The 224,860-nt window shown below is 40.7% G+C and overlaps 18 protein-coding genes, 2 long non-coding RNA genes and 2 other non-coding genes across 57 annotated transcripts; 9 read left to right on the top strand and 13 right to left on the bottom strand.

Annotated features, from left to right (window-relative positions):
- Positions 1 to 22,683: 22,683 nt before the first annotated feature.
- On the bottom strand, positions 22,684 to 31,088 carry dhps (deoxyhypusine synthase). The gene is made up of 10 exons (XM_031312850.2): positions 30,913 to 31,088; positions 30,046 to 30,245; positions 28,601 to 28,756; positions 28,369 to 28,490; positions 27,708 to 27,804; positions 27,109 to 27,195; positions 26,545 to 26,650; positions 26,350 to 26,453; positions 25,368 to 25,493; positions 22,684 to 24,056 (listed from the first exon to the last, which is right to left on the bottom strand). Exons 2-10 carry the CDS (start codon positions 30,238 to 30,240, stop codon positions 23,961 to 23,963), a joined length of 1,089 nt encoding a protein of 362 aa, XP_031168710.1. The 5' UTR covers positions 30,241 to 30,245; positions 30,913 to 31,088; the 3' UTR covers positions 22,684 to 23,960.
- Positions 31,089 to 31,609: 521 nt separating this feature from the next.
- LOC116059592 (guanine nucleotide-binding protein G(I)/G(S)/G(O) subunit gamma-12-like) lies at positions 31,610 to 32,361 on the top strand. The gene is made up of 2 exons (XM_031312772.2): positions 31,610 to 31,992; positions 32,132 to 32,361. The coding sequence occupies exons 1-2, from the start codon at positions 31,900 to 31,902 to the stop codon at positions 32,255 to 32,257; spliced, it is 219 nt and encodes a 72-aa protein (XP_031168632.1). The 5' UTR covers positions 31,610 to 31,899; the 3' UTR covers positions 32,258 to 32,361.
- A 314-nt stretch (positions 32,362 to 32,675) lies between these two features.
- Positions 32,676 to 37,400, bottom strand: fbxw9 (F-box and WD repeat domain containing 9). Of its 2 annotated transcripts, XM_035996777.1 has the most exons (8): positions 37,030 to 37,400; positions 36,685 to 36,829; positions 36,438 to 36,585; positions 34,704 to 35,727; positions 34,390 to 34,538; positions 34,078 to 34,281; positions 33,922 to 33,987; positions 32,676 to 33,648 (listed from the first exon to the last, which is right to left on the bottom strand). In XM_035996777.1, the coding sequence occupies exons 2-8, from the start codon at positions 36,804 to 36,806 to the stop codon at positions 33,574 to 33,576; spliced, it is 1,788 nt and encodes a 595-aa protein (XP_035852670.1). In that variant the 5' UTR covers positions 36,807 to 36,829; positions 37,030 to 37,400; the 3' UTR covers positions 32,676 to 33,573. The 2 variants fall into 2 exon arrangements, with proteins under 2 accessions (XP_035852670.1, XP_031168631.1); XM_031312771.2 differs by having other exon boundaries at positions 36,685 to 37,400.
- A 6,427-nt stretch (positions 37,401 to 43,827) lies between these two features.
- On the bottom strand, positions 43,828 to 59,295 carry LOC116059356 (transportin-2-like). 2 transcript variants are annotated; one of them, XM_031312379.2, is made up of 25 exons: positions 59,165 to 59,295; positions 57,405 to 57,504; positions 57,129 to 57,204; positions 56,222 to 56,371; positions 55,820 to 55,926; positions 54,945 to 55,078; positions 54,247 to 54,328; positions 53,940 to 54,062; positions 53,507 to 53,625; positions 53,173 to 53,233; positions 52,094 to 52,265; positions 51,629 to 51,781; positions 50,182 to 50,407; positions 49,820 to 49,991; positions 49,422 to 49,508; positions 49,028 to 49,135; positions 48,771 to 48,929; positions 48,559 to 48,646; positions 48,260 to 48,358; positions 47,094 to 47,189; positions 46,908 to 46,983; positions 46,556 to 46,655; positions 45,261 to 45,335; positions 44,640 to 44,788; positions 43,828 to 44,427 (listed from the first exon to the last, which is right to left on the bottom strand). In XM_031312379.2, exons 2-24 carry the CDS (start codon positions 57,501 to 57,503, stop codon positions 44,681 to 44,683), a joined length of 2,670 nt encoding a protein of 889 aa, XP_031168239.1. In that variant the 5' UTR covers position 57,504; positions 59,165 to 59,295; the 3' UTR covers positions 43,828 to 44,427; positions 44,640 to 44,680. The 2 variants fall into 2 exon arrangements, with proteins under 2 accessions (XP_031168239.1, XP_031168240.1); XM_031312380.2 differs by lacking the exons at positions 56,222 to 56,371; positions 57,129 to 57,204; positions 57,405 to 57,504; positions 59,165 to 59,295 and having other exon boundaries at positions 54,945 to 55,104.
- LOC116059760 lies at positions 54,837 to 54,903 on the bottom strand. The gene has a single exon (XR_004107363.1). It is a non-coding gene; the product is annotated as a small nucleolar RNA SNORD41 (small nucleolar RNA).
- Positions 57,628 to 57,696, bottom strand: LOC116059764. Its single transcript, XR_004107367.1, has one exon. It is a non-coding gene; the product is annotated as a small nucleolar RNA SNORD41 (small nucleolar RNA).
- A 719-nt stretch (positions 59,296 to 60,014) lies between the features above and the next one.
- Positions 60,015 to 73,288, bottom strand: il12rb2l (interleukin 12 receptor, beta 2a, like). Of its 3 annotated transcripts, none has more exons than XR_004896235.1 (16): positions 73,164 to 73,288; positions 72,576 to 72,671; positions 68,168 to 68,315; positions 67,898 to 68,049; positions 67,166 to 67,308; positions 66,807 to 66,945; positions 66,095 to 66,171; positions 65,743 to 65,980; positions 64,156 to 64,350; positions 63,510 to 63,614; positions 63,218 to 63,364; positions 62,221 to 62,382; positions 61,971 to 62,037; positions 61,516 to 61,621; positions 60,719 to 61,290; positions 60,015 to 60,338 (listed from the first exon to the last, which is right to left on the bottom strand). XR_004896235.1 is itself a non-coding variant. In XM_031312681.2 (16 exons), exons 2-16 carry the CDS (start codon positions 72,643 to 72,645, stop codon positions 60,910 to 60,912), a joined length of 2,055 nt encoding a protein of 684 aa, XP_031168541.1. In that variant the 5' UTR covers positions 72,646 to 72,671; positions 73,164 to 73,288; the 3' UTR covers positions 60,665 to 60,909. The 3 variants fall into 3 exon arrangements, 2 of the variants coding, with proteins under 2 accessions (XP_031168541.1, XP_031168540.1); XM_031312681.2 differs by lacking the exon at positions 60,015 to 60,338 and having other exon boundaries at positions 60,665 to 61,014; positions 61,090 to 61,290; XM_031312680.2 differs by lacking the exon at positions 60,015 to 60,338 and having other exon boundaries at positions 60,665 to 61,290.
- Positions 60,390 to 60,850, top strand: LOC116059534. Its single transcript, XR_004107322.1, has 2 exons — positions 60,390 to 60,515; positions 60,683 to 60,850. It is a non-coding gene; the product is annotated as an uncharacterized LOC116059534 (long non-coding RNA).
- A 1,806-nt stretch (positions 73,289 to 75,094) lies between the features above and the next one.
- Positions 75,095 to 77,131, bottom strand: LOC116059533 (relaxin-3-like). Its single transcript, XM_031312682.2, has 2 exons — positions 76,368 to 77,131; positions 75,095 to 75,758 (listed from the first exon to the last, which is right to left on the bottom strand). The coding sequence occupies exons 1-2, from the start codon at positions 76,525 to 76,527 to the stop codon at positions 75,478 to 75,480; spliced, it is 441 nt and encodes a 146-aa protein (XP_031168542.1). The 5' UTR covers positions 76,528 to 77,131; the 3' UTR covers positions 75,095 to 75,477.
- Positions 77,132 to 78,836: 1,705 nt separating this feature from the next.
- Positions 78,837 to 92,954, top strand: rfx1a (regulatory factor X, 1a (influences HLA class II expression)). 10 transcript variants are annotated; one of them, XM_035996835.1, is made up of 20 exons: positions 79,120 to 79,311; positions 80,989 to 81,369; positions 81,820 to 81,929; positions 82,012 to 82,107; positions 82,355 to 82,636; positions 82,826 to 82,923; positions 83,050 to 83,464; positions 84,176 to 84,357; positions 85,079 to 85,198; positions 85,507 to 85,634; positions 85,831 to 85,949; positions 86,312 to 86,418; positions 86,521 to 86,672; positions 87,484 to 87,581; positions 88,212 to 88,361; positions 89,133 to 89,341; positions 90,109 to 90,262; positions 90,340 to 90,385; positions 90,487 to 90,693; positions 92,925 to 92,954. In XM_035996835.1, exons 1-19 carry the CDS (start codon positions 79,290 to 79,292, stop codon positions 90,645 to 90,647), a joined length of 3,030 nt encoding a protein of 1,009 aa, XP_035852728.1. In that variant the 5' UTR covers positions 79,120 to 79,289; the 3' UTR covers positions 90,648 to 90,693; positions 92,925 to 92,954. The 10 variants fall into 10 exon arrangements, with proteins under 10 accessions (XP_031168513.1, XP_035852728.1, XP_035852727.1 ...); XM_035996834.1 differs by lacking the exon at positions 92,925 to 92,954 and adding an exon at positions 90,811 to 92,686 and having other exon boundaries at positions 90,487 to 90,692; XM_031312653.2 differs by lacking the exons at positions 79,120 to 79,311; positions 92,925 to 92,954 and adding an exon at positions 78,837 to 79,003 and having other exon boundaries at positions 90,487 to 92,686.
- Positions 92,955 to 95,291: 2,337 nt separating this feature from the next.
- Positions 95,292 to 102,577, bottom strand: LOC116059623 (far upstream element-binding protein 2-like). Of its 4 annotated transcripts, XM_031312844.2 has the most exons (18): positions 102,327 to 102,576; positions 101,739 to 101,841; positions 101,384 to 101,443; positions 101,100 to 101,136; positions 100,878 to 100,930; positions 100,675 to 100,746; positions 100,503 to 100,560; positions 99,824 to 99,995; positions 99,502 to 99,600; positions 99,299 to 99,397; positions 99,103 to 99,205; positions 98,442 to 98,563; positions 97,902 to 98,195; positions 97,692 to 97,807; positions 97,471 to 97,559; positions 96,893 to 97,099; positions 95,968 to 96,155; positions 95,292 to 95,796 (listed from the first exon to the last, which is right to left on the bottom strand). In XM_031312844.2, the coding sequence occupies exons 1-18, from the start codon at positions 102,570 to 102,572 to the stop codon at positions 95,788 to 95,790; spliced, it is 2,127 nt and encodes a 708-aa protein (XP_031168704.2). In that variant the 5' UTR covers positions 102,573 to 102,576; the 3' UTR covers positions 95,292 to 95,787. The 4 variants fall into 4 exon arrangements, with proteins under 4 accessions (XP_031168704.2, XP_031168705.1, XP_031168706.2 ...); XM_031312845.2 differs by lacking the exons at positions 101,739 to 101,841; positions 102,327 to 102,576 and adding an exon at positions 101,624 to 101,735; XM_031312846.2 differs by lacking the exons at positions 95,292 to 95,796; positions 95,968 to 96,155 and having other exon boundaries at positions 96,893 to 97,185; positions 102,327 to 102,577.
- Positions 102,578 to 103,157: 580 nt separating this feature from the next.
- On the top strand, positions 103,158 to 116,342 carry atad5a (ATPase family AAA domain containing 5a). The gene is made up of 22 exons (XM_031312687.2): positions 103,158 to 103,594; positions 104,139 to 104,202; positions 104,316 to 106,093; positions 106,224 to 106,308; positions 106,452 to 106,607; positions 107,172 to 107,316; positions 107,440 to 107,682; positions 108,087 to 108,235; positions 108,561 to 108,711; positions 108,987 to 109,307; positions 110,213 to 110,309; positions 110,511 to 110,593; positions 110,688 to 110,821; positions 110,904 to 111,081; positions 111,251 to 111,418; positions 111,546 to 111,788; positions 111,901 to 111,965; positions 112,341 to 112,530; positions 113,304 to 113,461; positions 113,647 to 114,497; positions 114,651 to 114,809; positions 115,462 to 116,342. The coding sequence occupies exons 2-22, from the start codon at positions 104,152 to 104,154 to the stop codon at positions 115,538 to 115,540; spliced, it is 5,484 nt and encodes a 1,827-aa protein (XP_031168547.1). The 5' UTR covers positions 103,158 to 103,594; positions 104,139 to 104,151; the 3' UTR covers positions 115,541 to 116,342.
- A 213-nt stretch (positions 116,343 to 116,555) lies between these two features.
- adap2 (ArfGAP with dual PH domains 2) lies at positions 116,556 to 122,407 on the top strand. 2 transcript variants are annotated; one of them, XM_031312701.2, is made up of 11 exons: positions 116,559 to 116,906; positions 117,463 to 117,587; positions 117,708 to 117,799; positions 118,065 to 118,153; positions 118,443 to 118,555; positions 119,676 to 119,825; positions 120,031 to 120,114; positions 120,315 to 120,377; positions 120,712 to 120,789; positions 120,882 to 121,110; positions 121,782 to 122,407. In XM_031312701.2, exons 1-11 carry the CDS (start codon positions 116,825 to 116,827, stop codon positions 121,808 to 121,810), a joined length of 1,134 nt encoding a protein of 377 aa, XP_031168561.1. In that variant the 5' UTR covers positions 116,559 to 116,824; the 3' UTR covers positions 121,811 to 122,407. The 2 variants fall into 2 exon arrangements, with proteins under 2 accessions (XP_031168562.1, XP_031168561.1); XM_031312702.2 differs by lacking the exon at positions 119,676 to 119,825 and having other exon boundaries at positions 116,556 to 116,906.
- A 987-nt stretch (positions 122,408 to 123,394) lies between these two features.
- On the top strand, positions 123,395 to 141,184 carry rhot1a (ras homolog family member T1a). Of its 5 annotated transcripts, XM_031312694.2 has the most exons (21): positions 123,395 to 123,812; positions 125,909 to 125,967; positions 126,051 to 126,132; positions 126,274 to 126,317; positions 126,415 to 126,468; positions 126,634 to 126,686; positions 127,192 to 127,300; positions 129,100 to 129,201; positions 129,465 to 129,563; positions 129,760 to 129,868; positions 130,061 to 130,181; positions 131,357 to 131,441; positions 131,676 to 131,821; positions 131,989 to 132,089; positions 132,732 to 132,862; positions 133,130 to 133,213; positions 133,355 to 133,477; positions 133,583 to 133,785; positions 134,631 to 134,753; positions 135,843 to 135,941; positions 136,950 to 138,507. In XM_031312694.2, exons 1-21 carry the CDS (start codon positions 123,776 to 123,778, stop codon positions 137,014 to 137,016), a joined length of 2,031 nt encoding a protein of 676 aa, XP_031168554.1. In that variant the 5' UTR covers positions 123,395 to 123,775; the 3' UTR covers positions 137,017 to 138,507. The 5 variants fall into 5 exon arrangements, with proteins under 5 accessions (XP_031168554.1, XP_031168548.1, XP_031168549.1 ...); XM_031312688.2 differs by lacking the exons at positions 135,843 to 135,941; positions 136,950 to 138,507 and adding an exon at positions 139,989 to 141,184; XM_031312689.2 differs by lacking the exon at positions 135,843 to 135,941.
- A 445-nt stretch (positions 141,185 to 141,629) lies between these two features.
- On the top strand, positions 141,630 to 144,042 carry LOC116059545. Its single transcript, XM_035996924.1, has 8 exons — positions 141,630 to 141,697; positions 142,316 to 142,402; positions 142,525 to 142,622; positions 142,719 to 142,954; positions 143,057 to 143,149; positions 143,271 to 143,363; positions 143,494 to 143,559; positions 143,727 to 144,042. The coding sequence occupies exons 2-8, from the start codon at positions 142,361 to 142,363 to the stop codon at positions 143,762 to 143,764; spliced, it is 666 nt and encodes a 221-aa protein (XP_035852817.1). The 5' UTR covers positions 141,630 to 141,697; positions 142,316 to 142,360; the 3' UTR covers positions 143,765 to 144,042.
- Positions 143,910 to 150,736, bottom strand: c21h17orf75 (chromosome 21 C17orf75 homolog). Of its 2 annotated transcripts, XM_031312699.2 has the most exons (10): positions 150,374 to 150,736; positions 149,814 to 149,888; positions 149,307 to 149,432; positions 148,653 to 148,781; positions 147,158 to 147,218; positions 146,952 to 147,071; positions 146,509 to 146,573; positions 146,190 to 146,329; positions 145,999 to 146,102; positions 143,910 to 145,551 (listed from the first exon to the last, which is right to left on the bottom strand). In XM_031312699.2, the coding sequence occupies exons 1-10, from the start codon at positions 150,514 to 150,516 to the stop codon at positions 145,336 to 145,338; spliced, it is 1,179 nt and encodes a 392-aa protein (XP_031168559.1). In that variant the 5' UTR covers positions 150,517 to 150,736; the 3' UTR covers positions 143,910 to 145,335. The 2 variants fall into 2 exon arrangements, with proteins under 2 accessions (XP_031168559.1, XP_031168560.1); XM_031312700.2 differs by lacking the exon at positions 149,814 to 149,888.
- Positions 150,737 to 150,800: 64 nt separating this feature from the next.
- znf207a (zinc finger protein 207, a) lies at positions 150,801 to 160,365 on the top strand. 6 transcript variants are annotated; one of them, XR_004896239.1, is made up of 14 exons: positions 150,894 to 151,286; positions 151,726 to 151,852; positions 151,947 to 152,085; positions 152,165 to 152,347; positions 152,928 to 153,003; positions 153,099 to 153,169; positions 153,313 to 153,467; positions 153,686 to 153,778; positions 156,158 to 156,379; positions 156,592 to 156,730; positions 157,660 to 157,847; positions 158,098 to 158,178; positions 158,636 to 158,693; positions 159,184 to 160,365. XR_004896239.1 is itself a non-coding variant. In XM_035996921.1 (12 exons), the coding sequence occupies exons 2-12, from the start codon at positions 151,246 to 151,248 to the stop codon at positions 157,821 to 157,823; spliced, it is 1,410 nt and encodes a 469-aa protein (XP_035852814.1). In that variant the 5' UTR covers positions 150,801 to 150,843; positions 151,059 to 151,245; the 3' UTR covers positions 157,824 to 160,365. The 6 variants fall into 6 exon arrangements, 4 of the variants coding, with proteins under 4 accessions (XP_035852814.1, XP_031168558.1, XP_031168556.1 ...); XR_004107326.2 differs by having other exon boundaries at positions 158,636 to 160,365; XM_035996921.1 differs by adding an exon at positions 150,801 to 150,843 and having other exon boundaries at positions 151,059 to 151,286; positions 157,660 to 160,365.
- A 1,434-nt stretch (positions 160,366 to 161,799) lies between these two features.
- Positions 161,800 to 164,915, bottom strand: LOC116059683 (zona pellucida sperm-binding protein 3-like). 3 transcript variants are annotated; one of them, XM_031312925.2, is made up of 8 exons: positions 164,403 to 164,915; positions 164,193 to 164,305; positions 164,020 to 164,114; positions 163,760 to 163,937; positions 163,570 to 163,687; positions 163,376 to 163,461; positions 162,065 to 162,159; positions 161,800 to 161,969 (listed from the first exon to the last, which is right to left on the bottom strand). In XM_031312925.2, the coding sequence occupies exons 1-8, from the start codon at positions 164,787 to 164,789 to the stop codon at positions 161,914 to 161,916; spliced, it is 1,128 nt and encodes a 375-aa protein (XP_031168785.1). In that variant the 5' UTR covers positions 164,790 to 164,915; the 3' UTR covers positions 161,800 to 161,913. The 3 variants fall into 3 exon arrangements, 2 of the variants coding, with proteins under 2 accessions (XP_031168785.1, XP_035852815.1); XM_035996922.1 differs by lacking the exon at positions 162,065 to 162,159; XR_004896241.1 differs by lacking the exon at positions 163,376 to 163,461 and having other exon boundaries at positions 161,862 to 161,969.
- Positions 164,916 to 166,066: 1,151 nt separating this feature from the next.
- LOC116059682 (zona pellucida sperm-binding protein 3-like) lies at positions 166,067 to 169,033 on the bottom strand. The gene is made up of 10 exons (XM_031312924.2): positions 168,547 to 169,033; positions 168,352 to 168,467; positions 168,162 to 168,265; positions 167,917 to 168,091; positions 167,304 to 167,421; positions 167,136 to 167,218; positions 166,884 to 167,044; positions 166,574 to 166,732; positions 166,354 to 166,452; positions 166,067 to 166,279 (listed from the first exon to the last, which is right to left on the bottom strand). Exons 1-10 carry the CDS (start codon positions 168,982 to 168,984, stop codon positions 166,083 to 166,085), a joined length of 1,650 nt encoding a protein of 549 aa, XP_031168784.1. The 5' UTR covers positions 168,985 to 169,033; the 3' UTR covers positions 166,067 to 166,082.
- A 1,778-nt stretch (positions 169,034 to 170,811) lies between these two features.
- Positions 170,812 to 174,442, top strand: LOC116059326. Its single transcript, XM_031312342.2, has 4 exons — positions 170,812 to 170,948; positions 171,967 to 172,320; positions 172,417 to 172,523; positions 173,950 to 174,442. Exons 1-4 carry the CDS (start codon positions 170,822 to 170,824, stop codon positions 174,154 to 174,156), a joined length of 795 nt encoding a protein of 264 aa, XP_031168202.1. The 5' UTR covers positions 170,812 to 170,821; the 3' UTR covers positions 174,157 to 174,442.
- A 943-nt stretch (positions 174,443 to 175,385) lies between these two features.
- On the bottom strand, positions 175,386 to 220,825 carry tnrc6c1 (trinucleotide repeat containing adaptor 6C1). Of its 7 annotated transcripts, none has more exons than XM_031312334.2 (21): positions 220,663 to 220,825; positions 214,497 to 214,599; positions 213,598 to 213,619; positions 202,802 to 203,152; positions 191,385 to 193,877; positions 189,245 to 189,424; positions 188,527 to 188,693; positions 188,316 to 188,402; positions 187,290 to 187,508; positions 186,320 to 186,469; positions 185,868 to 185,987; positions 185,556 to 185,639; positions 185,099 to 185,339; positions 184,840 to 185,004; positions 184,424 to 184,600; positions 183,843 to 183,992; positions 183,337 to 183,447; positions 182,715 to 182,930; positions 181,932 to 182,005; positions 181,690 to 181,829; positions 175,386 to 181,603 (listed from the first exon to the last, which is right to left on the bottom strand). In XM_031312334.2, exons 2-21 carry the CDS (start codon positions 214,557 to 214,559, stop codon positions 181,213 to 181,215), a joined length of 5,601 nt encoding a protein of 1,866 aa, XP_031168194.1. In that variant the 5' UTR covers positions 214,560 to 214,599; positions 220,663 to 220,825; the 3' UTR covers positions 175,386 to 181,212. The 7 variants fall into 7 exon arrangements, with proteins under 7 accessions (XP_031168194.1, XP_031168196.1, XP_031168195.1 ...); XM_031312336.2 differs by having other exon boundaries at positions 181,932 to 182,002; XM_031312335.2 differs by having other exon boundaries at positions 186,320 to 186,466.
- LOC118494080 lies at positions 203,822 to 206,404 on the bottom strand. The gene is made up of 2 exons (XR_004896146.1): positions 204,678 to 206,404; positions 203,822 to 204,199 (listed from the first exon to the last, which is right to left on the bottom strand). It is a non-coding gene; the product is annotated as an uncharacterized LOC118494080 (long non-coding RNA).
- Positions 220,826 to 224,860: the final 4,035 nt, after the last annotated feature.

The following is a 224,860-nucleotide window of genomic DNA, read 5'->3' as shown; positions in this document are numbered from 1 at the left end:
TGCGTGTGTGCGTGTGTAAGCATACAACTGATTATGAATTGTAAATATAAATATACAGCCACAAGACCACTCAACCTCTCTGTCTGTCTTCTCAAATTCAAAAGGTTTTGAGCTAAAAGAGGCTCTGCAGTCACATTAATGATTATTGTCACAGCAGAAATGCCTCACACATAAACGTTCCTCAGTGAACACAGAAATCACTGCTGCAGGAACCACCATGGCTTGATGGTGTTTTAAGCCCCCACCGTCGACTTCAAGGCAGCGGTGCGACCGTCGACTTCAAGGCACCTAACCCTAACCATAGACTGTATAATATTAACAGTCTATGACCCTAACCCTAGTGACTTCCATGCAGCGCTGCCTGGAAGACAACATTGGGGGCTTAAAACACCAAATACCAACCACCATGACCATGTTAGCATTTAGCATGTTGTGTTTGATTTGGGTCACTGGGCGTGCTCACCAAGTGAAGCATTGAATCGTTAATGAATTAAGGTAGATGCAACCTCTTGTTTATATCTATGCCGAGGTACAAATATGATAACCATAACTCATAATGATGTCATCCTTAATTTTATTGCATTTTTGTGCTTTTCTGTACAGTTAACTAACTGCTAGCCCACTTGCAAACGGACACCGCCCTGCCAGTGAACATGTACATTGAACATCTAACTTTTCCAGTGTCTCCTTTCTGGAGCTCAGCCCTCCTGCAGCTGAAGACACATTAGCAGCTTATTCTCTGCTGCAGCTTTACAGCTTTCTTTCACCCCTGACAGTTTGGCAGTTAGTCCAGTGGATTCCAGCCTAGAGATAGGCTACATTATGACTTTATAAATCTGAGGGGTCCTGAAATAATTAATGAGGTAGAAAACAAGAAAAATGTAAGTTCTGCTACACAATATTGTATTTTGTTTTGTACTTTTCTCTAATCTTAGCTATATTTGGAAAATATTGGGTAAATTGACCTCTTTGGGCCTCTAACAGTTAGGCCTATTTAAATTAATGTGAGTTCAGAGGGGAACTGTCTCTTTGGTGGAACTGGGAACAACTAGACATGTCTATGATCAGTTGGTCAGTCAGAGTCATTATATACAGTGGTTCACATTGACCAGAACACTAACTGCAATTATGACACTATAATCCAAAAATGGCCAAGTTTACAATAAATCATATGTAACATACATTCTGTCCACTAGGTGGCGAACCACCAGCATTAAACATGCAGGAAGTCAGCCATACCCTAGTAGCGTGAGGCTTTGGGTACATCCAGGGCCCTACCTGACTTTTGTTCAAATGTAATGGCACACGTGGGCACATTATCGGCTCCCTGGAGGTTATGGCAAGGCTGAGTAGTGACGCCAGCACATCAAAGGACAGGCCCAGTTCAAAGCAGTCTGCAATTTTAGAGCAGTAAAAGCAAGAGAACAGAAGCAGAGAATAGAACTACAGGTGGGCCCTTTCTGTTTACTGTCTCAGCCAATGCAGACATTTCTACTTACTATTGATGATAGATGATTGTTTGTCTCGCACCCTAGGTTTCTGTCCTCCTGCAAGCTCCTGGACTTTGATTTAAGTTTTCCGTTTAAACAATCTTTTACACAAGTTGTCACCTTTACTTTTGTTCAGTTTTTTTCTGTTTTTCCCACCTCACCACCACCATCCCACCCAAGTTATGTCATGTAACAGTGCCAGGGGCTGCCTGGGATGTAGCAGTGCCCGCAAGGAGAGAGAAACCAGAGAGAGATGGGAGAGGAAAGGGAGGGGTCAGTGTGTCCCCATGGCAACTGTGTGTTTTTGTTAGCGCTCGTGAGTCAGACAAGCAGTGACTCACAGTCAGGAGGAAACACACACAGTCACATTTATGCTCACACTCCTACTCACTCGAAGGGAAGCCAAATAAGGACAGCTACACCAATATGCACAGAGAGGGAGAGTGCAGAGAGGGCAGAAAAAAAGAAAATAGAGGGGAACGAGTTGGATGATTTATGCTAACCCCAAAAAAATCAAGAAATAAAGAAAGAAAAAGAAAAGTAAGAAAGATGAAAGGAGCAAAGACAGAGAGCTGAGATGGGAGGGTGCATGCGCCAAAATGGAGGAAAGCCTAAGCACCAGAGGGCACGAGTGCAGGCACATACCCTCTCCCAAGAGCACCCTTCACATGGGTGGGGGTAGCGGAAACACACACAGACACACCCAGTTTCTGCACACCTTGGCTTAACTTGCTAAACCACCCATTTATTGTCTGACGCCTACACATTTAGGAAGGCCACCTGGTTGTGCACAACATACTTTTCATTTATTTGATTTAGCAAATCTTTTTTTGGGTGACAAACTGGAAAAAGTAACCAGTTTACCAAAGCTTTTTTTTTTACTACAGAACTGGTCACGTAATGTTTTTGTATTTGGAAAATGAGTTTGATGATTCTTGTGTTCGTCATCTCCGTCCCCTCTGACTGATGGGTTTATTTTCCCACGACCTGTTGTTTCAGTAGAGGAGTCCTTTAGGTGATGGCGATGACTAACTTTATTTACACTAAGGAGTTTGCAGATGTATGTGTGTTTAGGCTGTGATTTACACACAGTTTCAGACCATGGCTCATCCCACACTTAATGTGTGTTTTGGCTACTGTTGACCTTGACAGAGTAGCAGAAAATAGACCCCTGCACAGACTGCTTAATCTCCCTGCAAAGATGTATCTGTGTCTTTTTACAGTATAATAAAAGTTGATGTACTGCAAGTTCTCACCGCTCCACTTCACAAAGCTGACTACTAACTTCCACTCAGTGTCTATGACACTCTCTCTCTCTCTCTCTCTCTCTCTCTCTCTCTCTCTCTCTCTCTCTCTCTCTCTCTCTGTCCATCTTGTTCTTGTCCAATTCATCAGTAAGCTTTATTGGCATGATATATGGCCACATCCTTTGTACTAAAACTGTTAATAATGACCAAATTTAGTTGCAGGATTATTTGCCAACACTGCATTAAGTAATATTAAAAGTGTGCAGTAATATACATAATCACCCATATCTTAAGTTCACCCATATAAACTCATCTAAAATCTAAACTAATCAAATAAATATGTCTCATTTTTTTTTTCAGTCTCTCTCTGTACCTCCCCAATGTTCAAAAGTTCAGCTCAAAACAGCCAATCAGAGCCTGGTGTTGATGATCCTTCTTGTCAGGTTTATCGCCATGTAGAGATAACACACTAGAAGGATCACCTGTCCTCCAACGGCTGTGGGTTTTTTCACTTCTTTCCTGAGTTTCACAACACAAGTGCGGGAAAGCCAAAGTACACACTATGAACAAAGCTCAAGTTAAAAACAAGATGCCTTTCTCGATAAAAAAGTGTTTTCTTTTTTTTTCAGGCATGTTTAAAGACATCCTCCCTCATCTGGTTTCATACCTCAGACACACAGCAGGTGAGCAGCAGGTGGAGAAAACATGGCATGGAGGTTGGAGGTTTTATGGGGGAGAAGGAGGAGGGTCAAAGGTCACTGCTAAGTGGGCAGATCAGCTGGGAAAGAGCGTTGGAGGCTGATGTTGGAGCCGGAAAGCTAACGAGGGAGGGCGGAATGTGGTGCGGAGCTGTAAAGGGTACAGGAATTGGGGAGAGTGTGTGCGCCTGTTAACATGCAAGTGATTAATGAGACAGAGGAAGTCACCCGGCCGTGTGTCACTCCAGATGATGTCAGCGGTTGAACGGAGGAACAGAAACACCATATGGTCAAAGATAGGCTTCCTCTCTCGTTGACCACCAAAAACAAAGATAGAAAATGATGGTCTTACGTGTACAGTACACTACTTTTAATCACTTCCTTAAACTGAAAACATATACATTGGCCAGTTGCACATCTACATTTCATTCTCACAAATGTTTCCTGATGGTTCACTTCTTTTTCGTATTCCTCTTTTTATAGCCACAATATCATTAACAACATTGCTACCAGCATTCAATTCACAATTGCAATTGCTGTTTCAATCGTTATCCTATTTCTTACAGAAAGGGGTGATAAATAGAAGACACTGTGATGATTGGCATTGGTTTTTATCTATTTTAGCATCACTGTATGTTTTATTATGTTCTTTGATATGTTTCTTGTTTCCTGGCTTACCATTTTCTTGTATGTATGTGGAATATTATTTTATGGATGCAGCATGGGTGGAAGCCAAATCCAAATGGCTTACAATGTGGGACAATAAAGTGAATCTTGAATCTTGACATATGTTTTTAATCTTTCTATCTCTCTCCCATGCTATGAGCTGACCTCAAGAAAATCCACCTCTGTTTCTTCTGTTTGTGTGTCCAGAGAACTCATCTGTTCACCGGGTTCCACCACCAGCCAGAACCCGATAGCTGGACCACTCATCATCTGGCCAGCTGGGTGGGCAGCTGGTTGGTCCACAGACTGGTTGGCTGGAAGTCTGATTGGCTGCTTTGATGGAAGGATGGATGGAGAGATGGATGGAGGGATGGCTGGCTGACAGTCTATCTCAGCAGAAATGCTATCGGGGGAGTGATAGACGAAGAAGGTGGAAATAGGAAAAGGAAGGTAAAGTACACAGGAAAAAAAAACTAAAGAAAGGAGTCACAACACATAACAGAGTTAAGAGTCATGTAAGATAATGAACTGCCGTTGAGTGCAAGATGTGAACAAGTAAGAGGGGCAGCAGTAAATTGAAAGAGGGGAGTACAGAAAGAAAAGCGAGCGAGGAGGGGGGCTGTTAAGGTGGTCTTGGCTGGATATTTTTAGCATGTGGAGTGGGAGAGAGAGGGCGGTATCTTCTCAAGGGGTTTTTCCAGAAGAGTAAATTTAGAGCTGGGTTGTGTAAAAAAGACAGAGGGAGAACAGGAGGGATGTGCACAGTACACTAATGCCAGTCTGATGTAAGAGTCTGCAATAAGACCGCACACATTCCTTTTATTCACTCTGTGGCACTGCCCTCACTATATTGGCCTCTCACTTTACCTGTTGACTCACTCACTGGATATAATCTGACTCCCTCACACATAATGTATTAACCATAAATCCAACAAACACTGACATTTTTCACCCATCAACTCACACTCACAGGCCTCTGACAAACTCCAAAACATACAGTACAAACACACACATTCTTGACCCAGTTTTGAAACAGGGGAGCAGCTTCTCGACAGCGAACGCCCTGCAGACAGGTCGAACATTTAAAACGGTCGGTGCCTAACAGCTTTTCAGCACATCAACTAACACCAGGCATTCCAGACACCACAAATCAGACAGAGATTTTCCAGCTAATGTGGTATAAAGTTGAAGAGAGAGAGAGAGAGAGAGAGACACACACACACACAGCTGAAAAAGCAATGCTAATAATAATGAGAGAAATGAGAGAACAGAGAGAAAGCGAGTGCAGTGTGGTCTCCATATAGCTTGCTAAGGATAATAGCATGCATGCTGGCTGGAGCAGAAAGAGAGAGAGAAAGAGGGCGAGCGAGTGCAGAGCCGCAGTGACGCCATTGTGGTTCCGCAGCACTTCCTGTCTACCGCCACAGTGTTTGTTTATCTTGTCTCCATGGCAACTGCCAACACATAAATACCAGAGAAGAGGGGGAGAGAGAGAGAGAGAGAGAGAGAGCATAGGAAAGAGAAAAAAGAGAAAATAAGGGCAGACCATTCAAAGTCAAGTGGATCCCTTCGGAGCCTCCTAGCTGGCTGGTTTGAGCTCGGTTAAGACATGCTGGTCTTTTGTTGTACTTAATGACCGAGTTCTGGACTGGTTTCCAGTGACATGGTCCACCATGGATGAGGTGTAGAAAAGTTATGACCTCAAATGTCCCGGGAGTGGGTCAGGGGTGGATGGGTAAAAAGAGGCCAGGAATGGGGGGGGAGTGCCCGGGGCTGCTAATACAGGGTGGAGCTGAGGAGGAGGAGAGGGATGAAGGATTGATAGGTTGATTCCGGAGGCCATCGACAATCTGGTTCAGTCCTCTTAAGCAACCCTACACAATACTGCTACCAGGGCCAATGCCCCTACTCAAGCTATTTGGCATCTATTTATATACAGTTCAGCACATTATAGGGAGCAGAAGTAAAAACCAGAATGCAGTGCATCAAGTAAAAGATTATACTTTACAGTATACATCTATAAAATAAATGTAAATATTATCCATTATATAAGAACCCATTTTTTGAGTACTTCTATACAGAGCCTAAGTGAAACTGGAACTTCGTGTTCTGTTCCAGAAGTAAGTAAACTTAATTCAAATTTTAGAACACAAATAACTAAAAATCCAGTAAGAAAGTCCAGAGTCTTTACAGTTTATAGTGAAGTGTACTTCATACATCTAGAAAAGGATGATAAATCTTAACAATACTAGTAGTAATATTGTTGTTTACTTTCAATATTGAAATTATTAGCTACCTTTTATAAACACCATTGTCCATAAGCTCAACACTATTGTGGGTTAAACATCCCGAGTCAACAAAAGAGTAGCTAGTCCAGTGGCGAGTCGAGGGGGTCGCAGCTAGTCAGACACGTCTATGTATAATAGCAGGACAGAAAAGACTTAACGGTGTAGTTTTTAGACGAGATCACAGGTAAAAAGTTGGAAAACATCTTCAGAAAAGACCACTGGTGGATATTGTGGATAGGGACAAAACCAAGTTTCGATGACCCAAGTACCCGCGCTGCTGCTCAGGTACATTTTCATGACACCTCTAGTTGTATTGTATGCTTATTTTGCTAATAGCAAGTGCTGTAGTGGATTGGTTTTGATTTGAAAATGGAAAGTAAACACCAGGAACACACTTTATTTTTTCAGAAAGATAAAAAAGAAAAAGCTGAATGAGAGCCTGCATCAAGTTAGCAAAGCTAGTAAAACAGGAGGTGACGTCAGGACTTTGTATACAATTCAGTTCCATTGAGTTGAATGGAAAATTATTTTAAATGAATGATTTCAAAAGAGACAATAAAGGATGGAAAAGGAAGTGTTCCTTCTCCCTACAGAAACTGTTGCTGTTAATAAGTATGTGTTTTCACCCAACACGTCTAGTTAAATAAGTTTAAAGTTGATACGTCACAGATCAGCCGTCATTCTCCTGCATTTCTTTTTCTCTCCAAAACCATTTTCCACTGCTTGTTGCATAATTGGATCTGACTCACCATGACAACCAAATGGAAGTTTTTTTTACTCCCAAACCCAGTGGCCCAGATTAGTCGCTTACTGTTGTCTGACTCACTGTCTAAGATGGTCACTTAGTCGAATGTCCCATGTGACCCTTTGACGCACACACATCTATGCATGCATACAGTAACGGCCATGTACAGTGTAAGATCAAACACTGAAATAGGTATGCATTTGTACAGACAGATAAACACATATAGGTATGTACTGTGTGTGTTTATCTGTCTGTAAAACACCAGAGCAGAACATACTATGGAGCATATTTCTAAATGAACCATTAACTAAAGATGACACAATTCCAATATACTCCACAAATGTACCCACTGGAGCTAAATATCTGCAGTTCACTGTGACCTTAGAGGTAAATGTTGCAATGAATAACTTCTGTATTATACACATGCACACACATATTGTACACTAAAACTGCACACGCACACACATTTCTAGATAACACCTGCCCGTTATCTCTTGAAAACGGACTCATCAGTTGAAACAAAGACACACAGACATGCACACACACACAGAGACACACATTTACAATGCTTACATATCACTACACTATTCCATAGAGCTGATAATGTTTTACAGAACCATAAAGAACAGAGTATGGCCTTAGGGCAAGAAGAAGTACAGAGCACTCTTTCAGCACTGTTTTCCGAATACCACTATCCTCCACTGCCAGCAGGAATGATTGCAGAACATTGCGCACCAGAGTTTGCTCCTAATAAAATGGCATTGGTTGAAAAGTAGCAAGATATGGCCTCATTTCTACAGTTTCATACCAAGTTTATTTGGATTATATTTTGCCCAGCCTGAATGAACTGGTATTGGTTGAAACTGAAAGTTGTCTCAAGTCTTCTTGTGATTTTGAGAGCATCTTTGTTTCAGTTCTGTTTCGTCTCACTCATTATAGTACTTGTGTTGCATGCGGCTATGCTAATAGTCATCCCTGTGAGGCAAAATAAGAGGGGAGTGTGCACGGCATGTATTGAGGATTAGACCACAGAATGGAGATGGAAATGCTTTTGGGTTTGTTTTTACCAGAGACGAGTTTATCACATTATAGACTACCCAGTTAACTCTGTCTTAAGACTTTTCAGCTCATTTACTTACATGACTATTGAGTCCTTGACCTTTACACATGATATATATATATATATATATATATATATATATATATATATATATATATTGTTAGGGTTCCTTTCTGATAGAGATGTTATCCTCTGTTTCCTGCCCAGGGACTATAGATGAAAATGAGCTTATAGCTAACTCTGGTACTGCTAAGGAGCTGTGCATTGTCCCTGTCAAATTAATTAATTAATTAAAAACAAAATATGAATAGATAGTCATGCAGTGATAGCACACATATACACATAAGTCAGAAATGTATGAAGCTCTATTCCACTCCAACGTAACCCCGTTCACTCAACCACAAGAAATCTTTTCTAACTAACAATCAAAAAGTTACGGTATTCATTACACGTCATTCAACTCCGGCTGTTATGCAAAGTTGTAAATCCCCTCAGAAGACAACATAGAAACTGTCCATAAACAAACAGTATCCCACCTGAAGATAAAGGATGTGTTGCGGTCATGTGTCCTTTACTGGCAAAGTCATTTCACTAAGCTTGAGTGTATGTGTTGCTAAGAGACACATAAGTGTGTGTGGATGTGTGTGTGGAATGTGTGACGTCCGCTCTCTTTCAGGGGCGTGGTTGTCTGTGCGAGACTTTGCCGCTCTCACACACAGATACACACACCCAAAGGCTTCAGGGGAAGAAGGGGAAGTCATAAAGCCTCTAATAGCCCCTCTCTGAAGCTTGTGTTACTGTCTCTGTTGGGAAGGGGTGTGTGTAGGTGGGAATTGGGGGGGGGGGGGTTCCTATGCTTGACAGGTGCAGATAAAACCAAGCTTGGACACAAACACTTCACACACACAAATACAACAGCCCAACCCAGAAGTTGCAAAGTCCATGATGTACATACGTAAACACAGGGAAGAATACTTTATTTTGCTATGAAGGGAACTGCTAAAGTTTCTTTTTAGTACACTCTGTGTACACAAACAATGTTTTCAATGCTCGAGTTCATGTGTAGAGCCACTGGTGATACGTTGAGCAAAGTTTCATGTTGTGTCGAGCCTTCTTAGTGTTTTAAAAATAGTGATTTTGATGCTATCATAGTAGTGCCCCTAGTACTCCCATTCAAAAGGCCATTTGACCGAAAACGAGAATACGGTAAAACTTAAAAGTGTTTTTTCCATCCTAATTATGCTTTTAAACCAATTGTTTGACTCGGGTACATTCACAAAAAGACCCTAGGTTGCATTTTGCTTTAATGTCTTCACAATAAGTGTCACGCTGCAGCGCACTCAAATTTATACTTTTAAGCACATCTGTTGACTCATGGATCTCTGTCACTTTGAGAATGATTTCCATATTGTAAAAGTGTCTAGCTTTAAGTGATCTGGAAAAATAAGCCACGCTTTGTCTCTTCTTGCTTAGATTACTGTAACCCTGCACTCCTGCCCTAGTTAAAGTCCCTCTCTCACAATAAAAAGCAGCTTAAAGTTTCACCAAAACAAGAGACACAACCACTTCACACTTACCTTAGCATAAGCATTCAGAATAGACAAGGTTACAACTTTAACAGACACCAATTTGGCATGGTTGTGTATGTATGTAGTGTCAAATCATCAGCGTCTTATTGAATTATTGATTCAAAGCAAGATCCGGTATTTATTTGACTTTAGCTAAACCTATGCCATCTTTCAAATCACTTCTTAATGCTCAACTTTCTATTATTGTTTCCGGCCTTGTGAATATGACTTTTACCATGGTTTTATATTTCCTATGGGCCTTTGGTGATCATTTCCTCTATTCAATTCTTCGAAAAGTGCGTTGTGTTTTTTAAAGTGTTATACAAATCATTGTCCAAATACACTCATCAATATGATTACACAAAAATGCACATTCTTGGATAAGAGTAAAACAAACATCTCAAAACAAGCTTGCAAAATAGTACTAACTGCTATTAGAAGGGTTTGAATTACGGTGTCTTTAGGATAAATGCGATCACTCAGATCTTTGTCAGACAAAGGGAGAAATTATCACTATCTGCAACTTGTTGTAACTCTCAGCTCTTTACAGAACATTCTCAGCATACAAGACAGTGTTACAAAGCTTCTTAGTATGTTTGTCCACTGAAACACTGCACATTTAGCCTGGTCTTCCTGCCTGCTCTTGACTCAAACAGCCTTTGCTCATTTATTAGCAGCTGTGCGGCCAATTATCTCCCTGCCCCCTTTCCTGTGTTCTAGTAGCAGCCTCGGCCATGCACAGGGGAGGAGATGAGAAGAGGGAGGGGAAGGAGGCAGAGAAGAGACAAGTAAGGGGAGGGCTCCTCTCTTCTGACATCGTCATAAAGGAATCCCCTGCACTGGGCTGGGCCCGCCCACTCTCTTACTCTCACCCTGTCTGGCTCCCAGACACTCGATTCACACACTTCTGTCTGCACAGCCGAAGGAGAAACAGACCCATGAAGGAGAAACAGACCCACGAGAGCAGACGAAGAGTGGGAGACACAGACAAACACTGAGAGAGATAGAGGGCGGGGGGGGACAACTGTGAAGTTCAACTTAAGAGTGTGACACTGCAGGGAGAGCATGAGGAGAGTGACATTGAGACAGAGGAAAGGAGTAAAAACTGTTGTCTCAGGTAGGTGCAGCATCGTGTCTGCCTTTTCTTAGAAGTTGATTGTTGCCTTTTTACCGTTTTATGACTTTATGACCTGGAAAATCTGTACGCTTTTCTTGAACCACTGGTCTTTCGCAGAGAGACACTTCACACTCACTTCACAGCAATTCCTGCAACCTGTTGATCAGGCCAGACATTTACATGGAACGACAGTAAAGTGTGCCTGCTGTTGAAATGTACTGTAATGTTGGCACTGGAATATTGCCCTGATCTAACGTCTGCCACTGTGGACCGGCTCCATTACAAAGGTCAGACGTAAATAGTTCCTTTGAATGGGATGACTTGATTTCTGTCTGTTTTCCTGCCTGCCTGTCTGCCTGTCTGCCTGCCTGCCTGTCTGTCTGTCTGTCTGTCTGCCTGTATGTCTGTCGGTCTGATTTAGGGATTATATCTCCAACTGTCTGAATTAATTACTGCATAATTAGTTTGCCTGTACCTTTTTGTCTGCCTTTGCAACAGTCTTCTTACAGTATGTATGTCATCCATCTACCACATGCGTGTCATCTATCTGTCTACATGTCCATCAGTCTGTGTTGGCAGCACAGAGCGGGAACAGAGGTCACAAAAAGTTCTAGAAAAGCAGTCGAGAGACATAATGGTAGAAGTGAAGCAAGGCCAGAGCCGCTCAAACATTCCTCTCATTGTTCAGAGGCCCTGTAAGTCTGCAAGCTCCCAAACCTCCATGAAAGGAAGGGAATCCAGCAGCTACTGTAGCTAACCCAGTTTCAGCTACAGCTTAGGGACGGCTGTCTCTGTTTTACTGTCTGCCGTCCTGTCTGGTTCCCCTCTGGTAGTGTTGGTATAGAACAAATTAGGCAATGGAAGCTGAAGGAGATTAACATGACGCTGAAGCACAGAGGAAAGACAAGATAAAAATGATTTTAATTTAGTCCAGAAAGTACTCAAAAGTAACAGAGGGATATGTTGCTTTACTCTGTGCGCGACTGACTGTGACTTCAGATAACCTCTCCGTCAAAAGACATGGGAAAGACCGAAAGAGAGGTTTACAGTGAGTAATCATTAGATTGGAAAGCCTACCAGGGAAGGCCAATTGGGTGAATGGATGGAGGAATAGATGGAAGAAAGAGGGAATAGAAGGAGCTGAAGCAGAAGAGAAGGTGGGGATCCAGGACTCAAGCCTTGGCTTTCGTGGGGTGGCTGGGTGAGTGGGTGTGCCCAGCAGCAATCTGTAGGAATGGGCCCAGGCTCAGGAAACCATGGCGTAGTGGAATAAAAGTGTGTGTGTGTGTGTGTGTGTGTGTGTGTGTGTGTGTGTGTGTGTGTGTGTGTGTGTGTGTACTTTTTGCATCCATTTGTGCATGTGTGGTTCAGTGGCAGCAGGGCGGTTGTACACTAAGTACAGGGCTGGTGGTGGTAAGAGTGTTTGGCAACGAATCAGGCGGAGGATAGGGTTACACGCATAGGGCTACAGGGAGCGGACCACGGGCTCGGGCTGGGCTCTTCACTGCTGAGGCTAGCTTTACAGCCCAAAGAGACTTTGAGCTTTTCTCTTTTTTTCAAATCTGGAGCTGGAAATACTTTTTTTATGCTCAGACTAATGTCCCACATGTGGTGCGTTCCATTGATTCCAGGCCAGCCAATGTACGTTCCCCTTTGATTCAGGAAAACTGCAACAGATAGGGCCCATAGTAGAGCCCGAGTCCTTGTATGAATGTCACAGAATGTCACGGCCTTAGCAATAATTACGCCCTAACACGCAACATGAAACAAATACAGTCTTACTCACATGCGCACACATACCCAGACACACAGTCTGTCTGGTAGCAAGAGAGCCAGGGTGTGGTACTGCTGTGCTGTAAGGTGTGTGAGTTCAGAGATCTAGGTTAAGGTTGTTGGGATGTGTTCTATGTTTTCACTACGGTATTTTTTGTCAGTTTTGCAGATCTAATGGTTGGGTTTAAGAAACTGACAGGCCTGAATTAGCATCTGACTGAAAACATTGTCATGAAAATGTTCTGTAAGTTGCAGAGGAAATGCTGCCACAGTTTCTGCTGTGTCAGGCATCTTTCCTCTCCACGCTGATCTCCTCACCTTTGTGGACTCTGGTTAATAGTTACTTTTCCACATTTTCTCCCTCTGCATTTATCAGTGCGAGTGTGATTTAGAAGTGTAATGGATACAACAGTTATTATGAAAAGCAAATGTGGCCTATTTACACTTTAAAGCTGTAATCTTGAAGGTTTTCATTTAAATACAATATCTGTCACCATCTATTGCAGAAAGAGGTAACGTAATGATGATTAAGCCTATGGCCCACTGATGAACGTATTGCAATATTTGTATATTTGCAGTATTACAAACTGGGTGTCTGGCGTGATATCTCCCTAAAATAATTATGTTTTTCTCCATTGTATACACACAAAAAATGGAACTATGCACACAATTCTGAAAACTTAGACATGGAATGAGATTGTATTTCTATGCTCCAGACTGCTAAACTCTCAGCACAATTCCACTGATTTCACTCAAATAGAAATTCTAAATCAACCAGGACTGAAATCTTACGGATTGCCACTTTAAGAAGGGAATTCAGGCGTTATAATAACCCTTGTGCTCCAATGTTGACATAATGTCTTAAACCATTGGATAGATTGATTTCACATGAGACTGGGGTTGGAAACAAACTGCCCTCTGTAAAATTGTCCAATGCAATGGAAAGATTGAAAACAAATTACATATGCTTCAGTTTGATACATAATCATTAATGAGGTGCACAATGGCAGAGTACAGCCAGCCTGTGAGTTGCCCTGCTCACTGTTTGCTCTGTGAAGCGCCATACAGCCTGGATGTGTGAATGGTGTCAGATTGGTATGTATTTGTACTATTCCTGTTTATGAGACTGGGTGAGAACCCGGCTAACGCTCATGTCATGTTTGTCCGGCAGCCCACTGGCATACCTGTGTTTGTTTATTGATAGTGAGCATATTATGTGCGGAGAGACTGATTGCGTGCATGTGTGTGTGTGTGTGTGTGTGTGTGTGTGTGTGTGTGTGTGTGTGTGTGTGTGTGTGTGTGTGTGTGTGTGTGTGTGTGCGCACGGAGATATGTGATGAAACACCAAGGGGTTGAGATCCAGCTGTCTCAACAGAGGCTTTTCCACTTAACTATGTGCCCTTATGTAAACGGCAATGTCAATTTCTGCACTCTGACTGAAGGGGAGAGACCAGTTTGAGAAAACAGCCAGTGGCCACGTCTACACTTGGGCGCTCCATACATCGTGTGCAGTTATAAACTGAGTAGAACACACACAAAGTGTAAAGCGCACACCCTAAAACCATCAAAGCACCCAACCCACAAGGCTGTAGGCCATGAAAACACTCTAAAAACATTTTAACTCTACTTAGGAACATCTGCAGCTGATCGTAACCCAGTGACACCAATTTTCCAATTCTGCGCCTCTATCAGGATGCAACACATTGGCACAATTACGAGCTGTCAATAAGTCACAGCCCACGTGGCAGAAGCTTATGATTATTCTCAACCATAGTAAACATCCAATTTGAGAAGATTGTAACAACAGGATTGCCTGGCTCCACCGTAGCACTCAAAAAGCAAGACAGGCCAAATGCAAAAGTGAGACACATTGAGATCCTCACAGCGAACGTTTGAGGTGAGGTGTTGGACAGCGTGCGTCAACCAGAGTGCTGTCATTACAGGGGAAGGGAAGGAATGAGCTCATAGACATTAACGGCTGTGGGTTCGACTGGGGGAACGCAAAGGGGAAGAGAGAAACCGATGGAAAAGATGAAAAGGCAGAGAAAATAACACACGAGACGAGCCACTGCTAGATGAAAGGATGGTGGGATAGAGGCTTTTAGGTTGATGGAGGAGAGGAGTTAAAAAGGAGTAAGTGTACTGTCTTTGATGGGTGCTGGGACCTTAATTGACCTTCTCTCTTGAGACGGCACGTTTTATTGTGAACATGTGGAGACCGACCAAAGAAAATAATGCACATGTCATAAAATAAAACAGAATTTAAGGAGACGCTTACAACTACAGTAAAATGCAAAACAAAATGTTAAAGATTCATAATTATGTAGATACTTAAGTTTTCCATGAACTGAGTGACAAATAATAACCTGGCCCTAAAATTACGCTAATCTAGCTAGGGTCTCAAAAATTCTTCTCGTACTGCTATCTGTGAGAGAGAGTGTAAAAGAGAGATGCTCACAAAGTATGAAGAGTGAGCAGACAGAGAAAAAAACATGGGTTTTCTAATTTCTTCCCAGTAGTTCCAAAATCACAGTGTGTTCTGAGCGGTTATAATTTGGTGTTATTGGTTGATTGGACCACAGACTGAGAGAAAGAGCATTGGCCTGGAGGAAACTAGAACGCGTCTAACAGGGTTTTTACTCTGTGTGAGGTTAAGAGCAGAGTTTTAGGTTTCCTGCTTAAAAAATTTAAATACAAAATTGTTTCATTGAGTGGTATTTAAAATGTTCAGCTCTTTCCAAACTCTCAGACCTGGCTGTAGTAGATTTGTGACAACAATGATACAGCATTAGTGATAGTGCCCGAGTTCACTGCTTCCTTGGAGCAGCTCTGCAACAACTTGGCCCACAGTGACAATAGACAGCCGGTTTAAACGTATTTAGAGTCTGAAGTTCCCCAAAAGTGTCCCACTGACTCATACCTTGTACATGGTGGAATATTTATGCTGCTGAAAATAAAGAGACTTAAAAGAAGATGGAAAAAATAGCATTCAATGTGGATCTGGAGCTTGGAATGACATTCAATTATTTACTAAATGTGTCGTTTCCAGACAGGTAAAATTCAACATAAAGAAATTCAGATTAATAGGTGCTGCTCCAGGGGTAATGCGTGTATGTGCTTGGAGATATCAGGCATCATTTGACAGGCAGTAATAAGAAGCAATAACATATAAATACAGTATCAGTTTTCTGAACTCAACATGGATTTAGCAGTAGTTTAGCAGCAGAGGAAATACGGCCCTGTGCTCTTGGGCCATTTCATTTTACAGATAAAGGGGCAGAAGTATAGTAGAACAGAGAGGGGCAAACGTTTTTTAAGGGAGTGCCACTTGACTGGCCACTTCCTTCTAACCTAATTCTCCATTCTGTCATTGAAAAGCTATTTTTATAAGAGGCCACAGGAAGTCTGGGAGTGGACGAGAACCATGCACACATACAGTACATACAGGGCTGAGAAAGTGCAATGACTACGACCTGTGAATGAAAAAGATGTAGAACATAGGACTGCTGTGACAATTCACTCCTTTACAGAACGTTATAGATGAGGGATATACTGTAGCCTCTAACAAAGTATTAGAGGTGACAATGAAAGCAGAGGTCTATTTTGGTGTTTATTATTAGTTTTACGCATGCTTTTAAGTCCTCTCACCACAAACTGTCTAGTTGTCTCTGTTGGCCAGGGGAATTCCTGGCAGAGTGATTTTTGAGACTACAGGACTGAATCACATTGCCAGGGATTTCCAATGGCTGACATGAAGAAAGCCAGCTCTTTCTCACAGACACACACTAATTTGCTAACTCCCAAACAGTCACATCCATGTTTCTAATTTGCATACGCAAACACACCCATCCCGCTCTGTGTCACGAACAGGTGCTTGCACGACCTGGCTGTGCGGCAGCAGGACTTAACCCACATGTGAACAGTGAGTGTCTGCCATGTTCACAGTGGTTAAGTTCTGCCGCCACAGGGCTGCAGCCAGCAAGGGGAGAGTAAAGGTCATGGAGGGGCCGGATCATCAAACCACCACTCTTCACATTAACACCATGCAGACTTCAGACAAGCCCAAAATATGAAACTCTTAAGATATAAAGGGTGTTTTCATCCGAGCATTAATGAAAAGACCTTCCTCAAATCAATGCATGAAACGAACATAAATGGCATATTTCCATCATGTTTTAATTTACATTCGTTGAAGGTCTGACTGGCACTTTTTTAAGTACGTCATCTCGTTGCACCTTCTTCTCTTTCTTTTTTGTGCCCAACTCCTAATATTCACATAACAGTAGTGGATAGTAACCATTATAAATTTTCTGGAAATGTATCTTTTCTGGAAAGTTAAAATGTACGCTAAATTTGGATGGAAACTTGGCCAGTTAACATATGAAAACTGTGTATGGAAATGCACTTCCTCTTTTAAAACAGTCTATCGATAAAGAGGGATGAAAAACGTGCTGCTGCTCATTTTCTAAATTTACTCTCTTTTTATGGGCCCAACAAAGTCAGAAGCCCACTTAATCGTCTCTGCCGTGACAGCATGTGTGATCGAGTTGGTGTGTGGTTCACGGATGACTCACTATTGCGTCGTGAAAGCGTAAGGCCAATGCAGTGTGGCCAAGAGGGGTGTATGGGGGCAGGTGTCCCTATCCATAAGCTTCTGGTAATAACTGTAATCTGTTGAATTAGCTGAAATTGTGCAGCTTCAGTGTGTCAGTGTTTGCTAAATGTCAGCTGTCTCATTAGTGTTAAAGACTGCTCCTGTTCCTGTAGGGCATGCAATGTGTGTGTGTGTGTGTGTGTGTGTGTGTGTGTGTGTGTGTGTGTGTGTGTGTAGTCACCTCTGTCTACCCCCTCCCCTGCTGGGTCAGTCTCCTGTGCCTGCTGTGCTGATAATCAGTGTGTGACGTTGGCTGGCTCAGTTCAGCAGGAACAGGAGACTGGTCTCCTTTCCACATACGGTACATACACACACACACACAGTGTACACACACACACACACAGTTCATTTTAACTCCACTATGACTGTAGCTATCGTCTCAAAGTATGGACGTGTACATGCATGTTTAAATAAATGTATTTTAAAATGACTGACAATTATGAAATATTTTTCTTTATGTTAAAGTCATTTGTCTCACTGAATTCCTAAATTGCAACATGTTTTCCAACATGTTTTATTTTGTAATGAAACACTTTACTTGGATTAATGCCTGATCTCTTGTTGCATTTGCAGACTATTAAAATCTTCAATTTTCATGAAACCATAAAAGCTACTTTAATTAAAGAAAACCAATGTGACCAAATAAACTTTGAAATCTATAGCTCGCTTGTAGTAAAATATATCTAATAAGGTCTGCTGCAACATTGGTTTCAGTGTTTTGTGTGTGTTGCTCTTATCTTTTTTTGATGTTTCAAAACCAAAATTACTTTGTACTTTCTGTTTAATTGTCTGTTGTTGGTACCATGTTTGTAAAATAAACAGGGACAGAGTTGCATTTTCTTCATATGTGCGATTACTTTTTGAACCAAAATTTATAAAATAAATATGACGGCAGATTGATAATGTGTGCATTCAATTTGATTCAAATTAAATGTCTTTGAAAAAGCAGTACATGTGTCTTGTATTTTTTTTTAACTATGCCTACAATTATAGAATAAATGTAACATCAAAAACCCAACATATATATATTTAACCCGTTACCTTTCTCTATCTCCCTTTTTCCTTCTTCTCTTGTGTCAGGTCAGGAACATGGAAATTGAATACTGGTTTTCATTTTAAATAAATATTACACCAAATTAGGTACCCGGATAGCTCAGTTGGTAGAGCGGGGGGCCCACATATAGAGGTTTACATCTCGACGCAGTGGGCCCGGGTTCAACTCCGACCTGCAGCCCTTTGCTGCATGTAATCCCCCCCCTCTCTCTCTCCCTTTCATGTATTCAGCTGTCCTGTCAAATAAAGGCCTATAAATGCCCAAAAAATAATCTTTAAAAAAAAACAATATTATACCAAATTTCACTGACAAACGGTTCCTCCACTCAGCTTTTTGTCTCTGGCTGGAATAAAAGTCTGCTCGCTCTCATGGCACCTTACTGCCTATTCCCAACCAACTAATGTTATGATAAAAATCTATTTTCACGTTGTGTTACTTCAGTTTGATCACAGTACAATTATGCAACATTAACTGTTTACCTCTTGTGAACCCTGCACAGTATGAGACTTTTACCACACATTTGCATAGCTTAAAACATATTTTACAGATGACTACAGAGGGGAAAAAAAAAAAAACAAGAAAAATAACAGACAATTAAGTTTCATGGTGTTACTGAAAAAGAAAAACCTATTCTAGTGAGGTACCAGCTCAGAAAAAAGAAAGAGGAAGAATCAGGACACACATCTACATTCAAATTACAATAAATCAAATGTTTAAACTGTCCTTAAGCCACATGCATTGAAGAAGAAAAGTCTGACTTCTCATTTTGTCAATTTAACAAAGTATAAAGCTGCCAGCAACCTACAATACATGAAAAATGACAAAGGCGCCCATAAAAATGACCAACTCTTGAGTCATAATCGCTTAAAACAGGGGTCTTCAACGTTTTTTAAGTCAAGGACCCCTTAACTGAAAGAGAGACGGAGCAGGGACCCCCTACTACAGATATTGTATAAAATAAAGTTGCATATTAATCTGGTCCTACAATAACTTTTAGGGCAGCCTAAAGCATTTATAGATACCTTTTTTGCATAGAATACTAAGTTATTCAAATAGCCTAATAATTGTTGGCATGATTTTATTAATCATGTTTTAATGTTAACCCTTAAATGTGAAACAATGTGAAACAGTCAATCCTTTGGGTTGAACTGTATCTGTGGATGGCTACCTTAGTGACTACATTACCTATTGGCCAGTAAGCCTACCATCAGTGGGGATATATATTTGCTAATAATATGTTAGAATCATGTTAAGACTTTTTAATTTTTGAGAAAACTTTCAAAAATTAACAATAATTTGGAGGCCCCCCTGGAGTGACTCTGAGGACCCCCTGAGGGTCCCGGACCCCCTGTTGAAGATCCCTGGCTTAAAATATTATTAGGCCGTGGCCGGTTAACTCGGTTGGTAGAGCGGGCGCACATATGCAGAGGTTTATTCCTCGACGCAGAAGGTCTGGGGTTTGAATCCGACCTGTGACGGTTTTCCTGCATGTCTTCCCCCTCTCTCTCCCCTTTCATACAGTATCTCAGCTTTCCTATCCAATAAAGGCAGAAATGCCCAAAAATGTATATATATATATATATATATATATATATATATATATATATATTTATTTTAATTTTTGTATGTATATAAAACAATATTTTTTACAGGCCTATAGATCAGTTGTAGGTTGTAAAAAATATTGTTTTACTATTTAGACACACAAATACAGCAGAAGTAAAACTATAATACAATATATTTACATGTAAACTGATTTTATCCAACTCGTTTCTCTGCCTTTGCTCAATTTTGTGTATGCCTGTAGCTGCATCACTGAAAATATTATAATCAGTTTTAAAATGTTACTATTACTATTAGGCTACTATTTTAATGGTTTACAGACATATTACATCAGATACTGGGTGAAAACTATGTTACTGGTTACCACAGGTGATACCACAGGTGATAGTACGCTGTGGTTAAACTACGATTATAACCATGGCTGTATTAAGATTATAACAGATTTGGGGAAAAATAGTGACACTACATCTATCCGGATGTTTGTCCTTGCTGGGGTGGTTGCTAAAGCAACAGTGACACATGGCCGTCATCAGCCTCAGCCATGCGTCAGAGGAGGAGACGGCGGTTCAACTGGCGACTTCCTGTTTGAGAAAGCAGCGCGAGGTAGATGTAAAAGTCATCCTTTTATCACTCATGTTCTACTTCTCTCTTCCATTTATTAAATTCTTTACCCGCCTTCTATACATTTATTGCTCTATTGTTTTTCTTCTTTATCTGAATGTTTGTCTTTCTGTCTCGCTCAGCCCCTCCTCACTCTGCAAATGTCTTTTTTTCCTCCCTCTTTACACCCACGCACTATTATACTCCTTCACCTGCCGCACCTTGCTCAGGTTGGCCAATAGGTTTCCGAGGTGGGAGTTCCTATGGCAACATAACAGGTAAACAGAGGTGGAGATAAGGAGTCAGGACTATAATACATCCATGGCCAGGAAGATGCATTTGGGGGAGAGAGCCACAATAATTTATTTATATTTTTTTAATTAGAAATTCTGTTCTTTTGTTTCCTTTATATGCCCAATACAAGTCGATTATCGTGTCTTTACTTGTGGTTTACTGTTGAATTTGAGCGTATTAAGAGAATATTAACTGTAGACATATAGATTACATTTATGTTTACTCAAAAAAAAACGCTGTTTGCACTTAGCAGCCCAAGAGGCCAATCCCATGGCAAACAAGTCTGCACATTAAGCTAATTCCTGTGAGCATAGGGTAATAACTGAAGGTGATTCAGACAAAAACATCAACATTTTTATCAGCACTTCTCTTCTGCTGTCTGGAATATGGTGCTGGACATTATGAGGACACTGTTCAGAGACTTCAGTTAAAAAAAACCAACCTGAAACAACAAAAATGAGCAGGGAAAAACAACAGGATTTTGAAAAGTGAGGAGGGCACGTTCCCACCTATCCCCAGGGGAAATTATGGCCTTGCATACACACTTTTAAATTGATATATATATATATGCAAATGGGCACAAATCTATCCACTGTGTATTTCCTTTCTTTTCCCAGCCCTATTCACAGATCCACCCCACCCTGCAGCTGTGAAGCAGGTCAACTCTCCCTCTGTCTTTTCCTTCTTCTTTCTCCCTCCCCGTCTGACTCTTTGGTTCTCTCACCATAAAAAAAGCTCCCAATCTAGCCGGGAAAAGACATAATTGCCATTATGACTGCTGTGGCCCTGCACATCACACAGTGTAGTGATTGTTCCGCAGAAGGAGGAGGGGAAAAACACTGTCTGCTCTGTGCAGACGCCACACAATATTATCATAGCGTGACTACAGCTCATCCACACGCATGCACACACACAGTCTCTATCTCACTCTTTTTAGTCCTCTCAGTATTTCTGTAATCTTTCCATTAAGCACAGAGCAAACATAAGTTACTATAGGGCTGAGAATCCACACACCACTGCCTTTTACATTAATCTTTTAACTGTCGAGCCCTGGGTAAACACACACTCACACAGTGTCACCGCCAATAGGAAATGATAAAAGGACTGAATGGAAAAGCAGTTTGTACTAAGACAGAAACGCCCAATTTGGGTGTGTGTGTGTGTGTGTGTGTGTGTGTGTGATGAGTGTGAGAGAGAGACAGAGACAGAGACAGAGACAGAGACAGAGACATGGGGCTGAGGTTTTGGGAATGTTGACCTTATCCCAGTTCCAATTCCACTTCTCCATCTCTGTTTCCAAAAAAGAAAAGGTCACCATTCCCACTAAAAAAAAGACACTCTGACACTTTAAACTCTAGGAAAACAAGTGAATATATTATATACACTTTTGACACAAAAACTACCCACATTTCCATTCCAAAGTCTGCAAATATAACTGGGTTGTGAGTGTAACAGTGACTGTGTGTAAAGGATATGGGAGCAGTGATTAGCCAGAGGAAATATCCACTCCCACAATAGCAGTCTGATGTATTGTGATGGGAAATGGCTTTAACATTGTTACTAGATTATGCGGTTGATTCTGCTGAAGAAAGCTAAAAGGGGAAGGAGCTGAGAGTCACAGCACTAACTACACATGCAGAAGTTGTGATGCTCTTATGAGCCCCTCAGGGGATTGGAGGGTAGGATCTTACAAACAGCACTAAGGTGACTGGAGGATCTCGCTAGACATCATTTCATCTCTGAAGCAGCATTCGCCTCTCAGTGGATTATCGTTGAGCAAGTTTGCCACCACTTGTACGTGAATGAGATGTTTACAACTTTGTTTTTCTTTACACTTTGACAAACTCAAAGTGCAATGGAGAACACAGTGCTGAGTTCTGTTTATTAAGAAGAGACATTTCAAAAGGTTGAAAGCTGAATCAGAGTTTACAGAAGGTCTCTCAATTGCCAAACAAAAAAGGTTATCAAATTGAAGGCTTATAAAATAGATAAATACACTCAGTGTCCACTTTATGTGTTCTGGCATGAAGTCTACTTTTATTATGCCTATAATGTTCTGTTTTTGTTGACAGTGTCACAGAGGTGTTAAATGTGTGTAAATTATGTTTTAGCATTGAGGTCATAGTTACTGGTGGCGTTGGACCAGACTGCATTATATTTAGAAATTTTTCTAATATTATGCTCCCTTATATATAAATAAAACCACCTTTAACTATGGTCTCAATAATAAAAAATATAGATGGATTCACATCATCAAAAGCTGAACATTATGATAAAAGGTAGAATATATGGCAGACATTTAAATTGCATTAGATTGTATAAGTGTAGCAAATAAAGTGGCCACTTTCTGCAGTTCAGATGTTTCAAATGCAACTGAGGAGCTGCAAACTTTAATATTCAAAATATTCATTTTTCCTCAAACAGTAGATCCGCAGTAATCTCTTATGTGCTCTGTCACAGTCATGTGAAATTAAAGTGTCACATGATGGAACCCTTGTGGCCTTCTCAAACACTACTGCACAAAGACTTTTTGTAATGGGAAGAAATTATAGATTATAGATTAGATTATGATTTATTAAGTTATACAGGCACATCTTCCATCCTGTAACAGTGACAAGAAGGTAGATACTGAGAAGCAATAAGGTAATGTACAAGTGATGTGGCATGCCACAACTAAACTTAAATATAAATCAAAACTCTTAAATAACATTCCCTCATGAGTGTGTATCACACACACACACACACACACACACACACACACACACACACACACACACACACACACACACACACGGCTAAAACCTGATGCATTTTAGACTCTTTGGTACATGCAATAGCATGCTGCCCATCTATTACAGCTATCTGAATAGAAAGGGAAAAACTGTACTTGTTTTAACAAGTAAACATTTTCATTGAAAGCATTAAGACAGGAAACCCCCACCACTAACTCCCAGTAAATAAGGTTTTCAATTGCAGCATTGTATGTAACGCTGCTTCTTATTGTTGCCAATCCTTAACCATGTATTTTCAACAAAAAGTTTTAAAAGATTAAACTGATATCTGCAATGCAATTAGTCCAACAAGGGAAGATCCAAGGGGACAAAGCTGGTTGTTTCTAACAGAGCACTGAAGGGGGCAACCATTTAATCTGTTTTCTTGCCAGCAGTCAGCTTGTCGGCGTGGAGAGCGAAGGTCTCGGCCACAATCAGAGGGAAGACTAAAGAGGCATCTGCATACACCTGGGAACAAAGAACAGAGCAGTGTACCACTTTTCTGCAAGGTTATATTTGTTGTGTGTTACACACTTACTACACTAAACTGATTCCAGTCCCTGCCTTTTATATTTATGTTTTGTTGCTTTGATGCCACACTGCACCCTTGGACCACAAACTGTGCAGACACTGCCACCTTGAGGCCAAAGGTGTTAGAAACATCCTTTTTCCAAACACATTTTCCACCATAAATTGTATTCAAGCTCATTTGAACTCTGGTGTGAACCAAACAACCAAACTCTGGGCCGCTTGAAAACGGGGGTCTTGGTTCGTTTCCGAGTGCGCTACAGTTCGGTTCACATTAGGTGAGAACGCGATCCGAACCAAATATAGGAAGTGAACCAAAAAAAAGTTAATTTACTAGCCTGCAATTTAAATTAATTCAACCCTGCACCCAATTTACGGACTTATATATGATTTATCTAATGATAACTTCCAAATCCATAACTTATGGTCATACATCGCTCGTCGTCTGTGTTACACATCCTCTCTTAGGGACCAAAATATAAATTAAATAGAATAATGTAAAAAGTATGGTGTAATAAGCAAATGCTTCAAACTACAACTGTTTGGTCAGTTTTGAGTATGAACGAGTTAAGATGACAATATAGGGTGACCCTTTTTAACTATTTATGTTACGTATGTGATGTTGTGTATCTATGTGATGGAAATAAACTAATATAAACTAAACCAACCAACAGGAAGGAGTTAATTTAATTCTCTCTCTCTCTCTCTCTCTCTCTCTCTCTCTCTCCTTTATTCGCTGTCTTCTCAGCTGCTCACATTGTCGCCTTGTTCGAAAATATTAGAAATGCTAAAAAAACAAACATAAAACCCATAAATTTGGTGCTGGCTCCATTATTTCTGAGAGCAGGAAGTGTCGATGAGTTTCATATGACCGTTTCCAAAGCGTGACATTTGTTTACAATGTTTGGTGAGCTTGACAATTGTGCAGTTTGAATGCTAACTAGACCAAATGAAAAATGCAACAATGTTGCAACTTCACCCCCAAATCGCACCGAGTCTACAGAACTATAGGTGTGAAAGCAACCTTAATGTTTGATGTCAGCCAATCACCATTAAAGAGCAAGAACAGTCCACCTTTTAAACAGTTCAGGTGCATTATCTGGGAAATATATGTAATAACTAACTGAAGCAGAAGAAGGGAAGACTTGTAAGAAAAGAGTATCTGAGGTTATAATTGTAATAAATGAAACATAATGTTGACATTAGTCTTGGTCTGGTCAAGGCTAATATTGGTAGTATAAATATCAGTACCTTCACCGGTGTGGCATCTGTTTTTATCTTGCCCCAGGATATAGCCTCATCAGGTCTGGCCCCAGAATCAGAGCCATCGAACTCCTGACCCGTGTTCACAAACACCGCATGCTCAGCTCCATTCCTCTGGAAGGAGACAGAAGAGAGACATCAGTGCGTCAGAAGAGGAACCAGTTTTGCAGGTTGAGCAGGCACACATATACTGAGAGGTTTATGCCTCAATGCAGAGGTCCAGGGTTCGAATCCGACCTGTGACAATTTTCTGCATGTCTTCCCACTCTCTCTCACCTTTCTCACCTAGCTGTCCTGTCAAAAATAAAGGCGGAAAAAGCCCAAAATAATCTTTAAAATAAAAAAAATAAAAATTTTCATGACCAACAGTAGTGGAGGAAGTATTTACTTTACTTTACTAATGTAAAAGTAGCATTACTGCTATATAGAAATACTCCATTACAAGTAAAAGTCCTGCATTGGAAAAAGTCACTTAACTAGATTAGTGCAAAATGTGCTTAAATTATCAAAAGTAAAAGTACTCATAATTCAGAAAAACGTGTGAGTAGCATTTTACTGTTAATAGTTGGAAGAGAAACTAATTTTAACTATTTTATATAGCTACTGTTGGGTAGTTTAATCTATAACAATGCATCCTATTTTATAAGCTCATGATATTATTTGCATGTAAAATCTTAAATGTGGAAAGTAACTTGTAACTAAAGCTGGTAAATTAATGTAGTGGAGTAAAATATTTCCCTCTGAATAGTAGTGGAAAAGAAATACGATGGCGCGTGAAATGGAAATACTCACTCAATAAAAGGACCTCAAAATTGCACAGTATTTGATTAAATGCACAGTTACATTCTGCAACTGATGAAACATTTCAATTTATATGCAGAATTGTTTATAAAAACTGATGTGAAGTCATGTATGAGTGCTAAAGTAAGAAATAAACATGTTATGTGGAAATAAACATGAAGTTAGTTACCATAAGATTAGCATTGCATATGTGGTGTTTGACCAGCCCTCCTCCCAGGATGATCATTCCCGTCCTTTTGGCAAACACCGCCTGGCTGTTCAACCTGCGAATATCTGAAATAGAGTCCACATTCCTGACATAACCAACAGATAACACTGAGACAGCTACGGTGAACCTGTTCTCTAGCAGTAATGTTGCTTTTACCTTCCACTATGTCCAAAACTAGGCCAGGGTTCTTAAAAGAGTGGAAGTAGAGCATGTCACCCAGAGAGCCGTCTGTCAGAGCAGGACTGAACACTGGAATGTTATTCTGAAACAGAATATAATATGGCATATTTAATGACTGATGTATAGACAAAAACACAATGTACGTACAAATTATACAGAGTTGGTAAGTAGGGCTACAACTAACGATTATTTTCATAGTCGATTAATCTGTCGATTATTTTCTCGATTAATCGATTAGTTGTTTGATCTATAAAAATGTCAAAACATGGTGAAAAATGTGGATCAGTGTTTCCCAAAGCCTAAGATGATGTCCTCAAATGTCTTGTTTTGTCCAAAACTCAAAGACATTCAGTTTACTGTCACAAAGGAGAGAAGAAACTAGAAGATATTCACATTTAACAAGCTGGTACATTTATTTTATACTTGTCTGTATTGTCAGAGTTTCAAGCAATTTGATTTTGTGTCTTGAATGGTTTAGTTTTTCTTGTCTTTTTGGTTCCCTTATGATGTAATACATTACCAATATAAAGCAGGACTCACCTTGTACGCCCAGTAGTAGACAGAGTCAGTATTATTGATCTCCTTGCCAAGCCGATGGATCATTTTGGAGGGAGTCCAACGGGTGCCCTGAAATAATAAAGGTCAAATATTACATGATGTAGACAATATTATAAAATGAGAGTTTGGAACATCCTGACTGCACAACTGTGTGTTATGAGAGGATATCAGACTAAAGTCCAGTTCACACCAAAGATTCGTGACGATACAAAACAGTTTGAGAACATCGCAGGGAAAGGTTGCAGCGGTCTGAACTGGCCCGTCTCAGCACGACTTTAGCCAGCTGATGGCGTTGCCTGCGACTCAGCTGGTCAAGTCCCCAGTGGCTGGTTTTAGAACATAAGAGACGTCACCTGTTTCAACAGCCAATAGCGTAAACGGAGTACGCTTGTAAACTACAGAAATTGCGCATTGGTGTGAACTGGCGGGTTTTAGGACGTTGCAGACCAGCGTGTCGCATGTAGTTGCAAGTTTCAACTGGTCACAAATCTTTAGCCTGAACTGGGCTTAATAAGTACTGCTATTTCATACAACTGTGCTGCGTGCAATAGACAAACAATACGCTAATAAGAGAGACCCACTTCTGTGTTCTGCTCCAACAGCATCTGGTCCAGGATGGGCATCAGCCAGTCTTCAAACTTACAGTAGTTGTCATTGGGCACCAACAGATTCCCTAACCTACATCCAGCAAGCACAGAGGAGGAGGAAGAGATGAAGGGGATGAACAGGGACCAGACATAAACAAACAAATTAGGGAATCTGCTATATAAGCTAGGACTTCTAAAGATGACCTGCCTGCCAAAACCCTGCATCATGTCTTTTATCATTATAAGTATACAGCACACCTATTTATATTTTTTTCAATTGTTCACGCATGCGGCCACGTAGGGAAAAGCCGCTGCACCCAGCGTCTTTTTTCTGAGCGCTCCGCCTTTTTCAGTGTGACCACTCTGACACTTCTAGTTGAAAATCTCTGAATTGTTTAGAAAAGCGCTAGTGTCGTTACTGTTGCTCCTTTGACAGAAAAGCCCATTTGTGGGAGCAAATCGGCCGGACATTGAATGTTGCTGGTGAGTGTTTTTGCTTTTATCAGCGTGTACGTGAGTAAGTTTGCTACCTAGCTAACGTTAATGCCATTGTCATAGAAACAAAATCCTACAAGCAGCGCTTCAAAGCGCTGGGATGAAGCACTCCCCAGCGCCCCATCAGCGTTTTTCTGCCTGAGAAAACCTGGTTGCTAACCTGTTGATGCCCCTCAGGCGGAGCTCCTTGCCGGACAGGCTGAATTCTCCCAAGTACGTGGGAGCCAGACACTTGATGAAATCCTCCTCTACACCTCCAGCTGTGGTTACAATCACATCCACCTAACACAGAAAGACAAAACAGATTCTGAGAAACTAGTCCCGCTGTCAAACTGGTAGATTATTTGAGATGTTACCTGTGATGTCACTATGACAAGTTTATGAATTCGTACCATTTTGTGCTCTACCAGGTAGCGGATGCTCTCTCTGACTCCAGAGCTGATAAGGTTGGAGGTGTAACCCAGGAAGATGGTGCAGCCAGACTTGCTGCGGTGTTCATCAGACTCGTTTCCTTCACCCTCTTCCACTGGCTCAAGACGCTTCTCTATCTGTGGGTGTGTGGAGTCATTAGACAACAATGGCCAACATTACAAATGATCAGAGACAGACTGATCACAGGCTTCTGAATCTGTATCATCTGAGACCTTTTTCACTTGAAAAATTATCTTTCATTTTGACGAACGTCATATGTGTATTCATGGCTCAATTTAAAACGGGATCACATAATTATTTTTCTCTTACCATTCACTATCCTGCATCTTTTTTTTCTCGAAATAAGTTTCCATGGTGGTCCACCAGAAGAAGAGGGACTTTGCCTCTCTATACCCCTATCTCTCCCCACGTTTCCTGTCTCTGCACTAGTCTCGCACTGCCAGACCTTCCTCCACAGCACTGCAAGTGGCAAGTCCACACAGCATTCCAGGATGGGAGAAAAACATGCTCTGGTTTATTGGCATTTCTTTAAACCAATTATAATCGTCATGGGCGGCGCTAAGCGTCATACAGAGCAACGCCGCCGCTGCAAAATAGCCTCGGGAAAGAACTTGTTTTGGTGGAACGCGTGTACATTCAAAGGTTGTTTTAGTCGTGAAATAGAAAACTCAGATTGGACAGATAGTCTAGCTAACTGTCTGGATTTACCCTGCAGAGATCTGAGGAGCAGTTAACCATAGTCCTCATAAATCCACCAACACAAAGAAGTCCCAAGGTAACGGATATCCGGCCTAAATGAGTGAAATCTGGGGGAATTTCCGTCGGCAATGGAGCCATCCCGGAAGTGGAACGTTGTGGATATAGACTACCTCTGCACTGACTGTCAAAATTAAGGCCAAAAAAATTTAAGAAAAAATAAATAAATACAGTGAGGTGTATAGCTTTTTCCAGACAAACAAGTACTTTGTTTCTAGAAAGACAACCTGCTGTTGTATTATTTGTAATTATTTAGTACTGTGAGCCCCACCAATGAAATCCCATTCACCTCCATTGTATTGGTGGAGGAAGAGAGAGGAACAAATCACAGAGACTAATATCTCAAACCCTGGGTCAATAAAACCAAAACTATCTGCATGGCTATCAGAGGTAAATTAGAACATGTGCTTTATGTAAGATAACGGTAGTTACACATGAAACCGTAGTTACAAATAAAAGGAAGAAAAAAGTGTCACACACTCTGGCTCCATATGCATTTCTCTAGTTTATTTAGATGACGTCTCGGCCCTCAGGCCTGTGTGCGACACTTACTTTCAAGTTTACTTCCAGTGATCAGCACCTCACGACAACCCTTTGTGTGTGTTACTTTTCTACATTATAACCTTCGTTACACATCCATTCCTCTCACCATGAGGTTGATCTCTTGGATGGCCAAGGCCATGCTGCTGGCCTGGAAGCCCGTGCTGATGTAGGACTTCAGCACTGCGTGGAGATCAACCCCCTGGTTGAAGTCGTAGCCTCTGATCTTTTGCATGTCAATTGGGAGCTCGCAACTGGGTTTAAGGACGGCCTCCATGGCAACAGAAGGAGCATGGTCTGCCATCTTCTCTGCAAAAACAAAAAGAACATGTTAGTGATGTGGTTATCATCAAGGGGATGTCTAGTAGAGCCTTGGTCAGGTAATAATGGATGTAATCTCTCTTCAGTCTGTGGTGACTGTAGCAGCTCTGCTCTGACTGACATACTGAAAAACTGAGCCGTGACTGAGCATTTGTCTGATGTGTAACAGCTGAGAAAAACCCTATTCTGTAAACTCTACAAAGCATTCTGAAGCACTGTTCTCCAGAAGGCCTCTGGGTGAGGGCGAACTTTGACACTAAGCGATAGATAGAGAGGATTCAGAGGAAGCCCACAAGGGTGTGTTCATGGGAACTGTTTTCTTGATCGATGTTTTTGCCATAATTCATAACACAACTCTAATACACCCTCACTCTCTCAATGCATACGTTATACCGTGGCTTTAGAAAAACATTCAGACCCCTTCATTTACTTTAACTTTATTTGCACGCAATAACCCATAATGACAAAGTGAAAACACATTTTTTTTGCAAATCAAAAACTGAAGTCCCTTAATTGAAGGCTATATTATTTAGGCTATGATACGATATGACTGACGTTAACTAGCAGACAAGCTAACTGTGAGCTTGTTTTGTCCTATCGACTGACTTCAATCATGAATGAACATTTGCAGATGGAGATGAAAACATAACGTTACCTATTCTTGAAGACACGTGAGTTGATTAAGATGGTTATAGTATCTACTAACGGCTGTCACCGGGCACAAGAAAGACCGTAAACGTTACTGAAGACCATTACCGTAAACAACCAAACAACGCATGGGTCGCCTGCTGCAAGCTCCCACTACGGAAAGTGCGAAAGGACAAACAAGACCAAAAAAATAACCCAAACCATGTGCTCAAACCACGTACCCCTAGGGGTACTTTAGAGTACTGCAGGGGTGACGTGACTTTTTTATTTTTTTTTTATTTATAAAATATCAGTCATGCATAATTCCTAAAATAATGATGGAGTAAATGCTACTTATATGTATCCAAAATAAAATGACTTAATGGTTTCTGTTCGAGCTTTACATTATTGTTGTGTTTGGCATTAACAGTGTGATGCTCCAACCTATTTGAGCTGGACAAAGGTGGTTTAAATTATTCCATAAACAGCTGGTTGTTTTAAACAGTGCATGACATTTTACATTATTGTGTTTCAAAGGTTAAATGTCACTCTACAAAGTAGAAACTGCAGCTTTTAGGAGTAGCTTAACAATTGCAATACTTACAGTAGCGGGCCTTTAAATTAGGAAACGAGGGAAATACCCAAGCAAGTTAATTAACACATTGTAGCTTAAAGGCAAAAAGCATGTAGCTTTGTAGCATAATGCCTTGGCTAATAACCTTTTCATCAGTGGTTGCTGTGAAGTGATGTGTGATGTTAGTGACATTTCCACCACCACTGTGCTGTATGACCTTTCATATCACAGAGCCTTTGAACTCTCCCCAACAGAGAATAAAAGGGGCTACAGGTGAGGAAGAAAAGTGAGGAGCTTCTCTGACCAGACTCCTGAACAACCTGTGCTGACTCTTGGGATTCTGTACAAAATCATTTTCTTGCTGCTCCTTTTAGTTTTAAAGAAGCATATTGAGTCCAGAAATAGAAGGATTTTTTTTGCTGAGTCTTCATATTGAAGGCCATGTCAGGAAAGATGTGCAGCAGCAACAGTGTTATTCAGGCACAAAAACTGGTGGATCAACTTCAGCTGGAGGCAAGCATGGAGAGAATAAAGGTATGTAAGAATCTGAATAATCTGATCAGTCGTTGGAGTGTACTGACATGCTCCATGTATTATTAACATTCAATGGCACATAGTTTTGTCATGTCTGAAATCCTGTGAAATGCCACCCTGTCCACCTTAATCCCAGCAGATCTCTCTGACAGCAGCAGATTTGGTCCGGTACTGTCAGGACCACAGGCGCAGTGACCCTCTGCTCACCGGCATCGCTGCCTCGTCCAACCCGTTTAAAGATAAGAAGACCTGTGTGCTGCTTTAACAGTCCTGAGTAGAGCTGACCGACCATTAACAGACTGCCGTGGGGACAACTCCTGTCGGAGTGTAACCACAGATTTTCTACTGTCAAATGTGTACAAGATAATCCTTCTAGTATGGCAATAAATCTGCTATTTGAGATAATGCATGTTAAGCCTAAAACATAGGAAATGTGAAAAATACAAATAATGGTTTTGCATTTGTAAATACTTTCCATTTATTTTCTCTTTATTCAATGTTGCTTCTTTACACATATCCCTTAAAAGGTTTGATCTCAACCTTTCAATAGTATGGAATTACATGGGTAACTTGACTCAGGACTTGAATTTGAATAGCTGCTTTTCCAAACATTTAGCACAAAGCTATTGATTGTATGTACTCCCCACAGGGCAGTGAACACAGCCAGCCAATAATTCAGACACTAGATTTTGAGGCCATTTAATGTCATCTTCTGTGGAAATAGTCCTTCAGTGTGTTTTAATAGATGCATGCGTCAAATATTGTGCAAATGATTTATAGTTAAGATTCATCCAAGCATTTCAATTGTTATACTTTTTTGTACACACGCGCACACAAACACACACATTCACAGAGTATTGTGTTTAAATAAATAGCTTTACAAATACAATCGGTGTGTCACAGAGTACTTGGATACAATTATTTCACTGTACATGACAAGTAACTAATGCTTTTGGTACAATGTCAGTTACTGTAATGGATTCAGACACTTTGGGAGCATGCAAATAGCCTGCTATACACTAGTTTCAATGCTGTTTGAACGCACAACAATTAGGAGGAGACAAATTCCTTCAAATGCAGTGTCTTTGAAAGCTATGTGCACGAGACAAACATTACCAGTAAACACATTTCCTGTGTTCACATATGTGTTTGTAGGGAAATGTCTTAAACAGGATTAAACAAGGAATTAAAAAACGGTTGAGGGCTTTTAGCTGAACCAACACAAGGGACCTGAACCTTCTCAAATGGACCCCTACCATACAACAATATAAACACAAGAAAAAACTAAAATGAATTAAAAATGAATGATGTATTACAGCGAAATTAAACAACATTTGTGTTTGGCAGTGCAGCAAAATAAAAAATAAAATGTTTGGCCATATGTACGACACAGGGCTCAACGGTCTTAATTTCCAGTCCTACCTTCTCGTGTTTATTTCTTAAATGAATACTAACATCTGTTTTGAAGTGTCGTAAATCTTGTTGTAAATTCCAAAATGCCATCTCGTTTTCAAGGGGGTGCTGATAGGCGTCACCACCTGCTTTTTAAGTCTTGCCACAGAGTTTGCGGGTCTTGCTCTTTCATTTTCTGGGCCTCCAGACGTCCACACACACATCCCCTGAGGCTACAGCAAGGACTCCAGCATCCACACTCAGCTGACAGTTGAAGACAGACAGGCGGAGAATGGGTGATGACACAGGGGAGGGGGGGGGGGGGGGGAACAGAACAGAAATGAGAATGACAAAGCCTGGATTACTTAGTGATACTGTATTGATTATGACTTTGTGCTATAGTTCACTTTTTTTTTTTACTATTTCTATTAGACGCCTAGTTAAATAAAAATGAATCTTTATACAATCAAAGTCCTCGTAAAAATGTAAACAATAAGATCATTTAATTATCTATACGTTGCGGTACAAAGCACTAACCCCACTGACTCCAGTCTGGTGATGCAGTGTGCATAATGTTCTTGGAGGAGCACAGGGGATATGCACCTGTAATACAGACAAGAAATTACAACTTAAAACTGTTAAGTAGCAGAGTTAGTTAAAATGTAATGCAACAAAGAATTTGCCTCATCCTACCTTGACAGTACTATCAGAGGAACAGGTGTAGAGGCTCCCAGGGGACCTGTGGATGCCAGTGACCAGAGCCGTGTGTCCAACATCAAAGTGGGACAGGGGTTTTAAGGTCCCCGTCTGCATGGAAAAGGAGTGGATCATGCCGCTGTTGTCTCCTGCCCATACTTCAGAGCCACTGTAGCTCATGGACAGCAGATAAGAGCTCAGCTAGAAAGGAAGCGGTTGGTTGGAGTTAGTCTTGGTTTACAGGTGCATCTGAGCATATATGCACACTAACGCAAACTTAAGAGTGTGTGCCTGTGTGCTTGCATTTACCCGAAGTTTCTTCAAGCCCTTGCCTGCCCTACGGTCATAGACAGCCACAGTGCAGTCTTTACTCCCAGAGATGATGTACTTGTCATCTGCAGCTAGGCACATTACAGCGTTACCATGGAGACGGAGGCTTTTTACCAGGGGTTCAGCAGCTGTAGACAAAATGATATCATGAATAACCTCAGACACTAAATGATTTGTCTTTATTTGATAGCTAACTGCTATCTATCATCACTTATTTTTTTAATAATGACATTTATTTGCACTTTATGCACACTGACAAATTGAAATGCAAGTGATATGCTAAATCCCCTCACCTCTGATGTCATACATGCTGACCCTCTTGTCAAATGTACCAGCCAGCAATACATCTGTCTGAAAGGACAAGCAGAGGACAGCGGCACCAGCCCTGATCAGGCCCCTCTCTGCACCACCTGCCTGTAGGTCCCACAGCCTCACTGTGCTGTCAAAGCCCCCTGAGGCCAGCAGAGGTCCCTGAGATGCCAGGCACCAGACCCAGCCCCGATGAGAGCTGAAGTCACCCTGTCCTCCCAATGTGTGGAGCAGCGTGCCACCAGAGCCTGTCTTTAGATCCCACAGTTTAACATTCCAGTCTCTGGAGCCTGTGGCACAAACTGCTCCCTCTCCCCCTATGAGGAGGACTGAGTTGACCTGGGCAATGTGGCCTGAAGTTAGGGTGATGCACTCCAGCGCTGGGGGTGGGCTAGGACTTCTAGGGGGTTGACGCTGCTCCATCTCTACCCGTCTTCCATTACCCAGATTCCTGCCGTAGGCCAAGACCTCTTGGTGATTTAGAGAACCATCCTGTCCCTCATTGCCACCAAACACCATCATGTGGTCCCTTTCCTCTTCCATTAGTGCTGCTGCATTATCCTCCAGTCTCTCTTCCAATTCCTCTCTCAATCTTACCAGTTGGTCCCCACCTACGATTGGCTGCATTTCATCATCCTCACCTTCCATTGCCACCTCCATCCCTTCATCAACACCATACGCAACCTCCTGCGCTTCCACTCCCACCCCTTCTACCTCATCCTCTCTACCATCTTCCTGTCCTTCTGCAACTGGTTCACCATCCTGCCCTCCCCTTTGCTGCGGTCTCACTTGTTCCCTTTCCTCCTCATCCCCTTGAGTCTGTCTGGCTACAAGGTGTGATTGGCCTGTCCAGCAGGTTATCAGCTGCTCCATCTCCAGGCAAGCAGAGGGCCAGTCAAAGTCCTCCCTCGGCCCCACTGGAAAGCCAGCTCGGGATCCTATTAGTCTGTTTGCCCGGAGCTGCCAAGCGGTGTTGTCCTTACCCACATTACCCAATGCATGACAGACCTAAAAAGAGGAGGAAGAGGGAAAATATTTAATATATGCAAGACTGATAAAGGCGTAAAAGTTCCCTGTGGAGTTTCTGCCCTCTTGTAACAATATGGACACACTAGTGTGAGGACACACGTGCATGTTCTTGCGTGACACAATGCACATTCCTGCTAATGGTTTCATACTATTTCACTGATCTACATGTGGGAGTAACATGCCAAGAAACACAGTAATGTGCCAACAGAGGCAGGGACGAAGAAGACCGCTTGCTAATGAACATGAAGGATGAACAATGCAGGATTTAAAACACTTTAAAGTAAAATGGCTCTGCAAATGTTTTATGATGAAGGAAATTCACTCAACACGTGTTAGACCTCAAGGATAAACACAATGCATGTTGAGTAATACTCAAGGTAAACATAACTTTGTATGTTTACAATTAAACTCCACAGGGCCACCTATAATACATGTTGATTCTGGAAAACTAAACTTGTTTTTTGTTTTGTCAAACAAAAATATATAAAGTGAATGCCTAAACAACAAACTTAATTGAGGGCTAATAACACTGTTATTTTTCCCAGTCAATTTGGAAGCATACTGCAAAACAGAGAAAGATATAACATAGTGATTTAGTAATACGATTGAACAACACCAGCAAGAAAGTTAGCCGACAAACGATCGTCAGTGGAAGTGAGTGATGGGCCAAAAAAGTCTTTAAAACTAACCTTTGGCAGCACAGTGATGACGCACTGAGCAGGAAGGTGTGACGCAATGTGGGTTACCATCTCCCAGGGTAATGACAACAAGCCACTTGCCTCAGCAGAAGGTGAGGGACTAACATCTGCTGAGGATGGGTGATCAGCAGGCAGAAGGCTGGAAGGAAAATATAGATCAACGTGATTTGCTTATTATACTCTCGTATACTTGCGCGGAATGAACAGCTAGTTAATTGAGTGAGAAAGAAAGTCTTACCCCTGCAGGTCAGGCCCAGAAGATTCAATACTGGGAGAGTTCACAGGGTCAGGAGATGGTCCACCCTGGTCACTGCATGTCCCTGCCTCCGGTTCAAGCAAGTTAACCCTGACCTCAGACATTTCCTCCTCTCAGCACAGGACCACTAAGTTAACGTAACTCACACACTGTAAGCCAACATTAATTTAAACTACCTCTATTTTATATTGTCGGCTGTATGTGGTTTAATACATAAAACATCAAATATTTTGACAATGAAACTTCACAAATGTTTGCTCTTTAGGGCTTAGCTTAGCGTCACCTACATTGCTTAGAGATACAATGCTTGAAGAAAACTTTAGCTACCCGTGAATGCAATCCATTTCTTTTCGGTGCTCTCGGTATTGGCAACAGATGTCTGTTGAATCAATATTTTGTAACTGTCGTTACAGAAAAAAAAAACGACTAAATTAACGTCAGCTTTAACGTTACTCTACCGCTGTGCAGGTTAACGCTAGCATCAAGAAACGTTACTGCTAACGTTATAGCTATGTTATTGACACCAAGTCCTGTTGACAATGTTAGCCGCTGGTCAAAAATCGTCGCCAGAGTCAGTGTAACAAAAATGGTTAACGTTACCACTTAAGACTGATATCATTGGCTAGCTAACGTTAATGCAGCTTTCAACTATTGTCAAGGCGAACTCCTTCAAAACATTCTCAACACCATTTCCGGTGCTACGTAAATACCGGCGGCTGCTGTTCATTGGAGCAATATGTCGACGCGGCCGCCTGTTTTGGACGGACATGCCGCGCCTGCGTAATGCATGTAACCTTATGTCTATCTCTTTCTTTAACTGTCTATGGTCTATCTTCTCTTAATACATCCATGGTCTATCGAGGCAGGAGATTTATCCACAATTAAAATCATAATTTCTCGCTGAATTTCATTCATTCATCACCAGTCATGTATTTATGAGACAGGATACTTAGTTAAATTAAAATTGCAGGTTTTCAAACCAAAATACCGTATCTTGTGTAGATAGTAACAGTATGCGGCTTTAAGCCTCAATATAACTTAAATGGGCGAGTTCTAAAAAGAAAAAAAAAATCACATATGAATAACATTTTCAGCATTACTGATATATTAATAATTAAATAAAAAATACTTTACCTGACATAACGTTAGGCTAGCATCATCTTAATTGAGTATGAGGGCATACAGTCACTTAACTTTATGTTAGTTTAAAGATGTGATATTAACATTCGCGAGTAAAATATTGTAAAACACCAATTTCATCTGTGAAATGTTATTCCATGTTGCTTTGTTTGGCATTTCTTTCGCATTATCATCCAAAAGTAGCACAAAAGTCTGTCTTTTTCTATGAGTCTTTATGGCGTAGCATTGTTACCTCATCACGTTGTGTTATCAGTTTGCGACATAGACTGTATAGGTTTGCGACTGCGGGTATTGGAACACTTTTTTTTTTATTTGTTTTTTATTTAACCTTTATTTATATAGGTAATCTCATTGACACACATGGTCTCATTCTCAAGAGAGACCTGTTAAGGACAATACACATCAGTTACAAACAGATTATAGTATACACAATATGTATACAACATTTAGCCTAACGAAAGTGCCAAGTAGAGTGAAAACACAAAAGTACTAAAAACAATTGAACATGATTCCGAAGATGTTTTTTCCAGTTCCCCTAACGTGTTTAAATTCCCCTAGTGGGATCAAGTTGGACAGTTAGATCCTGCTGCAGTGTATTCCAGGTTGCGGGGGGCAGAAAAAGAGAAAGCTTTTTTGCCAAGCTGCCTTTTTGACTCAGTGAGTACATTATCATGCTGTCTTATTACCACTCAGCTGTGTGGCAGTATTAGGGGCTGGTTGCAGGGTTCAAAATTATTTTTTGGCTTGTGAGTTAAGCAAATCTACCAGCCACTTGCATATATAACCAGCATTTGGCTGGTAAATCGTGCTAATTTGGACCCTGCTTGTATATGCAGGGGTGTTGGACTGGGGGTGGAAATGGGACTGAGTACCAAAAACATGCCAGAATGAATAGCTGTGGATGTGGGGAGGGGCCCATAGAGAATGCCTTTCTACAGGGCCCAGGACTTTGTGCTACTCCCCTGTGTACATGTGTTGAAGGGGAGTGCAAGGACTGTTGGTGTCCGGCCGATTGTGGTGGGCTGGTCTGGGTCTCAAAAGTCCAGGGCTGTTTTTTTACCCCCAGTCCAGCCCTGGAATACAGAGTGCAATGATGGGTGAGGGGTTTACAACCAGTAATAAATCTCAGTGCTCCGTGATAGACAGTGTCCAACATCTGCAGAGAGCTAGATTTTTCTTTTTCTTTTTTAATTACCTGCTTCATGTAGTTCTACTCGAACATAGGGTCAGTTTCAGCAAATATAACCGAAAGTTAGTTTAAGTCTACTATAAGTACTGCATCTTTAATAATTAGAACATAACTTTGACATTAGTATGTAATACCAAATACCTTCAGGAATTTAGTATCTACTGTGATCTTGCCCCAGGACGTGGACGTGTCATGACCGCCCCGAGTCCCAACCATCAAACTCCTGAGCTTCTAAACCCAATATTACACAACCTTCCTTCTGTTCCTGAGTCATGGCGTTGATGAAGTGAAGTTGACCTTTGGGATATAAAATGCAATCATTTTATCCTATTAGACACTTGTTTAAAATGTTGTCATAATTAGAAATTATTGAGTTGTGGCCAAATATGTTTTGTGAGGTCACAGTGACTTTGACCTTTGACTTTCAAAATCTAATTATTCATCAGTGAGTCCAAGTGGATGTCATTGCCAAATTTGAAGAGATTCCCTCCAGGGCCCCTGAGAAACCCCATTCACAAGAACTGGACAGATGGATGGCTGTTGATGGCACAAAACTGTTGAAACTATAGAGCCTTCATATCAGTGTGGAATCTGGATTTGGCTCACGGGGTTCTCTTATAGTGGTTTACCTCATTATTTGAAGCTTTGGTCACGTTTATTATAGACATCCATCAATGTATTATAGCTATTACAGAAAATCATAAATAGGTCTATGCATTTTCACCATAGACATCCACATATATGGGAACAGCACAATGTTTCACCGTACCCAGACAAAGAATTGGTCTAAACCTGTACCAAATATGCCAGTAATTATTAAATTACATGTGTGAAACTGCACCATGATTGTAGTGGCTGCAGCTTCACAAAAAGTATTTCTTTAAAATTTGTTCACACAGAATATATAAGATTTCAAATACCACTTACCAGACTGAAGGCGACCCCTGTATCCCCTCATTTTTCCCAGCACTGGTCACATTTTCTTTCATGTTAAAGTTGCATTCCTGTTCTTCCCACTCAAAAGATTTGTAGTTCAGCAAACACTTCAATTCTGTAGAAATATTTAATCTAAGTGCCCCGTGATCTAATCACAAGAATGCTCACCATGTGTTAGGATTTGATTTAAAACTCATTGTCATATTACTTATCAGAGAAGGTATTAGTTTATATACTGAACATTTCATTAGTAGTGAGTTGTAAACTAAATGCGCTTGACATTTAAATCCCTACAGCAACATGTAAAGAATTTAAAAAAAAAAAAAAAAAAAAAAGCAACAAATGGTGAAAAAAGTTGACTGTTTATTACTGAGAGTAAATATGTGCTGCCTAATGGGTCATGTGTATGCCAAATTTAGCTAGAGAGGGCAACATTTACGGTGTTAGACTTTCACGTCTCAAATTAGAGTAGTCCAGGCAGCAACATTTAATATTTCTAAAAATGCTTTCTCAAACTGTTTTAATGTTGTAAATTCACTTTAGACTCAAAAACACTTGCACGTAGTTAAGAGTACCCCCCTGATTTAGCATTGCACTTAAAAAAAAAAAAAAAAAAAAAAGGATCAAAAATCAGTGCAGCAGAAGCAGAGATGTCTTTATTCCACATTCTTCATTGTCAAAACCTGGCTCTTACATTACCCACAATGCAACATAACTGCCTCAAGCAAGCTCTAGTAAGCTCACTTACTTCTAACTGCACACCCCCAGATTTCTTTTCATTTTCAAACTTGTAGTCTTCAGCACTTAACTGACACGACTGTTCAAGTTTGTACGCAACTTTTCACACATGCAGTAATACTCTGTAAGAACTGTGAACCGTAGGTTGTGTAAAGTCAGTGGAGTTCTCCTTTAACCAGTACAGACATTGAAGATACAATATTGTGAATTTTGAAACAAAATGCATTGCCATCATCACCTACAAATGCCACCAGAAAGTGTTAACTTCCATATTTTCCGACATTTTGAAATTCTGCTGCAATGTGTGCGATACCTTTGATAGCCTATTGACAGGCCTGAGAGAAGGCAACGTGCCAATTTTTGTGCATCGTCCAGAGGTATCGTCTGTACTTTATTTTCCCGCTAAACATTTTAGGTGACTTGTGTTTTTTGATTGATAAATGGTAAATGCAGAGGGTGTCATTCAGTACATCATATTAAAAGGTCACAGTACCACACACTTAAGTTGTGGTTACTTTTCCGAGTTGTATTCGCTGTCAGATTCTATGAGAAGTGTAAGTCAAATATGCCCTTCACCAGGTGCATTGGAACAAACACTGCCTGCTCAATTTAGACAAAAATGTGGTGTTTTATTCATGAACTCGTGTGCCAAAAATGTCTGGCAACAGTCTCAACTATTTAAAGCTTGAATGAGCTTTTATTGGTCTCGACTGTACTTCACCTTCACACCCAGCCATACCAGCCTTCATTTAAATGTCACTTTGGTTCATTTGCAAAATGAGCAACAAGTCAAACGACAGCTATCTGCACGTCAAATGCACAAACAAACCTGGCAATTTTCAGTTGATCATACACAATACAAAACTTTCAGACGACTCAAAGCTTAATAAAAAAAAAAAATTTATTTTCCCCTATTCACAAAAAAAAAAAAAAATTAAATAAAAAAAGGGATATCTCTGATAACATCCCATCTGCACCACAGTTGAGCAAAGAAAAAAGGTACTACATCAAATTCAATTGCCAGCCTCGATATCAGATTGAAACAAAGTTATGAATTGAGGTTTTCCACATTCTTCTCTAAGGTATGCACCAAGCACAGACTCTCCTTCAGTCCAACCACAACATCAAATTTGACATAATCAAATGGTCCGCTATAAAACAACGAAAACAAATAATTCTTTAAATAAAAAGAATAAAAAAAAAAAAAAAACTGGAAAAAAAAAACTTTTAAAGTCCAAAAGAATTTGTGCACTAGTGCACAAAAATCAAAAACAAAATAAATTAATAAAAACAAAAACCTGTCACATGAGCATCAAAATAAAAAAATAAAAAGACAACCTGTGGACAACTTGCATTTCTGTATATAGCTAAATGTATCACAACATAGTGAGGAGTGGTAAAGCCTTAACTTTTTACCAATTTGTGGCACAGGAGCGGCTCCAAGAACTGATCTGTCCACCCTGTGATCAGTGAGTGGCTGCCTCAAATCTTAATGCTTGCCTACCAGTTAAACCTGGAGAAGATGGCATCAGCATCCACCCTGTAGAGTTCTGAGGAAACTTTACACATTCATTCTGGAACAGATTTGGGTATTTTCCCCATCAGTGATGGTCTTCGATTTAGGAAATTTGAGCTAACTACTATCAAACTGATGTTAACTGGCAGGCAACCGTTGATACTCCCAGTGGCCACATCAACTCAGGCATCAAACTATGCCCGTCCAAGAACTTTATAACTTTATGGTAGGGCTGGTGCAAAATTACATCACATACACACCTTCATAGTAAAAACACCAAACAGCCATACGCACGTTCATTACAACCGTCCACTATGGACAATGACTGAAATATAAAGCTGGATAAAGACCACCACTCTCTCGCATAAGCTAACAAGTGTCAGGGGAGAACTATTAGGACTCAGAGTCAGTGTATTCCCAGGCAAATCCTACACAGTATCAACGGGTGAATATATGGCAACTATCACTAGTTTGATCAGAAGCTGGAGAAGTACCTTATTAATCCAGCAGCGAGTTGCATTGCCATTGACAAAGCTCTTATAAGGTAGATCCCTCCAAATGGACCGGTTATAAAACTAAAAAAGGAGCAAGACTCATTGAAAAGCATGCGATGTTCATGATCAGGAGAAGGTTCGACGGCTCAAGCAACCATCGTTTAACAAAATGCTTTGATGAGAAAGATGGGGACACTCTACCACAGATATGGATTAGTGGTGTACTGGGACATAGATCCAGAAGACTAACCACAATGTCTCCCTCTTAAATCCTATTCAATCCATTTTAGGAGGAGCTAAATTATAAAACTAACTACTGGTATGTTAAGAGGCCTCGAGTCTTACCTAGTCATTTTACCATTGCTTAACAATATCATTATGCTTACTTTAGCAAGCCATTAACAATCCTAAAATCACTTATGGAAAAAAAATATCTCAAGATCAGTTTATTATAACTGTATGTCTTACATTTGAAATTCAAAATTTCTTACAAAAGAAAGTGCATTTATATCAGTAAGAACCAATTCATTCTTGGTGATGTCTTATCGCGCTCATTAAGTCTGTTTTGTAAAGTCTCTAAAAACGAAGCAGCAGCAAAAAGGACTCTCGACTTACCTACAGTATTTGAACTCTTGATGCAGAGATTGATTCTCCAAACAATCAGACATGAATCCGATTGCTGTATTTATCTACCCATTGTTGGTCTTCACACACACACACACACACACACACACACACACACACACACACACACACACACCCTCCATTAAACTAAAGGGACATCGATTAGACAATATGTATGAATGGGAGGACAAACGAACCAAGCACCTGACAGCTTCAAATTATGGCAGCCTCCCCATACTGACGACAAAAATGTAATAAATCAAGTGAGCAACAAGACATTCACTTTAACATGCGTCACTTAAGAGGTGATCATATGCCATGCAATAACTTGGTACAGCGGTGGTAAAACCTTAGAGGACAGACCTACTGCATTTTTTCCCCTCAAATGAGGGTCGGGGGAAAGAGAGACCTATGATTCCAAAGGAATTCAGTAATCGAGGGAAAAGGAAGGAAATTAAATTCAGCTAAATGTACATGTGAAAACAGGATAAGACCCATGTATATGCACACCAAATGGTTTATGCAATTTCGCCGTAAAAGGTGCAAACAAATTGTGCACATTTCCTGCATTGTTACATAGTAAAAGCTTTTGTTTTGTTGTTTTTTAGCCTCTGGCACGAGCCTGTTTAAACACGTCTAAATGTGAGTCTACGGACTACGTGCATTGTGGTGTTTGGGACTGTGGCACCCAATGCTGGTTCAGATAATTCCTTTGTATGTACCTATCTGCCAACCCCCCCAACCCCCCAACCCCCCACCCCACCTATCTTAACAAAATAATCAAATCAAGGAGGGGGCGGTCAAAGCCAGCCTCACCTGCCTAGGATTTCTGCGGTGCTGTTGGCGAAAGTCACTTTTGAGTGTGTTGGATTTAGTGAGGCATTTAATCCGAGAGGTATATGTATATCCCCAGTTTACCCTCCCACACCCACCACCCTCCCTCCCTCAGAGAGACACACAGGGAGCAGGGGGAAAGGGGACCATCCGCTGAGTGAAGGGTCAAAGCCAGTCACATCCCTCCAGCTCTCATTTCTCCCCACAATCTGGGCAGTGCAACGAGTTCCCCAGTAACCCTCCCCTACGTTAACCTGGGGAAAAGACAGAAGAACAGAAAGGGATTTAAAAATCTGATTATGTGACTAAGTGTAGAGATCATATGAATGGTTCGGTGGTGAAAAGTGGGATACTGGATCAGAAAATGTATTTGGGAACAAAATGTATCATTGTTTATCAATGAGCTGGGGTTTTCATCATCTCCAGAAGGGGGTCTGGGGGTAGACTGTATGTTTGCTGGACATACCTAACAGGTTGGTGTCCAGTGTGGACAAGGAGGAGGTTGGGTTAGACGCCGTAGCAGGCCGACAGGCGCTCCTTCAACAGAGGTGGGAACTGCTCTGAGAATTGCTGCCAGTTCTCTTCCCCGACCTGATCCTTAAAGCCATGCAAGATCTTCGAAAATAAAACAGAAAAACATCACGGAGGCTGACTTAGATCTCTCTTTGGATATTTAAAATGGTGGGTTTAAGGATGTATTTTATGCATAGTTGCTGACTGAGGAGATACACCTCTATCTATACAGGATGTAACAAAGCAATTGGCTGTTTGCTCAACATAAATGAGAGCCAGTGAGTAATCGCTTATGCTGTCCTGAACATGAAAAAGTCTTGTCTACGGAGAACTGCTCCCCCTCCCCAAACTGCAAGCTCTGCACACACTTCTCAGACTCAAAAATTCATCCGCAGCATGTTGTCAGATTTCGAATGTCTGATAAGTGATCATCACAGAGTGTGGCAAGTGAGCATTACACATGGAGAGGGAACATTTTATTAACAGCCATCTAAAATAAGGCCCATCCCATTAGATCAATGTGTCTGACGAGATGGAACCAGTGGTATGGTGTTCCTTTTGATGAGGCGCTCACCTTGTAAAACATGTCTCTCAAGTCGTCGTTGGGGTTGACCCAGGAGGCCACAGCGTCACAGAAGAAAATGAAATCCTGGACAGAGAGGGGACTTGTTACGAGTAAATTCAGAGCTCGTGTGAATGGCACAGGGGTGAAAAGTTTCTGGATCAAAAAAATTAATTTGGTCTGGAACGAGGCTGTCAAGTCACTCACTCGACTCGAGAAAGCTACTCAATGAACAAGGCCGAATGAACCGTTCGAGAACTGGGAGGTCATAGAAGCTAGCACTGACACAGCGCTATGGAGATAGCTCTGGCTATGTGAGACTCTCTACTTGCAGGAAAAACTACAAATCGATGCAGTCACAACACATTTCTATAACATCCTGTTGGGCTTAATATGTAGCCTACAAGAATGGGCTTATTACAAATGAGATGTTTTACTGTATACCCCAAAACATTGTATCAATACTCAGCTTACCACTTAAACTAGGCTTGAGTTGGAGGATGATACTGAACAAACGAGAGCGCAACGTTTGACTTCACCAGTGTTATTTTTTCCTTCTTCTGAACGAGGGCCAGATTTTGGTGTGTTCATGAGTTTTAGGCCTAAGTCATGCATTTAAATATATATTTTATCTTTATTAATGTAAACTTATGACTGGTAAATGCATTGAATTAGAGTTTTGTGGGACAGGCAGCTACCCTGGAAATCCAGAGTTCTCGCGAGAGCACAAATTGAATTTGCTCAGCGAGTCACTCTGGCATTCAGTAATGATGCTCATTAACTATGCCCTTGTAGCAAGCTGCACCAATCACATCGGTGTATCTGATATAGGTGGGCCAGAGGCGAGCTAAACAGATGACAGTTTAATCTACCAGTTAGCTCCACTGGTAGCTAAGCGTACGGGGCTCTGGATACGTCACCCCGTGTATCGTTGTGATTGGGTCGTAGTATTATCCAATTGCGTGCAGTGAGATTTTCAAATGCATTCTTGGTGCTGCCTCTCGAGTTGGGCCATTTTCATTACTCAATGCCAGATCCTTAATCTTTCGGATTTGGGTCTGGATTTCCAGGCTAGCGGGCAGCAGCTGTGTTGCAGAAGCTGATGTACATGTACTATAGTGTCACGGAGAAACTGATGCTCTATTTTGCAAAAAGTATCAATACTTTTTTTAATTTTCAAGTCGATTACACGCATCAACTCGAAAGAACCGATTCTGTAAAAGAGTCGGTCCACCCACCACTAGAGGAAGGGCGCCCCTATCTCTAACCCCTGCAGCCTCAACAGCTTTAAAGCACACCCCCCTCACCTGCACCACTCCTGCAGGGTTGACGCCAATCATCACACAGATTCCCCTGAAGGCGGAGTCTTTCTCCTCGTTATCTCGGATATTCCTCAACGATGTGCACCTGGGAAGAGGTAAAATGACAAGACAAAGGTGGAATGTATTAATTCGGTTGCTGCGGGTCTTCATGATGAGCGAAAATTGAATTTATAACACACCGCATATTTTCTTCTTTCAACAAAGAAACTAAACTGATGAAAGTGCATCCCTACATAGTGCAAAAAGGGCTTCTTGGACTTGGACCAGAAAATAAAAGAATAGGCCTTACTCTAAATCAATGAATTGAGTATGTATTTATTATATATATTAATCTCACCATGGTCTAATGAATTGCTGCAGCTGTGGTGCCACCTCCTGGGGACAGACATAACCCAGTCTGCCAATTGTAATGGCTGCACACAGGGAGACAAAAAAAAACAACATTCACATTAACTCCCAAGACACTTCCCAACATTTGAAACGCATGTCCCAACCTATAGAGTGTCTATGGCTGTGTATGTACCTGTGTTTTCCAGCAGAGTCTTGGGTGTGTTGGGTCTATTGATGATCTCAACTAGGTGTGGCAGAACCATTCCCACATACGGCTGCATCTCTGCACCTAGAAAAACATTAAGAACACAGTTTATTCAAAAACGCATGATTAATGCTTATATATGTAGTAGTCCAGGCACTGTTTTTTTGTAATATAGGTTTTTTTTTTTTATGTATTGATTGCTGTTGCAGAGTGAGCAACATTCTGTTCATTATGAGATTTCTGTAACCAGAACCCTAAATGTCCAATGTATTACAGGATGAATCCTTACAGCTGCCATCATTGTTACAAAAGGTGTCCGCAAATTCAAAAGGCATCAAAGGCAAAGTGTTGATGCAAAGACATCAGCACAGGAATGACTCCAACTCAAATAATTGTATAGCATTATTATTAGTAGTATCGCAGTTTGCATAAAAATAAAAAGGCCAGTCTCAACATCTCTAAAGGAAACTCGTTAATTTAGTTGTTGGTCTAAAACATGAGTGGTTTGCTGGTGTCCCTTCGCTCACCAGGACACTTGTGCCTGTGCCTTAACCCTTACCATAACCTAATTCTAACCCTCAAACAGCCCTTTAAAGTTGCGGGGTCCAGCATTTTGGCCCCACAAGTACACTGGGCTCCCGGTTTTTGGACCCCACGAATGTAGTTAAACCACACACACACACACACACACACACACACACACACAATTTCATAAAAGAAGTGTTACGGCAGAGAAAAGTGGAAAGACCCTGTTCGGCCTGTTCTGATAGGTAATGAATGGGTAACTATGAAAAATTCTTCAAAGTCCAAGAACAATTAATGCCAAAGAGGGAAGACTAAGGCGGTGCTGTTTGCACAGATCTGTTTGCGCTTGTCGCACACAAGCTTGCATGCATGTAAACCTGCAGATTCAAGACGGAAAACACTCAACTGTGCCACCTACCACAACATTAGGTGTGCCATATTTGGATCAGAAAATATAGGAACAAAATGTATCATTGTGTGTCAATGAGCTGGGTGTTTCATCATATCCAAATACTGGGCACTTGTCTTCAGTGGATACAAACATTTGTAAAAAATAAAAAATAAAAAAATAAAATAAAATGAAGAACAAGCATCAACAATAAGTGTGACCTGCTTTCTCACCCACTCACCCATTTGCATGGAGATCTCGCCAATGGCCCAGGTGGCATTGTTACACACTGAGATAAACTCTGGGTTCAGGTTGAGCCCCAGGATGGGCATGAACTCAGCTGGGAGGGAGTACATGGACACACAATGGTTACAATACAAACAAAAGTGACATCCAATCACTTGTGCGCGCACACACGAAATTCCTTTACAACCGCACAATCAATCAATGCGGGGTACTAACCAGATGTTAGAGGACAGGTGATGTAATTCAATCTACGTGTGGTGGAGGTTAGTCAGAGCTCTTATAAAGCACACTCACCAATGCAGGGCTTAACATGGAGGAAACACGCCTTGGTTAGATCTCCCAGCAAAGCGAAGGAGCTTTGCCTCACCTCAGGCATAGTATCCTGCAACACAAACCAGACACCTTAGTGTTACACTTATGAACATGTCCAGGTTCAAAAGAAAACATACTGTAATTTTTTACATCTATAAAAATAGAGTATAACTAACGAACACAATGCCTCATACCTGCATGCACTGGAAAAGCAGGGTCATGATGTTCGAGCGGGCCACTAGCTGTTCCACGTGACCCCCCAAACCCTCAGCCAGGCCGCTCAGCAGATCCAAGGCCACAATCATAAAATCCTTGTCAGGAGCCTCGTACTGGTCTGGATGCTGGTTGTACATCTGTACAGACAAGGCAGATTCAGTTTCATGGTTTCTTCTGTACCTCTGAAAATAGTTCACTAAATACACAAACACATTCATTTACTTTGCATTCTCACCATAGCCTGGGCTAGTGTCTTCTGGACTAGTGTGACACAGCGCTGATAGACAGGCTCACAGTAAGGCAGAAACCCACTCTGCAGGGCGGTTGCTACTGACGACAGACACTGGAAGAAACACATATGCAAAATGTGTTGTCTGTGGTGTATGCCCAATAAAATAGACATGGAAGCAATCAAACAACTTTATCAATTCATTGTTTTATGGCAATAGACACTCCACAATTCAACGATAATGTTCTGTGTCTTTTCAGTGTGAAAGAGCTATGATGTAAAAAGCTCAGACATAATCTGAACCAAACATGGCTCAGTGTGTCAGAAAAATGTGCCCAATTGAAATAAAAATTAAAAATCAACTTCAGTGCAAGTATTACTTTAAAAATCAACTTCTCACCTCTAGTAGTGGGAAGAGATCCTTGTCTTCATCCTTCAGCTCGTTCCACTTGGCAATAAGGGGGGGCATCAACTTCTGAATGTACTCCTGAGGAACAATATAAAATTGGTATGATCAGGGTTTCCCTTTCCATTTAAAGTATTTGACAAAGACATATGATTGAAGTTTTAAACACAATGTCAATCTTTTAGCTTTTTCTGCAGAGTCAGATGCAAAGCCACTCCATCTGTCTGTTCAATATAAAGCTACAACTAGCAGTTAGCTTAGCATAAAGGCTGAAAACTGCTCTGTCTAGCAGTAACAAAAAACACAGCTTAAAAAAAATTGTTTTCTATCTTGTTTGTTTAATCCGAAGTGCAAAACAAATGAGTGCAGGTCTAAATTTCACAGGTACTTACAGGCTGATTGAGGTGGTGACCCACTGAGTCTGCTAGAGTTCCTATGGCATCGTAGAGAATGAGGAGATTTTTGTGCTGGTACTTCCCAAAGGCAAACACCAGTGTGTCCAGGATAAAGCTCAGGTAGGGCACCAGCTCTGTGCACGCCTCCTCTTCTAGGGTGGCAAACGCGCTGAGAGAAAACCCAAGATGGACATATCAATATTTATTTTCAGGTATAGTTCTGCCAGTCTAGGAATGATACATGCGGGGTGAGGATCAGAAAGCAATATGGGAACAAAGTGTATCATTGTTAATCAATGAGCTGGGGTTTTCATCATATCCACATAAAAAAAGGAGTAGAGAAGTGTTTAGCTGCTCACCTGCAAGCGGCCTCTTGCACCCTCTTGTTGCCGTCCAGGATGCGCTTAAGAAGCTCTGTCATAAGGGGCTTGAGGTAGGAGTCAGGGGGCTGGGAGACAACCCAATGTGCATAGCGACTCAGGGTCCAGCAGGCAATGGAGCGCACCAGGGCCTTTTTGTCGCAGAGACACTGGATAAGGTGGGGGATCAGCTCCGGTAGGTAGGGCACCATGCCCTGCATGCAACCTGTGGCGTGGAGAGAGGAGTGAATAATTACAAGTGAAATGAATAAGTTGTAATTAATAAACGATAACAGATTTCCCCTTTATAGTACCTTCCTTCCCACAGGGTCGGACAACACATTGTACAAACTAGTACTTCGAGGATAACTAGTAGTATGAATGAGAGCGACTGTTGGAAGCTTCAAGTTGTTCTTACATCAGATATACACTTGAGTCATGTGTGGACAGGCTTTAGATAAAGCAGTGTTTGCTTAATTTAACCAAAAAAGGTCTATATATCCTATTAGATTTTAACTGGGTCAGTGGAATATGTATTGTCACTCCAGATGACTTATTATGGCCTCTCAGCACCATCTGGCAACATTTGTCCTGAGCCTCTGGCTTCACCCTAGTCTATTTATTCCAAAAGTGGAGAGACATTTGTTCAGGCATAGGTAAGGATTTGCTTAGCTTGTGCAAATCTGGATCAGAAAATATAGGAACAATAGGTATCATTGTAAATCAATGAGCTGGGTTTTTCATCATGTCCAGAAGCAACTCCATATTAAAAAGAGACTGTCAAGAGAACTGCTGCTCTCCCAAATTATGTTTGAAAAAATAATTACTCCTAATGTTTCATATACCTCTTTCACACCAATAACAAGGGTCGGTTGATGTGTATTAAGGAGTGTGCCCCTCCACAGAGCATACTTTTGTCATATGATGACCAGGTCATGAAAATATTATGTGGAAGTGTTTTGTAAAACCTTGATAGGCTACAGGTTGTTTTATGCAAAGGAAGGAAGGAGCGAGATGGCTGAAGGAGACATGTGCCTAGTTACTGATTAAATACCAATCTGTTCTGTCAATGAAAGCGGTGTTCAACAGAAATGCATTAAAATAAAAGCAATACGGAAGGAAATGAATGACCGAGTAGGAAATCACGGCATGTGCTGTACAGCATCTGAGCAGCTGACTTTATCTGCAGAGGTCCCGGGACAAACTGACATTTGACTGACTGTTAAACACAAAGTAAACTCTGTTTGAGCCCTCTGTGTGAAAGGGGTAATACCGTTATTTAAATGTTGATAATGAAATTTTTTTTTCCAACAGAAATCATCTAAAAACATACATCTTATTTCAGCTTTTATAAGCAGTCAGACATTTACAATAAAGGATTAGATACAGCTCACTTTTCTGATCTCTGATGACAAATCTGTGAGAAATCTAGTCCTGCAAGTCTTACCCTCAGCTATTGCCCCCAAAACCAGGATGCCAGACTCCTTGATGACCCAGTCGGGGTGGAAGAGCAGGCCTTTCAGGAGCGGCAGGAGGTGGGGCAGCAGCTCGTCACGAAACACGTTGGCCAGCACGTCCAGGGCTGCAGCTGAACACTTCCCTACATCCAAAAGAAGAGCCCACTTACAATCCTTCTTAATCCCCCAACCTGCTGGTCCTTTGTGTCACAGGTGACTTGAAAGCAGAAGATGTTTTAGTTGTCTAAACTGAGTATGCTAAATTTGGGTTGTTAATACCAACAATTCTACCTTTATTCAAATTATTGTACAACCTGCCGAAAGATGCATGGAAGAGATGGAGATGATACGCAAAAGACACAAGATGGATTCAGACCCAAACCGGCTAAATGTACAATAGCATAGCACAAGAATTCCTATTCAAGTCTCTGTAACTGCATTTCTTCATCACTTACGCAGGTTCCAGTCCGACAGTGTGTCGTCATCATCGTCGTCGTCATCTTCAATGTCCTCGCCCTCCTCACCCTCCCCTCCTTCATGCTGCAGAGTGACAGTGCGCGACTTGTGGAAACGGGGCTTAATATCCTGATCGCTATCTGGTACTGCCTCGTCCTCCTCCACATCGCCCTGGACAAACGCACAAATTTTACTTCAGCTGCATCGTTACATGTACTTCGAGACACTTTTTTTTAAAAAAAAGCCCCAAGACCAGTTCTAAATCAGCATCTTTCTCCCGCGTTATTAGCTGTAATTTTGAATGCACGTTTTGCGGTCATTGTATATTACTATTGAGCAACAGCCTAGCACAGAGCCTCGGCAAATCTGGATCAGAAAATATAGGAACAATAGGTATCATTGTAAATCAATGAGCTGGGTTTTTCATCATGTCCAGATGCAAGACGGACTCAAAAGTCCAATTCCATGTTGAAGATACTCAGCCTGTCAAGAGGACTGCTGCTCTCCCAAATTGTTTAAAAATAAATAAATAATTAGATTCCCAATGTTTCATACAGTGTCCAGCCAAAAAATCTGATCAGACTGATCCCTGCCTTTACACACAAATACATATATATGCACATATGGTAAAAAAAATAATTAGATTCCAATGTCTCGTACAGTATCCCTTTAAGGACCACTGTGTAGGATTTAGCGGCATCTAGCGGTGAGGTTGCAGATTGCAACCAACTCAATACCCCTTCCCTCACCCCTCCCTTTCAAAGTGTGTAGGAGAACCTATGGTGGCCTTCACGTAAAAACACGCAAGGCCCTCTCTAGAGCCAGTGTTTGGTGTGTACGTTCTGGGCTACTGTACAAACATGGAGGGATTCTAAGTTTTAGGTGGGTATACACTAATGAAAACATAATTGTGATTATATTAATAGAATAGATAGATCCCCCTAAATCAAACACTTTTAATACATGTTTTAAAACATCGAAGACTATGAACAAAAGTAATCAATTCACAATATAAGGACATATTGCTGTGTAAAAAGGTATTTGTATAAAAACAGTACAAGTCTGAGAGAGAGCTTACCTTTAACAGTATGATGTCTATCTCTGAATACTTCATCCCATTTACCAAGATAGGTGTCAGTCTATATGAAGGGGAAAGACTTGCGTGGTTAAAACGGCCGATCTCACGTACAAGCTGATAAGTGGTTGACTCTTTAAATGATCAAAGAATTGAGTGTTTAGTAAAACCTAGAGAGGGTATAATAACAGTTTAACTTCTATTGTGAGAACCAAATCTTTTTGAAAACACACAGGCATATAACATATTGACAGAGGTGTGTGCTGATATTTTATGGCATCTGGCATTATCAACACAGCACACGCATTACATCAACAGTGGTTAATATGCTACTCACTGCACCAGGTGTCCAGACAGCATCTCCTTACAGATGGGTTGCTCTGCTAAAGTCAGCCAAAACTCGCACGCCTCGAGAGCCACGTTCTCATCGGGGTCCTGGGTCCTCTGCAGCATGTACTGCAGGAGATTAGAAAAAGTATGTGCTTGAGACTCGGAAAGGCTTAGCTGACACACCATCAAAAAATGAACCGACATCGAGAGAATAATGCCACTATTAGGCAACAGCCTCACACAGAGCCTTGACGAATCTGGATCAGAAAATATAGGAACAATAGGTATCATTGTAAATCAATGAGCTGGGTTTTTCATCATGTCCAGATGCAAGACGGACTTAAAAATCCACTTAATTCTAAGTGGAGCGAACTACGAACGTGGCCTAAATGTTCTACCACATCTAAATTGCATTCAAGGGGTCTACAGCTACAGCTTACCTGGATGATGCTGTGCATGTGGGGGATGAGGCGGTCAATGCGGACCTCCAGTAACATGACCAGGGCTCGGCACACGTTCTTTCGAACCTCAGAGTCCTCATCTGCTGCCAGCGCAAACAGGCTCTAGTAGGGGAGAGGAGAAATAACACAAGACAGACATTTTTTATAAGCGGGGTAAAAGAAACACGACAGATGACCAACAAAACAGTTGGACAAAGAAAAGCAAAAAAAAAAATGAGGGAGATGACAAACAACTTTCTCCCATCTGCTATTCAAAACAAAGCAATAGTCTTATTTTCCTCAGTACCTCTATGAAGGTGTCAATGTTGTCCATTAGGGCCTGGGCTCGGCCAATGATGAACTGGTTCACGCAGGCGATGGCATGGGACCTGCAGCGACCCACAAGGAAAATTGATAAAGCCAGTGTAACATTAACAGTCAGGGCAAACAAGAGGTAGATTAGTGACGAAAATGCATAATGTGTCACTTTAATAAACATGTACCATAGGGCTGGGCGATAAATCGATTTTATCGATTAACTCGAATGTGTAGTTAACGTCGATTTGTGTAAATGGAATTCTTTGTCATCTGCAGATTGATTTTAAGTAGGGGAGAAAAAAAAATCGATTTAAATCGGATTTTTTTTTTTTTTTTTAATTTAAAACCGGGGATTTTTTTTTAGGCCATATCGGCAAGCCCTAATATACCAAAAGCAACATTTGGCATAGTCCTTCCTTGTTTTGCTAAACCGCTTGACAGTGGGAGCACAAAACTAGAATGAATGTGTTTTGGCCACAACAAGTAAAAATATTGCAGTGAGAAGAACTTTGCAAATTAAATCCTATTGGCAATAATTTAACTCTTGAGAGGGGTGAAGTGACAGTAAGGTCAGAATATCTGGATCAGACAGTATGAATACGAACACCTTCATTGTCAGTCAGATGTTATTATGCATCACGTCCAGATGATAATGACAATCAAAATGAGTCCCTTTCTCTCCTGTACCTAATCTTGGGGCTGCAGTGCTTGAAGAACTGGAGGAATTTTGGTATCATAATGTTGAGAGGCCTGTTCAGAGCATCGCTGTCCAGCAGCTCCGACGAGTCCTCGCAGATCTTCTGCAGTGCTCCAAACGAGCCCTGAGACACGGACATACACAGAGAGGCTGTCAAATCAAGCGCAAACATACAGGGACACAGAGGAGAGAGTGAGACTGCATCAGAAAATAAAACTGTAGCGAAAGTGCTGAGTGCACTGTACTGACTTTTCATCTGAATATTTAAAGAATTCATTGTAGTCACAAGTGCAAAACATTTCTCAAGTCATTTGATTTTCTCACGATGGGCATTTTCTATGTCAAACACAATGGTGAAAAAAGTATGTGTATGAGACTTGGATGTGTGAGCTGACATTTTTTTTTTTTTTTTTTTAAATGAATAGAGATTGATAGAAAAATACCACTATTGAGCAACAGCCTAGCACAGAGCCTCGGCAAATCTGGATCAGAAAATATAGGAACAATAGGTATCATTGTAAATCAATGAGCTGGGTTTTTCATCATGTCCAGATGCAAGACGGACTCAAAAGTCCAACTCCATGTTGAAGATACTCAGCCTATCAAGAGGACTGCTGCTCTCCCAAATTGTTTAAAAATAAATAATTAGATTCCCAATGTTTCATACAGTGTCCATCCAAAAAAATCTGATCAGACTGATCCCTGCTTTTACACACAAATACATATATACATACCTATAACCTAAGCAAAGGTTTAACCAAGAAAATAGCTGTGTGGGTGTGTAAGGCTTTAAAGGAAAGTGACGAAAGTTTTATGGCATATAAAAAAAGAAAAAGAACAAGGGCAGAGCAGGGTAAGTGCAGACCTCGCAGGTGTTGTAGTCATCGGAGTTGAGCAAGTTGCAGAGCTGGGGCAGCAGCTCAGGCCATGTTTGTAGCTCTCCCTTGGAGGCAATAGTAGTGATCAGGATGCCTAGAAGAGCAAGAGAGAAGCAGAAGATACCAGACGTCAGATATTGATTTATAATTAACGGGACCGTGAGCAGTTGCCTTTGTAGCAGCGGCCCTTGTAGCAGCTCTGGATCAGACAGTATGAATACAAATACCTTCATGGGCAGTCAGGTGTTTAATGTTTTTATGCATCATCTCCAGAGGGTAACGGAAGGAAAGCAGGCAGAGGAGCATGTGTATGGGGTGTGTGGAAGGAAGCTAGCCCACAAAAATAATGCCACATGCCAATACAATGCCCACAAAACGCACAAACTCACCAATAGTGGCACGAATGAGCGGTGAGGGGTCACCGATGTTGTTGAGACATTCCTGCTTGATGAAGTCAGCAACAGTTGGGGGGAAATTCTGGTAGTGGGCCTTAACATTGTTCTTCAGTATCAGACCGCTCAGAGAGCGGGTCGGCTCATCTGAGGAGAGGAAGACATTTACAAATAAGCTGACAAGACAATACAAATGTATCCTGATAACAATCCTTCCAGAAAAATGCGGAGTTTTTTTTTCTTGGTTATGCAGTACGTTTTCTTAAAAAATGCAATGGAATATGCGGGATATTTATGCAACTTTATGCGATGAAATTGCGGGAACTTGCAAAAACTGCGGCTTCATCGTGGCTCCATCGCGGGGTTTGCAGCTTTTCGACGATGTTCACGTCGCGTAATTACGTCACTTCATAACGTTCCCATGGCAACAGGGGAAAATGGCTGCTCTTGTGAGAAGTAAACGCAACATTTTTCAACTTTTTTGCAATGAAAATGCGGGGATTATGAAATCATGCAAGCCACGCATATTTTACGCGGAGATCTGCAATTTACGCGGCAAAAGTGCGCGTATTTGAAAAAAAGGGGCCCCTGCATAAATATGCGGACTTTGGCTGATTATGCACTGAATTATGCGATCGCATAATCACATTTTTCTGGAGGGACTGCTGATAACCAGCATTGATGCATCAATCCAACAACCTTTTCCTGTTCAGATACCAGTTTTGAGTTCTACCTGAACTCGGGAATTTTTCTTTTCACCGTGTGGAACTGATTGGGATCATTTTTTTCCGATAAGGTCATGTGTCAATTATGGCCGAAGACATTCACTCAACATATATTTTCAGGCCTGTGCAATTTTTTTGGTGGTTTAAATTGATGAAAGAGGACACACACGGCTACTCACCTTCAGTTTTGAGTCTCGTGAGAACAAAGATGAGATAGTTGTTGAAGTCGGGGAATTGGTTGAGTTGTTCGAGTTTCTAGCATGATAGTTCAGGAACATTTTACTTTGAGCATTGAAATTAAGCAACTAACCTTTAATCTCTATGCTAAGTAACATGTTAAAAAATAAAGAATGACGGAATCGTCAATACGTTTTATATAAACATATGCAACTGCCCACCCACTCCACTCCAGGCAACTACAATAAACACCCTCAGATTGCACTGTAGTAGGATACTTGTTGGACTGCTCTCTGCGTGACTGTGTTGGGTGACTGCGAGTCTTTGAGCAGTTGGAGGACCTGCTGAAGTCCCTGCTCATCTGGCTGCCACTCCATCCTGAAAAAGCAGTAAAAAAATGAATAAACATTAACTTCGTTCCATACATGTTTTCCAGTGAATTCTTATAATGTACATATATTACAAACTACAAGTAAATAGAATTAGGTTAGCAAGTGGTCTTTGGATCAGACAGTATGAATACAAACACCATCAATGGCAGTCAGAAGTTTTTTGATGCATCATCTCCAAAGTCCACATGTATGGTTTAGGAAAGCAATGTAAAAGGACACAATGCACAGAACATAATGAGAAAGCTCCATTGCATGCAGTTAAGTCTGCTTACACTATAATGACTCATAATGCAAATCAGACTTTTCAAACGTGTCTGCAGAACTTCTACCTCCAGACTTTATACCCAAATAGTGCATTTAACCTTACCTTGTATCATATGATGTAATTCAAAGTCTAAAATAGCTTCAGTAATCATTGTGTGTCCAAATCATTTGCTGGTCCTATGCTGATCCTTTTTTTAATGATCCTTTTTTTTAACCAGTTATGGCAATACACTACTAAAAAGAGCCCCTGCTTAATAATCTGAGAAGTTATATAAACCTCTACAGACACTACTTAGTGTTATCTTCTTACTTAATGTGGCAAATGTATGCACATGGTGGTGTAGGTTCGAAGCGGACAGTGGCCCACTAAAGATAGTTAAGGGGAAGTTTGAGATATATAATATAAACGCAGCAGCGGTTGGACTCGGAAGGTCACCAATACAAACATCTAAAATTGTAATTGGAAATCAGCTTGCGGCACAAAAACTAGGACATTAGACAACACGTCCAGCTAAAATCTCTGTGACCCGGCTTAGCCGTTCCAAGTTAATCCTACCCCCACCCCATGCCACCCGGTCCGTTGGTCTAGCTAAATTGCAGAAACGCTTTATGTCTCAATATTTCTCGTTCAAGTTAGTATTGTACAATACGTGGGCATGAGTCTCGCGATTTACGCGAGGGGTCGTATTCATTGTGGTTGGTCAGTGAGAAAAGTCATCGGGGAATAAGTTAACGTTATATAGCTAGCATATAAGCTATGTAGCAGGGCCGCCATGTCAGCTTCCTAGCTAGCAGTCTGTCTGGTTTAGCTAGCTACATCAACTAACGTTACATTAGACTGGGCTGGTTATTTTACTCTCATTGTAACGTCCGTAGTCGATTATATTATCGGTTGGTTATGCACCATTTGAGATGCCAATACACAGTTGATCGAAGCTACCAAAGTTGCCCTTCTTGTTCGGGCCTGGTCGACAGGGCAGCTCCAGGCGGGGTAACGTTAACCTTAGTCACAATGTGCCCGGCATTAAAATAGGCAAATACTGCCATTTGGTATTCATATACTGCCCTGTACCAACTTGTCCTTTTAGAATAAGATAACATCTGAATGGCAACGTAAGGCATTGTGGTTAACATATCGTTGGCAACCAGTAATAGGTACAAACTTGGTGAACACGTTTTGCGAGCTAACTTAGCCGCTAAGCAGTTTCTGCCTGGCAACGCTAGCTAGCTAATGCTAGCCAGGCTAGCGTTAATGCTATATAACGGACACTTGCTTTAATTATCGCTTTATCAGAACACCTTACTCGATGAGGCGGTCTGATCGACGTAATATATGTCTAAAACGTTTTCTCAAAGTACAAGCCTACTGATACTGTACCTACAATATTGACTTGGACGTTGAATTATCGTACTGGGCCGCTCTCCTCCCGTGCTTCGTAGCGGTTCTTCTTGTTCAAAAGAGCACGCCGACTGAAATTGTCCTATGGCGGCTTCCGTTCAGTACACATTTCGCTAACTACGCGAGATTACAGAAGCCCCTTTGGGTTTTTTTCCACACTTTTAAAATAGTAGTTAATGATTAGGCACAAAACGTAACACACAAATAATGTGGGCTTACAAATAACCAATTAAATAAGATTAAATTATGTTACATTAAATGTATATATTTATAAATCATAGATTGCAGGATGTGGATGGGGTTTTGATCATGATATTGTGATCAGTATAATCTCATCACTCAACTCGGCATTTTGTTTGCATTTCAAATGATCATTCATGTCATTTTTATTGCTGGGAAAGATGTGCAGCAGATCTTTTAGACGAGTGTATCTTGTAAATTCAACACTTCAACACTTTTCAACAGTTTCTAGTAAATAATTCATTGAATATGCACATTCACCATCCGACACTGGTGTGTTTTGTATATGTGTCATGCTGTTGGATAAGGTGATATGTGTTGTATATTGTGGCTTCATGTGTTTTATTATTAGGTGTAATACTTTATTATGGCTGCGAGATGACTGTATGGGAACTGTGCTGTTACATATTCTACCATATTCAACCAGAATGGCTGTGTTGTCACTAAAGTGAACTACTGTAAATTAGTGAGTTAGAAACTCTGCAGTCAGACCCTTATTAAAATTGTTATGCAATCACATATGACAGTTGCACTTATGTCTAATGGACATTTTACATATCAAAGTATAAAGTTTACGGTACGGTAGGTTTTTCGTAAACTAAAAATTATGGATGTGGATAATTTGCCTATATAGGGAAATAATAACATGAAATAGCACCTGATATGTCAACATTTACGTTCAGTGGGCTCAAAATAGCAACAATTCTTGTAGCTTTAATAGGTTATATGGGCTTTCTGCCTTACAAATGTACACATTCACAAGTGCATCTGGAAGTTAGTTTTTGCCTCTAAATGTCTGTATTATACTTCTAACATTCCAACATACAAACATCTGAAATACTTACACATATGATTATGTATACGAGCAGCTGCTGTCAATGTCAGTGACAAATAATTCCTGACATACTTTATATTGAGGCTCCAGGTTGGATCAATGTGTAGATCATAAAGAAATTACAATTTACACACCCAGTAAAAAAATTGTTTGTCGACACATTATTTTTGCCTCTTAAAATGCTACTCACAATGAGGCTCAACATAAAACATCATTGAGATACAGCCAAACAAAATATTAAAACAAACAAATACAAAAGGTGAAAGTCCGGGGCAGCCTCTAGCTCACTCAGTAAGAGCATTCGCCCCATGTTAGCTGAGTCTAGCAGCGGTGCAGGGTTCGAATCCGACCTGCTGCTCTTTGCTGTGTGTCATCCCCCATCTCTCTCCCCCTTTCATATCTATATAAAAAAATAATCTTAAAAAGGTGAAAGTCAGCGTAGATAGAACTGGGGGATTGTCATTTAGTAGATAAGCTCTCCCATGACTGGATTCCACCCTCCTGGGTCCTGCAGAGAGAGGCTACAGAAGCCTGTCCAGACGGTCATCATCTAAAATCACATTCCAATATTGAACATTTTCTGCACAATAAAAACAAAAAAAAATACAACACATATCTGAGATGAATGTCCACAAGCCAACGTAGTGAAAACATCAAACTTCCAGTATTTCAAAAGCAGTGGGCATGAAGTGCTTTTCGTAACCCGACGTTAACTGTTCTTCCTCTGTTGAGCTCCAACAATCTTCCCTATCCCTCTCCTCATCTGAGTCAACCATTTTGCTGTACTCCTCTCTTCGATATCTGTGGTCTGTCCTATGACACTCCTCTGTGACAGCTTCCTCCCTCTGATCATCCTGGCAGTCCATCTGTAAGCACCCATCTCCAACCACTGGCCTAGTTAATCTGTCAGTGTCTGTGGTTTCCTCCAGGGAGGACTTAAAGGCCCAGGGCTGGATTTCCACAACCTCCAACAGAGAGATCTTGGGATGTGGCTCATAGACCGGAATGCAGATCCATGCCAATGAGTCAATAGTCTACAGGGAGATCACACACAGATCCAAGATTTTTTTTTTGGTAATGCACAGTAACAAACTAGGACTTGACTACATTAGTGAGCCTGTAGTCGTTAACAGGATAAGCAGTTGAATAGCAAAATAATGGCATTACTCAGGATCAACAATTAGTGGAAATCCTGTTCCAAGATTAGACTAAGGCTCACAGAAGACAAAAAAGTCCTATCATTTCAGTCAGTCTCTCACCTGGTGCGTCATGTGTCTGAAAATTTGGCTGTTGCGCGCATCTGGCACTTTGTCATAGAAAAAAGGAGGCACCAGTGGACATGCTTTGTTTTCTCCTCGACAAGCACTGGCAGACACATAAGAAAAACAAACATAAAACTCATAATCACATTAACTCACAATCTTTAAGATCAAAAATTTTTATGTTAATGTTTTCTTAACTTCAATGTTAAATTTAATAGTTTTTTCCTTACACTGTCCATCACTGAATAATTCAATTATTTTGCTTGTAAAAGTATTTCAAGTGTTATTAAAGATTAGTTGAGAATGAATTACACCAAATTCTTGTGCAATAGTCCAAATATTTACCAACAAAAAGAACTGTACCACAGCTATACATCACTCAGAGATAGGAGAATAGAGCTTCAGAAATATAATATAATTTAAAGACAAGTTGTTTAAGATGATTATCTCACCTGCAAAAAGCAAGAACACATATTACAACCACAAAAAGGATTGCAGGCACGACTGCTATTAAGAGTGCTGAAAAAGAGCATTGGACGAGAGAGATAAACTTATTTAGTCAGTAAAATGATTAATTCACCTATTATGTTATTAGAAATATCAAATTACACTTCTTTAAAAAAACTCTTACAATCTTTGTCATACAGCTCATCCTAAGCTTATCACATTCAACAAGAAAATAATTAAGATGTGATGTAATACCAAAATCTTCGTGGTGCTTTGTTTTGAACTTTGCAGTGGCATTTGCTCCAGGCCCGGCTGCAGTCACAGCTCTTAGCCGCACCTCATACTCCTGTCCTGGACTGAGATGCAGCAGCTTAAAAGTCTTATTTTCATGCTGTGAGGATGCATTCACATTGTACACTAGAAGAGACACATTGTGTGAAGTGAGGTTAAGTAACAAGAGACACACCAAACTAAGTATACTACTGCTTTAATTTGCTTATTACTACTTTTTTTTCTTCTTTTGTATGTTCACCGCTATGCATATTTATTTCGTCATTAAATATATGGAAGGTTATTTAACAAAAGTAAGTCTACAGTCATGCTAGCTGCTCTGTAAGGATATACTGTACACAGGAGTGTTTTGAGGTAAATGCTAACGCCAACATGCTAACATGCGCAAAATAACAACGCTAACATGCTGATGGTTAGCAGGTATAATCAGAACTGGTTTAGAAGTTCTAGTTATAGAGAATCTTTGGTATAATGTATAGCCATCCATCTTCTTCCGCTTATCCGGTAACGGGTCGCGGTAATGTATAGCGTTTTCATTATTTTAGATCACGCTAACATTTGATAATTAGGACTAAGAACAAAGTACAGCTGAGGCTGATGGAAATTAGTTTTGCAGGTATGTAGTCATAAACCAAATTTGACCTGCTAGACGAAAAGTCACGTGTTTACCAAAGTAATTAGAACTCATCATGAGGGGAACATGAATGTGTGTACCAAATTTCATGACAATCCACCCAATAGTTGTTGAGGCATTTTACTTAAAGCCACAAATGTAACCCACGGTGGCACTAAATAAAAAGCCAGTGGATCTAGAAATACATCCTCTGGAATGTATGAATTTCTGTTACAAATTTCATGGTAATTCATCCGATAGTCGTTCTTTGCAAAAATCACTTGGGTTTCCTATGTTTCTTTAACCAATTACTACAACTGTATAATATATTGTTGTTGTGTAGCCTACCTTTTTGTCTGTTTACTCCACTGTCTACTACTACTTGGTAGTATAGAATCAACCCATTCTGCTTGGAGAGGGGAATAGACTCCCAAAACAGGCACACATGAGTGGCAGCAATGGAAAACACCTTAAATGATGGCACACTAGAAGGGGCTGAAAACAATAATCAATCAATAAATGAGGATTACAAGTTTATTCCATTTAATACTAGGAGACAAAATTAGTTAATCGAAGTAAAAAATAAAAACAAAAAAAAAACTTTTAAAAGGCAGCCCAAAACCAAAGCATAAATACTTACTTCCTTGAAGTGAATATCCAATAACTGATGATAGGTGATGAACTTTATTGCTGTGAGATACTGTGAACAGCGACACTTGGTAGGGTGTGTACTTTGTATATTGACCTGTAGGTGGAGACACACACCAGAGTTAAACAGCCAGCACAAGTCCAACCTTAAAAGTGATGGTTTTCTTTAAATGGATGTTCTACAGCAGGGGTCACCAACACAGTACCCACGGGCACCAGGTAGCCCCCAAGGACCAAATGAGTAGCCCTCAGGCCTGTTCTAAAAATGAAAATTGAATATTGATATTATCTGTTTCCCACCTTGTTAAGTCATTGTTGATAATTATTGTGAGAAATCATTAACGTGATCAGTGTCTTCACATAGATGACTATCATTAATCATTAATAATCATATATAACTAAAGGCAAACTGAGAAAATTTGTTATTTCAGAAGAGTGTATCGAACTGGTAGCCCTTCGTATGACTCAGTACCCATGAAGTAGCTCTCAGTTACAAAAAGGTTGGTGACCCCTGTTCTACAGTATATCACTTCCTGGGGCTACTCAATCAGATATTTAAAATATTTAAGCAGCGTTGTATGAGTAAACTTTTCTATTTACCGTTTGTATTGCTATGAACATATCCAAATCAAACAGACCTTTCAAAATTCCTGTTGTTTGGCTTTTGTTTACTTTGACCCAATCAAATCCTTGGCATGGAGGACTTCCTGCTTGTTTGTATTGCAACACATATTCCTTCAGGTTGTCTAAAAGCTGAGAGGGCAGATCCCAGGACACATTGAGGTTCTCTTCATTCATCACAAGGTGAAGAGCTTGCTCGTCTTTCTCTTTACCTTTGCAAGAGACAAAATTCTTGTTAGTTCTGATGAGCCGGAAGAATAGGAGAAATAGAAATGAAGAAATTAGAGAATCACATCACACAAATATAGAATTATTGCAGCATCATTTTCCAGAGAGAACAGTCACTTTAACTATAACTTTCAATTTAGTTCCATTTCAGTGCTGTATTCACAAAGGCTCTCAGGACCACTCCTTAATGGCACTGAAAGTTCCTTGTTAAGGGTTTCCTTTCAAGACCTATTCACAAAACTGCTCAGAATAGCTTTTACTCCTAAGCCTAAGCCTAGATTTCATTAACAAACATTTGAGATATTTTAGATATTGTGTCAAAAATTCCATATGTTAGCCTGGTTGACACCAGACCCTTCTCAGTTGTAAGTGAGAGTGGGTCTGGGGAAGGTTCATTGACAGCTCATTTCCAAAGTGGCGTCACCAACGGACGCCGCTCAAATGCCTCTGGGCGCATTGGATAGTTCAACCAATCAGACCAACGATACGGGTGACGCTGCGCTTCGGTAGCCGTCATGTTGAATGTAAACAAAAAAACGCTCGCCGTCGCTGCGCTATCGTCGTTGCGCTATCGTCGTTGCGTAAAGCCCGATTCAACTGTTGTGATTGGTGTAAAGCCCACCTCAGCGGTTGTGATTGGTGCCTCGATTTTGGGGACATTGGAAATGAGTTTGAATGGGCTCTTCGCCAGACTGACTTGCAGAGCAAATCTCAAATTTGCCGGAAGTTCGTCAGGGTTTACCCAGGCTATCCATATGTAAAACAAAGCAAACAATTTTGTCTTGTTTTGTGACTGAACAAATCTTCATCCTTTGATGAGGTAATTCTACGTTCACTGCATATTCTTCAGGTTTTATGTTAATGGCCATAAAATCAGCTTTATTTATGTAGTCCATTTGGTGATTATTTAATGTACACTTAATGAGACACAATGACCAGTTAAACAAATGTGGATCTGAAGAGTGCATTTTTGGTTTAAGGAATAATTCTCAGCTAAAATGTCTCAATTGGGGAGCTGATTCTTATTAACTCACCTGTCATCAAAATTTGCTTTTATAGGTTCATTATTGTTCTATTTTTATAAACCGCTGACATGATGATGCAGATTACCTGCAGCATTTGACTGATTGTGAGCAGATCCTAGTGACTTAGGAGTCCTCTGCACTACCATTTCTTACTTTTAATTTAAAAACACTTTGTGAATAACTTTGACCAAAAACGTAGGACTGACACAGCCCTTATTTTTGGGAGAGTTTTTCCCAATACAGCCAGCGACTTTTAGCCTCAGGAGGTTTTGTGAATATGGCCCCTGACACAAATCTTTCCACACTTTTACTTACTACTTTGTACTCAATGACAGTCTGGACAATTGATACCTGGTATTGGCATAGGCAGATAAGAAGGCACTGTGGCACCATGCGCGTTGTAGGCAGACACACTGACTGATGATACATCCTTTAGAGAGAAAGTGAAGTGGCATTGCATTTCATCACACAACAATCGCCCCCTTGGCTCAGCTGTGGACATATTCACCAACACGGCAGTGCCGTTATTGTATGACAGTCTGACTTCATATCCCAGAATGAGGCCGCAAGCCTGAGATATAGGAAGCGTCTGGATGAGATGGAGAAAAAGGAGACGATAGCGAGGGGTGAGTCTGCATAAAGTGAGACTCTGGTTCATTATTTCAGTCAGAGAATCATGATTTTGGGTAATTTGTTTACTTACCTTCCAGGACAGAACACAGTCAGAGCTTGCCTGGGATATCCCACAGTCCCTCCATACATCCAGCTCTCCTACAGGGGCTGAACAAGAGAGGAACAAATTAGCAAGAAGGAGAGAAAACCAGAGAGATGATGCAAAAAAACAGAACCCAGTGCAGGTTTGTGGAACTCAGTGGTTCATAGTTTTAGCATCGAAAATGTTTATTTTGTTTAGTGGGAGAGACGGAACTGTTAGGATAAATTAGGATAGTCCTTCTAGTTTCATGTTTGCATAATTACTGTCACAATATGAAGGTACAGCTAGCGGCTGGTTAACTTAATTTAGCATAAAGACTGGAGGCAGGGAAACAGCTAATCCACCTGTCAGCACCTCTAAAGCTCACTGATTAACATGTTATATGTATTATTTGTGTAATCGGTACAAAAAATGACAATTGTATGTTAACTTCCTGGAGTCTCCATTGGTTGCCTAGGACTGTGTCCCAGCTAATAAATAGTACCGCACCTAAACACTGTAAAATGTCAACACTTTTTTGTACGGATGATTGATATTTAGTGTACTGGTGAGAGTGGTAACAACCTTCTCATCTAATCCTCAGTACGAGATCAAAAAAGCCTATTTCTCAAAATTTCAAACCGTTAAAATCAACCTCAAAATTCCTCAAGTTCTTTGCCGATGATAAACTTAAGAGACCACATCACAAATGAGGACCAACCCGTCTCTGTGCTTCGTATTCTGTGGGTTGCACTCCAGTCACTCAACAAGCCTGGGACACAGGAACAGCGAACTTGAAATTCATAGACTGTGTTGGGCTGGGGACTGTCAAATGTATAGCCATGGCTTCCCACCTCTTCCTGTGTGGAAAGGAAAAAGACAAGCTTGAACATGCATTCAGTTGACAAAACTTTAGTTAATCAACAATACACAGTTTTCCTTTTTTTCAGGACATTAATTGATTAATTTATTCCTTTATCAGTACTGTCTCCTCAATGTCAACATACTCCATTACAAAGTGTGGACTACACTGAGAGGAAGAATAGGAAAATTGTGGGAGACAAAACCTAAACCAGACACCTCAAGCCAGTCTTGGTCTGCCTCTGTCCGATGTCGGACATAACAGCTTCCCAAAGAGAGCTGCAGCTCATCACAAGTGGAAATCCAGTCAATCTCTAATGACTCCTTATGGCTCAATGTGACTTTAGGAGGGGGCGGCTTTCCTAGAAACAGATACACAGAAACATCTAATATGAAATATCACTTAAATCAAAACGTATAATTAGGATATAAATGACAAGTCAGTACCAACTTTTTTTCCCATTGAAATGAGTAAATTATTGTGATTCTGGTTGTCAGAAAGGCATCGAGTACTACTATTATTATTAGGGCTGCATGATATGAGGGAAATACCTAATTGCGATTATTTTGACTGATATTGTGATTGCGATATGATTTATGATATTGGATGGAATGACAATGTTTGTACCATTATTCTCATTTGCATTGAAAAATATTTAAAAATATTTGTTTGTGCGATTAATACGATTTGTACCAAACAAAGATTTTTTATTTACTCTGTAGGATACGATTTGTAGTATGGGACGTCTCTGCAGCAATTCAGAATGGTATGACACATATTTTGCCTATAACAAATATTGTGTCCCCCCTGCAATTTGGATATTGCACAAATCCATATTGCAATTTTGATAAAATTGTATTAATTGTGCAGCCCTAATTATTATTATTATTATTATTACTGTTGTTGGTGGTGTCTGTATTCATGAACTAGAATGTGCAGGACTGACTCACTGATATCTGCTGTATTAAACACAGCCTCCAGAGATTTGGCAGAACCATGCTGGTTCTTAGCCTGGACCCACACACGAAGTTCTTCATGGCTGGGGAAGTGTTCACGCTGGATAATCCCAAACAAACTGGGCCCATTGATCACATGCCCCTCTCTAAAGAGAAGACAAGCAGAGTAAAGCAAATTCAGAAGGCTTCTCCTAAAGTTATCAGATTATTGTCAACAAAACTTTAAAGTTGTCAGATGAAGGAATATGTTTTTATCATGTTTACTCTCTATTTGCTGTCCCCCAGTGCAGGCTGTAGTTGGTGGTGATCTGAGGATCCAGCCTTGCATCCCAACTACAGTGGATATCTTCACAGTTGTTTGTCTCACCACATGGGATAGAGCAGTCAGGAGGAGAGGGAGCAGCAGGAGGACCTGAAGAAACAAAGAGCGGAAGGGATAAAAAACAATGAAAAACATAAGACCTTATCTCGTAACTAACAAAAACAGTTTCAACTAAAATTGAACATTAAAATCTACATGAAGGTAAAATTTCTTGCTATTAGGCTATCTTAGTTTTAGGTAGGTGTAACAAAAAAAGTTGGTAACGTAGTATTCCAACCATGACATTTGAAAGACCCTTTGGGTTTGGATTTTTGGTTTTGTCTATTGTATTGTCCAAACCAATACATGCAGCTCAATTAGATGACGGAGTAGAAAAAAGCAGTGAAATCAGTGACAGCGGCACAGACTGAAATATGTAATCCAAAATGCTACCACCATGAGTCACAACAAGCAAAGGTACTGACCCACTGTGACAAACTTCCAGGATATTGTGAGTCACAAAAAACAAATTACGAAAGAACACAGCTAAAACAAAAAAGATGCACACAAGTAGCCTGAAGAAGTTAAAATAAACTACGCTTTGCTGCTAAAAACTCTAAAATCCAACCATCCAGTATTGATTTACTGTCAGTTTGAGCAGTTTTACTTATGCAAATTAAATGTAAATTCTTATTAATATTCATTAATGTTTTAGTCAGATAGATTGTATGTATATATATATATATATATATATATATATATATATATATATATATATATATATATATATATATATAGAGAGAGAGAGAGAGAGAGAGAGAGAGAGAGAGAGAGAGAGAGAGAGAGAGAAGATAAAAAAAAAAAACCTAAAAGCAATAGACAGAAGACTGATCTTCACCACAAGACAAATACAAAAAGAGTCCAATTCAGTCATGCGTGCATTCGCCCATGCCTGCAAACACACACACCTTTTTTTTCCTATTCATCACAAGACCGTCACCTTCACCCATTTCTCGAAAGCCTACAACTTAGCGGTGATCAATTCAATGCCTGCACACAGCATGTTGCAAGAAAGCACACCGTTAACAGGAAATGAGCGCTTTAATACATCTGTGTGAAAATCCACCCTTCTCTTGTCACCACTTCCTCTTCAATACAGAAAGTAATGCATTATAGGGTCAGTCTACAATTGAGAAAACGTATAGGAATGTGCCCTGCATATATTAACACAAAGAGCCCTTCATCAAAACATGTAAAGCTTGATGTAATGCCTTCAGTGGGAGAACAACATGTGCTACACATAAAACACCTCATTCTTTATCAAGTTAGTTTTGAACAACACAACCTTCTTAAGTAGCAGTATCACTATCATAGAAGTGCATGAAGCATACACTGCAGAGATCTTCAACAGGGGGTCCGAGGCCCCTAGGGGGGTCCTCAGAGTTACTGCAGGGGGGCCATAAAATAATTGTTAATTTTTTGAAAGTTTTTTCAAAAATTGAAATGTCTTAATATATTATTAGCAAATATAAATCAGCCTCTTTGTGAGAAAAACAACACATTGATGATAGGCTTACTGGCCTATAGGAAAGGTAGTCACTAAGGTAGCCATCCACAGATACAGTTAATCCTAAGGATTCACTGTGCCACATGTATTTTTAACATTAAAACATGATTTATGAAAGCGATTTTGACCGCTGGTCGGTCTTACCGCGCTCCCTCGTGGGCCGGATAAATTTCATTAAGATGGTTGTCCTCCCCAAAATTTCTTTATCTTTTCCAGCACATACCGGTACTTATCGCTAAATCTTTTTTCAACAAGCTGAACAGGGCGATATCTAAATTTCTGTGGGACAGCAAACCTGCCAGGATCCAAAAGGCAATACTACGGTCTCCGAAGGCTGAGGGGGGGTCTGGCGCTCCCTGACTTCAGACGATACTACTCGGCAGCTAATTTGCAGAAACTCCTATACTGGATGAGTGAGGACTGCGCCTCACTACCTGGCTGGGTGTATTTGGAAAGGGCGAGTTCACACCTGTCATTGTGGTCGGTCCTCTGCTCTCAACTCCCTCTGCCTTCAACATCTGTGGGCACATGCCCGGTTGTATCCTTCTCGCTCAAGATCTGGAGTCAGGTTAGGAAAAACTTTGGCTTACAGGGCCCTTCCATCTTGACCCCACTGCTTAAAACCATGTCTTCGCACCCTCAAGTTCAGACCTGGCATTCAGGGCCTGGTACAGTAATGTTGAGTAATCGTCAGTGTCAAAGACCTATACAAGGATGGCATATTTGAATCCTTCACAGAGCTCTCCTCCCGTTATGATTTGCCACCTCTTTCGCTTTTTCCAGATGGACTTTGTCAAGAAGACATTTCCCCACTTTCCCCTGACGCTGGCCTCCCTGTTGCACTGAGGCAGGCCCTGGCATTTACATCTCTGCTAGCCCGGAGACTGGTCCTGCTCAACTGGAAACTTTCCCGCCCCCCTACACACGACTGTTGGATTAAAGAAGTGCTAGACAATTTGAAGCTGGAGAAGCTTAGATCTTCCTTGAAAGGCTCTATCTCGACTTACTTACTTATCATCAAACTGCCATACATCCTTGTAACGCATCCTGCTGCTGCAGGCTGCAGATATGATGGAGAAAGACAGCAGCAACACAGTTCTGAATGCCGCTTTTCATTTTCCAAAACTCCCGGACGGCTCAGTAAACAAGTCGAAAGCCATATGCACATTGTGTAAAGCCGAATTAAAATATCACCGAAGCACGTCAAGCTTGAGCTACCACCTACGAGCTAATTAATGTGACTCAGGTTGATGCTACCCTCTAGCATGCTACCCACTCAGGCAAAGCAGTATTTTGGAGAGTGCTACTTGCCGACCTGTGGAGGAAACCAAATCCAAAAAAGCATCGAGGACTCGGGTCTTAAAGACGTACTACGGTTGGCATGTTCTGACCTGTCTCGTTGCCGTCGAGGGGGACAGTAGTTTTCACGCATACACAGCCTGTACGATACGGAGAAAGCAGCCACACTGGAACTGCTGCAAAGTGCTACAAACGCTGTCTCATTAACCGGTGATCACTGGACGTCAGTGAGTAATCAACATTATTTAGGAGTTACTAAACACTATATTGACTCTGGTAAGGATAGGGATTTTTAGTTAGGTACTTGGAGGAATTGTGCAATAATGACAGATTCACACATTTTTCTTTTGTTTACAATAAATAAATAATAACAAATACAAATCTTAAAGTCAAGTTCATAAAGTCACTTTCTTTGCATTCATTTGATTCCCAATCAAGATACACTGGTAAGAATTGCTTTCCATTGTTAATATGTACTTAAAAACAGTTCTGAAATGCAAAATAATAGAATTTTAATCATGTGATAAAATATGCGATTAATTGCGATTAACTATAGAAATTCCGCGATTAATCGCTTGACATAAATAATCGTTTGACAGCCCTAATTTTTTTTTAATTACCTTCATCTCCTCTCTTCCTTTATCTCTTTTAATTTGTCTAACTTTTTCACTTTTATCTTTTGATGTTGTGTGCCCTTATTGGTGTGTGTTTGTCAGTGGGCATGGGTCTGTGTTGTGTGTCCCCGTTTTCTTTGGACCTGAACTGGGCTGGTTTGTGGTTGTGTAGGGAAATTGAAGGGAAGCGACACATTGTTTTCACTACGCTTTGTTCTCCATCGACTGTGCTCTATGTCACGTACTGTAAACATTTAAAATTTAAATATAAAGAGTTGGAAAAAAAAAACATGATTTATAAAATCATGCCAACCAATATTTGAATAGTATTCTATGCACTAAAAAGGTATAGGCTTTAGTCCGGCCACACGTTATTGTAGGCGGAGTTCAATATGCAACTTAATTTGATGCTATGATTTTATGTAGTATGGGGTCCCTGATCCGTCTCTCTCTCAGTTAAGGGGTCCTTGGCTTAAAAAACGTTAAAGACCCCTGATCTACTGTGTATTTTGTTGGAGAGAAGTTTGGTAGTGGTAGACAAAGTATCTAGAGCTTTAACTTGAATAGTGATATAAAAAAAAGCTTACACAAGTGAGTGCTGTAGCTGATTGAAGTGGAGCTAATTTGACATACTTAATCTACCCTTGGGTAGTTTATTCTTTAAAAATACATCATTTCTTACAGGCTGATCATGTATGTTGTATGTAAAATGACAGCACACAAAAAGCAAGCAGTAGTAATATATAGCTGTTAAATAAATGTAGTAAAAGGGCAATATTTCCCTCTGAATGAAGTAGCACAAAGCTAGGAAAGAAACATTAAGCACCTAAAGGAAGAATTTAACTTATACAGTATTTGAGTAGCATGTTCACAAACACTGGATAAGTCTACCTGGAGCAAAACAATTTGGCAGGGTGACCAGCAAGATGGACAGACGCCACCATGTCCGAAATGTGGCCATTACATTTGGACTGTGGCCTCTAGTGCCTGTGGAAAACACACACATAAACACACATACACACAGAACATGTATTAACCACGGAGGCTATATCCTGTGACAGATACATTCCTCAAATCCAAGCATTGTTGGTGTTTTTGACACAGTAAATGTAGTGAGCTACTAACACGTGCATCGAAAACGATCGAAACATAGGCTCCTCTGTAGATTCTGCAGTTTGACATAGGTTAGCCTACTGTAAAACGCCTCACGCTGAATGCCGACAGTCCGTCTGTCATACACACATTACTGTTAGATGTACTCAAATGTAAATGAGCAAATAAAGATATAAGTGGTATATTATTAGCATATGAAAGCACACAGCACTCAGTAGTGTAAGTAGCCCTAGTTCGTATCTAACGTTAAATACTGTTCTGTCTCAAATTATAGCAAGCTGTTTTGTTCTTCAATATTAGCGAACTATCAATAGGCTAGCTATTGACTATACAATGTATAATATAAATTGACTATAAATTACTTACCTCATTATGAGACACACCGGAGTCTGTCGCGCATTCTGCAGCGATATTAACACAGTTTACAAAGAAAGTTTGTTGTTAAATTCAAATTGATAGTTCAGTTTTTACCAGATAGCCCCGCCCATTTCTGGAATTACCAGTGACGCAAACACACTCACAAAAACGCTATTTGTATAGCTTAATTTCACAACAATGTTACATATCTATGTAGTTTTCTGTATCATTCATTTTGAGTAGCCTAGGTGTCAGAAACATTATATATTTGAATGTATTTTTTCAATAAAGTTGTAGAAAATAAAAACATATATCCATGTACTCAACCAGAGACGGTTTAGAACCATGTTTAAAACAGTAGTATAAAGGATCTTTGACTCAACTTGTTTAGCCTACTTCCTGCTCTCTGACTGCTGCAGGTCCAAAAACATAATAGGCTACATTTAGCAGTAGCTTCACATAGAAACCACACAGGGGAGTGGTTTTATCATCATTTTAGTGATTTAAAAAAAACCTCAAATGATAGAACGGTTACTGATAAGCAATGAGCAGGCTTAATATCCTGGGACCACAGCTCAACTGAAACTCACACAGAGTGAGATGGTAAAGTTTTTAAGTGGCATAAAGTGGCATTTAAGTAAGTACAACCTACTTTTTCTTGAGTATTTTCGTTTTATGCTACATCCTACTTAAATATTGTAGGTTCTATCCACTGTAGTTATTTTACAAAATGGAGTCAGACAGTAAAATTAAGAAGATTTTACATTACTGTAAAAAGATATAAACTTATGAAATATAATGCATTGTTAAAGGGGAAACCAGTGTTAGCAATTCCACTACATAGTGACTTCCTCTTTAAACTCTTCAGATGGTTTTATTTCAATAATCGTCAAAGGCCCATAGAGTTTAAATAAATCATTATAGGTAGCCTAAGATTAGAGGAAATTCCAATAAATGAATGCACTTTTTAAAGAAGAACTTTTTATCATTTTCTTCTTTCCTACCACATCAATAATCTTATAACCCATCAGTTTTACATTTTGTGACCCTTTGGAGAGGCCCTACCTTTAGATTGGGAGCCACTCGACTAAAGGAGTTGAAACTAGCACCACCCCTACCAACTATTAAAATCATGCTTACAAAGTGATGCATCAGTATTAACTATCTAATAATGTATAATATACTAATATAAGTTGTAGTATATTGGTTACAGGGGTAATTTACATGCAGAGACTTTTACTTTTGATACTTTATAAGTTCATATTGCTGTACTTCTGTACTTTTACTCAGTTGTAAATGTGGGACTTTTACTTGTAATGGATGCATCAAATGCAAAATACGCTATACAGCCTATTTCAGGTGAAGTGAGGCTAGCCTTGTAATTAAGGAAAGACAAGATTTCAACATGTACTAAAAAGGCAATTACATATTGGTTTGTTTTGTTTTCTTCAAGACCGCAGAGGGTGGGGGGTGGGTGAGGGTTTTGGTTCTTGTTTGATTGTATTTGTTTGTTCTGTATGTTGTGTGTTCAAAAATATAAAAATAATAAAAAAAGATCATAAAAAAAGGCAATTACATGTTTTTTTCAACACATTTTTATTATGATCTGAATGTTTAACCCATTTAGTGTTCTGTGTGCAATGAAACAAATGCAAAATACCAACAATCTACTTCTAATTAACAAACAAGATGAGACATTTGTGACTTACAGTTGTTATCAAATGATCTTAACAAAGCATATTATTTCCTTGAATTCTCAGATGCACAATTCAGCTGGTAATGGGGAAAATACATTTATTTTGTGTGTGTTAGTGGTTGGGAAGGACAAAACAGCTGGGTTCAAGATTGAATAATTAAGGCTGTTTATTACAAACATAATATTCATGTTTAATCTTTTCTTCTTTTTTTATATATATATTTTTTTGCTTTTATTGCCTTTATTGATAGGACAGATTAAGACAGGAAAGTGTGAGAGAGTTTGGGAATGACATGCAGCAAAGGGCCGCAGGTCAGAACCGAACCCGCGGCTGCTGTGACAAGGACTGAGCCTCTGTACGTGGGGCACACACTCAAACAGGTGAGCTAACCAGGCGCCCCATGTTTAATCACTTTAAACAGAAATATATATAAATCTTTTGAACACATGGCAGCCCTTTCCATACACTTTATAGATACTTAATAAAAAAAAAAAAATAATAATAATAAATAATTTCACAATTAAACAGTTCACATGATGTTTAACTGTAAGACACTGGATATACTGTAAAATGACCTAAAATTCATGAGAAGTGTGAAAAAAGAAGTGTGTGGCGAAGGTTGACTCTCAACATAGGGAGCTGATCTCGCCCTTGCTGCAGCCCCACTTGCAGCAGGCGTTAGACAGGCCCACCACCACGTCCCGGCCCTTGCGGTCAGCCTTGCGTAGGACTTCCAGGATTTCGTCACTGATGAAAGAACGTGCCGGCCTGCTAAACACTCCCTCATGGTCGTTACTTGTGAAGCTTAGATCACTGTTGCTTTGGAGGAGACTCTCTACCACAGGATTGTGACTCAAGCCTTCCAAGGACTCCTCCTGGCGGGAGCTGAATGGGTCCTCTAAAACATCTGCAGCAGTAAAATGGGCAAATGAAGAATCAGAGTACACCCATGCTTTTTTCATACACTCAGAGAATAAATAATAATGTGTCCCTGTCCATATAATCATACAATATAATGTCAATGATGGAGGGAGTGAGTGTCAGGGAAAATGCAAACCAACAGGATGTAGGATGTAACATAAAATGAAGTTCTTTCAGGGTCAAAGGCTCAAGGATACATACATAATGACAATGTAAATGAGAATTATAGCTCTCTGATTCCAGCATTGATTGTTGATACTGTAAACACTGACTAAACCAAGTATACCAAACAACGTGATTGTTAAATACAGATTTAGTTAGTTGTATTTTCTATCTGCACTTTAAAATAACATATGATTTTCTTCTCCCTCCATTGAAGTTATCACTGCCTCATCTGCACAATTGCACACAATCACAAATAAGAAGGTAAGAACATAAACTTCATCATGGACATACAATTATTTCACAAAGATCGAGAGAAATCATAAGTTGATGTCATACAATGAATGGACTTGTTTGAGTCACCAGATGAAACCCTAACAGTGATTGAAACAAGGCCAGTCATGGTGAAGATGTAGCGCCCTCAGCCTCTTACCTGAACTCCTGAGTGACCGCCTCCATCGTGAGCCTCCGCAGGTGAAGATGACTGCCCGAATGAACTCCCGGCCACATAGCTTTACCCCATATGTTGGGCTGTCCATGGGCTGAACCCCAGCCACTAGCAGACACACCACCAGTACCACAGCTTTCCACATAGTACCCCAAGGAAATAAAGCAAAACAAAAGTGATTCAAATGACAGAATATTCTTTGGTTTGAGCAGCACTTAGCTTTCTGTCTCCCTGTTTGCAAGAGTTATGACTTTCTAGCTGACCCAGGCGTGGTTTATAAAGGGGTTTGGAGAACTGCAAGGGAGCCCTGCATACTGCGCATGCAGGCCTTCTCCGGAAGAACAGATTTGAAAGAGAGATACAATCCTCAGAGACCTTTATGGAGACAAAAAGCGGACCAAAGGTGGCATAATTAACGAATATGTCAGAGGCCCCAATGGTCAGATTGTGTTTCAGCATGAGAAGCACTTTTGTCACCGTTAATGTCCCTCAATATTATGACTTCATCAGATCCCACTTACATTTAATATGTAAATGATTCCATAATCATGGGTCATGTAGTGGATTTGAATATGCAGAGCATATTGACAACGTCAACAAATGGCAAAAAGTATGAGAATATGTGACATAAAAACCTTTTATAGCATACTGGTTAATTACAACTCTGTCTCCATCTATAGGTTTATCATAGGGCATGGTATTAGAAGATTTCAGTGTTCTTTGATGTATTGGCACTATACATTGCTAAATCACTAGATATCATGGTCTCTTGTCCCCTATAGATTGTTGTGTAAAATGCGTGGATATTCTGATAAATTAGTCAAAATAATCAAAGCAAGAAAATAATCATGACAATTTATCATAATTGCAAAGTGAATCTTCAAGTTGGCAGCTGACACCAGTGAATAGAGATACTCAACACAGAGCAACATCTTAAGTCCTAAAAGAAGAGGTGCATTGTAATGGTAATTTCTTTCAAAAATAAAAAAGACATGGTGAACCTTTCAGGCCTAATTACGCTTGTTACCATGAATTCTCCTGATAAGATTTAACATTCGCTGACACCAGGGATATATTTAGGACATTGTGACCATTATCACAATTTGTTACATCAGTTCTGCCATTTTTATTCCACACAAGACCCTGCATAACTTATATCTATAATTTTCCTCTGCTCTTAAAAATTACTTATTCTGTAATCTCTTTGCCAAAAGGTGAACGGGGAGGACTGAGACAGGACCAGTGACATTTTCAAAGGCATAGATAACAAAGAAGTCTAATTATGAGTCTGGCAAAAATAAAACATTGTTATCTGTGTATCCACATAGTCAAAGGTCGCTCGTTTAGGAAATTACAATGAGAATTATGAATTTGTAATTAATACGATGATAACAAGCAAACAGAATGGCATTTTAGGAGGTTATCCACCCTGACATCCATTGTCAACAAAAGTGACCTGTGGAGGTCATGTGAGCAATATGAAAATGCAATGGCCCATACTTTTTATAAATGTGTGTTTTATCAACAATGCACACTGTAGATAAATGTATAAAACATGGTCCTACATACTATATGATTTGATTCAAGGGGTAATTTTGAAATGATTTACAAATTACTTTTGTGTCTCAGTACACAGCAGCATTCATATGTTCTGTTGTATGGTCGCTGCATAAAAAAAGTGACAGCTCAACTGGCTATCCTGGGCAAGCAATTGCTTACTAGGCTGTTTTCACTTTTTCATTAACGATATGCAGTAATGATACAACAGACATTACACAACTGACATTGAATCAGAAGTATTGTGTTTTTGTGGTATAAGTTATACAACAGTGGAAGTGGTGATAGGTACGTAAGAGTCAGAAGTGAAAGAAAATTGGCTTCTTTGCAATACTGGTACTCAAGCTAGAATAGAGTAAGGTAAGAGAGGTAAGAGGTAGAGTAAAGTAAGTGTGTTTAACAGATTTGTAAAAAAAATCAAACAAGGCATAAAAGACGAAGTCTTAGCCTAGTTGAACAAAAACAGTGACTAGATTCAAAATTACTGTTCATTATTTGTCAGATAAGTCAAACTGGTAGACCTTGAGGGCATTCACTGAATGAGCTTGGTAATCAGATTAAGACAGATGTATCATTAATCACCAAAGACTGGGTAGTAGGCTACATGTAGTAATGGTATTGGCTTTAGACACTGTTTAAAATTTTAGATAGATTCCTATGACACTATCAAATCACTAACTGCAGAATTTTGACAAGCACCACTGATATAGCACCACCTTAGTTGTAAAAAAATAAAAATAAAATAAAATAAAATAAAACTATGCCTAGAACGCTATGATAGACAGGGATGTTCCACAAATGGGCGTGGAAGGCTTTGTAGTGGACATTTACTGTTCCTGTGGCTTTAAGACAATTTGGCAATACTCAGCCAATCAGAGCGACGAAAGGGGAGGGAAAGGAGCGGGTGGGTAGCAACAGTTGCCCTGGTGAGGACGAAGCGCCATAGCCACGGTAGCCCTGGCGACAAGAACCCAGCAACGAGAATCAACAACAACAACAACTGAATCCGCCATAAAAATAAAAGAAGACATTTACCGGTGGGAAATACACACGTGGATACAGAGGTGAAGCTCTTTACACATAGGACATATTTTATGTCCAATAATGCTTCAACTGAATTGTGCTATTGCTTTTCCCCCTTGTTGTTTCAGTAGCCATAACAGGCAACTGCCTCCTAGTGTTAGCTGAGGTTAGCCTGCAAGCTAGCCGTCGTAATGATAACCAATCGAGTCCGTTTCTTGAATGGGGTAGCTAGCTAGCTAGTTTCTGCCCGCTACTCATTCGAGTGACACTGAATTGTGCCTGCCATGACGACGCAGCCACAGATGCATACTCAAGCAGGCCGTTGTTATGGCGATGTCAAATGCAAAAGGTACAAAATGGCGGTTGTTGTAGAGACCAGTAGCTTGCTGCCCGTGGTACCTTGCTAAATAACTAGCATCAGTGCTGTCACGACAAGCTTGTGCTCGCATCTGCTTACAGTTAACGGAACGCGTTACAAGTAACGTTAACGTAACAAAACACGTCTTTTTTAACGATGTACGCGCATTCTGTGGTGGTTTGAGACATTATGTTTTTTCAGCAGCCGACACAAAACCAAGTCCCTGAGTACATGGCGCTAACTACCCAAAAGGGAGATTAAATTACGATAGTCAAGTTAAAAATGTACATAGACAGTTTTTTGGTTTAGTGTTGATGCAGGGGAAGAGTTGGATCAATAACTTGCAACAGAAATATCGTCCTCGATCATGTAAAGTTGAAAGCTAAAAGGCAGGTGGCGGACATTTAACATCTGAGGGGTGTGGCGATCAAAGGCGTTTTTGCAGGTGCTTTGCAGGTCCGAGTTCACTTTAACGTGGTTGTTCACTGATTTGCTATATGAGCAACTTTATAGATTTGTAATAAGGTTCCTTGTTGCCAATTGACCATTAACGTTAACGTCAGGCTCAAAACCCCTCATTTGGGTTTAAAAACACAGATGTACCATTTTATCTGTGCTATGTGTTTATAGTCAAACAACGATGGCACGAGGTTTATAAGTTAGTATCAAGGATATTTTATCAAAATATGTCACAAATTAAGGACAGTGTGTACCGTTACGTATAATCCCCTCATAATCGGTGTGACATAAAGCATTTAGTGCAATGTGGTAAGGGATTTTCCCAACTGCAACTGTCTGAACTACCATAGAATGTGTGATCACATTACAGGTAATGAGACACTGAACTGCTTGTTCCCGGCAGTGCTCCTCCCCCACATCTACACATCAGCTGCACCACCAACAGGTCAGCTACAGCTAGAGGTACTAAAATAGTGGGGAAGAGTGGATATAAAGATAAAGAGATCCTACAACAAACATCACTTGCCTCATGTTCAAGCCCCATTTCATTTTACAAGTTGTACTCCCTACTCCAAAAATATTAATGAATTACTCTGTATTACTAGTTAAACACTTTAAAAGTAACATAGAAGCTGTGATTCATTACATTCTGTTCTGCTCCATAATCCAAAAGTTGGGAATTGTATCCATCTTACCTTCAAAACTCTGACTAAATCTCTATACCCTGCCTCGCCTCTATCTGAATGATTGTACAGTGGCTTGAAAGTCCAAATGACATTGGGCTGTTAGAACCTTAGCAAATAGAACCTGGAAATAAACAGTTCCAGCTGGATTCATCATATATTCCACAAATATGTCAGAATCTACAATCAGCACTGCTCTCAGTAGACCACATGGACAAAATACACACACCAGGACTGATAAAACATAAGACATACAATAAAACATGTGACTTTGCAGTTACTGTAAATACATTTTACTTTTACTTTTTACTATTTACTGTGCAATTACTGTAAATACATTTTACTATTTTAATATTTACTCTATTTAATATTTATTATTGTTGTGTGTTAACGTGTTTCCTCTACTTTCCTCTCATCCCTTGCTGCTGCAACAGTGTGAATTTCCCCATTGTGGGATTAATAAAGGATTTTGAATCTTGAATCTTGAATTGAAATGTGTAACTAGTCACTTGTTTCTTTATCCTAGGGGGATTCCCAGCTCTTGTAATGGCCACCTCAGGCTACGTAGGTGAGATACAGCCAGCAGCCCAACCCCAGGGGGCTGGTGTTAGCGTCACACCGGGGCAACCTGATGCCAGTTCTACCCCTGCAACTGCCCCTCAGTTTCTGGCTGAGATTCAGACTGCTGTGGCCACACCCACTGTTGTCACATCCACAGGCCAAACTACTCCCACTGATCAAGTCACCACCATCACCACTCCCAAGCCTGCAGATGGTAGTTTAGCCCAATCCACAGCACAGACCCAGGCTCCTCAGACACAGTATGTGACTGCAGAAATCCAGGGCTCCCCCACGCAGTCTGGAAATGCTCAAAGCACTCCTCAGTACATTGTTGTTACAGTCACAGGTAAGGGCTGAACTTCACATACCATTATGCCATTGGCACTAATGTAGACCAGGCCAGTTAAGGGCAGAAGCAGCGATTTACTTAATCCATCCATCTTTTTGTGGTTACTCCTCATCAAATTGAAGTTTCTTAAAAACGTGTCATATAAAGGTGATTTAACACGGAATGTTCTTAAGGGCAGTCAGTTAAGATACCTAAATGTTTATGGATTGTAATTGTAGAACAAAGATATACTTTAACATGTTCAAATAAACACTTTAGTTGCCTTGCTACATAATTCCTTGTTCTGGGTTTGTTGTTTAGTGACTATCTATCATGACTAAGTTTGAGCCTTGCCCGAATGGGGGAAGGGATGTGTGATGCACTTACAAAATGGCACAAACAACTTCATGACAGTAAAATAATGTCACCAACTTGTGAATGTATTTACATTCCGTCTTTGTCCTTCAGAAGGCTCCCTTCACTCAAGTGACAGTGTGTCGGACTCTAGCCCTCCTCCAGCTGTGGTGCAAACAGGAGTTCCCACACAGGTTGTTCAGCAGGTTCAGACGGCTCAACAGGTAAAATATGCACACACAAACACAACATGAAATTTATATTTCCTTGAATCTTAAAACTATATAGTATATTTTTGTTCTGCAGAGGTCTGTTGTGCAGGCCACCTCTCAGATAGCCAAGACTGAGCCAGGCACTCAGCTCAGTGTCACCAGTCTACAGCCTGTTCATATCAGCCAGGAGGTAAGTCAAAAACACACACAGTAACACAGTTAATCATTGGTGGTCAAATATGACGTCTGACAATCACGTGTACTGTCACTGACCAACACAAATTTGTGGAATAAAAACAAACTCATACATCATCAAAGCTTCCATCACAAATGGTGATCACATTTAACATCCAAAACTTTCCAACTTTCTCACATTTTGGCTTAGTATTAGTTGACTAATCACATCTTTGTTCGAACCTGCCTCGGTCGGCTTCCAGTTCCTCCCTAGCACCAAGGTAACAGCGTTAGTCAGGGATAACAATATAGAAGAATGGCAGCTACAACATGAGATAAGACAGCCAGAGTGCCAGGCCTGGGCATCAGCAGACTACGAAAAGGAATGCTGCTGCACACCTCCCTACCTCCCATTGGACCTCTTTCAGTATTACCAATCACTGTACCTGCTCTCTGTGCAAGAGAAAGAGATAGGAGCCCACCCTGCAGTCACAAGCTCAGGCCCCGATAAGCCACCACTGCAGGCTACAACTACCACTTTCCAAGTAGGTCAGGGAAAGAAGGGTGACTGCTGCTATATAGTTAAGGGAACAGATAATCTGTCTGTAGCTAAGAAATGCATATAAGTTATGATTGCAAAAGAAAGTAAACATGAAATATGTGATGATACAGTTGATCTGGTATCACTAGGCGAGGAAGGATTTATTGGATGTTTGTGTGTGCTCACTCCTCAGGTCCAGCAGCAGCTCACACCAGTGCCAGTGCAACATGTGTACGCCAATCAAGTGCAGTATGTGGAAGGAGGAGAGACCAACTACACCACCAGCACAATGTTAGAATAAAAGAGTGTCCATCATTTTCTAACACATCCGTCCAGACAGAACTTTTTCCTTTTTAACAGTTTATTTTCTCCAACAGTTTTCTTTGTTTCTAACATATTTTCATGTCCTTCATCCAGCCGTTCCAGCGCCTTTCCTTACACTGACACACCCTTGTACACCCAGACCACAGCTGCCCAGTATTATGAAGGTCAGCCAACATCAGGCTCATCCACCCCTGGCACACCTCTAACCGTCTCTGTGACTGCCGGCACAACAGGGGGTGTGTCCATGTTTGTAGCCCAGCCCACCAGTGCAGCAGGGGGAGGGGCCACAGTGGTGACCACAGGTGGCACCACCAATGGGGCAGGTGAAGGGGCAGGCACCAATGGTGGCGCAACAGGCAGCTATGTGATCCAGGGGGGTTACATGCTAGGCAGCAGCGGAGGGGCAGCTGGCAACAGTCAGAACTACTCACACACAGCCCGCGCCTCCCCAGCCACTGTGAGTATTACAGAGGGCGAGGAGAGTAGCGTGCCGTCGGCAGACAAGAAGGTATGCAGAGGCGCCAAGCGCAGGAATTTCTTCCCGTTTTGTTCTCATCCACACAACCCTTTGGTGGCGCACACTGATGACGTCATAGTTTTGTCCAGTGGAAAACACAATTAAAAATGTGGAGATTCTTATAAGATTCAGAAAATGTTAGCTTTGGGTGATATATGCTTTGAGTATTGATCACAACAAAACTTGTTGTAGCATACAGTATTTTTAACTGTGGTTTCCTCCTAAAAAACAAAACAAAACCATGGCCTCACCATTTTCATATCATTGCCGTGCATGTGATGAGGGGCATTTTTAATTGAAATGCCCCAACACTATATTGTTCATCCCAAATTCATCCTACTGAACCCTATATGGTAATGGTAACCAACCTGTTTGGCAAACATCCCATCAGTATTTCAGGTCATTTATTCATTGCATACCAAAGTTGTATGCCACGGCACGCAAACAAATGTATTTGTGTTTTCATTACCAAATGATCAACAGACTAAATGTGAGCCAGTTTGTTTGTATTATTAATTGATTAGAAAATTGTCTGCGCATGTATTGTATATTAACTAAAACATGTGGGTAATGTGTTTGCAAGTAAGCGTGCCTATTTTGGTGTTCACATATGTTGAGGTGTGTTTTTCTGTGTGGTTTCCTTGTATTTATTGGCTTTGCTAACTGCACCAGCTGTTTGTTTTTTTATTGCCTGCGTGTCAGGTACAGTGGTTGCTGGACAACTATGAGACAGCTGAAGGAGTGAGTCTGCCACGTTCTACCCTCTACTGCCACTATTTGCTGCACTGCCAGGAGCAGAAACTAGAGCCTGTTAATGCTGCCTCTTTCGGGAAACTCATTAGGTCTGTGTTCATGGGGCTACGCACACGACGCCTGGGCACACGGTAAGACGGGTCATCAGACACCCAAACTCAGGTATAGAAGACGTGTGCACATATACACAACCCATTGATACCCCTTTCATACATGACATGACAGGGTTGTATATATTGACACCATTACTAATGTGCTGATTTTTTTAAATGCATTTTTATGTATATAAAATGTTAGATATCAACATGACATCAGAGAGTAAGACTTCTCCCACATTCTCTCTACCACAATAATGCACGTCAGCAGCATAGACACCCTCTTTATACACACTTTATGGTCCATATGCATATAAATCTCAATTAGTGGAACACCCAAGCAAAGTTTCCTACAGGAGAACAATGGAGATTTTTCTAGGAAAATCTATAGAGCTCTTTAGAGCATTGCAAAATGTTCGCCTAGTGTAGGAAGAAATGTGGGTAGAGATGAAGACAGACAGCATGTGTGTGGGCGAGTGAGTAGTTTGATGAAGGAGGGGAGAGCAAGCAAGTGAGATTGACTTTTTAGAAATGTTTGGTAACATGGGTTCATTTAAATTATACCATATGTTGGTTATTGTATTTTATGAAATTAAATATATGTATTTTTAAATCGGTCTGTATTGAGACAAGGTGCAGTATGTAGCTTTGGGGGAGTTACCAAAGGTTTATAAAGACAACATAAACCCTCCGCTCTCACATCTACTTGTTTTCTCCTCTATAGATTTACTATGCATATTTTGCCTGTTCTTGACAGGGGTAATTCTAAATACCACTACTACGGGCTGAGGATCAAGGCAGGCTCCTCTCTTCTCCGTCTGATGGAAGACCAGCAACATCTGGCCATGAGGCAACAGCCCTTCTCACAGAAACAGAGGTACACACATAAACATCCTTACACACATTCACACATCTATTATCTATCATTACACCAATGTAATAATTTCTCTTAAATCTCTATTTTCTTTTTTTTTCATCTGCATTTTTCTCCTTGGAACAGTTGTTTAACTGACTTTTATTTCCTCTCTGTCTCTCACATTATACAGTATATGTTATTTTAAATCCTCTTCCAGACATATGCTATATATGACAGAAATGCTGTTTCGTTTCACTTTATTATTTATCATATTTGTGTGGATGTGAATTTTTTTTTTTATCTTATGCACTTTATCCCTGTCGCATCAGGTTGAAGCCTGTGCATAAAGTAGAGGGAATGACCAATGGCACAGCAGCAGCAGCAGGAGCAGGCCAGCAGCAGGGCTCAGGGCAGGTGGACATCAGCACCCAGGTTCAGCAGTACCAGCAGTTCCTAGGTGAGTTTAGTGAACAGTGAACAAATACCTACAGGTATTAAAGTGATAGTTAAGGATTTGCCTAAAAGAAGAATTATGAGTCTGAGGGTATTATTTTGAAAAGACACTATACATACAACATATAATACAACATTATTTACACTTAATTCTGAATCCCCTGTGCATTTAATGTGATCCAGTATATCTTGTGTTCTAGATGCATCACGCGCTCTCCCAGAGTTTCCAGACATTGACCTCCAAGGGAAGTCTCTGCCAGAGGGAATTGAGGTGGAGCACATAAAGAGCTTTCAGCTGCTGTACAGAGAACACTGTGAGGTAACTGCGAATGAAAGGACGGAAGGATCGGATAACTGGGGGGCTCCCATTAAATATTTATGAAGTTCCCTTTTTTAGTTGTTAGTGGGACAGTGGAAGACTACTTTAAATGAAAGTACCCACTGTAACTTATAGGGTAGGACAGAACTAACTGACAAATGAAAAGACATGTTGTTAGACAGCTGAGGGGAAGATGGATCCAAAAGTACTCAGCCAACATTAGAAAGTAATGTCCATCAATAAATAATGTTGTTGTTCTCCTCACTTTGTGTCCGTCCAATTGATCTTGTAATAATCTGTATGTGCTCAGTTGTTTATTATCAGTCACTGATGTATAAGATGTTCTCTCCATGTTCTGTCAGGCCATACTAGATGTGATGGTCAACCTGCAGTTTACCCTGGTGGAAACTCTGTGGAAGACCTTCTGGAGGTTCAGTCAGAGTCAGGCTGGAGATGCCACGTTGGCTGTGTGAGTGGTCAAGACTCTAAGAAGATTTTTTTCTATTGCAGTCGCAACACCATTTTATACAGAATGCAGATAATTATAACTGGCATGTTTGTGTGTTGGCAGTCATGATGAGTCAGAAAAGCGCCTCCCAAAGTCCTGCCTGGTGTTGCTGTGCAAGTATGATCCGGTGCTGCGCTGGAGCCGGGACTGTGACAACAGCCTGTACCAGGGTCTGGTGGAGATCCTCATCCCAGATGTCCTCAGGCCCATCCCCAGTAAGGTTCTACAAGAAGTATGATTATGCAGTAAAACGTTATACTGTCAAATACAGTATGGTGCAGAGAGTGATATGCACATAACAAAATAGTAATAACAATATTGATATTTTTACCTCAAAAGTGACACCACAGAAAGAAAGGAAATTGCGCAATATATTTTTGTATATGACTTTTTTACAATTTTCCCATTTATTTTACTCTCTTGTACACTCTAATCTCAGTAATGACAGACATAATTAAGGTTGCCAGTAAAACATATTTGTCCATACCTACAGTATATGCTTAAACAGAGCTATTCTTTAACCTCGGTGCCAAATGTAACTATTTAGAATAAACCTTTGAGAGAACATAGGTCAGCCCGTTATTTTACATATACAAACAATTCCACATTTCTGTGAGATTTGTCTTTTTTTTGGTTGAAACATTTGGACTAATGGACTGGCTCTGTAGTTGTAGAGCACAAAGTTTTTCCTTATTGCATGCCAACTGCTCCTCTGTGGAAACTGACTTACTGGTGTTTAGATTTATTTCTTTCGGTTTCAATTTTAGTCAGACTTTGAATTTATTACTTTGAACACACTTTGTACACTTTGTCCATCCTGCTGCACTGCTGCCACAGACATATTTCCCACACCCTTTAGAATTAGAATTAGAATTGCATTGGAAATGTTGTTATGCATATACTGTACATGGCCAACTCCAGCAGAAACGTAGGTGTTTCATAATCCTTTCCCCTGGTACATTCTCAGGGAATGAATTCAGAACAAACTCTGAATTGACCAGTATTAAAGTCTCCTGTTGCCCCCAGGTGCCTTAACTCAAGCCATCCGCAACTTTGCCAAGAGCCTGGAGAGCTGGCTGACCAATGCCATGATGAACATCCCAGAGGAAATGGTCCGCATCAAGGTACACTCTCCTTGGATTAGCTTGCATTTGGTAGAACAACGTGTTTTCTGAGCCATGGAGCAAGCTTTTTAGGCTTGCAGGATCAACCATTACACAATCATACTTGATCAAATGATCAAATGTTTTTTTATTTTCTCAAACGAGAGCAAGGAATTTACATCCAGTACACATGTACTATATATATGTTGCTCAGGTGGTAGAGCGGTCGCCTACCAAATCAGAAGGTTGGTGGTTCAATCCCTGGCCGTGCAGTCCCATGTCAAAGTGTCCTTGGGCAAGACACCGAACCCTGAATTGCTCTCGATGCTGCGCCATCGGAGTGTAAATGTGTGTGAATGTATATCTGATGAGCAGGTGGCACCTTGTATGGCAGCCTCGGCCAGTGTGTGAATGGTGAATGGCTCCTGAACTGTGTAAAAGCACTTTGGGTAGTTGTTAAGACTAGAAAAGCGCTATATAAATACAGACATCACATTTACTTGCATCAAACAGAGGCAGAAGACATCCTCATTTCAGTAGTTCACCATAAGTGGCACTAAAAAAGTGTTCCATTTGGTAGAGATAGAGATATTTGTATGTATGCATGTGTCTTTATGTAAACTTCATCCTTCTCTCCTTATGGTTTCCCAGGTAACATCAGCCAATGCATTTGCCCAGACACTGCGTCGCTACACCAGTCTGAACCACCTCGCCCAGGCAGCCCGCGCTGTCCTCCAGAACACGGCCCAGATCAACCAGATGCTCTCCGACCTCAACCGAGTCGACTTTGCTAACGTCCAGGTTGGTTTAGTCGCTCAATGGTGTTTTTTGCCCCCAACGGCTCCTTCCAGGCAGCACTGCGACCGCTGCCTCCAAGGCACCTAACCCTAACCTTAACCCTAACCCTAACCATAACCATAACCATAACCATAACCATAACCATTGCCTAATTGACTTCAAGGCAGCGCTGTGACCGTTGACTTCAAGGCACCTAACCCTAACCATAACCAGTGCCTAATCCTAGTGCCTTCCAGGCAGCGCTGCCTGGAAGGAGCCGTTGGGGGCAAAAACCACCGATAAATGGTTTAGTCTCTGAACTGTGCACTGGCAGCATTCATGTCACTTCACATGAATTTCAGTGTTTGTGGTTTAATCTTGCATATGTTTTAGTGTTGTGCATTATGCAACAATTTCTGCTGTAGCTTGTGGGTTTTGATGAGGTTTCATGTAAGTTAATTATTCAGTCAATGCATCAATTCTGCAACTTTCCTACCAAGGTAATGTAAAAACTAAGCCCTCTTGTTTTTATCTCGGAAGCTCCTTGTCTTCCTCCTTCCTCCAGTGAGTGAAGAGCACTTGGTTAGATACAGAATTTAGTGTCTTGCTCTGACACTAAATTCTGTTTGGCAAAGAATGTATTTCTCCACACAAGGACTTTAACCTTAAGTCTTCTGTAGGAGGATAGGATAGTCTGTCTAAAGATTAGGTTACCCTGCTGTCCTGTACCGGTACAATGCCAGGTGTGACTGCCTCTTACTGACACATTTCCCCCATTCTGTCCACCCTTTGCAGGAGCAGGCTTCATGGGTGTGCCGGTGTGAAGACCGTGTTGTTCAGCGGCTGGAGCAGGATTTCAAGCTGACCCTCCAACAGCAGAACTCCCTCGAGCAGTGGGCTGCGTGGCTGGATGGTGTAGTCTCCCAGGTCCTAAAGCCCTACCAGCAGAGCCCTGCCTTCCCGAAGGCCGCCAAACTCTTCCTACTCAAGTGGTCCTTTTACAGGTGTGATGAGAGACATTTTCATTTCCATTCTACTTTGTTGTTTTTGTCGATGCTTTTAGATTTAGCTACAAGCTTTTGTTACACAGTAAATAAGTACATGTTATGCTCTTACAGTCACCAACAGTGACTGTAAGAGCATAACATGTACTGTGGTGTGTGAATGTACAGTTGTGCTGGTGTGCTGCGTGGATGAATATGTCAATTCACTGTTGGATAAAACAGGCAGCAGGATTCGCTCTCTATTAATGTTAATGAATAATGACACTGTGAGAAGTAGGGTGGGGTATCGTTTGGATTTTTACGATTCCGATGTCGAACCGGTACTTTTAAATCGATTCCGATTCCCTAAACTGATTCTTGAAAAACTGAAAAATGACGTTTATGTTTACTAGCGATCACGTGCAGTGAGCGGTTAATATGCTTTTACGTCCGTTTTGGTGAGCCCAGAGGGAAAATATGGCATTTTAAAAGTAGCCTACATTTACGGTAGACTACAGAGAAAGTGTGATATTTCAGAGCGACAGAGGGAAAATATTTCAGTCAACACATTAAGTGGAACTGAAATGAGGAACCAAAGTGGAACCGGGTTTCGGTACCCAACCCTAGTGAGAAGTGGGGTCTCTTTCTCTCTCTAAAAGTTGAGAGATCAAAATCGAGTTGACTCATGCTTTGAACTTTGTCAGAGTAAAGCACTGAAAAGTACTTCCTATTTGCAGTTAAGAAGAAGAAGTTACCAATGGCTTAATTCCCCCATCTCTGCTTTCCAGTTCCATGGTGATCAGGGACCTGACTCTGAGGAGTGCAGCCAGTTTTGGTTCCTTTCACCTGATCCGCCTGCTGTACGATGAGTACATGTACTACCTGATAGAGCACAGAGTGGCCCAGGCTAAAGGAGAGACCCCCATTGCTGTCATGGGAGAGGTACCAAAGCACACATAAATGAACTAAATAATGTTAGCCATATTTAAAGGACTAACACATTCCCCTTTTGCCATTAGTTTGCCAGTTTAGGCCGGGGTCTAAACCAGCTGGATCCTGACAAAGGTAATTTGCCTTCGCACTGTGTTTCTACCGTATCTCAGACTAACTATAGTTATGTTTCAAGCATTGTTTATTACTTACTTATTTACCCTTGTCCATCGCAGAAGAGGAAGAGGAAGAGGAGGAGGAGAGTGATGAGGAAGGTCAGGAGCTGTCCCTCCCCTCAGACGGGGCCGTGCTAGGAGACGAGTCTCTGGAGCCGCCTGCCAAGCTGGCCAGAATGGACCAGAGAGTCCTCTTCACAACCGGATCAGCTGACAACTAACCACAGAGTAACACTATCAGACCAGTGGGTTGATTATATTGATTATGCACACACACACACACAGATGTACAAAGAACACTAATTTATACACTCGATACATGTATATAGATTTGGTAAATGTGTGTGCACACTCTTGCGGCATACTGTAACAGCCCTATTTGTTTACACACACACACACACACACACACACACACACACACACACAGACAAACAAAATATTCAGTACTGCTGTTGCCTGGATGGCACAACCACCTGTTGGCACCATTGCAATAGGATGTGGCTTCAAAACCCAGAGAGAAACACAGGGCATTTAACCCTGTATTTATTTGTAAAAATGAACTAAAGCCAGGCATTTTTTTTTCTCTCATTGCATTGCAACCTGTAGCCTCGCTGCCTCCTTGCTGAGAAACTCACCGTAGATCCTCCTAGAATTGCCACTGCCATGTTAATGTGGTCTTGAAAATACTGTGGTGTGTGTGTGTGTGTGTGTGTGTGTGTGTGTGTGTGTGTGTGTGTGTGTGTGTGTGTGTGTGTGTGTGTGTAAAGGTAACTTCTACAGGAGAAGGGTGCAACGTGAACCTTCAACAGTTAATATCTAAATTTAGTTGTTACGAATGAATTCAATGCATTTGGAAGCTGTGTCCTTCAGAAGCGAAGAGAGACAGCAAGCAGTTGGGATTTTTGGGTGGGCTTGTCTTGTTTGTGTGTTTTCCATTTGAGCACTAAGGTCACACCACTCTGCTGTTACTTTTGGAGGCTGACTGAACATGCTTTTCCATACACACGTGTGTGTCTGGCTACGTGACTATGAGTCACGCCAAGTGTTGACTGTTTCCTCTGTATATATTTTTTAAGACATTCAGGTTTTGATTTGCGAGACTGTGTGTAGATTTCCTGTTTGATTTTATTCTCCTGTATAGAAATGTTCTTGTGTTCTTGGAGTGCCTGTCGCAGCTGCTACACACACACACACACACACACAAGAAAAAGCTATGGCTGTGGATTTGGGGCTCTCATTAGTTGCTGCAAAAATCCCTCTCTCTTTTATTTAACATCTGGTTCCATGAGAGAGGTACTGTATGTGTCATATTTTTATGTTCAAAGTGCGTCATTCCTGTCCATCCAATCCTCTGTGGCCTCATTTTCCTTTGGCATACAGTATAATTTTCCCGCCTTATTTCAATATACTTTTCCATATGTGTGCCAAACCCGTTTGATCCCATTGTTTTTAAATTCTCTTTCTATGTTTTAAGGAGGACAGTGCCTGAGTAAGAACGGGGATATACTTATATTCTACTGTATATTGATCCACTATTTTGAATTTTGTTGTCACTAAGTGAACCTCTTGTGCAGTGTATGGTGCTGTGTTGTCACACATTGTAACCAACCTTTGTGTGCATTATTGATTTGTGATTGTACGTTCAGTTATCAATCCTCTAGCATATCTTATGACTTTTCCACAAACAGGCTAAGGCCCTGCCTCTTTGCACATATTGATTATTGTCTTTAAATCTCTGACAAGAGTTATCTGAAATGTTTTTCATTTTCTTAGAAGTCTTTGGTGCGTGTGTTTTATTGGTGGGGTGCAGGTTTCAGATTTTGTGCGAACATCTCGTACCACTCTGTGTGGTGAGAGGTGAGATTGCTCTTTCTGCACAGTCCTCCACCGACACTCATCTCCCTCCACTGTGCTTTCATCTCACTGCGTTTCCTCCCTCCTGCCAATGGCTTTGTTTTGCTTCAAACATCCATATTCTTAAACACTGTTCGTCAAGATTGGTTGTTATAAACATGTCATTTTTGGATTTTTGAATACAATGTCTTTAAATAGCTGCAATGCTCATGTTTTCAACAAGCATTGCCAGCCTCAAACCAGCACATCATCCTTTATATGGAGTCTAATGCTACCACAGCTCAGTACATATCACTCCTAGTCTTTCTGATCTACAGCATATAGAATGGCCATTGTTTACCCAGTAAGAAAAAATGTTTAGTTCATTTTTATAGTGCATTGTTTCTTATGTACAAAACAAATTGAGAAAAAAAAGTTGTTCCGTGGCAGTGTTTTATTGAATTTGGTCTGCTATAAGTATGACTGTGCCTTTGGAGGTGGTAGAATGCAATTCAGATGTTTTTAATTTTAAAGATATAAATTAAAGAATTTTTAAAATTGCACTCTTGTAGATTTATTTCCCTCCAAGTTAAGCAAAATTGTCAGTCATGAACAGTTACAGTCAGACGTCTTGGTACATCAGTATTTATGTTTGTGGCTAGTAGACACACACACACACACACACACACACACACGCACACACGCAGGGTTGTTTCACTATTGTGGGGACCCGTCATTGATATAATGCATTCCCTAGCCCCTTACCCTAACCTGAACCATCACAATTAAATGCCTAACCTTAACCCTTACCCTCACCATAACCATAACCTAATTCTAAAACCAAGTCTTAACCCTCAAACAGCCCTTTAACCTTGTGGGGTCCAGCATTTTGGGCCCCACAAGGCTGTGCAGACCCCACAAGTATACTGTATTCCCTGGTTTTTGGACCCCACGAATATAGTAAAACAAGCACACACACACAAACAGAAATACAGGTAAAAGTTAATTTGATCGAATCAAGAGTATGGAATTTAAAAGTATCTAGTAACTTTAATGACTAGTGTAGTTTGTCTAATGTGTTAAGACACAAATAGGTATCTGAGGGTTTGGGTCAAATTTCTAATCCACATACAGATGGCTGGGAAAAAAACCCAACATATAGTGTTTGAATAAGGTGTTGGGCCAATATGAGCGCCCAGACCAAATTACTCACAGGATCATTCTCACAGATTTTTGATTCAGTTATACATTTCAAAAGAGATCTTCTTTTAAAAATGTCATTAACTGGATTTCATCTTTTCAATACCATCTGACTGATCTAAAGAAGACTAATAGTGACATCTGGTGGTGATTTCTCAACTGTGCGTTTGTTTTTTCTGGTGACAGCAGGCTTTATGTACATGCTGTTTGTAAAAGAACATGAAGACAACTAAATGTTCAACACGCATTTTAAAGTAATTGACATTTGCCCCATTTTAATTCAGAGTATTGCTGGTGGTGGTGGTGGTGGTCATCTATTAACAATATCAACACTGCTGCCAAAGGCAGGCTTACAGCTGCCATTCAGAATACAAGATTCAAACCTGATACATCTCTGTTAATCAAAACCAACAGCCTTATATTGCTGAATATATGTACATATACATTATATCTTAAAGTGACATTCGAAGACTACATTTCATTCTGTTACACACAATGACTGTGGGAAGGAGAAAAGATCAACACATTCTTGTTGGGGTCCATTAAAACCAAAGTATATAAACTTAAAAGCAACCACTTGCAACCTTGAGATAATAACAGCATGGTTTAAATGTGAGGTGAATGTAACCCAGTCCCCAGTGTAGAAGAACCTGCAGCTGTATGAACTATAGAGGGTGACAGAACCTCCACATGAAAGTCACTACAAACATGACAAAGACAGATATGCAGTTGCCTCAAAGTGAATGCCCACGAGCAGTATGTGTTCGGTCTGACAATCCCTTTTAAGTTTTCCAAACAATATAAGATAACTAGTTCACACCAAGATAGTCACATTTTTATAAAGCATCTTTTCCTGTCTCCTGAATGGACATTTCAAGAGGCAAATACGGTGCTTGAACAGCAGATGGGTGTGTGACAACAATGACAAATAAATTGAGGAAAGAAGAAAATCCTTAAATCATGGCAGCATAAACCAAACATATTGCTTTATGTAGTGACCTTCACACTGGTAGTCTCGCATTGCCAGACCTACCTCCACAGCGCTGCGGAGTAAGGTCTGGCCCCTCCATACATACATTCCTGGATAGGAGAAAAAAACGCTTTGGGTTGTTTGCAATTCTTTAAACCAATCACAATCGTCTTGGGCGGCTTGTTTTAGTGGCACATTTGCACCCCGCAAAAAAAGAAGCCACATACAATATTAAATGAAGTTAACTGTTTACACAATACAGTAATATGAGCAATTTAAATTAGCTGGATACATGGTTAAATGTAATTTGCTCTTACCAGTGTATCGCAGTGTTTATTTTGTCCATAGCAAATCCCTGCCAGTCAGTCCCAAAACGTCCCAGTTAGATAGTAAATGCCGTAAACATCTTCTTTGTAAATCTTTACAATCATTCCCCGAAATAACCAAGCAGGCCTGCCTTAGTGCACCAACCAAATTTTCTTTATAACCATTTTCAGCGTGTAGCTTGCTAGCTCGAAGTTTGTTGTCGTTTCCTGAAATTAAGGGAGTTTCGCTGCCGGATGTGGCCTTCCTAATTAAATCAGTTTTCACATAACTTGCATGTCACCAGCAGAAGACCAACTGAAGCCGTTCTGCAGGTGAAGGGTGGCCCTACTCTTTATTAGGTGCCTTACTTTTGAAGTGTTTTGTCATCTACCTCTAGCAGCTTTCAGCAGTTATTAGTCAGCCCACATGCAGGAATGAGCACTGTAGAATTTCATTTGTACACTGTAAAACTCGTAAAAAATACCATGCAAGCCTCAGCTGAGGGAATGGTGACAATTTCATACAAAAAAATAATCTTAACACTAAGCAAATCAGATGAGCTTTAAAAAGGATTTCTATTAAGTATTATCATACACAATGTGATTATATTCCTAATAGCTATGTTCAGGAAATGCAGTATATACAACACATGGGAATGAAGTGCTTTAAAATGGGAAGTCTTAAGAAGTTAATAAAAGGAAGATGAGATAGATTTACTTTATTCTCTGCAATAAAGTAAGCGTTTCAAGGCTTCCATGTTCATAATGGCATATATAAATGTATGTAGAGGCATTGAGAAGCCGTTTTCCCTGTCATGGCGAGATTATCAGTCTTCTCCCTCCCCTCAGCAGCAAAGCACTAGAACGTTTGTTCAGTTCACATTTTTATTAAAAAGTGTCCAGGTGGTGTTTGGTGATGAGAAAGATTTTCATTTCCCCTCACAAGAAATAAAAAAAAAAAAAAAAACAGGCTAGATTCTGGCCTTAAGTTCAGGGTCGTCATTCTTCATCCCGTCTTCCCGATTCTCTCCCAAGGCCTTCTGCCATGGACTCTCACTGCGTCTAAAAATAACGGTTGGAAGGAAGCACATCCTTTGTGTGAAAATCACTCAAGGATCAACTTATTATTATAAAATCTAAAATGTATTAATTTCAAATAGATAAAATGGAAACAGCAGAAAGAATGATACCACAGAAACACGATGAAAACCTCGCTGTAGTCTCAGTACCAACCTGTCCTTGCTGGGGAGTGGCTGGCTGGCCGGGGGTCTGTCCTGACGGTCCATAGTACGCAGCCTGCTGCCTGTAGTACTCTGCCCAGGCTGCGCTGTAGTCCGGCTGGCCCCCCGTGGTGGATGCTGCTCCTCCAGTTGCTCCTGGGGCTGCAGCTGCTGTCGCAGGGACAGAGCCACCTGCCTGGGCTGGCGTTGACAGACAAAAGAGACATGACCCAGCTCATCACTACATTCATTTTGACTTGAAGACGAGCAATAGTTCACCTTCGGAACGAAACATTCGGTGTGTCCCAAATCTATACTACATACTATTTCTAATCAGTATATGTAGTATGTAGTTTAATTTTAATTTGATTTATACTGTCAAATAATAACACAAGTTATCTCAGGACACTTTTCATATAGAGCCGGTCGACACCACAAGTAGTAGGTGTTTCAAGTGACAAAATGTAGCATGCTCAAAGCCAGCCAGAATGCATACTATATGTGGTGGATTTTCGAGTATTCTGTTGATGCACACAATTCTCCCAGAATGCAATGGACATATTTAGTATGATATGAAACATTACAAAGTTTAAACCAAAAAAAAGTTGACAGTTTTACTTAATAAATCACTAAAAACAAATGATTATTTCATTGACAGTATTGAATTGATTATGTCTTTGAGATGATTTCAGTATTATTATTTATATGATGTGTTCATGTGCTTTGTGTTTTTCTCTTGTATTCTGTGTTTCACTGCTGCACAACCAGTTGTCCTTAAAATAAAGTGATTGATTGATTTTTCTGTGGATTGACTGTTTAAACCAACAAATCATGTCAGCACTATTAAATAAAAAAATAAATAAAAAAAAATCAATAAGCTATGTTAATGCTAGATAACAGCAGGTAAAAGTACAGATGGTGTTCTTTGGCAGTCTCACCCATTTTCTTGTAGTAGTCCTCCCAGGCCTTGGTGTAGTCTGGCTGGCCCCCCGGCGTCTGTGCAGGCTGGGTCTGGTCCCCTGAAGTTTGGGCACCTCCAGCTGGGTTAGAAGGGTACTGGGCTGGCACAGCCCCCGATGGCTGCTGGTAGTACTGAGCGTAGTAGGCCGCCCAGGCTGCGTTGGGGTCATTGGCTGCTGCCTTGCCTAGAAAAGATGCAGGGTGGAGGGGTGAGGTCCTCATAGGGTGAGGGTGAGCCCCTGCTACTGGCCTGGAGACCGGGCTTGGAGACCAGGGGGGAAACAGAGACAGGGTTAGCCAGAGCTGCTTAAGGTAAAGACAGTGCAACTCATCACAACATTTCCATCAGTACTCCTGTTGACCTTCCCAGATTTAGAAAAAGAAATCTCATTACTCATCTGAAATGACTGGGAGGGTATACAGTAAAACATATAGCCTGCGATGAAAGTCCTGTAGTAGGGTTGATGCATTTTGAGTCAACATGCTAAAATGAGCAAAAACTAAAAAATGTATCCCTGAAAACCAGGAGAGGCAGTGAAGTCAAAAGGTGACTCACTGGGGTCATGGGGTGCCTGAGGCTGCCACTGCTGGAAGGTGTTGCTCCAGCCCTGAGGGGTGTACTGGTGAGGACCTGGAGGACCGCCGCTGAGGAGAAAAGAAATGGTTTATCATTAATAACCTCTCAGGATCACCACCCTGACATGATGAGAAACATGATCTACCTAAATGCTCCAGTAAAGCTATACAGACAGCTGCTCAATAGTTGTAGCTACTCACTGTGGTGGTCCGGGTGCCCCAGGCGGTCCGGGGTTGTATGGGTTGGGGTTGAAGGGACCCATTGGACCAGCAGGACCTGGTCCACCTGGCCCCTGACCCACAGGACACAGAGGACCCTGGAACACATGACATAATCACACATCAAATGACGAAGAACAAAGAAATATGTCAGCTTTCTGACGTGTAACTGCAAATTAGAATGGTAGGTGCCTCAATCTTCTCCTCAATGAGCTGCTTGGCGTGGTCGATCTGTTGCGGTGAGCCCCGAATGATAAAAAGCTTGAAGTTGGGGTCTCCGTTGGGGGGTGGCTGTCGAGAGATTTCTACAAACGCCCCTGTCTGCTGGTTGATGGACTTGACGTTCTCTCCTCCCCGGCCAATCACTAGCCCACACTTGTGGGCAGGAATAGAGAAGGTCATTTCCCCTCCAGGGGACCCCCAACCGCCTTGTCCCCCACCTCGGCCCCTGTTGCCTGCAGGCATGCCTGGAGGACCTGGGGGACCCTGTGGATGGAGGAGAGAAAGCCTCAGTCATGAACGTTATTTTACTGCTGATGCAAACGTGCTTGAAAGCTAAAAAAAAAAAAAAAAATCTGCAACAACCCTGCTGCCATACATTAACTGTTATCCCCGATTGATTAAGATGATACTTTACTACATTTTAGGGTGTGTGTCTATTAATTAACATGTGAAAACAGCATGTTGTAGACATTGTGACAGTTCATGCATGTGAGAAGGAGTGATCCATACCCCCTGTCCCTCCTCCCTGACCCTGATGCTCTGCAGCAGGTCGTTGATGATCTGGGCAGCGTGCTCGCAGCGGTCAGGGGGACCACTGACATGAGCAATCTTATCCGGACCAGTCCCATCATCTGTAAGAAAGATTTAAATCTGCATTAAGCTACAGTTTTTTATATTTTAAAAATCACATTACTAATGGGGGAAGAGTCACTTAGTAGTGCTGAGAATCTATACCCAACTCTGTAACTCAAGACCTCACACAAGCCAGGTGTAGTCTACCTGCTCATAGTGGTTAAAATCACTCAGTTCAACACACTAAAAAAGTCATGTCACTTCCTCCTGTCATGCCACTGTTTGCAGGCACATCCCCCGCTCAGACATATTTTTCCAATAATGCACGTTAGTTCAATAGAAAAGCAAAAAAAGAAAGCAAGATGACACCTAAAAATGGATATTAAGGTTTATGCTCTGGTGTGTGGTGTTTACATTTCTCATTCATCATTCATTAAAAGACAAAAAAAGTAGAGGGACCATGAGTGCCCTTTCCTTCGTCAGTGGCATCAGACAACAAACGTTCATGTTGTCTTGAAACTGAGAACCTGCATGTGCTGCAAAATAAATATTTATTATAAATGCAACCATGATCATGAAAGTCATCACAGGATCCTACCTTGTTTGAACTGTATCCGAACTCCAGCATCATTCTGTATTTTCTTAATCATCTCTCCATTGCGCCCGATGACCACACCGACTGAGTGTCTTGGCACAGGGATCTGAGTGGAAAACAGAAGTTGTTTTTGTTTTTAAACTTGGATTTGTTTCAAAGACAACTAAGCCCGCTTCTAATTTTGCTCCCACAAACTCACATCCATGCCTCCTCCCATTCGGGGGCCAAAATCATTTCTTTCACTAAAGCCACCGTGGTCTCTCTCCCTCAGAATCTCCTGCACCATCTCCTGGGCTTGCTGAAAAGCCAATCGTGATGATTATAGTACATGACAACTCAGCACCACACATATAAATGTGTTCAATATAAGTTGAACTTGATGAGATGATTTTATAAGTGTACCTGGACTTTGTAGGGTTCTCCGATAATGCGCAGGGGCTTGTCAACGTTGGGTCCCTGAGAGGCATCCTGGATCAGGATCATCTTCACCCCTGCACGCTCCTGGGACATCAAAACAATTAAAGATTATGTTTATGTGCATGTTCATGATTGACACTACTGGTGTATAAAAAACTACATTTTCCTGGCTCTACTTTTTCATATATAAAACTAAAGATACCACATTGCAAAAGTGTTTGAGTTAAGTAAAAAACTATCTTTGAGTACACATCCGTCGAGATAACTACAGTTTCTAAAATGCAAAAGCAATATCTATGCAATATACCTGTAGCTGTTTGATAGTCTCGCCTCCTTTGCCAATGACAAGACCAGCCTTGCCAGCTGGAATCATCATCTCATGCACCGTACCATTCTGCCCGTTGGTGGACTCGTGATAAGAAGAAGGGGGTGTACCCCTCCCTCGTGAGACTATCTCATCCAACAGCCCCTTGGCATTCCTAGCCGGAGAAAAATGACCAGTTACTCTACATCCATTTTACAAATCATGTTATTAAGCTGATATAATGGCAAGTGACACTGAGCAATTAGGAAATAGGTCATTACAGAAGATAACCCATTTAAAAATGGCATTACGTAATGGGGCTTCAAACAAAGTGAATCATCATTTGGAAAATGTTTAATTAGGCCAAACACTGTTTTTTTTTTTAATTTATCTTTTATTGGAAAAGCATGCTGAATTTTACAATTGTTTGACATAAGAAGTACATTATGTTGCTTTACCATTTTTAACTTTCTATTACAGGAACAACAGAACTCAGGTGCGGGTGGCGGGGTAACCAAATTAGGCCAAACACTGTTTTGAAAAACATTTGATATATTCTAGCCCTGCCCTCCCTTCTGACAAATCTTGTGATTGGGGAAACACAAGTACGCAGGGCAACCCATTTCTTCTGATGCTTCCACAAAACTACAATGTGCCTATTTCCATTAAGCCTGATACTTACTGTATGGAGTCTGGGGAACCTGTGAGAGAAACTCTCCTGTCTGGAAGGCCTCCGCTGTCTGGACACACACAGAGTACTTATATAACATATGAGTTAAACACCAAAATAAAATTGTAAACTATAATAAAAATGTAAACTGTAGATAACTGATTAGACTAACTTCAGACAGTACCTGGAGCTATCTGAACCTTGCAACCTGACTCCTGTTGAATCTTATTGATCTGTTCCCCTCCACGGCCAATAACTGGGGACGAAGAGAGAGCAAACCGTGTGTTGTTGTTGGGTCACACTCTCAATAGGGCATCTGTTTGTGTCTTATATCGCAGAAACAGAGTGGTATCAATATGTGCCAAAACAGAGTTGGGCTGCACTCACTGAGTCCCACCATGCTGTCTGGTACGCTGTACTCCTCTGTGCTGTAGGCGGGCCTGACACCATCAGCGAGCGAGGATTACAATGAGGGAAAAAGAGGCAAGAAATCATGCAATAGGAGACTTTCTAATTACATTTTTGCCACAATCAGGTTTTTCTCCACTGCCATGATACAAAGGCTGCATACTTCTGCATTACAATCAACTGAAAGCTATGAGATCTCACCTTTGTTGTGCAAGAGCAGCTAGCTGTGCACCAATAGCTGAGATGGGACATCAACAGAAAAAAGAGAGAGTGAGAAAACTGCACAAGGTACAGGTTTTGGATTACTGATGGACTGTGAGACGCAGACAGAGGAGGGGAAGCATGGACAGACAAGGGTAAAGGGGAAAACTACTTGAACAGGAGTACTGTACAACTGGAAGTCTATATTAAATAGTGTCAACTGTGAGTTCTAAACATTAAAAAGCAAAAATAAAACAGAGCATAAAATAGCGGGATGAACTTACACAATGCATTGGCTGAATCTAAGTCACTCTGTGCAGCCAGCTTCTTGCTCCCCGGTTCATCTGTCAGGTGAGGAAACAACAGATGTCTACTGTAATTGAGAGAGAGTGTGTGTGTGTGTGTGTGTGTGTGTGTGTGCGTGTGCGTGTGTGTGTGTGTATATGTGTGTCTGTGAGGACTGCACAGGGAATATCTTCTGCATCGAAAGCCACCATTAAGCGTGCAATAAAGAGGTCATTAACATTTACATGTATTCATTTTGGCAGACGCTTTTGTCCAAAGCGACGCACAAATGAAGCACAACCCAAGCCACAGTAGATCGAGGAGACTGCGCACTGAGCAGTGCAGTCACGATACCTGCATCCTCCAGCTGTCGTTTCTGTGCAGTGAATGGAAAGCCATCTGATGCAGTGTTGTTGTTCATGGGAGGACCAGTATCACCCCCGATCTTAGCTGCAATCTAAAACAAAAAACGTAAAATTCACCATGACAGTTGAGCTATGAAAAACACTGTTTGTACTACTACTACTCTGCCCCTCAAGTGTGCCCACTGCCTACATATTAATACTCGTGTATAAGCTACACATTGGACTGAGCATCTTACAAAAAACTGCATTAGCCTTTAGCAATATCTACTTGGTATTGTAAAGTGTGTATTCAGTACAGTACATTATACAAGCATTATGGTCCCATCTTTAATCTCTATTATCAGTTTTTTTAGTCTCTCTTTGTTGCTGCTGTAACATAGCTAGTATTATGTAACGTTAACATAGTATTCTATCTAGCTAATGTACAACAAGCTGTGACATAACGTAACTAGCTTTTATATAGCGTAAATATGTGTGAATTTAGAATATCAATTTTATGTGTCAAGCTGTGTCAACAACCTTAGCCCTCAAGATAACTTAGCTAGCCCTCCCTCCAAACATGGTCCCATCCCCTCACCTGCCGGGCCCGCTGCACCGCGTCCGCAAACGCATCTTTCTTGATGTCTCCAGCACCGTTCCCAAGACCCGCCTGTCCGCCGAGAGGGGCCCCAGATCCGGGTGGCGGCACCACATTATACTCCGACATGTTGACCAGAAAACAGGCGAGGAAAAGGAAGCCAAAAAAGCGGGATCTGCGCAGGAGTGTTAAAGTCAAGAAACTAACGGGTGCACCGGAGACACGACGGCGGCCGGGAAGGTGCATTCGCGTTTTTATTACCCTATTTTATCATATTAAAAAATATATATAAATCACTTAAGCCTCTGGGGAAAATTGGGAAATGTTACAATGAATTAGTGTTTGCTTTAATTAGATGTTGTTTACAGGTTTTTACATACCACTAGACCATACTGTTTAAGCAGTGAATTCGCCCATTTTTTGTATTTTCACAAATAGAATAAATTGGTTTCATGAATCAACTGTTTCAAACAATCTTTTGTTTTCTCTGGGTTAATATGGTCCAGATTGTGTGTGTGTGTATGTGTATGTATATATATATATATATATATATATATATATATATATGCCTAGTTATGTAGCCTACTTAGAGTCTTTTTACGCTGTGGTATTGCTATTTTACTTAAGTAAAATATCTGAGTTCTTCATCCACCACTCATATAATGACACAGTATTTCATATTTTGATCACTAGTAAAGTTAGAATTTCACGTTGAATTGGCGCAGCCAGCAGAGGTAGCTGTCACTTTTTTCTTTCCATTAAATGCTACACCCAAAGACGCCATGTTTGTTATGAGCAAACTACGTCCGGCGATGACGGAGGCATTTTCTCTCCTGTGATTGGTGGAATTCGGTCATGCCAAAGTTCACGTATATTTGGCGCTCTTCATTCACAACTAGTCTGGCGCGTTTTTGAAAGAGCAACATACGTCAAGAAACATATATTTTGAATTCCTGCTCGGAACAATTTGGAAAATATCCGTGTAACGTTTTTCACTTTGCGTTCCTATATTGGTGGCTGACATGCTGAAAATGTTTGGACCAATTTTGGGACCGTTGAGGAACGGAGCTGCTTTGAGAGTAACATCTACCGAAGTCTGCTAGCTTGTTGTTTTACAGTGAAATGTATATGTCTGGTGGCAACGTACAGCTGTCCGCCTCACACGATGAACTTTGCCTCTGTTCATTCACACACTCGGTGAAGTGAATAAGAGAAGGCAAGAAGACAGTCTCTGAAGTTTCAGCAAGTTACCGGTTCCGTTTTTATCAGTAAGTGTTTTTTTTGTCATTTGGGCCAACTATTGTAACGTTAAGAGCTTGCTAACGTTACAGGGCGCCATGTCATGAATAATATAAATTGTTATGTTGCTGTCCATGACCACTATATTAAATTAATTAAATATTCTGTATATAATAATTTTTTATACTGACTTTGCTTCACCACAACTTAACTTTCTGCATACCATGGTATTAATGCTGCTTCACAATAATCGTTGTAATGTAACGTTACAGTGCTGTTTACATTGTAAACAGTGTCAGATAATTCGGCGGTTGGTTATAAAATATTGTTGATAGATTTTAAATTGTGAAGTACATTTGTCTATTTAAAACATTCAGATACATTGTTGTTCAGTGTTGTGGTTTTCACTTAAGTGTTGAAGCATGAAAGGTTATTGAAAACTATAATAATTGTGCATAACGTAAATGTTATGAAACTTTTGTCAAATATTGAATAAAGGTATTTAATATTTGAATAATAATACAACTCTATCTCTGCTCCTCATGTACAAATTAATGTTTCCTTTTGCTTTAGGTCTCTTCAAATTATGGCTGGTGTTGTGGCTATGGCATCTGTCATTGAGGACTTTGACATGCAGGTATGTCTATGACACTGATTTGTGCCATATATAGCATACTCGGTAGCTGTTGTGAAGTGTTTATATTCGTTATGCATTTTCATAATTGATGAACTTTGTCAATCCTTTTACAGCCGTGCAAGAAATCTCGCAAAGATGGTGGCAGTCCTGTTGTCAAGACGATCACAAACTATTTTTCTCCTGTGCCCAAGCCTGTGGAGAAACCCTTTTCACCTCCACGCTCCAACAACATCATGGACTACTTTAGCCGGAAGGCTTCATCCTCTAAAGAAAAGACCAGCTCACCTGAACAGTCAAAAGAGAACTGTCAGACATCTCAGCTTGCAGAAAGACACACCAGCCCAGAGGCAACAGTAAAACAGCCATCTCAAAAAAGGAGTAGAAAGGCTAGCAAAGCTGTAAGAAAACTTGTGGAGGCTGAAACCGTAAGCTCCACAGAGGAGGAGAGCTGCTTTATTGTAGAGGAACCACATAATAGCGGAGACTCAGAAGCAGTCAGCAGCTGTGGTGTTTTTGGCAGTAATACAGCATCCCTGATTGCCCAGCTTAGTGCTGAGGATTGTATCACTGGGGGGAAATCCGAGAGGAATGCCACTAAGACTGTCAGTGTTGAGTGGGCTGAACATGATGATTCCAAATGTAGGAACAGCGTCAAACTTAATTCAGAAGTGAACAGTATTGAATTATCTCCGATTGTACTTTCAAAAGATGAAGCAAAACGAATCAAAACCGTTGCAAGGAATTCTAGGAAAGCAAAGCATTCAGAACCAGAGGAGAAAGAAAAAGAGAGCTCCTTGTGTGATGTTAGTATGGAGGTTAATGTGGATGAGGCCTCTCAGTTAAACAACAGCACAGTCACAATCTCCTTTGAAGATTTTGTGCGGAGCCAGGGTGGGGATGAAGAGGACATGGAAGATGAACAGGGCAAAGAAAATGAAAGTAAAATCACAACAGAGGCAAAAGAAATGGACATTGACCAGTTGGACATCCCTAAAGCTGAAGTAAATGTTGGTTCTGTGGAGTCACCTTTTCGAGTCTCACCCCGAACTGTCACCATTCAGGCAGAAGTGCATGTAGTCTCACGCAAACAGGAAGCAGCCAGGACGGGGGGGAAGTTAGCTTCTATCTTCAACAGGAGAAAAGGGGCAATGAGCCCTGCAGAGGTAGTATCGTCTCCTCACATAGAGGCCAGTCAACAACTTCCTTCTACCTCTTCAACGGTCAAGCGTAAATCCAATGTAGTACTTCAAGAGGAGGATCTAGTACTGGCTGTGCTTGAGAGTGAATCAATGCCCAAGTGCAGTGAGGTAGAGAGGAAGCAGTTCATGGCTGCCTTCAAACAGCCTAGTCTGGAAGGGTCCAAAACCAAGCCTGGTAAGACCCAGGGCAAGCAGAAGCAACCTGAAGAAAAGGCTTTGGATGATGCAGACGAAGTTGCTGAAGAGGACACCGTAATCCCACCCTCTGTTGAGCAAGTCCCTGTTGCCTCTCAGGAAAACAAAGTAGCTAAAAAGAAACCAGCAAGAAAAGGCAGAATGAAAGCTAAAGAAGAAAAGGAGGCAGTCACCACCCCACCTGCTGCTGCGGCGGAAGAAACCGTGGCCCCAATCGTTGAAGTTGATAATAAAAGAGAGAAGCCTCCCAACACCTCAACTCCCTCCATCCCGACAGTAAGGAGGTCCAGAAGAGAGACTGTAGTGAGGCAAGCACCGGAGGCCACCCCAACAACCCCTATCAGAAAAAACAGGACACTCAAGTCGAAGGATGCAGATGCCGCTTTACTTAATGACATCCCTGCAAAGATGTCCACCCCAAAGACACGCAAGTCCAAACACGGAGTCTTTGTAGCAGAGGTGGTGTGCCCACCTGACACAGAAGAAAGTCCAATCAGGTGACACATGCAAAAAATTATGATTTAATACTATTACTATGAAAAGCATTTTGGATGCATATGTATGTGTAATGGTTGTTTTTTTTTATGTTTGTTTAATGTTCTAATTCAATGTTTTCTTATTCATAAGGATTAAATTTACTAGAGTCCATAGAAATGTTTCCACGACCAAGGCTGAAAGTGGAAGTGGCGTAAACACTTCTCTAGCTACTAAAGTAAGTATTATATTTTTCACGAATTGGACAAATTCTGAATGTAATGAGTTGGTGTCCTGACTTGACAAGGAACTACATGTTTAAACATTATCGTAATTATGGGCTGATGGTGATAATGACATGCTCTCTAATACTTTTTTCAGACATCAACTGACTCTAAAAAAAGGAGTCGGGCAAAGAAGTTGGTGGAGAAAGCCAGAGCAATTCAGCAGAATAAAAAAACTGCTGTCAAGGATGAGGGCACCTTAAGGCGTTCGTCACGAACTGAGGCCACCAAGAGGAGCTACTGTGAAGATGAGGTACAGTTAAAGGCCAACACAATGGATGAATCACTAATTTCATTGGGGGATGTGCATGTCTTTTTTATCGTTTGTTAATGAGCATGAGCTGAGGCAGGAAGTCCTGCAGTCCATTTGTTCTGGCTTGTCAAACATTTGCCCATAAAACCTTTAAGCAACAAAAAAAAACACCCACAATAGAATAAAGCATATTTGGTGTAACTATGATTCTTTTCTCCTATCTTTTATTATCTTGCAATTGTTGTCTTGTACATTTATGCATGCTGTTATAGGCATGTAGAACTTGCAGTTTTGCACTTATTTTCTCAGTGGTCCGTCTTGTGAAAATAACTAAATTGTACCAAAATCACAGAGAAGGTGTTGCAGCAGTACAACAGAAACGATAATCTACCAGTTGTCAACCCTAATGAGCTCAACATAAGCACTGGCGGCTTTAGATGATTTCAACAATGGCACAATCGGCCACTTTCACAATGCAACACAAAAATTAAGGCAAAAACCTAAACCTAAAGTTTTTTTTCCTTCTCTTTTTCTCGTGCTATTTTTTTATTTTTATTTTTTCAGGATTCTGTCATCTGCCTGGAGGAGGACCAGACTGCTACTCCTCAGACGGCACCAGGAAAGAGTAAAACCCAGAAGCCTTTACGCAGTCTAAATGAAGTTCTGGGAAAAGCCAAATCTGTTGGCCAAGAGACCAAAGCTGTCCCAGGTAGTCTTTCCCACTCTAAATAATAATAATAATAATAATAATAATAATAATAATAATAATTATAATTCACTGTTTAGCATGTTGTTGACATCTCATCTAATGGTGCTGTGTTCTTTCTCACAGGCTCCAAAGGGGCTTCGCTGGGCCAAGAGAAGAAGGTGTCGCTGGTGGTTTCCATCTTTGATGAGAGCTGCTCTGAAAACTCTCAGGACGATGAGCAGTTCAGGGCACGCAGAGAGTTCTTGAAGAGTGGCCTTCCCGAGTCCTTTAGGAAACAGATAGCCAAGACCGCTGCCAACAAGGAGGCCTACTCTCTCTCCTGTTCCTCCTTTCAACCAGTTGTTCACATGAAGCAACCATCAAATGGTAAGCTGTTCCTTCATATAAATGTACATTTGATTTTCATTTGACAGTGGTGGAAACTAACTTAATACTTTTATTCCACTATAGTTCAGAGGAAAATATATTACTTTTGACTTCAATACATTTATTTGATAACTTTACTTTGCATGTTCAGGTTAATAATACAAAACGTAATCAAAAAATAGATTATTATTTATTATTATAGTTAATAACTGAACCCAGGTGCAAATTCACAAGCTACCGTGCAGTTGAAAAGGAAATTAAAAGTTTAGTTAAATAATGAAGGTTTTTTTCTATTTCATTTTTTTAATGTTTTTTTCTTATGTTATGTTTATTATTATGAAGACTAGTAGGTACAGATGAATCAAGAAGGACAAGTAAAACTCGTTTTTGTTGTGTACCGACAGATTGCCCTCTTTGGAGTCTACTGTGGCCTGAGTCTTCATTATTGTGTCATCTGAAAGAGCTTTGGTGCCAAACATCCAACTCACTTCCATCCGTTAGTGGCTCCTTTTGTGTGAAGACAGAACCAGCCTGTAGAGCCTTTTGTGAACGGGTATGTTGAAATGATTGTAAAGATGAAGGTAATGATTTAATTACATCTTTAGCAGGATCGTTATCTCAGAACACATTTGTCTAGTTTATAGCTGCTACCTGTCTGCCAGTGTAGCTATGTTGTATTTAAAAATGCTTGTAAAGAGAGAGACTACTTGAAACACTTAAATGCTTATTTCTGTGCATTTTGTGGTTTATACCTTGTATAAAAGATCAAAAATGGATCTTATCTTACACAAGGATTACAAGGATTTTCCCCCTGCAGAGCTACAGGGGGGTTAAACAGCACACACAGAATTTAGTAATGGTATTGTTTTCTTTAGAAGGGTTCTGGCTGGAGGCCTGAGATCTCTGAAAGTGTTCGTCGGCTTCTAATGGAGGAGGTCAGCACCTCTAACCCACCCTTCCCTGTTCAGATGTTCATCACTCGCTTCCTAAAGAGACACACTGACCACCAGCAGCAGTGCATAGCCTCAGGTCAGTTGGATTAGAGAAAAAGTAGAGTTTATTTTAAGATACTGTTAAGCTTAAGCTCAATTTCAGTATTTACCCTATATTTATTTACTGGCATCTACATGAAAAGAATTTGCACAAGTGCTCGTGAATTTCTAAGTTATCCATTGTCCTCTGAAAGCACAAATATTTGGGCAGTATTTTAATCAGTTAATGTTTTACAAACCAGCCAAAAATAGAGACAAAATTAGAGCATAAATCCAAATGATTCTCAATATTCATTGCATGTTACTTAATAGAACCAGAGGCTCTAACGAGAGTCACAAGCACAGCACTGCCAGCTGAACCAGGAGGAGGGAAGAGGAAGAGGATGGACGATGAGGGGGAAATTACAGTGAAGCTGGCTAAGAAGCAACGGGCCAACTGTGCAGAAGAAAAAAATTCTAAGCCTGAGCCAACAAAAAGGGGGGGCCGTTCGAGACGAGCTCAGAGATCAAGGCCAGAGGACGGGGCCGATGAGAAAGCCAAGCCTTCAGTCAAAACAGCTCCCATCCGATCTGAAGATGACTCTGTGGTTGTGATTGATGACTTGCTTTTGGGAGAGAACCCTGGAAAAAAAGGTAAGATATCACATTTTATGGTCTGAATCACCCATTTTTTATTATAACTATATGAACTTTGGGATCAGTAAACAATACGTTTAGTAAGGGTTTAGTGCTTGGAGTACTTACTAAAAATAGAGCTCCTGCCATTGACTCCACCACAACAATGTATAATTATTTTAAAAACCACAAGAGGAAAACACATGCACACTAATATTTTACTATTATTTTGAATATGACAATATTCCGAATTTGATTAAGGTCATGTAAACAGCATATTCCGTTAGGATATTCCGAATAAGGCCTTTTTCCGAATTTAGTATTTTCCAATGAATACATGTGGCATATGCCGGTATTATTCAGGGTTTAAAGGCATTCTTAGGACATGTATACAGCACATTCAGAATATGCGTCTTTAATCAGGGTTTTTACCGCAGTTTGCAACAGTTTGCAACAGTTTACAGCTTACGGCTTACGGTCAGCTCTGTGTGTTGCTACGGTTGTTGTACACAAACCAACCAGCCAACAGTTCAAGTGAGTCCGGCTGCGGTAGAGATGCATGCTCAAAAGAAAAGAAACACAGCTACTTTTAAACATTATGAAAAACTTGGATACCAACAGGTTTTTGGATATGCGCAAACATCGCAACGCTGACCTTTTTAAGAAGGTGGTTGAAGGAATGAAAGAGGGACGCTGTGTTGGCACAGCTGCATGTAAACAGGAATATAAGTGGACTATTCACTTTCATTAGCCATGTAAACAGCTTAGTCAGAATATTGTCTTTTTCAGAGTAAGGGCAAAAACCGGAATATTATGTGCACATAAACATAGTCAGTGTTAACATGTTTGCCGAATTAATATGGTTGGTGTCTGCAGAATTGATTGGCTGTTGTAAGTAACATGGCAAATGGTTTGTTCTACAGATGTGGTGAAGGAGGACGTGTTATGGACAGACAAATATCAGCCCCAGCACTCCAGCGACATCATAGGCAACACTGCCTCAGTGAGGAGGCTGCACAGGTGAGGAACTAAAACTGCTTAATTTCACTGCACCTACAGTTTATACTGTAAAAACAGAAGCCAATGTATTTGCTTTATACTTTACCTCTTAAATGGTATCACCCCATTACGTGAATGTGCACGATATGGGCTTGAGACCACTGTTGACATTGTATCAACAACGTTTAGGCAAACAATTCATGGTTCTTTTTTTTTGTACAGCTGGCTTAAGGAATGGAAACTCCGTACAGACCGAGAAGAGAGAAAAAAGCAGAAAGACAAGAAGCAAGAGGAAGGCAGCAATGGTGGGAGATTAGAAAGATCTTTTTTTCTCTTCGTAACTTCTTCTGTTGGCTTGATGCATGTTTGTGTTGACTGCACGATGGTCTCTGTGTCCAGACTCAGACTGGGACTGCGGAGAAGAAGACTTCCAGGATGGAGAGGACATGTGTAATACAATGCTTATCACAGGACCCACTGGAGTAGGAAAGACTGCTGCAGTCTATGCTTGTGCCCAGGAGCTGGGCTTTAAGGTACAAAAGCTTCAAGGTACATAACTGACATTTGTGTAGGAATTAGCATCTTCATTTCCTAACTTCCCTATGGTCTTCCAAGGTATTTGAGGTGAATGCTTCATCTCAGCGGAGTGGCCGTCTAATTCTGTCTCAGCTAAAGGAAGCCACTCAGTCACACCAGGTGGACAGTCAGGGTGTCAACGCCAACAAACCCACCTACTTCAACAGTTACGGCCCAAGCAGCAGTGCTGGCACTCTAAAGCCTGGATCCTCGCCCAGTATGTACAGAGATAACATTTTGAGCGCTGTTTGTTTCTAGTGAGTTGCTGGCTTGTGAGAGGATCTGTTATGCATATTTTGTATGTGGTTTGATTTGTATACAGCAGGATTATTACAAGATGAACACATACTGTTTGAAATTGATTCATCGTTTTCTTCATCTTCCAGGAAAGGTTAACTCTCCTCGTAGGATTGTTTCCTCTCCCAGGAAACATCCCCAGTCCCCAAGAGGTGCTAAAAGAGGAGGCCTTGCTCCCACCTCTTTAGCTAACTTCTTCAAAATGGGTCAACCCACCACCAAGGAGACACCTAATGCTAAGAAGAATGAACAAACTGGTAAATTCTAAGTTCAATGTGTCAATTGTTTACTTATGTTTTCTTATATGATGAGAAACGTTTTAATTAGAACTTAAATATTAAGTATATCGCTATTTTTCTCTCTCTGCCCCATCTCTTTATATAGCTTCTTCCAAGAAAGTCACAAAAGCAAAAGAATGTGCCAATACGCATAAAGACCCTGCAGTAAAATCACCAACAGCTACCACCTATAAAGAAAAGAACAATGAAGAACCAAGCAAGAAGACAGCCACCTCGCTTATACTGTTTGAAGAAGTGGATGTTATTTTTGACGATGACTCAGGGTTTCTAGCTGCCATCAAGACATTTATGACCACGACGAAGAGGCCAGTCATCATGACCACCAGCGGTGAGTAGAAGGAGAAAGGTCAAATGTCTTACAGTTTGGTCTGTGTTGATTGTATTTATTTATACTCTGTCTGCTCCTTTTGAGTTTAAATCAAATCTTACATGTGTTGTAGATCCTGCTTTCAGCACCATGTTTGATGGAAACTTCGAAGAGATCCATTTCCAAACGCCGTCAGTGGTGAGTGATTTCTAAACCTAAATGTTTAGAATGCGTATCGCCCTGCCCTGAGAGGCTGAACCCGATATGCATCTTGATGTATTTTTAATATCTTGCCCTGTAAATTAGAAAAAATTAAATAAATTGTTTTATGACTTTATTAGTCATAATTCTTCCTCCTTCCCATGTACTTTATTCCCTTCCATGAAAGGATAACAGGATACCAGAAGCGCTCCTGCCACTTTTTTCTTTTTTAAATGTTTTACTGTTAGATCTTATTGACTGTATGGGTTGTTTTAATGTGGCTTGATCTTTTGATGCTAATCAAGTGAAGGAGATCAGTTATCAAAAAGACATGTTTGCAGATTTTCAGTTGTCCTTCTCTCCTTGGTACAGTTGGATGTTGGCAGCTTTCTGCGGCTGTTGTGTCTGACAGAGGACACAAGGACAGACCTGTTGGACATCAGCTCTCTGCTCAGACTCAATGGATGTGACATCAGGCAGAGTTTACTGCAGCTGCAGTTCTGGACTCGCAGCGCAGGAGGCCGCCACGCTACCAGACCGTTGACGCACACTGGCAGAAATGGTAAGGAGATGAGCTGAAGGACACGTTTATATAAAAAAAAAAAAAAAAAAAAGTTGAATAATAACGTTAACTTGGTTTTGCTTTATTTTTAAATGTAATGTTTTGTATATGTCAATAACTAATATGCTTTTTTTTTAAATCAATCTAGTTATTTCTGCTTTTGACCTGGAGAAAGTTATTCATGCCTTTTATTTCATCCCCTCTGGATTACTATAACTCTATATTCTGCACTCATCCCTTCATTTGGTTTCCAGAATACAGTTAATAAAATGCATTAATGGCTCTCAAAGCGTTAAACCGATTAGCTCCAAGTTACATCTGCTAAGCCCAAACGTATAAGGACCCCCACTTTGGAAGTCTAGACTGGCAACCAAGGGCAATTTTGCATTTGCTGCTGTGGTACATAAATTGTAGAATTAATTACCGTTCACAATCCGCACAGCAACATCTGTATTTCATTATTTTTAGATTTTAAACTAACTAATGATTTCCCCTAGACAACATTATATTTATTTACTTTTTACTGTATAATTGTATTGCTCGCTCTCATATGATTTGTTACATTTCACTGTGTAATTGTTATACTTTACTGTGTAATTGTTGTACTCTGTCATTTGTAACTTTTTCTGTATCATTGTATTACTCTCTCTCAAGTCCTTTTGTTAAAGCACTTTGTAATTGTGAAAAGTGCAATACAAATTGTTTTGTTATTATTATAAATTACACTTTTTAACCTAAGTATCCCCTCCCCCCCTTCTCATTCACATTAAAAGCTGAACTCAAGCCAGACACAGATGAAGAGGCAGCAGGCATGTCTGTGTGTGCAGTGACTGTCCCATCCGCTCTCCCTCCCTCTGACACCGGCTGCACAGAGAGCATGCTGGGTCTGCTGAATGTTGAACCTGAGAGAGACATTTGGGACCTGCTCAGGGTAAACTCTTCATTTACCATCTACAGTAACACTGCTAGACAGGCTTAGAGTAACAACATGTAACAGTGTTTAGGTAAGGGTCTGAAACAATGTCACCATGCAATGACCTTATGATTTTGTGTGTTTGTTTTTTTTCCTATTCCTATATATACTTACGTAATTGACCGGGTTCGTGTTGTCAACAGAGCCAGAGTCTGGTGGAAGAGACGTTATGCTGGGAGCTGCTAACAAACAGCAAGCGACGAGGAGTGGACCTGCTCTATTCCAACATGGAGACACTCTTACCTCTGCCACTCACACAGTTAACTACCTCTATCCGCAAACCGGAGCAATCTGTTTCTGCATCACAGGACCATCCTTCTGTTAATCTAAAAGAGCTGCCGTCCCATACCAGGGTATTGCACACAGCAGAGTCAGCGGATTGCTCCGGCGACGACAGTCCAGTTAAAATGTCCAACAGAATGAGGAAGAACAAGAAGCGACACAGTATACCTGACCAGGACGGACTGGACTCTGACTCAGAAGACAGTTTTCTATCTCTCTGCAAGCCGCAGGGCACTCCTCAGGCTACTGAGGACGTCAAAGAGAGTTTATTTTCAGAGACGGTAAAGAGGAAGCCACTGACTCCTGAGGAGAGAGTAAAAAGTCTCCCAATCTCCCAGTGTCTAGAATCAATAGCTGACTTTTTAGACAACATGTCATACATGGACTCCACCTTGCTTGTTCATCCAGAAGGGGACGACAATCACAGAAGATTGTCACCGGTCGGTGCAGTGGTGAAAGACGGGATGACAGATGAGTCTAGGGTTGAGACTGACGGAGGAAGCTGGGTGAGGGGAGAGCACGTCTTGGAGATCCCGGCTGCTGTGGAGGCTCTGAGCTTCCACAAGTGTCGGGTTTCAGTAGCGGAGGCCTGGAGCAAAACCCAACAATTAGAAGGGAAGCTAGGAAAGGAGGCTGCAGCAGAACTCACCCTCCCTGTAGCTGCTCATCAGGAAGGTTACAGCTTCACTCAGGATGGCCCCTGTCAACCACAGTGAGTCTTACTAGTCTTGCTTTACATATATTTTGTACAATATAAACTTCATGCGCTGTGGCAGTCAGCATTATATTGGTCACATAATGAACTAATTGTGCCTGACCAGTTGAACCAGTTCAAAGAAAGTTAATGTGTATTGATATGTTCCAGGCTGGTCCAGCGGAGGAGAGAAGTGATGGAGAGACTGATGTTCAGAGGAGTGTTTGGTACTCAGGTCAACAGACCAGCAGCTGCTCTGGACTACTTGCCAGCCCTTCGCACCATCTGCAGATCAGAGCAGCTTAAGGAGCAGGGCAAGGTTAAACGAAGGTGAGCATGCAGAAACTATAGTTAGCTTTTTTTTTTAACTGACAGGCTACAAATAAATGTGTTAAAGTGCTCATATTAAGGTCATTTTCAGGTTCATAATTGTATTTAGAGGTTATATCAGAATAGGTTTACATCGTTTCATTTTCAAAAAACACCATATTTTTGTTGTACTGCACATTGCTGCAGCTCCTCTTTTCACCCTGTGTGTTGAGCTCTCTGTTTTAGCTACAGAGTCAGGCATCTCACTTCTATTCCATCTTTGTTGGGAGTCGTACATGCGCAGTACCTCCTGTAGGTCAGCACTACAAGCCAGTCAAAAGCAGAGTATGAGGGCGTGCCACGCTAGCAGCTAGGCGAGCAATTATAACGTTTGTTACAAAGTGACTCACGTTCGTCACGGAAGTAACTGGACTGGTTTGTGAACAGTGTTTTCTGTTGGAGGTGGTAAATCCCTTTGGGGTGGATTTTGGGCTTTTTCACTTTGTAAACCTATAACATGCACAAAAAGATATATAACACAATAAAGGAAAGGGGGAAAAAGCATAATATAAAGTGTAAACTGAATTGTAATTGACATGGTGCATGCATGCAACTCAATGTGTCTGTTAAAATGGGTCCACAGAAAACTCTGAGTTGTTTTTTCCTCCTCCAGGTTCCTGCACTACCTCGATGCAATCCATCTGGGTGTTGAAAAGAGCATTCTACAGCACCTTGCTGAAGACTTCCCCTGAACCATAGAGGAGATCAGGTGTGTCCTCATGCTCACACAGAAGCCTTGAACAAATGTTGCCCTTTAAGTGGTCACAGTTTTAAGGTCCATACATTTTGGTTATTAAATTAGGAGAAGGAGCACATTTACAGGTTGTATTGTGACACATGGATGAATTGTCGGGGAACAACCTACAGTACATCAGAGATGAGGTGGCTAGCTGGTCAGAGGTGTGTGTGCACAAAGGACTGTCTGGTGAAGTTTCCCCATATGAAAGATGGAAATGACTGAATCACTGAATACAGAAAAGGTATTCTTACCTGAAGGGCACACAGCTAAATAACCTCAAATGTTGTCTGCATTAGCACATCTTTTGGTGATTTCAAAGAATGCACTAAAGATTTCTACTTTATATGATTTTTGTAATATTAAGCTGTTCTGTGAGTGTGTTTTTTGTACAGTTAGGGTTTTATACATTGAAGCCTCTTTTATCAATTTGATTTTCATCTCACAATGTGTTTTTATAGTAGAAATTGCTTTTGAGGAGCATATGTAAAATAGAATTTGTAAAGTATGTGTGTAAATTGTCATTCTCCACACAAAGTACTGTTGATGCACTCAGATCTTGTTGTACTTCATAAAAGCTTTTGACAGAAAGTACCACTATATTTGTAAGCCCTAAATCCCCTTCACGTTCATTATTGTGATTTGTTTTTTTCTTTAATTTGATTTTTTATTAGTTTTGTACACGTTATTCACAGTGGGTTTTTGTTGGGACCAAATAAAGGTTTATAACAACTTAATAAATAAAGAAATTGTCTCACCATGTATTTGTTTAAATACAAAAATACTGTGTATATCCTGATTCCTGAGTTAACTTAAGTGTGATTGACTTATGGATGGTGTTTTGGGGCGCTGACATAACCTGAAGTGCTTGTTCGTGCTGCGTGTATGTGGGTCGACTGGTTTCTGGTGAGTTTAATCGTGATAGCATGAAGGAACGTCTTCTCTCCGCATTTGTATTTGGGAGAGCACTACTTTTTATAAAGAACAACCCAGTGACCGAAGCTCAGCTCACTGTTTCCGACAGTGTAGCTGGACATGCACCAGAGGAGGAGGGAGCTTCGCGTCTGCATTGTGTCGCAATATCCAAAACCTTTACTGTCGCAAGTTCCAGTTTTTAAATGGACATAATCACTGACATTTTGTCAGTTGTATTTCGCCACGTGTGGAAATATGTGACCACCATGTTTGGTTTAGACCGCGGGATTCATCGTTTACGAAGAGACAGTGACTTTGCACCGAAATGGCAGAGCGAAACAAAAAGATGTTATTGGAACTATTGAAGCGGCCGGACAACAGTCGGTGCGCTGACTGCGGAGCGCCTGGTAAGCAATAAAGTCAGTTCACTGGTAACCACTGGTAAGTGTATGTGGTAAACCTACATTTATTTGATCCGAATCTCTCCTACATAGAATGTGTTAATGGCCAAGAAGAGCCAGCGACCTAAAAAAAATAAGATGTAGGCTTCTCATCTTAAATGTATCATATTTTTTGGAATAATAGCCTAGGCTGCAATTGAAAAGTTTAGTTATCGTTGACATTTATCAAGGTTTTCCGTCAGACTTTGTATGAGTAGCTACTTATGCACTTAATGAATGATATCAACTCCTATGATAAAAGCCTTTTATAACCCCCATGAAGGTCTCTTTGATTAAATATAGTTTTAATGTGAAACTGTATGCTCATGGTTCATATTCCTCATTTTTTTATTATAGTTTTTTCAAAGACAACACATAAGTGTAATATTACAACATGTGTTTAAATTGTACAATACACACGTGGGAGGAACACGGGGTCATACTATAGGGGCCCCCAAGCAGGACAATATGGCCCTGAGTGCAAAATGATGAATTTGAATCCCACTTCTTCTGCACACTTCAGATCCAGACTGGGCATCCTACAAGCTGGGTGTGTTTGTGTGTCTAACCTGCTCTGGCATCCACCGCAGCCTGTCCAGCCGGGTCAAATCCATAAAGCTGGACTTCTGGGAGGATGAGCTGGTGGAGGTATGGTCCCCATCTCTGTTATTATTGCTACAATAACGTATTAGTTCATCAGGTGAAAGGATGAAATGGCTGTGCCCATGTGTAATCTTCATGTTTGTCTTTTTTTGGGACCCGGGGAAGTTCATGAAATCCAATGGCAACGCCAGCGCCAGAGCTTTGTATGAGAAAGCTGTTCCAGCGTACTACTATCGGCCCCAGGAAAATGACTGTGTGTAAGTAAATTTCCAGGATGATGATTTTCTTCAGAAAACTGTCTTTGTGATGGATATATTTGATTATGCGTGTCAACTGCTGACAGGGCAATGCTTCAATAAATAGAGAGAAGTGCAACTACTGACTGTAGAAGTGAAAAACAGATGAATTTCTGCTGCTAGATCAAAGCTTAATGAACCATGTTCTTGTCGTTATACTGCAGCTAATGTTGTCTTTCTGTAGAACTGTCCAAGAATATTTTTTATTTTTCCCTTTGAACCTCAGTGTCTTAAGAGAGCAGTGGATTCGGGCTAAATATGAAAGGACAGAATTTACAGGAGAAACTAAGTATCCACCACTTTCATACACCACAGGTGATGTTTTCATTGTTTTCTAACACACATCTCTTCTGTAGAACATACTATCATCATTATATATCTATCACCTATCATTATGTTGGTGTAAAGCTGAACAATGGTGGTTCCTCATACACATGCAGAACTGTGCAAGAAAAACCTGTTAACAATAATAGCCAGGAAGTGAAAGCTGGCCAAATTGTTACTCCTTGCAAAACATTACGTGACAAAACATATTTATTTTTAGTAAGACTTGTGTGTATTGAATCACCTGTGACTCAGTATGTTTTCTTGGTTTTGATACCAGGTTTCCATGAAGGGATGCTGTGGAAGAAAGGAAAAGAGAACACACAGTTTCTGAAGAGGAAGTTTGTACTGTCAGAGAGAGAATTTACCCTGACTTACTACAACAAGGAAAATGTGAGTTTCCTGCAGCGCTGAAACAGTTGAACTGCACTGTATGACATAAATTAAACCATTTAAATTATTTATTACTACAAGATGTGGAGTTGATATTCATATTTCTTACAGTATATGTGTAATGTAAAACATGAGCATTGATTTGACTGGATCTCTTTCCTCCTTTTATTTACTGTGAGGCACAGTGGTGCTTTAAGCTAAATGCTAACGTCAGCATGCAAACATGCTCACAATGACAATGCTAGCATGGTGATTTTTTACAATGTTTACCATGCTCACCATCTCAGTGTTAGCAAACTGACATTTGCTAATTAGCACTAAACAAGTACAGTTGATAGGAGTGTCATTAGTTTTGCAAGTATTTGGTCATGCCAAAGTACTGGACAAACTAAATTCTTGACCTGATGATGGTACTAGAGGAACGATCAGGGGATCAAAGTTATTACAATTCATCATTTGAGGCCATGAATGTCTGCACCCAATTTTATGGCAATCCATCCAATTGTTTTTTGTCATGATTGTGTGTTTCTGTTAGTGTTTCCTGTTTTATTTTGAAATCTGTGTTTTCTCCCTTGTCTTGTCTAGTTTTACTTCCTGTCTTTAGTTTTCCCGCCCTTGTGATTGTCTTATGTGTTTCACCTGTTGTATGACCTGTGCCTTGTTTCCTTGTTACCTCCTGTATTTAGTCTCTGTATTTCCCTTGTCTGTTGTCAGGTCGTTGTATTTTCTGTGTCGGAGTGCTGTGTATTAGTCTGCTTGTTTTTGTCTCTGTGTTGCTTATTCCTGAGGTTGCTGTTCTTCTTTGTTACTTCGTTTTTTTGGATAACCTCGCTTGCTGTTTTTGGACACCTTTTGTTGTATAGATTTTTTTTTTTAATAAATATTCAAGCTCATCACATCGCCTGCCATCTCTGCATTTGGGTCCAACATTCTCTACCGTTATGACAGTGTTTGAGTTATTTCAGTCTAGACCAGAGTGGTGGACTGGCTGACTGACATTGCCATCCCTTGAGCCATTGTGGCTAAACATTAGTGTACAAACAGCCCCGTGCTAATTTAATCCAGTTGTTATGCAATTTCTACAAACTCTAATGTGCACATTTATAAATGTGTGGTCCAGGAGTCCAAAGGCCCTAAAGCTGTAATCCCCATCAAAGACCTAAACGCCACCTTTCAACCAGAGAAGATTGGTCATCCTCATGGGCTGCAGATCACTTACCAAGCAGACGATCACACCAGGAACCTCTATGTTTATCACGAGAGTCCGGAGGTGGGACTGCATGATCATCTAAAGTATAAACAACAGTAACCAGCAAGTTATATATATATATATATATATATATATATATATATATATATATATATATATGTATATGTATATGTATATATATATATGTGTATATATATATATATGTATATGTATATGTCATGCTGTAGGGCTGTGGAGAAGCTCAAAGTCTCTTCTTCTACTCTAGGAAATAGTGACATGGTACAACGCCATTCGTGCTGCTCGCTATGCGTACCTGAAGACAGCGTACCCGACTGGAAGCGATGAAGAAGTAGGCATCAAACCTTCTCAAAACCGAACAATCTGACAAAATGTCTCCTAGATGTTGATGAATTTGAAATGCACTCTAAATACTTAAAGACATATTTCATTTTATTCCCAGCTAATGTAGTGAACTTTAACTTTCAGCAGTCAGACGCAATAAGAACAGAAACTCTCCTCTTATGTTTTCAACGTGTTCCTCTTTGTCAGCTAATACCAAAGATAACAAGAAACTACATCAAAGAGGGATACATGGAAAAGACAGGGCCATCGGTAAGTCATTAACATATACAGGTACAGATACATATTGTTATATGACTTATTTCTACTTATTTGTCAGTACTCAACTGCTGCTTTGACTTACGTATGCATCGAGAAAGGCGTTGTTTGTGAAAGTAGTAGCCCATTTGAAAGTGTTTCTGTTCCTTTTACAGTCTCAAACACGCGCACACACACACACACACACACACACACACACACACACACGTACATTTTTTTGTAAGAATGGATTGATATGATAGAAGGAGATGGGAAAATGGGGCAAAAATGTTTATTTATACTTTTCATGTGAAGTGTTTATATTAAATGTGTTTTTTTTTTTTAACAGCAAAAGGAGCCATTCAAAAAGAGGTGGTTTATTTTGGACTCTCAAAACAGGAAGTTGTTCTACTTCAAAGGCCAGCTGGTAAGGACTCTTCATGCTTTGCGTTGCTGTAAGGATGTATGTCAACTTTACCCACCATTCTGTTTGAATGTGTGTCATTATTGTCAAAGTAGGATGCAGAGGAGTTGGGGGTCATTTTCATCGGCACCGCAAACAAAGGTTACTCTGTGAAGGAGTGTGTCCCAAAGCATTCTCGGGGAAACAGGTGGAAGTGTGGTGTTATGGTGGGGACGCCCGAGCGACAGTTTGTCTTCATGTGCGAGCAGGAGAGGGAACAGAGAGAGTGGCTGGACGCCCTCAGACAAGTCCTGTCCAGGCCCATGGCACCGCAGGATTATACCAGTAAGCAAGGCTTGCAAATTCTGCCAACGTGTCAACAATGTACAGTGCACAGATATGCTTTCTGATATACACACACGCTAGCACAAATTAGTCATTCCTGTCATGTGAAACATGCAGTTTTTGGGTCTGTCCAGTGGAGCATGATAGGATGGATGGAAATTCTCAACCTATAAAAGATCTTATTTTCCACATCATACCTTTTTTTCCCCAAATTGAACATTTAGCCACATCACAAACCATGTTCACCATCTTAATTAGGCTTGTTAGCATGTATAGGAACAGCCAGGGTAACACCAAAGTCAGTATGATTCATCATTTGTGGGCCACGCATGTCTGTACAAAATTGTATGGCAATACATCCAGATATGAGATATTTCAGTCTGCACTAAAGTGGCGGACAGACAGACCAGCAGACTGACATTGCCATGCAATGCTGCTAGTGTGCCTAATAAAAAAAAAAAGAAGCAAGATTACTTAGGTATCTTGGTTAACCGCTCCAAGTTTTTCTCTGCAAGTTAGTCCAAACCTTAAGTCTAAACAAAGCACCTGTACCCACTTGTTGTGTGCTCACTGTGTTCATGCTTTGACATCACCACAGAAAGTTGGTATCATCAAACATTGCATTATGCATCTATATGACCTTGCTCTAATACTCTTGTTTCTCATTCTAGTTGAAGCAAACATCAACTATAAAAGGTGAACTACAGCGAGGCGTGTCAATAGGATGACAGGGAGAAGACTTCAGCGTTTGAAAACACAAGTGACTTGACTACTGCAGCAGGACAGATGAACAGTGATCTGCTGTCACTGCATCTGTTCTGGCTCTCATATTTGTGTTTGTGTTGCAGTAATGCATCTTGGACCATGACTGACTGTGCTCTGTGCAACAGTGTGGATTTAAGACTTCCATCCACTCACTTTAACTGCCACTGGATCTGATGCTCCATCTCAGACTTCAGAAAATACTGTATCACTATGTAAAATCCACTCTTATGGCCAAAATTACACCCCTGACACGGGGTCAACACTTGTTAACAGGAGATAGGTTACAATCACTGCATATCATGCTATTTCTATGATGTTTTTATTTTATTTTTATATTTTTAATTTCCTAATAAATATGCGTATAATTTTATATTTGGTAGTGAACATGTTTCATTGCATCATGCCCAGCTAAATAAATTACTTTTCTTTTTTTTTAAGTTATGTGTGGTTTAATTCATAGACGTAGAATACATTTTAAGTGCATGTTGGATAAAACTTTCATTTCATTCTATTTTTTTTTCATTTGTAAATGTAATTTTGGCAGACATGACTTCAGCAACACTTTTTTGCATTTTATTGCAAATGCAACTTGATAAATCACGATAATGTTACTGTAATATGGTCTATAACTTTCTTGCAACCACGATGGAAATGTGTTTATTATTAACATAAATGTTAGCTTCTCAGTGAATTAAAAATAATTAAAATATGAAATACATTCAAAACATGATTTGATTAGATGAGATTTGATTGTGTTATAAACACGTCACACTATTCAAAAAAAGAACAAAACAAAAATACAGATACAAGAAAAGGAGAAAGCAAAACAAAAAGTCAGAACTAATCCATGCACAGACAGAAAATATCAAATAAAATCAAACTAACTATAAATATCACAAAACAAACTGTGTATTATATATAAAATTGAAGCATAACACTAACACCAAAAGTAAATAAAAACGAAATACAGTCGTATACAAGTATAAGCCTACTAATGGCACAGATAGTAATTATCCTATCCTGAATCTTTTATTTGAAAAAAGTTGTAACCATTTTGATCATTTATTAGGGATAAGCAATGAAATAAAAGCAGTTCCTTATTACTATGATAATTATAGTAATGATGGCGCGCCTGAATATCTGATTCATTTTTAATTACATTTCATTATTCTATGCAACATTTTGTTCACAAACAGACATTTTCTAAATTGCTACCTAAGTTTTCACTGTTTCTCCTTACACTGTAGTAAAATATTGATAAAACAAAAGAGTAAAATAAATAATAAAAATGAAAAATTGAATTAAATAATAAAACCACAAAATTATAAAACACTACAAGCAAGACTAAGATGGGGGTTTTAAAGGAACTGCATTTATTGATTTATATTTGATCTGTATGTGCTGCTATCTTTTTTTTTAATTATCCTTATGTCAATAAAAAAAATAAAAAAATAAATAAATGCAGTTCCTGTCTTTGGCACCAGAGTAGCATAACGCGTTTTTCAAATTCCAGTTGAAGTTTGTCCTGGACGACTTGCTGTAGTTGCCGGGTGTTGGAGGTCGGGCATGCCCGTGAAGCATCCACTGCGAAATGCAATGAAAGCACGGAAAAGAGTGTGAATAACATGAAATTACAGAGAAGTGTGCCACAAATTACTCTTTAAATATGATTTTCTGCTGAGCTGATTAATCGTAAATTGAGAAGTAGCGCGTAGAAAACAGAGAGGAGCGCCGAAAACTGTGCGTCCGTTTTGTCCTACAAAGGCGCCGAGAGTTTGACAGCGGCAGGACTTCTCTGCGCAGGCCTGACGTTAGGTAAAGTGCTGGAGGAGGACGGCATCCAAAGGACTACATGACATTATAAAGACAGTCCTTTCTGAAGAGGGAAGCAAGCTGAAACATGAGAAAGGACGTGAGGATACTACTTGTTGGGGAACGTACGTAGCATGTGTCTTTAATCCCAAAGCGGTTGAATGCTTTATTAGCTAACATGCTAATGAAGGAGCTAGAGGCTACAGCTAGCAGATGCACCCAGTGAATCAACTAACAATATACTAAGCAGTGTGATTATATGTGCAGTGAGGGGCTAGTTGGTTAATTAAGTCTATAGCGTATAAGAATCATGCACTGTGACTATAACTTATCCAAAGTGTATGATAGCATACATATTCTTGACATTGGTTTCTGATGAGATTGTACCAGAATACCTACTATGAACTGGCAACTCTGTATTTAACCTGTAACAATTATTATACCATTATACCATTTTATTCAGCAGTATGCATTACAGTTATTATTGCAACTAGGGCTTAAACAAATTATTATTTTGATTATCGATTCATCTGTAGATTGTTTCCTCGATAATTGTTCGGTCTTTAAAATGTCAGAAAATAGTGACAAATCACAGTTTATCACATTCACAATTTTTTAAAGCCTAAGGTGATGTTTTAAAATCAGTCTAAAATCCGTTTGCTATCACATTAGACATATAAAAGCAGCAAATCCTCACAATTTAGAAGCTGAGTGCAGAGAATATTTGGCATGTTTGATTAATAATGACCTAGACGAATAGTTGATTATCAAAACAGTTGCTGATTAATGTCCTGTTAATCAACTAGCTAATTGTTTCAGCTCTAGTTGGCACAGAGATGTACTGTGTATATTAAACATATTTATGGGTAAATAGTACTTTGTGATACGATTTTGACTTTTCACAGGACTCTGGAGTGAGGTGAGTCCAGCAAAAAAAAAAGGCAATAGATCCTATTCTCATTAAACTGTGTTTCACCTGGTCTGTTTGTTCTCTTTAAAGCGCATGTGTTGTCAGTACTATTTATATTTCAGTTATGGCTATGCAGGATGGCCTACATTGCCACATTAGGCGAGTTAGTACTGACTATTCCTGAGAGAGGTGCAGCCAAAATGCTACGTGCCTACTCCAGTGTTGTGAAGTTTAGTAGAGTAGTTTGTGGGGTTACAGATAGCAGATAGCCTGTCAAGACACTGAGGGGCCAGAGGTACTGCAAACTATGGCTGCAATTAAGGATTATTTTGAATATATACGCTAATATTTCTTTGATTAATTGTTTAATCTCTTACTATGTTATTTAATAGTGAAAAGGCCATTATACTTCCCAGAGTCCAAAACCCAAAGATATTCAATTTAAAATAATATATACAGAGAAAAGCATCAGATCCTAACATTTTATGAGGTGGAAACATTATTAGATTGCCAAAATAATTGGATTAATAGACTAATTAATAATAATAATAATAATAATAATAATAATAATAATAATAATAATAATAAGTAACTAATTGTTTCAACCCTGCCCCAGCCAACTCAAAATCCTCCAATACAAAAGGCCTGGCAAGTTTTTGCTGTTAAAATAAGTCAGGTTTTAATAGGCTGAGGAACGCCTTTGAAAGAATATTTGTTTTTTTATTTATATATTATCAAATTTCTGGATGGAAGAAAATGTTATTCTTGCAAACTACAAAATACCTGTTTTATACAGTCTATGTAAAATACAGAGAGAACATAATTCTTTGTTATTTGAGAGGGGATGTGGTGAAATAATGTGTAAATTATGAGAAAGTGTTTGGTATTCACTTAAATAGAATACTATTTCCCGTTTTATTTAAGTTTTGCATTTCCCAATGCAAGATAGGAAACTGTATGTGTAACTGTAGGGATACCTATAAAAGATAACTCTTATTAAAAAAAATTGTATGTAACAGTGCAACTATTTTGTCAGTCTATCTATCATAGGATTATTTTCAGACCATATATCTCCCCCTTGTATTGTTGCTTTCCTCTCTGCTGGAATTTAGTAAGTGCTTATTTGAGAACCGTTGCAGCTCTTAACCCTCTTCAGCTGCTCCTATCTTTGGCCTGTTGTCACTTAACCCATTACCCAGCAGACCGCTCAATGAAAATGGTAGAGAGGTCTCGTGTTAATGACCCATTGTCAGTAAAAGACGTGTGTAATGCCAGATTGTAATAACAAATGATTTTCCTTTGCCCGTACAGCCAAGGTGGGGAAGACATCACTGATAATGTCTCTGGTCAGTGAGGAGTTTCCTGATGAGGTATGTGTATGCATGTATGTATGGATGAGTGGATTGATGGATGGATGGATGGATGGATGGAATCATTGTGCTCTGTCTTCCAGGTTCCCCTTCGAGCTGAGGAGATCACCATCCCAGCTGATGTCACTCCAGAGAGGGTGCCCACACACATTGTGGACTACTCTGGTAAACACCCCCCCCCCACACACACACATGATTAATGATCCCTACTCCATATTAATATAAAGAATTTGATTTGGTATTGATAAAAGCTTGATAACATATAAAACACTGTACTGATCCTGTTCCTTTTTGACACCTTTTTAGAGGCAGAACAGTCAGACGAACAGCTATACCAAGAAATATCAAAGGTGGGGTGACTTAATTCTCACTCTCATCTGGTCATGTAATGTCTGTAGCCCATTTCCTATGCGCATCACAAGTTAATATTGCTATTTGTCTTTACAGGCAAATGTCATCTGCATAGTTTACTCAGTCAACAACAAGAAGTCCATTGAAAAGGTGAGCATGGTTTCTCTCTGTGCTCAGCATAGTTAATCAAATACTGTACGTAACTACAGTATGTCTGGAATTTGAAACAGGACGCTACATATGTGCATCATCTTAATTTGAGAAAATTCATTTGCTCAGTGCTGCAGTGTTTGATGTTGTGCTTTACTACCCTAGGTGACAAGCCACTGGATTCCCCTCATAAATGACAGAACGGACAAGGATAGCAGGTGTGTGTCACTTCAGTATATGTGTGTTTGTGTATATGTGTCTGTCTTCCCTGTGGGTCATGTCAGCTAGGTGGTGCTGCGTCTGCAAGCTTGAAATCAGAGTAGTGTGAAGTAGGGCTTTACATTGTTAAGTTAATACTTACTAAACTGCATGTCACACTGTATGAAATATAGAATCATTAGTTCTGTTTTTTTGCCTTTGCTAATCATTGTAAACTATATGAATGAGTATGCCGTATCAACCTGAAATTGTGTGATAAATGCTCCACATTTTCCCAGGGTCCTTGTTGACACACAATTGTCCAAAACCCAAAGATAATCAATTTATAATAATGTAAAATGGAGAAGAAGCTGCAACCAGAGAATTTAGCATTTTTGCCTAAATGGTGTAAACAATAAATCTATTATTAAATTTGCAGCCTATTATTTTTCTGTCAATCCACTAACTGATTAATTAACTGACCGTGGCAGCTCAATAATGTAGTAATGAAAGGCTTTTCTGCAGGGTACCATTGATCCTTGTGGGGAACAAGTCGGACCTGGTGGAACACAGCAGCATGGAGACCATCCTGCCGATCATGAATCAATACCAGGATATCGAGACCTGTGTAGAGGTAAGATATCAATACACAGCTTCACATCCATGGAGGCAGGGCTGTTTGGACCCACTCAGTCAAATGTCAAAAAAAGTACTTTGGTGAAGCACTTGAGAGCGATGAATTGGCAAATGAAGTATGAAATCCAATACAAGCAGTGACTGTCAGAAAGAGGCTGGCTGTGTGCAGGACAGATTGGCCCCCAGAGGCTCTCAGGCTGCACTCCAGCTCCTGACTCCACTTACACACTGACTGAGTCATTAATAGATTTATATTACTGAACCCCACGCTCCAAGGCCATAGCCTGCTGACTGGTGGACTGTGAGTGTGTTGAGAGTAGAAGATGGATACCTGAACCGAGCCTGACGGTACCCGACGGTTTCGGACAGATATTTAGAAATGATGTTCGGGTTCGGGTCGGGCACATTTTAAATTTAAAACAGCTTATTATGTAGGTAGCCAATGGGCCTGTTTCACTTGATGCAAAGGTTTGTTTTTTGTGACACACACACACACACACACACGCACACACATATGCCTGTGTTAACATGCGCTTGTTGCCCTGTTTGCGTTGATGCCCTCATCTGTTGACATTTCCGAATGCCTTCCTACAGTTGCTTAATAAAAGTGGGCTTTATGTGTCATTAGTATGAGAAAAAAAAATTGATTTTAACTGTGTTGGGCTCAGGTCGGGCTCGGACATAAATATCTTAATGTCTGTCGGACGCGGGCCAGGCTCGGACAGAAAAATGCGGCCTGATCCGCACTCTAGTTGAGAGACTTGGCTCTCATGGAGGAAGCTGGCCTGTGTCTGCATTACTGTTTAATTCAAATTTCCCTCCGTCGCATGAGACGGCTCAGTCATGTGCTCCTCAGCTGGATTAGTTACAAGGTTAAAGAGGGAGATGAGGAGGACGTGAGAGAAGGCACGTACAGCGTGGATACAGTTGGGCGACAGTCGCACAGCTGGTGAGAGAGAAGACATGTGAACCAATGTTTTACTGCTGGCTCAGTGTTTGACCAGGCCCAGGGTTGGTTGTATGTCCTGCTTCTATTTAGTTACTCACATCTCTGTGTTTCTTTATCAGTGGCGAAAAGAAAAATATTTTACTTAAGTAAAAGTAGCAGTACTGCAATTTAAAAATACTCTGTTAAAAGTGAAGTCCTACATTCAAAATCCTACTTAAGGAAAAGTACGCAAGTAATGGACAAATGTATAAAAGTAAATTAATTCATTCTGCAGCCAAAATTGGCTCTGTCCGTGTTACATTATATATATTATACTGTTGGATTATTGTCATTGATGCAGTAAAATGTAAGCTGCACTTTGGTACCTATAATTATATCGATTTAATATACTGTTGGATGGTTTAATTTCTGTATAACAATGCATTGTATTTTATATGCTCATAATAGTAGTTAGTTTAAATCTGCAAAGCAACTTGGAATACAGCTGCCAAATAAATGTAGTAGAGTAAGAGAATACAATATTTCCCACTGAAATGTAGTGGAGTAGAAAGTACAAGTAACTTGGAATTGTTCTTACGATCTGCACTTGAGTAAATGTAATTAGTTACCTTATGCCACAGTTCTTTATTAACTGTGTTTGACCATTGATGCTCTGTTGACACTGTTGAATTGTGTTTTCAAATAACTTCATTTACTTTTTTTGGGAAGTTGTTGAAGTAAAGGTAATCAGATTTGTATTATTTTAATTTCTAAGTGCACTTTTCAAGTCTGTGATATATCCTGATTATTTTCCTCCAGCATTGCTTTTGTTCAGGGCATTCACACACATGTGCCCTCTTTTTCCTCAGTGCTCGGCCAAAAACCTGAAGAACATCTCTGAGCTGTTCTACTACGCCCAGAAGGCTGTTCTCCACCCGACAGGACCCCTGTACTGCCCAGAGGAAAAGGAGGTGAGGTCTATACGTTAGATTCAGTAGACATTTTGATTTGTCATAGTAGGAAAAAGTCTGAAAAGTCCTATTTTGAACGACCAGGATCTCACCAATGTTATTGTGAGATACCCTGAGGTTTTGTAATCTTACCTGGAGAGACAAAGTTGGATTGGTGCTTCCCTAAGGATAGCTGCCACAATGCTTACTGTTGAATTTTAATCTTTCTGCATTATATAGGTACACATGTAACCACCTAAATGATTGTTTCTCCTCCATTACAGTTGAAGCCTTCTTGTATTAAGTCGTTAACTAGAATCTTTAAAGTGTCTGATCTGGACAACGACGGCATCCTTAATGACAATGAGCTCAACTTCTTCCAGGTAATGTTTTCTTCACCTTTTAGTAGAGTCACTGTCAACATCATTTTCATGACTACTTAAGATTTAAAAAATTGTCATCATTAGTTAAACGTCTAGACTGGATTAAGGTTGCAGGTTTTAACATAAACCAAACCGGAACAACTGTAGCAGCTCTCTCAGGGCACACATCAATGTGTCTGTTATTGTGTATGTCTAGAGAACATGTTTCAATACACCACTGGCGCCTCAGGCCTTAGAGGATGTGAAGAATGTGGTCAGGAGGAACATGACAGATGGAGTCAAGGATAACGGACTTTCACTCAAAGGTCAGACACTCTCCTGTTTTCTTGTTTTCATATTTCTCCTCGTTTCTCCGTCCTCCACTTAATTAATTATCCTTCTTCATGTCCCCTTAACAACCCCTCCCTGTTTTTTGCCCGTCTTTTTAGTCCATTTGTTTATGACTGTTGCTGACTGCTGACACCATCCATTCTCCTGTCATTGGTTCTTTATTGCAGGTTTCCTGTTCCTGCACACCCTCTTTATACAGCGAGGTCGACATGAGACCACCTGGACTGTGCTGAGGAGGTTTGGTTATGACGATGACCTGGAGCTCACACAGGAATACCTGTTCCCCATGTAAGTGCAGACTTAAAGCGCAGAATCAGAGGACTCTAACGTAACTTTTTTGACTGCCGTTCTGAAATACAATCCTGAAGTAAAGGCTCGCCGTCACAGTTATGAAATGACTGTTTGTTTTTCTACAATGAAATGGTTTCCATAATTAAAAGTGATGCATGCCCCAAAGAAAACAGCATGGAAATGATTGAATTATAAATTAGCTTACATTTTATAAAAACATTTGTTACATATTCATTGATGCATTCAATTACATTACATGTCATTTAGCGGACGCTTTTATCCAAAGCGACTTACAGTTGCTATGTATGACAGAGGTCGCACACCTCTGGAGCAACTAGGGGTTAAGTGTCTTGCTCAGGGACACATTGGTTGATGTATCGCAGTGGGAATCGAACCCGGATCTCCCACACCAAAGGCATGTGTCATATCCACTGCGCCATCACCACCCCCAATTCATAAATCAACAATGTTTTTATAGGAGTGAGTGATTGAGTGAGTGAGTCGGACAGAAGGAAGGAAGGACGGTGGACATATTTTGTATTGTCCCTGATAATTTTTTATTTCACGTTGATGGTTGACCCCCTTGAGTTAGAGCCCCAATTAGTATTTTATTTTATTTTGAAGGCACAGTGACAGGAAAGAGGTAGATGTGAACAGAACTTTTACCTTGCTAAATCAGCAGGATGTGCTGTTGATGATGTGTTTATTATGATGAGTTAACCAGCTCTTGTGTGCTTATCAGTTTTAAAAGCATTGCAAACTAAGGCATTTAAAATGTCCAAACTGCTGTTATGCAATCATTTGTTTTTGATGCTGAGAAAAGCACAACTTAAGTGTGTGTGAGTGCTCAAATCTTTGTGGGTGACACAGTGGTCAAAGAATGATATTTAAAATGTTTGTATTGCATATCCATGATGGCATCTTTATTGTATAATTCATAGTTGTATTGATGTATTGTTCCTCTTTTAAAATGACCTGTTGATCACAGTTGGCAGTCTGCATATAATTTCCTCTTATCTACTGAATTGTTCTGGTTGACTGGTGTGACTTAAATCGATTCAGTCAGATTGTTTCTTCATTTGTCACCTTTGAAAGCAGAATGCGAGTGAGCCTCAGTCAATATTCCAGAGCTCTCTGTTAAATGATTGCTTTTGTCTGTCCCTGTATGGCAGGATAAAGATGCCCCCAGACTGCACCACAGAGCTTAACCACAATGCTTACCTCTTCCTCCAGAGTGTCTTTGACAAACATGACAAAGTGAGTGTTTAGAAATGTTGAAGATTTAGAAATGGATTTTGCTACTTTTTATTTCTTTATTATTTATATTTATGTATATAGTTTGTATTTTTTAAGGATGACCACTTTTCTGCTCAGTTAGTTAAAACAAACCTTGTGTATCTTTGTGCCATTTTTCAAATGCATTTTACCTGTTAGCCATGTTTCTTATGTCCAGATTTGTGAGTCAATGTATGTGAACTTGGTATGATCCAGGACAGAGATTGTGCACTGTCGCCAGAGGAGGTGAAGGACTTGTTCAAAGTGTTTCCCTACATGCCCTGGGGCCCAGATGTCAACCACACGGTTTGCACTAATGAAAAGGGATGGATCACATACCAGGGATACCTCTCCCAGTGGACGTGAGTGTGGAACACATCTATTAATATACACATTTGCACATTCACATCTATTTTAGTTTTACGTAACCTGAATACATTCACACTACTGTATGACGTACATCATTTAACATCATGCTCATAAATCTCTCATTCTGTCAGACTCATAATGACCTGTTTTTTTGTGGTAGGTTAACAACATATCTAGATGTACAACGTAGTCTGGAGTATTTAGGTTATCTTGGCTACTCTATCATCTGTGAACAGGAGTCCCAGGCAGCTGCTATTACAGGTAAGAGAATGTAATTCAATTGAACTTATTTTTGTGTTTTAAGCCGAGCAGCACTGTATGTTGATAAGCTAACAAAACTAGTAGTAAGTAGTTGTGGACTAGAGTGCAGATCAGGCCGCATTTTTCTGTCCGAACCCGGCCCGCGTCCGACAGAGCAGTAGCCGAGCCCGACACAGTTAAAATCTCATTTTTTTTCTCATACTAATGACACATGTACGTTTGTCTGTGTGGAAAGCCCGCTTTTATTAAGCAACTGTAGGAAGGCATTCGGAAATGTCAACAGATGAGCGCATCAGTGCACACGGGGCAACAAGCGTACGTTAACACAGGCGCGCGCCTACATAATAAGTTGTTTTAAATTTTAAATGTTCAATGCCTTATCGCGCTGATGTGACCGAGCCCAACCCGAACCCGAACATCATTTCTAAATATCTGTCCGAACCCGGCCTGGCCCGTCGGGTCCCGTCGCGCTCGGGTCGGGTATCCATCCTCTATTGTGGACTAATTTCTGTACAGAATAAACTTGAAAGTTTTCTTTTTGTTAAAAGTTGAATTTAAAAGAAAGGCATGGGTTTTACAACATGTTGCCATTGTGCATGTATGTTCTTGCTTAGTCAAAATATGCATTCCCTGTTCTTTCAGTGACTAGGAACAAGCGCATCGATCTGCAGAAGAAACAGACCCAGCGCAGTGTCTTCCGCTGCAACGTCTTGGGGGCCCGAGGCAGCGGGAAGAGTGGTTTCCTCCAAGCTTTCCTGGGCAAGAACCTGCAGGTTAGTTTAAATCATGGCTATAAATTATTTTAAACTCCCTTTTTTAGCAGTTTGTCTTGCTGGACACGCACTCAGTTTCAGAGAGATCCCTTCCATGGGGGCTACATTTTACATGTATGTCACACCTCAAGTAAACTTTTTAAGTTAGTCTAATTACTGTGTGTAATTTAGTCAACTTCCAGAGTTAGAGCTAACAAGCCAGGGCCATAAACATGTAAATTGTCTTGATTGGTTTCTGTTATTGACCTTGTTTATTTTCCACCCCAGGGACAGAGGCGGATTAGGGAAGACCACAAGTCCTTTTATGCCATCAGCACGACCTATGTTTATGGTCAGGAGAAGTACCTGCTGGTAAGAACCATTTACTCATCATCTGCTTTTTGAATTACTGTTACATAATCTGGGTATATTACACTCTGCAAAACGTTAATCCCTCCATCTGCACACTCTGTCTCTCTCGCTCTGTTCCCTATCTGGTCTGCACACTACAAGCTCCATGAGGTGATGCCAGATTTTGACTTCCTGTCTGAGGCGGACCTAGCCTGTGATGTGGTCTGCCTGGTGTATGACATCAACAATCCACGCTCTTTTGAATACTGCGCCAAAGTGTACAAGGTATGTTTCAGAAGATGGAAAAATGCTCATTAGATGCACTGAGGCTTGTAAGGCTATCTGCTATTTACGCTCTAACCAGTAACACTGGGTGTTTGTGTTTGGCAGCAATACTTCATAGATAGCAAGACGCCATGCGTGGTGATTGCCGCCAAGTCTGACCTGCACGAAGTACGGCAGCACTACAGTCTCTCACCGCACGAGTTCTGCCGTAAGCACAAGCTCCACCCACCCCAGCCGTTCACATGCAGTACGACCGAAGCACCCAACAAAGACATCTACACTAGACTCACCACCATGGCTATGTATCCGTGAGTATTAAGCCTTATCTAGTTAACCCTTTACACCTCTGTTAGTGTTGCAACCTTATTCTCATTGCCCATCTTTTCCTGTGTGTGCCTGTCCACTTTTACCTCTCTCCTGGATGTATGTGTCAGACAGTGTCAGTAATATTCAAAGGTTACAGGATGGGAAAATTAATGAAAGCCGTCAGGTATATCCTGTGTAAATGCTGGTCTTGATCAGTGCATGAATTTTTGACTCCTCCAGCCACTTTAGTCAGTGAGTGAAACTGTCTAACTTAGTTTTGATTAATCTAAGAGCAAAACAGACTGGCCGAACTCTACAGAGCGGTCTAATATCGGCCAATGGTCTTGAGATAAATATTTGTTTTTAGTGATGGATTGATGCTTTATGTTCTTAAACTGGTTACACCTGTTGGGTCACAGAAAGGTTCTAGTCGTCGGAGCCAACAATTACAGATTGTGAGAGCTTTTGCATTTTGTTCATTTACAATTATATTCTAATAATAATCATTAGAATGTTCGTCTGTTGTGACTGTTCCCTTCCTTTCTTTGTGGTTTTCCTCTCCTTATGTTCATTCTCCTTTAAGTTTAGACTTTTAAAAGTTCATCATAGATGTTTCCTTGTCAATACTTTTGTTTAATTTGTTAATGAGTTGAGGAGTTGAAGTTAAATTGCAGCAGTGCAGGTTTAAACTCAGAAGTATGTATTCTTTTTACTCAGGTCATTTGATAAACAAGGTTGAGGTTCTTATCTACCTAGCTTTGGCCTCCTCTTCCTCTGTGTGTGTTGTTTGTTGCGTGTTATCTTTCTGTGGTGGTGAATACACGCATTTTTGTGTGTCTTTCCGCAGTCACGCCCGTCTCCGCTGCATGTGCGCCTGCAACAGGTGCACCTATTGCCTGTGTCAGAACCTCCTCAAGTTGGAGCTGCTGCGCAGTATTAAGGCCCAACTCCGCAGGGTCGTTTTCAACAGGTTCATACGTAGAATAAGCTCTAGTGTTTTAACATAGACTCATTCCTCCTCTCTGTGTCTCCCACCCTCGGGTGTGACCACCAGGGTGGGTCACCGAGAGGTTCCTTTTTCGCCCAAGCTCTCTAACACGGGTGATGGTGACAGCTCCTCTGCTTTGCTTCAGTGCTCGCCCGTGGTCAGGTTTACACTGCATATCCACTTCAGGGAAAAGGGAATATTAAATGTGATTGAGTGTGATGGTAGTGATTTAGATACATAGGATAGTCTTCCATTTGTGAAAAATGTGATACTTCGGTGGTTGCTTTCTGGGAAAATCTCATTTAGCTTGCTGCTGTGTTGTTGCATAGCTGTCACCCGTAGGGATCAGCTGTGTTGCTCAGCTGTACCTCAGCTAGGTGATGCTTGTTGACAAAGAGGGATCTTTGGTGGTATAGCTTAAAGTCACTCTCTCAAATCAAAAGATCAACCATCAGTCCTAGAGGTAATTGTTTCTGCTGGTTTATTTTATTTTGTTTTTTTCAAACTGACTGAAAAAAAAAAAAAAAAAAAATCCGAACTCAGTTCTTTATAAATGTGATATCCACCCAGGGGCAAAACATCTAAATGTGAAAAGTAGCTCCTACCTGGTCGAGTAAGGAGAAACTTCTTAAAATAAGAATGTCGGTCCTAACTTCAGGACTTTTTGGTCTTAGAGTAATTCACAAGTATTTGCCCCTAAAAGTAGCTCCTAAATCACTAATCCCTGCTCACAGTCAGGCAAATGCTGCAGGTATTGAGATTAATCACTTCAGTGTTTTGGAAAAAAAATCTGTTTTTTAATTAAATTTAGTTATAAATGAATTTAATTTATTTTATATATATATATATATACCTGTCAACCAATCAGTGTAGACATGGTGTGTAGGTTCAATGATAAAACATGATGTCATCCATCTTCTCGTAGGAGTTCTCTTTGTAAAAGTTGCTCTCAGCAGCTTTCATTCAAGATAATAGATGCTTCACAGCCAAATCAAAACACATTTCATTTACTTTCTGTGTCATATACCTAAACCCTATTGGTCATGTTAGGTGTTTTGGTGTCTGCTCCAGCTCCAGCCAGCCCACCTGCTCTCTGTACAGTTTGACACAGCGAAGTGTGACCAGGCTGTGCCAGCTAACACACAGGCTGCTAGCCAGGGAGGTGACAGTGTGTTGGAATCTGTGTGAAAAATGCATGATGTTATTTGCTTGTGCACTGCAAATTAACTCCTAATACTAACCCCCATACATAACACAAATATATTGTAAAATTGAAAAGCATTTTCATTTTATTCAAATAAGTAATTTTTTAATTTTTCCGGAGTAGAAGTAAATTTATAAGTCGTTGTTTTTATAGAATGTTATAATGCTATAGTAACTATAATACACAATATCTATGTTGTCCAGCCAGTTAATCATTCTGACAAAATATCAAGTGTAGTTACGAAACACTTGAAAAGGAAAAAAAAAAAAGTGTTTTAAGTTTCGTGTGGTAAAAATGCATCAGGGATTCCAGGTATGAATTCTGATTGTGAATTAGGTGTTAGAAGGAGTTAGGAGTTTAGCTCCCTCTTGCTCTGCAGCGGATATGCAAACTGTAAATCTTGACTAACAAACATATTATTTGAATGGAGAATGACAGAAACAAAGTTTGGTTTGTGCTTCATTCAAACTGAAAACCTCATCGATGTCTGCATGTTTGCTATGTGATTTCTTTTCAATCACATAAAAGTATTAAACTTCTTCCTGTCTCTTAATTTCTCTATGCCACTACCCTTAATGGATGGAGTGATTGATTTATTATCTATGATGTTTTCAGTCTTCCTTTCTCTTCATTTTGATTCTTAACACTGAAGTCTACACCTACAGGAGACCCTTTTTTTATAATTTAAATTTGTATTGACTTTTTCAAAGGAATATTACAGCAGGAGACACCTTATTTTGAAAGCACAATTGTAATTGTACATACAGTATATACTAAAATAAAGACTGCTGTTCACTTGTTCTCCTGTGGGTTTAGACTTCATAAATGTAACAGGCTGATGTTTAGAATCAATCACAATGTGTTTCTTTGATGTTTACATTAATTGTATTGTACTCTACCAATCACCCTGTCATTTCATTCTGTTTTTATTTTCTTGTATGTCCCATCTTTGTGTTTTTCCTTCCACTCTATAGGTGTTCATTCACATGTTTTTGGCTGCCCCTCTTCCTTTTTCTCTTGCACGTGTTCACCCTCTGCTAATCTGTCTGCTGTTGTGTTGCATGGCTAACCTGTTCACTACCTCTTTAGATAACCAAAGGCATGCCTCGCTCATTAGCTCGGAATAGATTTCTCTAGGGAATCTGTCCAATTCTACAGTACAGAGAGCTTGGTGTTTTTAGAATGATTAGGTGGGGGGGCGGGCGGCATTGAACCACAATGCAGGGTTTGAATGGCTGTTTATGGTGTTGGATTGTGTTGTGTGTTTTCAGATTTTTGGCAAATAAGTGATTATTGTAAGCCCAACAATGGCATAAAATGTAGGGCTTCTGGTTGGGAGTTGATGGGCCCAGGCAGAGCTACATACTGTACGGTGCATCCAGTATTAACCCTTTGTCTTGGTACTTTTTTAACCTCTGGGAGTTGTTGACAACATTCATAGCATGACACTTGATGTGCCAGGGGGCCGACTCACAACATTGAATGCCCACTGGTTTTCTGAAAAGTGGATTGGTTGGCTGGGTTAGATGATGTTATTTTAATTTTACATAGTATGACATTGACATTGTAATTTAAGTCATCTTGCATAGTGTGCAATATTGAAATAACTTCTTAGGTCACCAAAATTACAAGCAGTAAATTGTCGGGCCACTTAAGAAACTTAGTTCAGAGGGAAAATAAAATGTTGAGTCTTTAACGATTTATTTTGGTTGCTCTTTAATTTGTTACAAATCAGAAAATCCCTACTAAAAAAAGTGCCATATGTCTGTATTATGTAAGGGTCAGCCGTAGAGAAGGTAGGAACAAACTTAAGACAACTAGAGATGTACTATATTTCCCAAAAAACTTGCACTCGACTCAAAATGATGAGATTCACTCTTGGAATGGCTCAATATTTTCAGTCTGGCTGCCATGTGGTGTGTACAGTCTGCATATGTGATATGTGAGGTGTGTGTATAGCCTTTTTTGTCATAGATTTAAGTGTGCGGTGACATTTGACCAGGTATGCAGTCATGATTGAGCTTGTGCTTTAAGGGTTTGGGTGGTGATGGAAGTTCTCTACTTTTCGGGCTGGGTAGAGCTAGGTGATGTGAGAGAGCTAGGTGTAACTATTAATGCTTAAACAAAAAACTGAATCTAAACAAGTAATATTTCACCTGCCCAAAAGAATCCTTAGTAATGTCGCCAAGAAACGGAATAAACTGAATCATATTCTGTCAAAATTCAGATCACATGTAGCCTTAGATCACAATATAAGTTTATTTTGATGTCTCCCAGCCATGGTTCTGAAGTTTTGAAAAGAGAGAAAATGTAAATAATTAAATGGTAATGAAGATGAGTACAAAAGCAAGTGCAAGCATTCATAAAGACTAAATTAATAATTAATCAAGAAAGTAAATGGCGGACTAATCGCCAATAAAATAGTTGTTAATTGCAGCCAATTTTAATATGAAGTATCACCCAGCTCTACCTTGTGTGTGTGTGTGTGTGTGTGTGTGTGTGTGTGTGTGTGTGTGTGTGTGTGTGTGTGTGTGTGTGTGTGTGTGTGTGTGTGTGTGTGTGTGTGTGTGTGTGTCACCCTGGGCAACCATGTGACTGTGTGTGGAAGGCTACTGGGCTGGGTGGAGGCTGTGGGGAGGATTTCAGCCTAAACAGCAGGTTTATCCAACGTGGAGGGGTCCATCTTAATGGAGGCCTCGGATAATTCCCCCAGAAAGGTAAAGGCTGAAAACACAGGAGGGATGGTATATTTTTTTACACCAAGCCGGCGAGTATGTGTTGTATAAACTACCCCCTATTCAGCATTGACAGTTTGTCAGGTCATTATTTTAACAGCAATTATCAATACTAATGTATCTATTCCCGCAGCATTGTAGAGAGTCTTTATAGAAATAGTTCTACATCTTGGGAAATATGTTTATTCACTTTCTGATGGGGAGTTTCAGGAGAGAATCAATATCACTCTAATATCTCTCTGTTGAATATGAAGCTACAACAGCAGCTGCTTAGCTGAGCACATAGATTAGAAATGGGGTTAAAAAGCTAGCTTGTCTCTGTCAAAAGTCTGCCTACCAGCACCTCTAAAGCTCACTAATGACAAATTGCCATTTTGCCTCGGTTATGTGCCGGACTATTTCTTGACTAGCAGCAGCATTAACTTCCTGGAGGCTCCACTGGTTGCCTGGCAACTGTTAAGAGCCAATAAATAGTTCTCCTGTGTCCAGTCTTTGTGCTAAGCTAAGCTAACTGACAGCTGGCTATAGCCTTATATTTATATTTAACCGTTTTGAAAGTGAGTGATCTTCTCATCTAATGCTCCACCAAAAAGTGAATAAGTACATTTTCTATTATAAGAACATTTTTAAAATAACTATTCATTTAAAGGCAGCTAGACTGGGTTTTAGACCTTTTTGTTCTTCCCAGTAGAGGGAGCATGTTTGAACTGTGTGAACATGATGTTTTAGGCTGGTTTCTCTCCTGATCCTACATGAGTACCAGGGTTCTTGTGAGTGTGTTGTACACCAGTCACACTTGGCTTTGCTATCTCCATTGCCTTTTTTCATTGCTTGCTTTTATCACCGTCTGTATAGCTCCCCAGTATTTGTGTTTCTTGCCAGATAAGCTGGATCTGTGTTTGGTAGGATGGTGTTAACCCCATTTTAATAATCCATTAGTTGTATTTGTTTCTAGTTTTCTACCTCCCAGCTCAAATCAGAGCAGCTGCTTCTCATAGCCCAACAACTTTCCTTTGTCCTTTTCCCCAAACCAAAACTAAACCAACTGTCAAGAGAAAGCATGTGTTCCTATTTCAAGTTGGTATCACAGGGCACTGGTAGTCATTTACTGTCCTGATTTTGGGAAATATCCACTGGAGAAAGAGCACACAGCTTTGTTTTGTCATTTGGCAACATGTGGTTTTAACAATGGAGTTCTATCATGTTATAAGCTGCCGCCTCTTTTTCTTGCTTCATTTTTCCATTCACCTGTTCTCTGTCTCTTGCTCCCTCTCACAGACACATGGCTCAGGCGGACCTGAAGAACTCAACCTTCTGGCTGAGAGCGAGCGTCGGTGCCACAGTGTTTGCCGTGCTGGGCTTTGCCATGTACAGAGCACTTCTCAAACAGCGGTGATCATCAGACGGCATGAGACAGCTACTTCCTCCCCCGGTCCCTCTGTTGACTCTGCCCCTTCCCTCCTACCTGAAAGACTCAAAAAGACTGGCTGACTAACCAACCAGGCCCATTGACTCAGCCCCCAACTCCACCTCATCCCCTTCCAACAATGCAGCACGGGCAAGAGACAAATGAGCTAAATCATAGGTACATTTTATATGCATTTACAAATGAAGAGTGTGGTTTAGTTTTTTTGTTAATGTTGTGGGGAAATGGGGCAGATTACATTTTAAATCATTTGTCCATCATTCAATTTGTAAATGCTGACATTCTGTGATCTGTTGGTCTAGTTTAGTCCAGGTCAGACACAACTAGTCACTGGATGTTTTCAGCTGATCCAGTCCTCTTTTTTTCTCAGGTCAGTATTATTACTTAGATGGTTAGAGACCAGACAGAGGCAGCCATATACAGCAACACCACAAAGGGACTTGAATCTGTTAATAGTATGTATATGCAGTATATTATGTATGTATTCCTCAAGAATTGATCAAGATTGGACCCATTGACGGCATCACAAGCCAGGAGCAACACCTACAGGAGGTGTTAGTTATACATCTAACATTAGAAAGGTCACAATTGGCATGTTTATTTTGTGTGTTAATTTATTAACCAGTTTCTTTGTTTTCTTGTCTGTTTAGGGTGCACTGCATGAAACAGATGGAGGGATTTACATTTTACATGTATTTTTGTATTTAGTATTATCAAAGCTGTCTTCATGGTGTATCATGATTTTCTGCTTCTGTTTTTATTTTCTGGTTTTTAAATAGAGCTTTGTCCCTCATGTTATATTTTTATGAAGTTCGAAGCACCATAGAGCAACAGATTATTCTATTAACAACAGCCATTCAGCGCACCTCTCCCACCTTAAAACTATGTGTTTCTTCTCATTCTTCTCTTTTCCAGCATTTACAATAAGAAATTGTGCGATCTGGCACAGTGTGTTGTTGGGTGAAATGACAGCTAATTTAACAGCAATGATGAGGAAAATAAAATGGTTTTAAATATCTGTAATAAATGACATTTACACCCACTGATATCATTTCGTGTTTGTGTGTCCTTGACAAGAGCAGTAGTGGTCTTTTCAAAAGTAGATGTGCGGACATGAATGTGAGAAGATTGTGAACAAATGGGACTTTTGTGAAGCAGAACAGAGAAGTGAGTATGTGATGGAGCTGTGAACGATACTGCGCTCAGCCTTCATGAAGAGGAAGTCACACCACGAACATACACAGGTAGATGGTAATTTCAATCTTTGGCTACTAGTTTTAGGTCTATCTACTGAGGGCTGACATGTCTTTAGATGGGACTAAATTATTGTTTGAAGGCTTCCTGCAGAAAAGAAAAGATACTTTGGTAAGTTACAAACTATCTTGTTATTTAATGTGAGTATATGTATATAAAAACATCAAAGGTATAAAGAAAACGGATAAAGTGACTTGGTTGCTGTACATCTACTTTTTTCTGCCTATAGAAAATAAGATGGGTGAAGTATTGGTTCAGGCTTCAAAATACAACCTTGTTCTTCTATACACAGAAGAATGGCAGCGCTGTAAGTCGACATTTGCTGTAGTGTAAAGTTCTTTAAATTCCACACTAGTGAATTAAAATCATGCTCAAAATCCTTGTCTATGTCCTGCTGAGTACCTCTTACTGCTGAAGCCAAAATAAATCAATTAAAGGATGGTTACAGTGATCAAAAGTTATGTTGACATGGCTCTCTTTACAGGTACACTTGAGAGGCTATTACTACATTTACACAGTAAGTCCTCCACTTACCACTGTTAATATATGAGAGAAACTGATTTGCAGTTGTGAAAACTAACTTAGTACATTTAGTGAAGTACTGTGCTTAAGTGCAATTTTGTCAATTGTCAATTTTTGTCATTGTTCTTGAGTGATTCCATTTCATGCTTATACTCCACTACATTTATTTGACAGATTCAGTCATTAGTTACTTAATGATATATATTTTTCCAAAGTATATTTTGATGCTAATACTTTTTTTATAATTTTAAAAGCATGAATTTTATTTGTAACAGAGTATTTCTCACTGTGGTATTGCTACGTTTACTTAAGCAAAAGATCGGAGTACTTCCTCCACCACTGTTGCTTTGTCTCTAGTTAGGTGCCCTCAGTATCTATCTATCTGTCTAACCTCTTGGGCCAGGTGCAGTCGGTGCGAGAGGTCCAGAGAGTTGACAGCAAGCGCTTTATGTTTGAGATCATCATGACCAATGGAAAGAGAAAATTGTTGGTGAGTCAACACTGTGTTTTACCACAAAGCCTATCAATCTGCAAGCTGTGAGCTGGACAGGTCTGATTTCAGGGGGCCAACTTTAATCAAATCCTGTCAACTGTGTATGTGTGTGTGTGTAGGCAGCAGAGACCGCAGCTCTCAGAAAAGAGTGGGTAGGACTCCTATGGCAAGCCATGAATCTTTCTACCTCTATGGTTTCAGACTCCAGAAGCACACAGTAAATAAAAAGAGGACGTCACCTTCATGACAGATCTGAACTTGAACTAAAATTATAATTCACATTCCAGGCACTGACCATTTCTTTAATCCTCAGGCATGAAGTGTGTGAGCAGCGAGAGCGGTTAAACAGCAGCGCACCCATCTCCTCACACAGTGACCATGTAATGGAGTTGCTGCCTGCTCGGCCCCTCTCTGCCCCTGCCCCTACAGGCCACGTCCATCACAATATCGGGAGCATCGCCTCCCCCATCTCCCTGTCTGAGGAGCCGGAAGGTGATGAGGCCATGCAGCAAAACACACTTCCAGCCTGTAACTACCAGCATTACAACAGTTAACTTTAAATTGATTTGCCTGTTTGCATCTTCACAAGTATTCCTTTTTTTAATTCGTCTTAAATTGAGTTGTACATGGTTCTAACTACTCTGTTTTCAGGTGACAGTCTCATCAGTCCACAATGGTCCAGTGGGATGAGCAATGCAGAAGGCAGACAAGAAGGAGACTATGACATTTTACCACTTAGAAACAGTATGATCTTAAAAATATACACAATGTACTACCAATGTTTTAACATGAATATACAGTATGATGATGTTATATGGATGATGTCCAAACTGGCCCTATCATGTGTTATGTTATGTATCTTCAGCGGTATGTGAGATCAACGCTTCAACAGAGACGGAGGAGGGCGTGTATGACTTTCCTCTCTCTTACAGGAGGTCTGCTGGACATCCGAGTGAGAGTACATGATTTTTTTTATTTGTTTTTGTTTATTTACCAGTGGCTTGCTTTCAAATACTTGGTTATACCAAAACAATTTAAAAAGAATAGGTAACATAAATGTCAAATGTTTTTTTTCACATCCATCTCAGACCCCACAGAGAGCATCTATGATGTACCGAGCTCTCTTTTGAGAAGGATGCCTGATCACACTTTAGGTAAATCCTGCTTCGTGTTATTGTGGCTTTCCACCTTGTCAACATGTCTTCTCACTACTTCTTATAAGACAGCCACAGTTGCTTAAATTTACACAGAATGATTTATGTAACAGAAGCCACATGTGCAACATTTTCTCATCTTTATATCTGTTTGTTTGTGGTTGCAGAGGAGCAGCTGGAAGACGAAGTCTACTGGAGGATATGAGGTCCAGTTTGAGGACACAAGTGGCAAACCGGAGGGTAGCGGTAACTCACCATACATGTAACTTTTGGACCAGACACAGAAGACTGTTGCTGCCTAATATTTATATCGTTGTTAAACTTTTATATGCTAGACAACATCCAAAACATAGGTTCAACTGTGGTATTTATTTTAGCTCCCTCTATACAAGACCAGGAACAACGTAGTAATTTATAACTACAGAGAACACGCTGTACACAAATGTCAACATATACGCACTGTGGGTCAGTCACACTGTGGTTCACAATAGCAAAATGACTCATTTACTTGCTTCACAGTTAAAAGTATAGTACACCACCAACCATATTGCTGTATAACACACTTTGGACTAGTTTGAATGGAAATGGTTTGAGTTTCTTTCTAAAACCCTTTATGGGTTCAATGGAATACAAAAACTTGTTGCAGTTACACAATGAAAGGAAAATAAAACTTAGGCATGTTAACATTTACTTTGAGTACTGTTATATATCATCTATGTTTTTCAACATGTTTATTTTCTACTTTTTTCTGTGGGTATTATTTATGTACAACCTTTGAAACCAAACAAATGCTTAGTAAATGTAGTGAGTGACCTGTCACATAGTGACTGTTTTGTTCTCATGAAGTCTTTAGCTGGGGAATGCAATTTGTATTTTGTAAATAGAAAATTATATCCAAAAACTACACTATCTACAACACTGTATTAATAAAGAAGGATTAAACTTACATCTTATATCACTTGATAGACATACGTACATACAGTAGCGGTATTCATTAGACAAAAATAATATTGTAGTGCAGGTATTGGGTTGATATTTAAGCACACACAAGGCCTAGGTAACAAGCAATGCATACATGTGATTTGTGCATCCTCAATTGGTTTCTTCTCAAAAGAAAACTAGTATAATCACACAAAATGATATTTTGATATTAAATAAGTAAAAAAAAAAAAATCCCACTCCAATGAGTAGAAGCTTTAGTTTGGATCAATTCTGTTTTGTGATCATTGTCAGTTAGCAAAAACACTAGCAATAATATTTGGTTCAAAGTACTGTTCCACACTCAACATGCAACACATACATTGCAAAAGGAAAAAGATTGGGTAAGTGCCAATCAGCAACTTGGATCTAAACTGATCTGCACACTGAGGTCCTTGTCAATTCATTTTTACCATCATCTCCAATTAGCAACTAACCTCAATTGTTAAGATAAGTTCAGTGATGTTACAGAGTCAATAAACCTGGTTGAGGTAAGCTGAGTGTCAGTTGTCTTACAGTACATATTCCATATCTGACAACCAATCTATCTTAGAAGCAATAGTGCCAGCACAGGGAACCTATAACTTAGATTTAAATTCTGAATCTGCCAATAGCTGACAGATTCAAAATGCCCCCACTGCTAAACTTTTATTTGAGGAACTAATGTTAAACATAGAATGTAGTGCTAGGTTTAGAATTGTATAGGTTATCTGCTTTGTGGCTGGAAGAGCAGACTGTCTTACCAGCAACAGACAAAGTACCCAGGCCCCACAACTTTAGGAGTTAGGTGTGATGGAATCAGGCCTGGGCCTGGGATTGTTCTTTGAGGAACTCCTCCAGGACACTGATGATGCTGCAGGCTTCAGGCAGGTCGCTGTGCTCTGCCCTGGCATTCTGCAGCAACACATCCCCATTTCCGCAGCCCTGTAGGAACTGGCAGCATCGAAACAGGGCGTAGTGACTCATCTCTGCTTGTCGCACGAAACGCTTCAGGCTGTTCATGTCCTGGATGGCCTGTGGAGTGGAGTGGTGGTTGATAGAGAGGAGGAAACAAGTTTTTAAAAAAGGGAAGAGATTTGGATGAAAGACAGTTGCAGCAGAGTCAAATCATTTTTTTTTTTTACTGTGTATCTGGAACTGAGAGCTGTTGTCCAACATTTCGCAATCTTGTGGGCTAGTGGGATTTTCTATATATTTGTTTGATAAGTTTGTAAAAAATATATAGTTTGAAACATGTACGCATTTTATATTACACCAAGTTTTCGCAGATTGTTTAATTTCTCTATGAGCAAAAATGTATTCCATCTGTATAATTTTAAAGTGCTGTAGTCATAAAACAATTACACACAAAACACAAAAGTATGCTATACTCAAATTCACATGACAACTTGACAATAACAAAACTGTCATGGGAATTTTAGGACCTGAAAACAGGCTTGAGAAAGTTGTTATTTTGTTTACCTTAAGTTTGAAGTTCTCCAGAATCTGTCTGAGCAGGAAAGGATTACAACGCTCTGCAGCGTTTAGAAATGCCTGAATCCAGCCGTCACAGAAACGATTACTGACTGGGGGAGAAAACATCTTTATCAGACTCTGAGACAGGACAGAGATACAAAATAATGTTTCCTCATCAAGTTTATGTCATGACTTACCAGTGTTTGAGAGTGTGGGTGGGCTGGTGGAGCAGTCTATGATCAGGTCAGACTGTGTGTCCTCTGAGATAGCCTTACACAGAGAAGCTGTTGTAGTGTCTTGTTGGGACAGACCCTGCAAACTGGCTGCTTTGATGAACCTGGTACAAAGTACAACAGACACTTAACAGCTAACAAACAGAAGGCTAATCTAAAGAATAATCTACACTACATGTACAAAGTACTAATCTGTACTACATGGGAGTAAACAACAGAACTGCTACATGTTTGCAGTCTTGGGATTTAAAGACATGTTAGTGTAGTCTGTCACCTAACTCACCTGGACACATCAGCCTTTGTCCTCTCATCTGAATTATTGACTTCCACATGTGTGTGATTCAGAGCCTGTATACAAAACATGTAATGGCTGAAATGCATTGTTCTGTGGAAAACTTACAACTTGCACACATGCTTAATTTGAATGACAAAATCAATTAGATTGCAGTATTTTAATGCATAGGGTAAATGGGCATTTCAATTAACAGTTTTCCTCAAAAACACAGATACTTTCTCTCCCTCTTACCCAGGGTGCATTATATGCATCCATATAGTTGTGATGTAATTTACTGAGGCTTGGACCCCTTTGCTATAGCTCAAACCAGTACAATTTGCTAACAATACTCTTCATTCCTCACTGTTAAGTTTCACTTTCTATTATTGCATCACAGGAGAGAGAAGCTGTTTGCGCTATTTGGACATACTCTAGAGGTAAAAATTACTCACAGCATGCAGCAAAAAGCTGATGTTGCTTTGGACCAGCTGCACCACCCGATAAATGTGCATCACAGACTCCTCGTACCACTGGATCAGATAGGGACGCACCTCTGTCTCAAGGTTCTGCAGCTGACGCACGCACAAATCAATATTGCATTAATAATGTAATGGCAAATGTGACTTCATGACACTGTTATTACATTCCTATTACATACCTCTGGGGTTTGCAGACTGCTATGTAGGCCTTGGACATATTTATCAAGCTCTAACCTAAATGTGCATTGGGTCAAGGAATTGAAACTATTGCCTGTTTCTTGTACAAAGTTTGTTTTGATTAATTGATTGATTGATTGATTGATTGATTGATTGATTTTATTTCAAATATGTAAAGAACAGCAGACAAGAAATATAACAAAACAAATCAATAACAAGAAAATAAATGAATAATAACTTGTGAACACCACAAAGGAGTGGGAAGAAGTGTTCACTTATTTAATCCCACCCCTGTGTGTACGCACTTCAGAGATTGTGAACTCTACCCGCTTACCCAAAATCAATTCCAAATTGACATCAATTATTTACAAAAAAGAGGAACATAAACGAGGAAAGAAAACATTTCATAAACTCAAAACAAAAATGAAACCCAAAAGAACACCTATTGAAAATCAACCCCCTTCTTTTTCCCTGGAACTAGGGTTGGGCATCGAGAACCGATTCCTACTTGGAATCGTTTCAAAAATTTGATTCTAGTAGAATCGTTTCTTTATTGGAATCGTTTGGAATCGTTTGGAGGATTTGGTTTCAAATCTGATCATGGGTTCCAAATTTAACATGCGCAAGTTTTGGTTTCCGTAGCAGCCAGGCGCTTGTTGTGTTGCAGCCATGCAGCACAGTAAGCGGCGCTCTTGTGTGGCTTTATTTTACGTTGAAAAAGCCCGGTAAAACTGCAACCCACTATTGAATCAAAATATCTTATTTAATCTAATAATAATCTTATTTGTGAAATAAGCATGTGACCCGTTTCAACTCCACCCCTCAAAGAATCGGAATCGAGAATCGATAAGAACCGGAATCGAAAGGAAGAATCGCAATTGGAATCAGAATCGTTAAAATCCAAACAATGCCCAACCCTACCTGGAACCCGTCAAAACCATGTTCTTATACCCAATTTTAAACTGCTTTATGTTTGGACATTGCTTTTGTTCCACCTGTAGACTGTTCCATAGCTTTACTCCAGAATCTGAAATGCAGAAACCTTTCCTGGTTGACCGTAAACTGCTTATTTTCAAATTGAATGTCCCCCTTAAACTATAACCTCCCTCTCTATCCCTGAATATTTTTTGAATGTTTCCTGATAATAGCATATTTCTGGCCTTGAACATTATTTGTGCCGTTTGATATTTTAAAAGATCTAAAAAATGTAATAATTTTGACTATACGAATAATGAGTTAGTGTGATCCCGATACCCAGCGTTGTGAATAATCCTTATTGCTCTTTTTTGGTGAGTAGATAGTGAATATAATGAACATTTATAGTTGTTTTCCCCAAACCTCAGCACAGTAATTATAATATGGTAAAACTAGGGAACAACAATCCAGGAAAGAACAAGGACTATGTATACGTTTAATGTTGGAGGACCTTGCATGATGCTTATAACTAAGGTTGGTTTCATAACAACACTATTCAATAGACAACTGTGCAAAGGATATAAGTTCAGTCCTTTTTCAGAGCCGCCCATAAAGCAGATGACGTATCCGTTTCCATCAGCATCAGGCTGTTCAGGAGACCTTTCCTGCTCCAGGAGACAGCAGTAGCAGCCGACTGCCTGCTCTGGAATACTGGGAAGTAAATAATCAACACATTTGTGTTAACCAACTTATTTTGCCCACCTCTGAACCTTCATTTGCAGCTTAACCCTTGTGTTGTCTTCCCTTCGACCTTGAAAAAAAAAAACCCGACGTTTTTGATGCCTTTTTTTCACAGTTTGTTTTTGCTTTTTCCAACGTTTAAAATTTTTCTTCTACACATTTTCAATTTCATGTGTGAATTACAATTCTACACATTTTCAGCGCTTATTTCTACGTCCCATATTTTCTGATATAAAACAAAAATTTAAAACGGGTCAATGTGACCCGAAGTCAACACAAGGGTTAATTAATATTATTGCTGTGATGGAATAAAATAGACTTCATCCACTATGACACCATTTATAATATGATGTTGAAGCATGTGCTGCATCAGTCCAAGAAGAATGAACATGATATTGTGCTGTTTTGTCAAGAAGCCTTAATTGTGTTTCCCTCCTTGTATTTATGTATCACTACTGATGCAAAAAGTTGTGAGGGAATATGTAAAATTGTTACCTTAGTTCCACAGTAGCGATGTTGCCCATGCCTCCCAGCAGGGCACCTTTGCTCAGCCTCCTTGAAATGTAGGTCCGCAGCTCAGGTTCCGCCTCTGATGGCAGGCTGCTGTCAATCAGTGTCAGGCTGTGGGCAGAGAAGAATGTCAGCATGGATATGAGCAGCCAGGGAAGGCAATGAAGAAATTGGAAGCCACTCAAGTCAATGGAGAACAGATGGAGAAAGCTGATGAGCATTAGCCACACAACCAACACAACACACACAACTGAGTCACATAGCTGTAACTTGCCATCTCCACTTGACACATGGAAGTGGAGACACATTAAGCAGCAGCAGCACAGCAATGACCAATCAGAACAAAATCACAAATGAAAACAGCATTGATTCCATGTCGATTGGATGTCCTGTCTGTTGCAGCCCGTGGATACACCAATGCACAACAGTGAAAGCTAAAGACAAATAATCACTGAGAGCAACGAGAAGGTAGGCGGATGTCTCCTTTGTTACCTAAAGTCATCCTGACTTGTTGTGGAGTCTGCTCGTCTCTGGTTCCACGCCACATTTGCCCCAGAAGCCTCAGATCTAAGACAATTGACAGTGTACTCATCACCTAGTTAGTGTTAGTTAGTTAATGTATACATCTGGTTTTACCTTCACGTGTCAGCAGTTTTGGGACTACAGAAACTCAAAAGGGCTTTAGGAGTAGGGAAGAATCATAGACTGTATAATAATTAAAACAATGATACAGAAAGAAACACTCATTAAGCACCAGGGAGCTGGTTGTATTCTGAAAAAAAGAGTAGTAATAGTGTGATGTCCTGTAGGGTTACAATAGTATTAGAATTAGGGTAACTAAGCTATTGTGAATAATACTCCAACAAAAAAATTATATAAAATCAAGTATGAAATGATGACATAATAATATCAATATTCCTAAGACGTGTAACATTACACCGTGGATGTAACACTTCCTGCAAATGTCCATTAGTTATATTAGAGACAGAAGTTGTAACAGAGCTGTCATCTCACAGAAAACAGAAACTAGGAAGGGTAATATGGACCATTACCTTGTGCCTTGATAAAGATAGATGGTGTAGTAGCAGTTCAGCTGAATTTTCTGGCTGTATCCAGCAATTTCCTCGCTGTCAAAGTCATCTCTCTCTTCCACGTCAATTGAATCCTGGAAGGACGAGGTTTGGGAGGTAAACATGATCCTACTGCTGCACGGAGCAAGCTAGCAGCCGGCTAAAATAACAGAAAACAATGACGTATTTATATTGTTTAGCTGTGCTATGTTGGTAGACGGGTGTTATTGACGCTGGGATCTCCGTTTGATATTAAGATTGTAAACGCGCATATGCAACAGCGGGGGTAGTGTCAAAGGTATCCAGTTGTCGTTTATGTGCCTTGTACGCATGCGCGGTCCTCTGTGTACGTTCCATAGTATATAAGAGGTACGTTCTCAATAATGTCCGACCATAATAGTGTCCGACTTAATACCGGTGTCTCTGTTACTGGGCACGTTTCGTTCCTGAAGGTAAACATTTAGGCTCTAGCTAATGTAACGTTAGCCTAAAGTTAGCTAGCTAGTAAATTTGTTTAGCTAACGTTAGAGCTGGTTGGCTGAAAGAAATATAGTAAAAGTGGTTGTAACGTGGGTTCCAATGTTCATTTAATAACGTTAGTAGTAAAAGCAAACAAAGGATTCTAGTACAACTGAATAGTCCAATATACTTTCCTTAAACGATATAGTTTTGGACCACCAGATGGCGCCTTGAGGCCGCAGTGTGTTGTGGGGGACTTGAGAGACTTGTTTATATACTGTCTATGCTTGGGACCGACCAGACCCGACGCCATCTTCAATATCCCCAGTTGTTCTCTTCTGGACGGTCTGTTAGCTGTTTTACTTCACTGAATTAACGTTAGCATTACAGAAATCATGGGAAGAAAGAAGAAGAAGCAAATGAAGCCTTGGTGCTGGTATCCTTTTCCATATTTAGCTAGTGTTATAACGTGAGCTTGGTCATATCAAGACCTGCGTCTGTATTAGACAGCCATATCCCCTGTTTACTAAAGTTAAGCTAACGTTAAGGTTAACTGTATGTTAACAAACGCTTCTTCGTTATAATGATAACAACAATAACAGCTGTGTAACGTTAGCACGCTCACATATATGTTGCCAGCATGTCAGATGATTTTAAACTTGTTGTCGGTGTTGCTTTAGTTGAATGGTCAGTTCTGAAGAAAATATCATTACAGAATATTAAGTCAGGCGATGTCGGTTTCTGATATCCTGTGATGTGTTGTTAGCACGGTGTTTTTGAGTAAACAAATGTACGACATTTGTACGACGTCCAGCTGTAAAATAGCATTATAATTATCGAGGTTTTGAGAGGAGTTTCCTAAATCGTAATCTCAGGTACTGCAACAGAGATTTTGATGATGAAAAGATTCTCATTCAGCATCAGAAGGCCAAACATTTCAAGTGCCACATCTGTCATAAAAAGCTGTACACTGGCCCTGGGCTTGCAATCCACTGTATGCAGGTGAGGAAACGATAAGGAGAACCATCTTCATAAAATCAAATAAAAGTCGTTGTTTATATAGGAAAAGTGCCTCACTTTATCATATTTATCATAGGTACATAAAGAGACCATTGATGGAGTCCCTAATGCAATACCTGGAAGAACCGATATTGAGCTGGAAATATATGGCATGGAGGGTATTCCCGAAAAAGACATGGAAGAGAGAAGAAGAGTGCTAGAACAAAAGAACCAAGGTATTGGCACCAACATATTTTAATGAACTTATTGTTATGGTCTATTATAGAGACTTATTATGTTCTTCCCTTTTTTCAGAGACTCAAAAGAAAAAGCAGAACCAGGATGACTCTGATGAGTATGATGAAGATGACGAGCCTGGTCCCTCCTTCCAGCAACCTGCTGCAAGCCAGCCACAGGCAGGTTACATACCCCCTATGACCCAGCCTGGCATGCCTCCTGGCTCTGGTGCTTCAGGGATACCACCAGGCAGCTACTCAGGTAGGAAACATAAAAAGGGCGACTTTACTGCAACTGCAATTAGCTACCTATAGAGCTTTTCATAAACACACTGTTTTTGTATCATGCTGTTTACAAAGTAAGTCCAACATTTAACGTCAAACTCGTTACTGACATGGTTTACCCTGGTGCTGTATCTTCTTTCAATTTTCCCTATCTGCTCTGCTTCAGGCTGTTATTTTTACAGCTACATGTGAGACTATATTCAGACAGATGTTTTTCAAGCAGGTTGTCAGAGTAGAGCAGGCAGACAGCTGCATACTTACAGCATTTTTCCTAAAATGTTTCCTAATCTCTTGATAGTCATAGTTTAATCAAGGTGTAAATAAGTATAAACGTGTTTTAATACTGTGATTAAATTAAGAATTCTCCCTTTTATAATATAGCCATGCTCACGTCCTAAAATATTAATTACATGCAATTTAAACTTTAAATTCAGGTATTGTTTATGTCATGTTAAAATAGGATTGGTGATGTCAACAAAAGCATGCTTAGTATAAAATACCTAAACTGTTTTGGGACATGGTATCCCACTTAAGTTTAATTAATCTCTTTGTTTTAGGAATTCCCCCAATGATGCCAGGTGTGCCACCAATGATGCCAGGAATGCCCCCCGTAATGCCAGGAATGCCTCCAGGGTAAATGTTTATTAATAAAGTTTTTAGTTTGTATTAATCCAATCCTCATGATATCTTGATATTTTAAACATGGGGATTTTCCCTCATGTATTTAGGATGATACCAATGGGTGGGATGATGCCTCCAGGTCCAGGGATGCCACCAATGATGCCAGGTGTGCCACCAGGTAATGCCCTGCGTAATTCCTTGATGTCAAATTATTAATTTAAAATTATTTCATTAATGAGTATTTGTAAATATTGTTGTAACACTGCTGTGGTGAGGCTTTACTTGTTACCTTATGTAATGTACTTGTTCTGCTGGTGTCAGGCATGCCTCCTCCTGTGGGCCACCGTCCAGGCATCACACACATGGCTCAGGTTCCCCCTGCTGCAAACATGCTGACTAGACCTGCTGTCACTGCTGCCACTGTCCCCTCAGGCCAGCCTGATGTAACAAAGCCTCTTTTTCCCATTGCTGGACAGGTAAAATCTTTATGACACCACTTTTTACCACTTTGTTTACCACTTTTCATCTCCCTCAGCACTTTGATGGGGCAGAACAATACCTTCTCCTGTTGAATAAGGGATGTTTGAGCTCACACAGGCTGATTTAAAAAAAAAGAGACTTTACCCAGCAATTCTTTTAAATGAAGAATTATTTTATTTACGTTTCTATTCTTTACTCTTTTCCTGTGCTGCAGATGGGCAGTCGTGTTGCAAGTACAAGTGCAGGCTCATCCAGTGCAGACTCTCAGTCCGCCTCCCCTAAAGCTCTGTTTCCTGTCACATCACAAGTATGCAGCTGTCTGCCTGCTCTACTCTGACAACCTGCAGCTATACAAGTGGCATGCACACAATTGTGTATAGTTTGCTTGCTGTGAGATACTTGGGCAGATTAGTTCTATTTTATTTGCCAAAGCAAGAAATGATGAAATCCAACCATGTGTGGGGTAGAAAATACTTTTTTTTTTTTTTTTTTTAAATGTACAGCAACATGCCTTTTGTTTGCTTTTGCTACAAATCTGCATTGATAGAATATGACTGACACATTTGTTTAATCACCTCAACAAAATCAGAAAATGGAGAATTATGCAGATTTGTAAATTGGGCTTCTTATTTCTGAACTGCTGTAGGGCAATATAGCACAGCATGCTCTTTTTGGATTTGTTTTCTTGCAGGCCTGAGGAAATAGATTCAACTTTAGTCATACTTTATAGGGTTATTCTCCCATGTGTGCAACAACAGTGTTGTTAACATGATACAGAGATAACTAAGGCTACGTTCACACCGCAAGTCTTAATGCTTAATTTGGATTTTTTGCTCAGATCCGATTTTTTTGTTTGGTTGTTCACATTACCTTTTAAAATGTGGCCTATATCAGATTCCAGTGTGAACTGTTTGCGGTTCTGCATGCGAAAAAGAACAATAACAATAACATCAGACGCAGCACGCTGTTGCACTAAAGTTAGGGAGGTTATGGAGGAGGTAAGCATTCTCGCTTTTGTTTCAAAATGTTTGTGTAATGGCATCCGTAACATTAATGAGCAGGTGCTGAGGAGGAGAAGAATGAAGAGAAAGAGAGACAAATTGGCTGTTTTAGCCTTTTGTGGGGTTATGGCTGCAAATTCACTATAGAGGTCTGTGTGACCGGACGACTGATTTGCACATCAGGACCGCTACGGACCTCCACCAGAGTTTTCTCTGGTTTCGCCCTGCCCAGGCATAGTTCACCATCTTTCGGGTCCTATCGCGCGTGAGCCCTGGCGACACAACGCGGTTTGGGCGCACTGAGGACAGTCCGCCCCGGTTGACAGCCGCACCGGGAGCAGGGGGCCCCATCCCTCCCCACGGGGAGAGAGGGCGCAGCAAGGGTTATTGACGTAAAAGTCGCATTAAATCCCCCTTGGTTGTTCACACTGCGGCTACATTGAAAAAAAATCAGACCTGGGTCTGATTCAGGACCACATATGGAAGTGGCCTGAATCTTATTTGAAAAAATCTGATCTGGGCTAGATTTGAGTGTTCACACTACTTCTGAAGAAGTCGGATTTGGGCCACTTTTGCCTGCAGTCTGAATGTAGCCAAAGGGCATTTTCACACCTGTAGTTCGTTTGCTCTGGTCCGATTGGTTGATGCGTTTGTAAACTTGGAGCGTTTCCCCCTTGGTTCGGTTTTGTGCGTCGAACCAAAATGCATCAATACAAACCACACAAAAACCTCTACTCTCCTTATTGGTCAGATTTGCCTGGGTTAGGAGCAAGTATGTCAATACAAGAAGATGGTCCTGTGTTCTGGACTTTTGGATATTTTTCGCATTATCATGTATTTATTAAAATAATTCCCATTCTGTTTTGAATGTGTGGTTAACAGTTTTAACAGCAGTGTGTAAGCATTTGAACAAAGTGCTATAAATTTAGCATTGTGCAGGTTGTGGTTAAAGCCATGGTATAGGTGTGTAGAGTTCAAGTAATGAAAAACGAACAAGAGTTTGGTCCACACGAACTGCTGCTGTGCAGACTGTGGTTAGAGTTTTGCACATGTGGCTCCAGCCCACTGTCGTTTAGCAAATCGGAAAAAAACTGTAATGTAAAATACTGCAACTCCCCTGCATGTTTTTCTGTTTAAAAGTTATTTATAGTCAGTGTTTATTGTCAAAACGAAGGCAGTAAAAGACAGGGCTCTTTGTTTAAAGAACCTAATACAATATCATCTACCATGAAGTATCAGATCTCTTCAGGAAAACTTTAAGTGGTGCTAAGGTTTTAATAATACTGCAATTTAATGTATTTCTTAAATATATAAACACATGAAATAGCTTTCACATTTACTTTAATGTCCCAAGCACTTCTGAAACCAAACCTACTAACTTGTACTACATTGGGAAAATGTAGGTGCAATCATGTTGATTGTCTAAGGGGAAAGTGAAGTATTATTACTATTTTTTGGGGGTGAACTGACACTGTAAAGAAAGGGAAACGTGGAGATGCAACCATTAATGGAACATTCCAGACCAATCCATCTTAAGCCTGTGTACAAAAAGTAACCAGCTTCAAATTACTACAACTCAATAATGGGAGTAACCTCAAAGTATGACTAAAAGTGTGTCCCCTGTGAAATGTAGATGCCTTTCAGCAGAGTCTCTCTAATGTGTTTTCTTCTCTTCCCCCCTCTAGAGTCAGCAGTCAGGGTCCCCCCACCCTCCTTCCTCTACCTCCTCTGATCCCTCAAAGCCCACATTCCCGGCCTACACTCAGGCCACCGTAGCTGTGGCCAGCCCCAATGCTGGCAGCAGTACGGTCTCCAAACCTCCCTCTACTGTGACCAGTAAGCCTGCCACCCTCACCACCTCCAGTGCAACCAGTAAGTTGATCCACCCTGATGAGGATATCTCACTGGTAAGTAGTCCAGCTGCAACTGTCTTTATTTATATTTTTTACAGTAACTAGCTGTTAATCATGGCTTAAGTCGTACTCTCTGTTAACAGTAAAGTCAATAAATGGCTTTTCTTGAATAAAAAAAAACCAATGTTCTTGTTTATTTCTCCTGGTGGAGCTAGAGAGTTTTAGCATCAAATTATTCCTCCTCGTTTGCTTTCTGTGCCTTGTAGGAAGAGTTGCGCGCTCAGTTGCAGAGGTACCAGCGCAGTATTCCCCGCCCAGGCCAGAACACCGCTGCTGCCCCATCAGCGGGTCCCTTGGGTGGCATGATGGCTCCTCAGCAGCCCAGCATGAGGCATTCCATACCTGGTATACCCCACCTGCCTCTAGTTGAGAAATACTTTACATTTTGTTGGTCTTTTAACCAGAGCTGTCTACTATAGGACAATAATCTCTCTGTGCCATTATATAAATCATGATCTTAAAACTTTTCTTAATAAATGGTATAACTTAACCTTGCAATACTGAATGAAATGTGTGACTGTGGCATGTCTTTAGGGATGGCAATGATGTTGTTTCACCACTTTAGTTCACCACTTTAGTTCAGATGGAAATATCTCTAACAACTAATGAATGGTTTGTCATGAGATTTTGTACAGACATTCGTGGTTCCCAACGGATGAATCCTAATGACTTTGCTGTTCCCCTGACTTAACCTATAGCGCCATCATCAGGGCAAACTTCAAATTGTCCAATACTTTGGTTAGTGACCAATTACTTGCTAAACTGACATTTACATCAGCCTCAGCCGTACTTTGTTTAGTGCTAATTAGAAAATGTTAGTATGCTAAACTAAGATAGTGTACATGGTAAACATACCTGCTTAGCATCAGCATGTTAGCATGCTGCTGACAACCTTTAGCTTGAAGCCCCACTGGGCCTAATGCTGCATTCACGTCGTATCGTAATTACAGGGTTCCCGACTTGTAAATAGTGTTCACATCCACGTTGTAATTATGACTGGGAAACAAATATAAAAGTGGCTGAAAACCAAACCAGTGTGGACGCCTCACATCAGCCAAAGTCTGTCGTTCAATGTAATTAAAGAATTTAATGAATACAGTGTTAGATTAACAATGCACAGTACTTTAAGCCTCACACAGTTAACTCTAATCATACAACTGTCTTGATGACGTTATACACTTGCAAGTCGTTAACATGGGAATCTTTTTTATCTCTGCCATATATGATTTGCTGTTTTTTTTAAATAAAAAGCCAACAAACCCATGTTTTCGCAGGCCAGTACGGTGGTCCACCCCAGGGGCTGCCAGGCTACATGCCAGGAGGAATGCTTCCGTACGGACAGGCCCCTCCTGTGGTTCCCCCAGGGTACCAGGGAGCCCATCCACGGCCACCCATGGGTATGAGACCCTCTGTCATGTCTCCTGGAGCCCGCTACTGAAGCCTGCCATCTTCTCTTCAATAGGTTTGGACACTCAACCCTTTTCTAATGTCCTCAGCTGCTAGTAGACAAACCAGTATTGGTATTTTAGTACCACAACGTACTGCTTATTCTACTACTGAGCTATGAGGAAGAGACACTGAATAAACAGCAAACAAAAGAATCACAGAGCGCATGGGAAATATTTACACTGTACCTAACCAAGACTATGAACTGTTGTTTCAAACCCTCTCTGTCCTGTGGCTTTTTTTTTTCCTTCTCATGTTTCATTCAGGTTTATAGAAGTGTAGTAGATATGGTTCGTAGTGTTGTGAAGGCGCTGGAGTTACATGAGCAGTACCCACCCTTTATCAAGGCAAGTTTTATGTAAATACATTTCTGTTCTAAGCTTAACAGTGAGGCCTTCACAGCACGTAGTGCTGTTGGACTTTGTGTCCCCAACTTTGTTTGGTGAGGGCTTCAAATAACATTGCATTCATTCTGTTTTATGTGCATAGTTTTGATGAAGAGGTACTCTCATAACCTTAAATAGTTGAAGTACTAAATGAAGTGATATATGTATTGTTGTAAAACTGTATTGTAATAAAATGTGGCAAAAATGTAAGACTCTTCTTTGCGGGATGTTAGTGGGAAAAGAGACGTCACTGCAGGTTTGTACTCCAGTTGAAATATGTTGGTAAATGTTTTTTTGGCTAGAAACAGTATATTGATTTTTATTTTTATTGATGCTCTGAACGTGGCAAGTGCATTGTACAGCTGCATAATTCCGGGTCGCTGTAGCGCTAAAACCCAGATTTCTCTTCTCCCTGTAGCGATGCCATGGGGGACTGGCTGAGGCCCTGTCTCAGTGTAGCCCTGTTTCAGCCTGAGGCAAGTCTCACCATTTTTCTGTCTTCTCATTCATTATCAGGGGCCCTCACAGCTTACACGCTGTTGGATCTCAATGTCCCCAAACTTGCAGCAAGTTTGGTGAAGGCCCTTGTTTGTGTTGTTGCGTTTAGGCACCATTTTCTTCAGGCATGTAAATGATGTTCTTCATTGTTAACCTCTAATGTGTCATTGAACCTGTATCCTCCATTCTTGGTTGGTGAGAGCATCAGGAAGCTCAGTTTTCATTTAATAACTTTGTGCTGAAAGTATGGAGCTTTTAAATGAAACCATATTCCTTAAGAAGCTTTTTATAATAACTAGTCCTACAGTCAACAGCAGTTTACTGCCTAAAATATTAAAGCTTAGTCAAAAGTCTGTCACATACAGCCATAAATACATTAAATGTTTGTTGGGAGGTTTGTGATGAACAAATGACTTTTCGTATGAATGTGAACATTTCTTTACTACTTAATCCTGTTTGTTTCATCAGCTGTCCTCACTTGATCATTTGAGTTTAACTACTTACATGAAGGAGAATCCCTACCAGTAACAGGTTAGTTAAAGCTGTAAGTACCACTGCTGTAATTTTAACTTCAACCTGTGTTTTGTGTGCTCACACAATTAGATCTTATCTGTCACTTTTTTTTTTTTTTTTAAACAAAATGAGCCACAATAATTAAGCATTCTACATTTATAGCAGCCAGACATGCAGTATGATCGAGGAATAACTCGAGGCAGAAAACATGACAAACATCTTTCCGCTAGTTCCTCTTAATGTGATCAGCATCTATCGTTTTTGATGGGAATGACCTCCATTTAAACTAATGATTTAATGTTTTACTTGAGTATCAAAAGCAGAGTCTTCACTGGTAAGTATGGGCTTATCACTTCTGTTTAATGTGCTAACAGGGCCGTGTCCGGGGAGTGGCACGGGTCAGCCAATGCGCCAGGTTAGAGACGGTACCTTAGTTTGTATTTTGCTGGAAATTGGAAGTTGTTGATTCAGTATTGTCCATGCAGGCTTTTTCATTTTAATTGTTGGTACTTTATACTTTGACTTTATTTTTGAATGTGCATTGTTTTCTTTTGTATGTAGCCTACATTTAGAGGTACAATTTATTGTTGAGACTTAAAGAATAAAATTTGGAAGCATTATATTACATGTGTATGATGCCACTCTGTTGTGATTGGTAGGTCTATTTATCTTTTAAATAAACATTTTAAAAACAGAGGAAGGTCAGAACCTGTAAGATACTGTAATGTTAGTAATTAAAGTAGTAAAGAGAATTGGAAAACAGAATGTTCATGCTATTCTGACATGTATTTGTGGGTTCATGTGTGCACACTACATGCCACCTGTATAAGTGAGTGTTCCACTTGGATCACCCCAGTCAAAGTCTGGAATGTATTCTAATTATCATTTAATATTGAACAATTGTATCTGCTAAAGAATACAGTTAAATGAAAACATAAATTTGCGTCAGCTTGTAGTTATTAAAGCTTTGGAAGAGATTTTTCTGGTTTTAAGTTGAGTGAAACACTGCAGCTTAATCATGAATATTTGTTTTAGGATCAGTCCCTCAAAGCACAACTGGATTTGATTTGTGATGAATGCACCACTGTCTGAATGTATACTTTTTTTTAATTTTTAAATAAACCAGTTCATAAACTCGTTGTACTCATTTAATTAGAATAGTGTGTTATGAACATAGACTGGGCTGTCAATAGAACCAATGGTATGATTTTATAGTGTGAAAAGTAATTCCAGACACAATTTTGTAGAACAGTTGCACTTTGTTAATAAATCTTGCACATATCTGCAATCTGCCTGTGCTTTTCCTTCCATTTGTCTGACCATCGCCTTATTTATAAGCTGTCAAATGCAGAAAAAAAAACAGGAGGAAAACCTTTCTACCTTTTAATTTAGCTGTTCAAATGTATTTTGATTGAAGACATTTATTTCCAGTCTTACTTGAATTAACGATGGTGGCATACAAAGAAGTTAAATTCTGTGTTCGCCTGTGAAATCTAATGACAACCTATAGATATCTTGTAAGTTATTACCGGAAATATTTTATAGTGTTGCGTCTGACGAGTGAACTTGACAGTTGAGTTAAGAATGTTTTGTTCACTCACTGCCCTTGGTGAAAAATGCAGGCAATTTCCAGTTTAGTTAGACCCTGAGATGCTAGGTGACATCAACAGCCCCAACACTGAACGTGTTTAAATATTGTAATCATCAGTTAGGCCACGGCCTTCCGGTGGCCAGTGCGCGCCACAACACATGTCTATATTCAAACTTATTTTTAATTAATAAACGAAGTATTACTATGCCTTTTTATCGTGATGCTACTAGAGTGCCGTTACTCAATGGGACCACAAGAGGGCAGTGCACTCGTGATTAGCAGGTTGAGTTTGGCAGAACGTAATAGAGGTCAAAGAATGGAGGACGTGGGTCAGTTGATTCCTTTTATATAGCTATGTCTATGGTTGATTCCCCTGTTGTTGAGCGTTTTACTAATTTCAAACAGTTGTGTTGAGTAGTTAACCAAACTTAATTTTTTACCATACGAATGTAACGTAACAGGAAGTAGCCTAGCTAGCTATCAAGAACGCTACCAAAAAGTTCCGTAAGTGTAGCTAGCTAGCTAACGTTACAGATGTAGCTACACACATATACTACATTATTAAGGAGGGGGAGGGTGTCCTCACAACTTAATTAAAAAAAACTAACTTTATTAATCACAAATACTGGCGTTACTCATTGTAATTAGCATACTAGTAATAAACCTAGTTGTACATATAACCTACAATAACGATATTTGATTATAACTAGCTAGCTAAGCAATTTAAAATAGTGTCGCAGTTCCTCACTGTGGCCGCTAGAGGGAAGTATTAACGTTCACACTTCTAAACACTCAAGTCCACAGCGTCAAGTCAGACAGTACAGTATAGTAGACTACTTGCTGCCACTACACCACTTGTTCAGGTACAAACCTTCAAAAATGAAAACAAAGATTGCTAAGTTTAAAGTAGTCCACTGCCAAGTATGCTAATAAAACGCTGTAATAAAATTATCGAAAGAAAACAGCACTTATTCAGTAAGCCTATTTAAACTGACTCTTTACTCAGATTATTTAATATTTTAATGCCACCATGCCAAGAAAATTAAAAGAACACAATACAAATAATGTTTATTGTCTGGAATTTTGTCCCTTGCCTACTTGCTGGGGAAAACCATCAAAGGGCCAATCGTTGCAGTTCCACAAGCCATGTCTGAAACATTAAATCATAATGGTCATAGAAGAGCATTTTGTTTTGATATTTCTACCACAGGGTTACACTAGTTATGAATGTTAAGATCTACATACCTTTTGGGATCGGTCGTCTCCGATTTGTATTATCGTTGGGAGAACAGGTACTGTCACAACATCGACACACATCACTCCCATCCACATTTATCCATCTGATAAGAAAAGTAAATAGACTTTTTTTTATATAAAAACCTTTACAATGTTAATATAGGCTACTTGCAGTAGACACTGTAGCTGTGGTATGGCATCAATTTGAAATTAAACAATAACTAGGGGGCTGACGAAGCTTTATTTGAGGGCATTCACACCATAATCCAATGTAGAAATGAGCCATTTTTAATAGGGGTGGGAAAAATAATCGATTCTTAGATGCATCGCGATTCTCTCTAGAACGATTTGATTCTGATAAAGTTAATCGATTTTATTTAAGTTTTTTTTTTTTTTTTTTGTGTGTGTTGATTTTTATTTAGAAGTTACTGTCTCCAGACAAGTACAAATCAGAAAACAGAGTGACTGAAAGAGGATGGGATAATGGACAACAACTTAGAGTTTAGGCAGAAAAAACAATTTTTTTGTATACACATGATCTAATAAGGCATACATAAAATAATTAGGCCAAACACATATAGGCTGTTCATCTACTTTATCACATTACATCTGACCACCTCATGTTTCCTGTTCTAAGAAGCCAATTATCCACCTTTAAACACGACTGAGCCTCTGACATGGAAGATTACTGGGAGAGAAGGTGACTTTCACAAGCATGTTTAAGGCTTAAGCATGGAACGACTACCAAACAAAAACCTCAGACAAAACATTTCATTAAAACTTGTGACAAATATTGTATGTCAAAATCTAAGCTTTGTCTAGCTGCTTTGAAGTGATTAGCAAACTCTGAGTAGCAAACTCAAAATTATGTATTTTTTTTAAATCACGCATGGAAATGTACATTAAAAAAAAATTGTTGCATCGATTTTATAATAATCGGTTTAGAATCTAATTGTTGGCCTCTGAATCGAATTGTGAGGTGCCAAGAGATTCCCACCCCTAATTTTTACACACACACACACACACACACACAATTTAGATTGTGGCTGAGACCTGAGTACTTCCTTTCATTCTAGAAAGGGGCTTTCATTCTATGGCAGAATGACAAAAACCATTGACCCTCATACAGCTTAAAATCAGCCCATTAACCTCATAGTTACTATTTCACATCAAAGAGTAGAGCCAAATAATCAAAGACGCATCACTGTCAAATACTGTTTTAAAAGATGTGCCTTTGTAAAGTCAGTGCAGAGTCAAAACTTTGCAAACACGTACAAGGCTTTGTATGGTAAAGTAAGGAGCTAAGAGAAAAAACATCACCTTGAATGTACATAGTTGCAGGCCTTGTTGATGGAGCTGCTCTTCCACATTTCAGAGGTTGCTTTCAAATGGCAAGTGATAAATATCTAAAAAAAAAAAAAGAAGACCACAGAAATGTCTTTATACAACCTTGAGCATTTCTAAACATAAAAAAAAAAAAAAAAAAAAAATGCAAGGTTATAAAAGTGTCTCACTGCGTTCCTTGAATCCTGGTGAAACAGGAAGGCATCGAGCTGCAGTTGAAGAGAAGAAGCCCTCTTTCTGGGTTGGAACAGTGCGTTTGATTCTTCCTCTTTCGCATCAACGAGGCACCTGACAAAAATAATTCTCATGCAAGTTGAAAGCAAATTTGTTGTTTCATACTGTATACTGAGCTACTCTTACCCATGGTTTTCAATGAAATAGTATCTGGGGTTTGATGTTGCGTCAGGTGACAGAGTGGCAACACAGCTGTCGATGAAGAGTCGTCTTTGTCCTGAATCAGGACCAGTGTAAGATGCCTCGAGGTGCAGGAGGTCTCCAATGTAGAAGACCCTGGAGAACGTCTCACTCGTCCAATGATCTACATATAGACACGAATATCACTGCATGCACACACATAAAAAAATAAATTAAAAAAAACCTGGCTAAAGTTCCACACATACCGGTCATCAGCTTTAGAGAGAAGGCAGCTGTTGAATACTTTGCAGGAGTGGAGATCAGGGGAAGCTGCTGAAAGTTACTGCTCACAATGTTTGTCCTGTCCCAGAGAGTAACAAGTCAGCCATCATGAAATCACAAAACAGCTTCTCTCTACAATACAATTATACAATCTCACCTTTTATAGTGACAGGAAACGGGGACAGCATGATTCATTCTTGTAATGCCAGGGTAACTGCCAGCTGGTGAGATTATCAGCTTGTTTGTGTAGATCACAGAGTCCTTAGATATCTTGAGATGAATACAAAACATTAAAATCAGGGAATTTCTTAAAAACAGCCACAGATATACCCATCATCATTTATCAATCAACAACAACTTAACGTACAACTAATTTGGAGCCACAGTCTTGCAATGGAGCTTCAATGATATATTCAGAGTCACTAGCAGCAGTAGCTCGGCACTGACTGCTCTGTGAATGGTCGGCTCCTCCCAAAAAAATGTCTCCAGGAGACACAAGGCGTCCATTTTTATACAGGTCAGCCTTTACCACAATGACCATGGACGCTTCATTGCATTGTACATGGACAGTGGATCTGTGATTGAATTGTGGTCCGCTGATGTTTTCTGCATCAGTTCTGAATGTGGCAGATTTATATTCCCTTCCTTCAGCATCAATCATGGGTCCATCTTTTAAAGTTCGAATGGCATCGGCAACACCAAAAGCAAATGATATCAGCAGTGCGAGAGAGGCGGCGTGACCTGCAATCACCATTGTGCTCTTTTCTCAGAACAACAGGACAACACAGCAAAGCCTCCTGCTCAACACAATCTGTAAGACAAGTACTGTGTTTTGAATGAGATGCGGAAGGTTCAAACACTAAATCTCAAATACTTCCCAGTTCAGACCAATCACATCACATGGAGAGGACAGCTGAGAGCAATTACCCATTAACTGATGTGAGAGAATTAAAGCTGCAGTCACCCTGAGATACATGCCTGTGATTGGCCCACACCCAGCAACATGGCCAGTCTAAACAGGCCCTTTTTTATGCAAATCCAAAAAACATGGAGGAGGAAGTCCTATCTTCTAAACTACCTTTTAATCTACTGAGCATAGACACATGGGATATCATCTCTCACACTGCAATAACCCAATCCTTGAAATGTTGCTCCAGTTTTTCCCACAATTGCCTTAAAATGATGGTGGCTGTATATCATACCCATCTGGAAATTTACATTTGATGTATTTGAGATGTGTCCTCTAAAACAGGAGTCATGAATCAAAGTAATAACTCAGGACTTCCATAACTTTGCACCAAAATGGTCTCACTAAACGTATAATGTAGGAAAGTGTTCCCACCTCCATTCTAAACTCCTGAAACATAGTGTGACATTGTACATTTCAGTATAAAGTTTGATAAAATTCCACCCAGAATTACAGAATTGAGTTAATATTTAGACTAAATGCACATTTTAATACTGAACCATATTGCTACATGTGAACCCTTCTATCTATATATATATATATATATATATATATATATATATATAGTGGTTGCTTCCATAACAGTGATTAGTGTAGGTAGCAGCAGGTGTGTACAAAAATATACTAATTCTAAGCAATACCTTCTTTGTTTACCCTATGGATAAGGGAAGTCCTTGGCACATAAAGAAACATGCCCTGAGAAAATTTGTGGGACATTTTTTTTCACATACAAGAGCTAGACTTTCCAGATGTTCTTGAATGATCAGGTATTTTAGCATCATTTCAATTGTGGGTGACAACTTTTAGTATGCATTTGTATGTCCTTAATCTTAGTACCATTTTATTTGCAGTAAATGTCCTGTCTTGGTTTTGTAGCGTTTCGATCTTGCTCACTGCACCATCACTATTGTACTGACCAATGTTTTTTTATTGTCCTCTGGAAAATATCAATTTCATTTTTTGGTCAGTTATGAGCCGATCCTCTTGTGCATTGCAGGAAAAAAAATAAAATAAAACGTATGCATTAACAGCACACCATTTAACAAATAATTAAAAAGAAAATGGTTTTTAAATCGTTTATTAACTTTTTGGGTCTGTAATGTTAGATTCAGCTGCAGTTGCATTCAACAGTTTGGTGGTAGCCAGAGAAAACTGAGCAGTCGGGCTGACGTCACCGAGGGCTGTTGCGTTATTGTCCAGCACTGCTGCCTTTGATTTCAGGCGGACCTCGGGGGATGCCTTTTCTAGAGGAGCAGAAGCTTTCTCAGCATCTCCATCTGTAATTAGAGAAACCATGTTTTTAAAAATGTGGATGCCAAAGGGCCATTTTTAGAAAGGTTTCTCATTTTACCTTTTAGATCTTTATTCTGCTCAGAACCAAGAGTCTTAACCACCACCACCACCTGGTCTGGTGTAGATGGTGAACCAGGAAGCAGTCCCTTCTTCAGATCTAGGATAGAAATACAATTTAGTATCAAGATCTTTTCTTTGTTGAGCAGAAAATGCTTAAATGGACAATTATTAGGGCCTAAAAGGCTCTAAATTCTTATGATTTGGAGTTCTACTCTTACCAACTCTGTCATTTGTTCCACTTCTCCACTGGCTGCCATACAGTGCAAGTCTGCTGATTTTATTGAGAACTGAAGGAACCTCTTCCACAGGTATATGCCCACTTTTTTGCCTGGCTGGCAAGACCATCATTGGACCAACTTTCGCCTCCTGTTCCCACACTGCATAATAAGCATTATACATCTTTACAAGTCCAAAACCATTTGTGAAGCCTGACATCTAAGGTGAAAAATGTACCGAATTGGTCATTGTGACAATATCTGCCGCCAAGAAACCCATTTTTCATTATAAGTTTCTACAAGAAACCCCAACCTGTATTGGTCTTCATTGCACTCCTCCATAAGGGTTCAGGTTCATCCACCTTCCCAAACCCACGAGGACCAAACTTGGCTGGGCTGCTGGGGGTTTGGCCAACTTCGTTTTGGCTTTGACAATACCCACATAAGTAGTTATTACCATCAGCTGACCTCCATCTGAAAAGGACAAGAGGACATTCAGCACACATTTCTGCATTTACTCAGTTTCATGTGTAATTTGACACATTTCAGACTGGATCTCACTTGCCTTCCATTTACAAAAGTGCACGCCTTATTTGGTGCCTCTGCATCAAATACTGGTACTGCAGTAATGTGACAGGTGATGTAGAGCTGTAAAGAAAAGGGAAAAAGCAAGTGTGGGAAACAAACCACATATGTAATCACAAGTTAGCCATTTTCATAAGTAGAACCTCACCTCTCCTCTGTCCTCATTATGAAACCTAAAGGCATCAACGACCAATTGGAGCTTGTTGTCCTGTGTCCTGGTTAAGAACTGGGACCTTGAACCTGGAAGCTGGGAGTCAACCAAGCACCTATGAAGGTGGAAAAGTACCGACAGTGTTAAAGTGCAAAACTAAATTGGCACTCAATGGACAGTAAGGTGCCTACATCACCCACAATGCAACTCGACTAACAGTTTAGGTTCGAAATTTGGGTGGGTGATGCTAGTAGTGGCCAATCTGCCCTTTAAGCCAAAATGCAGTTATTTTAACTAAATGCACAATTAAGTTAAGACCAGAATCTACATGCATTTTACTACACAATTATTTCAAAAGTACTGTTGGGGGCAGGGGGAAGAAAGAAAAAAAATTGGTCAAAACCAAACTACTCCACCTAGCTTCCTTCCAATTCCACACACCCAGATTTCTCATTTTTGGAACCAACAAACTGACTCAACACAAGTGACATCACTTATCAGGCTCTAACTTTATTTTAAACGTATGCAGCAATACCCAAAAGACCTGTAAACTATATAAATATCGGTGGAGTTTCCTTCTTTAATTTAACATCAAGTTGGAAGTGCTTACCCATTTTCAATGAAGACGTATCTGGGAACAGAGTATATATCTGGGGAAAGTGTGGCCACACAGCTGCTCAGAAACACTTGGAGCCCCATGTGATGTCCTACTCTGACTGAGGCTTCAATGCCAATGGGCTCACCGAGGTAAAACACGTTAGAACTTCTTTCATATAGCCAGTCATCTGCACAAAAGTAACAATCTAGTAAGTGCAAGTAAGACAAAACCCAACATGAGAAATGAATGAAACCCACTTGTCATAATTCTCAGGTCAAACTGCAAAGTTTCCACTGCAGATAGGGTAGACATGAAGGGGATCCAGGTAGGTGTAAGTGAAGAACTGGACAAACTGTACTTCCTAAGAAACAGAAAAAAAAACAAGCATTTAAAAAGTGGGACATTGTCCAAATATCTTTAAAGATGAGCTTTAACTTTTAAATAGACCTTTCATAATGACACTCAATTGGAATTACAGCCTCATCCATTCGAACCACCCCTGCTGAAGAGGCCACAGGAGAGTATATTAGGAGGTTTGTGAAGACCAGAGAGTCATCGGTCATCTGTGGAGAGTGTATGTGTTCAGAACTAGAAATCAATGTAGGCTATAACAAAAGGTCTGCTGCAATAAATTAAAGTTACCCAGTGCTTGGTGCCACAGTCCACAAGTCCAACATGGATTCTGTACTCATCTACTGAAGATGCTGTAGCTCGGCAGTAATTATTGTGCTTCACTCCAAGGCGCAACTCAGCCACATTAACAGGAGCTCCAACACCAAACATGTCAGCTGTGATAACAATCTCCAACGAGTCCGGATGGCAGGTCACTCTCACAGTATTCACCTGCTTTCGTTCTTCAACTGGAGCCTTTTGTTGCTCAGTGTGTTTGGAGCTCCCTGTGATCTGAGGTGTTTGAAGTAAAGCACCTCTCTGTTTGGGTGGTGAAGCAAAAGATGACCCAACACAGAGTCCAACTAGGAGACTAACCCAAAAATACAAGGCCTCCATAAATGCCACTGAAAACAGCAAATTAGTACAGAATGTAAGTGCTCCTCCTGTCTGATCCACTAGAAAGCACATCAGTCTGAGCAGAGGAGCATTTTAATCAGAGAAGCACCGCACACCTGTGTCTGTCTAATCATCCACTAATCAGCTTACCAGGACAAAAGTCTGGTGAAGTTGAGGGGGATTTCACCAGATGCATCAGTTTAAAAATTCACGCATATTGGCTTCATTGCTTGTTACAGTGCATCAAAAAACATAAAGAAATGTAATATAGAAATGCAGCCATGCAGTTCAAACATAAAGACCAAATAAAAAATGCTTCAACATAATTTACACTTTACACAATCACTTTAAAAAAATATATAAATCCATCACATAATTGATGTTCCCATATGCTGTCCAATAATTCCATTATATGTTGTAATTTTAGTGTGACTGATTCATTTTCCTGGCCCAAACACAATACCCAGCAGTCATTTGCTTCTCTGTTCTTTACAAGTTCCAGTTTGGCATGAACATCTTTAACGTTAAAGTCATAGTACGTCGAAAAAAGTGATAAAAAAGTCATAGTATGTTATGTCGAAAAAGTCAAAGTATAGAATGTTAAAAAAATCTTAATATAGTATTTTGAAAAAAAGTCATAGTATAGTATGTCGAAAATGTCATAGTATGTTATGTCACAAAAAGTGATAAAAAAGCCATATAGTATGTCAAAATGTCACAGTATAGCATGTCGGAAAAAAAGTGATAAAAAAGTCATGATATGGTATGTCGAAAAATATTGTATGTCAACAAACGTCATGAAAAGGGCCAGCCTGGACTGGGTATTAAACTTGGGTCAGAGTCTGCAGTGATTACTTGCTGGTTCGCTGTTGGAGCAGTGCTATTCACTCTGCCACCAAAGTATTTATGTTGATACGAGTCATAGCATCTCTTCTCTGTTGAGAAAAAAACAATTAAAAAGTCATAGAATCATATGTCGAAAAAAGTATAGTATGTGGAAAAAGTCAGAGTATAGAATGTTAAAAATATCATAATATAGTATATTGAAAAAAGTCATAGTATAGTATGTCGAAAACAATCATAGTATAGAATGTTAAAAAAAATCATAGAATAGTATATCAAAAAAAGTCATAGTATGGTATGTCGAAAGAAAGTGATAAACTCATGCTATAGAATGACAAAAAAAGTCATAGTATAGCATGTTGAAAAAAGTGATAAAAAAATGAATAGTATGTAATATGTCGAAAAAGGTCATAGTATAGAATGTTGAAAAAAGTCATAGTATTGTATGTCGAAAAAAACGCCATAAAAAGGGCCAGCATCGACTGTTTAGTTTAGTAATTTATTTGAATGGTTTTTGTAGCTGAAAGTATGCAGAAGTAGTAGGTGACTGAAAATCGTATGGATAAAAATACTGCTGAATCAGCATTCACACAATAATCCCTCTGCTGCTCCTTACTGCCTCTGAACTGCACTTTCACACTGATCTTGTACACGCCTGACACATCCTGTGATACAATATGACAGTGATATTCTTATATACTCTTCTTAATCGATAATATCAAAACGTGTTTGCTGGAGGCAGACAAAAGAGTTACAACTCAAATATTTTGCACAATTTAGTTCACTTCATCAGACTGTAAACATTAGCACTCAGTACAAAATTATCTGGTGGTGGAATATTTTTATATTATTTACAAATAGTGGGAATTATTTTTTTATTTGTATACATAAGGGTTGTGCACTCAGTGGCTTAAGACTTTAAAGTCTGACTGAGAAATATTTAAAAAATAAAAGTGTGTTCAAGACCAACGATAATATCATTACGTAGTTACAGCAGTTCTTGCTTTGAAGTCCTCTTCCTGCTTTGAGGTATAGAACAATAGTGAGGCTGTCCACAAAGTCTCACATGAGACTGAAGGAAATAGGAGGAGTACAACATGACTTAGCTTTGGTATTTCTTAGTGTGTTTATAACTGAAAAGGCCATGAAGACGAGCTTGGCATGTATTCTAATATTCATTCAGCTTTTTGAAGGTAAGAGGAATTCACATTTTAATTACTACTTAAAACAACTGTAACTTTGTTACTTCTTTATCCTGACATTAACTTGTAACGTATATACAGTAGTATTTGTTTGAATTTACTGGGAGGTATATCAGACCACAGTTGTGCGGCTTTGGTTACAGCTACTCTACAAATAAAAATGTGGTTTTGGTGATGCAGTCATTAGTATTGTCACCACACAGCTTGAAGGTTCTGGGTTTGACCCCCCTGGCTGACTGAAGGCGGTTTGCATGTTCTCCCCACGTGCTAGAGGGAAAAGTCAGGGGATCAAATTATTTCAATACACCCATGAATATGCACACATAATTCCATGGCAATCCATGCAATAGTCTGGGCCAAAGTGGTGGACTGATCGACATATCACTCAAAACCACAATTGTGAACCTCAAGGTGTCGCTTTATTAAAAGTTAAGGGTCACCAAGGTCTGTAGGATTCATCCTCTGGGGACCATGTACAACATGTCCTTTCAATCCATTCAGTAGTTGTTGAGATATTTCATTCTGAAGCATAGTGGTGGTAGGGCTGGGCGATATGGAGAAAATCAAATATCATAATATTTTTGACCAAATACCTCGATATCGAACGATATTGTAGCAACTCTAAACTAATGGTGCTTTCACAAAATATTTACACAATGAGATTTTTGATAAATAATCATCAGTAATGTGGATATAATGACTAAGTGGGGAAAAGGCAAATAATAGAACAGTTACAACAGTCTGGTAAGTTCAGGAAATGACATCACTTTACTGTAATGCAGCCTTTAAAACCAGGAAAAGACTAAACTTATGGCATATTACGATATCCAAAATCTAAGACGATATGTAGTCTCATATCACGATATCGATATACTATCGATATATTGCCCAGCTCTAAGTGGTGGACTAACCAACACTGCCACCCATCGCTATGCTGCTAGCATGACTAAAGACATTAACTGTGTATCTCTACTAAAACTTGAAATACGTTTTTTTTTTTCTCTTCCAGCCTACGCAGAGTTGATCTTTAGGCAGCTGACGGAGAGCCAGTCACTGGAGCTCTCCTGTTCCCCTCGGCTGGAGCGTAGCAGCCTGACGGTCCTCCACCTGTACCACCGCAGTGCCCAGAGCCAGACCACCCTGCTGTCCATGGCCGAGGGCGGCGAGCTGAAGGTCGACCCGGAACACAGAGGGCGGCTGCAGATCTGTGGAGGTCTGGACTCCCTGCAGGTCAATGTGACCATGTCCCATTTACAGCGTAGTGATACGGGACTCTACATGTGGGAGCTGATTTACAGAGAGAACAGCTCTAATCAGATCATCCTCAGTGCTCAAAAGGTGTTCTTGTTGGTTGAAGGGACAGGTATGTGGTTCAAACACCTCACAATACACTTTGCTGCAGTTAAATCCAGGTAACTCTGTGCAGATTTTGATGTATATTGGTGTGTTTGTGGTGCAGGGAGGTCATGCCAGTGCTCTCCCAGTTACCCTCCTCTGCTCTTGACCATCTTCATAGTAGCAGGGCTTCTTCTACTCACACTCAGCTGGCTGGCCATAGAGAAATGTGTGAGTATCATCATATCAACTAATATTTCACTGAGCAGGCTGCGGATTAGGTTTGTTATGTTGTGAAGCAACAGTGCTCCTGTGTTTGATAGTATTTCTGACTGACACACTAGCTTTTCAGGCAGCAACTGTTGTAACTTACAGACAGCAACGCAAGTAAGACATATTAAGTTTAATACCAATTAATCTGTCAGCTTGAATAGAGGCCTGACAAACATCTGTTTGAGTGAGTTTTCAAGGCAAGTAATGCAAAAAAATAGGCCTGATAATTATTGCTGAAATTGTTGGTGCACGACTCATAACGTGGCATTATGTCAAGTGGCAAAGGGAAATATCTCCAAATCAATATGAAATATCCAAAAGGAAAAATAGTAATCACATGTGGACCCCCAACATTACTAACCGACAGACATACAGTGTGATATCTGTTAACTGTAACAAACTACAGCCTCAAAAATGACCATCAACGTCAGTCAAAACATCTTGTAGTCCAAAAAAAAAACAAAACTTTAGGCTTCACTTAATCAGTGTTTATTGCAGGGATTTTGGGTTGTAAAGTGTTCATATTATTCTGTCTACTCCCTCTGTTGTGTGTTATTCTGCTGACTGGGCCTCAACAAGCCTTACCTTTGCTGTTCAGTGTACTGTATATCTTACTATTACATAGAACACGGGTGGAAAATCACCAGCCGGGTACCAGATGCGCCCACAAGACATGTTTAGATTAGAATTTATAGTTACATCCCAGCCCACAAATTATTTTTCCTTTTTCTCATTTTGGTTTTTGTTTGTCTTTAATTTTAGAGTAATATATAAATTGCAGAATTGGGAGATAAAACTGAACTGTCTCTTTCTAAACCAAACGAAAGGTTGACCTGGAACACAGACAAAGGATCATTTTTTTTGTTCAGTTTAAAGTAATTGCGTTTTTTTTCTCATCTGAAAGGAGAAAGTTGCTTGTGTGCAGGAATAAAATCTCAGTGGCATTACTCTATTAAACATGCACAAAGATCAACAGAAAGCTTATCTGCAACTATTTATTAATCATTTACAGTGAGTGATTTCTAAAGCAAAGATGCCAAAAATGATCTGGTTCCAGCTTACAGTGATCTTACTTTTTGAATAACTAAATGATGATAAACTGAATATCTTTTGGTTTTTTCTTTAACAGAACTAGTTCCCTTGGACTCTGGGAAGCCGTAATGGACGTTTTTTCACAATTTCCTGACATTTTATAGATACAAGATTAATCGATTGAAAGGCAGATTTACGGTTAACATCAAAATTGAAAATAACAAATACAAACTGGAACTTGAGGACTTAAGCATACACATGCAAAGAGTAAATATTAAGTGCAAACACTAATTAATAATCCATACTTAACATAAATTGATTTCTAAATAACATAAAAAATAATGTGTTGTAGGTGAAGGCGAGGCATCATCACAGACCACAACCTCCGGTTCCTATATATGAGGAAATGACCAGGAAGCCGCAGAGTGCCGGAATCCACCAAAATAACCCTGAGGCCCCATCGCACCTGGAGGAAGTCAACTTCCCCGTGTACGCTAACATGCGACAATCACAGGACAACTATTACGCCTGTCCCAGACAGCTCGCCCTCAGAGCCTGACGTGACTTCTGGCATCGCACTAATGGTGCAGAGAACATTTACAAGAAGCCACCAGCTCTACTGCAGCAATATAATATGAGAGGGAGAACTGACTTCTCATCCAGGAAATAAAAAAGATTGGTGGAAAAAAGCCACAGAGACAAACACCAAATGGCACATCTGTAACAGCCAAGAAAAAAAATGCTATTTTATTAATATTGAAAGAAGCTCCATAGTTCATGAAAACATTTGTTTCGGTGCATGTCATGTAACGATCACATTCTATGAGGATAAAGATATACAGAGAGAAAAAAAAAAATAAAACATTACAAGCCACTGACTTTTCATTAAATCTCAGTACAGACATTTTACTTAATATTTCAAAAACAAAAAGGCAAAAAAAAAGAAAAAAAAAAAGAAAAGAAAAAGCAGCCCTAATCACAGATCACCCACCCCACCCTAAAAAAAACATAACTGAGAAAAAAAAACCCTTGAGGGCGACAGGCTAGAATCCCACAGTGCTAAAGAGTGAGACGCTCATTGGTTTTAGGAATACACAGCATGGCGATGTAGCGCTAGGTCAATCTGAATAAGGGGAAGGAAGCTGGAGGCGTAGGGCTTTACATGAATCACCCCTCCACCCCCCTCCTCCTTCTTAAAAACCAAAACAAATAAAAAAACACATTGGATCCCAAAAACCCCTGCATTAGATCAGCCACTTAAAAGCAGGCCATAAAATCCCCCCCCCCCCCAAACACTTGTGCATAGTTTCATGATCCTTTACAACCAGCTCATGTTTTACAAACATCCTCCAAAATGTGAAAAATGTTCCACAAAAGTCTGATTTATCTTTTAATCATACCTGATGTGGGAGAATGAGAGAGAGAAAGAGAGACAGAGGAAAGAAAGAGTAATGCACAATGATCCTGATTCAGTCAGGACGGGACCTCATTAAGAAAACACAATAAAGATTCAAACATACAGCATTTTGCATGTTATTCACGGTCTTCCTTTTTTTTAAACAATCAAAATCATTGACCTTTTTTGTTATTAAATGTAAAGCAATTTTAATATATAGATTTATATATAAAGCACTCAGTTTTCATTTGAAGTCCATTATTTGGTTATTATGTAACTGCTACGGATTTAGAAACAAAAGGTATTTTCTCTTCTTCTGAAATCCATAACTTTCAGTGCTTAAAATTGTTTCTTTTAAATCATCCTTTTTTTTCTTCTTTTTTTTTTTTTTTACTCATAATCATAAAAATGTACATTAAAATGGCGTGGAGTTGGTACTCTGGAACCCTGGCCTTCCTGAGACAAGATCCACTTTTCCGTGTGTGTGCAAGATAGTGAGCAATTATGTCTTTTTTTCTTTTCTTTTTTTTTTTTTTATATAAAGGAAAAATATATATAATCAACACAAAACATACAGGCTTCAGATAGTCCATGAAATCAACATTAACACAGAACAAAGAAGGTTAAACAGAACAAGACAACACTGTTCAATCCCAGAGTTCTGAAAGTAGCACAATAAATCTTCATTCTTTAAAGTGTTGTGTGTGTTTTTTTTAATGGAAGCATTTTGTCCTTTTTTTTTTTTTTTTTTTTTTTATTTTTAATTTTTCCAACATTCCCATGGTTTAATTCCTTTGTGTTGCTGATTTAGTTTTGAACTCCAGAAAAAAAACAAAGTGTTTGTAAACCATCAGTGGCCTTGCAGGAAAACAAATAATAACATGAGTGAATGGAACATAAGTGAAAACAGAACGAAAGCTAACAAACCAAAAAGGTAGGCACCTCTGAAGTGAGCCGTAGAAGCCAAGGCTCAGTCTGATGTCTCGTCCTTCACTCTCTCCGTTGCTCAGATTTTGGAGAGCTGAAGTCCTTCTACCCCAATCTATGGCCACGGGTCTGCAAAATACTTTTTTTTGCGGCATTTGTTTTATACATATGTGATTTTTTTTTCTTCTTCAGTTTTCTTGTTTTTTTTCCCCCACAGGTTTGTAGTCCGAAAAATGGTGCAATACTCAATTATGATCCATACTTTCTTGGATTATTCCACAATAGAAGCCACTAAGGTAGATAAACATTACATTTTAAAAACACACTTATTTTAGTCCTTGAGTAAACATTTACACATGAACTGTCCCCGTCTCCCCTCAGTACTTGTATCATGTTGTTTGTTTAGCTGGATGAGGGGTGAGGCCGACACTCAGTGCAACGCTAGAGGCTAGTAACAATTAACATCAGAGTATATTTTTGACAAGCAAAACAACAGAAAAACAAATCAACAACAAAAGTATACTAAATTGAAAAGAAACAAGGCGGACTTTTTTTTCCGCTGTAATCACGAGCTCTCGTTCATATTTTCCACCGTACACACTAAACATTCATTCATACAACATACAGTACAAGCAGCCTTGTGCAAACACTCAAATACAACAGATGTAAATTTGCCTTTATATTGATCTTTGTTTTCAACAACACTCGTATTTCAAATTTAATTCACTCTGAACCGATGCTATCAAAAATCTCTGAAGTGTATGAATGAGACAAAAAAACCACTACAAAAAGTGTTCACATTACATTATTGGCGCTTCTTTTGATTCAAGTATTTATTTTCATTATTTTGTATTACTCTGATATGTTTATGATCTTGCCTTCTGGGAAATATAATGTTGAGGAGGATACACAGGGCCAAAGCCAGGGCGGGGTTAGGGGGGGCTTAGGCTAAGTGGAAAACAGAGAGATCTAGCCATAAACACACATACAACCATTATGTACTATTGGTTGTATACTGTATATGAACTAGCATGTGCATATTCAACCCAGGCCTTTGTTTTTTTTTTTTTAAAGAGTGATTTGCTACTTCAACTCTTTTTGGGGCCCCCCAGACCCCTGTCTGATCCATGATTGAGAAGCATATTTTGCTCGAGCTCCAGTTGCCTTTGAGTCCGTGCGACTTTAAAAAAAAGGGAGAGCGTCTGATTTCCAACACTAGACAGGTAGATAAGAGTGCAGGCGAGGGGTGTGGGAGGGGGCGGGGCTCTCAGTGCTGGTGCTGCGCCAAAAAAAATCCAGGGCACATCTGAGACTCGACCTCCGTCCCAGTAACCCATCCTCCCACTCTATTGGACTCCCCACTTCCAACGCCAGTTGCTTGATTCAAGTCCAGTGTGGAGTAAATGCAGGTTTTCAGGAACAAACAAACACACAGACAGACAACACAGGCAATAGTGATTGTTTTGTTGAATGATGGGAGTCTAAAGCGACTCTGGAAGAGGGCAAATCCCTTACGTTTTAAGACTTGGTACCATACTTGAGGTGTGTCTCTATTTCTGCAGACAACGCCGGGGAACTGCTTGGACCCTGACCTCAAAGCCAGATAAGCAGAAATGACCTGTTGTATTTCTGCCTGCGCGGCCTTCCGTTTGGGGGTCCAAAATGAACCACCTGGATACAGCTTCCCCACATGTGACCCGGAGAGCGAGCCCAGACGGGGTGAGAAGGTGGCAGCTTGCAGAGACACAACACACAAGCATCTCAGCCTTGGAGTGCACAGCTAAACAGACTTTTTTTTTTTTTTTTGTAGTTTCTAGTTTTTGCAAAAACCTTGATGATAAAGAAAAAGATGTTTTTGGTTTGAAAGAGATGTACCCGATGTGACCCATAAACACCAACACCCCCCGCCCCAATTTCCACAGCCAGGTTCTCCACTAAATTTCCAGTCCACTGTTGGTGAAAGACCAGCACCATTCATCTGTCCTGCCCGTCTACTCCTCAAGCCTCCTACAACTGGAGCTTGTGGTGTACGCCCCTGTAGCAATAAAAAAAGTAAACCTAAGTATCATCACACTAAAGATAAATTAGGATATGGCAAGGTGGAAGTAGATATTTGCAGATCAGTTGGCACAAGACTGAAGAAGTTACTCTGTTTGCCAACCACTAGTGCCTCCAGCAGGTCATTTAGTGTTATCTAGTAGCTCTGTCCACACAGTGGGAGACTAAACCGTTGAAGAGGCTCTTTCAGTGTCCCTTATATTTTATCCAGGGGGGGTTTCAAGGGAAGCTGCCTGGTGGTAAAGGTTGAGAGAAAAGTGAAGATTGGCAGATGTGGGTGGGGGAATGGCTGTGATTTTCTAGATGGCTGTGAACAAACACATCCTTGTCTTTGCATAGAAATGGAAGGCTGTTATCAGTTGAGGTGGTTCTAAGTGTAACTGAGTGCTCCCAGAGTTAAACATAAAGCACCAGTGTGAGTGAGTCCCATCAACACTAAAGGATGTGTGTGTTATGAGACAACAAAGAGTGGAGGTGCTCCAGGATGGGCAGAGGAAGTTGGCTCACTATCCTGGAGAACCTTTGACTACACAACCTTTTCCACTTGATTTGACTCTTCTGTCTGACTCCAACAAGCAAGCAACAAGAACTCCCCCACCAGGCTTTTCTACTGACATCTGCAGTGTTTCGTATGGCCTTGCTGTCAGCTGAGGCGTACCTCTACACTACACACTGCGTGTGCCTCAGAGGCAGTGGGAGGGGCAGGAGAGAAGCTGAACACTGCATAAAGACCAATATTAAAAAGCCATGAAATCATTATCAGAAAACAATCATTATCTATATCATCAATGATAACAGCAACAATATCAGCAAACTCCATGACAACAATCAAATAAAAATGCACACTGGCAATTCCAAAAGTGAAACCAAGAAAATAAAATTAAAAAAAAAAAAAAAAAAAAAAAAAAAACATCAAACGCCCCCATCTCTGGCTAAAGTGATCCTTGCAGGAGAGAGACAAAGAGAGAGTTGGAGGTTGCTGAGGACAGACTCTGGCGCAGCAGTAGTAGTAAATTTAATACAGGGGGGCCAGTTCTGAAAGAGCTGCTCTTGGCCTGGAGGCCAGGGGTGGAAGAGGAGGGAAGCCAGTCTGTAGGGATCCGCAGGGAGGCAGCGAGTGGGTGGGAGGGAGGGTGGGGTTGAGGGCTGCTGCAGAGCACTCTGCAGCAGGCAGGCACTCAGTGGCCACACTATCACACAGGTTGGCAGGACCTCCAATAGAAAAAAGACAAAAAAAAAAAAAAGGACAAAGAAGATAGCGATCCTCCCTGCTGGATCCAGTAGAACATAAACACGTTGAGTGTTTCCAGACACCAAGGCTAAAGATTTCAAAGTATGCAATGTAACAGTGATATTTACTTTGATAAAGAGGGTGAGTGCTTTAAGGTGCCACACCCATCATCAGTTGAGTTAGTTCTTTCTTTGCATTTCCCTTCACTTTGCTACCATGTTTGACATCCTTCCTGGTCCCACCGACTTGAGGGAAGAAGGATTGAAAAAAACAAAAATCTTCACATCCATGTCAAGTTAAAAAATAAGTATATATAGAAGCCACTAAGCAGATTGCTTTTTAGTCTTTGTTTTTTAAGGTTTTTTTTTGCCAGTGTTGCTTCACTTTTCTTCTATTCGTTGGCATTAAGGGTATAACGAGCTGCGACGCTCCTGCTAAGTGCTATGATAGACCACCTATTCAAAAAAATCTTTGCTTCAAACCTTTCTACCAACACAAATTTGGGCAAAAAGAAAAAAAGGTCATCTGGGTAAAAAGGAAAACAGGCTCCTCATTTTGGTTTGATGCCTTCTCCCTAAGCACACACATACACACACATACACAGAAACACACACACCTGTCCCTCCATCTTCCCCAAAACTAGTCACTGGCATAAGTGTGGAGAGTAGGCTGGCTGAAGAAGTGCTTTGTGGGTACGTCCTTGTATCTTGGACAGAAGGTGGTTGAAGACCAGCTTGCTCCTCTCCTGAGCTCACACACTCTTGGGGGGGAGATGAAGGGTAGTAGTGGCAGTTTTAGGGTGGGGGGGGGTGTAGAGTAGATAGCGTTTTTGCAGTTCACTCATTCCTTACAGTCTCCTCTCTTTCTGTGAGAGGTCATAGTAGGGTGCTTGGACGGTAGAGTCTGTGGCTTATATTGCACGTCACTTGAAATGGTGGAAACACAGACCAGTGGGAAACATTTACGACTTGAGGTTTTCCACAACATCAGTGAGAGTGTCCGAGACCAAACTGCGAGTTGCCCGCAGATGAGTTGAGGTGCATTGAAGGGTTTGTCTTTACAGCTCCTTAATAATAGCAGTGGTTCATTTTGTCGTCTATCACGTCCATAACTGTACATGTGACGACCCCCAAATCTTAGCCAGGTAAGATTGACATACACATTTGAATGATATCATTTCCTAGCTTTGTTTGCAATGGTTTAAGAAGAAAAAAAAACAAAACAAAAAACACTACAAAAATAAATGGCTTGAACACGGTGAATAGAGTTGCATCATTCCCTTTGAGCATTGTGTGGGGAACTCAATCTGCTTGCAAAAATGCACTGAAGTTGTGAGCTGTGGTTGCTTACGTTGAGCCACAGCATGTACTCTCCACTCAGGTTTTACTGGCTCAGAAATAAGGGTGTGCAAGTGTCCGTATGCTTCTTCACCAAGTACAGAGTGAGTGAGGATAGCAGGGCAGGAAAGAGGTTAAGGCTAATATTAGTGCTGAGAGAAACAAATGTTGAGTCTGGACCAGCTGAAAGTTTGACAACCACTCTGATTGAAGGGTTTTACTTTGGGAATGATGCCTTTTCATGGATCTCTGAGGTGCAGTATGATTGCCTAAAAAGGCAGAGAGGGATTAAGCAAGTTTAAAGATGGCAGCTCATCGTGTCAGTTTGAACTAAACTACGTTTCACACGGCGAGTTCCCAAAAGTTTATTTCTGTAAAAAGTTCTCTTTTTTTCTTGAATGAAAGACTTCTTTCTGTGTCTCCAAAAGTAAAAGTTAAACACTGTGACCAAAATCTCTCACTGAGATTCACAAAAGAACTGCAACTGAAATGTCATTAAAAAACTAAAAAGGAGTAGAGGAGGTTGGCGAGGGTGAGCAGCGAGGATGTAGCCTCGCCCTCCTCTCGTCTGTTCTTGTCACCGTTACAGCCACACTGATTATCTCCACAATGATTTGCAAGATTTTTTGCTCCTATTGGTGTTTGTTAAGCCTGGGCTCTTCCGTCCTACATGGACTCCCCACTCAGCAGGTCCCCAGGCAGAAGCGTATTGATTTGGGTGGGACTCCCCATGACCCGTCCCTCCTCTCCACTTGGGGGTCCCCACAGGCTGGAATACTGCTGCACACCACCCCACAGCAACTCTCCGCCCGTCTTTGCTCCACCTGTTCCCAGGCCACCGCTATTGCTGCTGCTGCCGTTGTTGTTGTTCCAGTGGGGTGAGTGACCGATGGGATGGGAGGCTCCGGATCCCGACCCACCCATCCTTGTCTGATTGGTGCCTGGAGTGGCCTGCCAGCTGGTTGTTCCGCCAAGTGACTGGCCCTGTGCAAAGAAGCGGTTCACTTCCTCTTCCCCAGCAAACTCTGCTAGGATGGTGGTGTTCCCGAGCACGCACCTGGACGGAGGTGAGAAGAAAAACATTTATGAGCACTGGTTAAAACTTCTTAAAAATCAACCGAAGCAGTTAATTACGAGACGTACATGTGCAGGGACTTCTGAGCCTTGGCAGCTTCATCCTTGGAGCTGTAGCGCACCACAGCGTTGCCCTGCGTCAGGTTGAGGTGGAATGTGATGAGGGGGCCATGTTGCATGCACAGTGTACGCAGAGTTGAACCGTCAATCTGGGACACAAGCAAGCACACAGAAAGACTTAAGCCATTAGTGGACAGATACAGTTAATTATCTGTGAGGCTAAGAGGAGGCAGCTGACTGTAAACTGGTACCTGTGGAGTGAGGTTCCTCAGAACCAGCCAGCTACTGGTCCTGGTGGAGCTGTCTGTACTCCACGTGGTTCCTGCTGTGTATAAGAGAGAGACACAAAGATGCTTATGCTTAACATGCTTATCTGAAACCAAAGTTACCTGAACTGAATGGGTGGTGTCGAGTTCCACCCAGTGCCAGTTGACATCTGTTTAACCACAAGATCTTAAGTTGTTCAATCCTGCCTACACTGTTACTCTGTATCTTCAAAATTGGACTGTGGTTGTTTGACACATCAAAGCGCAGCTTGCGCTTCGATTACACTCATACTGCAACTTTACATAATAAGCCAATATGGCTCCATAATCTGACCTTTAGACAACTCACATTTCATGACAGAAATGTCTTAAACTTTGTGTATTAGCTATGCGGTATGTCTCAACTTTTTGTTTATGCCCAATATTTTCATATAAAGAATAAGAACACCTTATATGTCATATGTCTACATGTCTTTGCTGCCAAAAGGTGTGCAAAATTCCATACAGAACTGCAAGAATGTTTAATCTATTCATTAACTACAAATAAAACCAATAAACCGGTGTAATTGTCTTGTGTAATCTAGTAATTATTTATTTGTCATTACATTACATCCTAGGGGTTTGAAGTTGCACTGGGCTACTGACAAAAATGAAAATGGCTTCATCTGCTTGACTATGTTTGTTATCTTCTTTATCTAGATAGAAAATGTTTGTGATGGAAGCATAAAAAACTTGGCTTATTTACTGTATATTCCACTATGAGACTACCTGAGGTGTAAGAGCTGCTCCAGCCTTGGGCCAGACCCAGGGAGTTGCCCCCCCAGGTTGAAGGCTTGGTGTTGGTGAGGCCAGGTGGGGGTCGGGAAGGGGCTGTGTTGCTGCTCCGGGGGCCCTGGGGGACCTTCCACAGCTCGTGGGACAGAGAGCCCTGGTTGTGAGAAATGGGGCCTGGAGACCAAGTAGATTTCATCTCTGACAGTTTACCTGAATGGAAAAGAGTAAGGGAAAGGTTGGCCTGCAGAACCAAGTGACTGAAAGACAACTGCTCCCACAGGAGGAAGTCCTGTAGAGCTAAAATGGACTTAAAAGTTATTTAATATTTGTCCAAAGGACAGCACTTCCCATGCCACACACAAGGAAGAAGGAGATACACTAGATACGCTAACACCACAGGGGAAATATGCACTGCATGAGAGGCAGAGTTGACAGGGAGAGAGTTCAAAAGAGGATCATATTTAATCAGGAGCTTGAATGGAAAGGAGAGATGTGGTTCTGTAATGAGTGGTTGAGGCACTGGCTGTTACAATAACAGGAGGGAGAGGATAACGTTGATTTGCAGTGATTCAGCCACTGCAATGTGGGGGGAGAAGGTTATGGATAAACCATGTACCTGCATCGTCCGTCTCCGGGGACGACAGACTGAATGAGCTAGTGTAGGCACTGACTGGCCAATCAGTGGAGGGAGGCAGAGCCTCGTTCTGAGATGAAGTGGGAGAGGAGCCTAAGCCGATGCCATCAACACAAACAAATAGACAAACACAAACAAATAAGGAAAAAAATAGCAGAAAGAGAAAATGGAGTAAAGGAAAAATGCACTACAAATGATGATAGTAAGCTTATACTGTAAAGAAGATAAGAGTATAAACTGGTAAATGACAATGGTCATAAAAACAGTCAAAAGTAGGAAAATGAAGAACAAAAGAATAAGAAGCAGGCTCTCTGGTGGCAACAACTGCCCGATACTATCAGACAATTTTAGTGGACTTAAAACATAGGGACACAGCTTGTTTTATAAAAAAATATTCAGGACCACTACACAAAAATGTCTTACTTAGTATCTCACTGAGACAAGTTTTCAGCCCTTTCAGCTCGAAAACTCTTTAAACCTGCTCTCACCTCCACTCCTGTCCCGCAGCAGGTAGCGGTTGACGTCTTGGATGTTGGTGTTGATGGTGGGCCCGCTGGGGACACTGCCTGGGGTCACGTTAGGGTCAGTCTCAGGGTCAATATTCTGGAGACCCTTCCAGGGCACACCGGGGCAGAACTCTGAAAATTAAAATGTTTGCAAATGTTTTTTGTTTTTTTTCCTACAATAGCATTATATCTGTATTAACTAACTGCTACCATCCAGCAAAAGCTAAAGTTTAACTAGGTGGTCACTATATTTTAATTGTTTATAGATGAAGTGATAATAGTCATGTGTAATTATGCACTGTATATCCCATATTTCAGTAATGCAAAAGTGATTTGAAAAGTGTTCCAGTATGAAAGTAATGAAAAGTGCTCCGGTAAGATTTGTCTTTTACTTGCCAGTTCTCCTATTTCTGACATAGTAAATCAATAACAGTGTCACATACATTCACATAATTGAAAAATTATACACTGAGAGCGAGGAATACAGCAGAACTATTTGAATACACAAGTAGCCGGCAACATGGCTGACTCGATGAAACAAACTGGTTGACAGTGTTCCTAACCTGGTGGCCAGTTGATATTGGTCCCATTGGCCATCTTGTCATTGCTGGTCTTGCCCTGTCCCCAGCTGTCTGGGGTGACAAGGGGGCTGGTAGGAGACTCTGAGCTGGACATTATGTTGTAGGGGCTGTAAGAGTCCTCCAGCTGAGGGGGCTTACCAGGGAGGCCCAGGTTGGCACCTGAAAAAAGGGAAATTAAAATTATTGAAATGTGGGACATGTTTGGGATTTATTTCAATGAAAAACATAGTCTGCATCTGGTCCTTGGTGTAAAAGCGACTCAATGTGAACTCATCTCAACTTGTATTGAGGTTTAATTTAGAAAAAGGAAGACCTTGCTATTGTTGTTAATGATCTGTCATCATAAATATAAACTTTGCATCAGTGGGGGCTTCTCAGGATGCCCTTTCTTTTCTCACCATGCTTGCCCAGGTTGGGCTCTAGAGGAGAGGAGCTTCCAGAGAGGCTTTCCATGGAGTTGGGATGCGTCCACTGCGACAGGCGCGATTGAGGCTGGGGGGGTTCCTTCATAGACAGACTTCCCACCTCCATGCAGTTTACATTCATGTTTGGATTCAGTCCAGCTGAGGAGACAGAGAGCTGTTACTACACAAGCCCTAGAGGTTTAGCCCATTGTTACCTATTATCCATTAAAAGAGAAAGGTAAATGGCACTCACAGAGAGAGTAGGGACTGTAGGTGTTGGGAGATGACTGCGGCTCTTTGGTCTGCAGGTCAGGGAGGCCAGGAGCCTGGGGGTGACCTGGAAATGAATCCAGGGTGGATTTGGACCCGCCATGATGCAGGCCCGAGTGGGAGGGGGGCAGCTGCTGTTGCTGCTGTTTCATCAGCAGGGCCTGGGCCAGCTGACGCTGGTGCTGTTGGATCTGCTGCTGCATGTTATTGATTGTACGTGCAACCTGGGACAACATCACAATGAAGACCTATTTAGGATCTATAATGTGCAGGTGTTACACATAACTGAAATAAACATTGGCCTGGAATGTCTTCAATCAATCGGCTTTATTTAGGTAAAATAGTTATAACTCAGTAAATGTACGATTTTTCAGTGATTGTGAGTGAGTAATAAGAGAACAGGAAACAAGGGGAAACTTAAGGTTAAGAGGGAAACGTACTTGCTGCTCTTGTTGTCGAATGGGGCCAGAAACGTTGCGCTGCGCCTGCAACATCTGCTGCTGAATTTGTAAACGCTGGTATGCCTGTCAGGTAGAAGCATGGTTTCAGTGTCAAAAGATGTTATGTGTCTATATATCCAGTAATAACTCAAAAGTAAACAAAAGAAATAAAAATGGCATGCAATAAAATTGATCTATATGTACACAAAACATAGTATGTATTTGCACTTTATAGATATTTGCCATGTGTGCTCTACTGCAGGTAATTGTATCTAATAAAACTTAAAGCAGACAAGGCTAAATGAGACTCACCAGTTGCAGCTGGTAAAGTTGATTCAGAAGGGTCATATGTTGAGGGTTTATTGGTGAGGTTAAAAGTGCAGGATTCAGACCAATGTTTTTTGCTGCAAACTGTAAGAGCTGTGCTTGAACCTGTGGGCAAAGTAAAAACACATTAAAAACAATTTGTTAGCCCAATTAAAATGTAAAACAGACCATCTGTTTGTGCTTGGTGCATACACTGTCTATGTAAACATGAAGTTCCATATCAGCTTGTAGTATCAAGGTCCAAAAAGCAAAAATAATCAGCTCCTTTATTGATATATACAAGTTCAAATAGGTCTAAACAGATGCATAACAAATGAAATAAAAGATATACTGTATCACTGTATTAATTAAAATGCTTTGTCTAGTAATGTGTTTGTATAGTAAGTGAGAAATGAGGCTGTGTGTGTGCTTATCTATATATATGTGTGTGTATATACCTGAGGGGAGAGAAACTGAGGCACTTGAGCCCGTAGACTAGGCTGAGAGGAACTGAGAGGCGGCACTGACGGGTGAGGAGGCGGCTGCGGATGCTGCATGGCCCGGGCTTGTACTGCTCCACCACTGCCAAACATTCCACTCTGCATCTGCTAGACAAACAAAGAGTCAACAGAAATGATCAACAGAGTGCCAGCATGTCCTTAAAACGTCTTGCAATCATAATGATGTAGATTTATCTGTTTGAAATGTCTTAAATATTTCATCTAAAGTTGCAACAGACAAATTCAGCTCATGTCACAAAATGACAATGCAAGGTAAGTGATCATCATCATGTAAAGCAGTTGTAGTAAAAAATATGATGCCAAAAACAATGTCATTTTTTGCAAAGTGCAGGGGGTGTGAGGTTTAGACATTATTGATTTGGCGTTTCCTGTGCACCAAGAATACATCCCCCCTTACCAACAACAAAATGGCAATGATACTTTAGGAAATTAAGGCACATTTAAAATGTCTAAATTTGTTTGGGGATAGTAGACTATTATCTGTTAAACACCAACTTAACCTTTTTTGATAAAGGGTTAAAATTGATGATTTAGATTTAATATGGAACCTCTCTTTATCAATTGCTTTTCCCAGGGATACCATTCAAACACTCCAGTTGAATATTTTTCTACACCACATACCGTATGGTGCTAACCAGCATTAAAATTTATTTTTTATTTTATTATTTAATGCACAGTTTTTGTTTTTTTTTTAAAGTTGGGCTTTATCACCTTTATTCGATAGGACAGCTAGGTGAGAAAGGGGAGAGAGAGAGAGGGGGAAGACATGCAGGAAATCATCACAGGTCGGATTCGAACCCTGGACCTCTGCGTCGAGGAATAAACCTCCAAGTATATGTGCGCCTGCTCTACCCACTGACCAACCCGGCCACATGCACAATTATTTTTATATAAATGTAAGACTTACCTTATCCATGAAGGGCAAGCGGGGATCTGACGAGGGGTCTTTGGAAAGAAGCGGAGGCCGAGGGCAGCTCATGGGCTTGTTGATGAGCCCGTTGTTGTAGTCGTGGCCGGCTATCCCCATCCCCCGCTTGTCCATCTCTGTCTTCTTCTCGAGCAGGGCACTCATGGCCTGGTCTAGGCTCATGTTGTTGCTCTTCAAAGCCTCCTCTGCTGGGTCCCTCTGAAGAATAAACCAGAAAGCATCAGTAATGCAGAAACGTATCATCACCAAAAGTGTAGCGTATGAACAATATGCAGTTTCAAACTTCCCTTTTCATGACTAATGTTACAGATACAAATGACACCATTTAGTCAATCTCTCGATTATTTTCAATTATTAATATTATGTCAGAAAATTACCAGAGCCCCGGATGGCATCTTCAAATGTCAAGTTTTTGTCCAACCAACCAATATTTCACAACCCTTAGCTATTTTTTCAAACAAAAGTGACTCAAAACGATAAATTGTTATAGTTGTTTATAATTGTAATTGTAAATAGTTGCCCTTTAATTTTCTGTCGATTGACTACTAAATTAATCAACTAATACCTGCAGGTTTAATCACCATCATTCTCGGAGTGAACTAATTAGAATTAATTTAACATGCAACAACAAAACAAATAAAGAAGACAAAAGCAACCATCAAGAACAATCTCTGGCAAAATGATCATTAATTCTGCTTTTTGGGAGAATTTTAGTCTTGAAAGATGATACAGAGCAGATACAGGCGTGCATTGCTGTCTGCCACAGTGGGTTTTTTGATACTCGCTCTGACCAAAGCTGGACATTTTTAAATTCTACACAGAGACTTTACACACTCATTTCAATTTACCACCTATGAAAGGGAAATGCTTAATAGTATGTTGTAACAACCGTCATTGATCGAAAGTAAAAAGAAATACATAAATAAAATAAAAAAAATAAAAAATCACAATGTTACTTCTGAGAATTGACAAAGAGCAGTGCAGTTTAGTGTCACTTCAACTCACAGGGAAGCCCATGTCTGTCAGCTGTTTGATGAGACGATTCATGATCCAGGCATCTTCTTGCTTTCCTGGGACCTTTCCCTGGGAGAGCTGATGACACAAAATTATTATTAACAAATTAACTTAATAATATTTTACTATGAAAATGTAATTTGCATATTTTTTTCTCAAGGACTAAGGGACTATTCTGTATGTAATTAGCCCTGCTTCATACCTTCTGTGGGCCCTTTTTAGATGCATTGCCCCAAGAGTTACAGGAGGAGTTGCTCTCCTGGGAGGCAGCATTGTTCCACATGTCTCCCTCCTCAGCATCCCACTGACCCCCCGACAAGTTCAGCTCTTCACCTCCACCTCCCCATCCGTCTTGCATAGGTTTGGGGGCTGGAAAACACATCACAAGAGAGGATGTAAACCAAGCAGCGTTGAGGACATACTTTGACACGCCTTAAGTAATAACTTTATGTTAGTCTTTACTTACAATAATTTATCAAAGTCAATAACTTTGACTGTATAAGATTTTTTTCATTTGGAAGATTTAACTCTATCCAACTGGTTCAAGTTAAAGTTAAGCATTCAGCCAGTTGTCCTTTCGCTAGTGAGCTTTTAGTTTCAGGAAAATAAAAGTGACAAAATTCAACCTTGGGAAAATAAGAACTGGTTACATAAACTTAAAACTTAACATGTTGCACATTACTACATAAAAGTAATCTGGACCGGCCACTAGAGGTCAGTGTGGATATAGGGGTACAATTTCCAGTGCTCTTGCTTCCTTTGTACCATATTGATGTCCTTGATGTTCAAGATTGACTTGACTCATCAGGAGAGAATTATTTCAGCAGTGGAGCAAACATGTGATGTCATTATTCCTTAAAAAAGGTTCACACATTTAGTAAACACTAATTTGTAAAACCATACAGATTTAAGCTATTTACCAGGTTTGCAAGATGCAGACGTCACTGTAGGGTTGCCTCTGCCATAGCTGTCTGGGTCTCCCCAGCTCCCGGTAGATTTGCTCCAGGCAGACGTCCCATTGTCAACGCTGACCGGAGCGGGTGCAGCTTCCCCCCAAGAGCGCTCTGATTTTGTGTGGGAGCTAGGTATGTCTCCCCAACCTGGAGGACACACAAGGACAAGGGCCTGTCAATATAAATACTTCAAACAACAACTACCAACATCTAAAATCATGCTTTGGATACAATCATAAGTTATCAGCATTTTGTCTCGATTGTCTTGTTTTTAGATTTTCTCATAAGAAGGCAGAAAGATATATTATGAAAACCTAAAATAATTATATATATATATATATTTTTTTTAAGATTATTTTTTGGCCATTTTTAGGCCTTTATTTGACAGGATTGCTAAAGACAGGAAAGGGGAGAGAGGGAGGAATGACATACAGCAAAGGGCCACAGGTCGGAGTCGAACCCGGGCCTGCTGCGTCGAGGAGTAAACCTCTGTATATGGCAACCAGCTCTACCAACTGAGCTATTCAGGCGCCCAAATTATTTATATATTATATTATAAACTAAAACTATTATAGTAAGAGAAACAAATTAGTCATTGTCTGCATTTTTCAGAAATATCAGAAGCACTGAGAAATACAGCTGTCAAAAAATTAGCTGCATTTTCACATGCCATTTCACAATCAAACTTTATGGTGCTTTGTTACCGATTTGTTGAATTTACTGGCCAGGCAAAAGGTAAAAGGCAAAGTATGAAGCGTTGGGTTAAGTAGTTTGTGCTGGCTTGTGTTGACATAGTTTTGTGCTCAACATGAGAGTTTGTGATGCTTATGTCTTGAATGCAAAATGCTGAATTGAAGATTAAATAATTTCATTTACTTTATGTAAGAGCCCTCATAACAGCTCTTTCTCATAGAAAACGTGTGGACACTCAGGCTCTCTCTCTTCTGATTCCACATGTTGATGACTATAAATATAAATAATTGTATAGCTTAAATTGCAATGCATTTAACTGATAGGCCTACAAAAACATACTTACATTCTCTTTTATTTGTTGTTATTTAACTGAGCCTTAAATCTAACTGAGCCTCTGGTAAACACCATCACCCCGTTTATCCTTCTGTTTTGGAGTGGCAAGGGCCACTCGTGCAGGAAGGCAGAAACCTGGCCTTGGCTTAGCAGGATGGTTGACAGAGGGAGAAGACACCCATTTAAGATTTGGCGCAGCCTGGAACCTCTTGGCATGAAAGACAGCACCGTCTCTGGGCCTGGGTTGTGCCAGGCTCAGCTTAGCTCTCTCTCCAGGGAGAGGTCAAGTCCTAAAGGCTGCTCCAAAATTATAATGAACATTCAACCTTCTAGTATGACTGTCTGAAGCACTATACTATTCCAAAGACGGCTACTGTGATGAACAAACATAATATTTTTCCACCACTGCCATTAGTTATTGGGAAGCAAATGGATCTAATGTGGAGTTGGCATACAGGGTCAAGTGAGGGACAGCACTCAGCTCCTAGGGACTTGCTCCACCTCTTCCCTTCATCAACTGACAGATGGAGGCTCCCATATAATCACACACTTCCGATCCTTCTCAAACTGTTTGTGGTGAATCACTATTTTCACAAGGCACTTTGTAAACAGCATTCTTGTGCTTCCTTTGGGTACCCATGAGAGGTTGCCAGAGTTACCCACACAGACGTGTCTGTTGTTGTGAAATGTGAGGAGCCTCATGGATGGACAGGGCTGGCACTGCTTAACTCATTTGGATAATCGATTAGATGTAAATCCAAAGGAGGGCAAACTAGGTCAAGATTTTACCTTTAAGTGGATCAAGAGATTGGAACTTAACATTGCAATGTGCTAACTACCCAACAGCTTTTATGTTTGACACCTTTACTTTGAACAGTAAAAAAGACAAATGCAGAAAAACGTGAAATTAATATAATTTAGATTTTGAATATGTGAAATAAAATCACCTTTAAAATCTGAGACAATCTAATTCATCTTTAAACTATGAGTGAATTAATCTGACCAACTGGGCTTAACAGGATAGGTGTGGGGTATGTGGTACTATTACACATTTCAAAATTAGAGTATTATGATGTCTCACCTTGAGCTATCAGGGGGCCCCTGTTGTGAGATGGTCCAGACTGGTGTTGGACAACAGGATCCATGGGCCCACTGGTGGGCCCTGGGTTTTGGGAGTTTTGGGTGTGGTTCTGTAAAGGTGCAGGCGGCCCGTGATAGGGGTGACTGTGAGAGTGGGGATGGTTGTTGTTGTTGGTGTTGGGGCCTGGGGGGTTATTGCCTCCAGTGGTAACTTTAGCCTGTGACATCCCTGGATTGTTCCTGTCCCACAGGTTGACTGACTTGCTGTAGGTAACAGGGTCACCCCAAGCTGAGGTCCCATCATCTATCTCCATTTTACGTCGGATTGAAGGTGGGGAGGGCTCTTCCCAGCCTGTAGGCTCAGCTGAGGACTCCTTCTTACTGCCACTCCAGCTTCCACCCTGCTTCACTGAGCCTGATCCAATCCAAGAGCCTATGCTCCCTCCCCCACTACTACCACTGGGCCCATCCTGAGGCTTGCCCCCCCAACCTTGGGGAGGGCCACTGGGACGTTGACTCACTGGCTCTCCCCAGCCCCCATTTCCTCCAGCTGCAGGTATCCCAGGTCCTGAAGAAGACCAGCCTCGTGGGTTTTCCTTCCAGCCTCCTGCTTCTCCCTCCCACCCTGGGTTGGTGGGACTTTTTTTGCTCTCTTCTGGTTCTCTCCAGTCCCCTGCATTATTGCTCCCTCCACTATTGCCCCAGCTGCGGGATGCCTTGGGTTGCTCTCCCCAGCTCTGGGATGTTGCCTTGTTGCGAGAATCATCCCACCCAGTTGACTTTTCCTCTCCCCAGGATTGAGCCCCATTCTTGGGTATACTGGTGGTGGGGCCTCCTGTTGGAGGATTCCCCCAGCCACCAGGGCCACCTGGGGGCTTAATGTTGTTGGGTGGTTCTCCCCAACCAGAGCTAGGCTGGTTGTTGGCAGTTATGCTTCCACCCCAACCTGAAGATCCCTGAGAACCAGGCACATCATTTTTGCTCCCAGGGTCAGTCCTCTGAGAGGGGACCATGTTACTGTTGGAGGGCCCTTGGGCATCGCTTGGAGTGGTTGGGCCAGAGCCCCATGATTCAGCGGCTGCATCATTCTTGTGTTTAGTATTGTCCATGTCCCAGGAGGTGTGCTGGCGAACAGGGGTCTGTCCCCAGCCAGTGTTACACAACACCCTGGGGTCCAGATCCTGGGCAGGTAGCAGAGGAGCTGGATTATCTCTGGATGGGGGGTCTCTTTGCTTGGGATGTCCTTCCATGCTGTCACTGCTCCCTTCACTTGCACCAGCTTTGTTCACAGCTCTGCTCCAAGGACTATCCTGTGTTTCCTGGGGAGGAGAGGTGGGGGCATCCCAGCCTCCCTGGGCCTCCTCAGTGCGCTGCTTCCCCCAGTTTCCACCAGACTGGTCACCCCAGCCTCCAGAGTTTCCTGCTCCGCCTCCTCCAAGGCCCCAGCCAGAGTCCCAACCTGGGGCCTCCTCAGATGAAGATGCCTTTGAGTCACCACTGTTACCCCATACTGAGCTACCATCTTCTCCATTGACCTGTGGGCCCCCTGGAGGGGTCTGGCCCATGGAACCCAAGCCTACAGGTGAACTACCCCAGCCAGACAAGTTGCGGATAGGGCTGGGGGGTTCCTGCTTATTAGTGTGATTTGGTCCATCAGTTTTAAGGTTCTGAGGTTCTGAACTGAAAGACACATTCATGGCTGGGGAGCGGTGTGGCTCTGATGTGTCAGAGGCCATTATGTTACCCCAGGCGCTGCCAATCCCAGAAGAGTTGCTGTTAGTGTTGGCTCCGGTACATGTGCTGGTCTGGGCTGGTGGGGGGCCAGGCGGATTACAGAGGTTGGGTGTAGGTTGAGGAGGTGAAATGGTGTTGGCTCCCCCTGAGCTGCCTCCCCCTGTGCCACCACCATCATGCCCCAACATGGGCCAGGCAGAAGGGTTGGCATTAGGGTTTAGGTTCAAGTTAAAGTTGGTACTGGAGGATGATGAAGCCCCCCAGCCCCTGCTGCCTCCTCCCCCCACTGGGCCATCATTCTTCCCTTCACTCCCCACTGAGGACTGAGGGGGGCAATGTGAGGGTCCAGGCCCAGAGCCCCAGCTGCGATTGGCCTGGCTATTGAGCATGCTGGTTCCAGTATGATTGGCAGGGCTGGGCCCACTGTTGGCCTTGCTGCTAAGGTGGTTGGTAGGAAAATGGCCTGTCTGGCTATTGGCCCCCGTGGCCATACTCACTGTACTACAACTACTACTAGTACTACTGCTGCTGCTGGTCAGGTGACCAGGGTCAGTGTCCAAAGGGCATCCTCCTGGATGGGCTTGGCTCTGGCTGAGGGTAATAGAAGGCCAAGCCTCTGTGTTCTTCTGGTCAATGATCAGTTGATCCCAGCAACTGAGACTGGTTGAAGATCCAGCACTTGTGGCACTCCTGTTGGCTGGTAGGTGTCCCCAGAGGGGATTATCATACTGGGCTCCCTGGCCACTCTGTGGAGGCAGTTCTGTATGGGAGGAAAGAAAAAAACAAGATATTAGCAAGAGGATGAGAGAAGAGAGGTATAAGTTATGTACGTCATCCCACCCACATATGCTTAGTAAGGTTGAAATACCATGGCAACACGTAACGTGTCTACTTATGGGTAAATAGACTTCGCAAGATGCTTTTTAATAAAAATAAATACAATGCACACTGAAAGTGCGCACACACACACACACACACACACACACACACAGAAAGACTAATATGATAGCAGAGGGATCTTATAAATACAGCTTTTATGCACTCTATCCAAAACACTATACTATCACATACTGTAGTTTTCATACATTCCATTTTAAATATACTATGACTCAAGCAAGGAATAATGCTCTATATGATGTAACTAAGATAAGAAATTATTCAGTGAAACTACAGATTATGTTACAGTGTTGTACTTAAAAAAAATATCTGTCAAATAAAGCAGTCATGGATTAAGCTGCAAGGGATCTGTCTCGCTTGCTTGATTGGCTTATTTGGACTAAAAATTTAATTTGCTGTATTGGAATTCTCAAAACCAAACATTACTACATTCACTAAAGTAGTAGAGTTGTACAGTAGTGGGATGCAGCCAATGTGGTGGGAATTCAGACATCCATGAAGCTATTTTATAATCATTGTAGATATTGTTCAACATGTTAATGGGCTTATGGTTAAACTGCTTGTTTAGGGTTTTTCCAAAAATACAACCTTTAGATTTCACAGTGGTAGGGTTAAAAATGAACCGCAATCTTTTTGTCATTAAACAATGCATTTGTTTGTCACATATGAAAAGAGAAGCCCTAAAAGCTAGACACTGTATCTTTCTAACAGGTCACCCTAAGAGCCCTGACACACCAACCAGACGGGCCGACCGTCGGCAGAAAAGCCAGTCGGACTGATCAGTCGGGTCCCAAGGTCCAAAAAATGCCTCAGAACACACTGAGGCGACGCCGACTTGAGCGTACGCTCTGCGCGTGTGCGAAACGTATTACGTCTCCATACCAGCAGGTGGCGCTGCTCTGTATTGTTTCCATTAACAGTCTGATTATTTCCCAGAAAATGAAAACCGGCAGCTGATTGGACGAACGACGAGGCGTCACGTGGTTATTTTTTCTCCGGAAATTCACAGCCAGACTGTCATGGCGGCTTGTTCAGAATATGATCTCATATTGTACTAAAATAGTTCACCGAAACGTGTTTCTGAAAACATTTTAAGCGAGAAATAGGCCGTGCAGTTGCTGAATCTGTCTTCATTTCAGATTGACAAAGGTCAGTTTAAAAGATTTTGAGCGGCTCATCCGCTCCCCATTTCCGGGTGAGTCCCGACTGCCCTGTCCCCGACTGAACATGTCGGGTCGGCCCAAATGAATGCCGACGGCTCCTCGGACGGCCGACGGCACGGGACACACCGAACAGACTCGAGTCACGGACCTCGCCAGACGGCCCGACGCCCGATTATCGGGCTGGTGTGTCTTCTCTCTAAGAAGAACGGTCATAATTGGGAACCACATCGATGACAGGGGCCATCCAGCTGAGTCATCCTTAACCTCTGACCTCCTAACCATTTCAGTCATGACCTCTACTTGACATAAAGCACACATACTCTGCACTAGCCCTAAGCAGCCTGCCTCTTCACCAACACGTCAGCCTCCCATCTGCCTGTACAACCCCTCTGACAACCCAAAGTTCTGCTTTTGGTTTATTTCTTGCAGATCCTCGTGGAGTGAGTTGAGTGAGCTCCCTGGAGTTGCATATGGATCGTGTTGGTACAAACTAAGCCCAGTTGCAGATCACAACTGCTGCACTGATCGACCTGCTGCTACCCCATTGCCTCATTTCTGCTGTCCTTTGTGCTGTGTCAGTTTGTTTACATGTGCCTTCACATGCATGCTTAGTTTGTATGCAAAGACTCGACAACTACACGAGGGAAGTGACAGCATTTGTGTCCCACCCCGGTTTCAAGCTTACTTCAATGCTTGCAACTCAAGGAGAGAGAGAGAGAGGAGGCAGTGAGAGAGCGGGGGGGGGGGCACTGTGTTTCTTACACACATAGCGCTGTCGTTCTGTAGCGTCACTCTACTGAGAAGTGCAGGACCGCCATTTTCTCAGTCCTGAACTACAGTCAAAAAGGCTCTGAGCCACTGTCTGTAACTCCACCATTGCTGCTTTAATAGCATGCATGTCTCACTCACAATAATAAACACAAAGCATAAGAACTCAACACTGCATGCCCGTAATGCACTGCTGCTGCAGCTTAAATGTTGGAAAGTGCTCATCCACACGGGATGGGAGGGGGGCTTGGTTAACAGCTGAACGATAAAGCCTGGAGACTTTCATTATGTACTCACTAGGCATGAGGTAAAACAAAACAAAAGGGGGACTCTTCTAACCTCCCCCCACTCTTACATCTTTCAACCTTTCAAAACTGTCACTAAATATTTAGCAAAGACCACTCCATCTGCAATTAGCACTGCCACCCACAATGGAAAGCCTCTTGAATAGCAGTGGCAGACAAGCGTAAGCAAGAAAAACCTCACAAAAGCCTGCTGCACCCCGGTGCTGGAATGACAATTTTGTCACACATGCACGTTTATGTATGAACAAGCATATCATCAGATCACACATGGTTTTTGTTTAAATTTATGACTGCTAGCCAAGAATGCTGTGTATATAAGCAGCAGCAGCACCAAACTTTGAACAGAAAATTGCCACTTCATGGGGGCAAAGTACATGAAATGAGCAAGCTCATATGGGTCTGGTCCCAAACTTGGCACTGGAGCAGCAGGGGGGAAAGAGATTGCATAGAGAGACAACAGAGAAAGACGTGTTAGACTTAATAGAATGCATGGAGGTTGGAGGATAACCGGGGCTGGGAGCTCGGCAAAAGAAAAAAGCGCAGCAATCCCCTGGATCAAGGCTGGTATTGTTTACAAATGATCCCAGCGCTCACGCAACAAAACAATAAGTCAATGTTTAGTAGAGAACAGAGCCCCTTTATGGCTGAGGTTCAGCCCCCTGTGCCTCTCCACTGTGAGGACCTAACACGTGCTGAGTTCACGCCGTGCTACTGCATGGCCACTTGCTCCTTTGTGTGTTAACATACACACAGTGCGACACTGCATCTACTGTGTGGATGCATACGCTGACAAACTGAAAAATATACACTACATACTAAATGCTCAGATCAGCAGGCAAACCATTTCATGCTTTCCTTCAGCCTTCCAACTTATTTCATTTTACATAGCAAATTGACAAGCATGAACAGCATGTACAGTAAGTGTAGTAAGGTGTGTGTGTGTGTGTGTGTGTGTGTGTGTGTGTGTGGGGGGTAATAAGGGATCATTGAGGAATAAAAATACAAAGACAGAGATGGATGTTGAGAGATGGAAGGAGGAAGTAATCTAGGAGGGCTGTGTGGGACTCAGCTGGACTGATCCTGGCTTAATGAAGTCCCCAAGGGGCAGAGAGACTGGATGGTGCAGAGCTGACAATGCATGCTGCCAGCCATGAACGCTCTCTCTGACAGACAGACACACACACACACACGGACATGCTGCACATCCAGGAATGTGCTACCTCTGTGTTTAATAATCGCAATAGCAACACCCCAATTGTTTTTTATTGGTATACTGAAAATAGCCCATAACTGTGTAGGTGCAGCACAAATCATTGATTATTCGACTGACGGAAATTAGTTGGCAGCTATAAGAATTGATAATTAATTGTTTTTGCTCGTCATTTTTTAGAAAAAAATGCCTAATTGGGGGCCAAGCAGCAAAGCACCATTAGTGATTCTACCTTTTCTTTGCCTCTACCATGGGAGTCTATGGCAGCCCATAGAACCGTACAGTAAAAAGTTGTGAAATTTGGCACATTGATTCGGGACAGTCCCATAATTCATTTCACCAAGTTTTAGGTCTGCACCACAGGCAGTCTAGCACCACCAATGCATCCATGCAATTAACTTTTGAACCGTATGCCCGATTTTGAACATCGAGATATAGTTGGAATCCTTGGATGACGCCGAACTCAACGCACCCCATCATGTCAATATCTGCCAAAAAATTTCACAGGTCACAAAATTGGTCCGATTTTCACGAAACTTGGCACAGATGATCTTCAGACCATGCCTCACAAAAGTTATTCCATTGCGTATTGATATTCGAAAGTGTTTGCCTGTCACAGCCAATTGAATTTGACGGCGAAGCCCCCAAACAGGAAATGAACTCATATCTCGGCAAGTCTTTCACGTATCAACACCAATCTTAGCACATAGGTACAGGGCCCAATTAGGAAGAGGCTCAAGAAATTTGGTGACCGTAGACCTATAGGGGGCGCTGTAATTAGCAAAATTACGTTTTGGCCTATAACGTTTGATGTGTTTGGAATTAAAACTTACCTAAGGTCCTAAGGCCGACACATGCCAATTTGTGACGTCAACGTAATTGATCCAGCCGCCATATTGGATTTCATCAGAAACACAAAAAAGTTTTCACAGGTCACAAAATTTCTCAGATTTTCATGAAACTTGGCACAGATAATCTTCAGACCAAGCCGCACAAAAGTTATATTCCATTGCTATTGATATTCTAAAGCGTTTGCCCGTCACAGCCAATCAAAATCCACAGCAAAGTCGCTAAACAGGAAGTGAACTCATATCTCGGGGAAGCTTTCACGTATCAAAACCAATCTCAATACTTGGACTCATGACCCAATTAGGAGGAGGCTCAAGAAATTTGGTGACTTTTGACCACTATGGGGGCGCTATAATCACAGGAAGTAGGCTCATATCTCAGCAACGCTTTCACATATCGAAACCAAACTTGGTACATGGACTTGGGACCCCATCCTGAGGACGCACAATACATTTGGAGTCTTTTGACCACTAGGGGGGGGGGCGCTATAATCACAGGAAGTAGGCTCATATCTCAGCAATGCTTTTACGTATAGAAACCAAACTTAGTATATGGACTTGGGACCCCATTCTGAGGACACAAAATAAATTTGGTGACCTTCGACCACTAGGGGGGCGCTAGAGTTACAGGAAATTACGTTTTGATGTATGAAGTCCAAACTTGGTACAGGGACATGGTAGCTGACTGTGAGGACGTGCAAAGAAAGTGGTGTCAAAGTAAAGGAGCTCATATCTCAGCCATTCTTTATCCAATTGCCATCAAAGTTGCTGTGAGTGCTTGCTCATGCCATGGCAACACCATTCCTGCTAGTGTACTGCTTGGCCCCCTCATTGCTGCTTGCAGCTATAGTCTTCACTAGTTCTTGCTTCTCAGATGTGCTGATTTGATGCTTTTCTTTGTCATGTATAATAGTAAACTGAATATCGTGATTTTTTTTCCTTTTGTCAGACAAAACAAGCATTTATATACATCACCTTGAGCTTTGGGAAATATAATGGCCATTTTTCACAACTTCAGGACATTTATTTGACAAAACAATTGAATCAACAATTGATTGAATGAAAACTTAATCGAGAAAATGATAAGCAGATTGATCCATATTAAAAAATTTAATTAGTTTCAGTCCTAAATGTGTTTGCATTTCAACATGAACCAAAATTAATTACAATTTACATAATGCATGTTATGTTAGAGCAACATAAATGTTGTATCTGTTGAAGATTGTCAATCTTAGGCACTGAATGAGAGTACTGAATAATCAAATTATTATTAAGTTGTGCAACCACGAATGTGAAACATCTTTGAAAAAACACCAACCGTAGACCAAACCAGGAGTTATTGTAGGCCCAACACAAACAACACTTGGCAGCCTTTTGTTACGGTCTGCTACTATTGGAAATATGCTGAACTGGCACAGATAGTTTGTTAGCTGTTAGCTGAATTGTATTAATCCAGGAACAAACAACAGCAACTTAATGACAGGGACTGCACAGAAATCTATGCAATAAATTATGTTTCATATGGATGCTTTCTTTGTAGCTACTTTGCTGTTAATGCAATGTTATTATCTCAAGGGAAAAGACTAACAGAGGGACAAAACATGTCTTCTAAAAAGTACACATCTAAGACATCTGGTCGTCATATTTGCCTGTAAGTATCCTCTTTCTCCTCCTCCTCTAAAGGATAAACCAGGTCAAGGGCTTTCTCCAGCATGCCAGTCTTAAAATAGCTTGGTCTCTCACGCCTCCTACATGCAAAGGGCCCTGGGATATGGATTGTTAGCTAAGCAAAAGGCAACATTGGGAGAAGGCTATAATAATGGAAAGATTGACAGACTTACATATAGTATGTGCAGTCTGACTAATCCTGGCTGCCCTGGGGCCAACAAGGGTATGTGTGAGCTGTAGTGGTTTAACAGAGGTGGAGGAGGTGAACACATGTGCATCAGAGAACAACGAGCATGGCAGAGAGAGCGAGAGGAGCATGGGCACAGAGCAAACGAGTGCTGAACATTTGTGGTTAACAGGGAGCTGATGTTTAATCACATCACAAGACGTCCCAGTCCTCTTTGAGGGGATTCCCATGGCTCTTTTACAGCATCATCAGCAAACTTTAACAGCACATCAAGTCTAGCATGCATACACTCTCCCTGTTCCCCACTAGACATGATATAAGCACATTAGCTACATTGTTCTTTCACTTGACAATGCCTTTTTACATTAAGATGTTGTTTGTTGGTGTTGGCCTCTATTGTGCTTAGCAAGTACAATGCAGGTACATACAACCTTGATCATTGTTTTATGGGCTTTAACTAGGGGGTGTTAGACAAACGCAAAAGGAGTAGCTAGAAATCTTATATGCTATAGCCGACACATTAGAGGACTACAAGCTAATTTGATTAGTTAAGTCATACTAAGGCAGAGAAGGCCAGGGTTGCTGCATTGTTGCCACACAAAGACTAATAAATGCACTTAATTTGAGTGCATATAAAAAGGGATTTCCCTATGTCATTTAACTAAATACCCCCCAATAAGCATAACTTTTATATTCATTTAGAGTATTTATTTATATTGATGTGAAATCTGAACACTTGTCTTGAACCTTCCACTTGTCTTGACCATTAAAAGCACACCAGTAGTTGCAGCTGCTTGCCTTTACAGCAGAGTAATACTGTAAGTGTCAGAGCAGAGCAGGGACACATACAGCTAAGATGGCAGAGGAAGAAAATGTTTGTTTACAGACTCGCACATGCATATATGTGGACACACAGACTATGTTTATCAGCCCTACTTTTCAAGAGAGTCGACATGTGACTGGGTAATGAAGACGGGGTGAGGCGAGGTGGAGTCAGCGGATGAGGAGAAGAGGGAGAGGGGAGGGAATGAAAGCAGCTAGTGTGTGTCTACTGTTAGCTATCTGCAAGAAATGAAAGCAGAGAGGGGGACAATCGTTCCATGCAGACACCAGCAGACAAGGCTATAGGGACAGGGATGGAGGTGGGTTTACCTGGAGTGCTCAGTCTGCGTGTTGAATAACATTGCTGAATATTTTACAAACCAGAAACTAAGCTGTGAGGTTTTTCGACTGACACATTAAATGGTTAAAGAGACAGATCAGAGAAGGGAGATAGAGTGGAGCGTCATGTGCAAAACTTCTCTGTGCTCCAGTTCAGCATGCAGTCTCTGTAGAGGTATATATACGAAAACCTCCCACTCGACTCCTATCTGTCTTTCAGTCTGTAAGGTTCTCCTGTCTGTCTGTCCTAATGTAATCAGTCAGTTCAAAGACGCACAGAGAGCAAAAGCAGAGCAGAGCAGGCCTGCCAGAGAGGGGCGGAGAGAAGCAGCAGCTTTTACCGTAAGCCATGAGTCACTTCAGCCCACAGTACTGGACCTCTGCCATGCTCGCTCTCTCCTTCTTTCTTTCTTTCTTTCTTTCTTTCTTTCCTTCTCACTCAGTCTTTCTATCAGTGCCAGGTCAGGCCCACTGAGGCGACCAGCCAACTAGCTTGATCCATATGGCTCCTCCTCCAAAAACAAGAAATACTGTAGGGCTGGTCAGCAATGCTCAACGAAGAGTGGGAGGATGATGATGAGAGGGAGGAGGAGGAGAAAGAAAGGAGGACAGGGTAAACATCTCATCGTCATGGAGATAGAGCAGCATTCAAACAGCATCAGAGGGTTTGGACAAAGCTCAGACATACTCATGGTAAAAATTTGTCTTCCTTCCCAGACAATGAAACATGCCAAGTGCCCTAAAAAGAATTCTAAACATCATCACCTTCAAAGAGCACTGTTACTTTATTAATAACGAATAGACATTTACCTCTTGGAACTACATAAGAACCTGGTTTACTGTGGAAGGATCTCACACACACACACACACACACACACACACACACACACACACACACACACACACACACACACACGTTTACTTTCCATCATCTACCCCTGTATTCCTCTGTCCCCATTTCTAATTCCCAGCCAGAGTCAAAATAAACAGTAGCACCTGTGATGAAAGTGCATTTGCACTGCTCTACAGGTACACCACGCTGTAACAATCACAGTGCCATACAAAAAGTAGATAAAGCCACTGTCATTCAAGAATGCCAATGACAGTATATGCAAAACACGACTACTATTGGGCGTAGCTGATAAAAGCCTAACAGCTGTCAGGATGGGTTGTAAAGTTTGTAGTGTGAGTTAACAAAACGTACATGACAATAAAAGGGCACAGAGTTTTCCTAGCTTAAAACTACCCAATTTGCTACTGAATTTCACTCACCACTCTAAGTAAAGGTAATGTCACATAACAAATGAAAGTGATTCACAACAACCTTCAACTCTCTTACAGCAACCCCTTTTGCCACATGTAAAGAAAACACTTTTCCAATATGCATTAATTGCATTCCCCTTTAAAACCGATTGCAAAAAAAAAATAAAAAATGGAGTAAGAGATAGTGACTCGCCAACAGAGTGTCTCGGCTGACCTGTAGGCAGGCTGGCTGTGGAGGAAGAGGAGCAGGAGGGAGAAGATAGTATGGCTACTGCTGCTGCAGGTTCAGTAGTGGCCGGACGTCCCGTTGTGGTGAGAGGCAGAGTCCCGGAGGGCAAAGGCTGGCCCCTCTTCAACAGCTGTTTGTGCTCCTGCTGGCGGAAGCGTGGGGGCACCTCTCTTGGCGGGTAGCGCTGCTGGAGCAGAATCTGGGGCTGCTGTGCTGTCTGCGGCTGACATCCAGAGGGGGCGCGCTTGCCATTGCCACTGCTAGGGGGTACAGATGGGACGGCACTGGGGTTGACGGGGGGAAGAGGGGTGGGGTCGAGCTTGGCAGATTCTGGCACTGTGAAGATGGGAGGGTGGTGGGGGACAGGTAACAAGAAAGCAGAAATGCAGGGATGAGGAGGAGCAGTAGTTGAGCGCACTAGCTCCAAAACAATTCTTGACTGATAACAAAAACTTAACTAATTGTATATTTTCATTTTTCATTATATTTTAAAAAGCAAAAAAAAACAACATCCCAAAAAAATAGATTACTGTTAGTTGCTGACCTAGCACATATATAAAAAAAATCATCAGTATAGCTCAAGTTTTTTTCTGGAAAGCTGCTGTGGCTAAGCATTTTCTCCACTGCCTATTTTTAAAGCCATGGTCACTTTTGGATTGGGGCCATAACGTTAAATTCAGAAAGGCAAATGAGGAGAAATGCACAAGATTAGCTGACTCTCCTGGCTGGCTGAAGCTGGATGCTAGGCAGTGGTCAGTCTAAAATATGGCTGCTCTTTGGAGAACCAAAGAACAGTAATAAATCTTTAGTCTTAGGGATGCCAAGAAACACAACTCTTACAGTCTGCCTTGGTGCCTAGTCACAGATTGGAAGTGATGAGGAGGACAAGTACCAGATAGGACTGCCAGACCTATCTCCACAGCGCTGTGGAGTAAGGGCTACACCACAGATGCATTCTAGAATAGGAGGAAAAAACGCTCTGGGTTGATTGCATTTTTTTTTTTTAAACCAGTCACAAAGTAAATGCAAGATAAAGATATTCTTTGTAATTCTTTACAATCATTCACTGAAATAACTAAGCAGGACTACCTTATTGCACAATTCAAATTCTCAGCAAAACCTATTTTCAGCCGAAAATGTTAGCTTGCTAGCTCGGAGGATGTTCTTGTTGTTTCCTGTAGCGAAGGGATTTTGACACACAGTTAGCAGCAGGGAAGGGGCAAAGCCTAACATCCGGTTCTTCGCCAGATATCCGGCTTGTCAGGCTTATCCTGGCAATGTACTTCCGTTGATCCAGACTAAAAAAAACAGATAATGGACTTATATCTGCCTGCTGCATTATTGTGGGCTATTATCTCCATCAGGACAGTACTTTAAAGAGTTCTCAGCAGTGGTTCCTCTATGTTGATTTTATTGTGGCGGTGTGCCATGGCAAAATTTCTTCCGCCACGCTATCAGAAATAGGGCAGACGCACAATAGTCGCGGTTGCCTTTTAAATGATCCTGCCGACATAATGCACCCCCCGTTGGCTGCCGCTCACATTGCAATTTAACAACAAGTACAACTATTCAGAGGTTATTGGGCCCGTCTGAGTAGTCAGTTCAAAGACGCACAGAGAGCAAAAGCAGAGCAGGCCTGCCAGAGAGGAACAGAAAGTTACAACACGCAGCACATGCACCTGACTGGGAAAGATACTGCTACGCTCGTTACTGTAAGTAGGCTACAATAAAACCTAAAAGTAAATACGTATCAATACCCACTCACCTGTCTACAGGCATACACATGTAGGAAGCGATATATGCTGTTCGGACAGAACTGCCCCCACTGCTAAAAAAAAAAATCCTAAAAAGGAAACATTACCTCAGCCCCATCAACATAAGCTATTTATGGTTTGTAGCAGGTTGAGGCCTCTGAAATGATCAGCTCTCAGTGTTCTACCAATGCTGTTGGTTATTAACTGCTCGTGCGGCTGCTGAAGCCAAGTGCTTGGGTCCCACACTGATTTGGAGTCATGTTTCTGGCCACCTTGCAAATGTAGGTCTCTCTTTTAGCTCTGTTTTTAGTGACTACCTTTTTCAATGAAAGCAGCTGCCTGCTGTGGCCGAAAACAATGGTATGAGAGCAGTTAGATTGAACACAGTGAAACAGCAAAGGTGCAACTAACAATAAGCTGAAAATCTCTGAAAAGCTGAAGGGAGCTACAGATTCACGTAATAATTCTCTGTGGGTTCATCACCATGAGCGATGCCTCTCACATTATATATAATCATTTGATAAATTGTTATTCTAAAAATATTGACTATAGCTACTTTAAAGACAAGCTCCACATTCAAACGTGCAGACTGTAAACAAGACATTGCCAAAGAAAAGAAGCCAAAGCTGTTAAGTGTAAAGTCTTCAGCAGGCTAATATACTGTAGCTGAATGCGGACGTGCAGGGTTAGAGGTCACCACTAAGTCAAACAGGATGATCAGCTCGGGGTCACAGAGCTGCTGCTGGGTGAGATGCATTATGGGACACAAAGCACACTGTATAATCGTCTCAGTACATTTCATTACATAATAGAATAAGCTGGTAAACTAGAATGTAAACAGGATGCAAAAAATGTGTGTAAGACCTAAACATCAGCTGATCTGACATAATGTGCACCCAGACAAAAATGGTATTTGAGTTCTTGAAATGAAATACAGGAGGGGGAAAGGAGAAAAAAAAACATGTCATGCAGCAACCAAAAGAAAAAGAAAATCTTTGTGTGGCCGTAATGAGTTATAAAGAGCAGGGCTTCACCATTGGCTGCTGTCCCGAGTGTGTGCAGTGAAGCAATGAATAACTCGCACACATGCGGCCAGCCGGACACACAGAAACACAAAGAGTTATGTAATGCTGAGGCCCACACTGAGGGGAGAGGACAGGATGGTGCGTATGTTTGTGTCTGTCATGCATGTGTGGGGGATGGGGGTTTTCTCTGTAATTTTTGCCCACAGTACCGCAAACCCTCTGTAGGCTACAACCACCGTCTGCATGGTCTGATCCAGTTTGACCCGCATCTGTCTGTGTGTCTCCCTCTCCCTGCAGCTCAGGAATCAGGGGGGAAGCTCGAGAGCTGGAGCTCGCCTCTCATCGGATTTCTCTACATATGCTCCATTTCCTCTCCTCCTATCTTGTGCTTCATCCCTCCCCACCTTCCCGTGTTCTCCTCTCACTTTCTCCTTCATTCACTGTGATCTACTATTATCCTCTCATCATTATTACACAATTAGAGACGGCAGATAATTCCCAGGCAATTGTCCCCGCTGATTTTAAAAGGTGATTTCCTCTTAAAAACAGAGGACTTTGTGGATGTGCCACAATATATAATAATGGTTATGAAGGCGATCGTTATACAGTTGGGACTCTCTGATGTGTGACGTAAATTCTTCTGGAAGCTGGGAGAAAGGGAAAGCTGGCTGGCTGCTCTGTCGGCCAATCAGAGGAGGGAGAGCGAAAGAGAGAGCAGACATACAGAGGGAAGAGAAGGAGGAAGAGCAGGGAGGTTAAGTGATGAAGAGAATGATGTGTGTATGTATGTGTATATGTGTGTGTGTGTGTGTGTGTGTGTGTGTGTGTGTGTGTGCGTGCGTGTGTGTGCGTGTGCGTGTGTGTGTGTGTGTGTAAAACAGTCTCCACCCCCTTGCATGCTCCACTGTGAACTCGAGTCTCACTGCCGGAAACAAGCTCTGGTCTAAATCCGCTTACAATTACGAACACATTTGGGTATAGTATGCCACACTGCGCTGGGTTCTTCTTCTCAAGACAATTACTTCAGTTCTGCCCACTTCATCAAAGTGACTGATACATTCAGGCAAAATGTTCTAATAATTGCAATTATGTTCAAGCAAAATGGTCTACTGCAATTATGCAATATCATGATGAAAATCACAGACTGAATCTGGTTAGGAAGGGGATCAGGAGACAAAAACAAACAAGTAAATACCTCTGACATCAACAAGGTGTGGCTTATTAAGCACAAGTCTCACAAGGCATTGCTTTGCAGGAAAAAATGAAATAGAGTAATAAGAGATCTGAGTCACTTGCTCTAACAGCCTATTTGCAAAAACACAGTGCTAGGCTGTGCGAGTGCACAGGAGAATTCCCAGTTTATCAAAGATGCACATCAAACCGTGGCCTTGGGGCTGTGTGCTCTTCACGCAGAGGAAGGCATCCCATTTTCCACTTTAAAAAAGGGTCTTAATTTTCTGAGAGGAAAAATGATAGCATGCTTGCTTGACTGTTTAAGACCTAGAGGTTGGGGGGAGGTTGTCTGGGAAGAAAGAGAGTTGAAGGTAGGTGGAAAAAAGGAGAGGGCCCTTATAAGAAGAAAAACAGGCCGCATGACCTTGAAGATAAAGGATTCTTCTGTGTGTGAGCTTTGTAAGTGGAGGGCCATAGATAGCAACTGTTCAGGACCCACTGTATACTTTCATAGGTAGACCAGCCAATGCAAGTATATCTTAAAAGCAGAGAAGTGGGGTCCTTGGCACTCTGTGAAAAGTTTTCAGATTCATTGTAAAAATGTGTATTTATTTTCTTAGAGAAGGCTTTATAGTTCACAAAAAATAATTTAATTTTAGGGGGTCTCCAGGTATATTCTCTATTTTATAAGGGGTCCTTGGTTGAAAAATTATTGAGAACCTCTGATTTATACTCCGTTCAGTCAGATTCCGTGCATGCTGTAAAACAATCACAGCAACAATTTCACAAAAGAAGACCGTGCTACTGCTTAGCCAGGGATTTGTCTAAACAAAAGGTGCTGTTCATATGAACTTCGTTAAGCATTTCAACATTTTCAAGTGAAGAGGCATTTTCTTCTTGCTGAGAACATTAAATATTGTGCAGAGACCATGCCATTTAACAACTGATACTGGCACAGCTTCAAATGTGGACCTGAGTAAAAGTGCTTGGGAGATGGATCACTGCCGATTCCAATACTATCTGTGCAAGTCTACTTACAGGTTTAATAATAGTACCATGCTGTCTCTGCTTTCCATTCATCGAAGTAGGTCGCCTTGCTCTCAGGGAGAGTATACACAGATATGCATGCAAAAGTTCAGTTTGTTAGTGATAATAAGCTTTCTGTGGCTGAGCTTTTAATCAGCCAAGTTATGGCCTGAATGAAGCTTTTACACACTAGCCAAAGAACATTCTCTAAACTGGGTTGATGTGTCAGTAGGATGCATGCCTCTATTCAAACAGGCAGGTTGGCTGGCTTCTAAAAACCAACAGTCTATCATTTCATAGACATGGCAGCACAGTCACAAATTCTGTATAATGGGTGCGACAGAATAAAGTTCAACAAAGAAAAAAAAATGAAGGAATCTGGAGGATGCAGATTTGGTTAACCACACTAAATGAAAACCCATACATAAACATAAAAAGTGATAATTTCTGGTCGCCCAGATAGCTCAGTTGGTAGAGCATGCTGCATGTCATCCCCCCCTCTCTCTCCCCTTTCATGTCTTCAGCTGTCCTGTCAAAAATAAAGGCGGAAAATGCCCCAAAAAATTATCTTACATTTTTTTTTTTTTTTTTTTTATTGTTAAAAAGGCCCTTTCATCCAAGTGTATTCAAGTTTGACAAATTCTCTATGATACATGCCTTCTCTGTAGCCACTGTATTTAAAGTGTATTGTATATCTGGTGTTGCTGCCAAAGTGTCATAGTAAACTACTCTAACTGAAGCAAAAGGGAAACATGGGAATTACTAGATCCTTTTCAGATGTCTATTAAAGAGGAGGCAGCAGAAAGAGTATCAACGAATCATGAGCGAGGAAGGGAGGCGTGTCTTTAGGGTTCTCCATCTCTTTCCTCCTGTGGGCTTTAAAATGTGAGCAGTGAGCCACACAAGAGAGAAGATTTAAGGGCTTAATTAGAAGTGAATAAATATGACACTGTAGTTAAGAGGGAAACCCCTACCTCGCTGCATCACATTCAACACAGACGTCTGACAGCACCGTGTGAAGAGCATAAGGTTATATAGTTCAGAACATTTATCAAATGGTAACTAGATTTCTGAATGGTGCAACATACTCGCACACGGTACACCTGAGCTGTATAATATACTGTAAGTCATCATCACCAGTTACTCATATCAGCGACAATCACTCTCGTCTTTAAGGTGCTTCTAGCCAGAACTATTCTCAACATGCAGAAACATCACCATGAGAGCCGGATGACAGATTAGAGAAGGGTTGCCTGTATGCCCGCTGCTCTCAGAAGACAGGTGGAAGACAGACAGAGAGAGCTTCCCTGGACTCATCACTCCCCTACCCCTGGCCTTTTGTGCCAACAGCTGCAGGCCGACCAGATTCCACTGTCTGTTATGATTTAGAGGAAGTGATGGGTGAAAGAGAGTTGAACGTCCTGTCCTCCTGACCTGGGCAGCAACCGCTGGGCAAACACAATTCACTGAAGAATGATTGAGACTGCAATATTTCCTTCATACAGAAACTGCAAGAGGCTGCAATTATCACACACATTGTATTATACAAGATACCTGGTAGATTAAATATTCGGTTTTATTCAAACATAGCAATTTCTAAGTAGGAATATCTTTTTGACCTTTTTCAGACAGTTTTTTCAGACAGTTTTTGTATAACCACAGATTTGCCCTGTGCAACCTAACTTCTCAATGCCATAACCAATATATCACAGCTGCCTTAAAAGCCAGCTCCAGAATAACACCCTTTAATTTACAACTTCTAACATCGCTTAACGTAATATAAACACACATTTCTGACCCACTAACCTTCATGTTTCGTAAAAAGAGAAAATAGATTGTTCATCATTCAGAAGCACTAGACTAACTTAACTCTTTAACATCTGTGTGGCCACATTACACTGTGTCCTGAAAAGACATTTGATGACAAAAAGCTCATATGCACAATATATAGTGTAACACTCCACAACTGCAAAATCTAGCCGTTACCCTTGTTGCTCTTTAAAAAGTGGTTTATCATCGCCATTGCTGCAGCCATTTAAGCTGTGCTCATAAGACATGTAGTAGAGGCGGTGACGATGACAAGCGGCACACTGGCATAAATTCCCCCCTGATCATACCGCAATTTATGACTCTCCAACACAAAGCGCTGGGCGTAATTAAGCGAATGTGAAAAGGCAAATTAATCGGTTATGAAATTACTGCCGTGACACTGCTTTATAATAATGTTATCTTCTATTGCGCTATGTAAATGTGCGCCTTGAGATGTATGTATGTTGTGCCCTATCTTATACTGATAAAAACGCACAGCATGAACAGAAACACAATAGCTAATTAACCCTTAGAAATTAACTTTAGTACAGCTTGTTGGTGGCTGAAGGCTTCTGCTGTGGCACATGATACGTAGCTATGATGGGGCCAATAATTATTACTGTTACACTCCTCTATCTGGTACTTTCTTGAGGATGGCTGGCCAGTGGCACTACACAGGAACTGACAACTTGCATGGCAAACACACAGATCAAGGTTTGGCTCTCCTGTGACGTTGATCTACACTGTGACACAGTGGTGAAAACGGGTAAACAAAAGCTACATGAATGCTACTAGCCTTTATTTTAATGCAGGTTTTAAGTTTAAACATATTTATGTATCAGAAGATGTACACTACATGTTATGCTAAGATATTCACACATGTATATTTTAGAGTGCTTTTAGAATACCGGCTTTTTATACCGTACATGAAGCAAGTATGAGCATGAGGTTACATGGACCGGCAGGTTTATTGGACAGTTTTGGCGACATCATCAGCTCTACATGGACTCATAGGGAGAAATGAAATTCTGGTAACTGACAGGAAGTCACGCTGCCTTTTACTATGCCTTATGTGTTTATTTATCTGCTCTGCTTTCACAAACAGCACACAAAGAAAGGAACTGATTTTGTGTTCAGACTGCTACTTGACCTCATTTTACGAATAATGATGAACATAAAGAAAAGAGGATGGGAAAGAGGATATTTTATGCTTCTATTACGGGGGGAAGGTTACTATGTGGTCACTATGTTTCACTCACTTCCAATGAAGAAGTGGCAAAAAACAAAGAGTAGGACACAAGTTCAACACGCTGTTACAATGGTTGCCAAATAATTTGCCAAATATATACATAGCTCAGCTTGGAAGCAGACAGAGACCCTCCTTTTCAGGCAGTCTTGGTCTTAGTCTTGTTGACTAGTTCTCACCAGAGTTCAACAGACAGCTTTCACACCATCCCAAAAGAACCATACTAACCAGACAAACACACCAGGTTAGGTGTGAAAGCACCCTCATAGGTATTTTGGTATTAGGAGATGAATGTGCTACGTTTGCTAATGAAATTCATAACATTCTCAGTGTGGGTTAGTGAGGCAGAGGGGTCTGTGTAGTATTTGTGAGCAATGGAAAACCATATGAGTAAAACCATATGTGTGTGTTTGCACAAGCACACAATGTACATAATATGCTGCTGGTGTTTGCCTGTCATATAAGGGGACTGGTAGAATGACAGTGTGTGCCTGTGTGTATGTGTCTGAGAAGTGAGCCAGTTGACGTTCTCTTCAAATGGCCCCCTCAGCTGTGCCGCCAAACAGGAAACTGACATGCATTCTCAGTTTCACATAGCTCCGTCTGTTTCTTTTGCTCTCGCATGCCCTTTTCCAGCTCTCTCAAATCAACCAAAGGCACTGTGTTTTAATAGCTGCCACTCTACACTTTGCACAAATGTAACTACAACAATTAATTTTTATCTCTTTGCTAACAGCCCACTTTCTTCTGCTCCCTCCTGCTGGTCCCAGAGTGGGTCTCTCTTCTTGACTAGACAGGAGGTGGTGTAGTGTTACTATGGTGCTTGTGGTCTTCCTGGAGATCTCCTGTATATAGATGCCTGTTTATTCAGCCTACACGCTAGCCTTGTTCTCCTAATTAGCTCCCAGTGTACCCTTCATTAGTATCAGATACAATCTGCCTCTCTTAGTCACTCATAATGTAAAAAGAATATTTTTTGAAATGTTATTGTTTTTGTTGTGAATTAGCCACTATACTATTAAAGAATTCATTAAAAATAAAATAAACGTCATATCTCTGGCATCACAATATATATAAATATTTTTGGATTTGAAATGAGCTCTAGATCTAAAGAAGTTGCTTTATATCTCTGTGGAATTTATTCGTGGTGAAATAATAATAGACATTTTTTCAACTGAATCAACTAATTGATAAGTTGAAAAAAATCCAATGATTTATCGTCAAGTAGGATTTTCTTTGGTCAAGAACAGTCCTACAATAAACTAACCAAAGCGTCACCGTCACATGGCCGAAGAGGATTTATATGAGCATATCAGAGTACACATATGTACAATATGCTAAAAAGTCATATGTGACATTTAAAGGGGTGAAGATTTCAGTAAAATGAGGTCACGGCATGTTGCTGTTATGAGCAGCAGCCACGAAAATAACTGTGCAACTCACAGCCTAGTTTGAAGATGGGGAGAAAAGCCTAGTATATATATAGGTCAATTTGTGGATGCTGTGAAACAACACAAAAGACAAAGAGAATAGTAACACAGCCAACCCAGATCACATTCATTAGTGCAGCAAACTGTGAGGGGCTATAAGTGACTCAGGAAAGAGGAATAAGGGGTGGCAAGGGGCACCTCTGTGACATTACAGCCTCATTAACTCATCCTTCAGGGAGAGAGTAGGTGGTCAAGGCACTGACCCTTGACGATAGAGAGTTCACAGTTGTATGAACCCATAAGAGGAGAACTTACTTCTTTCTACTGATCTAAATTCACACAAACACATTTGTCTGAACACAGCTTTGGGCACAAAGACACTAACACTGTAATTAGGTGTCCATTCTCTTGCTGCCAAAGTCTGCCAGAAGCTCTAATCAGATTTCACCTTGCCCATCCCTTGCGAAACATTAAGTCCCTCTCCCATCTGCCGGCTCATCTCAACCAGGAGATCTGCTCCTGGGCTAACTGACTGTCCAACACTGTCTACCCGCCTCTCTCTGGTCATTAAGAGCACTGGCTTAGAGAGACAAAGTGAAGAGTGGGTCTGCAGCTGCCACAGAGCAGGAGTTCAAAACCTGCAAGCTAAGCACACTTTTCCCTTCAGAAGTCACCTTCCAATCAACTTTATTCATGTCTTTTTAACATTTCCTTATGTTTTCTTACTCTACTGAGATTTCTCCTCACCTCTACCCTCCTAGGCATGCCTGAGGAGCCCACAGGGAGGCCCGAGGAGCAGCTGCACCATCCCTATGCTCCTTATTAGTCTTGTATGGGCACCTGGCCTCCATTTTGGCTCAGGTAGTATGGACCACCTGGCTGCTGCTAATGTTTTCAGTTAAAGATGTTTGAATATAATAAAAGCTAATGCTTCATTTCTAAATTACACAGCAGTGAACAGAGAGCAAATTGAGGCTCTGAGGCAAAAACGCAATCCCGCACAAGAGTTATCCATCTAATTAGGAGGATACACAATTTAACACACCCACACAATAAGTCTCCCTACTGTTTGAAAACATTGTATCACAAACTCATTGGCAAGGATCATGGCAGACAAACCTGGCAAAATGTTGCCTGCACAGAGAAACTTTGTGTTATCACACGTGCAGCATGTTGTAACACAAAGCAAAGGGAGATTCACATTTGCGGGCAAATAAAAAAGTAAGTTAAGTAAATTAAATCTGAGCTACCTATTTTATATGTGTGGCAGAATACACTAAATAAATAAAGTTGAATTCAATAAGTCACAAGAACTCACCTTTGGTTATCTGTTCTGTGGCCTGAAAAAGAGAAAGAACTAATTAGCAATAAAAAAAGAAGACTCAGAATAACTTATAATGAAGCAATAACCATCTTTTATAAGTGAAAATTGTGGGCCTAAATGTTAATGTGCCATCAACATCTGAGTCGCATATCTCTGGCTCTCCAGCTGCATGACAGTGCTGGAGCAACTAGCCAGGGCAATCGGAACAAAATGTTCAGGGGCTGGTTCTGCTCATCTATTGAAATGCTAAAAGGTTCATGTTCATTCGTGCTGCTCGAGGGGGTGAGCGGGTTCATTGCTCTTGTGGCTGGAGTCGGAGTAAAATAGAGAACACAAATGCTCCTCCTATACATTGAGAAACCTAAACATTTTTTCACCCGCACTGGGCAAGAAGCATCAAGGATACATGAAATGTATTACAGAGAACAGCAGGTAAAAACTGAAAACAGATGACCCACTAAAGGAACAAGTGAAGAGGAGGGGTAGAGGTGGGGGGCTGCAGGGTAAAGACTACATAATGTTCTGGTTAATGCTCCCTGTGGAAACACACATGACAAATTGCATGTGCTCAACATGCATGTGATCAATGTGATGTAACTTCCGCAAAAACACCTGAGCATACTGGAGACCTGTGCTTTGTTGCGCACCACCTAACATTTAAAATAATACAAAACGTTTTTACCCTCAACAGCTTTGTATGAGATTTGTTGAGAAAAAAGGAAGTGGAAGCATTTCTTTTCATTGCTGGGGATTGTTGGCCATGCATGAACCCCCACTACACGGGGTCTTATAGTATCTTACCATGTTGGTTTTGATTAAACGGTAGGCAGAGGCAATTAAAGCTAAAAGACAAGTGTATTTGTGTCAAATGAGTGGGCCTGCTACAAGCTTACCCTTTTCTGAGCAGCTTCTTTCTTTTTCTTCTCTTCTTGCTTTTTCTTTTTCTTATCTTCCATCAAATGGTTCTCTTCTCGTGTTTTTTGCTTCTTCTCACAGCTTAAAATACAAAAAGAGAGAGATGGACATTGTTTTTATCCCAATCACCAACTGAGGAAGGTACTGTGCCTTGGCATGTGAACACCTGCAAAAGTGATTTATTTACAGTTACTAAGCTGCATTATTCAATTGTTGCTCTCTTAGGTAAAATAAGTGTTGTCAACGGCTGCTGTTCTAACAGTGGTGGCCAATGAGATGAGGCCCCCGTTCTTAGAACTAATATGTGGGCAGACCATAGAAAAACAATACATGCCAGTATTCTGGGTCGTAGACAACTTTATGCCCACCATTCATGTGGACAAAGTCTCAACACTGACCTGGTAATAGCTTACACCTTCTCTACCCAGTCCTGAGACAAAAAGTGTCCACAACAGACAGACACACACCACCCTAGCTGAAAACCACCTGACAATGCCCTGTAATTGCATGTGCAAGTGCATCCAGCTGAGAGCTTTATCTATCCTAATCCTCTACTCAAAAAAATAAAAAATTAATAAAAAGCTGGAAGCTGGGTTTTTTTTAAGGACTGAGAGAAAAGGAACTAGCCTGGAAAAATACATACATTGGAATCAAGTTCCTTAAACCTTAAATGGGAAATTAAAACCATCAGCCTTTTCTCCTGCCATGCCTATGCTGCTGCCGGCAACAGCGGTGTGCGCCATTGCCTAGCAACAAGCGCTCCCCGAGGCCCTGGTGAGCAGTCAGGTGGAGACAGACAGCGCCCTTAAGCTCTGTTTGATTGTGGATGTTCAATAATGGAATTGGAAATACAAGAAGAAAGTTGAACAAATCTGAGATTATGATTGAGAAATTGAGTCAGGGCTTGGAGCATGAGAGCGACGGTTCAAGAGACGGTTTTGAATATCCAAAAACAAACAAAACAAACAAAAGAAAAGTATTTTTAATGGCAAATCTAATACGTTCAACCAAGAATATGAAAAGGCCATTTATAAAATGTTACTGTGGTGGTGATAAAATAATTCATCCAAGCAGCACTGATTTAGCTTGGTTATAATGAAACATTATTTTTTTTCTGACAACAATAGAGTTGGAAACAGTAATTCACTGTTGTTTTCTGTATGGCTGAAAGGAGCTACTATGAATGGTACGAAAAGGTATGCGGGGATAAAATACAAAGGGCTGTGACTGGTTTAAAATTTGAAAGTAGTCAACATGCATCAGTGCAGTGCAGTGTCCTCCATCCTTGTACGTGAATATGTCAGACAACATTGATGTATTGTTACTAGACCCTGTGAGTAATGATTTTACACGTGTAAGATTTAGGTTTAGAATTGTAATGGTGCATAGTCACTGCACATTAGAGTTCATTCTGCTACTACATTTGTAACTAAATTGAAGGTTTACAGTAATGTGTGATTCATTCTTGATTTCTTGCACCATGATCTACCTAAACTGTTGAGTGTGCAGACAAGTTTTTCCAAGCTGATCTTGCAGCTGCTGCTGCTGCCACCATCTCCCAGAGGCCACGGTCACCTCTGCTCTCAGACTGAGCGGCGAGCAAACAGGTGACAAAGGATCCCAACGGGGAAGCCTCCTGTTCACAAAGATCAGACCCCACAATATTTTTTCATCTGTTCTTTATATCGTTTTTAACGCTGACGTAACATGTGGAGAAACTGTTAGTAAGTAAGGAATCTAACTAGAGAACTGCTAATATTAAATTTGTTTGAGGGAAACCAGTGCATTCTGCTTTCTATGTACTTTGCGCTACACTGTTAGAAAGTGTGTCTTTGCATTGCATCATTTCAAATGGCCAATCAGTGATGTGCAAGAAAGAAGTGTAAGAAAGGCATAAACAACTAAATAATTAAATAGGCAACTGGAAACCACCCACAAAACCTGTGCAAGTGCATCTCTAAATGACAATGTTGAAGATGAAGCGTACCCAGCTATTGGCTATATTAAAACAAATGTTTTAATATATTTTTGGTAGACATACTGTACTTTAAATGTGATTTACTTGGTGTCAAAACAACCATGGCTGTTCTGAATTAACTGTACATCAATTGGAGTTCAGCTCAACAACAAAGTCATCTATTTGTGTTAACAGATCCAAAAAAAACAAATCAACCAAACTGCAAAAACAAACAAACAAACAACAACCTGTGACTAGTTATTTCAGCACAGTTAAATGAACTAAATATTTGCCCAGCTTGTAATGTTTTCACGTCAATGACTGATTATTTGTTTTTATACAAACTTTTTAAAAATAGAAAATGCTATCAGTATTAACTGTAACAAACAGGCTAATGTTAGCAGGAGCTGAGAACTTAATTCAGCCAATCCTGCAGCACTCCAGGTCTGATGGTTTAAAAGAGCAGCACAACAATGAAAAGAAGCTCCTTGATAAATAGAGTGTCTTTATAACTGGACTGTTGACCAGCTTGCATGCATGAGATTAGGTTGTTGACACACCGCCCCCATACTCCTATCTACCAATTCAAATCATACACACTTATTTTTACCCTCAAGAGGCTGGATACGGAACCTGCTGATGCAGCTGCCATGCTAAATATAGCGGGTGCTGCTCCTTTCAAAGGCATCAGTGGGGGGCTTGTGTCATGTAGGATCAGAGGATAAGAGAGATGCTCCAGTTAATGTGAGCTGCTGTCGGCCTCGGACCCAGATGAGGAGAGTGAGTGCCGAGCAAAGCGTCAAAATTATTTCAGTTTAGGAAACATTGGGTCCCCTGAGCAGGACAGAAAGAGTCTCTCTCAATGAGAGTTGCCGTGTCATTTCCAAACATATGCCTGGCTTGGACAGATGTGTGTCCCTTGGACTCTGTGTTGGCTGATGGTAAGAATGCAATAATGGCGCCTCCTGCCCATTTGGAAGCTGCAGCATCTCTGGAAATATAATGGCACTATGTGAATAGACATAACTTTAATTAAACTACTATTTAAAAATGATACAGACTCCCCCATAGATAACTTTTGTAATTGAAAAGAAAGGAAATTCCGAGAAGCCCTTTTTATCAAATGTAGATAAGAACATGAATAATAATAATAACATAAAGGCCATTCTATAAATAAATAAAATCACACAGAGGAGGCTGCAAGACAGCAGTTTTCATTTGATGTTTACTTGTAGTAGCGGGCTGTGCTACATCATGAGCAGCCGTTTGTAGCAGGAAAGCACAGCTCGTGTGGATATGAAGGACGCAGGTCAATGAGCTCAGCTCTGTTGTGGAATTATACCCTCCTGTCAGAACAACAGGATTAAAGCTTGGTGTCCCTCTTAAAACCACACACTCATTCTGCTGACAAAGGAAGGCAAAAGGAAAAGAAAAAATGCAGTCAGACTGGGGAGAGACCAAGGACAGCCAATAAAAGCAAGTGTAAAATTGTTAGAAAATTGAGTGGAGTCTGAGAGGGAAGAAGAGTCGATGATCGCAAGGTGAATTGTGGACTTGTAAATGCCGAGCTGCCCCACTTCGGAGCAATGAAGATGAGGGGGCTACGATTGATGGGGCTGATTTGTGTGTATATGTGAGAGATGGGGGAAGGGGTGCTAGACGGCAGTCGCTGGGCACAGAGCCAGGAATGCCATCGCTGCAAGCTAAACAAGAGCACGGCGAGCCCTTGGGAGAACGCTCGCTAGCAACCACAGCAGCAGCCGCCACAGCTATGGCAGAATGTGCAGCTCCCTCTGCAATCGCACTTGAGGGCAACACAGCTTTTTACTCCGAAAATATCTGATATGCCATAGTGTTCAGTAGGTTTTCAAATGCACAACCTCAAAAAACACACCACGAAAACATAACAAAAAAACATAACGAAAAGTAAAAGGCCGAATTAGTGAGCATTACCTTTCAAACAATGTGACGATTTAAAAACTGCTGGGTATGCACTAATAAAGTCCTTGTGCTCTGCAAAGAGGATTGCACTCTCTAAAGTACTTGAAGCTATTCTCAGTGTGGTCATGTTAATGCTTTCTGACCTGAGCGAACGACAGAAAAAAGAGAAACTTATGCTGTACTCCTGGCACTCTGAACAGGCCCTAAAATAACTTGTATGGACACACTCCAAAAGCACTGCCTCCAGTCCCAATGTAGGTTGTCTGCTTCAAAAGTAATGGGAACTCTTTCACAAGCCCGGTTGACAATTTATTGGTCCAGGTCAGAAAGAACAAAGAACGTCCCTAATATATGTCTTTTTAAACTCTAATCACGTAGCTTTCTGACAGTTACCACATCCTCTTCATAATTTGAAAAAAAAAGCCTCTGTGTGGAGTAATAGCCTGTACTGTACGAAAGGGAGATCTCACATAACTGAGCTGCAGTGAGACCAATCGTATAGTGCAGATTTTTATTTCTGTAAGGGACGATAAGGAAAATGCTTTAAAGTAAAATTTTTCTAAAAGAAATACTGCCAAGTGTCTGACACCCCAATACAAAAGCATAGGTGCACTGTTAACAGCTGTAAAGAACTAGGCCTAATCTGTACACAAATATAGCAACTACCTGTCCAGCATTCAAAAACAAACAACGGATGAATGAAACTAGCATTCAAGCAAACTTACTTAAAAAAAATTATCTAAACTATGAGACGGAAACATATTTCTTTAACAGCAATAAACTGTTTTTCTGCGTAATGAAAACTCATCATTTCCACTGAGGACTCCAGCTAAGCATCCCATCACTGACACCAAACAACCCGCCAAACCAAATGAAACAATCTGGCAAAATGCCCCTCGTCCCTCTAGTCCAGCACTAAGCAAAAAGCCATCAAGAGTTTTGAACTGAAAGTGAGGCTATGACCTAAGCCTTATAGTAATCACCATATTTAGTGGACTGTTTTTGTTATCAAGCCCCCTTTGGTGCCTCTCTGTGAATACACACTGCCTCTTTCAGAGGCTTGGGGGCTGACTGGGGCCCCTGACCCGGCAGGGACAGCAAAGGCCCCCACCCCCTTTCCTTTACTGCCACCATCGCTTCATCCCTTGCCAGGCCCAGACCCAAATTAGAGACTCTAACACATTAGTAAAACCAGCGGGCCTCAAAGCTTACGTCAGCCTGCCCTCGTATGCATCAGGGAGCTGGCATTCCCAGTCTGTACACAGTCTGTTTTCTCCTTTAGGAGTGTGTGTCACTGAAGCTGCTGTAGCAGGAGCTACAACAGGAGGCGGGCAATGATGTTGCCTCTACTGTATGGTGAAGGGAATACAGGAAGCAATGCATCATATCTCAAGGTTTGCTTTCGATGCTCAAACTATGGACTAACAAGATAGATTTCCATTACATACAGTTTATAAAATATTATGCAGTTTCAATTTCAACAACCATCCCAAGGTTATGACAAGGCAATGAAAGGCTCTAAAAGTGGTCTCTAATCTCAGCATTTTGTATTTCTGCATATAAAGTAACCAGTGCAACATTTATTTCAAAGTTAAGGCCAGCAAACGACTAGCTATTCAACAAGAGAATGGCTGATTGGATAAGGATGCACGAGAAACAAATATTCTTAGTAAATTATATTGAAAGACAAGCCATATGTGGACATGAGTAAAGATTGTAAACTCAGCTTGCTAATGCGTTTACTGCCTGTCAGGTGATGCATGTTAGATACAGGCATCTCACTCTGCAGCACGGAGCATGTTATGTGAGAATGAGCTGCAAAAATATCCATGTCAACCTTACTCCTACACACCAGTGCAACAGCAAACGTTCAACCAACGTCTACAAGGTATTACAAATACAACTCAACAAGCAATAACACAGGATGCCCTTGAATTATTAGAACTGTGAAGCAACTGTGCTGCTTAGGCCAATCAGCCCAGGTTACCACTGAAATAAAACCTACAAAATCCGTGCTAAGGTAAGTAACTCATGCACTGACTAAAAATAAGGACCTTTCTGCCACAGATAACTGCGATAACCACTCGCAGCGAAGAAAACATTGATGTCAAAGTGGGCTGGGCTGAACAATTTTCATTCCCTTTCCAGCTGCCATATTTAACTTTAAAATTACGCATATTTCCGAAAGTGGACAACAACAAGGTGCAAATCTATCGTGCTAAGCGCCCAAAGGGATTAAACCCTACCATGAAGCGTTCAGGAGGTTCTCGTTGGCGGCGGAGCCTCTGCAGCCATTTTGTAGTAACTGACCGGAGCTCGAGCTCGAGACGGTTGAATCGGTGGTAACGGGGGGAGGGGGGTGGAGCTTCACCTTGCCACGTGACCTTCAATAACAAAACAAACTGGTCCCACTTCCCAATGCTCCACCCCCGGCGTTTCCATGACAACTGCAGCCCCTCCATCACTCCCCTCTCTACACTGATGCAGCTGTGTGGCCTCGTGCACCCCCCTTCCTTACGCTCATAGACGTATATAATATACAGTCTATGCTTACGATATAGGCCTATAATAGCTAAAGAAGAAAGTAAGCAAATCAACAAACTACGTGTGAAAAGTGAATTTTTCTACGGGGATAAATATAATATATAACAGCATTTCAGCCTGCAGTTTGTACAACCTGGAACCTGTGCTATGTTTTTACACCAATAGAGGGCACAATTTCTACTATAAACCATAAACTAATGACCCACTCCACAATATGCTGCTGCTGTGGTGTCATTTTTTACATTTGACACATATGTGCTAGGAGTGATACCAAATCAGGGGTGGAAAGTAATGAAGTATATTTATTCACGTACTTTACTTACACAACTGAGGTACTTGTGCTTCCATTTTGTGCTACTTTTATGATACTTTTACTCCTCTACATTTCAGAGGTAAATATTGAACTTTTAACTCCACACTGATTTTATATTTAAAAAAAAAAAAAAAAACATATGATGAGCTAATAAAACACAATACCTTGTTAAAGACAGTAGTTCTGAACATTTTTGGCTTGTGACCCCTTACAAAAAAAACTGTACTTGGGGTCCCTTGACATCTGTCACATTTTACTAGTAGTGGAGTATTTTTACACTGTTATATTGCTACTTTCCTGAAAGGGGAACTACACCCATTTTCAAAATTCATACATGTTATGGTCTAAGATAGTCCATAGATATGAGTAAACATGAACAACTCTCTTCCAAATCCCAAAACTAGAGTGCTAAAACTCTAATTTGTAATGTCATCAAGTAGCAAGTCTATAACTGCTCTATATACATATATCATATACAGGACACCCTTTGAGGCAAGTTTGTGATTTTGGGCTTCACAAATAAAATTGACTTGACTCGACATGACAACAAACTCCTAACTAACTCACCTAACTAAGGATAGAGAGCGTTGTATACTCCACAGATTGAAAAGCCCCTTGAGGCAAATGTGTGATATGAGATATTGGGCTATATAAATAAAATGTACTTGACTACTTTAGAGACAGGAAAGGTATTTTAGAGCAATGACATTTGTGTGTATTTGTGTGGATTCCAAACAGGCAACCTGTACTGGTTGTAAAGCTTTATTACACCCGTCATATTTGAGGTAGATGCCACTTCACTTAGATCTAAAAATGATTGTGCTGCATTTAAGTGCAATAGTATAACCATGTATATGCTTATGTATGGACTGATGCATCAAAAGGTAGCTTGTAGCCTAACCACCAACTTATCAGACATACTGTATATATTCCCAATACACTGGAGGTGAAACCAGTCACTTCCACAAGTCAATATTTTGGCCACTTTAGAATGAGAAATTCCCTCCACGCATGGCTCAGTGGAAACGTTATCTCCACCATTGAACTGAGGAGAAATTTGGAGTGTGTGCCTGGCCAATGTGTCACTACTCATTGAGCCAGATCTGGAGCAAAATAAAAACCCTCATTAGCAGACATGGAAGTCCACTCTAAAAGAGACTCCAGTGGCATCTGATAGGGAAATGAATCTGGAAATATCAAATGGTGAAAAGCATTTTCACAAAGCAGGGTGATCACCACCATGTGCTTGAAATTCCACAACCATCTGTACTCTCTGTCGCGGGCATATGGATTATGGTGTCACCCACATCTGGATAATCGGAGGGAAATGCATTACAGTGACGGTGGCAACAAGATGATGGAGGGCAAGGAGAGAAGTGTGTGGAGAGGAGAGGAGGGGAGGCACTAATTATGCACCATGGTGATGAATCTCCTGTGTCAGATAGCTTACCTAAATCATTTTTCAACTTTGAATGTGTGTGTGTGTGTGTGTGTGTGTGTGTGTGTGTGTGTGTGTGTCTGTGTCTGTGTGTGTGATATTTCCATGGTGACCACATTCTGGGTGATACCATCTTGTCATTGTTCAATTTTAGTGATTTGAAGATCTAAACAATGTTGTGATCCTGAATTTTTTCATTTTTTTTGCATTTCTGTTTCATACTCATGACTTATTGTATAGTGAATGCTCAGAAATGGGTTGAGTGGCTTGTTCAAGGTTTATTTAGGAAATATTGCTGCTGTAGAGACTCAACTGTAATCAGAGTGTAGCCTGTCTGTAAATTCAGCGTGTTGTGTGATTCAATGAACTATACATTATATTGATGTTGTCTCTGTACAACATATTGTTGCTGATGCTGTTAAACTGAGCTTGCCATGTTACACTGAAAACAGATACCATGGTTTTGCGGCCGCTAAAGTGAAGTGGACCGTGACCTCTGTGGTCAGGGTATATCATTTCACGTGAAGGAGAAGAAATGAAAGACAAATGGTTCACTGGTAGCTCTTCTTCACTGTATTTCAATGATAAATAGAGCCTTTTTGTGCCCCTGAACAGCTAGATTTAGGCCAACTGGTGATATTAAATCTGAGAAAGAAAGTAGCCCATTGTTTTCAGCTACAATTCAGGTGTTAGTTTACATCTAATTAATCCATTTGTATTGTTGACTTGTTAACCAGTTTACTCCAAAGAAAATAAACACATGTAAATGCATTTATTTACCGTTTTGTCTTATTTAATGTAGCTGGTGTGGCTGAATGAATGGTTTCTTGTCCACCTTCATTTCAATACAATTGATGCCAGGATGGATTCATATCTCACATAACCTGTTCTGTAACATATTTAACACTCCTGATATTGTTTTTGTAAATGAAGGCCGAAGAAATGTTTTAATCCTAGAACTATTCTAGGCACCCTTGGGCATGTTCATATCTGACTATTGTTTATGATTGAAAGGTTTACCAAAAAAAGAAAAAGAGCAAGACAGTTTTTTTTACCCTGGAGTGTCAATTAATGTATAGATCTCTATATTCTGTATACTTGTAATGTGATTTTCTGATTCAGATACAGCATCTAAAACGTGTGTGTGTGTTTGTGTGTAAGACAGTATGTGAAAAGTTGTTGAAGAGAAGAAAATCTGACCTTGCTGTCTCCACTGTGGACGTTAACAGCATTGATCAGTGAACGCAGCCAGTCGATGTAAATCTGAGAAATTCAATTATGCCCCTGCCCAACTGACCTGTTAGGCAGAGGGTAAAAGTTCAACGGTCAGATTCTTACCATATCAACCTGACCCTGTAAGAGGGCAGGTCTGGGACATCTCCCAGGAGCAGAAAGGCATTTGTATTGATTGAGTTAAAGGGTTGGAAACACAACTTATGACATATACACATAGAGGCGGGTACACGTGCTGTTTTAATATGCTCTTGTATAACAGTAAATTAAGGTAAAATATAAATAATCTGCATATTTTATATTATATTTTAATGCATAAGTTAAAATAATCTAATATAACATATAATATTACAACATTCACATTTAACTTTTAATACTTTAAGTACATTTTTGCTAATATTACATTCTTTACTTACTGTAGGTGAAATTTGTAATGCTTTTACTATTTCCATATTGCAGTATTGCTAATTTTACTTGCGTAAAGGATCTAAAATGTTCCTCCACAACTAAGTGTCACTTTGATAAGGGCAAGGAAGTATTAATAAAACAGTAATGTGTATTTAAAGCTATATGTGATACGTAAAATGTGCACTGCTGTTCTAGCAAATAAAAGCCATAAACATAATAAACATATACAAAACATTGCCAGTTGTGTGTAATACATTCACTTTACAGATAAAGATAATATTTCTACACAGCATAGGCCTACACAGCTGCCTCCTCTTTGCCTGTATTGGTGCATTATTCCAACATTAGAGCAGTCATCTGAAAACCACGGGAGACTCCAAGCTAAATCTAATGTTTGAAGTGTAGTGAGACAGCAGGTGACAGTACAGTTGCCTGGAGCATGCCCATTACATTGCTTATATTAGTGTCAGTCTTGTGTAAACTGGAGGAAGCCCATCAGTATGGATCT

Source organism: Sander lucioperca, chromosome 21 (assembly GCF_008315115.2).
Source record: "Sander lucioperca isolate FBNREF2018 chromosome 21, SLUC_FBN_1.2, whole genome shotgun sequence".
NCBI classification, from domain to species: Eukaryota; Metazoa; Chordata; class Actinopteri; order Perciformes; family Percidae; genus Sander; species Sander lucioperca.
This window is presented reverse-complemented; position numbering and strand designations above follow the sequence as displayed.

What these genes read in the sequence shown, in the direction of transcription:
- dhps (XM_031312850.2), bottom strand. Translation starts at nt 30,240, where the DNA reads ATGGCAGACCATGCTCCTTCTGTTGCCATGGAGGCCGTCCTTAAACCC. An exon ending in TCCAAGAGATCAACCTCATG is followed by an intron (nt 28,757 to 30,045) that starts GTGAGAGGAATG and finishes ACACACCCACAG; the next exon opens with ATAGAGAAGCGTCTTGAGCC. An exon ending in CGCCTGAGGGGCATCAACAG is followed by an intron (nt 27,805 to 28,368) that starts GTTAGCAACCAG and finishes TGCTGGATGTAG; the next exon opens with GTTAGGGAATCTGTTGGTGC.
- LOC116059592 (XM_031312772.2), top strand. Translation starts at nt 31,900, where the DNA reads ATGTCAGGAAAGATGTGCAGCAGCAACAGTGTTATTCAGGCACAAAAA. An exon ending in CAAGCATGGAGAGAATAAAG is followed by an intron (nt 31,993 to 32,131) that starts GTATGTAAGAAT and finishes TAATCCCAGCAG; the next exon opens with ATCTCTCTGACAGCAGCAGA.
- fbxw9 (XM_031312771.2), bottom strand. Translation starts at nt 36,806, where the DNA reads ATGTCTGAGGTCAGGGTTAACTTGCTTGAACCGGAGGCAGGGACATGC. An exon ending in CCTCTGATAGTACTGTCAAG is followed by an intron (nt 33,988 to 34,077) that starts GTAGGATGAGGC and finishes TCTGTATTACAG; the next exon opens with GTGCATATCCCCTGTGCTCC. An exon ending in ACCAGACTGGAGTCAGTGGG is followed by an intron (nt 33,649 to 33,921) that starts GTTAGTGCTTTG and finishes TTCAACTGTCAG; the next exon opens with CTGAGTGTGGATGCTGGAGT.
- LOC116059356 (XM_031312379.2), bottom strand. Translation starts at nt 57,503, where the DNA reads ATGGAGTGGCAGCCAGATGAGCAGGGACTTCAGCAGGTCCTCCAACTG. An exon ending in GCTCATTCGTGCCACTATTG is followed by an intron (nt 55,927 to 56,221) that starts GTGAGTTTGTGC and finishes TTGCTCTTCTAG; the next exon opens with GCATCCTGATCACTACTATT. An exon ending in TTTGGGGGCAATAGCTGAGG is followed by an intron (nt 50,408 to 51,628) that starts GTAAGACTTGCA and finishes TCCACGCCACAG; the next exon opens with GTTGCATGCAGGGCATGGTG.
- il12rb2l (XM_031312680.2), bottom strand. Translation starts at nt 72,645, where the DNA reads ATGGCCACATTTCGGACATGGTGGCGTCTGTCCATCTTGCTGGTCACC. An exon ending in CAGACCAAGACTGGCTTGAG is followed by an intron (nt 66,946 to 67,165) that starts GTGTCTGGTTTA and finishes CTTTCCACACAG; the next exon opens with GAAGAGGTGGGAAGCCATGG. An exon ending in AACAACAGGAATTTTGAAAG is followed by an intron (nt 63,615 to 64,155) that starts GTCTGTTTGATT and finishes CTCCACCTACAG; the next exon opens with GTCAATATACAAAGTACACA.
- LOC116059533 (XM_031312682.2), bottom strand. Translation starts at nt 76,527, where the DNA reads ATGTGGAAAGCTGTGGTACTGGTGGTGTGTCTGCTAGTGGCTGGGGTT. An exon ending in GCGGTCACTCAGGAGTTCAG is followed by an intron (nt 75,759 to 76,367) that starts GTAAGAGGCTGA and finishes TTACTGCTGCAG; the next exon opens with ATGTTTTAGAGGACCCATTC.
- rfx1a (XM_035996835.1), top strand. Translation starts at nt 79,290, where the DNA reads ATGGCGATGTCAAATGCAAAAG. An exon ending in AGGAAATGGTCCGCATCAAG is followed by an intron (nt 87,582 to 88,211) that starts GTACACTCTCCT and finishes ATGGTTTCCCAG; the next exon opens with GTAACATCAGCCAATGCATT. An exon ending in CTCAAGTGGTCCTTTTACAG is followed by an intron (nt 89,342 to 90,108) that starts GTGTGATGAGAG and finishes TCTGCTTTCCAG; the next exon opens with TTCCATGGTGATCAGGGACC.
- LOC116059623 (XM_031312844.2), bottom strand. Translation starts at nt 102,572, where the DNA reads ATGCACCTTCCCGGCCGCCGTCGTGTCTCCGGTGCACCCGTTAGTTTC. An exon ending in GAGAACCCTACAAAGTCCAG is followed by an intron (nt 99,398 to 99,501) that starts GTACACTTATAA and finishes TTGGCTTTTCAG; the next exon opens with CAAGCCCAGGAGATGGTGCA. An exon ending in TCAGGGAGGAGGGACAGGGG is followed by an intron (nt 98,196 to 98,441) that starts GTATGGATCACT and finishes CTCCATCCACAG; the next exon opens with GGTCCCCCAGGTCCTCCAGG.
- atad5a (XM_031312687.2), top strand. Translation starts at nt 104,152, where the DNA reads ATGGCTGGTGTTGTGGCTATGGCATCTGTCATTGAGGACTTTGACATG. An exon ending in TTGAGGACTTTGACATGCAG is followed by an intron (nt 104,203 to 104,315) that starts GTATGTCTATGA and finishes ATCCTTTTACAG; the next exon opens with CCGTGCAAGAAATCTCGCAA. An exon ending in AGAGAACCCTGGAAAAAAAG is followed by an intron (nt 109,308 to 110,212) that starts GTAAGATATCAC and finishes TTTGTTCTACAG; the next exon opens with ATGTGGTGAAGGAGGACGTG.
- adap2 (XM_031312701.2), top strand. Translation starts at nt 116,825, where the DNA reads ATGGCAGAGCGAAACAAAAAGATGTTATTGGAACTATTGAAGCGGCCG. An exon ending in CTTACTACAACAAGGAAAAT is followed by an intron (nt 118,556 to 119,675) that starts GTGAGTTTCCTG and finishes TGTGTGGTCCAG; the next exon opens with GAGTCCAAAGGCCCTAAAGC. An exon ending in CGACTGGAAGCGATGAAGAA is followed by an intron (nt 120,115 to 120,314) that starts GTAGGCATCAAA and finishes CCTCTTTGTCAG; the next exon opens with CTAATACCAAAGATAACAAG.
- rhot1a (XM_031312694.2), top strand. Translation starts at nt 123,776, where the DNA reads ATGAGAAAGGACGTGAGGATACTACTTGTTGGGGAAC. An exon ending in GATACTACTTGTTGGGGAAC is followed by an intron (nt 123,813 to 125,908) that starts GTACGTAGCATG and finishes TTGCCCGTACAG; the next exon opens with CCAAGGTGGGGAAGACATCA. An exon ending in AGAACGGACAAGGATAGCAG is followed by an intron (nt 126,687 to 127,191) that starts GTGTGTGTCACT and finishes GCTTTTCTGCAG; the next exon opens with GGTACCATTGATCCTTGTGG.
- LOC116059545 (XM_035996924.1), top strand. Translation starts at nt 142,361, where the DNA reads ATGTTTGAGATCATCATGACCAATGGAAAGAGAAAATTGTTG. An exon ending in CATTTTACCACTTAGAAACA is followed by an intron (nt 143,150 to 143,270) that starts GTATGATCTTAA and finishes ATGTATCTTCAG; the next exon opens with CGGTATGTGAGATCAACGCT. An exon ending in GATGCCTGATCACACTTTAG is followed by an intron (nt 143,560 to 143,726) that starts GTAAATCCTGCT and finishes TTGTGGTTGCAG; the next exon opens with AGGAGCAGCTGGAAGACGAA.
- c21h17orf75 (XM_031312699.2), bottom strand. Translation starts at nt 150,516, where the DNA reads ATGTTTACCTCCCAAACCTCGTCCTTCCAGGATTCAATTGACGTGGAA. An exon ending in TATCTTTATCAAGGCACAAG is followed by an intron (nt 149,889 to 150,373) that starts GTAATGGTCCAT and finishes CAATTGTCTTAG; the next exon opens with ATCTGAGGCTTCTGGGGCAA. An exon ending in TCAGCTTTTTGCTGCATGCT is followed by an intron (nt 146,574 to 146,951) that starts GTGAGTAATTTT and finishes TTTTGTATACAG; the next exon opens with GCTCTGAATCACACACATGT.
- znf207a (XM_035996921.1), top strand. Translation starts at nt 151,246, where the DNA reads ATGGGAAGAAAGAAGAAGAAGCAAATGAAGCCTTGGTGCTG. An exon ending in CAAATGAAGCCTTGGTGCTG is followed by an intron (nt 151,287 to 151,725) that starts GTATCCTTTTCC and finishes TCGTAATCTCAG; the next exon opens with GTACTGCAACAGAGATTTTG. An exon ending in GATGCCAGGTGTGCCACCAG is followed by an intron (nt 153,170 to 153,312) that starts GTAATGCCCTGC and finishes TGCTGGTGTCAG; the next exon opens with GCATGCCTCCTCCTGTGGGC.
- LOC116059683 (XM_031312925.2), bottom strand. Translation starts at nt 164,789, where the DNA reads ATGGTGATTGCAGGTCACGCCGCCTCTCTCGCACTGCTGATATCATTT. An exon ending in CTCTCTAAAGCTGATGACCG is followed by an intron (nt 163,938 to 164,019) that starts GTATGTGTGGAA and finishes GTCTATATGTAG; the next exon opens with ATCATTGGACGAGTGAGACG. An exon ending in TATTTCATTGAAAACCATGG is followed by an intron (nt 163,688 to 163,759) that starts GTAAGAGTAGCT and finishes TATTTTTGTCAG; the next exon opens with GTGCCTCGTTGATGCGAAAG.
- LOC116059682 (XM_031312924.2), bottom strand. Translation starts at nt 168,984, where the DNA reads ATGTGCTTTCTAGTGGATCAGACAGGAGGAGCACTTACATTCTGTACT. An exon ending in ACTGTGGCACCAAGCACTGG is followed by an intron (nt 168,468 to 168,546) that starts GTAACTTTAATT and finishes CACTCTCCACAG; the next exon opens with ATGACCGATGACTCTCTGGT. An exon ending in TGCAATGAAGACCAATACAG is followed by an intron (nt 166,733 to 166,883) that starts GTTGGGGTTTCT and finishes CTTATTATGCAG; the next exon opens with TGTGGGAACAGGAGGCGAAA.
- LOC116059326 (XM_031312342.2), top strand. Translation starts at nt 170,822, where the DNA reads ATGAGACTGAAGGAAATAGGAGGAGTACAACATGACTTAGCTTTGGTA. An exon ending in CTTGTTGGTTGAAGGGACAG is followed by an intron (nt 172,321 to 172,416) that starts GTATGTGGTTCA and finishes TTTGTGGTGCAG; the next exon opens with GGAGGTCATGCCAGTGCTCT. An exon ending in GGCTGGCCATAGAGAAATGT is followed by an intron (nt 172,524 to 173,949) that starts GTGAGTATCATC and finishes AATGTGTTGTAG; the next exon opens with GTGAAGGCGAGGCATCATCA.
- tnrc6c1 (XM_031312334.2), bottom strand. Translation starts at nt 214,559, where the DNA reads ATGGAAGATAAGAAAAAGAAAAAGCAAGAAGAGAAGAAAAAGAAAGAA. An exon ending in AAGAAGCTGCTCAGAAAAGG is followed by an intron (nt 213,620 to 214,496) that starts GTAAGCTTGTAG and finishes TCTCTTTTTCAG; the next exon opens with GCCACAGAACAGATAACCAA. An exon ending in TTCGACAACAAGAGCAGCAA is followed by an intron (nt 185,340 to 185,555) that starts GTACGTTTCCCT and finishes ATGTTGTCCCAG; the next exon opens with GTTGCACGTACAATCAATAA.